Raw genomic sequence first — 288,358 nt, forward strand, 5'->3', positions numbered from 1 at the left:
AGTGGGGGCACAGAGTAGATTCAGAGAGCTCAGTGATGTGGTTTTTATGGTAGTAAACATGAGGGGTAGGATTAGAATGGGTTAGGCTAGTGGAGGTGAGGAGATGGAAGGAACAGATTCAAGAGATGTTAAAGAGTAAACTCAACGGGACCTGCAGGTATATTTCATATGAAGAATGAAAGAGTGGTAAGGATAAAGATGACACCAGATTTGGAATATGCAGTGTTCACAGAGAAGACACCGCCTGGAGGTAGGGCTGGGGCAGAGCCTGAGTTTGATTCTGGATAGAGTTTGTTGGCATTGCTTCAGCTCAGACATACTATCAGAGTACTGAGTAGACACACTTACTGGCTAGCAGCAACGATGAGAGGCCTGGGCTGAAGACAGCATAGAGTGAGTTTCTGCATAGGACTCTATTCTAATCTTTGCATGGGGGAATATTATGTTTGTTTCCTTGCTTACTTGGCAAATAATGGGTTGACTGACTGATTGATTTTGATTGATTTTTTGGCTGTCTGGAATAAAAGCCCCCTCCTAATTGTACCCTGATCCCTTTGTGAGACTGTGTGGAGGGTTCCACCATAGAGATCAAAGGGTTTGACCAAAGTTCCCCTCCATTCAACACTGCCGTGAGGTGGGATGGGCTGTGACTTAGTCTCAGCCAGAGGGTTACTCTTTGCCAGAGCCCACCTATGACCCAAGGCTGTGGGGCCAGGTGGAGGTCACTCACCAGGCTGACAAGAACCCAAATGGCTTTGAGCCCAGTTTGTTTCTACCTCAGAGCCTTTGCTCTTGTAAGGAATCATTCCTTGTGAGGAACTTGCCCAGTGAGGCCAGTTCCTGGTGCCCAGACCTGGATTCTTGCCTTGTATCCAAATGTCCCATTGGATCTGCAAGCCTCTCATATCTTCACATATTGTTCTGTTTTTGTTTTTGCTTAAATGGAGCGGTTAGCTGAAATTAAAAACTCCAACTGATACCTCCTTTCTATTTATGTTTCTTTCTTTCTCTTTCTCCAATTTCCCTAAAACTTTTTGTATGCTGAGTCCTTCTTTCTGAGTGCCTATCTCCCTACTCCCAGCATCCTTTCTACACTCCATTATTCTCTTTACCTTTCCCTCCACGGACCTCCACTCTCCTGCCCTATCTGGTCACCATATCAAACTAGGGATTCAAGGTTGAGAAGTAGAGTGAGTACTGACTTCGTAACATCAAGATTTAAAACTTCTGACAAGTTGGAAAGAGAAGCTGAAATTAATGCAATGAAATTTAATTGAGATAAATGCAAATTCCTGAGCTTAGCTTCTAAAATAAGGTACAGAAGATGAACAAGCATTGGTTCCACAGCCAATTCTATTAAAAAAATAAAAAACCAGTAAGTGGGATTGCCAGATAAAATATGTGGGGCATACTTATACTAAATAATTACTCATTGTTTGTCTGAAATTTAAATGGAACTGAGTGTTGTGTATTTTATGGGTAAATCTGGAAGCCTTACTCTTGAGGTTTTAATCAATTAAACAGACATGGGTCCCTTGGCAAGTAAATCAATATTGTAGTATGACTGGAAGGATGATAACTACATGAAAGGATTCCAGGATTTGGGCGCTTGGGTGTCTCAGTCAGTTGGGTGTCTGCCTTTGGCTCAGGTCATGATCTCAGGGTCCTGGGATCAAAGCCCCCATCTGGGCTCCCTACTCAGCAGGGAGTCTGCTTCTCCCTCTCCCTCTGCTTCTTCCCCTTTTTGTGCTCTCTCTCTCTCTTTCTTTCTCTCAAATAAATAAATATCATGTAAAAAAAATAAAACAGGATCCCAAGATTCACTGAGCTCAGGGGAGCACACACTGAGTGCTCTGGGCTTCTCCAGGCCCTGCTGTTGGAGAGAGGCTGGTAAACTGATGGGCAGGGAGAATGGGAACCACGTGTTCGGTGGAATAACTGAAAGAATGTAGGAGAGGAAGACCAAAGTGGGTCATGTCACCAAAAACTCCAGAGGGACCCAGACTCTTGCCTTTTCTTCTCTGCCTGGTTCTCCAACTTCTCTTCAATTCTGTGAGCAGCCTAATGGCTCATCAAGAAATTTGTCTTCTTTTTAGGCTTGCCAGCGTCAGTTTCTGCCTCTAGCAACTGAAGATCTCAAAGAACATAATTGTTTGTTCACTTTCCAATATCTAAAGGGACCTTTTCAGGAAAGAAGTTGGCCATATTTAGAGAGCAAAACTAGACCCTGAGTGTGAAATCAGGTGAGGCAATATGGAAAAGACGTTTCTAATCATCGGAACAACCCTCAATTGTAAAGGTCTATGCGTTGGTAAAAGCCCATTATCTGCAGAAGTTCAAGAAGAGACAGGATGACTGACAGATAAGGACAAGATTCCTGAATTACCCGGGAAAACAGACCGGATCACAGATGCCTTCTAATGCATGTTTTGTTTTGTTTTAACGTAGAGGGTTTTGCTCAAATAAAACAGCTAACAGAAATTAAAACAAAATATACAAAAGCTGAGCAACTATGGTGATTGCAGATGGGAACCAAATTTTCTCTGCTTATCCTTCCCTTAAACTTACAGATGTTCCAGAATGAGACTTACAGAACCTTAGGACTCTGACACATAGTTTGAAAAATCACTGGGTTAAAATTGCTAAATATTTAGGGAACATTTTCCATCTCTCTGGCACACTGTTAAGGACTTTTTATGTGTTATCTCATTTAAGCCTCTTGAAAATTATGTGAACTGAGTACTATGATTAGCCCCATTTATAAATGAGGGACTGGAAGCACAGAGAGGGTAATTAACTTCCCAAGCTCACACAGCTAGAAGACAGGAGGCCTAAAATTCAAACACAGGTGGTCTGACTACTGATGCCAGACTCTGCACTGCTATGCTATTTTGCTTTTAAGATCTTATCATTGAACAAATTTTTATTTTCAGTGCTTATCATTCCTTTTGAGTTCTGTGTTCCTTTCACTCATTTATCATCAGATTAATTTAAGCCTTTCTAGGCTTCTCTAAAATAGCACCGACTCAGATGAATTTAATTTGTTTTTCATGACCCTCAGTTCACAGTTTTCCCTGTAGCTGGTTTTCCTTAATTAGTATTTTTTTTTTTAACGATTTCACATACCTCTCTAAATTAGGTGCTTTAAGTTATCGGCTCCTAGGGTCAGCTGGCAAAGACTGTGTTGCCTACCAGGGTCAGCCTTCATTCCATCAGTTTGGATGTTCCCCGTGCCTCCTTTATCTTTTCACAGCAAACAAAGTGGGGGGATAGAGGCTTCGTTTGTTTGCCAGGCTTCATTTAACCAAATGAGGATGGAAGTTTCTCTGGTGATCACAGCCCAGAGAGGAAGACAGGCAGTGAAAAAAGCAACAGGGCCCACTAATTGTCCTGGCGTTCGCCACGACCTCTCTTCTCCCTGTCACAGAGCATCAGACAGGTGGGTTTGAGGCAGCAGAAGCAGCCTGACCTCATCAAATGCTGTCCTGACCATTCCTAGGAAAGCCACAAGCTACGGCTCTCAGGGGTCAGCGGCCAGGGAGAGCAACGCTGCTGTCCCCCGCTCTCTACTCAGTGACTCTTTCATGCTGTAAACTGCATCTTCCCATGTGAGAAAGCACATGCCTAAAAGGCACAGGTCAGTAGGACTGCCAGTAGGACCAGGCTGTATGGTGAAGGCCCTGGGCTCAGGAGAAGGGGTGCAGAGGAGCGGCCTCCCCTCCCTCTTGTGTCTGTGCCCCCGCTTGCACAGATGGATGCACTGTCGCCCTGAACCCCTCCCCCTCGATCCCGTTACTCACCACCACTAACAGGCTGTCAGGGGCTCGAGTTTCTCTTTGTGAGGTGCTCTCCAATACTGTTTGCCTAACGTCACCTGTGAACCCCTGAGGCATGGACCGTTACTTCATATTTTATAAAGGACGGTGTAAGTTCAGCACTCCATAAATATAAAATGGTGAATAGCAAATTTCCCCCATACCGAAGCCATTTCATTTTCTCCAGCAAAACGGTTCCTTTTATTTCCATGCAGAAAGCCCAACGAGGGAAATTTCTTCATTGCTCAGACAGCTACAAAATGTGATCACATTTTTTCCCCACAGCTAATGTGCTCTTATGTATAAAATTTAAATTTGAAAGTCTGAGCAGATGGCCTATAAAGTTCTTGTTTTCCCTCTGAATTTAATTTCTTCCTGCTTATAGTGGGATTTTTAAAAATCATTTGAAAAGGAACAATAAAATGTTTCTATAAATTGTAATAATCATTATCTTGATGATTGTGCTCTCCCAAAGGTGTCTCAGAGGAAAAACTGGATGCTTGACATTAGGTCTGGAATCTTACCTGCCGGGTCATGTGCTCAGACACTAATCAGCACCATAAAACTCTGCCAGTTGGGCCCTGCTCATCTTGGAATTTGGTCATTATTCTTACTTGAAAGAGGCACAAGTTCACCTTATCTTAGAAAACAAAAGGTCAGGGATGAAATGACCTAAGTAAATAAGCTCTGTACAAAAATACAAATGAAACATTTAGTCTCTTTTAGAAAATACTGTTTTCAAGTGATTTATGAGTTATATCATTTCATTCAGAGCCATTAATGAGCTCATCATCTTTTTACTAAAGGAGACCCAGAGGACTTAAACTTTGCAATATTTAGTTGGTCATCGTTCAGGCGATTATATATAACAAAGTTGTATTGTTCTTCCAACTACTCTGTCATTCAGGTTCTTCCCTAACTTCTCAATATTGAAAGAAGAGGGATTGACTCAATGTGGTTTCAGGTTCATATAAGGAAAGTATCCTTGATAAAATCTGCATAAAGTGGGGGTCTTTTACCTTTGTTTCTCTGTCATTTGCTACATTCAAAGATACCTATGTAGAGGAAGGTGAAACAAGTTGATAAAATGTAGGGACTGACATCACCTTTCCATCCCAATACTGTTCTGCAAGTTGAATTCATTGACATGAGCCTGCCCTCAAAATTTGCAGGGCTCAGGAGTGAGAATACGAGTGGAAGATGGAAGCTTACTACTCTACGTCCATATATTTAAAAGTTATAAATCAGGCTAACACGTGTGAAATAAAGTACATTCTATCTGTCTGCTTGGAAAAATATACCTTGTCATACAGTTCTATCTCAGTATGAAAAATTGAAGGCCAGCTTCAGATTTAAACTCTTGGATCACCATGAGCTGTATAGAAACATGGCAGCCTGGGGAACATCAGCTCCTACCTCCTATTCACCACCCTCACTTCCAGGCCCCAACCCCACCTGCAATCACCTCCTCAGGTATGTTTCCAGGCTTTAGCTCTACCTTTTTCCTCCTCTCCCAAAACAGCTGTTCCTATGGTTACCCCTCAGGCCGAAGGATACAAACACTAGGATCATCTTCTCTTCGGAGAACAGGGAAGAAGGTCCCCTTGGAAGAGGCCCATGCAGGTTCTGGAAGTGGGCTCAGAGCCATTGGCATAAGAAATTCGAGAGTCACATGTATGAAGAATATGGTCTAGCAGATACTGAGAAGAGAGGCATCCAAGTAGGATCTTTCCTAGCTATCACATCATGTTCACAGTCATCTATTGAGATAACAATAAAACTTTGGGCTCTTTACCCCAATAGCAGGGGGTACTAGGCACTGAGAAGTACCATTGACAAGAGATCCTATTACATGCCATAAGCAAGACAAGCATATATGAGATTTTGTCTCTGTCCTCCAGGAACTGATAGTCTAGTTGGGAAGATCTCAAACATAGAAATAATTGTGCTACAGAGACGAAAATCCTAAGAGCCAAAGAAAAGGTCCAAGCCAAGTCAATGGTTTGTTCTTCCCCAAAGGTAGTTAGGGACAAAGATGTATTAAGTAAACCCGTCTTTTTTAACCACTTAGATAAAATGTTCTACCTTCCTAAATCAGCCTTTACAACACTTCTTGAAAGCAGCTCAGTATTAGCCGATGGAACACTCTGGAAGTGAACAGGTTAAGATTTGGCTTCCATTCCTGAGCAAATCTGATGCAGGCAGGATTAGAAGTAGAAAGATTTAGCTCCCAGTTCAGCACACTGTGTGCCAACCCATCTGCCCACATCAGTGTCTATTTAAAAGTGAAGCCAATCAGACTAGCCCCATCTTCACCTGTTCTACTGATTGCCCATAGCAAGAGAGGAGCAGAAAGCCCACAAGTTGGTCTGGAAAATTGAGTCTCTGTGCAATTTCTAGTCGTGTCTCTGCTTGGAGGCACAAAGCCAACAAAGCCATCAATCTGGCAGTTTTTTAACACTGACCCAGTATATATTTGCTAGGCCATTTGCGCCATCTGCCATGCAAATGTCAGTTAAGCATAGAGCATAGAGTGGTGGGAATACCAGGGTTAAAATGCCATTTAGCAGGAATGCACCAGTTCCAGCAGCAATTGCCCACAGGAGAACAAAGAGCTGGGAGAGCCAAGGGCAATAAAAAGAGAACAGAGGTATAACAGACCGACCGAGGCTCCCAGCCTTCCTTTCTCTCTGCTCCTGAGTCATTTCATCATGACACCTTCAGAAACACCAGCCTTCGTTACTGACGAAGATGCTCTGTGTGATTCCATCAATTTAAAATGTTCTTATAGCAATTATATATTTGTGTATATATGTGTGTGTACACATATATATAACTTATAAAATGTATATATAGACATGTATTATATATGTAAATATTTGCAGTTTATATTCTCTGCATATGTAAAAATTTCTAAGGGCCACAGGAGCACTCATGGTTCCAGGTCCCTAACATAGCTCCCCCACCCTCCTGAATATGGTCCACATGTTAGCAATGCTTACAACCGTCTATTGAGCCCTTACAATAATATGCTGGGTACTATCTTAGCTGCCGATCATATGTTTCTCTAATGTTTATACCAACACTAAAAAGTTCATATTTTTCACAGTTTTATAGATGCAACAAACAAGTCTCAGCAAAGTATTTTTTTAAAGCCCAAGGAACACTTGTAAATGAAAGACCTAGAATTTAAACCTGTTCATCCTTTTCCAACACCCATGTCCCTTGTACCGTAGCCACGCCTGTATGTATACTTGTTCATATGTGATTAAAATTGGAGAATATATACTATTTTATGTTCAACTTTGTTCAGTCAACAGGATGTCATAAATATATTTCATGTTTTCATAAAACCTTCATGTTTATGACTTTTAATAGGTAGAAAGTAATCCATCCAGTGATTCATGCTAATGTATGAAGCTCTGTACTTACACTGGCCGCGCACGCGTGTGTGTGTGTGTCTTGTTCTCTTTCTCTCTTATAAGTAATGCTACAATGAACATGTTGGTACACACAGGTTTTTGCTTCTGTTATATTATTTCCTTAGGATAAGTTTCCAGGAGTGGATTATTGGGTCAAACAATATCACCACTTTCCTGGCACTTGGTACATATTGTCATATTGATTTTCAAAAATGTTCCATCAAAAACATGAGAGTTTCAACTTACGACAACCACCAGCACTGTGTGTGTTTCCTGAAACTTTCTCTTTGCTAATATATTAAATTTCAAATGGCACCTCCAGCTTGCTTTAGTTTTCATATTTAATTCCAAGATGGTGATGCGTATTTCCCCCAAACGCTTGCTTACCACTCTTCGTTGTCTCAGGTCATTATTCTCTTTCCCTACCTACCCCACGATCTCAAGGTGCTTTGTACAAATCTGTAGGTACTTTCTATGTGGAGGAACTAATACCCCTTTGCCATATTTTCTTTATTCTTGAGGAAATGTCTGAAAAGGAAATGCTAACTTGACATATAAAATGCCAGCGACAAATCCTTCTCCAGAATGATGTCTAAAACTGAAATCATCAAGAGGTAGCAGGATGAGCAAGTTATTTGAAAGTATGTAGGTAAATATCAAGAGAGACTGCTGAAAAGGCTTTGAAGAGCTTGCCTGGTGGGGGGTGGGCAGGAAGGAGTAGGAACTGGGCAGGAGGGGATCTTTTTCAGAAGTCTTGCAGAACTATTTGACTTTTTATGTGGCAATTACAACTGATGAAAAAATAAGATAAAAATTTATAAATTCTTCTCAACAAATGAACTGGAGGCTCTCACATAATGCTCCATGCCCCTGCCTGAGAAAAATCTTCCAATTAAGCTTTCTTCTCTCAAAAATTAACTATTTTTGCATCTCTCTCCCATCGCTCACAGCCATAGGAAGCTAAAAAGAAGGGACAAAATCTGGCCAAATTGTGTGCAAGGTTGCTACCAGAGTCATGTCTTTCTGAATTGCAGATTCTCATTATTTCCTTTTTTTTATGTACTTTGCATAGACTTAATTAGAGCTCCTACACTGCAGTGGGGATCTATAACAGGAGGGGTCCTCTCTCCAGAGAAAAATTGATGCTCATTAACAAATGAGAAATGGATCTCCAAATTAATTTTGTCTTGGGAACCTAGGATTCCAATACATGTGAACAGTGCTCTGTCATTCTACTCTCTTACAGGAACAAGTCAAAATTACCTGAGATGAATCATGTCCCCTAAATCCAGGCTGATTACCAGACCTGGACCACCTGAGTTGAATCCTTGCTCTGCCACTGAAGCGTATGACCTTGGGAACTTACTTAACCTTTTCTTCTCTCAGTTTTCTTGTCTTGAAATGGAAAAGAGATGCAAAACATAGGTTGATTTTTGAGAGAAGAAAGCTTAATTGGAAGATTTTCTTAAGCAGGAGCACAGAGCATTATGGGAGCCTCCAGTTCATTTGTTGAGAAGAATTTATAAACTTTATTTTATTTTTTCATCAGTTATAATTGCCACATATCTTAAAATACCTACCTCATAGGTTTTGCAAGAATTTCACAAGTAAACACATTTAAAGGACTTAGAATAATTCCTGTTATAGAACAAGAACTCAACAACTGTTTTTAAATAGCATTTATCTTTGTTATTATTCTCATTTTGCCAGTTTACCCTCGTGGTTAGGAAACTTTGTCCAGGATCATGTAGCATGGCATAACTGTGAATAGAGATTTGCTTTGAATTAAAAATCAGACAGTTTGATAGTAACTTTGACTCTGCTACTCAACAGCTGTACAACTCTATACAGAACATTAATTTCCTCCTTATACATTGGTTCCTGATACCTCACTCATAAGATTGACTGAAAGATCAAAGACAATGTATCTCAAATCCACTCTTCCCATTTTTGCCTTGATATGTTGCTCAAAGGGACAAACAGAACAGGGGCACAGGAAGAATTATAGCAGTTACCTGAGATGACTGTTGCTGAACCATCTTCTCTTGCCCTAATGGCACCAATTGCAGGTGATTGGTGGGAGAACAGTGGGAGCAGAGAGGGCTATTGAATATATGTTCATTACTTAACACACAATTATTGTTGAACCAGGTGCTGTGCTAGGAGATAAATCAGGTCACTGCCCTCAATGAGCTCGGTGCAGAGCAGGAAACAAAGACAAACATAATTAGAATACCATGTTCTAAGTACAAGAATAGAGCTATACAGATGGCTGTTGAAAGGAGAGGTGCCTAGGGTGTAGGGAAGCTCCTTGGAAGGGAGATGCTAATTTATTGCTATGCAACAAATTACTCCAAAACTTAGTGGGTTTAAAACAGCACACATATATAATCACATCACTTCAGTGGGTCAGAAATCTGGGCATAGTTTAGCTGGGTTCTCTGTTTCACGGTTTCTCGCAAGTCTGCAATCACACTGTTGGTCCAGGTATGCAGTCTCATCTGAAAGCTCTACTGGGGGAAATATCCACTTCCAATCTCTGCAGTTGTTGGCAGAATTCATTTCTGTGGGCACTATTGGACCAACTAATGGGCCAAAGGCATTAATGCTTTACCATTGGCTGGAAGCTGTCCTTGGTTCCTCGCCATATAGATCTCTCCAGCATAGCAGTTTGCTTCATCAAAACAGGGTATTATGGACATTGGGGAGGGTATGTGTTTTGGTGAGTGCTGTGAAGTGTGTAAACCTGGTGATTCACAGACCTGTACCCCTGGGGATAAAAATATATGTTTATAAAAAATAAAAAAAATAAAAAAAAAAAACATGCAAGCCAAGAAGACAAAAGAGAGAGCCTACTTACAAGATGACATCACAATTAGCATGGAAGTGACATGACATCATTTTTACCACACTAATAGCCCCAGTACTTTTGCCAATGCTGGGCAAATCACTAAGTTCAGCTCATTCTCAAGGGGGAGGGGATTATGGAAGGGCATGAATACTAGGAGTCATGGGCCAGGGAGGACCTTCTAGAAGTCAGTCTAACCCGATAGAACTCCTGAACCAAGTCTTAAAGCAGATGAAGTTGATATCTTCCTGTGTGGAAAGGTAGTAGAAGGTTGTAGAGGAAACAGAGCAAGCAAACAAGAAAAAAGGGGGTGGAAGTTAAATAAGTCACTTTATTTCTCAGGATGTTATCTTAGAGTAAAAGAACATGGAAAAAAGATGCTCTTCAAATAATGGAAGAAAATTAGACAATTGATATAGATTAAGGGAAGAATAAGGGTGAATTTTGAAAGGAAAAACAGAGACTGTTAGTCTTACCTGTGGAGTAGTTTGAAAGCCTGCTGATGAGGGTTATTTTCTTAAATTTATTTTGAATTAGTAAGTGGATAAGAGGTCAGAGTGACAGAAGTGGGCATATGCCTAAAGCAAGGGTGGCAGTCAGAGTCTGTTCCCCTTGCTTTTTATTTTTAATCTATTTATTCAATAAATAGACCTCTTCTTTAAACTACACTCTGATGGTCATTTAATTAGTTAATGAATCACTTAATGTCAGTTGTGATACTTTCTTGTGTTCTTTTAGTTTTAGCATACCCCATGTACTCATGTCCTTATTGAGTCCCTGATGTACTTGTAAAAAGAAAAATTGCAAAGAATCACTACCATTATATTAAGTATTTCAGCTGAGAATTTGACATTCTTACTGTCCCCATTATTCCCACGAAGATTTAAGTTATGATGAAGACTTGAACTTTGAGGTTTCATTTGGTGACTCTTTTCTGGCTTGGTGTCCATGGCTATAAAATAGGAATAACAGGACCCACTGCTATCTGCTCTGCTTTATGTCAGTTTTCAATAAATTAATGTCGTAAAGACATTTTAAAAATTATATATATATATATATATATATATATATATATATATATATAATATATATATTATACAAGAAAGCAATTCACTCCACAAATGGTTATTGAGGGCATTGCACAAGACACAGTGAAAATGTCTAGAATAGAACCCAGCCCTTATGTGTGAGCAACTCAAGAGTAGTAGGATAGAAAGATATTTCAACATATCTTTAGAATAGTTTCCTAAATGTGGTAATGGAGACTTATACAAAGGCCATTTAGGCTACTGACAAATTTATCACATCGTATTTTAAATATTTGTTCTACATTCATGAAGTCACAAAACAACATTTAACAAATACTACTGAGCATCTGTTTTGGATACGACATACTGCCGTAGTTAAGTGCCTGGACTCTGAACAGAGCCCACCTGAGCTGGAGTCTTGGCTATGATACTTACCAGCAGTGTAAAATTTGTCAGGTTGCTTAACCATGGTATACCTCAATTTCCTCTTTTATAAAATGTGGATAATAGTAGTGTATCTCATAGAGTGTTGTAAGGATTAAACAAGTTAATATAAGCAAGTTCTCAGAACATTATAGTAAGCACCATGCAAATGTTTGCTGTTATAATCATGGGCAAGGGTCTATGCTGGGCCCAACGGATGTGACACTGAACAAGAAGAATAAATTTTGGATCACTGAAAAAAAATAAAATTAAATTTTAAAAAAAATTAAAAAAAAAAAAGAAGAATATAGTTCTTGTTTCCAGTAACTTTGAGCTTGATAGATGAGTCTCATGCTCCATCACATGCCAAATCATTCAGGCCAGGAACCTGGAAGTTATCTGAGGCACACTCTTCTTCTTCAATTCAGCCACTGCACACCCAGCCCTCACATTTGGTCGCCGAGTCAGAGCATGTACATTTTCCAAAGATCTCTTCTTTATTCCCTCCTCCCCAACCCTATACTCCATTCATCCCAGGACTCATCCAATAACTCACCTTCCCTCACCTGCACTGGTGCTTCTTCTGAGCCATTGGCAGTGTGTCAGTCTGAACATCCATCCCCTTGATTCAAAACTCAACAGTGTTTCCTCACTGCTTCCTGGAACAAATTCACTTTCCTTAACGAGATCCTTTGTAGTCTTCTCCTTTCACCCCTCAGTACTTTCCCAGAGACCAGGTTGTGTAGTGGTTAAAGATACACACTTAGTCAAAATCAAAAGCTTCTGCACAGCAAAGGAAACAGTCAAAAAAACAAAGAGGCAACCCATGGAATGGGAGAAGGTATTTGCAAATGACAGTACAGACAAAAGGTTGATATCCAGGATCTATAAAGAACTCCTCAAACTCAACACACACAAAACAGACAATCATATCAAAAAATGGGCAGAAGATATGAACAGACACTTCTCCAATGAAGACATACAAATTTGGGTTATCAGACACATGAAAAAATGTTCATCATCACTAGCCATCAGGGAGATTCAAATTAAAACCACATTGAGATATCACCTTACACCAGTTAGAATGGCCAAAATTAACAAGACAGGAAACAACATATGTTGGAGGGGATGTGGAGAAAGGGGAACCCTCTTACACTGTTGGTGGGAATGCAAGTTGGTGCCGCCTCTTTGGAGAACAGTGTGGAGATTCCTCAAGAAATTAAAAACAGAACTTCCCTATGACCCTGCAATTGCACTCCTGGGTATTTACTTCAAAGATACAGATGTAGTGAAAAGAAGGGCCATCTGTACCCCCATGTTTATAGCAGCAATGGCCACCGTCGCCAGTGGCTGAATTGAAATTATCTTGGAAAGAACCAAGATGCCCTTCAATGAACAAATGGATAAGGAACATGTGGTCCATATACACTATGGAATATTATGCCTCCATTAGAAAGGATGAATACCCAACTTTTGTAGCAACGTGGATGGGACTGGAAGAGATTATGCTGAGTGAAATAAGTCAAGCAGAGAGAGTCAATTATCATATGGTTTCACTTATTTGTGGAGCATAACAAATAGCATGGAGGACATGGGGAGTTAGAGAGGAGAAGGGAGTTGGGGAAGATTGGAAGGGGAGGGGAACCATGAGAGACTATGGACTCTGAAAAACAATCTGAGGGGTTTGAAGTGGTGGGAGGGTGGGAGGTTGGGGTACCAGATGGTGGGTATTATAGAGGGCATGGATTGCATGAAGCACTGGGTGTGGTGAAAAAATAATGAATACTGTTAAGCTGAAAATAAATAAAAATAAATTAAAAAAAAGAAAGATACACACTTAGGAGCCAAACAGTTAGAATCCAATTCCACCACTTGCAAGCTGTATAATCTTAGTCAGGTTACCTAACTTTACTGAGCTGAGTTTCTTTATCCCTTAATGGTGATAACATCTACCTCATGAGGTTTTTGTAAGGATTAAGTGATTTAACATATATAAAGTCCCCTGGCATTGAGTAAGCACTAACTGAATGTGAGCAATGAATTTTTTTTTACAAAATTTAGTTTAATCAGATTGTATTAAGCAGAACTGACATATAAATAACATATTAGTAATGTTTATAGCAGCAATGTCCACAATAGCCAAACTATGGAAAGAACCTAGATGTCCATCAACAGATGAATGGATCAAGAAGATGTGGTATATATACACAATGGAATACTATGCAGCCATCAAAAGAAATGAAATCTTGCCATTTGCAACAACATGGATGGAACTAGAGCGTATCATGCTTAGCGAAATAAGTCAAGCAGAGAAAGACAACTATCATATGATCTCCCTGATATGAGGAAGTGGTGATACAACATGGAGGCTTAAGTGGGTAGAAGAAGAATAAATGAAACAAGATGGGATTGGGAGGGAGACAAACCATAAGTGACTCTTAATCTCACAAAACAAACTGAGGGTTGCCGGGGGGAGGGGGTTTGGGAGAAGGGGGTGGGATTATGGACATTGGGGAGGGTATGTGATTTGGTGAGTGCTGTGAAGTGTGTAAACCTGGTGATTCACAGACCTGTACCCCTGGGGATAAAAATATATGTTTATAAAAAAAAAAAAAAAAGGAATATACTCTAAAAAAAAATAAAAATAAAAATAACATATTAGTAATAGTATAGTAATTGTAATAATATAACATAAAATTTCATATAATATACAATAGTATATTAATGATATATCATATAACATAAACTTTCTAAATGTAGACAATTTCTGAGAAGAAAAGACTCTTAATAAGAGAAACTAGTATCAAATGAACTCACTGCTGAGCATCTGTTATGTCCAAATGCTTATTGAAGGCTTTGTTTTTATTTATTTTTTTATTAACACATAATGTATTATTTACCCCAGGACTACAGGTCTGTGAACCATCAGGCTTACACATTTCACAGCACTCACCATAACTCATACCCTCCCCAATGTCCATAACCCAGCCTGTCTCTACCTGTCTCTACCCGCCACGCCCCAGCAATGATTTTTATCTACCTTGAGTCTTACTGTGAGTCCCCCATCCCATTACAGCTATACCAAACCACTGTTCATTCCCTACACACTCTCTTATCTATCTGTTCCTCCCATTCCTCTAACCACCCCATGTGGGGGACATACACTAAGATGACCCTCAATGTGTCCCTCCTTCTCTTCATGTCTTTGTATAATCCTCTTTCCTTGGATGCAGGTGAGACCTGTGATTTACTTTTAACCGATAGAATATGTCAAAGATGATGGGATGTCCTTTCATGATTTTGTTACATCATATAAGACTCTCTTAGCAGACTAGACTAGAGACTGTTTTTGTTGGCTTACTGAAGTAGGAAGTCATATAGGAGGAGGCCACATAGTTAGGAAATTCTGGCAGCCTTTAAAAACTACAGGTGACTTCTAGGACCTAAGGATATCCTCTGTCTAATAGCCAGCAAAACTGTAGGGTCCTCAGTCAGACAACCATGGGGAACTGAAGGCTGTCCACAACATGAATGAGCTTAAAAATAGATTATTCCCCAGGCAAGCCTCTAGATGAGAATGTAGCCCACCCAACATCTCAATATAGCTTTGTGTGACCTCAAGCAGAGAAACAAACCAACCCATGCCCTGACTCCTGATCCACAGCAACCACGAGATAACAAATGTGGGGTTTTTTTGTTTGTTTTAAGGCACTACAAAGTGGTAATTTGTCACACAGAGATAGAAAACTAATACACCCCCAATCCTGTTCACTTGGAGAATTCCTACTCAAACCTCTAGGTGTTACTTCCTCTGTGAAGCCTACCCTGATGCTCCCATGCACAGATGGTCTTTCCCTCCTCACACTCCCCATTGTACATCTTGCACCCTTCCATAACAGAACAGTTCCCCTGCATTGTTACTATTTATTAAGCCCTAAGTCTTTATTTAAGAATTGAGTTTTCATTTTGTTCATCTCTAGATTTTTCGGTTTCAGAAATATGATGCCAACTAGGAAGGAAGAGAATAGGGGAAAAAGACAAAAAGAAATAAAGAAATGATAGCAAGGTATCCAGATGCTCAATAAACGTTTGTTGATAAGTGAATAAACAGTTTTTGATTATTTTTTTCTCAGGCATATAGAATTCTACAGAGATGCTTTCCTTCCACTCTGATAGGCATCCCCAAAACTGAGACTATCATCATAACAGAAGATTGAATTTCCATTTACTATGATTGTAGGCTAAATAGAAATAGAAAACAGCATTGAGAAAAAGATGATACACCAAGAAAAATAATTTTATTTACTTTTATTGTTAAACCTTGGCAGAAAAAGTTCCAAATATTAGATTAAGAAGTAATGGGGTAATTTTTCCAGTAGGCCAAATACTGGAAATGCATGTTGAAATAGATCAATTGATAGGATACATGGTTACAACTCAATCAGCTTGGAAAATTTGTCACTTAATTTTATTCAACAATAGAATAATTAGCAGATGCTCAATTTCTCAAATTTTTTCTGAAGAAACAATTTAGAAGTATTTAATTTCCTTGAAGGAGAAGTAAAACAGTAAAATTACTACTTCTTCTCTTTGCAGGATCCTTGTTAGTTTGGAGTGCATGCCTTAGTCCATGAAAGAGCTCAAGTTGTTTACTTATTCTCATTATGTAGACTTACTGTGTACTCTGTGTGTTACCTGTGTCCCAGAAGAAACAAAAGCAGAGTAGGTCCTCTGTGAGTTACAAAAATATGTTAAATTTGGCCGCAGCATAATTTAGCCACAGATAAAAGTCTGAATTTTTCCCAGCATCTGCTTTCTCCATATCACAGCCACCGCAGGCAGGCAAATGATGAACAACCAAGCTACTGAGATGGAATGATGGATAGGTATATGGACAGACACCTGCTGCTTACATTCAGTGACAGCAGGTGCCCTACAGAGTTAGGTCAGTTGCTGAGAAAAATAAGTTACCTATTAACTTCTAACAATAATGGCTATTTCAAACTGCATGGATATCCAGTAACTGCAAAGTTAACCCACTGTGCTGCTTGGGGAGATATTCCAAATGTCAACATGTAAGTACCTGGCACATAGTAGGGACATGATATGGGTCAAACATAAATCTAAATTGAGGTTCTAAAAGTGATCCCAACCTTTAGGATCTGAACGCTTGTAATTAAGGGTGGCATTCCCTGTCTTATGTTAATTTTAGTTGGTATTCTTGCCTGATAGGTCAAATGTTGTCAGTTTAAGACCTGATACAGAACTGTTTCTTTCAAATTTAGGCTTGAGCAATGCCAATAAGGAAAAACAAAACACTGGATTAGATGATGGTCTTTGTTTTCAAGAGGATGAAAAAAAAAGTAAGTTGTAGAGAGAAATAACTAATGAGTTTATTGGTTCTATCAGACTAGCTGATTGGCTGTACTGCTCTAAGCCTGGGGCCCTCCGTCCTGGGCCACCTTGAGTCTGCTACTAGGCCTGGGGGTTACATTAGTGTTCTCATACTGTGGTAACAAGTTGCCACAAACAGTGGTTTAAAACAAAACACATTTATTCTCTTACAATTCTGGAGGAATTGGAAGCACTTCAAAATCAGTCTTGCTGGGGCGCCTGGGTGGCTCAGTGGGTTAAGCCGCTGCCTTCGGCTCAGGTCATGATCTCGGGGTCCTGGGATCGAGTCCCGCATCGGGCTCTCTGCTCTGCAGGGAGCCTGCTTCCTCCTCTCTCTCTCTGTCTGCCTCTCTGCCTACTTGTGATCTCTCTCTGTCAAATAAATAAATAAAATATTAAAAAAAAAATCAGTCTTGCTGGACTAAAATCAAGGTGTGTATAGAGCTGATTCCTTCTGGAAGTTCTGAGGAGAGAACTGGTTTCTCTGTTTTTTTTTTTTTTAAACATCTGATGGCTGTGTGTATTCCTTGGCTTTGGGCCCCTTCTTTCATCTTCAAAACACATCACCCAATCTCTGCTGCCCTCATCACACCGACTCCTGCTCTGATAAGGACGCTTGTGATTACATCAGACCCACTCAGATAATCCAGGATAATCTTCCACATTTGAAGAGGCTTAACTTAATCACAGCGGCTAGGTCCTTTTTGTCCTCTCAGGTAACATTCCCAGGTTCCGGGGATTAGCACATGGACGTCTTAGAGGACCACTGTCTGCCTACCTCAAGATTAAGCTGCAAGTCTAACTAATAGACTTCCCAGTTAAATAAGATAAGGCAAATTTAGGATCAAAATCAAATCTTGGACTAACAAATGCCCTTTTAAGTGTAAATAAGGCATGTTGCTTTGATTCTTTCAGCTAGCAGTTTCTCGACCTGTTTTTCTTTCACAGGACGAGGTAGTATGCCTGAATTTCTCATCAATAAAGCTTCCTCACTCCCCCTCTCTGCAGTATTCTGTGGCTGAGAACCACTGTATTTAGCTCTTTAGAGGTCCACAGGGTATGCTGGGATTAGTAACTTCCTAACTTTTGCTGTGAAGATTCTCCCTTGGTCCCCTCTGTGATTCCCAGGTGACCTGAATACTCTGTGTGCATTTATTTCCAATCGTGCTTCACAAACTCAAAGGGAATTTACTTACCTTTATCAGCATAAAAATGTCCCCACATCCTGCTTTCTCCTGACTGGCTTCATTTCCTCTCTCAAGCTCAGCCAACGCAAAATAAAATCAGCTCCTAGGTTTTTACAGCCTGTGAGTTCTGCTCATCAGGTCTATCATTGCCAGTGGGTGGGTGAAAATTGGGAGCAGAGCGAGGGGATAGTGGGCTGGGCTGAGTATGATTCATTCCCCTGGTTTGTTTGGCTGCCGATGTCCTCAAAGACTAGTGTTCTATTATATATCCTATATTAGATGGGGGCAGAGTTGCCACCTGGGAGCAGCTCACCCTTTGCCCCTGTGTTAGAGCCAAGTAAAGTTTGACTTGCCAATCGTATGCCCCATCAGAACTTCCACAGGCAGAGACTTTCTCTACTTAATTAGAATCTGTCTTAGTGCGTGTGCCAGACCCCGGGAGCCCAAAGATGTTCCTACACAGCAGTTTTCTTTCTCTCCGTCTTTTTTTAGTTTGGCACCACCTTGTCAACAGGTGTGATCAACAGTAAGGAAACATGCAGTGCCAGTGCTCCCATTCTGGTCCAGGCTGAGAACCCACTACTAAAAAGATGGCACTCACAGCATCAGGCAGTCTGCCATGAAATCGTCCTTCCTTGGCACCAGTGCCCATGGTGAGTGTCTAGGCAACTTTTGATTGGGCACCACGCCCTCCAAACAGATGGGCATGAATGTAGGCAGGCAAGAGACCATTTATTTATATCAACTGTATTTGCTGAGGGCAGGGTTCCCAGCTGGGAACATCAAAACAGCTCTTTGTCCTGGCCGTCTGCAGCTCTGATGGAGGTGAGGCAGCCTTGCAAATTCAGCTGGATTAATTTTGAAAAATAAGAACAATGTTTCTATGGACACCAGGGGACATTTTTGGCTCTCTTCAATGGTTCAGAGCACAGAGCAGGCTGGGCCCAAGTCATTTTAATAAAATCTCCCATCCCTGTTTGGATTGGATGGGAAAAAGCCAAGAACGCTTTCCAAATCAGGGCAAATTTAGGTGAACAGAGTTAGCCCCACATGGAAGCCTGCTTTGTGAATCCTTTTACACACAGTAGCAGTGGCTTCCAAAGAAAATGAAGCTGAAGTCACCCAGACTCGGATGCTAGGAAAGGCACTCTGGTTGAGCTCACCACTGCACTGTTTTCCCAGGCATTCATTAACCTTCCTGTTGTCACTCCTATAAATGATGAATGGGATCAAGTGTTGAACTGAAAATGGAAGGATAGACATTAGGGCTGACTTTCATAAGAGCCCCCACTTGGCTTTAAGGGTAAAGAGATAAATTAAAAAGAAATATTATCTCCATTTAAACACCTGAGCAATTGCAGAATCTCTGAAGAGTATAACTTTGTTAATATTAGTATTAACCACTAAAATATATTGCTTGCTTACAACACACCTGGCATTGTCTTAAACGCTTTATGTGAAATCTTTCAATTCATTCTCAATAACCCTATAGAGGTAGATACTATTATGAGTATCATGACAGATCAGCAAACTGAAGCTTAGAGAGACTTACCCTAGGTCACACAGCTAATAACTTGGATAACCAGGGCTCAAACCCAGAACTACCTGACGACAGACCCCATGGTTACACCCCACTTCCTCCACAAACACTGAAAGAGGCCAATCTGTTTAGTTATTGGCTTGCTTAATTTAGGGATGTTTCTTACCATAATAGTGGTTTAGGTCAATTCCTTTCAAACTTCAATGTGCCTACAAATTACCTGAGAGATTTTGCTAATGTGCAGATTCTGATTTACTAGATCTGTCTCAGTGGATCTGGCTGATTCAGTAGATTTCTGAGTTTCTAACAAGCCCATCAGGCCAACACCCAGCTACACCAAGTGGCAAGCTTTCAGGTGAGGGCACACTGAGCCTCTGTCTTGGTTACACATCAAAGTGACCTGAAGAGCTTCTAAAAACACCAAATGTCCACATTGCACTCCCAGAGATCCTGATTTAATTGTTTGACAACCATTGGGTGAGCAATTCTCTGACTTACCAGCATTTCATCATTTATTTGAGAGGGGAATGCTGAATTTTTAAAAGGCCCTTGGTTGCATTCCTTAAAGATGGAAAATAAGACAATGGGTGAAGTTGTGATGCTGGAGGACACTTCCCAGTCCAAGTCAGTTCCTGATACTGATTATTTGTAACAATACCGGGAGGCCAGTGATGGGTAGACCTGTTACTCACACCATGGTCTTCAACTTGAACAGCTGGAGGGAGGGCAGCCTGAGATCAGCAGCACCGCTGCAATCATTTAAGAGCAGAGTGTGACAAAATGCACGATGATGGCAGTGACAAGGAATTCCAGTCGGAAACATCATCTTTTTTATGGCATAGGTTTTGCTGATTGTCATTTTTTGGTTGAGAGCTTCTGAATAGGGAAACCTGGGGCCACTCAAATCTCAACTATGTCAAACCTCTAATCAATGACACATAACAAGCAATAGTATGGATCAGGTGTTCAATGACTGCATTTATTAAGGAGAAGCAATTGATTCCACGTGGGTGGATATGTGGCCCTGGCTCTTTCTGGGGCTTCCTGCAAAGTGTGATCAAACCAAAAGGACTACAGATTATTAAATCCAAATCAATGTTTTTGCTGGCAAAAGCAAAGCCTGCAGTGGGGGTGGGGGGCGGGTAGTATCCTCTTTTCAGAAGATCTCAGCTTCATGTATTATTGATGCAAAGATGATCAGATAAAAACTGAAACTTGGCAAGCTGTCAAATAAAAAATGCAGAGTGAATCAAAAATTTATAAAACAGTATTGAGTTATTACAATTCTATTATAGACACCAGTAATCATTTTACTGAAACAAAACTCTTCTATGGCTGTACAGCTGGGATGTTAGGGTACAAGGATTTAGGACTTGACCTCATTTGGGGTGAGGGGAGAATACCACAAAATTAAAAATTAAATATGAAGAGTAAATGATTTAGTCACAGTTCAGTAGTAGATTGAATAAAAACAATAGAGTTTAAATAAAATAATGGCAGTGTTTCCCTTCTTGGGCTACATTTTGCTGACTTCCCTGAAAAATTACTGGCATTAGATTCAGAGCAGGATGAATTGTTTTACAGAATCTGTAAACTTAATTTGTGCATGTGCCAAGCACACACACAAGCAAGACACTGGGGAGGAAAAATGACTTGGTGAGATATTTTGTCACTTATGGATTTTCTTTTATGGGGGAAAAAAATCCCACTACTATAGTTTTCTTAGCTATCTCTTCTTGTACAGGAGCCTTCTCCCTCCCTTCCTGGGACAGAAGCCCTGACAATGCCAGAAATATATTCAAGAATGGAGAGATGGCTGTCACCATTCCTAAATATTCAGAAGATAATTTCCAACCAAAGTTAGAGCTTCTTGACATAAAACATCCCTTTAGCTCCCAAACCAATTTTCTTATCCAAATCAAATAAACAGCTAAATTCTAAAATCACACATACTGATACGTCATCAGCATTAGGAAAATGACACCAAAAATGTTTGACAGAGAGGCTTGCTTTCTGTCCTTGGCTTTTTCTCCATGCCTGGGCAAAGAACAAAGGGGAACTCTTGGAACTGAAAATGACTCAGAAGAGAGGGAAGTGTAGAACAACCAGAAGCATCACCCGTGGGTCTTCCTGCTTTAGGGTTGAAACTTGACATGGTTATTATGATTTGAATATGAAATAACTTTGTCTTTAAGAACAGAATTGATTCCATGTAAATAGACTTCAGTCAAGAGGCAGAAAGTGGGAAAGCCTTTGCTTAATCAGACATAGAGCCAACTTACTCCATGACATGACCCACTTCAGTTCCACTGGGGACGGGAGAGTCCGGTCAACTTTCATTGGACTTTGAAAGGTAAAATCTTCCTGTATGAGTTGCATACTTGCCAATTAGTCTTAATATTACATGCTGAACACATTACCTAAAGTGTCTATAGCAAGAAAACCTGCAGGATTCATCAATCCCTTTGCATGAAAGAGCACAAAAAAACTCGGATTCTCTGCTGTGACCTATGAATTATGTTGAATCATTATTTTTTGACTTGATGTTTCATTCATGTCACCATGGCTGTTTTCAAGAGCGTAGGAAAAAAATGCAAATGCACGGGGAATTTTCATTTCCCCACTGAGAACAAACTTTAAAAGGTTCCCCTGACACTTGCATTTGTTTTGGGTAACGGTTACATGCTCTGTTGTGTTCATCTTCCCAAGATCGGGGGTTAATTATGCCGTGTTCGTCCTCCCCTTCACTAGGCTAGGGAACTCAGCACAAACCAGAGTAGGGCTGGGGAGCCAGTGGGCTGTGACATCTCAAGTGAGAACAAAGTCACTGTTGGAAATAGGCTTGTGTGTGTGGTATGCCCTGCCACAGACACCAGGCAGGAAACCAGAAACCACACCAAGTATTTCACACAGAGGGGATTTAGTACAGTGTGTTGGGCACATAGGTGTAAATAAGGAGCACAGGTACTTATGGATAAGGTATAAATAAAAATCTCCAGGGTAAAACCCTTTCAAACCTCACATGGGAATTTGGTCAGCTTAGCCAAACACCCTGGTTCCAACTGCATTCCAGCTATTTGGAATGTCTGACTTGTTTCTGTTGGGAAGTATAAAATCTCTCTTCATTTCCTCTCATCAATTGCAGCATGGAGTAGCTGAAAAGTGTTCAAGCAATTACTGTGTTTCACCAACTGGGTGCCTCTGGCCATAAAGGGACCTTTTGGATTTGCAATGGCTCCGCTGTCATTTCCCTTCCTTGGCTGATCCTGGTACAAATTGCTGATGGCTCCTAGAGTGTGTCCTCTCACTCACTGGAGGGGAAGTCAGGTTCCTGCAAAAATGCTCTTTGCTTTTAGATGCATGTGGTGCTGGTGGGAGTGGAAGCAGAGCGGTGGTGGTAGGGAGGATGGGGACAGAGGAGAGCGTTCATCCCCAATACAAATCAAACCCCCACTGATGAGTCCTATTGCTTCTGCCTCCTAATTATCTCCCAAAGTTATCCCCTTCCTTATTCCCATGAATGTTCCCCCTATGTTCCTTCAGGCCATTTCATTTCTCAGCTTAAATTTCACAATAACCTCCTAACTGGTTCCCCTGCCTTCCACTCAGCCTTCTTCATATCCATGATTCTCTACAGCAATGATTATCAACCAAAGGTGAAACATTCCACCCCTACCCTCACTCCCAGCAGCAACGGGCATTTGGAAATGTGCAAGAGCAATTGGGATTGTCACATAACTGGGGGAGGGGGAGCATGATGACATTAAAGGAGTAGGAACCAAAGAGACCACAATACCTAGTGTTCTCATTTCCTATTACAGTGGTAGTGAAGAACCACAGACTTCGCAGCTTAAAGCAATAGCCATTTATGATCTCACAGTTATGTGGGCCATAAGTCTGACAGAGGTCTAACTGGGCTGAAATGGAGTGCAGAGCTGCACTCCTCACTGAAAACAAGCTCCTCTTCCAAGCTTAACAAGGTTGTTGGCAGAATTCAGTTCCATGGGACCATAGAAATGAAATTCCAGTTTTCTTGCTGGTTGTCAACAGAGATCACTCCAGCTTCTAGTGCTCTCCCACATTTCTTGGCTCATGACCCCTTCAACTTCAAAGAAAGTAATGGTGGATTGAATCCTTCTCATGCCCTATGTCTCCTGTCACATACTTTCTTCTGCCAAATCTTTCCCTGATTCTTCTTCCTCTTCCACTCTCACTGGCTCATGGGATTAGATTGGGCCCACCCAATCTAGGTAACCCAGGATCACCTCCCTATTTGAAAGTTCGTAACCACAAAACCCCTTTTACCATGTAATGTAACATGTTCACAGGTTCTGAGAATCAGGATATGAGCATCTTTGGGGAGCCAGTAATCTGCAACCTCAGCTGGAATGATCTTCACAACAAAGAATTGTTCCACTTAAAATGCTACCAGCAGCATCTTTGAGAAATATGGAGTGGGTGATCTTTCTAAAATGCAAATCTGATTGGTCTCTATCTTGCTTTGATATCCTTCAGGGAATCCTCATTGCCTCAAGAAAAAATCCTGGGTGAAGCCTTAGCATGCCTACCAGAAATTTCTTTATGATTGAATATCTATTCAGCTCTAGCTCACAAATGACTCCAGCCACAGTGAATGATTTTCTGATTAACCTGTGCTCTCTTACAGGTTAAGAGAGCTAATTCTTTAGGTAGGTTCTCTTTCTTCCATCTGGGCTGCTCTCACCCACCTCTCCTCACCTAACTAATCCCAATTCAACTTTCAGATCTTACTTTACAGATCTTATAGGTCTGTGTTCAGCACCACTTCTACATGTTCTCATGGCACCCAAATGTCCACCCATACAATTTATTATCACAGTGTTGTGCAGCTTCTGGTCTTTTGTCATTCCCTCACAAGCTCTGAGCTCTAAGAAGACAGGCATAACATTGTCTTGTTTGTTGTTGCATCCATAATGCTTAACTCACACCGGCCATATTCATACCTTCACTGCATATTTACTCATTAAATAAATTACTCAGCCATGTTGACCTTGATATAAAAGATACAGTAAATTTGGTTCTAACCCTTCTAAAACAGAGACATAATCGTAGCAATAGTTACATTCCAAACTTTGACCATCAGACAGCATTTCATCTGAACTCCATATCTGCATGAAGTGGGGATTATTCTCATTAAATCAGCAGTACAGAGGAGGGGATTGAAACTCAGAGGGGATAAATAATTCCTCATAAAAGCACGTGGCCAACAAGTGGCTAAACTGGAACCCAAGTGTGGTTTCTGATTCCCATGCTGAAACCAGGGTACCTTTCTGAACCAACAAAGAGTATCTCATTCTTATAAAGTGTTATCTCACAGAGTGCTCAAAACTTCACTATAAGATTAAAAAGAAAAATTTGATCCTTTTTTTAAACATGGAGAAAGAGACTCATTGAAGTTAAGAGACCAAGGTCACACAGTTAATATGTGGCAAATTCAGAAATAGAAGACAGATATTTTAATTCCATCCCTTTTATCCCAACTGTACCACCTATGAACTGGGAAAATGGCAGAACGTGGAGCTTGGCAATTTATTCCCAACTTGTTCATGTCATCATCTCATATCTCCTTGCCCACACACAACCAGCAAGGAATTTATATCAATGAAACTTCTATTTAGACAAAAAGGGAACTCCTCTGTCCATGAATCATTCATATACTATATATGCCATGAAAAGAGAGAGGAAATATATTATGTGAATTTAATCTCCAGAAAGATAATAGGTGGTAAATAATGGTAATTACCTTAAGAATACATATTGGTTATCATAATGATCAGAATACCTATATGGTATTAAATCTAACTTTGAAGTAGAGTTATCTGCCACCACAATGAATCAGTTGAATAAACGTTTGCCGGCCAAGATAGCTCCAGTAGTCTTCGCCTCTTGGTATTCATGTCATTCATGTCCTGGTATTCCCCTCCCATACCGAATCAGGGCTGACCTATACAAATAACAGAATACTGCAGAAGTGACAGTGAGTGACTTCTAAAGCTGGGTCATAATCATAAAATACATTTGCCTCTCCTACCTTGGCCTCCTGGATTACTTTTTCTAGGAGAAGCCATCTGCTGTGTCCAAGGGCACAAGCAGCCCTGAGGAGAGGTCCTTATGAAGAGGAAGTGAAACCTGCCATCAACGGCCAGTTCCAGTGTACCACCTTGTGACTGAGCCACGTGGAAACAGATCCTCCAGCTCCAGTCAGCCTTCAGGTGACTGTTGTTCCAACCATCTGAATGAACAAATCAGTCCCAAGTCAAGACTAACCAGCAAAGCTGCTCCTAAATTCCTGACCCTCAGAAACTGGGTAATGAGATAATAAATGTGTATTGTTGTCTTAAGCCACCAATTTTTGTGATAATTTATTATCCATCAATGAATAACAATATACGTTGCAAGTGACAGAACTTCAATTTCAGCTTCAACAAGAGTGTAACCTTTTAACCTGTTCCCACAGGAAGGTCTGGGAGGATGTGTCTTCAAGGAACCAGGGCTCCGCCAAAACAATTTCTTTTTCTTTTCTTTTATCTCTCACCTTTGCTTCTTTCTGCACAAATATTTCATTCTCTCAGACAGGCTTCTTCCACAAACAGGGAACATGGCCACCAACATGATCAGGCATTACATCTCACTATCTCCCATTCCAAGTTCTAAAAGCTGGAAAGTGCTCCAGTTGGCCTAGCACACATCACATGTCTATCCTAAATCAGAGTGGAGGCCAAGTTGATAGGATCCATCAGAATATGTCCATCTCCAACCAAACCACAAGATTAAGGTGAGAGGGAATTTTTTTTTTTCTTAGAAGCAGAATGGGATAAGCAGAGTTTCCTTGGGAGGATAACAAGAGGCCCACTCCCTACTCATTTTAAGCTGTGTTGGAGCATGAGGGGGCATACATGATCAGCTAATGCTAATCCCCTGGCAATACTTGACATCATTGTTTTCATATGTCATTTTATCACCTGGGTGGGTAAGGACAAGTTTCATTCCCACCAGGAGATCATATCAGCCAAGTTTTTTTTTAAGATTTCATTTATTTATTTGAGAGGGAGAGAGAGAGTGAGAGAGAACATGAGAGGGCAGAGGGTCAGAAGCAGACTCTCCACTGAGCAGGGAGTCCATTGTGGGACTCAATCTTGGGACTCTGGGATCATGATCTGAGCAGAAGGCAATTGCTCAACCAAGTGAGCCACCCAGGAGCCCTCAGCCAAATTTCCAAAGAGAAGTAAATCTTATTTTTCAAAGAGGGAAAGAGAGAAAAAAATAAAAAATTAGCCAAAGAAGCCTAGTATTACAAAATACTTTAAAAATGCTTCCCCTAGAGACTAGAGCCTAAATGATAAGAGAGAAAGTTAATGATTCATAGATAGCATCTAGCAAGGGCATGTTAGGCACATGAGGTTTCTGTATATCAAATAATTTGCCAGAGCCAAGACCACACCTGGGTCTGTCTGTCACCAAAGTCCAAACTCTTAATAACTATGCAAAATACCAGAGAAGGGATCACACAAACCTAAGACTTACCCACAATCATGTTTAGCACCCAAGCTAAAGAGATGCAGAGCAAGCTGGGTTCAGCTCAAGATTCATTCTCCTGAAGATTCTGTTTCTTGCTAGACCTCACCTCAGCACTCCCCTGGGCTCCACGGGGGAGAAATGAACTCCAACCCAGTCCTGCTGCTTTTGTCCATGAAGTAGAGTAAGACCCAAGGAAAAGATTTTCAGAATTTTGTCATAGCAAAATCTCTGCTTTTCTTTGTCCTCAGAAACAAACTTAGCTCAACCAGTTCCATCTTTGGGAGGCTCTCAGAGGCAGTTACATAAATAGAAAACTCATGTGACTCATGCTGGTTTGGAGTGGGCCACTTGGAACAAAAACATTTGAGTGTTCAAGAGGCAGACATGACATCATCAGTGAGAAGTCAGGTAAACCCGCAACTGAAGACTGTGCCTATTGCAATCATCTGTGTCTTGGGGAGATTGACATCTTCATCTCATGGTTTCTTTATTTGAAAAACGGGCATAAATCACCTATCTCGTGGAATGATTGTGAAGGCCAAGTGAAGTGCCATTTGTGGAAACACCCAACATGGTACTTGATAAATATTGGTAGAATTTTTCTTTCACCAATAGGGCTTTGTCTTGTTCTGTGTGCCAGTGTGTGAGACTTTTCTCCTCAAGATTATATATTTCTTATGGCAGAGACACTCTCTTATTGCTGTTTGGTACCCTGTACATCACCTATGAGCAGGTAGTGTTTGATGTGCTAATGCAGTGGGCTCCACAGGGAGCAAATTAAACCAGCAGGAAGCATGCTTTCTGGCATACTGCAATATGCCTTCATCTCAACCAGATAACAATAATATGGAAGAACACTTCAAAGTTTGGACAGAGAGATATCCAAGCTAATAGACTCAGTGATGATAAGAAGCAAGCCTATGGACACATGTAAATATTTTAATCCTACATGTCAAAAATAGTATTAATGGGTATAAAAGTTCAGTTAACAGGATCTACCTCTCCACACTTGATCTGGGCAATGATGTACTCTCTAGAACCCCTTTGACAAAGAGACGCAATGTGACCACCTTGCAAGCCATATGATTGATCCCCTTACCTGTACTTAGATGTATATATAGTTCTTTGCACCAGAGACAGAAAATTATGATGCAACCAGGCACAAGCATGAAGACTTGGACCAATTTGTTTCTTTCCCTTGGGAATTTGTCTTAGTCTGTTCAAGCCCCTATAACAAAATATCATGGACTGAGTGGCTATTAAAAAACAAACATTTATTTCTCACAGTTCCAGAAACTGGAAATTCCAAGATGGTAGTGCTGTTCAATGTCTGGTGAGAGCCCACGTCCTCATTGACAATTATCTTTTCATTGTAACCTCACATGGTGGAAGGGAAAATCTTTCTTTGGGGTGTCTAGTAAGAGTGCTAATCCCATCATGAGGCCTCTACCTTCATGGCCTAATCACCTCCCAAAGGCCCCACCTCCTAATACCATCACTGTGGGTGGGGTGGGGGTTAAGATAACAGACTATGAATTTGGGGGGATGTGAACATTCAGTCTATAGCAGACTGAATAGTGTATTTAGAAATACTGGGAGAATGAAGCCATGCCAAATGGGAGTTAAAACTGAAAGTGTCATTAGGAGGCATATCACAGTAGGGAATAAAGACTGTGGAGATAAGTCAGTCTGGATCCATGTTCCAGTTCTGTCATTTCTGTGTGATCTTGGGCAAGGTACTTTATCTCTGTGCATCTCAGTGTCTTCATCTGTAAAATGAAGATGATAATAGAACCTGCACTGTGGGCTTTGGGTAAAGATTCAAAGAGTAGATGAATATGGAAAGAATATGAAATAATGGCCAACACGAGTTAGCACCACATAAGTGATAGCTAGCATCATCAGGTAGACTCCAAGACCAAGCCAAGTCCAAGCCAGGTGCAAGCAATTACGAGAAAGCAGTAACTGTGAGGAAACATAGGAAGCTGGTGGATACTGAGGGCCTGTGGAGGGAGAAGCCATGAATCCATGAATCACAAAGATGCCCCCAGCCCATGAGAGGGATACACAGAGCATAACCAGTCTTCAAGCTGATCCTGCTCCAGTTTCCATAAAATAAACTCCCTAAAGAATGGGTCAACTGCCTGTTCTCTGAACTAAGAAACATAAAGAACCTAAAATCTGGTACAAGAGAGATCTTGAATAAGCAGAAGCATTGTGTCTTTACTGCTAAGAAGTTCACAAAGGCTCAATGGAAATGACCTATCCCAATTTTTTCAGAAAAAGAGAAAAGAACGAGTCTCTGGAACAACCCCATCAGCATGTCCCTTCCTTTGCCATGAATTTCTGATGAAAGCCCTAAGTTGGCACATAGGAGCTCTCTACATCTAGCAAAGTGATAACCCTTATCAAGAGGCAGAGTCTGAAGCAAAGAATGTCTTGCAGCCCAGATAAGCTCCAAGGCGCTGGGCCAGGGTAATGGACCATAGGAGATGGAGCAGGGGTCTGCCAAGCTCAATAATACAGCATTGTTGCTGCATTGGAAAATGTTTTAATTTACATTTTCAAGTGCAAAATATTTTCCCCTCATGCTTTGGCTAAATTAGGTAGTTAAAGTCTGTGAAGTGGCAGTAATTGGAAACAATGGATTTTATATTTGACATTTATTATTTTAGTGGAATCTGTTTTACATTTACATCAAACATCCAAGGACCCCTGCAGAAGTTTCTTTTGCTATTGCATTACCATTTAGTTCTAATAATGCACTTCGCATCCCCAATTCTTGATTATAATTATATCATTTCAGATGCAGTAAGAGGTGAAGTAAAGATAAACTTTCAATGGAAATTATACCTCCGTGCTTTCCTCTCCTTTTGTTGAACTTTCATAAACTGATAATTTGTTCAACATATTTTTACCCTAATTCTTTATGGTTTCACTTTGTTCTGTAATTACTTCGTATATTTTGGTCTCACTTCACCAAAAGTCTACTCAAAGGGCAAAGATCATGTCCTAAACTCCCACAGGATTTGCTTTGAATCCAAGCACATAAGAATCAAGAAGTGTTTGGTTGACAATTCAGAACATAGTTGTGTTCTAGAAAATGGGGAGTAGATATCAGGGAAGGCAGCTGGAAGGACAAAATTCCAGTTGGATATAAGGAAAACTTATAACCTGCTCAAGATGGATTAGGTTGATTCAGAAAGTGATGAATCTTTTGTTCCCAGTAGTGTTCAAACAGAAACTCAGTGAACACTTGATAATGAAGATTTAAGCCAGGAATTAAAAGTTTGGAGTCAGAAAGAACTGGCTTTGACCCCTAGCTCCATACCTTAAAACTATGTGACCATGGGCAAATGACTTAACCTCCCTAAGCCTCAGTGTCCTTATCTTGCAATGGGGTTAATAGTCTATGAAAAGTGAGGAAACACATCCATGTAAAAAATCAGATGTCCTGGGGGGACTCCAAGTATTCAGTGGTCCTTTCTTTCATAAGGGGGAAGGTCAAAAAAATATCATTTCATTCTTGACTTTAATATTTAGAGGAATATATACTAAGCAAAGTTTTAAAATAAAACTCATAAATAGCCACTAGAAGTAAAAATAGAATATGAAACTTCTACATCACAAGAGAGACTGAAAGTCACACAGAAAAAAAGAAAAAAATCTAAGATGACAGAAACTGTATGGGAAAATGGTGTAATGAAAATAACCTATATTTATTAATGCAAATTAAAGCACTGGTGCCAGGAGCTACAGGAAGGACTTTACATACTTTATCTCTTTTAGTTGTTTCAGTGTCCTAGATGCTGTGTTATTATTTTGTCCATTTTACAGGTGAGAAAACTGAGGCTTGGGAAAAAAGAAATAACTAAATTTACCCAAGAACTAGTAAATTACATCGAGGCAGTCTAACTGCAGAGGGCCTACCCCTAAACATTACACTGCCCTGCAGGAAGAAAAGAAGGGTGCCTATGTTTATATGTCTAAATACATTCACATATTTACATTGCTAGGAAAGAGGGAGTCATAAATAAATGAACATGTGAAGCGGTATATATCTCTAAGTAGTAGGATTAGGAGAAATCTTAATTTTCTTTCTTACAGTTTTTCATATTTTTCAAAATTTTCTCCAAGTATCATATATTTTTTATAATCAGGGAAAGACTGTAAAAATTACAACAGATTGTCCCTCTTCTTATTATATTGAGAAGCCTAAAGTCAGGGTATAAAATTCTTGAGATTTTCATGGGATTTATGCTTCCTGAGGGAAAATGTTTCCAAAGTGTTCTTATTATTTCTTCAGTGGAGCCAGAACTAAAACTAGTAGATAAAACTATTTGTTTTGTTGTGTCTAGTATGTCCTATATGGATTTAAAAACAAAATAGAGAGGGGTTTAAGTAAGAGGAAAATTTAAACAATCCTGCCTCCTGTGTTGTAATTTTATTCACAGTAAAATATTCAAAATACATTTATCAAAAGTTCTATAAGTTTTAAAGCTCTGTTATAATGCAGATCTCATCTGAGGAGTTCTATGAGAATCCCCAAATCCAGGAAAAGTCCCCACCTAAAAGGCAGCATGTGACAGTAAATGTCTACACACCAGTCACATGGTCACACAGCAGCACACCCTGCCCCAAAGTATTTCCATCCCATCAAACCACAGAAATTGCCAAAAAGGATCCTAGTGTTGAATTTAGCTCTTCTCTTTGCTGATGAGGAAACTGAGGTCTGAGAAGTCTGTATCAGTTTGTCTCTAGCATCTCTCCCTGAGACCAAGCTATAGCTATTGCTCACCTGGATTTCTCCCAACCCATCTGACCCACATCTGCTCCAGCCACTTTCCAATCCAGTTATCACCATGCTGATTATCCCCAGTCTCTCACTTGTGGCTTCTAATTCTGAAAATCAAGAACGATGTTCTTGCCATGTTTGACAAGTCCCTCATAAGCTGACCCCTATCCCTCCTTCCTTATCTAAATCATTCTCTTTAGTTCTCCAGTCTCCAACTGTTCTATTTTCCAAACTTTCCATTCTCCCTTCCACCACGGGATCTCTCACACGTTCTTTTCCTCTATCTGCCATTCACCTACATGATTTCCACTCAAGAGCCTTCTCAGGCTGCCATCCAAGTTGCATCCCTCTCACCCAACAATTCTTCATGTCCTTCCTAGACATCATCACATTCCTAGCTTTGCATTTCTGGGCTTGTTTCCCAACTAGGTTATAAAGCCCAGGAGGCAGTGACATGTCAGTTTCATTCACCCTTTCATTACCAGTGCTAGCCCAGTGCCTGCCACATGGTAGGGCTTTACCATGTTCACTGAATGGATGAGTGGTACACAGTGTGACAAAACAGAGTCAGCTCTCTATCCCACACTATTTCTTCTACAACTTGGAGGAGAATAAAGGAACATCTGGCATCTCAGGAATTTGCACACCTTACATAGTCTAAAATTGTTTCTTTTTTCTCCTATCATGGAAACATACAATTTTAGAACTACTTGGGACACTAGATGTTGCTAATCCAAACTTTTCATCTTATGACCAAAGAAGCATGGGCCCAGAGAGGGTATGTGTTGCTTTCGAGGACACAGGTAGTGATTTGTCAGGACTCAAATCCATGGCCCCAAATACTGTGTCCTTTAGAGCCTACTGTCTTTTTCAAACAGGGCTGCCTTTATCCAGCAATGGCAGCTCTAGCCAAACTCTTGTTTTTCTCCCAGATTTAAACTGGTCCCTCTGACTTCTTTCAAAGTCCTCTTTTTCCACCTCCAATCCCAAATTCCCACAAAATCCCTTCATCTTGAGTTGCAAAATTGCTTGCTTGTGTTTGTTGCAACATGTTTCCCTGACATTCTGGACTCTCAAAAAGTCAACCAGTGACCAAAAAAAAAAAAAAAGTATTCAATCCCACTTGTACATTTCAAACTGAGCTGGGTGCTACAGGGAATAAAAGGAAGACATAAATGTCCTTCTGACCCCTAAGAAACAGAAAAGCTATTTGAGGAATAGAGTTTGCACAGCTAACACTGCAAGAGAAAAAGGAAAAGCAGTAATGATAGTAATCTAGTTTGTGGAAATATGGACTCTGAGTGCTATAGAAATTCAGCCGAAGAAAAATGAGGAGGGCTATACATGAAAGCTAGAAGTTGATCTGAAGCTCAAAGGAAGGAAAGCAATTAGACTTGCAGAGAGGAGAGAGAAAAAGTAATTGAAGGCATCATCTTCCAACAAGGAATAATGTCTCAGGAATTATCATCAATACATTTTATAAAATATCAACTCAAATGGAGAACAGGGCCAGATATGAGATTTTGAAGAAAATAAAAGCATGAAGTCTTTTCCAGATCCCGTGGGGACTGGTGACAGACACCTTAGGAAAGCTTGAAGGACAGGATGAGTCTCAAGCCCTCTCTGAGCCTCCCTACTGCCCAAATGTCAACATGAATTGGTAACTCCAAATGCCTCTGGGCCCTCCCCCGGCACAGGTGTAGGTGATATGCATATGCTATCTCATTGGTGATTTGCATATGCTATCTCATTTGCTTGCACCTAATCCTCCCAGCATTCCTGTGACAGTAGGTACTGTTATCATTCTCATCTTCCATGGGAGGATACTGAGATTTTGGCAGAGTAAGTAACCTGCCCAACAAGATGCCATAGCTAGATTGCAGAGACAGTCAACCCCAACTCTCTGACTTCACAGCCCGGGAAAACATTTAAAAAAAAAACTCAGAAGTTTCCAATGCTGTTTTAAAAAAACCTAAATAACAGCACAGGGCATGAACTCAGAAGACTGTCCATACTACTTGTTGTGGATAATCTTGAGGAATGTTATTAAGTTGTACAGGAATAGAAAGATGCAATGGGGTCAGTTCTCACAACCTTAAGGTATTAAATTTTCATAAGCTTAGGCCATTATGTCACGGTGAAGAGGGGAAGGAGCCTACACGACATCTGAGTCGGTGACCCCTGAACTACATGAATTCTTCTCCATTCTTCCCCCACCGCTGAATTTTTCCTCCTGATGTTAATAAAAGCATGTTAGCACATCCGTTCCAAGTAACATGGAGGACCTAAACTGCAGCATCAAAGGAAGAAAGGAAGAAGTGGAGAGGAAGGGAAGGAGAAAGAAAGGGAAAAGGGAGATATTCCGAAAAATTGTTTCCTGTTATTGTCAAATGATGCCAGCCACTGCTTCTTAGCTTTCCTCCATCTCCAGTAATGTGTGTTGACAATAGTGACACCTCCTGGCTCAAACAAACTTGACCTTCTGCAGGATTTCATTTTGTTCACTCACTGCAAATTACTCTTGACTCTTCTTGTTGCCTCCAGGTACAATTTTCTTTTCCTTATCTGGAAAAGCATAAACTGACACAGCCCATCCTCAACCATAGAAACTCAATAACCCAGCGCTGACCTGACCACAGAACTCTGCTATGCAAAGCTCCTGAGTTTCATCCCTGAACACGTCAGCATGATTAGCCCAGAGACCCAACTCACAGTCTTCCTACTTATGGCTACATTAAATATAAATAAAGCAAACTAAATACCAGCCACTGAAAAATAGTTCAATTAAATTCTACAATGAGAGTGCCTCTTGATTTTAATGCATTTAATCCCCTAGGAAACATAGTTGGTGTATGCCCTTTTCTTGTAGAATTTTTTTTTTTTTTTGGTCTCAGACTTGTATAAATCACACAGCCTCAAAATGACTAAAAGCTGTTGATATTATTGTTCACCAAAAACAGTAAAAGATATGTTTAATGAGTGTGGAAGGTTTTGTTTGATCTCACACAACTAGAGCATGATCCTATGGCTACTCTCCTTGAGAATAGTATATTGGAAAATACAGTAAGGTGTTTTGGCCATACTTTGAAAGCAGTCCAGCATTCTGTTTGATAAACTAGACCACTGAACAAGCTCAATTAAAGGAAAAAAGAGCTGGCCAATCACAGCAGAGAGCGGAACCAATCTCAGACACCATGGTATTTTCTTAAATTTTATAAAATAGATGAGGGCTTTTGTTGTTCTCTAGAAGGAAGGCATTCGGTGATTCAGAGCATGAAGACTTTACCTTGAAACTGGTTTCTATTCCATTCATAGTCTACACAATGAAACCCCTTCATCTGGCTAACTAAACTCTGTAAGCTCACAGGTTGGAAAATATCTATGAACTTTCCCTTAGTTACACTTTTATTTTGAAAAGGTTCCTGTGAGATCTGCACATTAATTCTCAGGTGAGCTTGCATTCCAAATTAATAAAAATTCAAACCTTTGCTCCTTTTCACATCTAGTGATTCTTTTGGCAAATAAACCTTGGAGATTAGATTATGTCTTTGCTATGCATGAACAGAAAACACTTGTATTAGAGAGAACAAAAGCCCTTCAAAATGATCAAAAAGGAAAAGGCAGTTGAGTTGTGGAAGTTAGGTTTTTGCTTCTTATTACTGAAAACTGTGGTTGAAATTTCAGCTTCATTCTGACACAGTGAAGATTCCACACATGAGCATTTCAAATCACTTCTGTAAAGGCAAATTGTGGAGAGGGTGGTCAATTTCTAAGCCTCCCTGCTTGCTTTCGAGCGTACTTGAAAGACAATCAACTAGAAGAACGTGTCTCATGATTAACATAGCATTGAAACAAAAGATCTGGAACATGTCAGCACAGAACATACAAATAATGAATATATATTTAGACTTCATTAAGTCATTTACTCATTTAGTCAACAATGAATAAAGTGTGTGCAGTGGGTTAAGCAAAACTTTAGGCGTTGGGAAACAATAATGGTCCCTGCCCTCCAGTGAGAGCTGTCCAGTAGAAGAAGAAAGGCTTGCATGGGACATACTTACACTAAAGAATTATTCACTGTTTATCTGAAATGCAAATTTAGGTATTCTGTATTTTTGTCTGTTAAATCTGGTAACCTTAGGAGATTGTAAATGGGCCATTTCAACAATGTAAAGTGGTAAGGATGGTCTGAATGCGGAAGAAGTGCTTAAGGAGATACAAGAATCTTAAGAAGATACAAGTTCCCAGACTTGGGAACCAGGGTCTGAAAGACGAATAGGAGTTAACCAAGAAAAGAGAAAAAGTAAGGGATTTCAAGAAGGAATGCACTTGTGAAGTTCACATTCAGAGAAAGAGACTGGCATATGCCTACCACTGTTGTACAAAATGATGGGGCATAGGGTGACAAGGCAGGAGAGATTGGCAGATGCCAGACCATCATGGAGACCTATAAAGACATTTGGACATTGTTAGGACAATGGAAAGTTGAAAGGTTTCTAGGCAGCAGCGTTATACAATCAGGTGTATGATTTAGGAAGACTATTCTGATGGATGGTGGAAAATGGATGAACAGCTGGCAAGATGGGAGGCAAAGAAATCAGCTGAAATAATTAGCCTAAGGGACAGTAGTGGCTTAAACTAAAATCCTAGCAGTGGGGATATAAGAAGTGAAGTGAGCAAATGACACAGAACAGATAGATAAGGAGGTGGGTACAGGAATATTTGGTGATCAACTGAACAGGGGTTGTCTGAAAGAAAGGAATCAAATATAATTTTAAAATAACATTAATAGACCATTTGGCATAGATCACTGTGCAAAGTGCTACAAATATATTTATAATGCCCCCCCAAGTCTATAAAATAGACTGTTATTCCTGTTTTGGAAATGAGGGAAATGAGATTTAGAGATAAAAAGGAAGTAATTAGCCTGTAAGCCTAATAAGTGGTGCTAAGGATTATGTCCAGTTTTGGAGGCTGGGCTAATGGCTGAAAGATGATGCCATTGACCAAGATTAAAAATAGAGGAGAAGTGCTCATTTGTGGAAAAGATGCTGACTCCTTTTTAGACTTAGTGGGTATCAGATGCCTATGGATAATGTCTGAGGTCAATGGATAGATGGATCTAGAGCTCAGCAAAAGGACTGGACTAAATATAAGGGTCGGGAAGTGACCAGTGTAGCAATTAATATTGAAATCATGATGGTATAGGTAAAATGGCCTGGAGAAGGTATACAGAGTGAGACCAGAAAAGTACATAAGGAAGAAACCTGGGAAAGCCAACATTTAAGGGTCAGTTGTGGCCACAACAGTAGGTGAAAGACCCAAGAGCATGGTGACAAAGAAAAGAAGAGAGAGTATTCTAAGTTAAAGGAAGTGTTAGCATTGCGATATGAGTTATGTGAGGGAGGAAGCTCAGAGGGTCAACCTGTTGAACCCTATGTGTTCTATATATAGCAGAAGAGAAAATCTTTGGAGCTAGCTGGTAGAAATAAAAAGAATTAAATTAACAAATTTAGGGGGAAAGCATACTAGTACACAATGAAAGAGAGATAAAACAAGGGGAAGAGGATGGCAGAAATGTGAAATGCTATGCATTCTTGCCAACCCAGAAATTCTTTTTAAAATGTTTTTAATTTCTTTTCAGTGTTCCAGAATTCATTGTTTATGGGCCACACCCACTGCTCCCAGCAATACATGCCCTCCACAATACCCACCACCAGGCTCACCCAACTTCCCACCCTCCTTTTCTCCAAAACCCTCAGTTAGTTCCTCAGAGTCCACAGTTTCTCATGGCTTGTCTCCCCCTCCAATTTCCCCCAACTCCCTTCTCCTCTCCATCTCCCAATGCCCTCCGTGTTATTCTTTGTGCTCCACAAATAAGCAAAACCATATGATAATTGACTCTCTCTGCTTGACTTATTTCACTCAGCATAATCTCCTCCAGTCCCATCCACGTTGATACAAAAGTTCATCCTTTCTGATGGAGGCATAATACTCCATAGAATATATGGACCACATCTTCTTTATTCATTCATCCATTGAAGGGCATCTTTGTTCTTTCCACAGTTTGGCACTGTGGCCATTGCTGCTATGAACACTGGGATACAGATGGCTCTTCTTTTCATTACATCTTTATCTTTGGGGTAAATACCCAGTAGTGCAATTGCAGGGTTATAGGGTAGCTCTATTTTTAATTTCTTAAGGAATCTCCACACTGTTTTCCAAAGTGGTTGCACCAACTTGCATTCCCACCAACAGTGGAAGAGGGTTCCCCTTTCTCCACATTCTCTCCAACACTTATTGTTTACTGTCTTATTAATTTTGGCCATTCTAACTGGTGTAAGGTGGTATCTCAATGTGGTTTTGATTTAAATCTCCCTGATGGCTAGTGGTGATGAACATTTTTTCATGTATCTGTTAGCCATTTGTACGTCTTCTTTGGAGAAGTGTCTGTTCATGTCGTCTGCCCATTGTTTGACATGATTATCTGTTTTGTGTGTGTTGAGTTTGAGGAGTTCTTTATAGATCTTGGATATCAGCCCTTTGTGTGTAGTTTCATTTGCAAATAACTTCTCCCATTCCGTGGGTTGTCTCTTTGTTTTGTTGACTGTTTCCTTTGCTGTGCAGAAGCGTTTTATCTTAATGAAGTTCCAAAAGTTCATTTTTGCTTTTGTTTCCTTTGTCTTTGGAGACACATCTTGAAAGAAGTTGCTGAGGTCGATGTCGAAGAGGTTACTGCCTATGTTCTCCTCTAGGATTCTGACGGATTCCTGCCTCATGTTGAGGTCTTTTAACAAATTTTGAGTGAGGGCTAAATGTTAGAGACAAAAGGTGTGGTCATGAGAAGAGGGCAAATTTTGAGTTTACCTTTATGCATGGTGTAAGAGAATGGTCGAGTTTCATTTCTCTACACATAGCTGTCCAATTTCCACAGCACCATTTATTGAAGAGACTTGTCTTCTTTCCACTGGATATTTTTTCCTGCTTTGTCAAAGATTAGTTGACCATATCTGAGTCAATAGTAGAGTCCATATCTGGGCTCTCTACTCTGTTCCATTGGTCTATGTGTCTGTTTTTGTGCCAGTACCATGCTGTCTTGATGATCACAGCTTTGTAGTAAAGCTTTGAAATCAGGCAATGTGATGCCCTCAGTTTTGTTTTTCTTTTTTAACATTTCCTTAGCAATTCGGGGTCTCTTCTGGTTCCACACATATTTTAGGATTGTTTGCTCCAGCTCTTTGAAAAATGCCAGTGGAATTTTGGTCAGAATGGCAATAAAAATATAGATTGCTCTAGGCAGCATAGACATTTTAACAATGTTTATTCTTCCAATCTATTAGCATGGAATGGTCTTCCATCTTTTTGTGTCTTCTTCAATCTCTTTCATGAGTGGTCTGTAGTTCCTCGAGTACAGATCCTTTACCACTTTGGTTAGGTTTATTCCCATGGTCCTTGGTGCTATAGTAAATGGAATCGATTCTCTAATTTCCCTTTCTCTATTTTCATTGTTAGTGTATATAAGAAAGCAACTGATTTTTGTATATTGATTTTGTATCCTGCCACATTACTGAATTGCTGTATGAGTTCTAGTAGTTAATGGTGGAGTCTTTTGGGTTTTCCATAAAAAGTATCATGCCTTCTGTGAAGAGAGAGAGTTTTGACTTGTTCATTGCTAATTTTAATACCTTTTATTTCTCTTTGTTGTCTGATTGTTGTTGCTAGGACTTCTAACACTATGTTGAACAAGAGTGGTGAGAGTGGGCATCCTTGTCATGTTCCTGATTTCAAAGAGATGGCTGTCAGCTTTTCCCCATTGAGGACGATATTTGCTGTCAACCCAGAAGTTCTATAGTCAAGAATGCAATGGGAACATGATCAGGTAGGCTTAAGGTTAATTTAAATAAAGACTAAACTTCACATTTTCATAAAGCTCAATAAAAACCAAACCCACCCATGGGTGACCTACCTTATCATGAGTGAACTGTATCCCATGTTGATAATATTATTATGAAAAACAAACTTAGAGGTGGAGTGAAGTTTGTTCTACAAAAGGGGAAGATCTGGTTTGGTACTAGAGGAAGGGAGTGAGGGCTAAATGTTACAGACAAAAGGTGTGGTCATGAGAAGAGGGCAATATCTCTATAAAGGAGATAAATCCAGCCTACCTATGAAAGAACTTCTAGAAGCAACAATAACCTTTTGTTCTCTTATTGTCTCTGAAAAAATAATGCACCATAATTTTGCATACTATTAAAAGAGAAGAACACCTTTAACTACAGCTGGAAGACAAAAAGGCTCCCTGTAAGAGGAAATGAGAAATAAAGCCACCATAGAGAAAGGGACAATGAAGAATGGATACCTCACTCTTGGCATCTTTGGGGAGAAAATTTAAAACTATCCCCTAAGAATATAAGCCAAAGCACAGACTTCGACCTGAATTTACACTATCAGTGTGGTCAAGAGAAACCTCAAAGCTGAGAATTTATTGTACAGTGGTTTCAAGTTGGTAGACCAAATCACTGGCCAAGGAAACTCAAATCCTTCAGGGAAGAAGTCAATGTCAAGGCAGGTTAACAATGATTCTAAATGCCATGAACTGTAAACGATGCTAAAATGTGGGGTGGGGGGAGGGTGTGCCCTAGATTCAATGAAATAATGTAATCATTTCATACTTCCAGCATATGGGCTGGAAGGACGTGTGGACTTACTCTGGTGACCAAAGAGGTTGACTCTAGATCAGAACTTAGGTGGTTACCCTGGGGGCAGAGCTTAGATTATTCTGTTTTACTCTCATTCAACAGCATGGGGCCTGCCCAGAAGAGCTACTGAAAGGAGAACAGGAGGTTGGTGGCTTGGATCAATGATCAGGGCGACAGAGGCTTCAGGCCATAACCGTTCCAGTCCAGCGGAATTCTCAGGGCAGATGCCAAGATGTTTTATGGGATTACTGCTGGGACCAGATCACCCTTCTTCCAAGAACTCAGTAAATATAAGTACTAAAAGAATTCACCACTCCTCTCTCCAAGAACAATTTAGATGAAGGAGAGGAGAAGAAAACCTATATGAGGTTGAAGCTGGAAAGAAGGTGAATAAACAGGTAGCCTGTGGAAATGATGTTTACAATAAACTCATTTCTGATAGGGAAGACAGAGATTTTAATCTGACCAAAAGCTCTTGAAATGAAGGGTTCTTTACAAACATGCCTCCAGATATGTTCAGTTAGACCACTGAGGAGGTATAACAAATTATTGCATATTAAATGACTTTTATTTTTTTGGTCCAGTGCAAAAGAATGTTTAAATTAATTCAACTTGCTCTTTTCCACTTATGAACATACATTTATATATCTCACTGTTTAATATGCGTTCCGGTTGACACCAAAGTGCTCTGCTTTAAGAATTTTCCGCAACCAGAATTTCAGCTGTCTCTCTCTTCCTCCACCCTCACATCATTATTCTAAATTAGTGAAGTCTTGCTGCCAATGTAATAATGGTGTTTAGAGATATGAGGAATCATTCTCAAAGTTCTGTTCATTATTTCTAAACTAAAAAATAAAATGGAAAATAGATATTATCTCTGCTATAGGGCCTGTCCAGGAAAAGATCCAGCCTCTTCCTCTCCATACAGAAATAAGTCATATGGATATGTTTAGAGTCTGCTATTTGGGGGGAGGGGTGTTGTGGATGCTTAAAAGACATATATTATTCTGATTTCATAAATCCTGGCAAAGAGATGTTTTGATGTCTTCTCTTAATGAACTTGTCTCCCTAACTGAAATGGAACTGGTAGGGCCAAGAGTGGGAGGTCTTGGGAAGAAATAGGCCAGTGAGAAGGTGTTTCTGATTCAACTTGGTGGAAAAAAGCCTTTAAAAATCAGGGGTCCTTTTATTTGGGGAGGAGGGGAGAACCAAAGATGAGAGGTCAAGGGCACAGTCAGGGACAAGAGCGCTATGGTGTGCCTCTTGTTCAACCACCTGATACTCTTAAGACCCAGTGTGGCAATTTATGACTTCTACAATAATGTGGCAAGCCACTGAAAATGTAGACACAGCAGCAGCCAGATCCTTTTCCAGTATACTATAGTATAGTATAGTATACTATACTATACTCTAATACTTATAAAATAAGTATCCAGATACTTATTCATGTCATATCGAATGTCATCTACTTCCTTCCTGAGAAAGAACATCCAGATTATAGGAACGGGTACCTTTAGGCTGAAAGTAAGAGGGAGGGATAAACCCATGGGTACCAAATCTATATTTTCCTTTGAGTCTTTGGCCCTTAAATCAGTAGTCTTCTTTTCCTTTCATTAAACATTTTGTGCTTATGGATGCTGAATTTGAAACAGGCAACTGTACTATTCCAACTAGTCTAGAAGATCATTTGAAAACATGGAACTATTAGATACTGTGGAGGTTCATTTGCCTGGCTGGTGGCCCCAGTGTTTGAATATCGTGAACATGCTTTCCTCTGTTAGTTTCCTCTTGCCACCGTAATAAGTTACCAGGTTCTGGATGGCTTAAAACATCAGAAATTTATTCCCTTGTAGTTCTGGAAGCTGAAGTTCAAAATTCCTATCACTAAGCAAAATTGAGGTGTCATAAAGGCCAGAGTCTATCCAGGTAGAATCATACTTTACTTCTTCCAGCATCTGATGGCTGTTAACAGTCTTTGGCTTGTTGCTTCAACCTTCAAAGCTGATATCTCAAATTCTGACTTCATTCCATCTCCACATCCCCTTCTCCTCTGTGTGTATCAAATCTCCCACTGCCTTCCTCATGTAAGTCTATGTGTGATTACATTTGGGGCCCAATTAGCTAGCCCAGCATAATCTCCATTTTTGTTGTTCACCTCAAAATCGTTAATTAACATCCACACAGACCCTTTATTTTTTATGTTTTTTTCCACATAAGGTAACATTTACAGGATCCAGGTATTAGGATGTGGGACTCTTTTGAGGGCCCATTTTTTCAGCATACCACACTCACTCCTTGCCAATCATTTAATACATGCAAAATCAAATAGATAGAAGGAGATAGAAAATCCAAAATCAAGTGACAAACTATCAGTTTACTCTGCTTCAAACTTTACTGAATTCAGTTATCTGGAAAATTCACCTGAGACGAATTCTTTATTCATATAATAATGCTGGGGGAAATAAGATGCCTTAAAAAGAAAAAAATGCTTCAGTGTTTGATTTCAAAGTATTTTACTTGGTTCCCCATTTTTGCATCATGACTTGGGAAGATTTTAATATGGAAATGTAATGAAAACAGAGGACTGGAATGTCCCTACAACCTCTGTGCTACATCTGCATCACTTTCTGTCAATTTAGACAGCTATATGAGCAATGGAGAAGGATGGAGTTGTCCACCCTTGGAAGCCAATATATCCTTAAAATCCCTACAGAAACTGTGACAAAATGAAAGCCATTTGCTTCTGTATTGGAAGAGGACATGAGTCCCTGGGGTAATAAAACTCAACACAATCCAATCCACAGCCCAAGGGAGGATACAGAATTGAATTCAGAGTTAAACCATTCAGAATTTAAATACATCAAATTCCCAATATCTTCAAATGTCATGTCGATGAGTCATCCAGGCAAGATGGTGTGGTGGCTGAGATTAGGGGTGGGAGTTAATCGGGAGCAAAAACATAACCCTAGAGCCTGCAACTCCAAAAGAGCCCAAAGTGACTCTGAAACTCAAAGACAGAGGAAAAATTCTGCTGGTGAGGTCTTCAAAAGAAAACCTTTGCTTTTTATTTCCACTGTTTTCTCTCTTGTATTAAATATTTTCTAGTCCTATAATAAATTTGACATTCTGAGTGGGTATTAGAGGCATTCCGGGATTTAGACCAGAAATCACCCAACAGAGCAAATACAGATACACACACACACACACACACACACACACATCTGTGAGAAGACAGTGTGAGGACACCCATGTACTGGGCTACGGGTAAAGTAACTCATGAAGCTAAATCATGCTGATGGTTTCTAATCCCAGTTCACCAGGGATTTAAATTGTACAATGAGGAAATGACTTGTTGGATAACTTCCAGAGTTTGTCTTAAAATTTAATTGCAGCGTACCTAGCACTTTTATAAAACATATACATTTTACTTATGTTTCTTAGTCAAAATATTCCTCTAACCTTTTTTTTTTGTTTAAATAAGTGACAAAAGTGTTCTTGTTGTAATTAATGGAGTACAAAAATATTGGGGAAACATGCCTAAAGGCTTAAACTATAATTCTATTACTAATATATTCCCTTGGCTTGCCTTTTGAACTCTGCTGCCTCTTGCCTTGCAGCTGTGTTTAATGAGTGGAGAGATTATTCAAATGAGCCCACAGCAGACCATTATTTCAGAAGCTCTCGCCATCTTGAGCAGGCATCTTTTCTCACAATCAGGCAGGCAGAGCAGACCATTCCTCTTTAGTTTACCCGCCACGTATGTGCTACCGTAATTCCACAGACACCAGATCACATCCTTCTATTGGGAGAGAAGCTACTAATGACCCTGGGTCCAAACCAAAGGATGGCAGAAACAGCTTTCAAGGTGAAAAATGAGAAGGTACCTGCCCTAGCCTCTACTATGCTTCAGCTTTCAATTTGTCTCTTCCTGTCAGTGATAGAAACTGTTAGCGTCTAATAATGAAACCATGCAGCCGTACAAAATAGTCTCTTTATGAAGCAGTGTTTGTGGGCATATAGCCTTTGCCTGACTAACACTGAAATGGAACACATTGCAAATGGGCAAGCCAACGTTTAATGATTTTTAGGATGTTAAAATGGGTTTCTACTCATGTAAGATTGAAAAGTAAGAATAACTCACAGGGGGAGAACCCCCTGAGATGGTTACAAAGTTGCCAAGAAAATTTAATAAGAACTAATTTTGAACTGATAAGCATTCAATCCAATATGGTGGGATTAAGCAATAAGAATTCTTCCTGGGAATTTACAGAGAGATAAGCATCTCATGAATAAGTAAATTCTGAAACAGGAGGCTACAGGGTGTTTATTGATTTTGAAATCATTTGTTTGAGAAACTGCCCTTGAGGAAAAGGCTATTATGGCTGATAATATAATAGTTATATTCAGAGACAACCCACTTCTTTGGCTGATGGCAGAATATAAAGATTACCCACCCAATACAAAATTTATAAGCAAAAGTTTGATCTGCAGAATCCAAGCTAGTCATAATCATTTCCTCTAATTCTTAGATGTTAATTTTCAGATGTAATACAAAAGTCAAAAATAAGTAAAAACAAATAACCAGGATCTTCAATTCACTAAGTACGTTTGCTACAACTGGAATTGAGTAATTTTTTTTGGAAAAAAGGCTGTCTTTGGGTACATCCTAAATTCCATGCCCATTAATACTAATCCCTCACACCGTCCACCTCTGCAACTAAGGATAATTAAATGAAAATCTGGGATAAAATTCTGAGGCATTTCAATTAAAAAAAAAAAAAAAAAGTGGGTTTTTTTTTTTTTCCCTCAGTTGCCATTCTCATTAAAGAAAAAAAATGCTATCACTTTTAACAATGGTGGAAATATAAACAGTCTTTTAGGTGAATTCTGAGTTAGCCAGAAAATTCCATTACAGCACCTTGTGCTTTCTAATTGAGTGGTTGTGTTTATTTCTAAACATTCCTCTTGAAGAAAGTCTCCCGTTGCTCCCTCTCTTAACCACTATCCAGCTTCAAGTGAGGTAACGGGATTTGACTGAGCCACCAATAGTGACTCAGCGTCTATGACAGTACTTGTCTCCTATGATTTACTTAATGAATCAGTATTGGATTCCACACAAGTGGTGAGAAGCTTAATGCTAGTCTCTGAAGAAAACTGAGTTTTTCTTTTCTTTTCAGAAGAAACCCTCCCTCTTTCTCTCTGTCCTCTCAATGTCATCTCTTCCTGTCTCTTTCAGAACCTTATTATATCAGTTGGGCCCTCTTCCATGATTATTCTTGCCTCCTCTATTAGCTATTTCCCCTTAGCCTTCTAATGCTCCAGTGATCTTATTTCTTTAAAGATTAAAACTATCCTCTATCAAATTAACAACTCATCTCCAATCAGATTCTTCGGTAACTACACACTGGTCCCCATGGTGTCACTCCACACACTGCTTCATCCTTTGATCCATTTTCCAACAGCACCGACACATTGAAACATCTCTTAAACTTCACCCATCCCTCAGGTTCTCCTTAACCCCTCAATCCCTCTCTCCACCTTCAGTGGCCCTGCATTCTCCTGACCCTCCTGCTCCTGTCAGTTCCTCTTGATGGGCTCTGAGCCTGAAATGCCTTCCAATCTTCTCAAGAAACACCACATATCCTAGAAGATCAACCTGAAATGCCACATTGTCTAAGGAACCTTTCCTGACTCTAAAAGTAGTCACCCACAGTTTGCACATCCTTTCTAAAAGCTCTTATCACATCAAATGGAACTTTCAATTCATTCAAACACCAAACATTATTGAGCATTGTCTTGGTGCTGGTAGTTTCAGGCACTTGGGATATCTCAGTGAAAAAAACCCAAGGTCCCTGTGTTTAAGCAGTTGCATTCCAATGAGAATAACTGTGACATACAAGAATATTCTATATGCAGAATATTAAAAAGTAATATGTTCCATGTAAAAGAAAAGTACAGTAGGAAAGTAGAATGAGGATTTTCATGGTGGAACAAGACAGCAGTTCTTAAAATCAAATATGGTGTTTCATGTAGGTCTCCCCTGCTAGACTATGATATTTTTGAAGGCAGAAATCATGTCTTATTCATCTTCATGTATCCAGGGCTTAGCCTAGTGCCTGGCACATGGTACATTATCATTAATTCATTTGTTCTTTCAGCAAACATCTACCCAGGAGCTGCTATTCCCCCAGGGGCTGTGTTAGGCATTATGAATAATAATAACAGCAACACTTATTGAGTGCTTATTCTGTGCCAGCTACTTCAGTTTCATACATAAAAGAGACAGACGTTCATTAAAAATCTTACTAGTCCAAGGTCACAATGTTAACAAATGGCCAAGCTATGATTTGAACCCAGCTTGTCTAACTCCAAAGCCTATGAGCTTTACCACCATGCTACCCTATCTAGTTCCTGCCCTCAAATTTAGAACTAGTGGATAGGACAAATATTTACATATAGTTAGGGTGACCAACCGTCCTAGTCTGCCCAGGACTGTCCCACTTCTAGTACTGAAAATCCCATATCCCAGGAAAGTTCTCAGTCTCTGGCAAATTAGAACAGTTGGTCAAAGTCTGCTGAAATTTTGCTTTCTCAATTAGGCCCACTCTGACTTTCTGCTATAAATGTAACTACACTCTGCACTATTCTCAACCTTCCGTATCCTGAACTACTTGTTCCTACCACTCTTACCACCTTATAACATACCAATTTGTTTGTCATGTTCAGTATTCATTGCCTACCTGTCAATTAAACCATAATGCAAGCACAGAGCATTGTACCTAACCTAGCACTCATGAATGATCCACTCACCGTGCTAAGCACCCTTGAAGAAGTATGCCTCTCATTCTGTAGAGTCACCAATGAGAGTCAGAAACACCTTCCGGAAGGAACTGTGGCTAACTCCTAATGAGGAATGTCACTCATTGACAGAGAAGAGTCCAAGAGTATGGGAAAGATATTTCAGACGGAAAGACAATTGTAAAACATAAAGGCTAGGACCAGCATGGTCCTCCAGGTATGTCTGTATGGGAGATAGGGTAGAAAGGAGTAGTTTGGGGTTGCTAGGATACAGGGAGTGAAGCAGGAATCAGCCAGACATAAGGCAGAAGAAGTAAACAGGAAATATATTTTGGTTTTTCTTTGTCTTTAGGATGAAGCCCAAGCTCTCTACATACATGGTCCTTTATTATCCCAACCTCTGAGGCCCCACACTGCTTCCTGAATCCCTCATTCCAGTCAAGTGGAACAATGTGCTGCTCTCTGTTCATGGCCTAGATTGCTGTGCCTTCTGTTTTTGCAGAGAAATGCTACTACTTAAAATTCCCTTCCCCTCCAGTTCTCAGCTATTCTCCCTCAAGATACAATTCAAAACCACTTTTCCTATGAACACTGAATACCCATACCAAAGCCATGTCATTTCTCTGCAGATACTCTGAAACATTCACTTGCATCTCCAAAGCTTGCCTGCTTTCCTCGGTCTGTTAAGGTTAGCTTTTATGGAGAATGTTTACCCTCTGTCCACCCTGCTGACCTCCTCTCTGACCACATCCCTCCTCTAAGGACTTTGGCTTCTTTCTGCTTCTGGCATCTGCTCACTCCCACCTCAAGACCTTGACATACTGTTGTTCTTTCTCTCCAAAATTCGCTCCCTCCAGACCTTCACTTGACTGTTTCCTTCACATTGTTCAGATCTGCCACTCAGAGGAGCATCCCAAAACTCTTCCTCTGTTTCAGCCACTCTCTACCATGTCATCTTTGTATTCATTTCTTTATATGATTAATCAGTACCTACTTTTTAAAAATATTTTTTGCTAGAATGTAAGCTCAATGACAGCAGAGGCTTTGTCTTTCTTATTCCATACTCACTCCCCAATGCTTATAACACATAAGAAGACTTAATAAGCTGCTAAGTTAATAGAGGCCGTGAAATGAATGAAAACTTACTTCATGGCCTCTATTAACTTAGCAGCTACTTTGAGAACATAGAAGTTTCTTTATATATCATTGAATCTCCTAGGGTACATAGTCTTTTCCCTAATAGATAGTAGTTAGTCAAATATTTATTGAACAAAAAGGAGTTCTTTGAATGTATTCTTATCATAATAACCCCAAAAACCAATAGTCTGCTGCCCACTAAAATCATCTAGAGAACTTTAAAAAAGCCACTGCCATTGCTCGACCCTGGTATTCTGATTTAACCGGTCTGGGAAGGAGCCTGGGTATCAATATTTTTTAAAGCTTCACCTATGATTCTAATGGACAGCTAAGGTTGAGAACCACTGCTTTAAGCCCTACAAAAGAATGCAAATCCAAATAAAATATGGAATTTCAAACAAGGTTTCGTACACAGCCATTGATTTAATTCTTGAATTGCTCTCCATGAGGAACTGTGAACAAATACCCTCTTTTGCAAAGACCTGCTGAAAGAGAACACTTTGAGGGGGGAAAAAGAAACTACTTGATGCCATACACTGAAGGAGGTGGCCTTTCAATGCAAACACTATTTAGACCCATCTACTCTTCACAATTGCTTTGGAAAAAATCATTGGCTTTAGCAGGCCCTCTATAAGTCAGAGCAGGAAAATATATACTGTGTCATAAAGGCATTTAGTATCACTCTTGAAACAATTTAGAGCCTAGATGCAAAAGGATGGATTATACCTCCCTATCATGGTGTTAATATGAATGTGTAAGCCTGCTGTATTGAGGATGCAATAGACCTGCAATGATTTAGGCAGAGAGGGTGTTTGCAAAGCAGAAGAAAGCTTGCCTAATTAGAAAACAAGGAATGGGAAAATAAATAAGGGGGTTGAACAAAGTCAGCTCCAGCACTAATTTGCCCGGAGACATCCTAACACTTGCTGCAAAATAAATCGAATTTTTGCTGTATACATTCAATATTTGTTAATAAGCCGCCAGCTAAGATTTTTCTGTATTTCCTGTACATGCAGGAAATGGTGTGTTTACTGTCAGACTGGCACACGCATTGAGCCACATGGAAGCAACTCCCAGTCTATGGAGGATAGCCTGGATCAGGGGAAGACTGTCCCCAGCAGCAAACCTGGGGAAGGTGAGGAGAGGGGGTGTGGGGGAGAGGAAACAGCATGGGTGGATCCATGAGTTTCACATATTATCTCAGGGAGGAAAATAATGATTTTTAGAGGCAATTTGACACGGAATTTCTCTCCTGCTAGTTTGGGTTAGCGTTTCTGAATGTGATAAATAGCAGGGCTATAGGACAGCCCATTTTTTTCTTTATTTTGATACCCTTACAGCAGTAATCATGCCTCTTGTCAAGCGTCTTAAAGATAAAGACAAATGTTCCCTATTGCTGTTCTGTCAATGCAGCTCAACCCAAGTCAAAGAAAGGGACCCTGCCAGATGTATGGGATGTACCATATTTCTTGTCTCCATCACAGACTGAGGCACATCCTGTCCCAATAGGATCCTCAGGTCAAAAAGAAAAAAAGAATAAAAGGAAAGTTACTGCTGACAGCACTGCGGCTTATTTTGCCTCTTCTAGGAACTAGCAAACCACGTGCATTACCTCTATGTTGACACTGAGATTTGCCTTCCTTTTTGGGAACTATTGATTAGACCATGCAACATATCTATAAGGTCAAACAGCAAAACAATCCCTCTGTCAAATGAGATGGGCTTTGGCATCCATGATTGTTTTTTGAGAGGCAGGCAGAGAGAGAGAGAGGAGGAAGCAGGCTCCCCACTGGCAGAGAGCCTGATGCGGAACTCGATCCCAGGACCCTGAGATCATGACCTGAGCCGAAGGCAGCGGCTTAACCCACTGAGCCCCCCAGGTGCCCCCATGATTGTTTTTTTCATCAGAAAGATTCCACACAGTCATCGTATATTGATGGTAGCAATATTTGAAAAACATAAAATTATTTCCAAAGATGTAGTTCAGGAACCCATTTGAAAAAAAAAAAAAATTGTGTATGCCAAAACAGATGGAGTCAGGCTTAATTGTTGAAATAAATTGCCATATGGAATACAACACAGCTGATTATTGTATTAACACTAATGTTAATATGCTTCGTCATTCTGTTGTCATTGTAGCTACAGTTGTCACCAGACTTTAATCAATATGTTTATAAGGGAACTCAAATTGTTGAATTTGGGACTCAAAGGAGATTTCATAGATTATCCAGTCATTTTACAAAGGAGAATACTGAGGCTTACAGAGGATAAATGATCTGCATAAAGGCATACCCCCTACAACTTGAAAATGAAAGGTATTCTGAAACCATAGGGCACATATGGGCAAGGCATTCATAAAAAAAAGTAAGGCCATTATGACTCAAGAGAAAAAAATACCACTATTGCAAATGAGCATGACAGGAAATTTAGTGCAATGAGATAAAGTAGACATGACTACCTAATTTGACAAGATTCTTTTTCAGGCTTAGCATCTCTTAGTTAATATCCAAGACATTATTATGTGTTCTCTTCTTGAACTTTTGCAGTGATTTCTCACTTAGTGCCTTCTTCCTAGGTTACTCTCAATATAAAATTAAAAAGCCGTTGTGGATGATAGAAGGAAAACACAAATAAGCCACAGGATATGGTGGTGGGGGTGGGGAATGGGACACAGGAACAAAGAGATATCTTCCATTTCCAGGTGTGGTGAGTAGAGTTTTTTCCTCTTCGTTTTTCTCATAACTGTTGATCCTTCCCTGGTCCTCTTTTCTCTGTAAAGTGGGAAATGAATGGGAATTGATCTGAAAAGCTATTTCGAAAGTTATTACAGGATTGTCAGTAATCCTCTAAACCTAACCTCCATCCCTACTGCCACCCCTATACCCAACACACAAAACCCTTTGAAAAGACAGTGTTGGAAGTCTGAAGTGAGAAAACAGTAAGCCAGTGGCCACCCCCTACTCCCACCCTAGCTCAAGGTCAGTGACCCAGAAAAAAGTGAGAGGAGGCCTCCAAAGTCTGTGAAAGTAATTGTACAGGTGCATTGAATGGTTGCTTCATTTCATGATGTGTGTTTCATCCTACCACAGCAAACTTTTAAAAGTCGTCCAAATCCTTTCATTTTCTCTGGATACCACCCCTGACAGAGTCCCCTGTTCCAGTACTCGTCACCTTTAATTCCTTTTTTTTGTTATTTTTTTCTATCCCTGCTTATTCATCAGCTCTTGCCTCTTCCCAAAAGGCCATTATTTATGCAACTCTGTGCCTAACACACAATAGGAAATCAGTAACTGTTATTGAATAAGTGTATGATTCTAACACTAACTGAGCTCCTGAGTCCTAAATGGTAGGCAGCGTATGTTTACGTGTTTGTGTCTGTTGAGTATTTGTTATATATGAGTTAGGGTAAAAGTCAAGTTGCTATAATGAAGAGACCTAAAAATATAGTGGCATACTTAAGAAGATAGTTTCTTTTTCTCTCCCCGTAACAGACCAGTGGTTCAGGACAGGTAAGGAGGCATGATCTGCAAAGTCATCCTAGGACCAAAGCTAGTGGGTTACCTCTGCCCTCTTTAACCTGTGGCTTCCATCTCTTGGTCTGAGACTACCCCACATCCCAGTCCGGAGGGAAAAATGAGTGGGTAGGAGGGCAGCGGACGGCAAGCAGCTTTCTTAGCACACGTTTCTTCCATTTGTGTCACATTGCCCATAATTTTGCCACATGACCACACCTTAGCTGCAAGAAAAGGCAGGGAAATTAGTCTCAAACTGGACAGCCGGTAAGCCCATATAAAACTCAAATGTGGGTAGGTGGGGGAAGGGGAAAGGTCTACTAATAAAACAAGAGAAAAGGGTGGATGTTGGGGGACCAGTTGTCTCTACCACAGTGAGTTTTGGAGGAAAAGGAAACAAAGAGAAAATACATTTCACAAAAATATAAACAATTAATAGGGACATGAGCTCTATCGGTTAGGTTTTTCTGCCCCAAACTTAGCACTTGAAACATTTATTTGCTTACATTTCAGTGGGTTAGCAATTTGGATTTGGCTCAGCTGGGATGATTTACTTCTGATCTGTCTGTTGTTGATCAGGCTCAGTCATGTGTCAGTGAGCTGACAAGAGCATCACTGGCATGTCTTGTAGTGGCTGGCTGTTGGCAAAGGCAAAGGAGGCAACTGGCCATATATGACTCATCATCCAGCAGGTAAGCCTTAGTTTCTTGACATCCCAGTGGCCACAGGGTTCCCAAAAGCAGCAAGGAAGGGTCTTGCGCATAGAACTTCCCAGGCTTTACTTGTATCACATGTGCTAATGCTTTGTTGGCAAAACAAGTCACACAGCCAAGTTCAGATTCAAGATACAAAGAAATAGATACCAGCTCTTTTTTTTTTTTTTTTTTTATACTTTTTTTATTTTTTATAAACATATATTTTTATCCCCAGGGGTACAGGTCTGTGAATCACCAGGTTTACACACTTCACAGCACTCACCAAATCACATGCCCTCCCCAATGTCCATAATCCCAACCCCTTCTCCCAAAACCCCTCCCCTCGGCAACCCTCAGTTTGTTTTGTGAGATTAAGAGTCACTTATGGTTTGTCTCCCTCCCAATCCCATCTTGTTTCATTTATTCTTCTTCTACCCACTTAAGCCTCCATGTTGCATCACCACTTCCTCATATCAGGGAGAGCTCTTAATGGGAATTGCAAAGATGTATCAAAGGGACATGCATATAGGAAGAAAAAGAATTTCTGACCATTTTTGTACACATCTACTACAAAAGCTAGACTCAAAGTACACACACACACACAAATATACAGAACATTCTGCAAAGCTTTAAAATTGTTCTTAAATTGTTAGCAAAATTTTGTAGAATGGATAATTAAATATATGCTATCTTAGCATCATGCAAAGTACAAATCTAAGTAAAATGAATCATTTTCACTCTCTAATTTAAGAAGTAAAATAAGCTCTTTAATAGTCTTAGAGAAGCATTATGAAAACAAAAATAACTCAACTTTCTGGATAATGACAGTCATACACCCCCAGAAAGAGTATCTTTTGAGCTCAATGAGTAAAATAGTGCTAAAGAAACTTAGAGAGCATTTTACAAAACCCCTTATTTAACTTTCTAATTCAATGCTGCAAGTCTTTATTGTGTGCCTACTGCATACTAAGCCCTTTGGCGATTGTGTAAAGATGAGGAATATGAGTTGTGACCTTTTTCTTCTTTTTTTCTTGTTAAATCTTTAATAACATGAGTTTGGTGAAAGTATTCTGATTTTATTTTATTTTATTTTATTATTTTATTTTTTTGATAGGAGAATCGAATAAGAAGGGTAACTTACTGAAATTATCCAAGGATTCAGTGGCAGGCACCAGAACAGAATCCAGAGCTGCCTTTGCTGAAGCACTATGGATGATAAAGAAGCCAGCAGGACAAAAGAGGGCTAGATGGTGACCTGCCTAATTTTAGAAATGTATAGATGCAAAAATGGAATCCTAAAGTTCTAGATGGAAGTAGTAAAATTAACCCTATGTGATTAGCATTATAATAAGCCTCTAGAAGCCTCCCAGCTCACTCAGAGTAAAATCCAAAGTCTTTACTATGCTCTAGGAGGTCATGAAAGACCTAGCTACTCCTCTGACCGCATCTACCATTCCCTTCTCCCTCCCTCTCCTCCCACTACCCTGCCTCATTGTTGTTCCTCAATAACACCAAGACATCTCCTCAGAGCTCATCACTTCCTATCCCCTCTGACTGGACTACTTTTCTTTCCCAGGTCTCTGCAAGTCTCCCCTCAAATATTTGCCTTACTAAGGAGGCCGTCCTAACATAATAAACAAAACACCTCTACCTCTCATTCGCCACTTAATGTGTTCTCTTTTTTATTCTTAGTACCTATCGTCACCTGACTTCATGGGTATTTCTTGTCTGTCTCCCCTACTAAATATAAGCTCTTTAGGATATGGTCTGTTTTTGTTGGATGTTTTATCTGTAGTACCTAGGAGAATGTCTGGCACACAGTAAGTGTTCAGCAAACACTTGTTGAATGAATGAATTATCTTTTACTTATATATATTATGTGTTATATGATGTATCTACACCTATGCAAATATAGATAGATTAGATACATAGATACGTAGATGCACATGTGCGTACCACATATGTCAGTGGAGAATAATTGGGACACTGTGGTTCTGGGATACATTAACAGTCTCTTTTCACCAGGGCACCATTGTCACTCTAAAATTATTAACTTTGTTTCTACCTGGTTCTGATCTCCTTTTGTTATTCTGTTGCAGTATTCACTGACTGGTTTCTGATTTGTATTTTGCACAGATTCCTGAATTTCACCTTCTTTTATCCAACCAGGTATAACTAATTAATGACCTTCAATTGCTTATAAGGCATTCTTTCAAGTAGAGAGAACGTCTACCCTGCAACACATAGGTACTGTCTATAATAGTTATTTCTTTCGATCTAAATGGTCCCTTTCCTATTTGCTATGACACAAACCCAGACAATGATGAGAGTGTTCTCCACACCACAAATGCTGTATTATGAAATCTACCCCCGCCACACACACCCAACTCCTGCTATGCACTATCCATGGCAGATATATAATGAAGAGATTTAAATGCACCTTTCAGTCGTTGGATTCCTGCAAGGAAAGGAAGCCTTTCAGATTAATTATTGCTTGGAAACCTCTCCCCACATAAACAAAAGCTATTTGTTGTGTGGTTGTTTTCTGCTCAAACATCCTCTCCCTTAAATATGCGGGAATACAAGCTCCTGGCTTCTTAGTTCACTGAGGGCTTGCCATTTGAACCCTTCTATGACTAGATACATATGGGCCACTGAGCACAGGTAGATCACCATAGAGAGAATGCCAGAGGAGCGGGGAGGACAGGCAGAAAGAACTAGAGTGGAGAGTAAAAAGAAAGGATGGGCAGGTAGGAGAGTTTATAAGATAGCACCTACCTTCCCAGCTCTCAATTCTAGCCCTTCTCTTGACCCCAACAACCACTTCCCCAATTTAGACCCTTACAATCTCTCACTAGACTGTTCCTGTGGCCCTTAAATGTTCTCCCTGACTCTAGTTTGACTCTAGTTTCTCTTTCCACTACCTTCACCTTGACGGAACCACCTGAGACTTTCCTAGCTCACAAGTGGCATGATATCAGCTCCAGTGACCTTCAGTGCTTCTTAATACTGGTAGCGTCAACCGCCTACTCCTAAACTCCTCACTGATCTCATCCCAGGTCCCTTTCTTAACTTCAACTCTCAGTACACACCCTCACTCAGCATCAATACTGCAGCTAAAAAGAGCTGCACATCGGGTACTTTCTGAATTTTTTTCACCCTGCCTCTTTTTACTTCTTCTATCAAGAAACCCTTCCCTTGATAGCCAGCTCACTCCTCCTGCTCTGGATGATATTGACCTAATTCATGAGACCCTCCTTGGTCCTTTCATTAGGAATTAATCATTCCTTCCTCTGTGGTCCATCAGGTTCTAAAATTTCTTCTCTATGGAATATGTATCATACTCTTCCTTGTTATTTGGTGTATGTCTTAATCTCCTCCAGTAAACTGTAGTCTCTTTAAAAAGGTATTCATCTCCATATTCCTTATGGGGCTTATACCCTGTGCTAGGCATGATTTCAAATGCTGCAGGTGTGTTAGCCATTTTTTAATCCTCGTAATAACTATACAAAGTAGATCCTTTTATCCCCATTTCTCAAATAAGTAGAGCTAAGTACAGGCAAGTTAGGTAATTTGCGTACCTTCCTAGTGCTAGTATGTGCGGGAGCTAGTCAGACTGACCCCAGAGTCCGTGTACTTAAGCACTGTACTATGCATATATTTAAATTTATTCAAATAAAGCATTTAAATAGTTCCAAAGACTGATAGAAAATGCTGTAAGAGAAGGCAATAGGAATATCAGTGAGAAATTCAGACTCAGAAAGCCCAGAGAAGTTAAGCTGCTTACCTGAGTTCACACAGTGAGTTATAGGCAGAGACAGAAAGAAATCTGGGTCTCCAGAGGCTGATCTACTGTTCTTTAAACTAGATAATGGCTGCCATGTGGTTCCTATAGAGTGATTGGGCAACAAAAAGAAAAAAAGATGAGAAATATAATTGAGTCTCCTGTAATTGTAAAAAGTAATGAGAAACTCAGGCAAAGATGGATCTCAATATACTACAAGCAAACTCTAATAAACACATCTCTGCAGATGAATTTTCTTAAGCTCTAAAATGCAAAAACCTAAATCCATGGATCCAAGTAAATGCAAAATGCAAATGGAGAGAACCTACAAAACAATTGCAAACTCTTTTTTAGGGACTTACCATATGTTGGGAGCTGTGTTAGCCCTTGATCTAATTTAATCCTCACAACTAACCCATTGTTATTATTATTAGCCTCATTTTATGGAGGAGGGAACCGTCTAAGGTCACAGAGAGGCCAAGAAGTAGCAGGTATTGCACAGAGTACTGGGTGTGGTGCCTAAGCAATAAATTTTGGAACACTGAAAAAAAAATTTTTTTTTTTTTTTAAATGGAGTAGCTGTGGGATACATATTCCAAAGGGGTGCAATTTTTCAGAAAATGGAAGTTTATTCTCTAAAGTCCTAAAACCATTTTGGATTTCAGCGCTTTCATATGTTGTATAAACTTTCTTGCCTTCCAAGAGAAAGAATTATAATATATTTTAATCTTTTAAATTAATTAATTTGTGGTTCCCAAAATCACTGTGTGTCCCTACATCCCAGAAACCTTCAAAGTGGTTGTTAATAGGCAATTATCATACAGTGCCTTATTAAGGTGGGTGTGTCTAGTGTCTCACAATAAAGGGTCTTTAAGTTTCCTAGTTTTCTTAGTCCCTTTGCCCGCTTTTGTAGTTTTCCCCACCCCTTCTCTCATCAAAACACAGCAGCTATTATTTCTGGCAGTTTTTTGCCTTCATATCCTCTCTTTCTGCCATGGGCTGGGAAACTCTGTTAGAATTTGGTAGAACTTCGAAGCTTTAAAATTTAAATGAAGGGCTACGATCCTGGATCATAAGTGAAGTTCCTGAGCAGAAGGGAAGCCATGCATTTTCCCTTTTCTGATCAAACCCCCTTCTCTAGCTGTATCCTAACCATTTAAGTGCTAGACAAATGCTCGGGGCTTGGTGGGAGTTGGATATGACCGTGTAATGTTTCTGTGTAATGAGGCTTATCAAGAAGAATAAAAATGCAACCATTTTAAAGAAAATATAATAAGATATTCTAATAGGATCAGACTGTAAAAATTCAACTGTTGTTTTTATTCTGTATTAAATATTAAAAAGGTGATACGGTAAGAACCTGGACATAGACCTAGAAATTCTGAAATATACCATCTCTTTCTACTGCTTTCTGATAATTGACTTTGGGCAAGTTACTTAATTTTCTCTGAGCTTCCATTTTTTATTTCCTATCTTAAACTGTGGATAATGATAAAACCTACCTCATAAAATATGGAAAGTATCTTATATATAACAGCTTTAAAATCCCATACAATAGAGTTGAGATCCTATTTTTATTACTTGAAATTAAAATATACTTTGCCTTAAAGTTAAATTCATGGTATAGCATTTATCACTCATAATTATATGGCACAAAAGTTAAAGAATTCATGTGGTCATCTTAGAAATTCTAAAGCTAGTAGAATTTTATCTTCAGAGTGTCTGCATGGGTTGAATTTACCAATAATCATTTGAGACAGATGGCTTAAATTCAGAAGTTTCTTGCTAAATATCTGTTGGAGGAATGGATGGATGAAAAGAAATATCAACACTTGGACACAAAGTTAATATTTAAAAAGGATGAATTATGGATGAATGTGTGCATTTGCATATGTGTGTATATATATATTCATTCATTTATTTGTTATCTCCATATCTGCTAAGAAATATATATACGTGTGTATGTGTGTGTGTGTACAGCTGTATCCATACATATCTGCTAAGAAAAATTATTCTACCTAAATTAGAAGCATCTCAATACAAGAAGATCAATTTAGCAATACCTACCCAACTTGAACTTGAAGTATGAAGGATTCTCAGAAACATGGAACTAGAAGGAAGAGGAGAGAAACCAGGTAAAGTAACAATGGAGGTGGGAATAGCACAGACCCTGGTCCAGCAATCAAGACTGGCCCAGGGAAAGGGAGCTGGATCGTCTAAGGCTTAGAATCCAGGGGTACAGCAAACGTGGCACAATTCAGGAAACCATTACTCCTGGGTAGTCAGGTCTTACAGATAGAGTGCGCCGAAATGGCCAGTTCCAAAAGAAGGAGAGCAGAGAGTCTCAGGAAATGAAAAGGACGGTAATCAGTAACGGCAGTCCCGGGAGATTTTCCCATTTCCTACAGAGTTGGGGCCTGCAGTCTATTGTTCCAGGATGGTGTCCAGCCCTCATAGAAAGAGACTCAAAGGACCCAAACTGGCTGGTATTTGGGGCCAGTCAGTGGAAATAGGCAGAGAGATATATTGCTGGCACTCTTGTGGCTAAGGGAGAAGCTTGAGGGAACAAAGGTACCAGACCAGGTAAAAGAGAGAGTAGCAAATAATATATAATCTAACCATGTGATAACAAAATAGTTGTTAGCCTGAGTCTAACTGTTAAGGACAAGATTCAAGGAAGAAATGGAGCCCAGCACCCATGGCTGGGCTGAGTCCTGGATCCCAGATCCAGGGTAGGACTCATTTTCAAGTTTTCCTAAATAGTGAAAATGAGGCTATATGTCTTTCTCACTCAAGATTAGCTTTAGGGGGTCCCTGGGGGCTCAGTCATTGGGCATCAGCCTTTGGTTCCAGTCATGATCCCAGGGTCCTGGGACTGGGCCCTTGCATCAGGCTTCCCACCACTCCCCCTGCTGTGTTCCCTCTCTTGCTGTGTCTCTCTCTGTCAAATAAATAAATAAAATCTTAAAAAAAAAAAAAAAAAAAGGTTAGCTTTAGACTCAGGAAATAGCTAGTGCTGGGTAGGGAGAATCAACAGCCCTAGTTATAAAAAATAGGGAAAACAGAAGCAGGAGAAACAATGCTGATAATGTTTCTGTTGAAACTACATTTTGAAAAGCTGCTTGAGGGCAGAAACAAAGTCTTCTTTATCTCTTCATATCTTTTTTTTTTTAAGATTTTTATTTATTTATTTGACAGATCACAAGTAGGCAGAGAGGCAGGCAGAGAGAGAAGAGGAAGCAGGCTCCCCACTGAGCAGAAAGCCTGATGCAGGGCTCAATCCCAGGACAGTAGGATCATGACCTGAGCCGGAGGCAGAGGCTTTAACCCACTGAGCCACCCATGTGCTCCTATCTCTTCATATCTTATACAACAGTCTTGCATAGTTGGTAGGCACTACAGTTAATCTCCTCAGCAAAAGCTAAAATACATCTATACTCATAGGTACAAATTAAGACCTCCAGTCATTATATAATTGTAACAAGCACCACTTACCTTTTCTCTCCTGTGTGTCTGTAAACAAGTATATCCTGCCATATCCCCCTTTATTCTCAAAAATATTTTTACAGCTTCTGACCTCATGTCTATTTGGGCCCTGATTGCTTTTCAGAGGAAAGTATAAGTCACTTCCATAGTATTTATCTGCTAATCTTAAACCCTCTTATCAAAGGTATTTTGACTAATATAGACTAGAGCTCTGAGCTTCTGCATAATTTTCTCTTCATAATAATGCCAAATTTAATTAGACAAACATTTGCTTAGCCACTACCATGGCAATTCAATGAAAGGATACAAAGGAATAACAAGTATTTGGAGCATATATGATTATGACATGGTCCCCGTCCTCAAGAAGCTTTAAAACTAGTCAGATAAACAGATACAAGTAATGAAGTACGCTAAAGTTGAATGAAAAAAATACAATAATGAAGGAGCAAAGAATATGGAAGTAGAAGCAATTAATTTCAACTTAAAGTGTATATGTTACAAAGTTCAAAATCACCTCCCCTGTGCATTTTCTGGACCCTCAAACAAATTGCTACTCTCTTCTCAGAAGGAAATTTTTTAGACATCCTACCATCTCAGTTTTATGTCCCCCATTCTCCAAGTAGTCTGAAAATTGATGGAGGACTTTGTGTCTCTGGTACAGGTCCTTGGACATAAGCAACATTTAATCTCCATTTTTAAGTTGAACAAAAATACACATGCACACACATAAAATAAATGCGTATTGTTTGAGGAGATAATAATTATTCTTAATACTTTGATTCCAAAATATTGCCCCCAAGCATCCATGATTAACATGTTGAATTAGAGATGGTTCATATACCACTAGCTTCAAAACAACTGCTTCAGCTATTTTTAATAAAGAAAATTATGAAATCATTATTCAATTTTCTGATGTAGCAGCACAAATAATTTAGGGAAAATCTAAACAAAACACTACTTTAAGATATATAATGTAAATATCTCTAAAATTAAATTTCATTTATATCTAAGCATAAAAATACTCAATAAAGTTATGATAAAAAACAAAAACCCACTTTTTGCAGAGGACAATAACTATATCACTAGATTTTTGATTATGGTTAAGGCCAATATTTAAATCCATTAAAAAGAAAAGGAAACAGTGTAAGTCATGTATATTAATTAAAAATAATTAAAGTCTTGAAATCAAGACCAAATCCAGAATACTGAAACCAATAAATGCATAATTTCTGGTGAAGTATTTTCCTCTAAGTCACAGAATACAGATGACTTTTGAGGTAAACCTTCCATTATAAACAGACAAAACTTGTCTGACCCTTCCCATTGTTAACCTCTTTCCCAAGCCACACTTCCCCCTGGGAATAGAAGGGCTAACATTCAGTTCCCACATTCAGAGTTCTTAGATCTCCAGTCTTTGCAAGTTATTTCCCCAAAGAGTTTGATAAACAAGGATCATTGTATAAATTACTTTCTTCTTAATATGACTATGATAGGTAGGAGGAGAGGCTCTAATAAATGTGTGTTGGAAGAAAAAAAGAAAAGAAGGACGATAAGAAGAAAGAAGTGAGTGGGGAAAAGAAGGAATTCTGGCAAGAAGGGAGGAAATGAAAGAAGGAGTGGGGAGAATGAGTTTCATTTTACCCAATGAATTGAAGTTTTCCTAATGGCTTATCGTAAATTGGGAAACATTTATTCAAGAAAAATTTAATTGGGGGGGGGGGCGTCTGGTGGTTCAGTTGGTTAAGTGTCCAGATCTTGATTTCAGCTCAGGTCAGGATCTCGGGGTTTTGAGATCAAGCCCCATTGAGCCCAATGTTGGGCTCTGTTCTCAGTGGAGAGCCTGCTTTGGATTCTCTCTCTCCCTCTGCTTCTTCCCCTCCCCTGGCTCTCTCTCTCAAATAAATAAATGAACCTTTAAAAGAAAGAAAGAGAGAAAAAATTAATAAATTTTGATAAAAGCAGCAAGAATCCATAGCATTTGAGCTACAACCTGCTCATTCACTCTACACCCAGCTCAGTGCAACAGAAGCTCAGCTCTGGGTAACTACAGCCCAGAAGATAGGGGAAGAAGGGAAGGAGGGAGTGTGATGGTTAATTTCATGTATTAACTTGACTGGGCCACAAAGCACCTAGCTATTTGATCAAATATTGTGCTGGGTGTCTTTGTGGGTTTGTTTTTGGATGAGAGTAACATTTAAATCAGTAGATGGAGTGAAGTAGATTGCCCTCTCTAATGTGAGCAGTCCTCATCCAATCAGTTGAAAGCTTGAATAGAACAAAAAGGCTGACCCTCCCCCAAGTAAGGGAAGATAAGATAGTTTATATATTATAGCGAATCTGAGAGTTATACTTGAATGGTTAAGTAACATTTCAATAATGGAAATATAATTTTCATCTTTGTTAAATTGATACTAAAGTCATCATTTATATTATAACATACCTATCTTTTCTTTGTTACTGATTTTAAGAATTAGACTTGATTTAATTCTGCACCATTAAAATCTTCTAGATTCTAGAAAACCAAGTTCTGCTTAAAACTTTGGGACCCCTATCAAAAAGCCAATAATGAGGCCCCACCAAAAGGGAGAACTCAGGTAAGGTGGATCCTTGGAAACAGGGCATTTGTATTCCACTCAGTCCTGGAAAGATCCCCATCCCTCTGCTGCATAGAGTGCATGATCTCCTGAGACCAATTTGGAGACCTTCTGGAGTACAGATGAAAGAGCACTAACCCATGAGATATTAGTCTACTATTTCAGATGAGCATGCAGGAGGGAGGTTCTGTGGACTCCTCCACAAAATTCACACACACATACACACCCAGTGAAAAAACAAGGATTGGATACTGCTACATGGAGGGCACAAAATGACCATATGCTTCAGTTAGGAAATTGAAAGAACTTATTAAAAGTTAATAATATAACCACACAGTTACATTAAAAAGATAAATATACATTCATCCACTTCCTTAATCCTTTCTCCCAGGCCTAGAAAAAGAAATGGGAAGAGGCATGAAAAAGCAGATTCCATATTTTTCCTCACTTCAAGTCTTTTAAAAGGTGTGACTGGGATGGTAAGAAGGAGATGAGATGAAAATCAAGTTTGAAAAGAACTCCTAACAATAGTAGTATGAAGATTTCCATGGGTCAGCTCCCCAACAGAACCATAACAGGTGAAGTTTATTTTTTAAATGATTTAAGGTCTCTGTAAATTGTCCTAGTGGCATATAACAAATGCAAAAACATTCACTCAAGAAAATCTAATCAGTCTGGATAAGAACACCAAGACTCAGTGGTATTTGAGCCATGACCCACTCCATCACCTCACACTCCAGCTCATTTCAAAGGGAGTTGTATCATGAAAACAGCAACCATAAAAGAGCTAGAATGAGTATACTAACACCAGACAAAACTGACTTTAAAACAAAAATATGGTACTAGAGATAAGGGTAATCACTTTATAATAATAAATGGATCTATCCGCCAGTAAGATATAGCACTTATAAACATATATGCACCTAACAAGAATGTCTCCAAAATAAACAAGCAAAAAGTGACTGACTGAAGGGAGAAATAGGCAATTCAATTATACTGATTGTAATCTTCTATATTGCTTTTTCATTAGTGGATACAACAATCAGGCAGAAGATCAACAAATCTATAGAAAAATTCATGACACTATAAATCAACTAGACCTAACAACAATAGAACATTACACCCAACAAAAGGAAAATACACATTCTTCTGAAGCACACACGGACCATTCGCAAGTACAGACCATATGCTAGATCATTAAAGGAAAAAAAACTCATTAAAAATAAAAAGATTGAAAGTATACCAAGACTATTCTCAAACCACAATGGGATGAAGTTAGAACTCAATAACAGAAAAAAATTTGAGAAATTCACAAATATGTAGAAATGAAACAAGACACATCTAAGTTACCAACAGGTCAAAGAAGAAATTGCAAGCAAAATTAGAAAATACTTTGAGATGATGAAAACAAAACAAAAAGAATATAGCAAAATTTACAGGATACAATTAAACCAGTACTTGGAGGAAAATGTGTACTATACCAGTATTTGGAAGGAAATTATAATAAATGCCTATACTTTGAAAAAAGAAAGATGTCAAATCAATAATCTAACCTTCTACCCAAGGACACTGAAAACAAGAAGAGCAAACTAAATCTTAAGCAAGTAGAAGAAAGGAAATAATAAAGACTGGAACAGAAATAAAAGAAATAGAGAATAAAAAAAAAACAATAGTGAAAACTGACAAAACCAAAAGTTGATTATTTGAAAAGATCAGCAAAATTGACAATCATTTAACCAGACTCATCAAGAAAAAGAGAGAAGACTCATATCACTTGACACAGAAATGAAACAAGGAGCATTACTACCAAACTTAGGTAAATTTAAAGGATTAGAAGGGAATACTATGAACAACTGTATTCAATAAATTAGGTGATTTAGATGAAAGAAACAAAATCTTAGAGAGATACAAACTAAAAAACCCTAAAGTTAGATGCCTCAGTATGATCAGTCTTCCATGATATACTACCTGTGTGACCTTGGACAAGTAATTAACCTCTCCAAGCCTCCCTCTCCACCTGGAAGGTGTGAATAAAGCACCTCCCATGAGGTTCTTACCCAGAGTCTCTGAGGTGATATATATCACATTTCCCACACCTTCCCAGACTACAACAAATATTCAATAGCTGCTATTTCTGACCCTCCTTTCTTCCTTCTTCATTCCCTCTTTACCTTCCTGGTTCAATTCAGATTAAATATAAATAGATTAACAAATATTTCCATTCTTTGGTTGTTGTTGTTTTCACAAGTGGAAGTTGGTCAAGTTTTGTTTTGTTTTGTGTTTAGTTACCAAGCCTGAAGGACTACAAAGTAACAGATATGACCAATAGATCGCCATTTTTTCTAAGGTTTTATTTATTTATTTGTCAGAGAGAGAGAGAGCACAAGCAGGAGGAATGGCAGGCAGAGAGAGAAGCAAGCTCTCCGCTGAGCAAGGAGCCTGATGTGGGACTCAATCCCAGGACCCTAAGATCATGACACTTAACTGACTGAGCCACCCAGGCAACCAATATATCACCATTTTTATACCAATTGTGAATAGGGAGTTTGGTCTTCCTGGAACACTGAGAAACCTATCAAGAAGAAATACTATGTGCCTTGATTTCCCCATCTGCAAAATGGAAATATTTATATTTAACCTACCTGCCAAACAATATATTCATAAGAATCGTATGAGTAAGAAAATGTGAAATATTTAGAAAAAAAATGTAAAGATATTATACTAACAATCTTCTTTGACCTATCTATATTCTTCAATGAGACACTGAATTTAAAACAATTAAGTTTACACATCCCTCCCACCCTCCACTCACGCCTCCTCTAACTGAAGCCAAAAAAATTATCATCCATTCTTAAATTGAACGAGGATTTTGTTTACTCTTCAGGAGAGTATCACTGTGTTGGAGCAAGAGTAATAATTCATACACATTCTCCTATTAGCATTTCTAAAATCTTCAAAGTTAGAACTAGGGAATTTACTGCAGCTTTAGGCAATGCTGAAGGTGCCCCACAGCAATAATTGATGCTCTGAAAGCACACAAGGAGAAAAAAATCATCTGAATTCTTTCAAGTTGTTTCTCTTCAAATTTATGAAATATTGATAGAAAAATATAAATAGGTATTAATGCTGTTTTAGTAAAGATTCAGTCTGGTGGAGACATAGCATAATTTATTTCCAGCTTGCAGGATTAACACTGGAGTTGCCACTGATTCTGCATTAATAGCCAGAAATGTGTTTTATTGGTCTCTGTGCTCTAGATTTCTTAGGCAGGAAATGAGCCCTGAGCTTCCAAAGCATATCTATGGAAGACACTACTTAATGACCTCAACTTCTATAGACTTGTCTTGCTCACAAAATCATAGGCCAGAGACCATCCTGTCCTCTTTCCACTATGATCCCCGTGTCTACTTATATCAGTCAGGAATTGTATATGGTTGTGAGTCTTAGAAAACCCAACTATTTGGGCTTATATGGGAAATCTGAGAGGTAATTTCTTGTGTGGATTCATTAGGTGAAGGACATTAGGGCCATGGTCACTAATTCTCTTGGTCTTACTTCATGATCATGTTGTGGCTGCTAGAGCTCCAGACATCACATCTTTATTCCAGGCAAGATAAAGGAAGACAGGATATAGAATAAAGGCAGATGGTACTATGTATTTTATCAAGAAAGCAAAGACCTTCTCTGAAATCTCAAGCAATATTTCCTGCTTAGGTTTCATTGGCCAGAACAGTGTTATATGGCCATCCATAGCTTCAGGTTTGTCTATGTAAGTATTTAGCCTTGCAACTTCTCTAGAAAGAGGCAATGGAAATGAGTTTGAAATGGGTACTAAGAAAGCTAACACATCTATCTTACAAGATCTAAATTAACATTTGATAGCTGAATGAGATCATCAGAACTGATTCTTGCCTCACTGGTGACTGGTGGAAAGTCAGAATTTTGTGACTTCTAGAAGTATTTTTGTCAGATCTAAGTTAGGGTTTCCCAAATGAAACTATAGTTAGGGGATGGTCAGTAATATAGATACTATCTGGACACAAAAATCAGATAAATGGATGAATAAATGAGAAAGAGAGAGAGAGAGATGGATTATGTGTGTGTACATATGTATAATAAAGAACAGATATATTCTTTACTAAACAAAGTAAAACCTTTTTTGTTATCTAGCTCAGGCTCCCTAAACCACCCATTCTCTCCCACCCACCCTAAACCACCACACACACACACACACACACACAAATAACCCAAATATACATCATAATGAAAGCATAAAGGAAACAAAAGTGTGGGAACATTAAAGAGAGTCAGCATACTCCAAACCTTGTGCACTTGTGTATATTTGGGGGAAGGGTACAAAATAGACATGGGGAAGATGATTAGGAATTGTGTCTGTTTACATCTCTGCTTCAGAATGTGGGGGGTAATTTGCATCTAAAGAAGAGATAAGCATTGGAATTGGTGCTGGGTTGAGTAAAGCAGATGGCTCTCCTTAGCATGAATGGGCATCACCCAATCTGTTGAAGGCCCAGATAGAACAAGAAAGCAGAAGGAAGTTAGATAGACTCTCCCTCTCTCTGTCTGACTATATGAGCTGGTCCACAGATCTCTTGCCCTCAACATGCCTTCAAACTTGGCCTGGAATCTACTCCATCAGCTCCCCAGCTCCCAGACTCCAAACTACACCCCTAGCTTTCCTGGGCCTCCAGCTTATGGCAGACTGTGGGCCACCATTACTACATGATCCAATCCTTAAAATAAATAGAGATACCAATACAGATATACATACAGATACGTAGAGATGCAGATGTAGATCTCCTGTTGGTTCCATTTCCTGATTAATACACTGTACATGTATGATGCTTGAGAGGAAAAACAGCCCTGGTATAGTAATAAGGAATTAGGCCAGAATTTGGGTATCAGACCTGGGTGACATGCAAATTATAACTGGTGATCTCCATTCTCCACAGGAGATAATCATCACCACCCCATCATTAAATCTCTCACAAGGGAGTTGGAGAACTCTAGAAGCTCTGCTCGCCCAACAGCCTCCAAGCTGGAAGCTGTCACATGCACTGTGTTGAAAACTCTGCCATGTGTACATAGGTCAAAGAGATGTAACTGGTAGAAGATTATGCGTGTGAGTGTCGGCCAATTTCAGGACAGGGGCAGTGCCTGTCTTTTTTTTTTTTTTTTTTTTTAAGATTTTATTTATTTGACAGAGAGAGAGAGAGATCATAAGTAGGCAGAGAGGCAGGCAGAGAGAGAGAGAGAGGGGAGGAAGCAGACTCCCTGCAGAGCAGAGAGCCCGATGCGGGGCTTGATCCTAGAACCCTGGGATCATGACCTGAGCTGAAGGCAGAGGCTTTAACCCACTGAGCCACTCAGGTGCCCCAGTGCCTGTCTTTTTGACTGAAGCAGATCTAGCTCTGAGCCTGGGCCTGCTGGATCTGGAAGGAGTGGACACTGCCTCTGTGAGACCTCATAAATGTTTGTTTTCGACCCGAGGAAGCTGTATCCCACTTTTGGGAGGCCAGACAAAAATCTGGGACGACACAAGAGTTCTCTTTCTTTCTCTTTCTCTCTTTCACTCTTTCCCTTCTTTCCTTCCTTCCTTTCTTTCTCCTTTCAAATTTAGGTTTGCTTTGAGAATCCATACTAGTTTTCTGTGAACTGGACCTGATCTGAGGCCTAAAATATGGGAAATTCTGATCTAAACAAATAAGAAAATCTTTGACCAATCAAAATAAACAAAGGCATATCTAGCCTTTATAAAGTAATCAAAATATATACTACTTTGGCCAGTAAGGTAAATCTCAGTGGGTTATAATTTTGAAATAACTATTCAACAATCTCCTCAGCTCAGGCTCTTCCTCTTTGTGACATGGAGCTCACTGCTGTAAGAACTCTGGTTGGAAACAAGTCAGCAAGGTCTCAGACTAGAAGGCTAAATAATGTCAGTTGTAGCATAAAAGGCAGCAGTGATTAGGGATACATCATCAAGCATCTAACGGTATGACTGCATCTGAAAGAACATGGGTGTATATGATCTGTTTATCTCTCACAGATAAAAATATTCTCCAAAATTTCACCATTAGAAATTCAGTCATTTTCATATATGTTGCCCCATCTCTGTATTTAACATATAACTATTTCTGAAAGAATTAACATATTAAGTGTCTAAGGAAGCATGACTATGCTAAAAGTGAGCTAGAAACTGGAGGTGGAGTGCAACAAAGACCCATCCCCAAGGGTTTACCCTAGGGTGTTTTTTAATTAGGTTTCAATTTTTGCAAATGAAAAGTAATTAAAATAGAAATCTAGTAAAGGCTTCCATCAAATATTAGAAAAATGAAAAAAAAATCGAGCATTCACAATGATATTTGATTAGCATTTTCATTACCAAGTTTCTTTATCCTCGTCTACAAATGTCAGCATATAAACTGGGCCTCTTTGGTTTTGCTTTCTTTCATAGCTTCATGTTTTAAGCCCAGAAAATCTGGCCATTAGAAATTTATTTTTAAATGGATTAAGTGCTCTCTCAGGAGCGATCTTTAAACTTTTCCATCTATATTTTGATAAAACTTCACATGAAGTCAATAACAAATTAGAACATAAATATTTAAGCAGCTCAAAGATAAAATGAGAGCTTCTCGCTTTCTCTCTTTTTTATGTTGCTGGTAATGTGCCAAGCAGAGGGGAATTAAGGGTCTTGGGGAATATGTCGAAAGTCTTTGCTTGTGCAAACAAGAAAAACCAACCAAAAGGTCACTAATCCGAGAGAGGCTGGTATCACCTTGGAGTTGATCTCATTCACTTCAGGAATCCCTAATATTCTCAAACAGCTTCTCTCCCTCTTCTTCCTAGAAGTCTTTAGTACAGGAGGTAGTACACTAATAATTTTTCTGCGGAGCTTCTGCCTTAATGAAGTTTGTGTGTCTGTGTGTGTGTGTTTTAATGCAGGGAGAAGTGCACTAATAATTTTTCCATGGGGCTTTTGGCCTTAATGAAGTCTTACTATTGAATCTCTATTTTTTTTTTTTAATGTACAGGAAATTCTATTTATTTTCAAAAGACACCTACAGAAGAAAAGGGTTCTTCACTTCAAAAGCAAATCAGATGAAATAAGGAGCAGAAGGAGTATCCCCCTATCAAAAGAAACAAAGAATCAGTGAAATGAGTGTATGCTAATATATGCAAAGACGATTTCAGGAAGTGATGAACTTAAACAGATAAACCCCCCCAATACACTACTCATTTGCTAAAAATCACCCTGAAAAGACTGTTTACTGGGATCACCTGGGCATGGAGATTGTCTATCAAGGAATGAATCTTATCTGTTCTGTGTGTGGAGATAATATCTCCTGCCATGGAGGATTTTTCTCAAGCTTTCACGGTAATTGTAGATATTTGATTGCAAATCAGAATGTTTGTTCTACCTAATGAACAAAAGCACTGGATTAGTCATAGCTGGTATTAAAAGTTGTTTTTGTTTACAGCATGGTTTAGACTTTAATATTCTCTGAACACTCAAAGAACATTCTCAAATGTCATTATTTGTAGCACATGCAAATAGTTCCCACTTTGAGTGAGCTGGAAACTAACAAATTAAGTCTCCGCCTGCCTTTGACTAACAAGAGAGCATCTCTACACTGCTCTGACTAATAGGCAAGAGTGAGGAACAGTCCTGGAGGCAGTGGTTTGTTCTGATTCACTTCCATTTCATTAAGACCAGGGGAAGGCATTTGGTGTCAGATCATGTCAGTAAAGGTGTACTTTCAGAGGTAACCAAGTTGTGTTCATGGAGCCAAAGGATAATATCGCAAGGGATACTGAATGGGGATGTCCAGGCAATCTCTCCAATCCATCTTCATGGGAAAGCAGAATGACTAGAATGCATAAGTTCATTCATTCATTCATTCATTCATTCATTCAACCAATATTGACTGAGTAAGCACCAGGCCCTGAACTTGATGTTGCAGATATAACAATCAGCAAGGAAAATGCTTTCCCAGACTGCCTCCCCCTACCCACGACCTTCCATTGTCCAGCTCTATGAAACTTGAGCAAAAATGAACATAAAGGCCACAGTTTTTATACCCAACTGTTCATGATTAGAAAAGCAGGGAGTCCGTGTCTGTTTCACATAAACGAGAACATTAGCGCTCAGAGAAAAAACTAGGACAACATCTTTGTCACCAAAGGCGAGGAAATAGGATCAGAAAGGTTAAAGCTCTCACATGGCTATTTTAGTGGTGAAGTCCAGACTAGAAATTAGATTTTCCACTCTCCTTGGTGGCTTCTACACCACTGATTGGGCCTCTTTCTCCCATCCCGCTGCCCCTCACGATCCATATTTTTTTTAAGATTTTATTTATTTATCTGGCAGAGAGAGAGAGACAGTGAGAGTGGGAATATGAGCAGGGGGATTGGGAGAGGGAGAAGCAGGCTTCCTGCTGAGCAGGGAGCCTGATGTGGGGCTTGATCCCAGGATCCCAAGACCATGACCTGAGCCAAAGGCAGACTCTTAATGACTAAGTCACCCAGGTGCCCCCCCCCCCCCCAGCATCTATATTTACTTCAGAGAAAGAGAAAGTCTAATTTTTGAATGATGGCTACATAGATTACATCACGATATAGTTAATGATAAAAAAGCAAGACTTTAATACATGCATGCTTTAAATAACGAATTAGGCTTATCACTGATGATATCTTTAATTATGCCAAGGCAAAACTGGAGATGGTCTAATGGGAAATACAGATGACTTGTTAAAATTATTAACAGAGTTAATGTGCTTACATTTGTTTATGTGTACCAGAACCAGCTCAGATATTTGACTGCAATGACAATCTGTGTAAAGATCAATTAAAAGTCATAGAGATGAGATATTGGATTTCCAGCCCTTAATAGGATTTCATCTGCACTTGCTATATTATGTTACACAATTATAATTGAGCTTCCATCAAACCACAGAATCTGTCACCTCACCAATTTGTTTTCCAAGCCCTAATGAAACTTATTTCCTGTGGAGAACGCTTTTAAAAGCATAACCCTGAGGAAGAAAGGTGACATGGGGGTGATAGCCTTCTATTTGCTTATCAAACCCAGGTGCAAAAACGTGGACATAAGTAAAGTGAATCTGACAGCATTAGGAAGGTCCTTAGCAGCCATTTGTTCACATTATAGAGCATGCAAGTGCTCTCAAAAGGAATTGTAAACAACACAGATAACTCACGCTCTCTTTGAGCCCAAACATCAGATTGACTCTCCTCATCTTTATTGTAAGGTAGTCAAGCTAGAGGCAGAGCTGACACAAAATTCTCCTCTGGCTCTTTCTTAATCCCCCCCAACTGAAATCATGCATTGAATTATGAAGCAAACATCTCTGTGAAAGAACATGGTGAGGTAGCTTTCACTTGATAAAATGTGAATTCTCTTTCCAATTTCGTTTAGAGAAGCAAAGACAATATCTAGAGGCCATGGTGTAATAAAGCTGTAAGATGGCAAATGTCTGGGGTGACAGAACAGTGATACTCTTTGGAGAGACTCTGGGCTCCTAGAGTAATAATGTTGTGCTCCTCACCCCGGCTTGTGATGGTGCAGCTGCAAATGAGAGATGGACGGCTTCCTGTCAGCGGAGGGGAGTGTAATTCCTTAGAATTACTTCCTTAGAACAGACTGCACTAAAGCACACTAGACATCACGTGATGTGCCGTCAGAAGGCACCCTCCCCTCCCCTTGCCTGACAGATGTAGAACAGATCTGCTTGAGCATATGTAAGAGTGAGGCATTCACCTCTCAGAAACAATGGCCAGGGAGCTCTTCCTTGAAGCCTGGCTCATATCTCCTGCCTCCTTGAAACTGTAATCCCACCCCCGGAAGTGCCGCAAGTCAGCTCAGGAAGGACTTACTCTGCACCCAGGGGTGCCTGACAGAGGCATCAGACAGCTGGAGCTCAGCTGCCCTTCCCATCTCCTCTTCCTCACCCCGAGGTTTGCAGTAGAGAATCTTTGGGCTGAGAAATACAGTTCACAGTTCTACAAAGCAGCTTTACAGAGCTTGCCTTGTCATGTCAGCATAGTATTGTAATAGATGCCCTCTCAGCTGATCACTTTTTAAAAAATTTTATTTTATTTTTTCAGTGTTCTGAGATTCATTCTTTATGTACCACACCTGCAGACCAGTGGAGCAGAGCAGAGAGCCCAGATATGGATCCTCAACACTATGGTCAAATAATCTCCGACAAAGCAAGAAAAAATTATCCAGTGGGAAAAAAGCAGTCTCTTCAATAAACGGTGCTGGGAAAATTGGACAGCTATGTATAGAAGAATGAAACTCGACCATCCTCTTACTCCATGCACAAAGCTGACCATTTTTTGAGGAGACAATAAATTTAATCAAAACAAGAATGTTTTGATAATAAAGAGATTCGATACTAAATACCTGAAAATACCTCACGTCTTCTCTTCAGCTTACCTCTTCCGACCGAAGATGCTCAATTCTTCAAATGAATTTATTCTCAGTTCTCTAGGAGAGAGTTTCCTGGGGTCATCTAGTCACACTCACATACAACCAGTCAAGTCCTGCCTCCTAGACATCTCCTAACCCCCTAGTCCTCCCCTGTCTACCTCTGACCCCAGCACCTCCTCAGGTCTCTCTCTCTCAGACTCTCTCCTTGTTCCCTTCCATTTGGGCTTTAGACCACAGCAAGTTACTCTTCCAAAACATTACTCTCACCATGCTGTAGCCTGCCGGAAACCCTCAATACCTCTCAATGGCTCTGAGCATGAGGTTCAAACCCTTTGCCTTCTCTAACATAAACTCTTCACAATCTGATTTCTTCTTGACTTCTCTCTTCTCATCTCTCTCCAATCGCCCTCCAGAAATACTAGCTCCAGGCATGGAAAACTTCTTTCAGTGACAAGCTGCACTCTAGCTCACGGCAGGCCTGGGCCCATGCTGTTTTCTGTGTCTGAAACACCCTCTGCTAGGTCTTCCCGAACAACCCCGTCATCTGGCCAGTGCATCCTCCCAGTCTTGGCTTTGCTGGCACTTCCTCAAGGACATCTTCTCTGATGCTTACGATGCCCAGCCATCCACTCCCGCAGCTCCCTGCAGCTCCCCAGGCCTCGTGTTCATCCCACAACTTATTATGTTTCTTATCTTCCTCAGTAAAACATTAGTTCTCTCTGAGGGCGAAGCCCATACCGTCTTGTTTACTACTGAACTCTCAGAGCTTAGCGTGGTGCCTGAAACATAGCACATGCTTCATAAATGTTTTTGAAGGAAGAAGGGAGACAAGGAAGGGAGTTGAGGAGGGGGAAATGTCACATGCCATTTAAAATACACCACCCAGAGCTAAGCTCAGTATTCTGAAGGGGACCTCCTGAGAAAAGTGGGAAAGGGAGGCCAGGCAGTTCTCTCTTTGGGTCTGATGGTGCCTTTCATAGAAGACACAAAGTCCTAAGGAAGCTTTGGTTATTCATTTTACAAATATTTGTTAAGTATTGTGTTATAAAAATATTTCATATCATAAATAAGTTTACAATTGTGATTTAGAGCCCATTTCAGAGCCACGATGTCTAGTTCTTTTTTTTTTTTTTTTTAAAGATTGTATTTATTCATTTGACAGACAGGGATCACAAGTAGGCAGAGAGGCAGACAGACGGGGTGGGGGAAGCAGGTCCCCTGCCGAGCAGAGAGCCCGATGTGGGGCTCAATCCCAGGACTCCGAGATCATGACCTGAGCCAAAGGCAGAGGCCTAATCCACTGAGCCACTCAGGCACCCCCACAATGTCTAGTTCTAATCAGAGTTCCAGTACTTATGATGTAACATTGGGCATGTTACTGAACCTTCCTGGGCCTCACTTTTCTTATCTGTAAAATGGCAATAACAAGGCTTCTCAGTACTTGTGGTGACTAAATTGATGCACATATGTCAAGCACTCGGACTGATGCCTGGCTCATAATATGTAGTCTACAAGAATGTCTTTTGAATGCTAGAGATCACCTTACCCAGGGCTAAGCCAGTAAGAGTCTTCAACAAACAGTAGGTGTTTTCTTTTGAGAAGCATAATCACCAACCTGGAATAGCAAATACAGCACCTGGTACATGGTCTGTTCTCAGTAAAGTTTATCTACCATTATTATTTATATAAATAAAATAATATTATTATTTTATAAAATATAGAAATTAAAGTATAGAAATTATATTTCTATATTCCTTTCTATATGCATATACTTAAAATTGATATTATAAATTTATGTTCATGTTCTATTACATTATATTTTTATATATTTGCTTATCTAATATAAAATATAAGCTGAACCATGATGACTATCTCACTTATGCCTCAGAACAATTATTTATGACAGAATCAGCAGGAATTAATCTTTTTCATTTTATGAATGAAGAAACCTAGACTCAAGCTTGAGTGGCCCAAGGCTTTACCACCAATAATTGGCTCCAGATTTCATACTCTGCTTCTTGCACTTGAAGTCATGACACCAAGACCTGGGACTCATGTGGGTGTGAAAATCTCTCACTGAATGCCCACAACTACCTGGAGAGGTGGCAGGGCGAGCACTCTTTTCACCGGTGCGGGAATTAAAACAGAGCAGCTCATGATCTTGCCCAAGGCTCACCTGTAGGCCAACTGCAGAGCTTGTGCTCTCAGGCCTGAAGGCAATGGCCACCCCCAGCTCGGACCCAGCATCTCTTTCATAGGAAGCACAGGTTTCTCCCCATCTCAGAGGCTTTTGTTCAGGTCCAGAGTGCAATTCGGGAGCCCAATTCCACAAAGCCCCTCAGCGGCCCTGAGCCAGTAATTAGGAATCACGGAGCACACACTTATGTGATGGGCCTGCCCTGTGGAGCCTCCAGTGTCCAAAGGCCAGAGGACAGGGGGCAAGGGCAACTCTGAAGACAAGCTCTGCTTTCTTCATCAGTCTGCCCACGGCTGACTCTGGCCACTTCCTATACATTTATTGAACTACAATTCTTTAAAGTTGGCTTGTCGGCAAGAATTCAAGTGTGATCTATTGAATTCCAGCAGAGCTCAACTCCCCTGATGGGCACAATTTATTCAGGTTTACTTTATCCTTCTCTCTCCTTTAATTTTTAGCCAAAGCGTTGTCAGAAAAGAAGCATCACTGATAAAACTGAGGGTTCTATTCGCCTTAAAATTTTCCCTTCAAGGCCTGGATATAGGTATGCACTCAGTGGCTGCTGAAAATACGATATTATGCCCAATTTGTGGAGCATGAGGGGTAAATCCTGCTCACTGTATTTCTATGGTGAACTTAAAATGCTGGAGTGGTGTGGGGTACATTGTCATGGAAATTGCTCTCTGGCCTCCAATGACTTGCATGGAGTCAGGATGAGGACTGTGAGATTTAATAACAGCATGGTTACAACTGTAGTTTAAACCCATAAACCACAAATGCATGTCCAACCGGAAATAAAAAGGATCTGAGCGTTACATCCTCCTAAGCGGATTCTTCCATAGAGTAATGTTGGAGAACAGTCTAGCCCCGAGTGCTTAACTTTGCAATTCAAAAGAGTTGTGACTTAGCTTCCCTTATATAACATGGGCAGCTTTTCATTATGTTTATTTGATGCAGTGTTATTGAGGCAATATTTCATATGAATAATTCATTTCTACTCCAACTTTATCTAACAAAGTCAAAAGCAGAATCCTAAATTTCAAAACAGATCAAAGAGTTCCTTAAATAAATTGGAAATGCCTTGAGTTGCCTGCCTTCTGAATCTCCCTGTCTTGTCTATGCATTAAGCAAGCACTTACTATGGGCGGTTGGATACTGAAGTTATTAAATGTTCACAGCTATCCCTGCATTTTCTCCAGCAAAGATGAATTTTAGTGCCCCAGTTTTGCACTGTTTCCTCTTGTTCTTATCCAGAAATTGAGTTCTATGAGAGCAAATCACATTCAAGTAATTTTTTACATATTTTTAACTTTGGTTGTGTGTGCCTGACTTTCCGAGGCCGCCTCAGCCCTGATTGCCTTCTGTTCCACTGGGCAGTCTGATGAACACAGCGGGCAGGCTGTGGTGAATAAAATAGAGCAATTACATTTGGATGCTCAAGACCGCCAGCTGCCTGGGGACGACTCACCACAGCCTCCCCATTGTGGTTATCCTCCTTTCAGATCTTACCAAGTCATGCAAGAAAGTCGCCTTTCAAAATGATTGACATCCAAAGAATTGCCCTGGCTTTATCCAGCCACGGGAGCTGCAAACAAGAGTGAAGCAGTCAGAAAGAAAAAAATTAAACATGGACCAAAAAAAAAAAAGTATTCAAAATCATTGAATCATACCTAAGCACACTTAAAAAAACAAAACAAAACAAAACAAAAAAACAAAGGTGTTAGGTCTATAGGAGAAAAATAAAAACAACTGAAAGATCCCTTAAAATCATCAAAAAAGGCTCACTACATAGATGACTATGTTAGAAAGGACGTCAGAGTCAATAATTTAGCCATCTTATTATCTCCAAAAGACCGGAGCAGGTGGGTATTTGGGAAAGAGTGTGGTAGAGGCAAAGGAGTACAACTGACACAGGAGTCGGAAGCATCTTCAAATCCTAGCTCAGCCATGTCTAGCTCATAGGCCTTGGGCAACTTGCTATACATTTTTGGATCTCTGTGATAGAGAAATAGTGCAACGTACTTTTCATGAGATGTTGCTGGAGGACTTTAAAGAAGTTTATGTTTGTAAAGTGGTACATAGTAGGAAGTGTTAACTCTCATTAAGAATTTACTCTTCAGGGGCACCTGGGTGGCTCAGTGGTTAAGCTTCTGCTTTCAGCTCAGGTCATGACCCCAGGGTCTTGGGATCAAGCCTCACATCCGGCTCTCCACTCAGTGGGGAGCCTGCTTCTCCCTCTCTCTCTCTGCCTGCCTCTCTGCCTACTTGTGATCTCTCTCTGTCAAATAAATAAATAAAATCTTTTAAAAACTTTTTAAAAATTTTAAAAAAGAATTTATTCTTCAGGGTCACCTGGATGGCTCAGTCAGTTAAGCATCTGCCTTTGGCTCAGGTCATGATCTCAGGATCCTGAGATCAAATCCCACATCGGGCTCCCTGCTCAGCTACGGCCTGCTTCTCCCTCTGCCTGCTGCTCCCCTCCTGTTTGTTCTCTCTCTGACAAATAAATAAAATAAACCAATCCTGTTTTTAAAAAAAAAGAAAAAATAATTTACTCTTCAAATTTACAAAAGATATTCTCCCCAAGCTGTTAGCTGATGAGTAGTACTATATGTTGAAGATGAAGGGAAATACCTGCTCCTGACATATTCCTGTGGTCAGGTGATCTCTGGAGGAGACCTTGTTTAGGCACCCAGGCCCCACCTCCTATGGGCGGAGCCTGCTTCCATCATGGAAGCTTCAAATGCTTTCTCCTCTCTTCCCATCATCTTTTGGGGCCAAGCATCCCTGAAAGTGGGGGGGCCCTTCTCAGAAAGAGTTTCCACTCTGATAAAAGACAAAGGAACATGAGAAAACCCCTTTTTCATTCTCTAACTCTTCTGCATGTAAGAATATCCTTCAAGCTGCTGCAGCCATCTTAAATCTTGAGGAAACAGCTAAAGCAAGACTGTAGCCTTGCTGGCTAGCTTTACAGAGCTACTGAACTAAGCCAGAAATGACATAGCACCACTTTCCTTGTCATGTGAGATAATGAAGTGCTTTTAGCATTTAAGCTCCTCTTATTATTTATAACTGAACAATATAGCTCTTGTTTTCTTGTCTTTTCCCAGGACACTGAGAGACTCTTTCCATTTTGTGCTTGAGCAGTTGAGAAGGAATATGGAGATGTTATTCAACATGGGTACATCTTATGAACAACACTAATCAAATTTCAGAGAGGGTGAGTAACTCACCCAATGTCACACAGCCAAGAACAGCAGCAAAGAATTGAACCCAGGGGTGCCTGCTTCAAAGGCCAGTCTTCAGAACAATACTGTTGCTACATATGTATTTGTTAGCCAGTCTAATAAGAAATATTTTAAGTAGGTAAATTTCCTTTTTCTTTTCTATCTCTCCTTTCAGTTTACATTCTGAGCTACATAATCTCGCAACCCCCAAACTTTGATGTCCCTAAGCAAAATGCAAACCCATGTTCTGAAACTCCCCTTTTTCTTCCTATCAAAATTTGCCTATTCTGGGTTCCATTCCTGCAGGAAGCCAATACGATTTATAAAGGTTAAAGCTAGGTTAACCGTAGTTCGGTGTGAAAAACAAAAAAACAAAACAAAAAAAAAAAACAAAAAACGAGCTAGGTTAAGCAATCTTGTTTCAATGGGAACCCGGGTTGGTGAATGCCTTCAATGGACATTTTCAGTGCCCTAGTATACCTGAAGGTGAGGTTATCCTTTTATATTGCAGGATCAGATAGCTTCCTCATATACAATAAAAGTTACCCGAAGGGGGTGATGCATTCCTATGCAGCTCAGTTGGTTAAGTATCCAACTCTTGATATTGATATCGGCTCAGGTCATGATCTCAGAGTCATTGGGTGTGGAGCCTGCTTAAGGTTCTCTCTCTCTCTCTCTCCCTCTGTCCCTTCTTCCCCTGCTCTCTCTCTCAAAAACACAAAACGAAACAACAATAGGAACAATAACAAAGTTAACTGGGGTATGGAGCATGATTAGAATTCATTTATTCTTATATAAATATTTACTAAGCACCTCACTTACCATGCCAACAGTATTCCAGGTGCTAGGGATACAGCACTAAACAAAACCAATTTCCTTTTATGAAACTTAAATTATAGTTGGGGAGAGATTGTTAAAAAATAATTATATATTATGTTAAGTGGTGAAAAATGCTATAAAGTAAAATAAAACAGACTAAGAAGGGTAGATTGGTAGGCGTAGACTATCTCATTAAGAGTGATCAGGACACATTACATAAAGGAAAGGATGTGAATATTAATAATAAGACAATATAGAAGTCAAGGGAAAGTAAAATGGGAGTGGAAAGATGGAGGAAACCATAAGAAAATTATTACCCTCTTCTTACAAAGTGGAAAACCAAGAATTGATTGAACAAAAAAGAGGAAATTAACTATGTTATTGAAAGTTACAAAGATGATCAGTAGAAACACTAAAAATCCTGGAGGAGAAAAGATAGGACAAGGAATAGTGTAAGTGAGCTCACTTTTTTTCTAGGAGTCAATAGAAAGCACTTAATTGGGAAAATAGGTTTTATCTCACATGCTAACTTTCACTGATCAGTGGTCCTGCCTGGGGCTCTTGAGCAGAACTCCACACAAGAGCCCCAGCTCTTTGAGAAAGTGTGCTGTGATCGATTAATTAGTGCCGTCTGCCATGGGTGCAGAAAGGATCAATGACAGCGCATAAGCCACTTGGAGCCGCACTGGGTCACTTGGCAATGAGATGGCTAAGGGGAAGGAGAAAGCAACAGCAGCTGTGAGAACAGGTTATATCCGAGTAGAAAGAGAAACTCGATGGTAAGGGTAGCCCCTTGATAGCCCCCATGATATGATGGATTCCTATGTCATACTTCTGGTATGGACTGACAACATTCTGAAAGGCACAAAGGAAATAATCTATGGAGAAGACTGACAAAAAAGAATTAACTTTATAGCTCTAATGGAAGAGTTGGGCATGTTAGGTTTCAAATCCTGCCTTTCCCAAGTCATAGAAAAGAATTTAAGCCACAGAGTTTCTTTTTTTTTCTTTTAAGATTTTATTTATTTATTTGAAAGACAGAGATCACAAGTAGGCAGAGACACAGGCAGAGAGGAGGAAGCAGGCCCCCTGCTGAGCAGAGAGCCCAATGTGGGGCTCTATCCCAGGACCCTGAGATCATGATCTGAGCCAAAGGCAGAGGATTAACCCACTGAGCCACCCAGGCACCCCTAAGCCACAGAGTTTCTAAGACATGTGCCTTCCTCGGCTGGATTGTGACTCATTTAAAGACAGTGAAATGTATTTTGGATATTGGAGAAAACTTACCATTGGTCCAATAAAGCCCTCCCTGCTGTACCAATTGCCTAAACAGAGGAAGCCGAGATACCAGGGTCCCAGCTGTACGATCAGGCCAAATCCTGGGAACACAAACAAAGTTTGAGATCTTGTCTCTAATTAAATCATGTGGAGTCTGGTGACTTTGCTATCCTCCTGCTCAGCAGAAAACCATGTGAAGCTCTGAGCAGGCTCCCCTGGTGGCTAATGTCTCTAGTAAAGAAACAACCCACAGCCTGAGTCTGTGCTCCCCCAGACTAGCACCAAATGAAGAGGATGGGGACACTTGTGGTTGTCAGAAGGGCGCTGTTAGAGAGCCCACTCACCAAACAAAGGCACAATGAAGTTCCTTGTTCCTTTGATGCTCCTGGTAGCTTCTCCACCTTTGTGAGAAGCAGCACCCAGTGAGGTAACTATTGCAAGGAACCCTACACTAGAGTTCTCATCACACCCCAGCTCGGATACCTTTATTAACCCATTTAACCAATATTCTGTTCAACTCTGTACAGAATGATAGATGACCTAGTCGCTCCCACTCCAGTGCCCCAGGTTATGTCAGGATGGATAGCAGGGCCTCTCACTCTACACAGTCAACTTCAGCAAGCATGAATTGCTTCATGTGTGAGCCGACAGGCTGCCCTGGGCTGAGGATTCCACTGCTTATGTGGGATGACTAGAGGAGCTCTATCCCCAAGCAGTTCTCCCACTTGGACCAGAAACCCTAAAATTAGACACTCATCTCTTTAGATTTCTTATTAAATGTCCCTGTAGAAATGGCCTGACACAGCGATCAGCCTTTAACAACTTAGCATGTTATGTTTCCACATGACAGCCTACTGTGTGCCATAGGTTGTGCTAGGTGCCTTAAGTAGAGTTTATCCAGAATCCTGAAAACATTCTATCAGGGTCTAACCATCCAACACACACATGCTTTTTTTTTTTTTTTTTTTTTTTTTTTTTTTTTTTTTTTTGAGATGGAGAGAGACAGAGAGGAGAGGGGCAGAGGAAGAGAGAGAGAGAGAGAATCCCAAGCAGTCTCCACACTGAGCACAGAGCCTGACATAGGGCTCAATCTCATGATCCTGAGATCATGACCTGAGCTGAAATCAAGAGTCAGACCTTAAGAAACTGAGCCACCCAGGTGCCCCAACACACACACTTTTGGAGAAACTATTATGCACAGTGCATTGTACTCAGATGGTTTTGCATGTGGTTGATAAAGATAAATCGTACCTGGCCCTGAAGCCATCTAGTAGGAGTGATAAATTTGTACATAAACAAATAGAATACAGTGTACAGTGAATTTATTGCCAAAAGGTAAAAAATATTATGTTTGGACTTTAGATGTGCTAAAGACCAGGCTAGCACCTAGTCATTCATTCAACATATACTTACTGACCATAAATAGACCCATTCGTATGAAAGACCATGAAAAAAATCAAAGATTTTAATGTGAGAACAAAAAGAATATGCATAAGGATATGTATGTGAGTTATGGTTAAAGAAAAAGGATATGAAGAGAATCATAAGAAATTCTGTTTAGGATGGGATGGATGAAAGTTGGAAATGGAATATAAAATTAGAAAGATCAAGAGGGGTCAGTCAAATCATGGAAGATTTTGTGTATCACCGAAGAAAGTTTAGACTTTATTCTACAGTCAGTAGGGAACTGGAAATTAATACAATCAAGAATCTGCTTTGTAAAGATTAACCTCAAAATATGTGGAAGCATTTAAACTAAAGACAAATACGGAAGAGGCAGTGAGGAAATTATCGAGTACTCTAAGTAAAAAGGAATAGGGACAAAAGCTGGAACATTTGACAGTAGAAACAGAGAGGAGGATAAATGCTGGCATCATTGGTTCTGAAATAGGTAACATGAGTTCCTTAAGCCCAAATCCTGAGTCATATTCCTAACAAGTAGACCACACAGAGTAGGCACAGGATAAATACCAGAGGTGGATAAGTGGATGGATAGGGGAGAGGGAGGAATTAAAGATGGCTGATATTTGGGGCTACATATCTAGCAACTTCTTTGGAACAGGTTCAAGAAAATGAACTGTGACAAATCCATGTGTGACTAAGGGAGATGGGGGATTAGAAACTATCTGGATCATGGGACCCAGGGACAGCATGAGGGGCCTAGGAATTTGGCAGGAAAAGGGCAGATGGCAGGAAAAGAGAACAACAAGGGGCTGATTTTAGGCTGCCTCTGGGATAGGCAGGGCTGATGTGACACTGGATGGTTTTGGAGGGTGGTCATTAAGTGAAAAGGAGGTTGATAAGCATTGCATCAGGACAAGTCCTCAATGAGGCACTGATTACAAAGACAATCAGAGAGAATTCCAACAGAGCTGTACAGGAGTTCTTATTTTACCACTTACTTAACCAGGTCACACTATTACAGATTTCTAGGGCTCAATTTTTTTTCAGTGATTGGTAGAGATAAGCTTACCAAATATGGTTATCCAGAGGATGGAAGAGATGGCAGGTGTCCACCAAAAACTCTCACTTCCCCAAAACCTGTATAGTATGGAGTAGTTACTGAGAGGAAACTCAGACACTGCATTTCCTAGACCTCTTGTGATCTAAGTATTCCATGTTTTGCACAACAGAATGTGAGCAGGAATGACACGGACCTCTTAGGGCCAGGATATTTTAAGGGGCAAGTAAACCTTCTCTAATCGCTTTTCCCTAACCACCTACTGAATGCAGAGGATCTTGGGCTCCTAGAGAATGTGGATCAGCACCATGGACAAGGCCTTTGCAGCAAGCCGTGGTGGGGAGGAAAGCCGCCCGGGGATCAGAGCTCTGACATTGGAGGGCTGTGCGGAAAAGAAATAAGCCTCTCTGGTGTTAAGCCCTGTGAGCCTGTGGTTTATTTGTTACAGTTGGAGGCCTCATGCCCACAAATGCAGCAAATACTACAAGATAAACAACAGAAAAAGGATGTAGCCCTCTATCTACTCATGGTAAGTACTCGATAAATGGTAGCCAGGAAAAAAAAGAAGAGAAAGAAGGAGAAGGAGGAGAGAAAGAAGAGGAGGGGGGAAGAGGAAGAAAGAAGAAAGAAATAGTACTTGTGATGATGAGCAAAGAGAGTGGCTCACCCTGAGAGAGCAGCTTTAGGGAGCTCTGAGATCTGTGGCATCTAACTGCTCTATTTGTTGGTTTATTTAGGGCCTGAAACCCAGGTTTCAACCTAATAGAAATAAAGATACCTTTCAGGATCTAAAGAGAGGATCACTTTCATAGGAATGAGTGAATGAATGAATGGGAGTTCGTGGGCCTCCTGAACCCTGTATTTGTCCAACCCACATATATATATGGGCTCCACCTAATGTCCACTCTCACATACAGATGCTCACCCATCTCCCCACCCTCAGTCCATGTTAATAACTCTTTGCTTGGAATTTGGAGTTGCTGACAACCTCTTTTTTCCTAGCTCTAGGTCCCATCTGCCAGGCCTCTTCTCAATGATAGGCAAAATGATGGCTTCTTGAAAGATGGCCACATCCTAATCACCCAAAACCATGACTATGTTGTCTTACCTGGCAAAAGGGGTTCTGCTGATAGATTAAGTTAAGGATCTTAAAATGTAAAGATTATCCTAGATCATCCAGATGAGGCCAGTGTAATCACAAGGATACCTCTAAGTGAAGGAGGAAAGTAAGAAGTTCAGAGTGACAGAGAAGATATAACAATGGAAGCAAGGTCAGAGAGTCAGAAATAGATTTGAAGATGCTATGAGCTGGTTTGGGAAATGGAGGAAGGAGTCGGTAGCCAAGGAACACAGGTGATCTACAGAAGCTGGGAAAGGCAGGGAAACAGATTCTCCCCTGGAGCCAACAGTCTGCCAACAGCTTGACTTCAGCGCCAGGAAATAGATTTGGGACTTTTGACCTCCAGAAACAAGACAATATCTGTTATTTGAGGCCCCTACATTTGTAATGATATTTCACAGCAGTCATAGGAAACTAATATACCTCTAAGAAACCAGCCCCATGGCCTGACTGCCAGGCTGACTTCTTGTCTTGGATTGCTACACTGGTCACACAGAGATAAGAAGCCACTCTGGGTTTTTAAGCATTGGTCCCCAGAGCAGAAGAGCAAGTCCCAATACTGATGTGCAGAGACTCTTCACAGCACAGCTGTCCAACTCTGTGATCCAGCCATCATCCATCATGGGCCAAACCAACCTTGACGGCACTCTAGAAAACACCAGCTCTATTAACTGGGAAATAACTTTTCAGCAACCTAAAGGATTTCAGTCATCAGATTACTAATCCATTACCGGGAAGACTTGACATTTTTTCTTAAGTTCTTCACTGGGTAGCCAATTAAGCAAAGACATCTTAAGATAATAATGTTTTTATTAAAATACCTACAACCTCTAGATTTGTTTTATGTGTTAAACAATATAATGAATGGGTTTCCAAATTCGTTTCATGTGTTAATGGATGCTAATGAACACATAATGGCACCTAGACCCATATAACACCTCCTAAAGTGGAATAAGGCCCTCCACATCCCCTTCCATTGTTGAGACAGGGGTGGCAAGGTAGGGGATTCTCGAAAGCTGAATTCATCACTCCCAACATTCATATGTTGAAGTCCTAACCTCTAGTACTTCAGAATGTGATGGTATTTAGAGATAGGGTCTTTAAAAAGATAATTAAGTTAAAATTAGGTCATTAGGGTAGGTCTTAATTCAATATGATTGGTGCCCTTTTGAGAGGAGGAGATTAAGACATAGACATGCACAGAGGGAAGACCATCTGAAGACACAGGCAGAAGATGGCCATCCAGAAGCCAAAGAGAGTGACCTCAGAAGAGATCAAACCTGCCAACTCCTTGATACCGGATTTCCAGCCTCTAGAACTGTGAGAAAGTAAATTTCTGTTGTTTAATTCGTCCAACCTATAGTAACTTGTCACAGCTGTCCTAGCAAAGTAATACAGGGGCTATCTTTATCAGCACTCTAGAAATTACACTAAAGACTTCTCTACCAGGCAAATACTCAGAAACTATGGACTATGATCTTGTTTCCAATGTATTCAACCCTTTTATAAAAGCAGCAAATTGGTATCTTAGAGTCTGCTCATTGCACCAACTAATTAGGTGAAAAGGACTAACATTCTTCAAGTCCCTGCCATACACCAGGCACAGGAACAGCCCCTTTACATCTGTTATTTCATTTAACCCTCATGAGAGGCATTGTTGTTCCTTAACAAACAAACAAACAAAACCACAAATGAGGAAACCAAGCCTCAAAGCAGTTAATTAACCTGCCCGGGGCCACATGGGGGCTTTGTGAAATTAACATCTGGATCTACGTGACTCTTGAGTTCCTATGTTTTCCCCAAATTTTGCAGAACGTTTTCCACACAGCTGCATGTTATCTTTGCATTGACAGTGGTGAAGTCTCCCAAGGAGGTTTGAAGATTAATAGAGGCCCTATTCCATCTCCTTTGAGCTCGAGAGCTATTTCCGGGGAGTGGGTACAGGGTAGTAAGAGGATAAGAAAAAAAAAAGCATCCTTTTTTATGTGTACATAGGAAACAAAAATCTGGCTGCCTACAGAGAGGGTATGCGCATCATTTCCCCTCCCTTGGTAACGCTGCTGATGCCGCGGCTGCTCCGGGAGTGTGATAAACAAGTTGTAATATATTAGCGTGAACAGTTGCAGCACGCTCCTATAGCTGGCAGAATTCCTGAGAAATGGTTTTTATGGCACCGATCTCCTTGGAGACCTTAAATAACAGCCTAAAATGTATGGTACAGAGATCACAGGGTTTATTACTTTAGTTTCAGCCTGGTGTTCCGCAATTTATAGTTTTCCTGATAAACTGGGATCCGTTCAGCTGGTACATATTATGTGGGATGGTGGAACTGTCTCTTCTGCATTGAAGGATTAGAAATGGGCAGATGCCTTGATAGGGTAATAACAACAGCAGCCAAAGCTGTGCATACCAGACAGGACCCGGGCTGTGCATCTGGGCTCATTTTAAAGAAGAGTGGGCTCCCACAGTAGGACAGCAACCTTCCTCTATGCCCTAATACCTTCTAATCCCAGAGGAGGCAGGCACTGAGTTAGCAATCTTATGTTTTCACTAGAAACTGGCTAAAGGCAAACAAACTCAGCATCTCTTACCCCGTTTTTGGAGGGGTGGAGGGTTCTCTGCTAAAAGGTATGAATTAAAATTGCACTTCAGAATCTTGCCATAGAGACGGATGGTTTTTTGTGCAGCAGGAATGCACTGGTTCTTATTTTTCGTGGATTAAAATTAAAATAAAATCTGCTGTCTACACATAATTAACTTCATGTTGTTAGGAGTCATATTTTACAGGCCATGAGTGAAGAACACTCGAAAGCTCTGAGTTTGTGTTCCTAATTTTCAGCCAGTTGATCAGTCTGTTGGCTTAAAAAAAAAAAAAAAAAAAAGTTGTTTGTTTTTTTTTTTTAAAGGGAAGGGACATCAATTGAACTTTGTTGTTGTTGTTGTTGTTGTTCCAGTTTTTTTTTTTTTTTTAATCAAGCTATATGCAGTAACAGTCACTTTCTTTCAGCTGAAAATCTGGTATAGATTTTAGCATTTGGACATTGGAGCCCTTTCAGGTCCCATCTGGCTATTAATCTGCAAAGGATGAAAGATTTACACAAAGGGCCTCAACTCTAAAGTGTCATTAAGTTCTATTGGGTCAATAATTCCTGAAAATGAATTTGAACCACAAAACTCAATAATTCTATAGTCATTGTTAGCCTGTTTTTGTGGAGGGGAAAAAAGGTGGGGGCAGGAGGGAAGAAAAGAAATGTCCTTGGATATGAGAGACTGGAAAAAATGGTTAGAAGAGAAGTACCCCTGCCATGAATTCTAGGTTTTCCTTTCAGCTCAGTGTCCAGTTTTCTGCAATTAAGAAATGTTTTCCACTGTGTGAATGCACTTTGCACCTTGGTCTCAGTACCCAGCTTTCTTCCTCATGGGACTGGTCCTGAAATAAGTTAACACCCTTTTATGATGTCACTGGGATTTCTGGAAAAGAGATGGGGGTAAAGGCTTAAATGGACAACCCGTGTTGAGAGTTATAGCATCCCATGTCTCCAAGAGCATCACCTGCTGCTGTGGAACTGCTCAGAGTTGGTTCTGCTGAAAGCCATACCTGGTCAGGTACAAGGTCATAAGCATCCCACAGGAACTTTATCAAGGACAAAGTTAATTGTTTCTGATAAATTGAAAGACAACCTGGGTGCTTACTGCTTTATAACCCATAGCAAGATTCTCAATGGTCTTGTCTCCTGGAAATGATTCTGGAAATGATTCCTCTGAATGCAAAAGTCCCATGTGCAGTGGCCATTCAAATAGAGAGTTGACAAGATAATAGGGGCAGAAGGGTGCAGTGATTGGCCCAAAGCGGTTGTCTTAAGTGCCAGGCAGGAAGCACTTCTCTTGGATCCTCTCATTCCCACAACAATGACACAAGGCAAAAATTGCTATGGTTATTCCCATTTTACCCACGAGGAAGCTGACACTTACACAAAATGATTCATCCCAAGAGCCACAAGCACTAAGTGATGGAAGCAAGGTTTAAAATCAGGAAATCTACCTCCTCTGTGCACATTTTAGGTAGTAAGTTATGCCCTTTGGTGGAGAAAACTGAGCTTATAAAGTTTACCAAACAAACTAAGACCCAACTTTGGGAGGATAATTCATTCATCACTAGGGACTGCCTGTAGCATAATAAAGACACATGCAGACATCAACACCTACCAATGTATTTACACACAGGAAAAGACCCATTCCGGCTCAAGCATTTTGCAGCTGACAGCAAGATGATTTATAATGGCCATTTAACTTTGCTGTGCAATCATCAAAGTGGAGCTACTTCTATAAAACATCCTCCTCTGTGATATTTTTAATAACTTTCCCACCCCTTTTTTGCTCCCATTCCTAGGTATCTCTCAATAGCTAAACCCCTCCTATAGTCACTGGATCCTCTCACCCTGGACACTTCCAATTACTGAGCTGTTAACTGGAAGAAAACAACCTCACAGACCCTCTATAGAGTAAGCCCAGAGAAGTGGCAATCATTGCTGCAAGCAAGAGATGGCCTCATCTTAAAAGAAAACAAATCAAATACACACAAGCCTGATTACTTCTCAGAGGTGAGCCAGTCCTCTGCTGGAGCAATTCTCTTTCTTTTCATTCCTTCCTCCCTCCTTCCCTCCCTCCCTTCCTTGCTTCCATTCTTTCTTTCTCTCTGTCTCAAAAAACTTCCATCCATGCCCATAAATATAGAGCACAGCCAGGAAAACCATTAAAATTATAATCAACTACTTGAAGAACCAGGGGTCTTTTGAGGTCTCACAATGACGTAAAGTATCCACTTCCTAAAGAATAAATAGTTAGGGACCTTCTGGGACCAGAGGAGAGAAGATGTGACCTCAAGATGTTCATTAGCAGCCATGTCTGGCCTTCCAATCCAAAGCCACACTTGCCCATCAGTGGGGAAATGGGGGAGAAGAGTTATACATACATCAAGGCCTTTGTAGTTGATATCTTGCTCAGAGCCAAAGCCCTGGTGAGGAATTAGTTTCTCTGTCCAGGGGTAGGAAGAGTAGTTTGAAAGCCTGGTTATCTCCTCCTCATGTTGGAAGAGAAAGCCAGAGACCCATTAGTAGGAATATAATATATATATAATATATTATATATATATTAATATATTATATATATTAACTGGGAAATATTATATTATATTATATATATAATATATATTATTATATTAAATATATAATAATATATTAAATATATATTAAATATATTTTTATATATTATATATAATATATAATAATATAGTCACTCTGTTTGCAAAGATCTATAGGGAGAAATTACAATGTAAGAGAATATGTTAGCAAGGATCAAAATCAACAAAAACCTAGTCTTCACCATGGCAAGGAGCTCACAGACTGCTTGGAAAGAGAGATATAAACAGAGTATTAAATGAAAATACATGGAGTCCATGATTTCATGGGCACAGACAGGGTGGGGCAGTAAATCAGATCAGGAAGCACCTGGAGGTGAGAATTGAGTCTTAAAAGACAAACATTAGTCTGGAAAAGAGAAAAGGCGACCATGGACAGATGGCTCAATAATTATTCTTTTAATTAGAAATAACATAATTCTGTTATGGGCTGAACTATGTCTCCCCCAAACCATATATTGAAGTTCTAAAACTCAGAACCTCAGAATGTGACTGTATTTGGAGATAGGGCCTTTAAAAAGATTATTAAGGTAACATGTGATCATATGGATGGGCCCTAATGCAATATGAATGATGTCCTTAAAAGAAGAGGAGATTAGAACACAGACACACACAGAGGAAAATATGAGGACACTGGGGGAAGAGAGCATATATAAGTCAAGGAAGAGAGGCCTCAGAAGAAATGAACGCTGCTAACACCTTGATCCTGGACTTCAAGTCTCCAGATCTGTGAGAAAACAGATTTCTCTTGTTTAAGCCAATGTGTACTTTGTTATGGCAGTCTTAGAAAAATAATATAGCCTCTAAGAGAAAGACAAAAAAAAGTGTACCAAAGTATTCCACATAAGAGCAGCAACCTTGCCTCCTTTGTTTACTTTCCTATTCTAGCCCTCAAGAATGGTGTATAGGCAGGTGCCCCATAAATGTCTGTTCCCTGAATATCCCAGGCACACCTGGCCTCAGGACATTCACACTTGTTAATTACTCTACCTCAGTATTCTCACCTCCCATTTGCATTGCTCACTCTTGCTTTTCCTTCCAATCACTCCAATGCCTTCTCCTTATTTGAGCTTTTCTCAACATCTACCACCTGACATAGCGTAGGGTTATTGGTTTACTATCAACTTCCTCCTACCCCTCCACCCACACTGGAATATAAGTTCCATGGAGACAGAAATATTTTTATATGTGTGTAGTTATCTTCAGAAATTAAACAGTACCTGGCACATAGTAAACACCAATAGATACTTGTTGAACAGAAGACTGCATGGTTCATATAGTTGTATACTCCCTCAAAGCCATCCCCATCCCTTTGCTCCAATTCTGTGTTCATTAAACCACCCCGTAGTCCTAATGCAGTGATCTTAATATTACCAAGGAAAGATTTCTATGAAAAGTGCTTTTTTTTCTTTCCTTTTCTTTTTTTTTCTAAACCTTAATAATAGGACCCATAAAACAGACAACAGGTTTTGTGGTGTTTTGTTTTTTTAAGATTTTATGCATTTATTCCAGAATGAGAGAGAGAGAGTGGTGGGGGAGGAGCAGAGGGAGAGGAACAAGCAGACTCCACAATGAGCAAGAGAGCCTGACTCGAGGCTCAATTCCAAGTCCCACAATCATGACCTGAGCCCAAACCAAGAGTAGGATGCTTCACCAACTGAGCCACCCAGGCACCTCAAACAGACAACATTAGTAGATGAGTTCTAATAAATGTGAAAGGGCTTCCCATTGTCCATAAGGTCAAGGCCAAATCCTTAGTTCATCATACTTTTCATGATCAGGTTCCTGCCGTCTACTTCACCCTCATTCCCACTACTCTCTACCTCCTGCTTTAGATTTTGATATATTGAGCAACTCATCATAAACCATCACTCACTCAATACTGAGTGGGACCTCCTCTGTGCCAGGCATAATAGTGTCCTGCAGAGATTTTGTACGTGCTGTCTCTTCCCCTTACCAATCTCCCTCAGGTTTTGCAAAGTACTCTTTCAAGCGCAGATTATCAGAGATGAGATTCAGACAGAGAGGACCAAGGAAGATCAGAGAGGACCACTGGGTAGGCAAATCTCTGGGTTTCATAGGAGCTTTAAGATCATGGAACCTGTCCACAAAGAAGACCAGAGAGAGCTAAGATAGCTACTTTATTTATTGTATGTGGCCCCTTCAGGTTTGTTTTTTGCTTGCATTGTCCTTCATATCAGTCCCCATCAATATATGAAATGGTAGATTTTAAAAAGTAAGCAATTGTGATACTTGAACTCAGCCTATACATTTCGCCCACAACAGTGTATAGATGTGAGTTTTATGAAAACTTGATTAACTTTGAATAACAGCACGATAACATTTTACATTCATGAGATGGGGAAAATGCATAAAATTTGGATCATATCAAGCATTGGTGAGAATGTACAAAAGTGAGTCCTTTTGTATACACTGCTGGAAGAACTGGATTCTTTTCGGAGGGTCCTCAGCTCAGCATTTCTATTTCTTGGCATTTGCCTGAAAGTGACACAGACATAAAAGGAGGCACACTTGAGTGTGCTCACAGTAGTACTGCCATAACCAGACATTGGAAATGATCTAAATGTCATCAGTACAGGAGTGTCTAGATGAATTCCATAGTATGAATGTTCATACTATGGAATACTACATAGCCATTGAAAAGCATGAGATGTATCTACTTGTACCACATGAATAGATTGCCTTGTGAACTCCATGGACTTACGGGTTTTGACTTTTTCTGTTGGTTGTCCAGTGTATTCCTTATAATTCAGAACAGGGCCTGGCACCTAGCAACTACCCAATAAATATTTGTTGAATACATGGAAGTTGAGTCAAAAGCATGTTACAGAATATGCTCAGTATGATACTTTTAGATGTGATCATTTGTATTGGAAAAAAGAAAAACCAAAGAATTGTCTATGGATACATGTATGTATGTGTTAAGGCTTTGAATCTGGAAGGATTCAAACAAACTGGAAATTCACTGGGGGCAAAGCAGCAAGGGTTGGTAGAGACTTCAGCTTTAATGGTAATGTTTTAATTATTACAAGAAGAATATTCACATATTACTTGGCTAATAAAAAATTAATTTGGAAAAATTTTAAATGCATGATTAAAACTATGGTACTTGCTCCTGAGGGGGAAGAAAACAATCAGTCCAGTGTTCTTTAATTTTCCTTTGTCTACAAATGGGATGAGTCCCAGAATTTGAAGATAAAATATAGTCTGTAGATGCAGAAGAATTCAGGGCAGAAGCCAGGCCATTGCAAGGAAGAGTGGTATCTATGAAGATCAGGATAAAGAAATGGGTCCCAGAAATTTTGCTTAAGATGTAAAGGATAGGGGCGCATGGGTGGTTCAGTGGGTTAAGTGCCTTGGCTCAGGTCACAATATCAGGGTCCTGGGATCGAGCCCCACGTCAGGCTCTCTGCTCAGCAGGGAGCCCGCTTCCCCACCACCACCTCTCTGCCTGCCTCTCTGACTACTTATGATCTCTCTCTGTCAAATAAATAAATAAAATCTTAAGAAGAAGAAGAAGAAAAGAAGTAGTAGTAGTAGTAGTAGTAGTAATAGTAGTAGTAGTGGTAGTAATAGTAGTAGTAGTGGTAGTAGTAGTAGTAGTAGTAGTAAAAGCTAAAGAAGAGAGATGGGTCATAAAGGATCCCAAAGTGAAGATGACTAGGACTGTTGAGTTATCAGGAGTTGGACAGTTTGGGAGAAAGACCTTGCTTTGTGGAGAGATAATTAGTGGTTTTGGAAATTCCAGGGTTGAAGTGATTATAATGTATCCAATTGGAAATATCTGGTGAGCAAGGGGATATTTGTGGAAATGGAGCAGGGATGATGCCAATTTGGAGGTTATTTACAAGGAAGGGATAACAAAGGAATGGAATTTAAATGAGCTCTCCACTGGAGAGAGTATGAAGACTGGTGAGCAGTGGGTCAGTAGCTAGTCCACAGCCATGCCAGGTGGGGAAGAACCCAGGTATGGTGCTTGTAACAGTACCCCTGTCAGAGCACTCAAAAGGTCAAGCATTCAGACAATAATGTCAATGACTGGACTTAAACCAATGTGAGTCAGCAGGAAGCAACTGTTAGCAAATTCATTAACAAGAGTTCTATTTCTATCTGTTGTCAATTGCAATCAATTGCCTAGACAAAGATATCCTTAACTGATCAGGTCATTCCTACCTGTAAGAATTACAACTTGTATAAAATGCACTGATCTTTTGTTTCCTGGGACAGGCCTCTCCCTTCATAGAGCACAAAACTAGTAGTTGTTGTACCAGATGTCAGGGCAGATTATCCACAGAGTAATATCAAATCACTACTTCTGTGCTATCATTTCAGGACAAGGATTCCTCAGAAGAAGCATCAGATTGATGTCCAAAACTCTACTGAAAGGCTCAGTCCCTTATGTCAGTTAAAATGTAGGTAACCTCCATAGCAATGACACTTGGGAAAGTATGCTGACTCTGGAGTCAGTCCAACCAGGAGTCAAATCCCATTTTATTCCTTAACTCCTCTCAAAACCTCAGTTTCCGTATCTGTAAAATGGGGCAATAATGTCTATCTTGCCAAACTGTCATAAGAAATAAAAGGAACAAGTTGTTCCCCATGATACATGATGCCCCTAGAATAAATAGCAACCTGATGTTCCCCTGTTTCTCAGGGACCAGAGGAAATAATTCCTGAAAACTAGGGGTGAGAGAGATATACCTAACCTACCACATGGATCTGCCTTACTGTAGCTCTCCAGGCAATTCTAAATGATGACTTTGCTGGTAAATAATCTTTGATGAGGTAGGTCTATGCTCACCTGGATCTTGCAGATCCCCAGAGGAAAAAAAATCAATCTGCCTTACACCAAGAAAGGGATACATAACTAAGCAATGTCCAAAACCCTTTTTGTGGAAACTTAGGCATGAGAACAAGAAGAGAAGGGAACAGTGGAAAAGTTCCTTCCTGGAAGAAAATAGTGCCAAAGCATCACTATTTCACAGCTGATCACTCATTTCACTGGGCTCCTCCTCCTGCTCTCCAGGAGACCATTCTAGCATGTGCTGGAGGCTGAAGGGATTAGGAAGATGAGAGGAGGGGCAAGAACAGTAATTAGTGTGGAGCCAAGAACTCGGGGCCTGCTGTCTTACTGCACCTGCGTGGTGCCAGAGCACCTGGCCTCACAGTGGAACAGCTCAGCCATCAGTATGTTCCAACCACATGGTGCCAGAGGCTTGAGTAACTGTCTAAACTTCTCATGCTGTGTTTGCATGCATGGCTGTCAAATGACCCAGTCATCATAGAGGGTTGAAAATAAATAAAAGATTAGGAAATGAAAAGGATTTCCTCCTCATGTATCTTGCCCAATAACCCCTAGCCAGAAGGTGAGTATATGCATCCTAGTCACCCCTATGCACTATTTCAGGGATATTGTAATCAATTCTCCCAGCCTACCTTACATTTCATTACTATAGATAGATAGAAAGAAAGAAAGAAAGAAAGAAAGAAAGAAAGATAGATACATAGATAGATATAGATTCAAATGTATGTGACATTTAAGTAAATTTTGATGATGATACAGAAGCTAAGAGAACAGGTTCTGGAGTCTAAATACCAGAGGCCATCCCACTTTGCCATTTATTAAATTGTATGAATTTGGATATGTTATATATGTTTTCTGTGCCTCAGTTTTTTCATCTGTAAAACTGTAAGATGTGGATAATATTAGCAACTTCTTTATTATTATGGCATATGTCACAGGTTTATTTTGAAGACTAAATTAATAGATATAAAGTTATTAAGATAGTGAATTTTTCTAATGCTATAGCATAAATTTAAAACTCAGTAAATATTAGTTATCATTATCAATATTGTTAACATTATGAATAGTTTAATGGCACAAGATTGTGAAGGATCATAAGAGACCATACATCTCTGTACTCTGTGTATTATTTTCAATTCCATTTTTCATCAGTCATTGCATGATGTCACAGTTTTATGACTAAACCTCATTTTTAGGATATTCTTGAGGAAATGTGTACATATTATTTATCTCTGGCTTTTAGTAACGCTGATAAAGCATAGTGCAGTGATCACATGTCCCAGATTTTGTTGGATAGCCCAATTTTATTCTTCTTTCATAAAAGGCCTTGATTTGCTAAATAGATAGCTAAATGAGATTTAATTTTTGTATCACTGCAAGGTTTCCAAATACATAATTTTACAAATCACGCTGAAATCCTTTGGTCCTGACTTTTCATTCTGAAAATGGTTGTAATGAGTATATATAATTTTAAAGAATAGGTTCTAATGATTCCCATGTTGGTAACAACATATCTAAAAATTACAGAAAAGAAAATGTGTTGAGGGCTTTTGACCTAGAGATTCGCTTTGTCGCTAAGGAAGCTGATTTGCACCTTGGTCAACAGAGTGCTTTACACAGGATGTAAGCAATTAGAGTACAACCTTTCTGATTCGCACTAATGACCACAAGACCCAATGAACACATGATCTAGTGACTTCTGCTTATTAGTGAGAATGTGAAAAGAGATGAAAAACAAACAGGCTATTTTTTACACTAAAAATATGAGAAATACATCTCCCTGTTATTCGTGCTCTGTTCTTTTCCAATTTTCAAGAATCCAAAGCTTCTTTAAAACAAAGTAAATTCTGTCATCCTTTGCTATTAATTAAAGTGTGGAGGGTTTGTGGAAGGAGATTAGATTGGCTATATCTCAAAAGGAAAATACTAGAAGAAACTATTCTTTAGGTTTTCAGTGAGAAGACCTGCAGTTTCCATTCCTGACTCTGTCATGGAGCAGCTATATGGCTTTAAGCAAGTAATACGCTCATATTTATGGATGGACTGCAAAGACCACTGAGCTTCTTTAGTACCTAGCAATCTATTAACCGTAAGAAGCTCAATTTTGTTAAAAAAAAAAAAAAAAATCTGACACTGGGTGCAGGCATTTCAAAAGGATTTTTCCTGATTCTTCTTTTTTTAATATAATTCTTTATTATGATATTGTAGGCACCATAGGACATCATTAGTTTTCAATGTAGTGTTCCAGGATTCTTCTTTTGAAGTTTTACTTTTTGTCTTCAAGATTTGTGGTGATCGTTTAGCTGCTTTACCATATTTAAATTGCACTCCCTCCCAAAAGCTCCTATCTGGAGAGGGCCAAAGAAACCACAGTCCCAGTCAGCTCACAGAGATTCCCACTGTCCACCCATGGACATGAAGTACCCCCCCCCCACAACCATATTGAGTCCATTTGATTTATGCTAATGCATAAGTGGCTTCAACTTGGAAATTTCTGGCAGGTGCTACAGAGGTGGTCTTGCCTTCAGAAACTAAGAGTCTTATGCAGAATAAATATAGATAGGTTCATACATACTTCTGCCTCAAGGCATATTATGGGAAGGTCTCTTGGAGAGATATAAGGTACTCTGAGAGTTTGAAAATGACAGTAATTCTAGGAGACTCTACAGCATGTCCATGAAGAACCTGGAATTTGGGTTGGTTTTCAAAACCAGGTTGGAGGTAGACAAGTTGAAAGGGCTGGGAGACCACTTCAAGAGGAAAGGTTGTTATTGTAAAGGAACATTTCACAGGAGGGAGGTGTAATGACTTGAACAGTATCCTCCCAAAAGACATGTCCAAGTTCTAACCTCTGTGCCTGTAAATGGGACCTTCAGACATAGGGTCTTTACAGATATGATTAAGGATCTCAAGGTAAGATCATCCTTGGTTTAAGATGGGCCCTAAATCCAATGACAAGTATCCATATAAGAGACAGAGAAGGAAATGTCACACTGAGACAAAGGGGAAAAGGCCATGTAGTGACAGAGGCAAGGATTGGAGTTATGCTGCCACAAACCAAGAAACACCACGAACCCCAGAAGCTGGAAGCAAGGAATGATTCTTCAATATAGCCTTCAGAGGCAGTGCGGCTCTGCCATCAGCTTGATGTCAGACTTGTGGCTTCCAGAACTTTCAGAGAATAAATTTCTATTGTGCTTTTGACACATAGTTTGTAATAATTTATTATGGAAACCGTGGGGGACTAATCCAGGGGATGTTTTTGGGAATGGAATATGAAGGGCCCACAGGGCTCTTTCCTGAGTGATATTTTTTGGAGAGGCGGAGACTAAGGGGAGAAAGAGAATAATAAAGGGATAAAAACTTCAAAGAAAGGTACAAATGATATGGGAAGCTCTTTGAATAGGAATAGAGAAACACAAATACATTTGAGACATAGGAGGAGTGTCAAGACTGGATAATTCGGGTTGTGTGTGAGAGATACTTGCAGGGGAAGAAATTAAGGACAGGAAACTTGCCACAGTTCAAGCAAAAGTAGCACAGGACAAAATGAAAGCAATGAAAACAGAGCTGAGATTTGGCAGACATTGGGCTGAGGATTTTGTGGTAGCTGGATGCCTTAGAGAGCAGGAAAGAGAATTCCAAGCGACCCTTGGGGAAGCTCCAGTTGTAAGGGTTTAAACAAAGGAAGAGTAGTAGCCAGTAAATGAAACCTGGATTTCTTTGGAGAAGAGAGCTAGTTGAGTACCAAGGAAGGCTGGAGATCAGAGCAGGAGACCCTATCTGAGGTTGACAGGATAACAGAGAAAATTTGTTGATTAAGCAATTGGTGATTTTTGAGAGCCTGTCAGCTAATGGAATAGCAAGCAGGAAATACACATTATAACAGAGTAAGAAAGGAAATAGACATAGGACAATGTATTCCCATAAGATTATTTTGGGAAAAGAGAGTAATGTGTAAAATGTATCTTGAAGGAAAGCACTGTGAAGAAAAGGTCCTTTAGACTTTGAATCAGGCTTCAGCATGTTAACATGCTATCTCCAGAGAGCCCCTGCTAACCTGCAAATGATATGGGAAACACTAATTCATACCATAAATACATTTTGCCAGATGAGCTAATTGTCACTCAGAAAGAGCTATCATTCCAGAAGGATGCCTGAGGGACCAGAATACAGCACGAATCTGTATTCACTAGAAAAGAACTCAAGGCAAGACCAGCTTATGTTTTAATGGAGTGTACAGCTGATGGTCCTACAGAGCCAGGGTGCTGGGGAGGCGGAGCATGAAGCAAGGAGCAGACTGGAGGCTGGGGGGTGGGGATAGGCTAGGAAAACCAAAGGCACCAAATGACAATTTTGCCTACTTTGCCATTCTGTCTAGGGACAGCCTTTGTCTTGTGGGTCCTCCAGTCACTCAGTGATTTGTTCTGGTAATTATCTAGCAAGTATCCTCCAAAGAGAACTCAAGGAATGGGTAATAATCTGAAAGTACATATTGCCTCTGATTTCTAGGCCTTTTCATATACTCAAGAGTATTTTTTAAGAGTGTTCAAAAAAAGTGCAAACGGTTGCTGCCAGTCTGGGAAGGTTTTGTGCAAAGAGCCTCACAGAGCAACAAAAACAAAGAAGCTTTAAGTGGAAGAGACCGATGGTCACCCTTCCCTAATCTCTGCAGCGATGCAGGCTATAATCCAATATGTAAACCATAGATAGAACACTCAGCTCCTCATTTCCTCCTGTTTGTTTACCATGTTAAATATCAGGGTCCATACTGCACAGTTTTGCTGATAGCAGAGAATACCCAGAAATAGGACACTTGTAAAGAAACATAAACATGTTAGAAAACTGAGATGTCTAAAGGCCGTCTGAAAGATCCCTCAGCCTCTCTTCTTCCTAGCCCAGGCTCTCTGCCTATCAAAGGGACTCTGCCCTCAAAGACTGGTAAGAGTTTGTTACAGTTTTAAAATGATTTCTTCAAAATTCTCCAGCCATATTTAGTAGTGGAGGACAATACAGAAGACAGACATATAGAAAAATATACTTCCATTGTCCAGACAATTCGACTATTAATAATATGTTTGACTTCATTATTGTAAGGTTTGAATGGAGAGCTTAGTCTGAATGACCACCTATGAACTTGGGGTTTCATGGGATGCAGGAGCTGGGAGCTCCTCCTGGGAGCTCTCACCTCTTGGGAGCCTCTGTGTTGGCTCCCATTAGTCTGTTACTGTTGGCAGTAAAGATCACTAAAGACAGTGAGGTTGAGACCCAAACAAAGAAAGGAGATAAATATTTATACTAACTGCAGAAGTCAGAAACCTCCATTCACATTCAGCAATAAAAATTTACTGACTTACTGCCATAGACCAAATACTGAGCTAGAAAGGCAAGGAATTCATTATGGGTTAGGAAGGAGCCCAAAGATTTAGCCCTTATTATAGTATGAAACATTTTAATGTGGCATTGCATGGTGTTCCTCAAATGTGGAAATAATTTTTCTCTAGTTTCAGAAGTAGGAAGTATGAGGACAATGGCAGAAGCTATGAAACAGCTGGTGGCTACGGCTGACATACTGGCTGGAGATTAAGAAGATTCCAGCATCCCTTGGAAGTATGTGCCTCCATTGGAAATGCAAGAAGTTGACTGACTATGGTCCTGGTTAGATGAGAACTCTGATTGTTGCATTGCACAGATCTGCTGCTGGGTGGCTCTTGTTTTTCCTTTCCAGTATCTTTTCTCCCTTCTTCTCCTAAAAGACCCTTTATTCCTCTAGAAAAGCCATTCCATGTGATTCAGACAAAGCAAACCTTGCCTTGTATCTGATCCCCCTGGTTCCTGTGAGCAGAGTAATCAGATTTTGAGGTCTGGGTTCTCTTTCCACTGGGCTAGAGAAAAAGGCTGACCAAGAAGCAGAAAGAAATGCTGAGCCATGAAGACATTGTTGGAGCACGTGGATCTAGCTTTATCTGAAGCAGGATCTACCCCTAGACTCTTCTTTACTTGAGACTGGGCTGCTTTGAATTGGGTTTTAGCTGCTTGCAACTGCACAAATCCTATCTAATATGAAAGAAAACATGCTCCAGGTATACTCCTAAACCACACTTGATGAAAAATAATTAAGAAGTGGGAGGGAATCAGAGAGGGAGACAAACCATGAAAAAGTCTTAACTATAGGAAACAGAGTAGAGGTTGCTAGAGGGAAGGAAGGTGGGGGGACAGGGTAATTGGGTGATGGGCATTAAGGAGGGCATGTGATGTGATGAGCACTTGATGTTATATGCAAGTGATGAATTACTGAACTCTACATCTGAAACAAATGATATACTATATGTTAAATAATTGAATTTAAATGTAAAAAAAAAGTTGTGGGAGGGAGCTGAAGTCATAATGTCCCATTTCCAAGGCAGCAATGTGGTAAATCTGTGAAAGAAGTTCTGTTTGGTGCACAGCCTAAACTGCTCCATTACCAGCAGCTCTGCCCAATATCAAGCTCTTCTATTTATTTTTATCATTTTAATGACATGTATTACCATTTCTTCCAATTACAAAAGTTATATATTTGGGGGCACCTGGGTGGCTCAGTTGGTTAAGTGACTCTTGATTTCAGCTCAGGTTACAATTGTAGGGCTCTGGAATCAAGACCTGCATTGGGCTCAGTGCTGTATGTGCAGCCTGCTTGGGATTCTCTCCCTTCCTCTCTCTCTCTCTCTCTGCCCCCACCCCTGCTCAAGTGTGTGTGCTCTCTCTCTCTCTCTCAAAAAAGAAAAAAGTATATATTTTATCATTTAAAAAGTATATATTTTATCATAAAAGAATAGAATACCATATATTCCCACCACCCAGAGGGAGAGAGCATTAAACACTTTACCAGGTTTCCAGCTTTTTTAATTCATATATATCTTTTTCAGCTGTTCTCCCCATTTTCAACTTATATACAACATGAACATTTTCCCAATCAATATTTTTATGCAGCATAACTTTAATGAAGCATAATATTCTACCAAAGGGATAGCCATAATTTACTTAACCAGAACTGTACTGCCAAATTTTTAGGTAGTTTCCAGTATTGTACTGGGATACAAATATAACATTCCAAATGTTAATTTCAAGGTTTCTGATAAATGACGAATTTTTTAAAGTTACCCAAAGAACTCTCTTAGCCCCTTTTGCACCAATGGGAAAGAAGATTCATTACTAAGCTACATTCCTAACATAGCAGTTTTGGGGTATGTATTAGTCTCTTATTGCTACGCCAACACATTGCCACAAACGTCACTGTTTATAGCACCTATTCATTGTCTCACTGTTCTCTAGGTCAGAAGACCAATGTGCTTGGCTGGATACTCTGTTTACAGATTCATGTGCTGAAAAATAATTGTGTCAGTTGGCCTGGTCTCTGGAAGCTTTGGGGGAGAAGTCCAGGTTTCTCCCAAGCCCATTAGGTTGTTAGCAGAATTCATTTCCTTCTCAGTTTCCCTATGACTCACTCCATCTTCAAGCCAACAGCTAGGAGTCCAGTCCTTCTTGCACTCAAGATGTCTCTGACTTCTCTTTGTACTACATGTCTCTGACTCCAGCCAAGAAAGTTCTCTGCTTTTAAGGGCTTATGTGATTAGATTGGGTCCACCCAATAATCCGGAATAGTCTCCCTATTGTAAGGTCCATTACCTTAATTACATCTACAAAGTCTCCCTCAGCATGTAACAAAACATATTCACAGGTTCCAGGGATTAGAGCAAGGAGGGTACTTTGGAGGGTAGCCATCCAGCCTACCACATGGTGGAACCACAAAACTGCACTAACTCTGCTATCTAGTCATGTGATCAGCCATCTTTCCTCCCATGGCAACGTATGGGGGAACTAACTCGGTCTTTTCAATCATGGTATGGTAAATTGTTCTCCTCACACTCACTGTACCCACCCCAGCAAGTTCCCAATGGGACAAAAGGACTGTCTTACAAAACTTTCTCCCACCTCTCATGACTAGGCAGCTGTGGCCCCATTCCCTCCGGAGCAGGCTTCCCTTCAGATTACAGGCGGTGCTGTCCCTCTATGTCATGTGTTCAGGCTGTTGCCAGTCAAAAAAGAATGAAAAAATGCGAGTATTTTTGCATCAGATATAGGCCTATGGATTATAACTCTGCCCCAGACAAAAGTACAGGTGTCTACCTACATATAAATGTTATTGTAATCTACTAAGTTGGTTTTCTCCTTCTTGAATCTAACTCATCTATTCTTTATTAGTTTTCTGCAAAGATTTTCTTCTCTGTGGCTAATTTCTAAGGAAATAGTGTGAATTTTCAGTAAAAGCAGTTTCCATGGTTACACAGAAGTCTTACTAAAAATAGTACATGATGTAATCAGCCAAACTTTCGCTACTGAAGTAACTAGACAAAATGGATCTGCATTTCTGTAGGAAGTTTGTTCTGTCGTTCAAGCTGTGTCTATGACACATGAAGAGAACAGTCTGAATTATTTTTACTGCCCGAGATTCCAGCTCCTCAAACACTTTGTGGGCAGCTCCAAGCTGTTCAGGCTCTGGAATTATTTCTAACACTGCGTAAAGGAGAGAGGCAGAGAGACAGAGAGACAAGGGGGAAAGGGTAGGAAGGAGAGAAGGGAGTGGAAAGAGATAAGTAGATAAGATACCTGTTTCCTTTCTCACGTGAGATAACATCCCCCTTTTCTCAAAGGGCCCCTTTAAATGCACTATCATGTTGTGTAATATAAGGACAAAGTGTTACTCTCCTTTGATTAGTCTACACCCTCTAAATTCTACATATAGCTACCTAGTGGATCCTGCTTGCTTTGTCTTGCGGGCCTTCTCTTTTAGTGATTGATTCAAGGTTCGGTACCAGAAGGAACTGTAAGAGAGGAACCCATTCGTTTTATTATTTCTGCTTTCTCTCTTTTACCTTTTGCTGCAAGAGTGCAGACACTCGAGATTAAAACATCTTCCCTCTTTTGTTTGGTGTTCTTTGTCCTCATTATGTTTGAACTGTCACTCTGCACAGCTGGGTCTCTGTTTCCAATATCCTTTTTCCCCACACTTCATATAATTAGAAAAGAGGATCAAGAATGGCAGTCCCACCTGCTTCCAGGGCCATTCCCCAAACCCCACCCCCAAGACTTTGAAGCTGGAAGTCAAAGGGGTGGCTGAATCTTTCCTCTCTTGAAAACCACACTCAGTGTCATCTTCTGCTTGATCACAAGGCCAACTCTGGTTGTGAGACTTTGTTATTTCTGCCACAGAGTGGTCCTCAGGTGCCATTTCTCTTCTTACTACAGTTGTTAAAGAGGACACTCTGAAAGCAAAATTCAATCTCAAAATCAAGTTCTTCTTACTTGGTCTCCATCTAGAAAAGCCCTAGAAATATTTCTGGTTTCCTTTTACAGCCAATGTGACAATGCTTGTTTCTTATCTATCTGGGGATTCAGCAGATCCCTTTCAAAAGAATGCCTTTTTTTTTTTTAGCATCCGTAGCACTGGAGAGAGAAGATTGCAAATGGTTTTTAGAAGGCCATGGCCACTGCATATGTTGGCAATTTCTTAAATGCATTTTTATATCAGGGACATTGTTAATAACTGTAGGGCCAGAGCAATTTAAAAGCCTATAAATTATGCTAGACTGAACTAACTCAACTGTGTTTCTTTAAAAACACTGTCTCCTTAAGTAACTGACTTAAGAAGGGTACTTGGAGCTAGCGTTTTTAAATGGCTTTTTATGGCACACATTCAAGATTCATTGGTTTCTCATTACCTTCTATGGAACACTAACTCCTGAATATAGTCTCAGAGATGGTACCAGACCTAGCCCAGGAACTCTCAAAGTAATATGCATAGGCAGTATGAGTGGTTAGTGTATTATGTGGTTAGTGTATTAAGTTCCTACAGTTTTATTTATTCATTTAGCTACTTGGATGGAACCATCAGTGAAAGGTTCTCATTTGAAGGCCTAATTAAAGAAATCCATTTTAAAGAAAGATGGAGGTGGGAAGAGAAAAGATAAAGGCAGACCGAATCCAGTATGACACAGTGATGACAGTCCAGGTGCTGCAGATGGGGAAACTGGGAGATGAAAAGGGCTCTTTCTGCAGGAGATACTTTTATTGAGGGCAGGTGTTCAATAGGCATCATGCCAGAGACCTTTACTAAGTTCCTGAGTTCCTCAGACTCACTCTAAATCCTTCTCTTCCCTGCTCCCTTCCTTGAGAGTGCTATCCCCAGATGGTACAGACAGGCGGTATCACTGGGCTCCTGCCCTCCCAGGCTTTCAGCTGGATTGGTCAGTGAGGAGACTTGACAGGAGATGCAAGGAGTAGGGGTACAAGAAGAAGGAGGTCAAGATATTTATTTCCCTGGTTCTTTGACTGTCTTGAGGGTCTTCATGGGCTGAAATCAATAATTGATCTTTCCCTTGATCTCTTCAAACTTGGGGGTCTTAGTAGAGTCACTGCTAGTGGCCATGGGTTACTTCACTATTTCTTTCAGTTCCCACATCCTACCCAATATTAAAAAAAAAAAAAAAAATCCTCAAATTGACCTAATTTGCCAATTTGTGTCATCTACTTCTTGTTGGTACTCAGAGTTATGCCAAAATCTTTAGCAAATGAACACTTGTATTAGTCCATAACAGAATTCAATAGACTGCGTGGCTTAAAAACAGCAAACATTTATTCCTCACAGTTCTGGTGGCGGGAAGTCCATGATCAAGGCACAGGCAGTCTGATGAGACTCTGCTTCCTGTTTCATAGAGAGACATCTTTTTGCTGAGTCCTCACAAAGCTAAAGGGGTGAGAGATTTCTCTGGGATCTCTCTTTTTTGCCTAGCTTTATTGACAAATAAAATCATAATATATTTAAAATGTATAACATGATGATTTTGATATATGTATATATTCACATCAATTCCTTACATCTTTATCCTCTTTAAATCTTTTCTTTCCTTTTTTTTTTTTTTTTTTTTTTGGTGAGATCATTTAAGTTCTGCACTCTTAGCAAATATCAATTACCCAATACAGTGTTATCAACTATAGTCACAATGCTATACCTTAGAACCTCAGATCTCATCAGTTTTATAGTGGAAAGTTAGTATGCTTTCACCAGCCTCTCCCTATTTCCCCCACTCCCCAGCCCCAGGCATCTACATTCCTAGTTCTCCATTTCTATCAGTTCAGCTTTTTCTTTTTTTAAGATTCCACATTTAACTGATGCTAGGCAGTGCAATATTTGTCTTTCTCTGTCTGGCTTATTTCACTTAGCATAAGCCCTCCAGGTTCATCCATGTTGTCACAAAAGCTTTTTTAAAGCTGAATAATATACCTGTGTGTGTGTGTGTGTGTGTGTGTGCGCGCGCGCGCGTCACATTTTCTTGATCCATTTATCCACTAACACTTAAGTTGTTTCCATATTTTGACTTTTGTGGAAAATGCTGCAGTAAACACGAGAGCACAGATATCTCTTTGAGATAATAATTTCATTTCCTATAGATATATACCCAGAAGTGACATTGCTGGGTCATATGATAGTATATTTTTAATTTCTTGAGAAACCTCCATTCTGTTTTCCACAGTGGCTGTACCAATTTACATACCTACCAAGAGTGTGCAAGGCTTTCCTTTTCTCCACATCTTCACCAGCACTTGTTATCTCTTATCTTTTTTTATAATAGCTGTGGTATAAATTTTATAAAGGCACTAATTTCATTTATGAGGTTTCTACCCTCATGACCTAATAACCTCCCTTCCTTAATAAGCTCCTATTAAAGGTCCCCCTCCTAATACTATCACATTGGGGGTTTTAACACATGAATTTTGGGGGGTATACAAGCATTCAGTCTCTGGCAACACTTGACCCTTGATCATCTCATTTCTTGAGATTGTCTTCTATGAGAGTTGAATATGAAAGAGGAACAAAAACAAATAAAAAAAAACTTGCTTCAGAATAAGGAGTTATAGGGGAGATATTAAAGCCATCTAAAGAGAAGAACACTAAGTGTAACCAATGGCACCTAGAAATAAGCAGAGACAAGGAGGAGGCATCAGAAATCAGGAGGATTCATTGGAACAAATGTGAAATACAAAGAATTGGTTAAGGCACTGGGAAAGAAGAGTGAGTTTCTCTAGATGTGTAAAAAATATTACATCATGTGCGATTTATTATCAATACTATGGCAAATTACTCACTTCACATTATTGTTTGACATTTTTAGAGACATATTCCCACATGTTATTCCTTAAAAATAAGTTCAGTACTTTGGGACACTGATGCAGTGTTACTCATCCTGATGATGATAAAAATAAATACCATATCTGTGATCCCAGCTGCCAACCACTGAGCTCTTACGCAGCTCAAGATACTGGACTAAGCCCTTAACGCTGCTTCATCCTCCTTAGGAATAGTCCTTAGAAATGGACATTGCTATTGTCCCCATTGTCAGGGAACTGAAACCAAGGAAAGCTGCAGACTACAGCATGGAAGTGAAAAACTGGAATTCCAATCCAGAACTCCTAGGTCCTTGTAACAGTCATCTTCAGCTTCCTCATTCACTACCCTAGTATATGTGGCTAGAGCAAAACACACAACTGTGCTAACAGTATCTTAAATGACCACAAAGTTCAGAGGCTCCTGAAAATCACCCAGCAAGCAATTTGCTCTCCCACTCTCTAGTACTCACATCCAGGTTCAATGCACAAACCAGCCATAAACTAATCACTTCTAAATTTATGTCTCTAGGACTAACCTCTTCCTAAAATTCCAGTCTCAGATATCCAACTACCTCTGAAACATCTCTACTTGGGTCTTGAATAAACAAATCCAACATGTTCAAAATATCTCTAGATTTCACCATTTCCCCAAATCTGTTCCTTCTTAGTATTTCCTATCTCAATGTCAGAATGTAGGAGCCTTTATCCTATTGCTCAAGCCGAAACATAAAGCACATTCTTGATCCCTGTCTTTCCTCTGTAGCCCCCTACAACCCATAGCAAGTCTTGTCTTGAAGCTGATATCTTACCAGCTCTGTGACTCACCACCATAGTCTAAGTCATCATAACCTTTTGTTTAGATTACTGCAGGAGTCATCTGACTGGTCTTCCTGCTTCCATTTTTACCTTCTCAAGGGCACTGAACCAAAAAACACTGGGAAGAATAATCTTTTCAAAATAGAAGTCATATCAGAGTCGTTCTTTGATCAGAACTTTGGTGCTTCTCAGAATCAATTCCACAGCTGCTGCCACCTCAGCACCCTCACCTCTTACCAAGTTCTGCTTCGTTTACTCCATTCTAGACCCACTGACCATATTGCTGGTTCTCAAAAATACCACTCATTCTCACATCATAGCCTTTGCAATTGCCATTCTTTCTGCCTGGGATGCTCATCTCTGAGATCAGTCATTTCATGTAGGTTTTTTTCCTCAGTAGTCAGCTTTCTCTACAACTCTGAAAAATCACACCATATTCCCTTCCCCTCACTACTCTCTATCCCCTCTCCTTACTTTCCTTCTCTTCAGGATACTATCTACTACCTGAAATTTTTTCACGGGTGTATTCATTGATTTATTATTCATTTCCTACACTAGAAATGTAAGCTCTGTGAGAACAGGAACAAGCTCTTAGAGAACAGAACCTAGAACCATGGTTCAACCATAGAGGGATGCATAAGGTTTGTGTAGTTAATGAAAAAGAAAATGGGAAGGAAGGGAGGAAGGAAGGAAGGAAGGCAGGAAAGAAGATGGACTTGAGTCTATTGTGGTAAGCTGAATTATTGCTCTTCAAAGATATCGATTTCCTGTTCCCTGGATTCTGTGAACATGTTATAGATGAAATTACAGTTGCTAATAAAATAACCTTAAAATACGTATCTCATCCTGGATTATGTAAGTGGGTTCAAAGCAACCACAAAGGTCTTTAAAAGTAGAAGGAGGCAGAAAGGGAGGTCAGAGTAATGTAATGTGAGAAGGACTGATGCAGTATTGCTGGCTTTGAAGATAAAGAAAGGGGACCATGAGCCAATGAAGACAGGCAGACTCTAGAAATTGCAACAAGCAAGGAAACAGGTTCTCCCCCAAGCCTCCAGAAGGAAACACAACCCCATCAAAATCTTGATTTTTAGCCAGTAATACCATGTCAGACATCTAACTAACAGAACTGTAAAGATGATAACTTGTGTTTTTCCAAGCCCCTAAACTTGTAATAATTTGTTATAGTGGCAATGGAAAACTAATACACCTATATACTTTATGTTCTATGCTATACTACCTCTCCAGATTTTCCATTATCCTCTTAGTGATTTGGGGCTATTCTTTTGTCAATAGAATTATATAGCTATATTTTCCTCCTTCTAACACAAAAAAGGCACATTCTCCATCTCTTGTCTAGATTTCAGCTATTAAATGTGATAATCATATTTTTAAATAAAAAGGAGGACACTGAAAAGAAAAAAAAATGGTATATTTCCTAGCTATGTGACTTTGGGGAAATTGTTCAACCATTCTGTGCTTCAGTTTCTCTCCTGTAAAATGTTCGTTATAATAATAGTTTGCTGTCTCCAAGACACTTAGAAGTAGATAATAAATGCTTAATAAATATCAGCTAGTATTATTACTAATGTGTCGAATAGGAGAGATGTCAATCCTTTTCTCAAAAACCCAAGAAGCATAGAATCTATACTGTTAAGCCATATTACCATCAAATTCTATACTTTCCAGCACTTTTTAAAAGATTTTATTTATTTATTTGACAAAGACAGATCACAAGTAGGCAGAGAGGCAGGCGGAGAGAGAGGGGGAAGCAGGCTCCCTAATGAGCAGAGAGCCCAATGCGGGGCTCAAACCCAGGACCTTCATGGCCTGAGCTGAAGGCAGAGGTTTAACCCACTGAGCCACCCAGGCACCCCACTTTTCAGCATATTTGAAGTCAATAGCTTTCTCATCCTTTCAATGATTTATCACCAAAGCAAAGATTTAAGTTTGACCCTATTCAGTGTGAGCAAGGATATGGGGAAATGGGCATTCTCATACTCTTTTGGCCTGAGTGTTAGTTGTAAACCAACTGACCTTCTATCTTACTTTTGCTCTTCTGTAAATTTTGTAATATAAGTAAAAAATTATATTTATCATACAAAATTTAAAAGTTTTAAAATTTAATTTTATTTAATTTTTGCTGTGTGTTCCAGAATTCATTGCTTATGCACCACACCCAGTGCTCCATGCAATACGTGCCCTCCTTAATACCCACCACCAGGCTCACCCAAACCCCCAATCCCCTCACCTCCAAAACCCTCAGTTTGTTTCTCAGAATCCACAGTATCTTATGGTTTGCCTCCCCCTCTGATCTTCCCCAACTCAAATTTTGAACAAAACCAAAACAAATTTAGCTCCACTAATGCAAGTTCAGTAATGAGCTATCAGCCTCCTCTGGAGTATACTTATGGCAGAGAAGATATAACCATGGCACAATCAATGTTTTTGTCCCCAACCTGTACCAAAGACTAATAGTTAGAAATTCCAAGGAGAACAACAACAACAACAAAATAAAAACAAACAAACAAACAAAAAAACAGAACAAAACAAAAAAACCCTGAGAGCTTGAGTCTGTGGATATGTATAGAGAAGTAATAATCTCTACTGTATTTTTCCCCATACAAAATAAGATTGTTATAAAACTTAGTAAGGTGGTTATTTCCTTAAGTGGTGAAAAAAAAAAAAAAGCCCCTGGGTTACACTGCAACAATAAAATACAGCAATAAAAAGGAAGTAGACATTTGGTGCAGTTGTTTGTATCAACTTGCCTCTTTTGAGTAAACCAAATTCATTAGTGTGAGTTCTACAGCTGCTTCCCACATTTTGAGTTCAACACTGGATAGTGCTTCTGACAGGTTCTTCTGACTTTTGGAAATTAAAAAATCACCTTCCATGGCTAGTCTAATATCATTAGGGAGAATGGGACTAGGGGTGTTGAATTGGTCAGCAGGAAGATTTTAAATACTTCACTCTCTATTGTTGAATTGAAAGGTAAAAAAAAAATCTTTTCTATTGGTAGATTTATTATTTTATTCACTCACTCATTCCTTCACTTACCCATTCATTCATTCAATAGGTAATTGTGGTCCAAACACTGCTAGATGCTGGTGATGAAGCCACAGACAAGACAGACATAGTGGCTTCCTTACTTTTCATGTAAAAATGGACGGGAAGAATCAAAACTAAAATTATCTGTTTGACAAGAACTAGTAAAAATTCCCAGTCTACATTCTGTGATTCTTCATATTCTTCCAATTTCATTTAAAAACAAAACAAAACAAAACAAGGAGCTCTATACATATCTTCCAAAAAGGACATTATGGATATGTGACAAGGTGTAGTAAAAAGAGACAGAAGGCAGGCGGCATTTTGTCCATTCTTTAAATCATTCACTGTTTCAACAAAATTTTTTGGAGCATCTACTATGTTCCAGACACTTTTCTAGTTGGTAGGGATAGAGCAGTGTACATAACAGATAATATTCCTGTTCTACTAGAGTTTAGTATTCTAAGGAAGAGTGTTAACTACTTGCATTTGGGAAGATTAAATATTAATATTTATGAAAAGAGTAAAAATTTTAGGAAGATGGGCCTCTGAGTACCCCTCCCTCTCCATTTTTACTTGTTGAAATGTTGCCTTTTCATTAAAACTCAGCTCAAATACTAAGCTTGCCACTTCTGCTCTTCTATATCCCCTTCATAACTTGCTGATTCAGAGCTCTTTATACCTCAAGTTGTGCTCATGCTTTGTGGATTACAAGCCCCTTGTCCATCTCCTAATGCAGCACCCTCATATGGCATAGCTTCAATAAATTCTCCTTCAATTAGGCAGATGTAAATGAAAGGATAAATTAATATTAAAATGGTTAAGCATATGTCTTTCTCTCCTAGAGGAAATGTAAATTAGATTAATATTCCTTCAGTCCTTAAATAAAAGTATTTTTATGATAGAAGTTTCAATCTGATTACTATATACTAATAATGTCAATTATATTTGACAAGTCTACCCAAACTCAAGTCAAAATTAAACTTTTTATTTTGTTTTGAAAACTCCTTCTATTGTTTTCTTTATGTCACTTAATGACACCAAAATCCTCTTGCTTTCTCAAATTAAAAACTTCTGTCCCTCTTAATTCACCAAACTCATTTTTTGTTTTTGTATTTTACTCTGCAGTGCTCACCAATTTCTTTTTATTCTCCCTCATGAATATTAATCCATCACTTGAGTCTTTCTCTTCTCTATGGTCTCTGTTGCCAATGACTTAGGAGCAAACCTAATTATTTCTTGCTGGAACTGTTGACGTTGCTTCCAATAATCTCCCTGTCAACATTCTTTACCATCTTCAATTTCACCTTTCACACATTTTAGGTCACTCTCATAAAAATCTTCAGTGACTCCCAAATTACATTGTTAGGAGGTGTTTCATTGAGAGAGTGACCTATGGTTAAATAATTTGGGGCAACATTGGCTTAAATTCATTTAAACAAGTTTGCTGCAGGATTTCTCAGTGACTTTGATGCCCTGCTCTCTATAGCAAGTCTCCAAAAGGAAGCAAGCCTTTCCCAACATATTTGATTTGAGACTTTTTTCATGGGGAAGTAAGTCTGATATGGTAGGTTGGCTCATTCATTATCTACACCAACCCCTTTGTTCTCTATATTCCTTTATTACAGAAGTTGGGAAAATTAAAATATTCTCTAGCCTTCTTGGCTGCTAGGTATGCCTAAGTGTCATTCTAGTCAATGTGACGTAGACAGAAGTCATAGACGGTACTTCCTTTTGCCTCTTTCCCTTTCTTCTCTTCCTGAGAAATGACAGGCATTTTACACCTTTGCTAAGGATGGAAGAGCAGGAAAATGAAAGGAACCTGTTTTCCTAATGATATCATTGCCCGTGAACAACACTGGTCTTCCCATAGGAAAATTAAACTCCTTAATCATTTAAGCTACTGTGTTTTGGATGTTCTGTTACTTATAGCTGAATTAAACTGTAACCAATACAAACATCTCAGAGCACTGTTTTGTAAATAATGAAATACAAAATGAGGTTTAGATTTCTAAGCATGACACACAACCCACTGTTTTCCATACATCTCCTTCACTTTCAACCCTAAAATTTGACACTAAAATTTGTAATAGTCCCAAATCTCTCTTTGACTTTATGCAATACATATATTACATATCTAATACATATAATATGTGTGTCATTTACCAGGTCTGTCCACTATGGCACCAGAATCTTGACTGCCATCATCCGTTGTGTTCTTCTGCTTTAGATACTCTATATCTGATAATGCCTGTAAGTACTATTTATTGAACTAACCATAGCCGTATCTGTTGCTGTTAGTAACTCCACAGATCAGTGCACATATAGGAACTTTAGGGAATACATCTTTCCTTTATTACCTACTCCAAAAACTATGCTGGCTGCAAGTGCAAAGAAATGCCTTCTATTTGTTCCTGAGTTAGAAATTTTGCCGTAGATTCTGTGGCAATAGACCCTTCTGGTCTGAGTAGTGCCTCAGAATGTTTTTCTGCCATTACCTCCATACACACAACCTCTGAGCTGCACTGTCAAACCACTCTCCTGGCTATAGTGGCCTAGCCTTTGTTTCATTATATTACACCCATTAGTTTTCTCCTCAATCTGGCCTGCACTTTTCTTCGTCCACCTGGTATATGATTCTTTATCCTGGAAAGAAAAAAAAAAAAACTGAGTTGAAATTTCATCTCCCTTGCAAAGCCCTTCCCACAACATCCACAGTTTCTCAAGCTTATCTCCTTTCTTAACATGTTGAACATATTGTTATTCGAGCAATGACCACAAGTAATGTGATTTTCTATTCATCCTAAAAATCTGTAAACTCTTTAAGAAAAGACATCTTGTCATGTGTGAAGAGAGAGAGTTTGACTTCTTCTTTGCCAATTTGGATGTTTCTTGTTCTTTTTGTTGTCTAATTGCTGAAGCTAGGACTTCTAGAACTACGTTAAACAATAATGGTGAGAGTGGGTATCCCTTTTGTGTTCCTGACCTTAAGGGGAAAGCTCTCAGTTATTCTCCATTGAGAATGATATTTGCTGTGGGCTTTTCATAGATGGCTTTTATGATATTGAGGTATGTACCCTGTATCCCTATATTTTGAAGACTTTTAATCAAGAAATGATGCTATATTTTGTCAAATGTTTTTCTGCATCAACTGAAAGGATCATATGGTTCTTGACTTTTCTTTTATTAATGTGTTCTATCACACTGACTGAGTTCTGAATGTTTAACCATCTTAGCATCCCAGGTATAAATCCCACCTGGTTGTGGTAAATAATCCTTTTAATGTTCTGTTGGATCCTATTGGCTAGCAGCTTGTTGACTATGTTAGCATCCATGTTCATCAGGGATATTGGTCTTCAATTGTCCTTTTTGATGGCGTCTTTGATTTAGGGATCAGGGTAATGCTGGCCTCATAGAATGAGTTTGGAAGTTTTCCTTCTATTTCTATTTTTTTTTAAATAGCTTCAGTAGAGTAGGCATTATTTCTTTAAATATTTGTTAGAATTCTCCTAGGAAGCCATCTGGTCCTGGACTCTTGTTTTTTGGGAGGTTTTTGATTACTGCCTCAAAGTCCTTGCTGGATATTCAGTCTGTTCAGATTGTCTTTCTTTCTTTCTGTTTCAGTCTTGGTAGTTTATAAGTTTCCAGGAATGCATCCATTTCTTCTAGATTGCTTAATTTGTTGGCATATATTTGCTGGTAATAATTTCTAATGATTGGTCCTATTTCCTTGATGTTAGTCATGATCTCTTCCCTTTCATTCATAATTTTAAGTCGGGTCCTTTCCCTTTTCGTTTAGGTAAGTCTGACCAGAGGTTTATTGATCTTATTAATTCTTTCAAATAAAAAGTTTCTAGTTTTATTGATATGTTTTACAGTTTTTCTGGTTTCTATTTCATTGATTCCTGCTCTAATCTTTATTATTTCTCTTCTCCTACTTAGTTTAGGCCTTATTTCCTGTTCTTTCTCCAGGTCCTTTAGGTGTAAGGTTAGCTTGTGCATTTGTAATGTGGAAAACCCAAAACACTCCACCCCCAACTTACTAGAACTCATATAGCAATTCAGCCAGGTAGCAGGATATAAAATCAATGCACAGAAATAAATTACATTTCTATACACTAACAATGTAACTGAAGAAATAGAAATTAAGGAATTGATTCCATTTATAATAGCACCTAAAATCATAAGATACCTAATAATAAACCTGACCAAAGAGGTAAAGGATCTGTACTCTAGAAACCAGAGAACACTTATGAAAGAATTGAAGGAAAACAAAGAGATGAAAAAATATTCCATGCTCATGGATTGGAAGAATAGACATTGTTAAAATGTCTATGCTGCCCAGTAATCTACACTTTCAATGCAATCCCTATCAAAATACCACTGACATTTTTCACAAAGCTGGAAAAAACTAAAATTTGTATGGAACCAGAAAAGACCCCAAATTGTCAGGGGAATGTTGAAGAAGAAAACCAAAGCTGGGGGCATCAGAATGCCTGACTTCAAGCTATATTCCAAAGCTGTGATCATTGTGACATCATTGTATTAGCACAAAAACAGACACATAGATCAGTGGAACAGGACAGACAGCCCAGAAATGGACCTTCAACTATATAGGCAACTAATTTTCAACAAAGCAGGAAAGAACATCCAGTGGATAAAAGACAGTCTCTTCAATAAGTGGTGCTGGGAAAAGTGGACAGCCACATGCAGAAGAGTGAAACTGGACTGTTCTCTTACACCATACACAAGGCTAAATTTGAAATTGATGAAGGACTGCAGTGTGAGACAGGAATCCATCAAAATCCTAGATGAGAACATAGGCAGTAATCCCTTTGACATCAGCCACGGCAACTTATTTCAAGACATGTCTCCAAAGGCAATGGAAACAAAAGGGAAAATGAACTTTTGGGACTTTATCAAAATAAAAAGCTTCCACACAGCAAAGGAAACAGTCAACAACACTAAGAGGCAACCCATGGAAAGGGAGAAGATATTTGCAAATGACACTACAGATAAAGGGCTGGTATCCAAGAACTTCTCAAACTCAACACCAAAAATCAAATAATCCAGTCAAGAAGTGGGCAGAAGACATGAACAGACACTTCTCCAAAGAAGTGGCTAATAGACACATGGCTAATAGACACATGAAAAATGTTCAACATCACTAGCCATCAAGGAAATACAAATCAAAACTACAATGAGATACCACCTAATACCAATCAGAATGGCAAAAAATTAATAAGGCAGGAAAAAACAGATGTTGGTGAGAATGTGGAGAAAGGGGAAACCTCTTTCACCATCAGTGGGAATGCCAGCTGGTACAGCCACTTTGGAAAACAGTATGGAGTTTCCTTAAGACATTAAAAATAGAGCTACCCTATGACCCAGGAGTTGCACTACTACATATTTATGCCAAAGATACAGATGTATTGAAAAGTAGGGGCACATGCACCCCAATGTCCATAGCAGAAATGTCCACAATAACCAAACTATGGGAGTAGCTAAGATACCCTTCATCAGACAAATGGATAAAGAAGATGTGGTCCATATATACAATGAAATATTACTCAGCCATCAGAAAGGATGAATACCCACCATTTTCAAGGATACAGATGGAACTGGAGGGAATTATGCTAAGTGAAATAATTCAAGCAGAGAAAGACAATTATAATATGGTTTCCCTCATTGTGGAGCTTAAGGAATAGCATGGAGGACCATGGAGGAAAGGAGGAGAAACAGAATGGGAAGAAATCAGAGAGGAAGACAAAACATGAGAGACTTTGGACTCTGGGAAACAAATTAAGGGTTACGGAAGGGAGGGGGTAGGAGGATGGGGTAACCAGGTGATGGGTATTAAGGAGGGGATGTGTTGTGATAAGCACTAGGTGTTATACACAACTAATGAATCATCAAAGACTATATCAAAAACTAATAATGTACTATATGTTGGTTAACTGAACAATAAAAATAATTAATCAATTTAATTTTTAAAAAAGACATCACGTCATCCTTATATTTGAAATTCCAGAATCCTATGGAGTGCTTGATATATGTTAGGTCCTCAATAGATGTTTAGTCAATGAATGAGTAAATTATGCGATCAATTAATTATTAGAGTTGGTAAGTATATGGTGTTCCCAAAGGCCTTATTTGGCCAGGACTGAATTCTTTCTCTTGCCAAAATTATGTTAATCACCAAGAATCCTGACAAAAGAACAAAACCTGATTCTAAAGTGACTACATAAGGGCACCTGGGTGGCTCTGTCAGTTAAGCATCTGTCTTCAGCTCAGGTCCTGTTCCCAGGGTCCTGGGATCAATCCCCATATTAGGCTCCCTGCTCAGCTAAGAGCCTCTTTCCCCCTCTTCCCTGTGCTCATACTCTATCTCTCACTCTCTCTATCTGTCAAATAAGTAAATAAAATCTTTAAAAAAATAAAGTGATTACATAGTCACAGCTTTATCATTACATAGTAGACAACACACATTATTTCATAAAATACATATATATGAATTATCATACAATTGTTATAAAGATATATAAAAATTTCTACCTATTTGAAAGAACATGTAAGTTAGTAGTTGCAATATAATGTCTAAATGTTAAATGTCACTGGCAAGAAGTCCTCCAAAAATCAAAAACAGTAAAATACCTAGGAATAAATTTAACTAAGGAGGTGAAAGTTCTCTGCTTGGAAAAGCACTAGACAATGGTGAAATAATTTGAAGAAGATAAAATAAATGGAAAGGTATCCCATGTTCAAGAATTGAAAAAATTAATATTATTAAAATGTCGATACTACCAAAAGTCAATATAGATTCAATGCAATCCCTATCAAGATTTCACTGGCATTTTTTTTTTTTACAAAAGTAGAAGAAACACTCCCTAAATTTATATGGAACCATAAAATAACCTAAATTAAAAAAAAAAAAAAAGCTGAGAAAGAAGAACAAAGTAGGAAGCATCACATTTCGTTTCAAGCTATACTAAAAAGCTACAGTCATCAAAACAGAATGGTACAGGTATAAAACAGAAACATAGACCAGTCGAAGAGAATCAAGAGCCCAGAGATAGATTCAAGCACATATGGTCAACTAATATCTGACAAGGGAACCAATGATACTCAATAGAGAAAAAGACAGTCTCTTTATGTTATGGTGCTGGAATAATGGGATATTTGCATGTAAAAAATGAAATTGAACCTTATACCACTCGCAAAAATTAACTCAAATGAATTAATCACTTAAATGTAGGAACTAAACCATGAAACTCCTAAAAGAAAACAGGAATAAAGTTCCTTGAAATGGACTTGGTAATGTTTTTTTTCAGAGATCACACCTAAAGCACAAGAAACAAAAAATAATCGAGTAAGGCTACATCAAACTAAAAATCTTCTGCATAGGAAAAAAAATCAACAAAATGAAAAGATAACCTATGGAATAGGGAAAAATACATGCAAACCAAATATCTGATAAGGAGTTTGTTTCCAAAATATACAAAGAACCCACACAACTCAATAGCAAAAAAACAAATAATCCTATTTTTTTTAAGATTTTATTTATTTGTTGGAAAGAGAGAGGGAGAGAGAGCAAGCACAGGCATACAGAATGGCAGGCAGAGGCAGAGGGAGAAGCAGGCTCCCTGTCGAGCAAAAAGCCCGATGCGGGACTTGATCCCAGGACGCTGGGATCATGACTTGAGCCAAAGGCAGCTGCTCAACCACCTGAGCCACCCAGGCATCCCCAAATAATCCTATTTTAAAATGGGCAAAGGACCTGAGTATGTATTTCTCCAAAGAAAATATACAAAAGACCACAGGTACAGAAAGCATAAAAAGATGTTAAAGATCACTAGTCATTAGGGAAATGCAAATTAAAACCACAATAAAATATTACCTCATTCCTGTTAGAATGGCCATCATCAAAAAGACAAGAGATAATAAATGTTGGCATGAAAGTAGAGAAAAGGGAACACTTGTACACTCTTGGTGGGAATGTAAATTGGTACAGCCACTATGGAAAACAGTATGGAGGATCCTCAGAAAATTAAAAGTGGAATTATCATATGATCCAACACCATTTCTGAGAATATATTCAAAAGAAACAAAAACACTAACTTGAAAAGATACCTGCGTATCCACTGACAGATAAATGGACAAAGAAAATGTGACTACACACACACACACACACACACACACACACACAATTACTCAGCCATCAAAAAGAATGAAATCTTGCCATTTGCAATGACATGGGGGGAACTAGACTATATTATGCTAAGTGAAGTCAGTCAAGCAGAGAAAGACAAATACCCTATGATTTCACTCATGTGTGGAATTTAAGAAACAAAACAGATGAATATAGGGGAAGCAAAGGAAAAATAAAATAAGATGAAAATTGAGAGGGAGGCAAACCACAAGAGATGCTGAATTCTAAGAAACAAACTGAGAGTTGCCGGAGGGGGAGTGGGGTGGGGGAATGGGGTAACAGGGTGATGGGCATTAAGGAGGGCACTTGATGTAATGAGCACCAGGTGTCATACACAACTGATGAATCACTAAATTCTGCCTCTGAAACGAATTAAAAAAAATAAAAAGATATCTGCACCCTCTATATTCACAGCAGAATTATTTATAATCACCAAAACATGGAAATAACCAAAGTATCCATCAATGGATGAATGAATAAAGACACACACACAAACACATACACACACACACACAGAGGACTATTATCCAGTCAAAAAATGAGGAAATCCATATCAGATAAAGGACTAGTGTCCAAAATCTATAAAGAACTTAGCAAACTTGACACCCAAAGAACAAATAATCCAATCAAGAAATGGGCAGAGGACATGAACAGACATTTCTGCAAAGAAGACATCCAGATGGCCAACAGACACATGAAAAAGTGCTCCATATCACTCGGCATCAGGGAAATACAAATCAAAACCACAATGAGATATCACCTCACACCAGTCAGAATGGCTAAAATTAACAAGTCAGGAAATGACAGATGCTGGCGAGGATGCGGAGAAAGGGGAACCCTCCTACACTGTTGGTGGGAATGCAAGCTGGTGCAACCACTCTGGAAAAAGCATGGAGGTTCCTCAAAATGTTGAAAATAGAACTGCCCTATGACCCAGCAATTGCACTACTGGGTATTTACCCTAAAGATACAAACGTAGTGATCCAAAGGGGTACGTGCACCCGAATGTTTATAGCAGCAATGTCCACAATAGGCAAACTATGGAAAGAACCTAGATGTCCATCAACAGATGAATGGATCAAGAAGATGTGGTGTATATACACAATGGAATACTATGAAGCCATCGAAAGAAATGAAATCTTGCCATTTGCGACAACGTGGATGGAACTAGAGCATATCATGCTTAGCGAAATAAGTCAAGCAGAGAAAGACAACTATCATATGATCTCCCTGATATGAGGAAGTAGTGATGCAACATGGGGCTTAAGTGGGTAGGAGAAGAACAAATGAAACAAGATGGGATTGGGAGGGAGACAAATCATAAGTGACTCTTAATCTCACAAAACAAACTGAGGGTTGCTGGGGGGAGGGGGGTTGGGAGAAGGGGGGTGGGGTTATGGACATTGGGGAGGATATGTGCTTTGGTGAGTGCTGTGAAGTGTGTAAACCTGGCGATTCACAGACCTGTATCCCTGGGGATAAAAATATATGTTTATAAAAAATAAAAAAATTAAAATTTTTTTTTTTAAATGAGGAAATCCTCCCATTTGCAACAAGATAGATGGATCTTGAAGACATTATGCTAAGTGAAATAAGTTAGAGTCAGACAAATACTGTATGATCTCACTTATACATAAAATCTTAAAAAGAAAAAAAAAAAGAGACCAAATTCATAGAAAAAGAGATCAGAGTGGGGAGAGGGGGAGAAGAACTGAGGAAGGTGCTAAGAAATACAAATTTCCAGTTATAAAATAAATAAATACTAGGGATGTAGTGTACAACATGATGATTACGGCTAACACTGCTTTAAGATAAAGTTGTTAAGAGAGTAAATTCTACAAGTTCTCATCTGAAAGAGAAATTTTTTCTTTTTTTATTTCTTCCTATTGTTACTATATGAGGAGATGGATGTTAGCTTAACCTAATGTGATAATCATTTCACAATATATATAAAAATCAAACTATCATGCTATATGCCTTAAATTGATTTATGTCAATTATTTCTCAATAAAACTGGAAAAAATGCTAGAGGATATGATACTGAGCTGCCCTTTTTTTATCTCTCTGTGATAATAAAGAAGATAAATTATGACATTCAATTGAATAGAAAAAAAAAAGTTAATTGATTTTAGCATGAGAATAAAAGCTGATGTCATTGATCACACAAAAGGAAGTGCTCCAAGAAATAACAATACAAGAAAAATCACATCTTTTAGTGTGCAAATAATCACTTAAGTTCTCACCTGCCATACAAGCAGGAAGTTCAATATTCTCCTGTCAAGGTGTCCCTGACAATTACTTAAGAACTACTGAGAACTTCCAAAGGTAACTGCCCTCTTTCCCTTTCCAGGTGCACAGAGAACTATGAAGGTCACCACCACCACTGCTCCTCACAACACACGGTGTCAGTGTCAATGCTCATCCTTACACAGTACCATAATCTATGGGCTCATGTTCACTCTAGGTGATGTGATGACCATCCTAAAACCATGTCTAGGTTCTTTGGTCCCATCCTCCCCAGTGCTCCAAAACTGTAACTCTAGTGGACATCTTTCTCAGTTCACATAATTCCTACTTCTTAGGGCACAAGTTGGCATAGGGGACTTAAATCGATCCCTTTCCCCCAAGGAGATAAGGCCTAAATCATCCCTAAACCTAAAGCCATCCCCACCTCTGTCAAAGGATGAAACCTCCCTGCCACCCAATATACAATAAGTCTCTTTATACCCTCCTTTCCTGGTCACTCACATTACTTTATTCATGTCACTCTACCAAGAGAAGTTACTAGTGTTTCTATGGTGACTTTCTCCCCTACTCCCCAAATTCATATATAGAAATCCTAACCCCCATTGTGATAGTATTAGGAGGTGGGGCCTTTGGGAGGTAGTATTAGGTCATGAGGAAAGAGCCATCATGGCTGGGATTAGTGATCTTACAAAGGGACCCCAGAGAGCTCTCTTGTCCCTTCTGCTACATGAGCACACAGAGGAAAGACAGGCATCTATGAGGAAGCTGGCTCTAACTAGACAGCAAACCTGCCAGCATCTTGATCTTGGACTTCTTAGCCTCTGGAACTGAGAAATAACTATCTGCTGTTTATAAGCCACTCAGTAAAGTAGTCATATCTACAGTATTATGTTAGAGCAGCCTGAAAGACTAAGACAGTTCCTAAAGCTATTTTTCTGAGAAAAGCCAGAACTCGAGATTACCATGTGATGATAGTCCTTGTATAATCTGGGTGCTAACAGGCAACTTCTGTAGGTAAAGAAACAGGGGGCAGGGGGGCCTCAGGCATGATAGTCCCCAGGCAGGACATCCAGCTACATAAAAAGGAACATTAGGGATTTGAGGCAACTGTGTTTTATTTCCATAGAAGACAAGAAGAAAGAGAAAAAAGTATTATCAAGAGAAAGTATTCAGACTAAGAAGAGCCTTTTCAACAGTGCAGTACAGGGAGGCCTGCACACATGAGACAAGAGAGTTAACTTGGGGCAATGTTCCCGGCTAATTGTCCTTTGAGGGTTGCTGGGGGGAGGGGGTTTGGGAGAAGGGGGTGGGATTATGGACATTGGGGAGGGTATGTGCTTTGGTGAGTGCTGTGAAGTGTGTAAACCTGGTGATTCACAGACCTGTACCACTGGGGATAAAAATACATGTTTATAAAAAATAAAAAATTATATTAAAAAAATAAATAAATAAAATCTTCAAACTCTAAAAAAAAAAAAAAAAAAGACTGCATCTTTGGAGACACAAGGTCAAGCTCGTTGTTTAAAATCACTGACTAATGTTCTTAGCGGCATCTAGTTTTCCCTGCTCAAATCTGATTTAAATTGTCTAGAAACAGAGATTGTTCAGTGAGATCCTGATATATGTCATTACATGCGATTTGCTTGTCAGACACTTTTGTTTGAAAAATAGAATCTTTTCAGATGGTAAAGTACAGAATGGACTTGCCAATATTTTACCCCCTGATAAACATTGGTAATTTTACTATCCACAAATAGAGTCATCAAGACAGATGCCTTTGGGTGATTGAAATCCCTCTATATGAAATGTTATTTACTGGCTGACGAGTCTTGAAACTGATTCTATTTTTTTTAAGTTTCTCACAGGTGAGCCATCACCCACAAACTATAGGTTATGAATGGGATGTGAGGGGTCTTTTTCATTCTTCTGAAAATGCACTTCACAGTTGACAAGATGCATTGTGCCAAAGAGACCCTTTTCCCTAAAATCTTCACAAAATAGTTTCAGAATCAAAAATAAAAATTAAGACACAGAACAATGTTCTCTCCCCGCCCCCACCCCCTCTCCCGCATTTTCGCTCTCCCCCTTGCTCTTTCTTCTCATTCGTTCCTTTCTTCATTTTCTTCACTGATTCTGTTAGGATCTTTCCCCCTTCAAGTTTACTTAATCCTGAAATCCTATAGAAATGGCCTGTGAAAGTAGGGAAGTTAAGATCTGTGTTTTAATACTGGTACCTGTAGAGGTAATTCTAGCAAGGCAAAAGCTCTCAGAACCAACTAGGGAAGCTCCAGATGAGCTACATTCTCCTTGAGGGCTGTGACTATACTTGTAGTATACTTGTCTTTGCTCTCCAGAATCTGTTTCTCCACCTCTGGTACTACTTTCACTTGGCAAGTTTCTTGGGTTGCAAGAAACGTAAGCCAAATCTGCTAACTTAAGCAAAGAGGATTTTATTTGAAAAGTGTATGGAGGAATCCCCAGATGAAGGACTTGGCTTGAAAAGGCCAGAAACCAAGAAAGCTCTGGAAGTGTACATCCAGCATCCTGTAGCTCTTCATGGCCACCATTATTGGGGAACAATCAGCAATTCATTCTTTTTGCAGTATGGCTCAGGATTGAAATTCTAAAGAAAGAATATCCAACTGGTTGTGCTTTAGTCTGTATGCAGTCTTCATAAGGGAAGTTGGTTCATAATCCCTCCATATTTTACCTAATGGGTTCACTGTAGTTCCCCAACATAAAAGAGGGATTTTATCACTAGAAAAGAAGGAAAAAGATGCTGAGGGGAAAAAAGGAGGAAATGGTAAATGACACAAGCTCCAAGTGATCTAAATGCCTCTTAAGAGGCTTTACTGTGTCATATATATATATATATATATATATATATATATATATATATATTTTTTTTTTTTTTTTTGCATTCCCCAGAGCACCTAGGCACAAAGCAAGTACAGAAAAGAGAGTAAGAACTCAATATATATTTTACTGATTGGTCTCATCACCATTCACTAGACTATTACCTCCGTGAGGTCAGGGACCATGTCTTTTGTGTATGACTCTTATGTATCCTCAATGCCTAGCAGAGTATTTTGAATACAGGGCCCTTAATAAATATCTGAAAAATGAACAAACGAATAAATGAATTTTTAAGTTATCCCCAATATCAAGATTCATTCACTTTCCTTCCTCTTTTCAGCTTTTTGCCCCTTTCCCCATTCATTTTTCTCATTGAAAATGAGCTTTAGCTGGAGCTCTCAGAAACATAAATACTGCAAATTTTAGGGACAAGAAAATCCACAAGGACCAAAGAGCTTTGCATGAGCATTGTGTCCGTCTGGATTATTCCAACATATTTCCTATCATCTGAGCAAGAGAATTTGGAATAATACCTTTTCTGGAAAAAAAACCAGCTTGTAAGCAAATAGGAGACGCTTTAGAAAAATTTGCTCTCAGCAATTCACCACAGGCAGATCACATTCTCCATATGTTTATCACAACCTCAAGATTCAGAAAAGCTGCTTTTTATGGGAGATAGTAACTTAGAAAACCTCTTTTATTGGAAAAAAAATTCCAAGCCAGAAATGCCCTATGGATCTAATATCTGAATTTAGCTTTTAATGTAACTCAACTTTGCTTTAAAAAGAAATGCGAGAGAGAGAGAGAGAGAGAGACAGACAGACAGACAGTAGTAATAATTTGTGTTCTTGACAGTTCATTTGACAGTTCAAATCTTAATTATATTTTGTCATTTGGAAAGGTACACATTCCCAAGGAACATTCTCTCCACATAGCTGTTAGCTGACCTTCCAGTCACAATGAGCCTAACTAGCCTTTTGTATAATTAACAGAGTTCAGTGGTGACTGTTGCTGCTATTGGGCATGGCCCCTGTGTTTTGACAATGCAATTTCTATTTATGACTAAATTTGCTAACATACAGGGTGAAATCACAGGGGAAAGGTCAAGGGAAAGCTTCATTAGACGGCCTCAGCCTTCATCTCCAGTCTTTCGGAGGAAAGTATTTGCCAGATAATATAGGGCTTAATTCTCTTTGCAAGTTGATTATGTAGTGGATTTCGTAAATAAAGAGTGGGAGGAAAAGGTGAAGAACTTAATAACTCCAGAGTACTTGTAGAAAGTACTAGACTTTATCAGAAATTCTCAAACTTTAATGTGCATGCATGTCGCCTAGGATTTTCTTAAAAATTCGGATTTTGATTCGACGAGGAGGCCTAAGACTTTGCATTTCTAACAAGCTCCCGCATGGAGTCCTTGTGAAGGGGAAAAGGAGTGAGAACTGAGTGAGTTCTGATCCATCTGAAGCGTTATAATTCAGTCTGCTTAGAACATTCTCCTTTCTTGCTAAAACTTTTGACACATAGTCCTTGCGTGCCCCAATTTTCTTTGAGACTACAGACTGTGAAGATTAGCCAATTCAAAGCATTTCCTCTTCCATCCGTCATCCCTGCATTTTTTGATTTCTGGGTTTCACATCCCACCTTCATTTTGCATGAGCTATGAACCTAATGTTACGTTAGTACTTTATTCTTTTCACGATTTCTTTCCTAACGACATTCTCTTCACCCTCAGATACATGTAAGTTATCCTTTAAAGCATTTGCTCTTCTATTTACAAAAAAAAAAAAAAAAAAGGTGGGGAGGGCATACAAGAGCAATCCACCTGCTCCATTAGAAGAGCCGTAATAGTTAGTTTGATTATTTTTAAATTTCAACCAAACCCACTGAGGGCAAAAGAATCTCTGTTAAACCTCTGCTTCTCCCCTCTTTGACAACTCACTATTATGCAGTGGCACTTTTCCATCTCGGTTCAGAAGTGGAGATGACATCCCATCTATGGTGACCTTCTTCCCACAATGCAAAGAAATCATTTCAAAGAGGCTCATTAGCTACTGCTAGTCTCCTTGCGAATGCTGGACAGGGACCAAAAACTCGGCCAGGGCTCCTGCCATACCAGCACACAGCACATCCTCGGAGATTTTCCCGAGTCCTCCTAGGGCCGAAATAAATTCATGGTTCCTCCTGCCCTCTCTACTAGAGTGGATTGATGGCACGCTGCTTTTTTCTCCTCTAGAGATGACGTCTGTCACCAGACAGGGGGATCAGAATTGTAATCCTTCTTAGATTCTGTTGAATTGGAGTTTACTGCTTTGACCTTTGCAACAACACATTTTTTTTTTTTGAATGACTGCATGTTCCATTTCTTCAGGGGATTTGCAGTGATGAGGGCCAAGGAGCTAGCGGTGGAGGGGGGAGGATGCTGGAGGAAGGATCTAGAGTGATGGTGATGTGGTTTTTGACCTTCTAGACCAGGAATTTGTACTCTTATGACTGAAGATATCCTGTAGCTATACAGATTAACACTGCAGAGGTTAAAAGGCAAGCCTGAATTGCATGTAGCAGAAAATGAGGGAGTTTTTCAAGTCCAACCAAGTGCCATATTGAGGACAATGATATCATCCATAATGGCTATCTCTGGCTCACCATGTCAGCCTGGACTATTTTTCTCCATATTACACCTCCTGCCCACTAAAAATCTCACTGGGCTTATCCACATGCTGGGACATTATTTCATCAGATAAGAAGCCATGGGATGCCAGCAGAGGTAGAGCGAGGGGTAGACAGGCTGCCCATACACGTTTTTGTTACTGTGACTGGGTAACCATAAGTCAAGCTGGAAAACATAAAAGCCACAACATAACACTACTAACTGTATTTTCTTCTTATACTCCATGATTTTTCAGTTCTGACTTTGCAGAGAAAAATACTAGCATCCAAATTCAGCGTCAAGGTGCATTTGCAGGTGCCTCTCTGTGCTTAGCACACTGTTCCAGGCCCCAGAAGACCTGACCAGCACCAGAGTTAGTCAGCCCCAGGGAATTCACAAACCTGCCCCACTGCAATGATCTCTGGCAATTACTGAACAGGGTTTTCTTATCTGTTAGAGAGAAAATGTCTACCTCACAGGGTTGTTGTCAGGATCAAATGATTACATAAATAAGTGGAGAGACATTGATATAGACAGATATAAATATACCTTTGAATAGTAATGTGAACTGTTACTATTATGAATGCTGTATTTAATTCTTACAACACTGAAGACAAGACTTTGTTGCACTAATGTCTTGGTCTGTTCAGACCACTCTAACAAAATACCCAAGAGACTAGGTGGCCTGTAAACAACAGAAATTTATTTCTCACTGTTCTGGAGGTCGGCAAGTCCAAGATCAAGGCACAGGCAGATTTGATGTGAGGTGAGTACCTGCTTCCTGGAGGGCTATCTTTTTGCTGTAGCTTCACTTGGCCAAGGTGGCTACAGCTGTGCAGGGCCAGGAATCCCATTTGTGAAGGCTCCGCCCTCATGACCTAAGCAAACCCCTCCTGCGGCTCCATCTAATAATACCATTACATTGGCCATTAGGATTTCAATACGTTATATTTGGAAGGGACACGAACATTCAGACCAAAACAGCCCTTTTTACAAATGAGAAGGCTGAACCTCCGCAAGAGAGACTGAAGAATTGCATGAACTCTTTCAAGCCATTTGATATCCTGGAGTTAGTAAGTTCAAAGGAAAAAAGGAGGGATCCCAAAAGAAATAAAGGACTTTGCAACAGTGCCAGTAGTTGCTCAACATTCCAGAATCCGGCTTAGCAGGGATCCCTTCCACTGGCCATGTGCAGCTTCTGATACTCAGTAAGGTTTCGTTAATTTGAAGAAAACAGCAAGTCAAAGGAAATTCGCGTGTGTTAGTACCCAGGGTTTCATCTACCCAGTTTTTTGTTTTTTGTTTTTTTATTTTTACTTGTATGAATTCATTTCCTAGATAAACATACAGATTTTCAACGTTATGTGTAGAGGATGCTTCTTGCTACTTTCTGATCATAATCAAAACAAACACATAGATACTAAGAAATAACCTAAAAAGCCATCAAAAGGTTGGAGTGTGTATTCATTATGGTACTTTTTCTCTCCAGCTTTATTGAGATACTACTGTCATATAACACATGTAGATATAAGGTGTATGATATGATTTTATACACAAATATATTGCAAAACGATTACCACAATAAGATTAGTTAACACCTCCATCCCCTTACATCATTACCATTGTGTGTGTGTGTCTCTGTGGTGATAACATGTAAGATTAATTTTTTAATCTCTTTTATTCTGCCCATGTTGATATCAGGCCTTATGTTCTCTGATGATCAAAACCTCATGAAAAAAAAAAATGACTCAGGGAAATACATAAAATGTAGCAATTGCTGTATGTGGCCAGAACTGGATCTGGTCTAAGTGGGCTTTATTTATTTTCATGTGTTTATTTATTTTCCTTACCCTGCTCAGTACCAACTCACAGAATAAGTGCCAGCTTTACTGAGGCTTTCTGTATTTGCCAAAGAAGTCCACAATTTCAAAATAAGTCCTGGAAAGACAACGATATAAATAAGCCTTCAGAAACTTGGGGAAGGTAGGAAGGAGAGACACATTTGTGGCTAAAAAAGTCCTCATTGAAATGTTGGCAGCAAAGTAAGAGGTAAGGTTAGCAATGAGGGAATAAGCACTGGGTGGCCAGTCTGTAGTCATTTCTTTTCTTTATTCAACAGATGATGGTTGAGCTCCTACTCTCTGGGACCCTGTGCGAGGATGGTATTGAGAATAAATAAGAGAAATAAGAAGCTGAAGGAAAATGGGTCTCCTTGAAGCAAGCGGGGGGATCTCTTACCCTATACCTCTCTTATAACATAGGATCTCATCCTTCCAGTTCAAAACCCAGTACTAACCTGACATTTCTCCATTCCTCTCTTAAGGTTTCACTGTCCAAACCAAGCCTCTTCCTCTCCTCTGTGATGCCATTAGGCATGGAATGCTGACTTTGGCATGCACCCGGCTGGAGGCCTGGTTTGGCCTGCTGAGAACTTCGGGCAACTTGCTTATACCCACTGAACTCTGTTTGCTCATCTGAAAAGCAGGGTTTATAATACTCACTTCTTTAGAAGATTATTATGAGTGGTAAAGATGGTTGATGTCAAGAACGTAGAACAGAAATCAGGTATCTACTATGTGGCGTACATAGCACACTTACTCCTATATCCATTGTAGTGAGGCTTTTGAGTTATTAACAGGAACAAATACCATAACCTAGAATATTATTCAGCCATGAAAAAAAGGAGGATACCCTGCCCTTTGGGACACCAATGGATGGACTCTGAGCATATTTTGCTAAATGAGACAGTTCAGAGAAAGACAAGTACAATTTATATGTAGAATCCAAAATATTCAAAGCCGTAGAAAAGAGAGTAAAACGGTCGTTGCCAGGGGATGGAGGTTGATGGTGTTTAAAGGCACAAACATTCAATGAGTAGTAAATAAGCCGTACAGATCTAGTGCCCAGTATCATGAATACAGACAATAATATTATAATTATGTAAATAGTCACAAGTGCCATTACAACAGCAATCATTGCTTGGAAGCGAAAAGCCCCAACACAAAAAGGATAAATCAAATGCCCTTCTGACTCCAAGGTGGCAATGAGTATGTATGGCTGGAGAGACCAAGAAGAGCTGTTATTTCTCTTTTCCTGCGTTAGGCTCGCCATCTGTGAATGAACAGACCAGCTGGAGAAGATGGTCTCCAAAGGCCAAAGGGAGCTCCGGTTTGCTATGATTTTAAGAAACGCCCAGAGGAGAATCTAATTTTTCGGACTCAAGTGAAGGGAAATCCTGGTTAGGATGGAGGGGGAGGAGGGTGATGGTGAGGGTCAAGAAGAAGGGCCCTGGGTGTGGCCTCTCCCCTCGACAGGCCCCTCCCAACACAGCTCACGCTAGCTAGTACCCTCACAGCAGCTTGGCTCATTACTTTGTAGAAATCAGTTGAAAACATGGTCCACATATAAAACTAGCAGATTACAAGCCAAGCCCTAGTCCAGTAACATAGATACTAATGGCTAAGAGTGGAGAGTGAGGCCCACTCCCGAAGATCGGGGTCCTCACAGAGGGCATGGGGGACGCAGGCCTTCCACGGTGGCCTTCCCGGAGTCAGAGGGGCCAGCTCACACCCCATCACCTCTGCCTCTGCCAGCCTTTCAGGCATCTGGGGAGGCTTTCCCTTTTATTGTGATTTGAAATGATTCCGTGACTCAGTTCTATTGTTGTTCTGTGTCCAGTGAGTACTGAAACATTTTTAAGAGCATCTTTTGGGCACCTTTTCCTTTGATTCTTTCCAGCTTAATGACATTATTGGGAAGGCTTCGGGGACTCTTATGCAGATGTACTTCCTGGCGAAGTTGCTGCTTCAGGAGAAGTCATTACTTTTTGTAGGGCCCACAGGCACTGGAGAGGCTGTTCTTACAAACAGCTTCCTGCGACAGTTACCTCATGAAAAATATGTTATATGTCAAATTAACTTCGCAGTGCAGACCTCAGCTAAGCAGACCCAGGACATCTCCCTAACGGAACTTGAAAGGTACCCAGAGTTTTAATTAAAATCAAGAATGTAATTGTGCTTAGTTTTCTCCTCAGAGATTATCCACAAAATAATATGAAGCGCTCGCCTTCGGTTTCTGACAGAATAAATGAAACTTGATTTGTTCCTCCCTGTAATGTTTATTACCGGGGAAACTACATTTTAATTGTTGTTGACAAATATTCTGATTTATGGGGTGCATAAAATGGAATGCAGTCTAGATAGCATGTGTCTACTTAACTTTTTCTTTGCAAAATTTTGCTTCGGGAGACTGTGCTAGCTGTCTGTCATGGGCATTCTTTAGGCCAAAGCATATTAAAGTAAATCACCAGATTGGATCTTGACTAGTAAAAAGAACCATCTGTTAGGGAAAGATGCAAGCAGTGGGCGATAGAGGCAGCACTTGCCAACACAGGGAGGGCAAAAAGATCAACTGGAAGAATGGCAGTGTCCAGGGGATTCTATCCAGAAGCTGGTTAGCTTTCCAGCCTCCAAATCATGCATTTTTAATTCATCACATGGCAAAAAGACAAGTCAGACACTAATTGGCACGATAAAAGAAAATTTGCACCATACCAGAAACTGTTCCGTCGGGGGGGACTTTGTGTCCCAGGCCACATGGACCATTTTGTATTCTGTTTAAAGTTTAGAACGGAAACTAGAGGATGCAGAGGTGGTTCAAGAATCAATGCTAGTTCATGATGAGAAAAACCTTTGGGGGTAACTATGCCTATGACCCTTTTCCAAACAAAGTTAGACTATATAAATCCTGGCACATGTGGAATGTCCCAACATATATATGTTGTACACACACACACACACACACACACACATTTTTTTTTCAGGTGTTAATGACGGAAAGTATTTGCTATCCTCTCCACAATCAGTTGGTTCTGGGAGTGGTCCTTGTTTGTATGTGTGTCCTTAAGGAAGCTGGAAGAAATATTAACTAATTTTAATACTATGTGTTTAATGTACATTAATATATCTGAGAACTATTAAGTTGAAGAATCTTAAGGCTCATAGTATTTCTTCCCACTAGGGATAATTAAGCCTCAATAATACACAAAAGTATTGCTCTGTTCTTCCGGGTCCTTGTCCTAGAAAAAGCAAAATGAATGTTAATGGAGGGTCCTCTTTGCCCTCAATATGGCTGTGGATGAGTATGTGCTTTGCTTTCAAGATTTTTCTTATGGCTGCTTTCTCAAACTTTATATCCCAACACACTTTGCTTTTGCTGCATTTTTAGCTCAAAAAGCTCTTTCAAGCATAATTAAATCATTTAATGTTCCTGAGTGTTATTTCTCTCCTTAAGAAATGCAATTTCATGTCATTTCTTTAATTTGAACTCCTATTAGTGTTTCTGCCTTAGAATATACCTATCTTTATGAAGCTCCTGCAGGTACATTTCCAACACCTGGGATTTTAAGAAGTTAACCCAATAGTGCCCAACTGCAGACGGGCAGGGCCAACCATTGCTCTTACTAGTGTGGTTTCTTTGGTACGTTTTGAGACAAGCATCACTGCAGAGACTCAGCATCACATCTCAGCCAGGTTCTCCACCCCTGTCTCCCGGAGAGAGAGCAGGTGAGAATCAGGCCTTTCCAGAGGTGACATTGGTGGAGTTCAAAGAGGAAAAATGGGTTTTTCTCTTCTTCTTTAGCCTTGAAGTTTTTAAAATGTTATGGAAAGTCTGGAACAGAAAGCTAGAGAACTTCGATCCTAGAGGCGCGAAAGAATGGCTGGGACTCAGAGGGCCATATGCAGAACCTGGAGGAGAATTTGGGAATAACTGCTCAATTTGGCAACTTTACCAAAAATGGAGCAGTATCAAAAATAGTTGCTGTCTTAGTCAGCTCAGGCTGCCATAGCAAAATACCACAGACTGGGCAGCTTCAGCAGCAGAAATTTATTTCCTCCCCGTTCTGGAGGCTAGACATCCAAGATCAAGGTTTTGCAGGTTTGGTTTCCCTGAGATTTCTCTTTTGGCTTGCAGATGGCCACTGCTAACTGTGTCCTCACATGGCCTTTCTTCTCAGTGTGTGTGTGTCCCTAGTCCTCTTCCTCTTCTGATGAGGACACCCGTCAGATTGGATCGGGGCTTACAAATATGACCTCACTTCACTTTAATTATCTCTTTAAACACATTATCTCCAAATGGTGACATTCTAAGGTATGATGGGTTAGGACTTCAACATATGAATTTTAACAGGACACAATTAAGTCCATAGCAACTCGAAAAAAAAAAAATTATGGTGAGAGCAGCCAGTGCATGGGAAATTAATTAAATATACCCAAGATGCAGAGCACCCCACTGGACAACAGGAATAAAGGAGGGCCCATCCTTTGGACTTGAAGTATTTCATTTCTGAGCCCTGAATCTATGGGATTCACAGCCCAAGACATTATCGTCAAAAAAGAAAAATATTCAAGAAAGGATAATCAAAGCTAAGTAACTGTTCACAGGTTGTTCCTGGTTAATCTAGCCTCAAATTCATTCTAAGCCCAGTATTAGAGCACCGGATAAATCTTTTCACAGTGGCTCTAGACTGTGAGCTCCTCTGAGGCAGGGACTCTGAGTCATACCCCCCTTGCATCTCTCAAGCCCAACGAAGGACCTGACACACGGGTGGTGTGGGGGGAGGATGTGTGAGAGTTTCCCAAATGGAGGCAAAGCCCTTGTTAGCAGAGCAAATGAGGAGAGTGTGGAGAGCCTCAAGTCCTGCTGATTTCAGTGTATTAGATAGAACTATCTGATATTTCTCTCAAATTAGAGCTTTTTCTGCCAGAGTAGTATTTGAAATGGAATGTGTGACAACCATGAATAAAATGAAGAATTCACTTTAAAATTCAATGTATTCGCTCCTAGTGTTTACTCAGAAAATATTTGCAGAACATATTAAGGTATTAAAAGTTTCAGAGGGAATTAACAGCCCCTTGGGGATATCAGTGGCCTCATGGGAAGAATCTAAATATTCCTCCAAAACTCAAACCCTCATCAAACTTCAACACACTACTTCTTTTAAATCTACATCCTAGAGCAATATAGAGTAATATATGGTATGCACTTTATTCTCTTGCTTCTATACCTTTTTACAATTGTGCCAGATGGAAATTTCCATGAAGCTTCTAATTTTACCCCATCGGTTTTATTAAATACTAACCATTTAGTCAACTCACCCTCAGACAAATAACTGTTTCTTAGTAATGATCTTTGATTTTCACATGTTAGTATGGCAATAAAGGGACTCTGAGATGTTTTAGGTATACTTTTATATAAAAAAAGTAAAATATAAAATATATAATAATATAAAATATAAAAGTATATTTACTTTTAAAAATAAGTCAAGCAGAGAAAGACAACTATCATATGATCTCCCTGATATGAGGAAGTGGTGATGCAACATGGGGGCTTAAGTGGGTAGAAGAAGAATCAATGAAACAAGATGGGATTGGGAGGGAGACAAACCATAAGTGACTCTTAATCTCACAAAACAAACTGAGGGTTGCTGGGGGAAGGGGGGTTGGGAGAAGGGGGTGGGATTATGGACATTGGGGAGGGTATGTGCTTTGGTGAGTGCTGTGAAGTGTGTAAACCTGGTGATTCACAGACCTGTACCCCTGGGGATAAAAATATATGTTTATAAAAAAAAAATATATATATATATATATAAATAATATACCTTTATATTTTATATTATTATATATTTTATATTAACTTTTCAGTTGGAGACTTCACTGGTAAGCATCATATGGAGCCCATGAGAAAATGAGGCCCATCCTTCCTTCCTTCCTTTCTTTATAACATAAATTCTGTCCATGACTTCATTTCTATAATTCCATGGAGGTCAAGCTTCTTGAGAGTTTGCAAAGTGAATAGACAATATAGATATCAAAATAAAAGTACAGGATTCTTGGCATTTACATCAAGGTCCTAGTGGATCGGAGGCTCATCCTTTAGACTCCAAATATCTCCTTAAAAGAATAGCTGACGTAAAACTTGGCTCTACTCACCAAAGTTTCTTTTATTTCTCCTAAAAAGTCAAAGCAATTTTACACACATTTTCTTTTACATTTACAGTACCCCTCTCAGGAAAAACAATTGCTGTGCCTCTGTTTTGTGAATGGAAACACTCACTCAGGAGATAGTCACAGCTTTCCTACAAGTCACAGTGTGCACGAAGCTGGGCTCACACTCCAGGTCTTCATCAATTTCAGTGGCAGAGCTGACTTTAACTGCTTAGAATGGAATCTTCTTAAAGGCACCAGTAACCTATAGAGCTCCTGGCACTTGGTGGGCACTCAGAGCAACACAACTTGATATGCAATAGATTTCAAGTCAACTAAGCTTCAATTAAAAATTCTCTACAGTGGTTCAAGACCACTTGTAAGAAAGCCCTCCTATGAATATTGTCTTCATGATAAAAAATTATCAGGCAGAGCCACATTTAGCAACAGAAGACAGCTGGGAAGAAGCACTCATAATCCCCACTCTATAAGGAACCGAATAGTGCTACTATTTAAAAGATAAAAACGACTTTTTCTCTCACTATAGACAAGTTATGTGTGGCCCACCGCAAGAGTCTCTATGTTGACACTATCTCTAGATGAAGTTTATTTTAGAACCATGTGAACATTTGTAAGAGGTCTTAAGGGGCATCTCATCCAGGATTCCATCCAGTACTTAAATTTCTTCCATATATCCCCCAACTGATGGTCACTCACTCTTTGCTTAAACACTTCAAATGCTGTAAGAGGCCACTTCTTTGAACATCTCTAACTGATGAGGGACTTCCATAAGTTCCATCATCATACAATGAAGAAATGTCTAACTTCTGTTAGCTGTTATTCCAGTTCTACCTGGTGGGTTCCCAGAGAACTGATCTAATCCTTCTTCTACAAAATACTACTTACTTAGAACTCACTGTCCATTCAAACCCTAAATCTCTTACAAAACACACACATACACACATACACACACACACACACACACACACACACACACATGAATTGCACTGTCCTGAATTTGTACAGGTGGTTTATTAGACTTAACAGCTGATTTATTAAGTTTTTGTCTGATTTGATTCTGACCACTTGTTTTGTTTTCAATCTTTGTTCTGTTACATGTTATATTTACTATCACTTCTACATTCATATCATCTTATCATCTGTATACTTCATACTATTGTTGTTACATCCTCATGAAAGGCATTAACTGAAAAGGTAAATGACCTGGCCTAGAGCAAAGGACTATGGCACACTATTGGAAACCCCCTTCCAAGGTAACAGAAATGAGCATTCTTCTTATTTATTGTTATTCTTCCAGTCATGAAGCCATTTAGATAGATGATAGATCACAGATTATTGATGGATGGATGGATAGATAGATGATAGTAGATATAGCCATCTTGCTAAGATACATATCGCTTCCTCATTCTCTGCTTGAAATCCATCATTCAGTTATTAAAAAATGAACAATTGTTTTTACCCTTTACTGTGAGTCACATACCTTGCTAAGATTTTGGTCCATATCTCCTTAGTCTTCACAAGTACCTATAAGGTAGTTCTGCTCAACTTACAGATGTAGGGAGATAAAGAAATCCAGCCAAGCTCAGTAGTTTGGAGTCAGAATTTAAACTCTGACATCTGCCTGCAGAGCCTGCTTTTGCAGATGCTTCCCTACCTTTCATACCTCAGGGGATCTTCTTCCCTGTTCTCCTCCCTCTCAGCCAGAGACAGATTCAGGTAGGGAGAGATGGATAACCTCAACAGTACATATTTCAATTATACTCGGGACCACTGTTATGTTATTATTACTCATTGTTTTCCCAAAATCCAGTGTCAGATAAACCAAACCACGGGTTTCTCCATATCCAGTAGATCTCTTTGCTGGCCATCTCTCTTGACATATCTGGCTCTGTTGGCCACTCCTGCTCTCTTGAAATACCCTCTTTCCGCAGCCTCAGGGATACCTCATTCTCATTTCCTCCCCTACCTCTGGCCATTTCGTCTCCATCTTCTTCTCTACTTAGGATTAAATGTACTCCTCCCTATTCCTTAAAGTAGGAATCTATGCCCCATAGTCTCATCCATGCCTGTAGATGCATCACCTCATACATGGAGATAAATCCCAAATGTACATATACCATTTCAGACTTTCCTCTGAGCTCTAGACCCACCTACCCTCCCCTCCCTTGGCTCACCACACTCAACAGCCCAAAAGCAGACATGTGCTTCCCTGGCAAGCCTGGTTTTCTTCCAGGGGTTCTCTTAACTTGCTAAGCAGGAGCCATATGCACACCAGAATCAGGGAATCACCTCTCTGCCTATCACCATCCTGTCATTACCTTTACATTCACTCATTCTCTCCATCTCTTCTACCACTTCATCACTTCTAGCCACTTCTACCCCAATCCAGCCCTGATGTGCTATCGCTTCCAAAACAGCCTGCTGGCTAGTCTGCCTACATTCATTCTGATCTCTTGAAAACCCACAACCAACACTGCAACCAGAGTGATCTTGCCAAAACCTAAATCTATTTACATCTTCCTCTACTTTCAACTCCTTGATGGGCCATCATTGTTCCCTGACTCCTAGTCTTGTCTGACCTTGTCTCAGCCCCACTTAGATGCTATGCTCCCTCCTGCCACAGGACATTTGTACATGTTGTTCCTTTTCTCTGAAGTACCCTTTCCCAGGACCATCCTACCCATTTACCTGAAATAATCATATTCCTGCCTTACTTCAGAGCAAACACCAGTTCCCAGGAAAGACCAGGTCAATTTCTCCATCATATGCTCACACATACCTCCTTCCCTTCTTTTATAATAGTTACCATAATTGTTATTTTACATTTATTCTGGTGACTTGTTGGTTGTCTGTCTTCCTCACTAGAATGTGAGGTCCTTAGGGGCAAAGCCCATGTCTCTTTTTATCCCCAGTACTATCAGTGCCTAACAGAGTGCCTAGCACACTTCTGTGAAATAAATGAATGTAAATCTAATAATTTGATTCCCAGGAAACTCTCCTGATTTAATGAAAACTAAAATATCTACTTTGTTATTAAATTATATCATCATGAGAATTCATTGTGGGTAGGCCAGAGCCAAAATTTCACCTAACCACTAGAAACATATTCATTCGTGTGCATGAAATCTACCATATTACTTCACAGCGCATGATGAAATATAAAGTCTGGAGCTGGAATGTTTTCCAATACTGAGCTATTAATAATTTAGCAAAATTAATTCAAAACACTTCACTCAACAGTGAAACAGAGATGAAGAGGAAATGATGCATGTACCAGTCTTCTAGGGTTGAATTTTGTATGGCAAACAAGTAAAAGGGAAAAGCCGCTGACACTTGTTTAGAGTGAAAGTCTCCATTTACAATTTAATACAAATTTTATGTTTTTCTAAAGATATTAAAGAACAAACATTAGAGACATAAATAAAAATCTTTGCTTTACACAGGTGAATGATTTAACATGGTAATAGTCATTTGTCAGGCTCAGAAAAGGAAAAAAAATTGAAGGATTTTTTTTTCTTCAGCATGAAGCAGTAATCAAGTCAAAGAAAAGCTTTCAGTAATTATTATTATTAGGAATAATCATCAGGACTAAAAAGTGAGGCAGACAATCCACAGAGCATAGAATTAGCTCCCGCCCAGAGGGTTCCACAATATCCACTAGAACAGCATGAGGAAGCAGGAGACATTTATTAGGAAAACAGGTGAGCCCCTCGTGGAGAAAAGTTTCCCAGTTGAAATCTTACTTTGAGAATAGGGAAGCCAGCTGAATCCCCTAAACTACACACCAAGAGTGAAGAGGAGAGAGATGGTGAGCAAGCTGCTGTAATCATTATCCAAAGAAGGAAGAGAGGAAGGGGGAAAACAGGTGTCCAGCCATCAAAATATATTTCTTGCCAAGGAGAAGCCTTGGTAAGTAGATCAATGGTCCCCAAACATTAGAGCATCACAATCACAAGAAGCCTTGTTAAAAATGCAATAATTGGGACCCATACCCTGAAGTTCTGATTCAGAAGGGGTAGGGTGGGCCCAAGATTTTATACCTTAACTTGTTCCCAGGCAATACTACTGTTGCTACTCTGAGGACCACCCATTGAAAGACACCATCAGAAAACTATATGCAAAACATCTAATAATGAGTGTTTACACTGCACTGAAGATGTTATATATGTCACCTCATTTAATCTTTTCTAACAACGCTATGAAAGGGGAATAAATATCCCCAACTTTCAGTGAGGAATCTGAGGCTAAGGCATGAGGTGACTGACCAGCCCAGTGAGTGGAAAGGCCCATTCTAAAGCCTAGTGGTCTGTACAGTCTTCGTGGCTTTGGGATTTTAAGAATCTTCCTTCAACCTTCAAATCTTTGGAATTTTGAGAATCTCCCTACCAACCCCAAATAAATCATTACTTACAACCACTATCCCCCCACCAAAATTAGAAATCATGAAATTGAGTTTCAAACTCCATAGTAGTGGAAAACCCACAAACACACTGTACGGTGGTTTGGGGGAAATGTTATTAGTGTGGCCATAATGCACTGTGAGAGGGGGTAATCAACGATGTTGCAAACAACTGGATTATGTACCAGACCTATTGCTAAGTGAGAAGAGAAATGGGATCAGAGAATGGAAGGCATCAAAGAATCATATTAGGGACTGACCAAAGAAGCCTGGTCCTTACGACGAATAAGTAACTTATAGTGAAGGTGACCAGCGAGCCCTCATGGACCCTGGGTGGAAGTTTGGATGGGGAGAGTTTGGGAGAAAGGAGAGTGAAATCAGAGATCGGGACATGAATAACACTTCCCCAAGGAAACACTGACCCAAGCAGGAGCCAGGGGACAGCAGTAGAGAGGTTGCAGAGATGTGGCTCTCCCATGTAAATGAATTCTTCTCATACAACCCCCACTGCCCTCCAAAGTAGCCTCCATCCTAGAGACAAGGCAATCATCAGCAGAAAAGCTTTGGAGTGTAACAGAGTATACCTGGGTGATGTTGGTTATAAGCCTCCTCTATACCTCCATTCCTCATCTGTTTAACGGACCTAATAATTCCTGCCTCCAAGGGTTGTACGAATTAAATGAGATAATGTATGTAAAGCACTTTGTACGTGGGATATCATACCAGATCAGAGTCTGCTGATTCATTTACTGTTATTGTTCTTCTTGCTTTGTTATCATCAGTGTTAATGTTGTCATCCTCAGGGTGCCTGGGTGGCTCAGTGGGTTAAGCCTCTGCCTTCAGCTCAAGTCGTGATCCCAGGGTCCTGGGATGGAACTGGCTCCCTCCTTACCGGGGCATCTGCTTCTCCCTCTGCCACTCCCTCTGCTTTTGATCTCTCTTTCACACTCTCCTTCTCAAAAAAATAAAATCTTTACAAAAAATTTAAAAAAAAATATTGCCATCCTCAAGGGAAGAGTAATTACGTCAAAGGGAAAATTTAATGGCCCAGATAATCTTCGGTGATCAGTTCACGGGTGTTCCTCCTGTTAATCAAGAGCCTGGCAGTCTGGGTCATGTGGTTCTAATGACACAGGTGCTCCAGATAGAATTAACACAAAAGTAAAAGCAAAGTAAAATAAATAAAGCAGCATTTGGTGCCCTACTTTTTCTCCAGTACGGTTTACACGTTCTCCTAATTAAATTTCTGAGTAAACTTCGTTCCACAGTCATGCTGGGTTTACTCAGATGCACTATAGAATGATTCACAGCCTCGACAGAAACGTCTCTGCACCGAGTGCCAAATTCCTTGCCGTAGGTGCAATATGAGAATTCATTTATTATTTTACCTTAGCTTAATTAATTCCACTGCCAGCTACCTGTTGATGACAGAAGTCTGTTGACAATGCCGAACAAAGTTTGAAGCCAAAGAGTTTTAATAACATGTTTACTGCTGGGTGGTCTGCCACTTTTGATTAAACTTCGTGAGGATTTATAACCATCTCTCCCTCAACATGTCTGTAACCTTTAAGAGATGCCTGATACAAAGCAAAGGTCATGGGTTCCAAAAGACCTTGTTCTAATAAATACATCCGAGACAGCAGATCCTGAACATGCAGCTGCTGCTCATCCTTTCTCCAACCTCCCCTCACTTTCTTTTTTACAGCAATCCCCAACAAGGAGAAAAATTAACACGAACAGAATTAATGGTTTAATTTTGCAAGAGAAAAGAGAGGGTTTACGACGTCTCGCTGGGGAAAGGGGCTTCTGTCTTTGCTGATGACCCAAACACGTCTGCCAAGGAGAAATATGGTGTCCAGTCTCCCATTGAACTGCCACAGGAATGGATTGGCTGTGGCTCCTGGCTTGACAGGTGCAATAAATATTAATTAGTGTGCTTGGCTACAGAGGGAGTAATGATATACACTGCTCCTCTGAAGCGTTAAATTGTAGTGTTAGTCTTGATAATGCCTCATCTTCTCCATCACGGCAGGAAAACATTTTGAGTTACACGCGTCCCTATACAGGCAAAGGAATAAAGGTTTATCTGTTGTCTGGAATTTTCCAGGTGCAAAAAGTGGGGCCTAAGACTGATCGTGAGTCAGACACCAGGTATTCCATGCGCGTGTGCATGTGTGTGTGTGTGTGTGTGTGTGTGTTTTAATCAGCATTTCATGTGGCACAAGCCAATTTCTATAATGTTTGTTGTTGTTAAGGGATAAAGCTGAAACATTTTGCTATTGTCAAAATATTTGATTACATTGGGAATGGATTTGAAAACTCCTTGTCTGAAACAACTGCCACAAATATGCATTAAATATTAGAGGAACCGTGTTTATTTGATTATGGAAGAGTTGATAAGTTTATGGGATGTTCCCCAGTGTTTGTGAATAAATACCTATAACCTCCTGGGAACAGGAGATGGCTGTATTTGGGAATTAAAGATAAAATACTCTTAAAATTCAGCTCTGATCAGAAACAAATAAGACAAAACAAAACAAAAAAACGGGCGAGGAAGCCGCAAGATAAGCAAATTAACATTAGCGCTGATTCTAGGCTTGCAACAAAACATGTTTTTTTGAAATGGGTATGTTTAGTTGTTTACACCTGAAGTTACAGCAGCACAACAGCATTTCACCAAGAAAAGAGGTTCTAATTAAATACTGATATTTTCCAAATCCTTAATTATAACGGCTTACAGTTCTGCCTAAGGGCTTCTCTAGGAGCTAATTTGCTGGAATATTACCATTTACACTTTTTCATTTGTTGAAGATGGCGTTCCCTTTGCGAATTGCATTTTTTTAAATTTGTCCTAACTTCATTTGCCATTCTCTTTCTGGGAATGCTTCCTACCCCCCATAGAGGAAAGACTAGCAAGAAACTTGGCAAACAAAGTTTCATTTGAGGTGGAATTCTTCCCCCTCCCGCATGGCTTAAATGTGTTGATATCTGTTTCTGTGTTGCAGCTGCAAAGAAATGGTTTTTGGCAATGGGAATGCACGTGTGTTTCTTATTCTCTCCTGGAGTCCTCCGACCGAGCAGCACATCCTCAAGCAAGCATTTCTGGAGCTACAGGGAGCACAGGGAAGCAGCACTCCATGGGCACTGAAATATTAACTAATGATGAATTGACTTGAATCAGCGGGCACCTGGGAACTGGGACTGGACCATTTCTGCAAAATAGGCCTGCCAGGCAATCTCCCAGGACACAGCTCCAATCAGTGGGACACACCATCCCCCACTGCCTCCACTCCCGCAACATTTACACCTGCTTACCTAGAGAGGAACAGTCCATCTCCCTCCCCCCTCATGCCCCGCCCCCAGGCCCTTGGAAAAGCTTTGATTACCGCCTGAAAGTGAGCTACACAACTCTAGTCCTCTATATTTCCTATCTACTGGGTCCATAAACACAAGGGACCACTGCATGTAGGCAGCTGATGGAGAGTAAGAGCTAATATGTGACTAGTCACCTCTTGTCCCCAGCATGGAGTCAGACCTCTAGAACTTTATCCTTGGCAAGGTGGACCAAGAGGTGAACAGGGAAGCCAATGGGATAAGAGCAAGGCATATTCTCCAGCCTCAAGTAAAAACATGCTTCCCTACAATCCCCAGGACTGCAAGATTCTGTCTAGCTGTTAGGAAACAGTTCACGAAAATGGTCAGGTTTCTGCCATCAGAATACAAATAATTAATGAGCTCCTTGAAGATTAGAAGTGGATGCCATGGTCTGGTTATTGAACACTGCCTTACTGGTATAATGTGTCCTTCCTACTTTGAAAAATTTTGAAGTCCTACACGCTCAACAAAAATCAAGGTATTTCCAAAGGCAAAGAAGGAAATATAGAGTTCGATCCCTACTAGGCCCATAAAAATGAAAAGTCCACTAACTTAATATTGAGAAAAGTATAGCAAAACTTGAACGAGCTTTGATTCTTGGAGCTCTGGAGATTCTTTAAGACTTTTTCATACATAAGATGCCAAATCTGCTCTAGTTCTGGGCTACAACCTAATGACTGGAATCACTAGGGTTCCGCTAGGCATGGTTAAGAGACTCAAACAGAAAAACACCTAGTTAGAGGCAATGACGCTTTAACCTAGAAGAACAGAAAAGTCCCTACTGAAACCTCTAAAAATATATATCTTAAAAATGCATGCTAAATAAGGGGGATTTAAAATATAAATGCTAATGGAATTCGGAACTACACAGATCTGGGTTTAAGTAGGGATTCACCAAGAGTTATACCATCTCAAATCATACCATCTCAATTTCCTCATCTGTACATTGAGTACAGTGGTACTTTTCTCAAAAGGCTATTGGGAGGGGGCACCTGGGTGGCTCAGTTGATTAAGCAGCTGCCTTCGGCTCGGGTCGTGATCCCAGGGTGCTGGGATCAAGCCCTGCGTCGGGCCCTTTGCTCGGCAGAGAGCCTGCTTCTTCTCCCTCTCCCTCTGCCTGCTGCTCCCCCTGCTTGTGCTCTCTCTCTCATCACCCTTCTCTCTGTGTCAAATAAATAAGTAAAAATATTTTTTAAAAAAATGCTATTGGGAGGATTCAATGAGATTATGTTTTGTAATGTTCGGCAAAATGCTTAGAGCTAATAGACGTTACACATAGTAGTTCTATGATAGTAACTATTATAATTATTGCCACTAAATTAGATTTCACAATCTACACCATGATCCATAAGGTCCTGCACCATCAGACAGTTGTAGGATGTGGTAGGCAGAATTACAGCTGGCGAGAAGACTCCACACCCCAATCCCCAAGATTGTGAATCTGATGAGATATCACACCCATGAATATGTTAAAGTGAATATGTTTACGGGGCTAAACAATGGACTCTAAAATAAGGAGAGTATCATGGATTATTCAGGTGGGTCCAATAAAATCCCATGAGCCCTTAAAGCAGAGGTAAACAAAGCAGATTCAAAACCTGAGAAGGACTTAATCAACTCCTGCCAGCTTGAAAATGCGAAGAGCCACATGGATAATGTGAAAAAGAAGTGCCAACCATCAGTGAGGACCCGAGCCTCAGACTCTTGACAGCCATCTTGATTTCTGCCTTGACAAACTCTTAGCAGAGAATTCAGGTTCTGACCCCCAGGAACTGTGAGATAATAAACAGATGTTGTTTTAGGCTGATAAATTTGTGGTGATTTGTTATGGCAATAATAGAAAACTACTATAAATATCTGCTCCTTACCTGGGAAGACATTTTGAACATGCCATGATCTTTCTATCTCAGGGATTTTGCATAGGCTGCTCTCTTTTTCCCCAGATCTTCACCCAGATAACACCTCTTCATCCTTTTGATGTCAGCTCAAATTTCACCTCCTCACAGAAGCAGTCCTTGGATTTCTTATCTAAAGTGCGTACTCCCCCTCAACCACCAGCACCATTTACCCATTCTTTCAAGAGCCTGTTGATCTCTTCCCAAGTCTTTGTCAGAATTTGTAATTATCTTGTCTTTTTTTCTTGTTTATTTTTCCCTACTTAACTGGAAATGGCAGCACCTGCCATGACTCCATAAATAGTTGATTCATGAACATGGATTAATGCTTTCCTCACTAAATCCTTGTGAATTACATCAAGTGAGGAAGAATACTCCATTTTACAGATGAGGAACCTAAAGTAAAGAGGTTAACATTCCCAAGATCACACAGTGCCTAAGTAACTGAGCTCATGGCTGACCGCAGACTTCACGTTCTCAATCTCTGAGTATTCATGCCCCTCTGATGTACATTTGACAAGTAGGAAAATATCAACATCACAGTGAGCCCACAGATGTTATTCCCCCAGTTTCAGATATGTAGAGCACTCTAATAGACACATTCAAAACTCTGCCTCGTGACATAGCAGTTGAGGCCTGGTCTCTGTATTAGCCTCCTAGGGCTGCCAAAACAAAGTGGGTGGCTTAATGCAACAGAAATTTATTTTATGACAGTTCTGGAGGTTAGATGTCTGAAATCAAGGTGTCCTGGGGGCCACATCCCCTCTGAAACCTGTAGGGGAGAATTCTTCCTTGACTCTCTTTAAATTCTGGTGGTTTACTGCAATTCTTGCTGTTCTTGGCTTGCAGAGCCATCACTCTCATCTCAGCCTCCATTGTCATGTGATAATTCTGCCTTTGTGTGTCCATATCCAAATCTCCTCTTTCTATAAGGACACCAGTCATTTGGATCAAAAGCCCACCCTACTCCAGCATGACCTCATGTTTACTTAACTAATTATACCTGCAGTGCCCCTACTTCCCAATAGGGTCACATTCTCAGGCAACAGGGGGTTAGGATTCCAACGTGAATTGGGAGTGGAGACCCAATTCAACCCCTGACAATTTCAGAACTACAATACGTGATTTTGATGTTTATCAGAAGGAGGTACTTTCCCCAGGTCTGTGTTAGTCCTGCTCCTCTTTCTGCTCATGCATGGCTACCCATCACCCAGGGAGACCACGGCAGGCAAGGTCAGAGGCTGCCACGGCTGCCATGGTGGCTGCAGCAGGAGGGAGCAATTAGGGGAAAGGTTTGTTTGTAAAAGCCAACCTCTGTCTCCTCATTACTTCCTCTCTCTGGCTCCCTGCTTCATCTTTGCTCTCTGCCCAGGCTCTTGGGTAGTCATTTATGGGAAAGCCTGTGATGGGTGTAGAGAGTGGTGAAAGTGTGAGCATGGTCTTGGACATTTGATTTGGCAAACGACATTTTTACAAAAGCATTTGCAGAAATCTGGGTTGACTCCTTCCTTTCCTGGCAGTTCTAACTGGAGACAAAAATAGAAACATGCACAGCAACCACCAAAATTAATGGAGCCAGATGATTAAACCCTAAAATACCCGCTCCTGACTCTGCAGCCAGTCACAACTCATGTATGTTTTATTGTACTAGCGAGAGACCACAGCACAGCTTGCAGTGTGACTTTGAGGTCACTGAACATGGGGAATTCTCCAACTGTTTCGCAGCTACCACAGAGTATGTGTGTGGAGCTTGCATATTTGCAGGAGGAAAAAAAACTATGTTTTAAAATTAGCCAGTCAAATTTTTCCAATAATAGAAAAATGTGAGATGAAGCTCATGAAATATGCCTCAGGGCATCTACTACATATTGGGACTGGAACAAAGGACCTCTGGCTTTTAGTAAAATATGTGTTATGTTCCTTGAGCTGTTTGTTCCCACTCATCTCAGGCTTCCCACTAGTCCATGGCTACTAGAAGGAAAGCAGTAAGAATAAAACATTCTAATATCCAAACTATGTTGCTTTTTATGGAGTCCCGGCATTCTGGTTCAAGTGTTTCAAAATAATAATTAGATCTTTTAAGCTGGTAGAGCTAGAGAACTAGCAAAGAGAACAGACTCTTCAGTCCAGGGACGTGTATTAACACCGTACGGTAGTGCCTGCATCTTCGGGGAGGTCTGAGGAGTCCAGGGAAAGGAACAGGCTGGCCACAGGAACAAAGGAGCATTCTGGGGGTGCAGAGGCATGGTCATCTCTCAACTGATCAGTTTTATCAGTGTGAATATGTAAAGAAAAACACTTTACAAATGTATACTGCCAAGTTCACCTTGAATGTAATAACCTTTAGACACAATGTAGTATGAAAGATATGAGTAGGGATTTTCTTTGAGGTAAGATGTGAATTCTCTTAGTTGTCCCTTGTTATAGTCCCCCAAGGTCCTGTTAAGCCACTGATCTGTGGCATTCTTTTACCTGGACAATAGCCAACCTCAACTGAGGCCGAGGATATGTCACTAAATAATTAGCCCCCACTTGCAAAAGAAGGGGATTTCCTAGCCAGTTCCAATGTAAGGTGCAGCATTTTTACAAGAAGCTCTACTTTAACAGGAAACAAATATATTCAAAGATATACATATGAGAAGTTTCTGCTTGATAGATGATGTTTCCTCAGAATTTAGCTTCAGGTATCCCCCAGTAATCTCCCATTACACTCTGTGATGTAGCTGTCACAGGTCAAAACGGAATAATGGTTAATTCCTATAGTGAGGAAAGAACAATTAGAAAATCCATAAACTGTCTCTGGTTAGCTTAGTGGAAGCAAAATGATTGCCATGAGAATAATCCATATTCGTGAATTAATTTTCAATAATTAAAACTCAAATATCACATTTAAATAGAATTTGAGTTTTTGGATTGGCTTTAAAAATTGGATGATCTGGCCACCCTGCGCCTGCCTTTCCCCATTATAATAGTCACAAAGAGTCCCAGCTCACCACAATCCTCACCTACTTGATTTATTTCTGTTACCTGTTGGACCAAGGGTATTTCAACTTCTGACCCTTGATTCTGTCCATTGCAAAGAGCAATTTCTTTCTGTAAGGAAAAGCCTCCATACTGATTAAAAGTTTTCGGGACATTAACCTGAATTTTCTTAGCCTTGGTCAGTGCGTGTGAAATTCAATATTCAAACTATCCTAAAACATCTTCAATTGCTATTCAAGTCAGATGCATTTACTTAAACAAGCAATTAGCCTTGGCATAAAAGGCTGAAAAGAAATGAAGTTCATGAATCTGCTACTTGTTCTTCCCTAGAAGATGCCATTACTCATTGTCCAAGTGTTGATGTGTAGCACATATTGTGCCAATTCTGGTACCAAGGAGATTGGAGATAGGAATGTCTAATGTTTCAGAAAGCTCAACAGGGCAGAAGGTGGGGTTGGCTAAGAAATGGCAAGTTTTCTAAATGTCTACTGCACATACAGTGCTCTACCAGGCAGGCTGTGGGCTTGGGGGAGGGGTAGAGAATGGACCTCTGAGAAAATAGACTCCAAAATCATATAGTGTATACAGTTGACCCATGAAAATGTGGGAGTTAGGAGTGTTGACCCCCTGCACAGTGGAACGTCCACATAAAACTTTTGCCCCGCTCCCCATAAGCTTAATTACTAATAGCCTACATAAACAGTTGGTTAACACATACTTTATATGTTTTACATGTTATATACTGTATTCTTAAAGTAAGGTAAGCTAGAGAAAAAATGTTACTAAAAAACTTTGAAAAATTTTTATGTATTTATTTGAGAGAGAGAGAGAGAGAGAATGGGGGGGGGGAGGGGCAGAGGAAGAGAGAGAAGTAGACTCCCTGCTGAGCAGGGAGCCTGAGGCATGGCTTGATCCCAGGACCCCAGGATCATGACCTGAGCTGAAGGCAGATGCTTAACTGATTAAGCCACCCAGGTGGCCCACCAAGAAAATCTTAACGAAGAGAAAATACAATTATAGTACTATATTGTATTTTCCCCCAAAACTCTATGTATAAGTGGTCCCATATAGTTCAAAGTCATGTTGTTCAGGGTCAACTGTATATTACATATATGAATATGTATAGCCATATATGTAGTATATATGTCTATTGGTTGGGAAATCGATGACTAGTATTTCATGTGTAAGTATAATTTAGATATTTTACAGCTTAAATTTTAAATAAGAAAGACAAATTCAGTTTTATCTGAAGTCTCTTTATAAAAGATTCATAGATTGTAAAATATATGCACAGACATGCTGAAAAAAATTCAGAAGTATTTAGTCATTTTCACCTCTCTGCATGGAAAAAACAACCAGTGTTACTTATAGAGTATTCTCTCTGAAATTTGATTTGAGTTTGCCAAAAAGGAAAAGATGCTTAAATTAAAAGTCCATACATATTTTACCTTTGTCTGTGGTGAAGGAGAAAGGAAGACTGTATAGAATTGCTCACAGGCTCCCATCTCCCTTCTTTTCTCCAAAGCCCTAAAGAATCCAAGACCTAGCCCTCGTCCTCCCCTTGGAAGTCACAATCCATGAACTGGAGCTGAAGTGACCAACTGCGTCTTCTCTTGGTTAGAAGCTTTATCCAAATGCAAGGTCTAAAAGAAAGAAACTTTTAAAAACAAAGACTAATATCCAAGCATTTACAGAGCAAGCCTTTTCTTTCACAACTTAAGCAAGGGCTTGACTGAAACAGATATTCTTGCTAAATCTGAAAGAATGGCCAGGAAGAAAAAAAAAAAAGACATTTGACTCAGTTGTTTTGTAAAATATTGGAGAGGGATAAGTTGCTGTACAATTATATTCCTTAATTTATTAAATAAACTAATTTATTGAGTACCTGCTGTGTGCTAAGTTATGTGCTAGATACTGGGGTTATAAAAATGTGGCCCCGGACACAAAGGATGCAGGTCCAACAGAAGTCAGACCTAATAAATGGTAAAATAACAGTATGTTTAGTATGGAAATATTTCAGAAAAAAAAATAGGTAGTGTGGATCTATTAATTAGCTAGTGCTGCATAACAAAGCACTCCCAAGACTCAGACTCAAAACACCAGCTGTTGAAGGGCACCTGGGTGGTTCAGTGGGTTAAAGCCTCTGCCTTTGGCTCAGGTCATGAACCCAGGGTCCTGGGATGGAGCCCTGGGATGGGCTCTCTGCTCAGCAGGGAGCCTGCTTCCCCCTTCTCACTCTGCCTGCCTCTCTGCCTACTTGTGATCGCTCTCTGTCAAATAAGTAAATAAAATCTTAAAAAAAAAAAAAAACCACCAATTATTGATAATTGCTCACACATCTAAGGGTCAGCTGAATGATTCTGCTGATTTCAATCTGGTTTCGTTACGCATCTGTAGTCAGATATTGGCTGTTTGGTCCAGGATAGACATGGCTGCTGCAGCCTAGGCTGTCTTGGTTCTGTTTCATGTGTCTCACCTTCCAGTAGGATTCTCTGGGCAGGTCCTCAGAAAAAAAATGCAGAGGATCAAAGGGGAAAGAAAGAAAGACCCATACTTTTTTTTTTTTTTTTTTTTTTTTTTTAAAGCCTCTGCTTGAGACAAGTTTGTTAGTGTCCCATTAGCCAAAGCAAGTCACATGAACATGAAGCCATCAAGGACATGATACATGGAGACCTTTTAAATAGGGTCATTGATGCAATCATCCTTCCACAGTGGGAAAAGAAGAAAGGGTACATGGGGCTGTTTTTCCTAGGATGAACAGAATTTTTCAAAGTACAGATAGGGAAACAGATTCCAGGCATAAGAGGAACAGAAGCACCGTGTCTCTCCACCATAAAAGAGAGACGGGAAGAAACAAAGGAACCAGAAGCTAGGAGACCAGTTAGGAGCTACTGCAGTTGTACAAGTAATAAGGTCTTATCATAAGGTGGCAGAAGCAGGGAAGGCAAGAAGGGAAGGGACTCAGAGGCATCCTGAGAGCAAAATCGGCAAGAATGAAAGGATGTAGGGGGGAAAGAGAGGAGAATCAAATGGGAACAGAAGTATGTTGAGAACCTGAGTGCAGGTCATGAAACAGGAGCAAGTTTGGGGGCAAAGAGACAGGACAAGTTCTCTTTATGTTGTGTTGGTGTAGAGGTATCTGCTACGGTAGTGAGATTGAGTAATCTGCCATATAAAGAAGAAAATTTTCCAAGATAAATGAAAACAGCTCAGGGCAGTTGTGGGCAATTGGAAAGAGCCATGAATATGGAGCAAGAACCGCTGGAGTCCCAGCTCTTCCCCTTATTAACTGTATCAAAATACGAGGATAAAACGGGAGAAGAAAATGGCAACACGGGGTTACCAATTGCTCATTTACTGATACGTTCTGAATCCTTGTCTTTGCTTTTGCTCTAGTGCATTTGCTTCCCTCAGCCTGCATCTCCTGTTCATTTTTAAAAACCAGCCATGCCTACAGAATTCTAGGGGAAATAAAAAAGATCTGTGCATCCAGAGGGACATATGTTTCACCTACAGGTTTCAGAAACCATTTGGGATTTTTTTTTAATATCAATGAGCTCTGTACAGATAAGCTACTGCTGTAATTTTTTTCTTTAAGCCTTTAAGTTACTGTAATCTTAAAAATAACCTCAGCTGTTTTGCATTTATATTAAGACTTATTTTTGCATTATTATTTCATCAGGAAAAACTTGACTCCAATAACTTTTAGATATGATTTCAAAAAAGGTTACTGAGTTTGTAAATGTGATTAGATTGGATTTGGATGCTAAAAAGTTTTCCAAGGAAACATATGTACAATTTTATGTTGAAAGTGTACAGAAAAGCAGAGAGCCATTATGCCAAAACTGACACCACAGACCACCTTGATCAGCCTATCTATTACAAAAATTGAGGTTAACTCTGAAGTAAAGAGAGCACAGAATTACCGAGGAGTCTTTGGAATAACCGCATTTAGTCAGGCCAAACACATTCCTGGACAGGACTGAGTTTGAACTGGGTTTGAGGGAACAGAGCATGAGAAAGAGGAAACAATGCAGAAGAACTGTCAAGGCTGGGTGGGCTGCCCTGTGGTATGGTCAGCAAGCTTCTGCAACTGGAATAAAGTGCTGAGTTGAGGGCAGAATCCCAACCCCATTGAAAACTCCTGAACCTGCATATGAAGACCAAACTCATCAGAGCTTGGCCTTTATAACCTTTCTAGACCTGCCTCTTTCTTCTCCAAGCTTCTCCGTCCCTACTCCAGTGAGATGGCTCCACCTCACTATCCTACCAGTCTAGCATACTTCAGAACTAAGGCTGGCATCTACCTATGGTTGGGAGTATGGCTCTCGCTGGTGGCCATGGAGTAGTGTCACCTGTGAAACTTTGTCAGCCTGCTCTTTGTTTTGAATATATCTGTCCTCTCTCTCCAAAAGACAGAGGACAGATATATTAAATTCCTCGGCATCAGAGTGTAAGTTTAATGCAAGTTTGTGAGAAAATGGTGAAGAAAATCAACATTTGTTTTGAGGGTGATTTTAATGAATCTGATAATGATTGACACCTCGCTACAAAAACGTGATACATAGGTCCCAAAGAGAGACACGCATTTCTCCTCCTTGTGGCAGATTAATGACTTTTTGAAAGTTGCCACTTTTCAGAGGCTAGGAGAAGGATCACAGGGAGAGACGGTGTAAGACGATAGGTCAGTGATTCTCTCCCAGTCTTTCAGCATCTCTCAGAAAGGCTTGCTTGGTCTGTAACTCACTGACATTCCCTGTGAGGCCACGGTCTAGAAGAGGGACGTCAAGTTTCTGTTGTTTTCCCTTTTAAAGGGGCTAGCATGAGAATAGCTTTGTGAGCAGGGCAAAACTGCCAAATTTGGTTGCCAAATAATGTATGTAGGTGTGTATGGTCAAGGGTCCCCAGAACCACTCTCAGCTTCAACAATTCAGTGAAAGGACTCATAGAACTCAGAAAAACTCTTATATCCACTGTATGGTTAACTACAGTGAAAAGATACAGATTAAAATCAGCAGAGAAACCAGGCACAAACTCCCAGGTGGACTCTACCAATGGAGTTATACAGACAGCACTTGGTTCTCCCAGAAACAATATGCGACAACACATGTAGAGCATTGCTGAGCACAGAAATTCACTGAGCTTTGAGTCCAGGGTTTTACTGGGAGTCACATAGGCAGGGAGGACCCTTGTGGCTCACCTTCATTACTCAGCCTCCGGGACCACAAGAGGTCAAACTGATATCACATGGTCCACGGCCCTCACCATAAATCACATTGGTGTAGTTCAAGGCCACAGGTAAACAAAGACACTCTTGTCAAGTAGAATATTACTAAGTTTCAGAGGTTATCTCTCAGGAGCTAGTCAAGGGTCAGACCTTTCTTTGGAATGTGCAGGGTTTGAACATCCCAGACCTGCCGAGTCAAACCTTTACAGCACCCAAGGGGAACAGCTTAGGATATACTTTCAAGATCATTCACTGGAAAAAGTCCTGCATGTCTTTCCAGGAAGAGAAGGGAGCTCTGCTCTGGAGATCCCCTGCATTCTTTATTCTTTCAGTGAAGGCCAAAACTGAAGTCTATACACACATATCTTTGAGTTCACAGCTTTATGTCTGTAAAGCACAATACTTTGCACTCCCACATGTAATAGAAGAGCACCATGTATGTGCCAAGAAATAAGAATGAAAACCCAAGTCTTTCAATGCTGTCTATGCTAATTGACCTTCTGCTAAATATTTTGAAAAGTCAAGAGATGATCCTTAGCCTTGAAATAGTCTTTTGTTTTCTGTATTTTCTTTCCTTTTTCCATACATGTGACCATCAGATTTTTTTTTTTTTTTTTTTTTAATGCACACGTCATAGAAATATCCAGAGCTGAACTTTTGGAAGGCCCTGAAGGCAAGTCAAAACATCTTAATACAATTCTTCTTGAGAGAGGCTAATATAATATACATAAGACAATTCATTCCCTGATCTGTGCAGTCTGTGAAATCTGTGGAGTTTTTTTTACTATAGAACTCTGAAGGTCTTTATTCATTCTTCTGCTGCTTCCTTTAAAGTGCTTACAAATTAGATCTGTGCTCTTTGATCCACGTTGATTTCTTTGCTTTTGTGCTTAATACTTCTACGAAAGGGCAATGGCATCTTCTAGATATGCTAAGAATCCTATCTTTTTATGGCCTGAGAGCAGCACAGTCTGCAACATTTAGAGAATTGAACAAAGATTGTAAGTTTACTTTGAACCTGGATCTCTCCCACACTGTACCTAAGCCCATGCCAAATGGGTACAGGTGTACACCGCATGAACAGATGAACAAATGTGATTATAAGAGCTCTTAGGATGCACCTGAGCCCATGATGCATTTCTCCCAAAGTGGACTTGTGCATCTGTTATGAACTTGAAGTGTTTGTTTACTTGCCAAAAAAAGCTACTTAAATTGCTAAGCTTGTACCCTATTAGATCTTACGGTTTTAGAAAGAAAAAAAGAAAGAAAGATAAAGGATGGGATGACATGACAGGAGTGTCACCATGTATGTGCTCAATGCCTTCCAGGGAGTACAGAGATCAGGAGGAATGAGATTTGAGGTGTCCTAACTTTCAAAACATTGCAGTGATCAACCATCCTTTTGTTCTGAGAATGCACTGTGACTTAAGGAGAATGTCAAATTGTAAAGGTTATTTAATGTGGCTTTTTTTAAAAAAAAAAACTGATTTATATATTTATTTGACAGACAGAGATCACAAGTAGGCAGAGAGGCAGGCAGAGAGAGAGGAGGAAGCAGGCTCCTTGCTGAGCAGGGAGCCCAATGTGGGGCTCGATCCCAGGACCCTGGGATCATGACCCGAGCTGAAAGCAGAGACGTTAACCCACTGAGCCACCCAGGTGTCCCTTAATGTGATTTTTGTAATAAGGTTTGTTGAAAGCAAAAAATACATGTAAGTGTGTATTTGGAAAATAAATATGGGAAAGATGTTCCCCACACCAGATCCTGGATCTTATTAAAGATAGTCTCTTTATAGGGTCTGTGTCCTCCTTCTCAGGAACACCCATGCCCCAGATTCTTCCTCCTCCATCCACTTTGCAGTTTCACAAATGTGTTTTTTTTCTATGTGCTCCTCCAATTTTACATTCACTGAAAAAATGATTTTTAGTGCCCATTCAATCAGTCCCTGCCCCCATGGAGTTAAAATTCAAGTAGGACAAAACAGATCACTAACATAATATATATGCAAATGAAATATGTTCAAAGGTGCTGTGTTCTACAGAAAAAAATAAAACAAGGTGAAGGGGATGAGAAAGTGCCAGAGGGTTGAACCAAAGCTTTCCTGTACACTTCCTTTGTGCTTCTCGGCTGTACCAGCTCAGCTTGATTTGTCTCTGGGAGAAAGTAAATCTGTTTTCTTTCTTCCTTTCCTTCTCACTGGCATGTACAATGTGCCAATAATAACTGATATTCGTTGTGCCATTTTTTTTAACCCTCAAAACAATCTATCTGAAGAGAATGAGCCTCAGAGAAGTCAGTAACTCAGTTAAGCTCAAGTAGTTACTTAGTAACAGAATAGGAATTTCAAATCCATAGTCTCTGAAACCAAGTTGGCTAGACTTTTGTACCCACTGTCATTCCTATGGTTTGACAGCAGAAAGAAAAACTAAAGGTCTGAATGTCAGGCCAGGTGGGGGGAGGAAAGTCTCAGGCAAAATGGCCAAAGTATCATTCATCAGGCAATAGGTAAACTGTTTAGGGTCTGCTATGGGCACTCGAGCAACCCTTCCACAAATGCTTACTGAGTGTCTAGTATGTGCCAGGTGCTAGAAGTCATCATCTACTTTGCCTGCAAATAAGATATGTTAATTCAAATCAACGGACATGGCAGGCTGGGAACACATATTTTAAATAAAAACAGGGCTATCATATTAATAATTGTCTCTTGGATCTATCACCTCTAATGGAGTCTAGGAAAGAATATTAATATATGGAAAGGAAGAAGAAATAAAGAACATAAGAAGTGTAAATAAACTAAATTTAGAACTAAGGGCGGCATTAAGTTTTAAATCAGAGTGCTCACCATTACCTTAATAGTGAGTTCAGTAAGGTGAAGGCGGGCCATAGCATTAATCACTGTAAATTCCTACGAAAAAACCTTAAGGAGAGAGCTTGTAGGAAAGAGCTATGGTATAATGGATCAAGCACAGGACTTAAGATTTTCCTATCCTGGCTCTGTCATTTAGCAGTTTTGTGACCTTTACCTATAAAATGAAGTTAATAATCCTTACCCAGTGGGGCTAGAATTGCATAAGGTCACACATGTGAATGTGGCATCAAGTGAGTATTTTTGCCAGAGCTCTTGCAACTGCAGGGGACAGGAGTGTAACTCCAAAGGTTATTTTTTGGCTTGCATGAATTTAAAAAACACACAGTGTTAGTGCTTTAGATATGCTTAGAGGCAAGAACTCAACTGATGCCACCGAGAGCTCAGCTCTCTTCATCTCTTGGCCATGCCCTCACTTGTGCTTAACTTTATTCTCAGGCTGGCTCTTCCCTTGAAGGACAAAATGGCAGCTGGCAGCTCCAGACCCAAATCTTCAGTTGCAGAACTCTTTTGCCATCATTCAACCCCAGCTTTAATAGGACCGGCCTTGGCCAGGATTGGGCCATGGAGCTACTACTACCTCTAAACCATCATTATAGACAAAGCAATTCCATACTTTGATTTACCTGCTTTGGGTCATATGCCTTGCTTGGGAGCCAGAGATAAAGTCTATAAACACTAAGGGAGAGAAAAGTAACATCCCAGGGGAAAACCCAAAATGCTATCATGCAAAGAAAAAATGAAAGATCCCAAAAGCAAACTAAACCCACCAGTGCGGAAGATCAGTTAATATTGTTGCATCTGGATCTGCTGGACTTGGGTATCATGTCTCTGAGTAGACCAGAAATAGAATATAGAACCCAGCTCCTCTGTTAATCATGTTTTCTAAATAATGTTTCTTTTGCAGGAAAATATAATAATAATATTGTTTTCTCTGAGCACAGAGAGCCCACTCAAATAGCCCTGTGCTTCAGAAAAAAAAAAAAAATCACTAAGCAAGAAAAATGCATTTCTTGCTTGGCTCATGAGCTTGGAAGAGGATAATGGAATATTAATATTTAGTGCCTGCTCCTAGAAATGACCCTGTACGCATAAATATGCCTTAGCATCTCCATTTATACCTACATCAAGGAAAAAAATTAAATTATGATGTACTGCTGTGAAGAAATGAAATGAAACACCAGACATATATTAAACTTAAAGAATAGAAATGAGCCCACAACACAAGAAATTTTGGAATCTCACATACTCTGCTTTCCTTAATATGGATCTCAGTGCGTCCCTGTCTGTTTCTATCGACTAGTTATGAACTCGGTGATATATAAAATTAATAGCTTTTTACCTTTCCCTTTGCCTAAAGAACTTGATCATGCAAGTCTCTCCCATCTTAGATACAGCAACTTACTTTCTCTTCCTATCACTCAATTCCTCCCTTGTTTCACAGACAAGATTCTAGAAAAGGCAAATTACACAAGCCCTTTCTACCTTCTTGCCCTTCTCCCATTCAAGCTCATGAAAACTTAGTTTCTGTCTTTCTCAGTAATGAGCATTTTCCAGGGTCCAGCGGATCCTCCCTGTCTTTACCTTACGTAATGTGTCTGTAGCATTCTCTGCTTCTGGAAACTCTCCTTCCTTGATTTCCAAATCATCGGTCTCCCCTGGTTTCCCCCTTCTCTGGGTGTCTCCTTCCCTCCAGCTGCTCTTTACATATGGCTTCCCTGAGCTGGCTCTTACTCTACCCATGCTCCCCTAATCCCATGTCTTCACTTGCCCCATATATGCTGACAACCCCCAAATCTTCATCTCAAGCACAAATCTCTATATCCAAGTGCCATTGGAAATCTTCACCAAATTGTCCCACATTCGCGTGGACTATTAAAAAAAAAAAAAAAGACAGAGAAAAGGGCCCTGGGAAACAGCCATATATAAAAAAATGCCATGTAAGAGAGGAACACCTGAGACATCTCAGACAGGTAGAATGAAAACCAAGAGTTAGCCTGACAGCCAAAGCAAGAGAGGTTTCCTCAAAAGGGAAAGAGGGCACAAAACAATGACATGCAAGATGGAGTAACATGAAGACTGTCCCTTCAAGTTAACAGCTAGGGGCTTCCGGGTGGCTCAGTGGGTTAAGCCTCTGCCTTCGGCTCAGGTATTGATCTCAGGGTCCTGGGATCGAGTACAGCATCAGGCTCCCTACTGAGTAGGGAGTCTGCTTCCACTTCTCTCTCTCTCTCTCTCTCTCTGCCTGTCAAATAAATAAATAAAATCTTTGAAATAAATAAATTTATCAAATTAACCGCTAGAAGCTTCTCGGTGACCTTGACCGGAGGAGACGTTTCAGTGGTTAGGGCAGCATCTAGACTGTGGCGGGTTAAGGAGTAAACAAGGAAAAAGTGGATACAGAGAACATCAGACATTCTTTGAAAAACTGGCCTGAGGAAGCAGAAATAGGTAAATGGAGATGAGGAGTAAGAGAGCATTTGTTTCTGAGGTTGGTGGAATGCGTGGTAGTGTTTAAATTGGGAGAAAGATGAGTAAAAGCAGGATGGACTTCGCAATTCACAATCCAGGAATGAGAGAGAAGGCTAAGCTTTCCACCACCCTTGTTCTATCGAAAACACAGCTCTGTGTGGGCTTTGCCCCCTACGCTCCTAGTGCCTTCAGACATTCTTTATTGTGCACAGGTTAAAATGTAATCTTCAGCTTTGCATTTAAATAACCTCAAGGTCTGATTTCATCTCTCCCACATTACATACCACAAGTCCTATTCAGAATGATGCTGGGAGCCTTTCCTTATGCCTTTCTCTTCTCTCTTAAGACCTAGCTCAAGTTCAGTTTCCTCTGAGTTTTCCCCCCCAACTACCTCAGTCCTCAGCAGTTACCCCTATTATGGCACTTCTGCAAGGTTTATATGGTTCTTCACTTTTCCTGACTTGTGTCATTATTCACCCACTCCTGCACAGGTTCCCGCTCCCTAATCAATCAGTTGTCAGCCCATGAAGGGCTTTGCCCCTCTGACATCCCGCCGAATCCCTCACTTAGATTGTGAGGCTCTTGTCTTAGGGACAATTGTGATAGAGTGGTCTTGTAAGCATTTGAAAAGGCTGAAACTGACTCTACAAAGGTCACCAGTGGCCTTGTGAGAATAAATTGACAGGTAGAGTAGAGAGCAGCAGAAGCCCAATTAGACATAAGACACCTAAGACAGTGAAGGGAAATGCACAATCCTAAAAGGGCCTGAGTCTTTTGATAAACAGTTATTGAACAATTATTGTGAACAGAGTACTGTTCTGGATATGAAGATAGAGCAGGGAACAAGGCAAAACATTTCTCGGCCCTTGGGGAGCTTACAGTCCAGAAGAGCAGACAGACATTAAACATGTAATTTCCAATGTGACAAGTGGAAGAGAAAGGAAAGAGCCCTAGGAGTCAGCATTGTATCCTGTATATTCCTGGTGATCTGAACACAGCCTGATGGGCAGTGGATACTCCGTGACTGAAAGGAGGGAGGGAAGAAAGAAAGTGAGAAAGGATAAAAGACAGATGGACAGAAAGGAAGGACACAGGACATTAATTATGAATCGCAATACCCCGTATGTTATTGACAGTTGGGGTAAAAAAACAACAAAGTTAAAAAAAGGTTCTACCCATTTGTTCACAAAACAGTCATTAGGTGCCTGCTGCCTGTGAGTTACTACAATGGGGTTATTTTCCATTCATTACAGGTGTGACATCTAGCAATACGATTTAGATTGTGGTGAAAACAAAAGGAGACCTTTGGACAAAATAACTTGTAGAATCTCTTGCTTGCTTCTCTAAAATCCTGGACATTGGTCATCAACTCTATTTAACAGGGTCCTACACACATTAGTGTGTTGCATTGAACCGCTGACTGCTAACGTTGAGGTAAGTTTTTTCAAAGAATCTTAAGTGGAGCAGATAAATTGTAGCCACTCACTTCAGATTTTCTGTGTGTCAGACACAGGGGTATACCTCTCTCATTTCTCAAAAAGACCAGAATTAGGTCTACTTCCTAAATATCCCCATCCTGAGAGAAGAGAGGATGATATGTGAGAGACACCTCCGACTGACCTGCTGCTGGTAAACAGTCAGCCACCATATCAGCATGTGACACTGCATCGTGTCACATTATTTGTCATTTTAATGCAGTCATATAACCACAAGATTACAAAGTTAAATTTATGTAAATCATGTTTTGGAAATTACTGGAGCAGACTGTGGGGGCTATTTGTACTCAATCTGCTAATGAAAGGACCCATCTCACCACCAGAAAATGAAGGAAATATTTTGCTGCACTTCCTTTGGTCTATTTTGAAGATGTAAAGGTTTCTGTTAAGAATGTTTCCCCCAAAGGCTTTAATTTGGGAGAGATGGGGAAGCAGGAGAAGTCTGTGTTTATCCGTTGTTAAAGAGGCCACCTTGGGAGCTGAGGAAATGGCCCCTTTGGTTTATGGTCTATTTGGCAAGTCTGGTGGTATTTCTGCTCCCAGCTGATTAATCCATCAGACCCCCAATGTTTTCAAGGAACCAGCAACTACTCAGGCAATCGTTAAGAGAATGATGTCGCTGCATTATGAATCTAACATTCATTTTCATAGGTGGCAGCATGACTAATGATGATGCCTCCCATTTCTATAACAATTTACAGTTTCCAGACCACTTCCACATTGATCATCTCATTTGATTCTCACGACAACCCTGTGAGGTCTGGAGGGCAGGAATTATTGTTCTTATATTTCAAATGAGGAAGAGAACTCAAGGCTCAGAGAACTCAAGGCTCACCTCCCAGTCTAGTAAACAGAGAAGTCATAACTGTAACGTAGACTTTCCTTCAGATATTGATTTCAATGTTCTTGCCACAGACAATTTCCCAAAATTGTTTCTGAAGAACCATGGTCTTGAGAGCTATGCTGTGAAAACAAAATTATTTCTGAGCATATATATGTACATATATATACATGCATATGTGTAATATATATACTAATGTATATAATGGACACACGTTATAGTCCTTGTATCAGCCCATGTTCAGTGAGGGAGACAGAAACCACTCTAAAGGGGGCGCCTGGGTGGCTCAGTGGGTTAAAGTCTCTGCCTTTGGCTCAGGTCATGATCCCAGGGTCCTGGGATCGAGCCCCACATCGGGCCCTCCTCCTCTCTCTCTCTCTGCCTGCCTCTCAGCCTACTTATGATCTCTGTCTGTCAAATAAATAAACAAAATCTTAAAAAAAAAAAAAAAAAGAAAGGAAGGAAGGAAGAAAGAAACCACTCTAAATGTCTCAAGCAGAAAAGGAATTGAATATAAGAAGTTAGGTGATAACAGAATTTTCGGAAGGGTGGAAGGAACAGAAGTCAGGGTCTGCCCCCCAGGCTGCTCAGCACAAGAACCCACAGACAGTGTTGCCACAGAGGAAACGTCTGGAAGCTGCGACTGTCACATGACCAAGCCAAAACTGCCTATAAATAATTACATCCCTGTAACCTTGCTTACCAGCATCAACAGCAGGAAAATAACCTACTTCTCACTTTCACCTTCCAAATGTCATAGGAATGCACGTGACAGGCGGAACTGAATCCTCATCCAGAACTTCGGTTGCGAGGGAGGCTGGAAAATGTCGTTTTTCAAACGGGGTTGAGAGCGCCAATCACAGACTATCTCACCCCTTTTAAAAATGTATGGTGTTCATTAACATTTTAAGGCTATACAAAAAAAAAAAAAAAAAAAAAAAAAATCCTGCAGTAAAGGAAACTATTAAACTTTAACCTTGCTAAACTCAGCTTTTCCCCAAATTATTTGACCATGGAGCTCCTTACCCAGCAGCCCTTCCTTAAGCAGAACACATTCAGGGGAGACGGCGTGGCGGCTAGACGGGGGTGAGCATGACGGTGCAAGCAAGCGCGCAGCCAGGAGGCAGGAACCCAGCCAGCCCGTGGCCGCAGCAGCCGCTATGGTGGACCCTGCGGCAGCCAGGGGGGCGGATTCCAATCCGCACGGCAAACAAACGTGTCAGGCAGCATCCCTCTCCTTGCCGTGATTACAATGTGGTTGAAGAAAAACGCCTGTAGGCCTAAGCCCTAGAAACTTAAGATGCCAGAATTGATGCTGAGTAGGAAATTAGCTAACACTACAAAGTGCTGCAGAGAGAAATCATTGTCCATCGTGGAGCTAACCAGGCTTTTTTTTTTTTTTTTTTTTTTTTTTAAAGATTTACCCATCTATTTGAGAGAGCAAGAGAGAGAGAGCGCGTGTGAATTCGTGTGAGTGGGGGTAGGGTTGGAGGGGTGGGGAAGACTTATCTGCTGAGCACAGACGCCAAGGGCAGGACCCTAGGGCCAGATACCATAACCTAAGCCAAAACTAAGAGCAGGGATCGGCTGGGAGGCTCAGTGGGTTGAGTCTGCCTTGGGTTGTGATCATGATCCTAGGGTCCTGGGATGAAACCCCACAGAGGACTCCCTGGTCACCTGGGAGTCTGCTTCTTCCTCTCCCTCAGTCCATTACCATGACTCATGCTCTCTCTCTCTCCCTCAAATGAATAAATAGAGTATTAAAAAACAAAAACCAGCAACAACCAAGAGTAAATGCCAACTGGCTGAGCCACCTAGGCACCCCAGGCAATGCATATTTTTGAAAGCACCCCAGTATTGTTGGGTGAGCCAAGCACTCTGTGTTGACAGGCCCCACCACTCTTTATTGTCTCCCATCTGCCCAAATCACAACATTCTGTTTCTCTCTGGCACCTGTGGGCATTTGAGTTTGATGCACTCAGGTGGACACGCGCAGATGAGAAGACTGTGGACCAGGTGGGGTCTGTACTGAGCTGTGAAGGCTGAGGGGGACAGCACCCTCCACAGTACTTCTCCTGGATTTCTGCGAGGATATTCATTACCTATGTGAGTGAATATGGTATAGTTAACGAGTAAGCCTGAATCAAACGCCTAGTCCTGGGAGCTCTGAAATGTGCCTCCTCATAGTGGAGAAATTTCAGATGAGAAAGGAGTTTATGAAGCAGGTCTCAACTGTGACTAAGGGGAGAGAATGCATGCTCCCTTAAAGCAAAGAGGGCTTAGAAGGGGAACCCAGGATGTCCCATGTCGTTCATGATGGAGAAAGAGAACACAGGACCTATAATGGCTACTGTAAATTTCACTATTCTAGTGGGGCTTCCACTCTTAATAAAGCAACCTTTCTTGTGTCCAGATTCAATTTTTAAGCAGCTTAAGTAAAAATCTTAAAACACAATTCATCATACACTCAGATTTGGAAATCTTATCCTATAACAATTTGGGGGTCTTTTTCTCCCCTCACACCTCCCCCACCCCCTGTTTTCTTCTTCTGAGCAAACCTAATATTTGCAGTCCATTTTTCTTATGCTTTCTAAAGAAATGCATGTTTAGGAAGCTTTTAAAAGCCCTAAGGAACATTAATTAGGGAACATAAAAATGAAGGTTTATTTGAAAGACAGTAGTATTACTCAGGGCCATAAGAACCATCTTCAAGAAATTGAAGAGAAAATGTGAACGAAAAAACCCTTCAATTGCAATCTTTTTGTACCATATTGTTAGCATTATTTTCAAGATCACTGAGGAATAAGAAACTACACAGTATAAACGTTGTAATCTAGATGGTTTTATACCATAATCACTAGTGAAGTGACAACTATTTGAAAACCAACGATACCATCCATTGTCTTTGAAATGGACAGCTAGTGTGTATTCTGAAAAGAAACCAAAAAACCAACATATTCATTCATCAACACCTTCCTGGAAATTAATTAGTACTGCTTTCCCTCTAACAGCAAACACATGCATGTCAATAGTAAAGGGTATCTCCCAGGGACTCCGAAAGTGAAGGGAAGACCCCAAAAGTGAAGGGAAGACCTGGGCCCAGGATGTGGAGCTCTGGCTTCCAGAGTCTATGTGGAACGCATCAAAACCAACACTCCTAAGATGTCAGCTCTTTGTTCATGCAATAAAGATTTACTAAGTACTTACTGTGTCCCAGTACTTGAGGTAGGCTCTGGGATACAACAGTGTGTAAAAGAGATGTATGCCTGCCGTCTTGCAAGTTTACAATCCAGTGGGTAAGTTGAATGATCAAATGAAGGGAACAATCCAATTAGAACAATAGGGGGAACAGAATTTTACCAAGAAAGGGTCATAGGGACAGTCTCCTTAAGGAACTAACATGTACACTAAGATCTAAAGGACTGAACTTCCTGAGGAGAAGCCACAGTGAAGACCAAGGCACTGCAGTGGAAAAGAGTGGCATGTTTTAAGTCCTAAAATGAGGCCACTGTGAGCAAAGCAGGTAAGAAACGGAGATGATGAAGCCAGGGAGAGGACTGGTGATAAAGGGCCCTGGTTCCATTTTTGGAAGGAAGGGGAAGCCACTAAAAGGCTTTGTGTTAGTCAGCTCAGGCTGCCTTAATAACGTACCATACACTAGGCAGCTTATGCAATAGACGTTTATTTTTCACAGTTCTGGGACTGGAAAGTCCAAGATCAAGGTGCAGGCCAGTTTGATTCCCGGTGAGAGCCTTCTTCCAGACTTGGAGATGACGACCTTCTCACAGTGTGCTCACATGTCCTTTCCTCATTGTGTGTGCATGGAGAGAAAGCAAACCGCTCTCCCGTCTCTTCTTATCAGACCACTAATCCTATCAGATCAGAGACCCACCCTTATGACCCAATTGAATCTAAATTATTTCCAAAAAGGCCCTATCACCAAATAGAGTCACACTGAGGGGTTAGTTAGGGCTTCAAAATACAAATTTGGAGGAGACACAAACATTTAGTCCATAAAAGTTTAAAGCAGAGAAATAACATCATCTGATCATTTAACTTCATTTTTTTAAAGGTCACTTTGACTACTATATGGAGTGGGGCATAGACAGAAGAAACAGGGACAAGGAGTCCTGAACAGAGACAATAATGGTTGTTATGTAGAAACAAAGAAGTAAAAGAATTGATTAACCAGACCCCAAAACAATAAACAAACAAACAAACAAAACTTGCTTAATATTTCTTTTTTTTTTTTAAGATTTTATTTATTTATTTGACAGAGAGAGAGAGAAATCACAAGTAGGCAGTGAGGCAGGCAGAGAAAGAGGAGGAAGCAGGCTCCCCACTGAGCAGAGAGCCCGATGTGGGGCTCGATACCAGGACCCTGAGATCATGACCTGAGCTGAAGGCAGAGGCTTAACCCACTGAGCCACCCAGGCACCCCATTTGCTTAATATTTCTGAAAAATAATAAGATGTGGGGTATTAAGAAGGAAAATTAGAGCAGAAGGCTACATAGATTATCTGCTTTTAAGTGGCTTTTCAAACAATACCAGTAAGTGATTTAAGGAGAGAGACAATCTACATGGGTCCCCAAATGGTAATGCTGCAAAACTGTTTTGATCATTAGCCCGCTTTCTTATATTATCATTATGATATATGGACACAGTGAAATCTAGAAAGGTTGCGAGGTTCAGTTATGATTGGCAATTAAACATACAAACGTTTATTGAAATATGTACTAGGTTCCTATTGCTGTGTAACAAATTTCCACAAAATTAGCAGCTTAAAACAACACAGCTTTATTACCTCATCATTTATGGTAGATCAGAAGCCCTGTCATAACTGAGCTGGGTCCTTTGCTTAGAATCTCATAAGGTTGAAACTGAGGTGTCACCTGGACTAGGTACTTTTCTAATTCAAATTCACATGGTTGTTGTCCGGATTCAGTTCCCTGTGGTTGTATGGAGGCCCCTGCTATTTTGTTGGTTGTCAGCCAGGGGCCACCTGCATCTCCTAGATGCCACCTGTAGCCCTCCTTTTAAAGGCTCACCAAAGGGGCACCTGGGTGGCTCAGTGGGTTAAAATCTCTGCCTTCGGCTCGCGTCATGATCCCGGGGTCCTGAGATCGAGCCCCGCATTGAGCTCTCTGCTCCATGGGGAGCCTGCTCCCCCACACTGTACCTCTGGCTGCCTCTCTGCCTACTTGTGATCTCTGCCCGTCAAATAAATAAATCTCTTTTTAAAAAATAAATAAATAAAGTCTCACCAAATTAGGTCAGGCCCACCTGATAATCTCCCTTTTGCTTAGTTCGACTAATTAGGGACCTTGATTGCATCTGCAAAACCCTTTTTGCCAAATCACATAATCACAGGAGTGATATCTCATCATAGTCACAGGTTGTTATGGGATAGACATCCTTCCTACCTCATATGACTTCATCTCAGTGCAGAGTCTTTGATGACAGCGCTCCTTATTTCTCTCAGTATCCTGGCAACATCAACTCCATAGGCCCTAGGTATTCCAACAGTCACACTGTCTATCTCCTTTGTCAGAAAGAACAGATGTCCTGTACACTCTAGCCCGAGCCATGCTGCAAGTCCTGCATCTCTGACATGGCCTCCAAACTCATACATCTGTGTGTCATTCCTAAGAGCTAACCCTGAAATTTCCACAGCCTGCTGTACATTTCCATATTCTACAAATGTTTGTTGAGCACCTACTATGTATCAGCTGGAAATACAGACGTGAACAATACATAAATATCCTGCTCTGATGGAGCTTACAATCTAGTGGGGAGAGGTAGGAAATAACCAGATAAATAACAACCAAAAGAAGGACGAGCAGTCTAGATAATAGTAAGTGCTAGAAGGAAAATAAAACAAGGTGAAAAGGTTGATGGTAACAGGAGAGAGACAGTCTCTTGGGGGTGGGGGGGGGCAGAGAATGACATTTGAACTAAAACCTGAATGCTGAGAGGCAGCCAACTTGGGGACAGTTGGTGGAGACAAGAAGGACAGGCACAGGAAAACATTCCTGGCAGAGGTGAGAAGCTGCAGTGAACTTGGCAGTGGTGTAAAGGAAAAGTCATGACTGTAGCACAGTGAATGAAGCAGAGACAGAACTGGGCAGAGGACAGATCAGGATGGATCTTATAGGCCATAGGAAGATTATGAATTTTAGGTCCTAAATTATATCAAAATTATATCAAGCATCATCTGCCCTCAAATTATTCCTGTTAAATTTCCCAACTCTGCCAAAACAGATGTTGCCTCCATTCTGCCTGTCACTTGGCTCAAAATTTAAGATTTAACTTGACTTTTTATGCCCCTTTGCCCTTTCTAATCAATCAGTAATAGATGATAGTGGGTATTTGGTCAAAAAATAAAGTTATTTCTCTCATGAAACTAATTTTATGTTTACCTATAATGGGTTTCTTTCTTAATGAATTAATACATATTTTAATGTCTTGTTTTTTTATTAAATGTCAATTTTGTATGGTAAATGTCAGCAGATACAACCCATATAAACAAAAGCTCTGGGATCCTCAACAATTTTTAAGAGTATTAAGGAGAACCTGAAACTATACTGTTCAAGCACCTCTGCTCTAGATCACTCATAAATGTGCCCATTAATCATAGAACAATGATATATGACTTAAAGATCTTTAAGTTCTATCTTTCCATGTTATACGTGGATCAACTTAGGGAGGCTACGTGACTTGCTCAAGACCGCAGGGACTCAAAGGTGCCAGTAAGACTGAGAACTGACCTCCTGATTCCCAATCCTATGTTGACCCTATACTGCTATTTACTAGAGGCAAATTCATTTTTCAGATGTGTGTCGATATTATACCCAGCCCTTGAGAGCAAATCTCCCTTGCAGTTCTTTCATATGCTTCAGGCCACCTTGCACACACCCCTAATAACCACATGACAAATGCTCAAAATTCTTGTTGGATGAATGGATACAGGAAGGAAAGCAGGGAAAAAGGGAGGAAGAAAAGAGAGAGGGAGGAAGGGAGACTTTCACAGATCCACAGGCCTTGAAAGCCCTGGAGTCTTCCAACACCCACACCTCCACCAGTCCTATACACATTCATCTCCTACCCATTATGTCCAGACTCTTGGGGCCACAGAAATATGATCTAAGAAAAACTTCCCAAATCTTCCTGAATTGTTTACAGTGTGAGCTATCCAAAGGAAGCCCACAGAAGTAGCCGGCTTCTCACCCTCCTGATGTGCACAGCCCTCCATAGACCATGGCAGGAATGTCGCTGATGCTTTGTTTTGTCCCACTTTGTTGCCCACACACCCTGTGACTTCACAGAGTCCTGAGTCCTGCAAAGGTTCATTTTTAAAAGGGAGACGAAGCAGTGTGTCAGTGCAGACAAGAGCACCTTCAGTCAGGGGGTGCTGGAGCAGAGCTATAGGGGCAGCCGGGGTCAGGAGAACAGATGGTAACTGCTAGAACAGCTTGCTTTGAAAAAGCAAAAGGAACAAGAAAGGCTATCGATCTTCTAAGAAAAGGAAAGAAAAGCTGAAAAATAATTGGGGGGAAAATCATTTCTTAACAAAAGGTAACTATCCCTTCTTTCTTTTAAGGAACACAGTCTCACACAGAACAATGTGGTCAGAGGAAGTTACCCAGACCTCAACTCTAGAAATTAGAATGTGAAGGTTGGAGTCTGTGGGTGGAGTGGTATTAGCTTGGACCAGACTGTTGACCCCTTCATGACCACTAATGAGGGCTTAGGGCACATCCATAGTGTGTAGGAGGTGAGCCAATGGTTATTTGTTTTCCTCAGTCAAGTCTATGCCAACTAAATTTAGCTGGAGATTAATTAATCCTGCTCAGCGTGCTGGAAAACTCTATCCAGAGCTTGCAGATCTAGTTCATTCCTCCATTGTCTTCATTTAGTTCGCATAGGATTCCAGAAACTATCTCCCATCCATATAGGTGCTCATCATCCAAGTTATCACTGCTGCTCACTGCACCAGTCAGGACCAGTCATCACCAAGCTCTGATTCAAGGGAATTTAAATCTAGAGGGCTAGTTATAAAGGCTAGTTATAAAGTTATAAAGGCTGGAAGAGCTGAAGAGCCAAAGAGAGAAGGATGGCACAACCCAGACATTAGCAAGAGCAGGGAGCCACTGTTACATCCATGACTCAGCAAGAGAGGGCATTGCTACAGTGTGAGAACCTGGGAAGCCAAAGAGAAAGAGGGACCATGGGGAAGATTGCCCTGAAGGATCCAGGCCCAGAGACAATGGGACTATCCAGTGGGTCTGTGCAGGGGGGCTGTCCTGGAGGAGCTGACACCAAAAGGACCAGCATTGCTGTGGATGCCCCCACAAAGCAGGGAGAGACAAGAGGAACTATCCTGGGCTTCGCGCTTCCTCCAGATCTGCAATCTCCCTCTACCACCTCATATTGGTTTACCCCACCCAAAAGCAAGTTGGCCAGAGAGTTTGAGAAATATACTTTGTTTTGCATGGGAAGGATGAAGAACAGATTTCAGAACAAATAGGCAAATGAGCAACACATTCACCATCCCCATGGAAATTCCCTCCCAACTGGTCTCCTGGCACTTATCCTTGCCTTTCTCCCGTCCTTTCTCTACACTGAGATTTCTATAAATTGATTTTCATCCCTTCTACCCTTCAGCAGCTTTCTGTGGCTTGCAGAAACCCCCCACCGTGGTCTACAGGGCCCTGTGTGGGGATCCCTCTGCCAATCTGCCCAGCCACATTTCAAGCCATTTCCCCCTTCAATCACCAAGCTCCAACCCCCAAGTGCTGTCTCTTAGTCCCTGCAGGGCCTCCACACCTGTCCTTCCATCTGTCTGGAAATATCTATCCCCGCTGCTTTGGCTAAATCCTCCTCATCCTATAGGTCTCAGCTTAAATGTCATTTCTTCAGAGAGGCTTCTCCAGGCTTTCCCCATCTCAATGAGATGCAACATTTGTGGTCTTAATCAATCCCCATGATTTTCCTTCATGGCACTTCACGTAATTTATAAGTATATATTTACTTATGTGTCTGGTGTTTTAATATATGCTCTCCACCTGTCTAGAAACGCAACACCAGTAGGTATCTTCCTGAGCACGGTCCCTGGGACAGCTGCGACATCTAGCACCGTGCCTGGCACAGATGGGCGCACGCTAAAGAAGGGCATAGCCTGAAATCAGAGGGACGCTATGATGGGAACACGTTATTTAATTCAGACATTTTTTCCAAGATTCATCCCGTCTCCCTTCCAACCAATCCTTCATTTAGAAACCCGGGAACGAACCACCTCAGAATAAATTCTTCCCAATGGTAAATAGATTCACAAACCCACTGTTGCTACACTGAGCTTCAAGGATACATTTTTTTGACTTCTGTGTTTAGAAGGACAAAAAGTTCATTGTGTCCTTTGGAGAATAACTCTTGCTGAGAAAACAGGAGAATTCTGAGGCCTCCAGTTACCTTTTCATGACAACATGTGAAAAAGCTTCTCCCTTTTTATTTTCAGTCGACACTAGCTTGTCCTTATTTTTTTGGTGTGGCTGTGACTCTGTCATGCTTTGTAATGCTCATTTAATAACGTAAGGATATCACAGTATGTTTATATTACTCACAAAAGACCATACCATTCTTTCTGGATGTGTAGCATATTTTTTAAAAAAGCTCTTTTAAGTAGATTTTGTTTTTCATGCAAGAAAGGCTACCAGTAGAATACAAGTCAAGGACACTTCCATGGTTGTAACCATGGCCCCTCCTTGTGGCAAAACACATGCAATGACTCCACATGCCATCTCTATTTTTTCCTCTCCGTCTAACCTTTACCAGCAAACCCATAGAGGAGCATGAGATCCAGGCAATCTTTGTCTGGCGTTTTAGCCGTGGCTTTGTCCACATTCCTCAAAGTTTCCCGACCACCCTACCCCAAACATTTCCTTCATGGACCAGCTCTCAAGTCTTTTCAGTTCCGTCTCATTATTTTTCATACTGCCAAGCTCAATGTGTTATTAATAACAACAAAAAAATTAAGTATGGTGTGTGCACTAATCTAAAATTTTGAGTTGGCAATTAGTTGGAGCGAAATGCAATTAGATGTTTTCCTTCAAGTCCTAATTTACATGCTGGAAAACATGAGCAAGCTTCGCAAGTAATTGCAAAAATAAGCCCTGCTTTCCTGTGTTTGTGTGTAAATATAAAGCTTCCCAGCACACCTGCCTTTGCCTAAATAGAATAGAGTCCCAGGGGTCTTCTTGCTTTATGATCACTGAGATATACAGCAGAAAAGAAACTGATCAGCCTGTAGGTGAAAATGTGTTTTCTCTCCAATTCAGAAGTTCGTCATTAATTGGCATTGACTTTACCCATGGAGAGCTGGGGTGTATAAACTAAGTCTGACAGATCTTCATGTAACCCCATGAGGTGAATTAAGGCTCTTCAGAGCTCTAGCACCCATTTTTGTGCACTTAGAGTAATAGTTCATGCAGTTCAATCCATTAAACATTCCAGGAATATCTACCATATGCAAGACTGTTAGGACCCTGGAGCGTACAAATTGAATGAGATACTGTTGACATCTTCAAGAGGTTACCGTCTAGCAGAGGTGATAAGGCACAGACACAAATACCGTCATAAGATAGGCTCCACGGGAGGTTGGGTATGGTGTACTGAAGTAGTAATGCCCCTGGTGGGTGCACCTCAGAGCTTAAGAAATAATGAGACAAAAATGAAGGTGTCTCAGATGTCATGTCAGTGCCCCAAGAGAGAACCTCGTTTCAGCTCCGGTCCTAATCAAGAAACTACTCTTATGATACAAGGGTGTGGAGTGGAGACCTCCCACCTCTGCAGAAAAGCAAAGTACAGGAAGGGGAAAGTAGGGTGATTTTCCAGAACATAAAAGCAAATGAAAAATCAAGGACTACAGGTTTTCTGCAAATAACATTAAAAGCTCTGACAGAAGAAATATTTTAGGGTAGGGACCAAAACAACAAGGGAAACACAGAAATAACCCGAGAGCCAGTAGAACTTGGATGATACATAAGGAAAAAATATATATATATCCAGCACGGAACAGAAACTTTTATGTTGCCCACGCTACTGAGCAGTTTATCAATCCCTTAGTGAGGAGAAAGTTGGCCAACATCAGCACGCCTCTATATATAATGTATAATTCCTTATTTATAAATAATTTTGCCTGCTAACACCACATAGCTCTCATTGCATAGCATCGTTCACTTATTATTTACTTATTTATACCCCCCATATTGTTTCAAAAAATAATTTGATGCACATTTATATTACCTTCATAAAGTCCTAAGATAAAGATCCCCTTTTAGATATTATCATAAAAACAGAAATTTAAACTGGGTAGACCCCACCCAACTGCAGTGATCAAGATTTTAATGCTCAGGCTTGTGAATTTCATAAGCCCGCTGCACTGAATTATGCAAAGTGGCACAACATTGTCGTGCCTCAGTGTACTATCGATGACAAAAACACAAAGTGTTGCTAAATGTTGTACCTAAAATAAAAATAAAGAAAAGAAGCAATTCCGACCGGAGGAATCAGGGAGGGCCTCACTGGAGAAGACCACTTCAAAGATGGACATGAAGGGGAAAAGAGAAGAATTCCTGACGTGTGGAATGGCATGTTCAAAGGATGGAGGTAGGAAGTTACCTGGCTGTATGCACGGTTTCTAGACAAGAAGAAAACAGAGAAATGCTTCATCATTTATATCCTCTCCCCTCCTTTTTTTAAGTCTTTGTTCTTTTTACATATAGGGACTCTCAAGAGATGAAGGATAACACAGTGCCTATACCCCTATGACAGGTAATGAGATGCTGATGGAGAGAGCCTCACACAGGATGGAGAAGGTCCCACAGCACAGAGTTACAGGTTATGAAAGTACTTCAAGGAGAACATTCTTCTTAAAAATATCCTCAACCCCCTCTATACCCATTTCACCTTACATTTCTCTAATGGGAGCACAATCCCTCATTTTGCAATGGGTTATAGTGCTTTAAAAGCAAATACTCTTAGAAGAGGCTACAGAAAAGCCATCATTCCCTTGCAAGTGTAGATGACTGTCATTGCCTGTCCCACGCATGTGGCCACTTCAGCTAGAGAGAGAGAGGAAGGAGACAACATAATGCAACTGCAGGCTTGAAAGGTCCAGTTTCAAGGTAGGAAACAAGCAGAGAGAAGGGGTTCAGAAGAAGATCAATAGTAAAAAGGATGAGTGTGGCCAACTCTGTAGTTATATGGGAAACTGTTCTAGGTGCAGAAATGTCCCCCACATACCTACCTGACTGAGGAGGGCAGGGAAATTTTAGTCACTGCATTTTGGTGTAAGCTCTAATAATCACAAGCTTTCTGATAAAACCTGGCACAAAGGTGTCCACCAGGCACCTTCAAAATCACTTCTTCGTTCCTTGGTTTCCATAAGACCTTTTTATTCTACAGGGAAGACCAATGCTGTGGACTGCTAAAGAATTATTTAAAGGAGGACACTATTTTTTAAACAAGGGCTTATTTTAATTTTCTTTTTTTAATATTCAGTGGGAATGTGTGCTAAGGCTTGGCGGAGAGAGCACTGCTGCAGAAACGAAGAAAAGGAAGGGCTTGCTGCACAGGAGGGGCTTCGAAGCAAGAGTCGCACGATCAAAGTGGGGCTTCCTTTTCGTTGGAGAGGGAATATAGGTTGATAAAACCAAGAGCTGCTTTTACAAAGGGAGCATCACTAAACGGACAGGGGAGCGTGGGAGCTGTCAACTACAGTGCCACACTCTGCAGGAGACATAAGGAGGGATCACAGGTGATTAGAAGTGTTTTGAGCTAACTGACTCTCCCAGGTAAGGTTAAGCTTAGCAAGAAGACCCCTGCCAGACTATCACTCCAGCTTTGATCTGCACACAGTAAGCAGCTGGCATTCTGACCCTTTATCAAAAGCATGCGTGAGTGGATGAAAAGATAAAGAGGAAGACGGTAGGTAGGAAGTATCCAGGTGTCCACGGTTAATTGCATTAAGCCTCACTTTTCCATCTGTGCATTGCATGGGGTCCTTTTTTATTTTGTATACGGGCATCGCCAGCACAGAGCAAAGGCCGGGGAGGTCTCCACTTCCTTCATCAGTCATCTGGAGATTTACTTATTCCCAGACATCAACTGTATTGTTACACTGTCACCACATTCTCTTCTCTTCCCTGCCAGGAATGCCTTTTAATAATGACCAACTGTTCTAACAGGATGCTTCCTGGTTTGTTTTAAGTTCATTCAAATCAACATGCAGGTAAGAAATTGCAAGAGGTACGATCAGAGTAATGGTTCAAAAAAAGATAGATATTTCCAAGAAAAAATAAGGGAGTTAAGATCCACAGGAGTTAGTTATTAATTGGATTTGTCTGAGGACTAGGGGACTGTGAATTGGGTGACTAAAAAGAGGATGGTGCCACCAGCTGAGGTGGGAAGTAGAACCTACAGAGTTCATGGTGCCTAGGGGACACCATCTTAATAAAGAAAGGTCAAGCTCCGCTATGGCAACAAAATGGCAACAAATAACCCCTAAATTTCAGTGACTTAACAGACTTTTTATTCCTGGCTCATGTTATAGCCCGGTGCAGTTTAGGCAGCTCTCCTGGAAACCTCTCCTTCAAGGAGTAACTCGGGAATCCAGACGCCCCCCATATTATGCAGTGCCATCTTGAAGAACTTTGTTTCCAGCCATGAAGACAGAAGAGAGAGATATATGGAATTGGTGCATATCGTTTTCAATCACATCAGACCATGGCCTAGGGCTTATTCGTTTGATCTCATACTACATGTGGAAGAAGCTAGCAGCTATAGTCTAACTGTGTGCCCAGGAAGAGGAACCGGGTTGGATAAGCAACTAGCCTGTCTCTGCCACAGACATCCTGGTGACAATAGAGTTGGTAGCAATATACCAGTCTAGGGTACAGGGTAAGAGGCATGAGACTGAGCTTGAAATGGAGATTTGGACATAGTCAAGTACTTAAAACTAGAAAAAGCTATGAGATCAACCAACGAGAGTATATATCATAAGAAAGAAAATCTGAAGAATACCAAGTTTTAAAGAGCCAGAGAAGGAAGAGGCACAGAGAAAATGGCCAATATGGAAAGTCGCCAGAGACAAGGTGAGGAACACAGAGAGCAGTGTAAATTGTTTTCATCTAGCAGTTAAGAGACGTATTCAGCCTTTGTTGAACAGAACCTGGGTAATAGCGAAATGACCCTGTTTACAGAGCCAAAAACTTTAGATCATTCTCACTGAGAAATTTTTACTCCTTATTGGTTATAGAGGATTGGCTAGAATCTCCAATTTACAAATGGGGAAACCGAGGCTGAGAGAAGTCAGTTGTCCCTGTTACACATGTAGATCACATATGAAATTCAGGTTCAGGCAAATAGAAGGATAGGTTCAGAGAGATCAGGATCCCAACTAAAGAAGATGCTGCCAAGCTTCCTTCATTTATTCAGTAAATGTATAATGAGTGCTTCAGAGACATTGTCCCTTCTCCCAGGAAGTTTTTCTAAAAAATGGGAAAACAAGCGCAATGGTCTTTGCCCTCCAACACCCAGGCTGGGGAGCTAATTTTTCCAAGAAATGGGAAGCCAAGCACAGAGGCCTTCACCTTCCAACACCCAGGCTGGGGAGCTAATTAGGAGCTATGTTCCTCTCAAGACATACCTCCTCGGCCTGGCTCTTCAGTGGGAAAAGTTTCAAGTCTGAATTTGATGGGCCTTCAATATACTTTAAAAAAGGTGCTTTTCCATTTTTGAGAAGGTGATTCCCCCATCTTTGTTAGCTGAGTAGTTCAGTAATTAGGTTCTTTATCACGTTGTCAAAATGGAGCAAGAAGAGCTAAACAAAGCCAGACATCAGTGACCTGTATTCCATCAGTATGAACAAAATGGATAAGGTGACCCAATTTTCAAATCCCTTCCAAGGTAAAGAGCTAAATCTTTTCACACTTCACAAAAGAAGTGTTCTTCTTTTACATCTATCTATTTATCAACTTACATGGGATAATATTCTTATTATATTAAACCACAGAATTGAATGTATTCTATGAGATCATGATCATGTAATGCAAATTATCAGGGGAAAACTACAGTATTACAATGAACTTAACTGGTTTACTATTTTACTTTTTAATTTCAACTTAAGTGCACTCTTTATTCACCTATAATTATCAGTAAAATTAAATTCTCCTTTCCAATTAGACTAAAATCAAAATGTTTAGCTGTTGAGCCTCTCTGAGCTCTCTATAAATCTCCTTCAACAGGTAAAATAAAAGCCTTATCTGGCACCCTATCAGTCTCCAACAGTGTTATTACACATTGTACACATAAAAAGATGGTGACTTTTTTTTTTTAATTTTCAAAGACCAACTATAAAAAAGATGTCTTGCTAATGATATTTTTTCCTAGTAATACTAATGAAACTCTGAAGCCGAGTCTTTCCAAGGCTATATTCCCAAGGCCTAATCTAGTGTCTGGGCCTAGTACCTATTCAATACTTAGTTGCTGAATGATTTGAATGGATTAAAGCATATTATTTGCTAAGGATAAACTAAGACATATAAGCGTCCTGCTATCAAGATGCTTGTTTGTGTGGTGAGGGTTGGAAAACGTAAACAAAGAAATAAAATAATTTATTCTGGCATAGTTACTAGTATACTCTTGATAATTCTTTTTTAAAGGTTTTTTTTTTTTTTAAGATTTTATTTATTTATTTGACAGAGAGAGATCACAAGAAGGCAGAGAGGCAGGCAGAGAGGGAGAGGAGGAAGCAGGCTCCCCGCTGAGCAGAGAGCCCGACGTGGGACTCGATCCCAGGACCCTGAGATCATGACCCGAGCCGAAGGCAGTGGCTTAACCCACTGAGCCACCCAGGCGCCCTTGATAATTCTTTTTTAAAAAAAAAATCCTTATTTATACCATTAAAGGTCATTCTCTTTAGCCAGATGAACAACTTCTAGAAGGATAAGCATGGTATGATAGAAGTGAGCATCCCACCAGCCAAGTCTGTCTACTCAAGCTTGGCGATCCAACTTGACCAGCCTTGCATTCTGTCCCTTTAAGAAACAGATGATCCAAACCATTCAGCTCCAGCAAAACAATTGCAAAGATAGCCTGGGAACACTGGGTGTTGCCTGTCTTTCACAGAGGGCTGAAGACTCCACTAGGACAAAGCCCAATTTCAAGGATTATGCAGGATAAAAACCAAAGACTAATGTTATCTAGGTCTACAGATGCAAAATTATAATGGTTCACTTAAGAATGTTGTTCTGGGTCAGCTGTATGTGTGCCCATCTCAAATGTCTTGCACGCATAGTTTTAACTTGTCCACATCTGATTGAAGGTAAACACAGTAGCCCTAGGTGACACTGAAAATCAAGACAAGTCTGTCTGGGATGCCTGGTCTCCTCTTTCTGTACCCTGCTATATTATGCTCACATACTCATTATATCAGAACGGGTTTGTACAGGAAAATGGAAACCACCCTAAGTATTTCAAGTAGATTGTATTTAAATTCAGAGAACTGGGTGTTTTTCAAATCACTAGAAGGGCTTGAAGAATGGTAGGCAATGAGATCAACTAGAACACCAAAGAAAATGATTTGGGGATAATGGGGAGGTTCAGGTTTAGAAATTTAATTCTCAAATACAGCCTGAATAAAGCAGGCCTTATTTTCTTCAAGAACAAAAATTGCCTATCAGAAAGTCTATTCTACAGCTCTTAACCCTTTGAAGGAACTGTGACTTCAAAAGTGAATTCCTAAAATTTAAGCCTTACTTGGTACATAAGCAAAGTCTGCTCCATGGAAATAAATATTTACTCTAAAAACATCATTTGGAATTTGAAACTAAAAGACATAAGGGTAATATCCAGCACTGAGAGGGCTGTTTTAAGTAGAAGCAGTCTTCCAAAGATCAAATATAATATTATAATTAATCCCAGCCTTTGTCACTTGTTACAATATAGTGTAGGTTTAGGTACGTTGGGGCTGTACTCTCTCCTCTTACCTTTTCTAAGCCCTTGGAGTCTGTAGGTGGTTTATAGGCCACAGGTAGCAATATTACTCATCACAGGTAGCCCTAGATCTATGGTCTACTTTCTCACACTCAAGAATTTGACAAACTCATTCAAAGCAATGTATGCAGAATCATTCTATACTTTGAAATTAAACTTGGAAGGAGAAATTTCTTAACTATAATAAAGTACAATTTAGAGCTTTGGTGTTTCTAGCACCAAAACCTATTCTATTTCTCTATTTTTGTTTGTCATAAGTACTGATGGTTTCCAGTTCTCTTTGAAGCTCTGCCCATGCTGGCATTCCTTGTTATTACAGATGCCTATGGCAGTCCTTTGCTTTCCAGAACTGCACAAAGGATCTGCTCCCTCTTCACATGGTGCTTGGCCCTGACTGGCTGAGACCGTGATCATCTCCACAGCTATAGAAGCAAAGCATCCTTGGGGGCTCCGATACTCTGTGCCTTTTTTCCGAAGTAAAAAACAACAACAACAAAAATTTACTCCCTTGACTATGTATTGCCCTCAAAAGGACTGGTTACTTACTAAGCAGAAGATTGGTTTTATACCTATCACTTGGTTTTTCTGTTTTCCCTGCTTTGTCAATATTTGTATACAAAAATGGTATAGTCCTTTGCTGTTTAACCATATTCTGGATCAGTGTCCAAAGAACAGGAGCATAATGGACCATCCCTCTGACACAATGGTACTCTGAATTTTTGATCCAGGTCCTACTTTCCCAGGGGAAAGACCCCATGACCTTCCTATCATTAGCCTCTCCTCAAAAGAACAATGAGAATGAAGAATTAGAGCAGAACTGAGTGACATTTAACATGATAATAATACAGGGATTTTCCAAAGTGACCAATCAAAGCAAAACCTTTTCTAAAAATCTAATTATGTATTTATGTAACAGCAGCCACTGGATGCTGTGACTTATCCCAGACCACGCTAGTGAGACACAGATAACAAAGCATCTTATCTACAAGTTTAGAAATTCTACCCACATGTAAATATGTAAGACTAGAGTTTTATGACAATGGTAAATAAACAGCATGTAACTAATAGAGTTATTATTATTTAAAGCAACAGAAACAAATACTGGGTAACTGCAACAACATTATCCAGAGAGAGGAAGAGAGGAAATTCATTGAAAAGGAAATGACAGAGAAACCAATGTGTTTGGAAAGAACAGGAACCAGGGAATATCAGTGACAGGCAGCAGGAAAGAAGGGACAGTGTGCCCAATGGGCTATCGAGCGGTATCTTCTGATGCAGCCACTTCTCTTTTGGCCTACTACAAAAATGAGTGAAATTTCAGGAAGACATCTAACCAGCCTCGCTTAAGCCATGTGCTTACACCTTGGCCAGTGGAGGGCTGGCACTATGATGGACAGTGCCACCAAAGAGAAGGGGAATTGAGGCTATGCTGGCAAAAATACACATGCCACAGGTACATGAATATACATGGCTGCCAGGCTTCATATTAGAATGCAAACCCAACTCTGCCAAAACATCAAGTAACATGATCACCTTGAACAACTGGATTCATAGCTTGTTTATAAGTGACTTTTACTAACCCTTTGTTGTGGATTGAACTGTATCCCCTCAAGGGTCCTATGTGCCTATCATTTGAGATAGAGCCTTTAGGAAGGGAATTAAGATTAAATGAAGTGGGAAGGGCAGTGCTGGAATTCAATACTGAAGGAAAGGAAGAAGCACCAGGAATGGGCACACACATGTGAGGAAAGGCCACATGAAGACACAGAGAGAAAACAGCCACCAGCACACCAAGGGTAGGGGCCTCTGGAAAAACCAAACCTGCTGGCACCTTGATCTTGGAATTCCAGCTCCGGAACAGTAAGAAATACATGTCTATTGTTTATTAAATCTGTGGTATTTTGTTATGGTAGCCCTAGCAGATTAATATAACTTGGAATACTTCTTTTAATAAAGTCTAGAGATTTGTGTATCATTAAAAATAATAATAATAACTAATGTCATGGCCCCCACAGCCCTCCGGGTGGTTTCAGACCATGCCTTAGAGACCTGCTCCAAGAATGCACATTCAGCCAAGTTAACTTTCTCCTGTCAACTGCTCCAACCTTTCCTTTCAACCACAACACATTTTATAAACGAAATAAAACAAACTGTCAACAGTTATCACCAGACTCATTTTCCTTAAAGATTCTCTCGGTCTGAATGAACCTTTTTCAGCCCAAGTGTAAAATATGCCCTAATTTAATTCCATTTGGCAAACAAATACTATATGCTATTGTTTGAGACACACTAAACTAGCCTCTGTTAATACAGAGAAAAATGAGATCCAGTTCCTGACCTCAAGGAACTCAGAATGTAATGGAGGAGACAATGTGAAAAAATAACTAAAGTTCACTGTAATAATATTTTTATAAGGTGTTACAGTACCATGTTTTTCAAACTAGAGTATTATTATTCCACAGGGTTACAAAAAATGATGTCAGAAAATACCCATATTCATAGTATGCCTATGGTTTGTTAACCCACAATTTTCAATTATAGTTGAAAGCTTGGGGAATAAAATTGTTATTTAACTGGTGATAGACAAATATTATTTTTATAATTGAATCTACAATGCAAAATTCAAGTTGGGATAGCAGACCCTGGGATCTACCATCAATCACTTGACCTTTCTGTTGAAGTTTTGTGGGTAGACATTTATGAAAAACACTGAGAGGGACCAAAAGCCTTTATTCCTTCTTCTCCCAGCTTCTCTGTATAAACTGATAATGTAAATTTTTATGCTTTTTAATCTTTGTGGAATTAATGAGTATAATACTATGTTGGCTTTTAATGATATTACCCTCAAGTGACTTTTTTTTCCTGTAATTCAATGTACCTTGAAAGAAGAAAAAAATTCCCCTTGCCCTACTACATTAAGGTCCCCAAAAGAATATTAAGAATACATATACAGATGAAAATTCAAATCCTATTGAAAATATACAGAAACTTCTTTGCAGAGTTTTTAACAGAGAAAAAAAGTCTTCTCACTATAAGAGATATCTATTGTATTTATAAGGATACATATCTAATAAGCATCTTACCTACCAAGATAAAATAAATTTGGCTAGCATCTAAATGCATTTAGATACCTTCCCAAGCCAAGTACATTATCTGAAAGGAAATGACTAACAGAATTTGCTATCTGAAGTCATACTTTTATAATACTTATAAATGTAGTAAAATTACATATTAAATGAAACTAAAGTTTCATCTGAAACAAAAACCTACTAAAAAATAAAACAAAGAGAAATTCTCTTTTTTGAGTTGTTTCTCCCTTGTGCATAATCCCTTGTTGATCTCATGATAGTCTACATTTCCAAGTCTCAAAGTCCATAAATAGACAGGTATTTATTAAATACTAATTGGGTATAGAGGCCAGTTCCAAGAACAGTGGGGAAATAAGAAAAGTAATATAAGACCTGATCCCAGCTCTATAAGAGCTTCAATTGGAAAAGCAAAACCCACCCTCTGCTTCTTACGGTCTCTAATGGCAAAATTCTTTTCTAAGTTCAACAACAGATCACGTCTTTGACTCTAGATGGAAAGCAGGTTAATGGAGTTCCAGAGAACGAATCAAGATAAACCTAGTAAACCAACAAGGTTACAGCTGACATGATCTCAACCCCCAACTTCCTTCCGCACAAAGAGAGTTTCATTAACTAATTTAAGGGAAAAGATGTATCATACAGCTTACAATTTATATTTTTATAAACTGCACATTATTTACTAAATTAACCAGCAAATTGTTCCGGGAGTTCTCCTTTGTTTGTGGATCTAAGAGCAATGCGAGTAACTTCTGTACTTAACACTATTCTTATTTGTGACTCTTATTTTCTTCTATGTTACTTTCTCACCTTGCTTTACTGGCATCCTCAAACATAGTTGTCTTCCTGCAGTTGAGTTCTAGAAATACCAAAGGAAGTGAACAATCTGAAAACACAAAGGAGAAACATAAGCTGAAAATGTGGGTGTCTTCTCAAAAATGAACTTAATAGTCTTGAGTACCATTAAGCTACATGACATAGGCAATGGTAAATTTTTTGCTGTGGTATACACCAATAACCATAAATTGATCTTTTTTTTTTCTTTTCAGGAAAATATTGGCACAAAACTTCTTAAATAATGATCCAACCATTATTGATGCATTTAATGGGAAAAAATAAGTGGTTGTGCAATTTTTTTTTTTTAGTACATGCATGTTGTGCTGTTGGTTCTGTATGGACATAAGTGATATTGTAGATTTTAAGATTAAACCAAGACACAATCCTGGGACTAGGCAAGATGAAGAAGCACACAAAGAGAAGAGAAATAAGAAATGAGTCATGATTTTCAGACCAGATGTTTACATCTGAGCTGGCATGTTCTCAGAACATAATATGCCATGAAAGATTCTCCTGTGAGGCCAGACATAGTTGGATGGGGAATATTATAACCTCAAGCAAACAATAAACTGTGATGTGGTAAATTTCCTTCCTCATCTATATTTTAGGTCATTTTTATACAATGTGAGAATAAAGTTAGTGGATCCTATCTGGGGGTACCCTTACTAGTGGATCCCTAAAACACAACTTGTCACAAGGGTAGAATGAACATCAAAAATCTATTATACAGACTATAAACTTTCAGAATTCACTGTCTTTCTCTAAAAACATCCACCTCCTCCCTATTGCTTGGAATACTTACAACAGCAGTATCAAATGTCTAGATTTGAACTTTGACTTACTTACCTAAGATTACTAATAATCTTGGGAAGTTTACTTAATGTTAAAGGGTTTTTTTTTTTTTTTGCGAAGATTAAACATGATGTAGTAGTAATGTACTTAACATACAGTAACTGTTCAATAAATGTTACAGAATGAGACAAGGAGTGAGAGGTAGGTGACAATAGATAGATAGATAGATAGATAGGAGAGAAAGTGCTTTTATTCAATGTTTACTTTCAAAATACTGGTCTATAGGGGTGCCTGGGTGGCTCAGTGGGTTAAAGCCTCTGCCTTCGGCTCAGGTCATGATCCTAGGGTTCTGGGATCAAGCCCCGCATCGGGCTCTCTGCTCGGCAGGGAGCCTGCTTCCTCCTCTCTCTCTCTGCCTGCCTCTCCGCATACTTCTGATTTCTGTCAAATAAATGAATAAAATCTTTTAAAAAAAATACTGATTTATATTAAATGGAGTCACAAAGGTGTTGCTACATGTGTGAAGCCATAGCTTAAATTAAGACATTTTAATTTAAAGCCTTAGAAGTGCTGGATAATTTCATAATTTTGCCTGAAAATCCTGTTGAGTAGCAATGCTGTCTGGTTATCTTCTCTTTGTTCTCAGATTAGGGCACCCTCATTCTACAGTAGTTGAAACTTAACAATTTGAAATCAGCATCTTTCTTTGTTCTGAGCATTTCTTTTTCAAATCAAATTCACTTCTTGGTAGGTTAGGTTCTAGCAGTGATATTAGACAGAGTCTCAATGTATTAAAACTGTGAGGAATAAAGAATTTGTGTACGATTTAGAGTAAAATAATCTAGATAAATACTTTTGCTTCCAGTTATTACAAAATAACTAGTACCAGATTTGCTTCCTGCTAAAGACAATTCTACACCTGGACAAAGTATATAAAGTGACTGTTTTAAGACACTGAAAAGCCAACAGCACAGGGTTATTTTCTTTGAGAGGAGGGAAGCACACAAAGAGGCCCACTGGAGATTGGCAGTCTCACTGAGCTGAAGAATCAAGAAGTAGAGTTCCAGGTGGCTAAAATGACTAAAATTAGTAGGGCTAAGGAATGGAAAGAGGAAGTCACACAGATAAAGTGAAGCTTACAAGAAAGGGGAGGGTTCATTGTAGGCTCTTGGCCCAGAAATTATGTTTTACCAGCTACCTGAACATCCTTTAGTGCAGTCAAATTGACACATAAAATTACCCATAACAGTCCTCTCTGTGACTCCTCTACTCAGAGATAAACTTACTCCAGATCAGGAAGTCATCCAGAGACTACGAAGGCAAACAGTTTAGAAAGCACTTTTACCAACATTTCACCTTATACACTCAGCAATCTTGTAACCTCCATTTAAGGGATGAGGAAACTGAGGCTGAGAGAGATTGACAGGGCTTTTGGCTCGGTCCTAACTCTACTGGTTCTGATTCTGGTTTCTCTTCATGACACCACAGCTTTGGGTTGAGGAAAACAATGAGATTAGTGACCTGAGCTGGTATAAGAGGAGGAGTCTTGGGGAAGACCATGACAACACAGCCATGAGCAGTTACTGGAATTCCTGACATGAACTGTGTTGGGGAAGACGGTAGATGTGGTATTTCAGATATAGGATGGGAACCCACATCTAGATCCATTAGGTCTCTTTTTTTTTTAAAGTTTGGTGACTAACATAACACAATAAAAAAAATTTAATTTAAAAAGAAAAAGTGGAAAATATAAATTAACCAAAAATAAAGTTCACTTAAACATTTCTTCTCACTAACATCAGAAGTGATACGGGTTCATTTTATTAATTTGCATAAATTGAGGAAAACCTTACAAAATTCTATGAAACTCCAAGATCATCCTATACCAGAGCAAGGTATGCCAAAGTTCATCATATTTGGCTGAGTTGTAAAGATTTCAAGAGCATGTTCCCTGGGATTTGCTTGGCTATGCACTACCATGCTTTTCTAATATACTTGTGTAATTATTATACGAATTATTGATTTTGCAGGATTCATATTCTCTACAATTTCTCATTGATTAGTCCAGGGTTGATTTTATTGAAGGCTAAACAAGGACCTCCAGGAATCGAAGAAGCACAAAAATGAACGCAATTCTGGATTTTATTGTATCTACGGAGCCTGTTGTGGTAACTTTACTGGCATTTGTGAGTGGAAATTCCTGAGTATCAGCACAAAGCTGGGAAGCTTCTGGCAATTTTAAGAAAGATTTTTAAGTTCAATAATAAAAGTTTATTGGAAGCACCTCTGATTTTCTTGTCCTGCCCTTTTTTATGGGGTTGGTTGTTTTGCTAAATTAGGTTTGAGGTTCACTTGCTTTGTTATAGCACCACGTTAATGAGGCCAAAATGTCAGGCTCCATCTCTGTAGTGACAAACTGTGCCCCTAACCTCCAGAAGTTTCCCTGGTAGATGAAAGCAGGGAGGCTATTTCCACAGAACTGGAAAAGCAACATTAGGGCCTGAGCACTGAGATGGGCATCGCATTCATTTACACGAAACAGCATACTGTTCCCCTCTGTTAAAAGAACAAAAACCAAAAGGAAATTATTAGTGTCAGAGTAAATGAAATTGCAAAAAAAAAAAAAAAAGAAAGAAAGAAAGAAAAATTAGAAGGTCCAAAAATGATTAACAGAGAACCATACCCATAATTTAAAAGATGGAAATTTTCAGCCATTTGGCTAGAGATGCCCCAGTGATTACTCGGCATAAATGTGCTAAACAGTCCAGGTTGCACACAGAGTAATTAAAATCTGATTAATTCTTATCGGGTTAGCAAAGGGTGCTGCTTTTTACCCCCAAAACAAATTGGCAGTGCACCTGAACATTAAATTTAATTTGTCATTTTGCACATTTCACTGGCTCTATTATAATATACTTAAAAGCACATTTGCTGCTCTGTCCTTCTTTGACATCAGTTTTTTCTACACTATGTACATTAGGTAAATACCAAAATGTAGATAGGACAAAGTACTTTTAAAATCCTCTCATTTAAGAACGTTACAATGAGCTCATTGTAATTCAAGATATCAACATTGCTTCTTGGCAGTCACTACCAGCAAAAAATAATAAAATGTGAATGAACAAATTACTGTTTAAACAGCAGTACTTTTGATAATTAGTAGATATATTGAGGGATAAATATGGGGGGAATCTGAAAAGGGAAAAGGGGGATTTAAATTTAAATAGGATTTTTTAATGTTTCCCCCATTGTGCAAAAGTCCATCTTTAATTCATATTACAGTGAGTAATTTGTAATGCTGTGTCAAAATAGATATGCAAAAAGGATATGCATTTAAATTTTAAATCTGATCCCTAAGTTTGAATTTAATATAGCGCCCTAACAGAGTCCTGTATGTGGAAGAGGAATTTTGAATCTATTTTGAATGTCACAAGGATCAGCAATCATGCATGGTATTATCATTGTTCATTATCTACCATGACTTGTGAAAAGAACATGAAATAGCATTAATCATTATTTTCTACTAATAATAATATACTTTCAATGCAATTTCACCATTTTCTAACTATCTGGTAGAAGGAACTTCTCCTTCATTGCACCTACAAACCACCCCTTCTCTTTATTCTTGATTTGCTGCTGGAGACTTTGGTGACTGAAGTCTGTGATAAAATGCATCCCCCCCAGAAGGAAAGATTTAGACCTGCTGACATTAAAGAAAAATTGAACTCCTGATCCGAAACCCAAATACCTAGAATCATAAAACCATTGAACCTCAAGGGACCTCAGGAGTTATCTATTCCAGTCCTCATTTGTCAGATAGGGCAATAAAGGCCCATTTGGTAGACTGACTTATCCAAGGTCACCCAGCTCATTAAGGGCAGATAGGAAAATGGAAGCCAGAGCTCCTGACTTCAGGCTGAGTTTCTTCCCAATGCACAAACTGAGCCGAATAATATCACCTTTAGAAGCAAGGCTTTGGGATCAAACAGAGTAGGTTTGAATCCTGATTCTGCCAATTATTATTTTAACTTCTACATCTGGAAAAATGTATAAGCTAATGGTACAGACTATGTCACGTCATTGTGAGGATTAAAATGATATAATGCACATAAAGCACTTAACCCTAGGCCTAGCAAAAAAGTAAATATTTACAATGGGTATTGTCCAGATAAGTGATTTAATGTCTCCCACTCTCCCACCCCATATAAATAATATATATGTGCCATATATGTGAGAGATATATATATATATACATATATGCCTGACAGTGAAATAGGACCTTGCCAACTTACCTCTTGAACCCTGACAATAACAAAAGAAGACCCCATGTGAGATGTGAGGAAAGCTGCCATAGCATGACAACACTTTTCAGTTCCCCTGCATTGATAAAGCAGTTTATAAACCACAATGGAATGCATCATCATGTTTCAACACTAAACAATCTTATGGGATAGGCAGAGAAGACATTCTTAAATCCATTTAATAGTGAAACAAATGGAGGCTCAGAGGGATAATAATAAGTGACTTGCCTAAAGGTTATACAGTCAGGAAGGATGAAGCTTAGCTCAGCACCAGTGCTATGCATCTGATATCTCTTTGGATGCTTCATCAAAAGGGAAAAACAAGATATTCACAGAAGCCAATATCACTTAATGGAAGTTCGATCTCCTCCCATGGGTCTTCTACTGTCTAAAATGATCCCCGTGATCTTATTCCCCTCCCTATCCAACTCCCAAAACAAACCTGTCCCCTTTAGCACAACTGGAAAATGAACAAACATGGCAATGGGATACAAGAAGGGAGCTTGTGATCTTTACCCAATCCAATGTTGTGTGTGTGTGTGTGTGTGTGTGCATATGCACACATGTATGAGTAGTCAGTGGGGAAGGAGAGGAGACAGGGAGGGAGACAGTTTGACTCGGAAGGTTAATTGTTCAACTGGAAAAATTCAGCTTGTCAGTACCAGGATGAGTCCTAAGTACTAAAAAGTAGCTTTAGCCTAAAAGTAAGAGATGGAATAAGGAGGTCACTAGGGCAGCTGCCATCTAGAAGGGGTCCTAAACCTCATTAGGGATACAGATGAGTGTATCCACCAGAACTCTCCCTAGTGAGAACCCTATATGTGCTGTGTAATTTGAGAAGGATTTGGGAGGTGGGACTGTGTTGCTCTAGCATTGCTGTATTAATCTGGACTTGCTCAGTGTTACTGTATTAATCTGGACTTTCTAAGTTTAAATAAGATGGCCATATAATTTATCCCCTCCATTGGGATACTTCTGAGAGTGAAATAGGGCACTTTTCATAATTATGCTGAGATAATAGGTACAAACTAGAGCTGTCTCAAACAAACGAGGGCATATGCTCACCCTTGTTTCAGATGTTGGAAATTAAATCAAACTAGTTTAATCAAAAGGGTATTTAGTGGTGCCAATGTTTGATAAGTCCAGTAGTAAGTCTAGCTTCAAGGATGCCAAGACTCAGTGATTTCTTCAAGACTCAGCCTCTCTCTCACTCCATCTCCTATCTCACAGTAGCCCCTAGCACCTCCAGGCTTACATCATACATTCTACCAACAACAGCTTTTCCTTCCCAATACTCTACCAAAGTCTCAGGACAGGGTTTCATTGGTCCCCTTGGATCACAAGCCCACACTGATCCAGTCCCTGTGGCCATGAGGAAATGGAATAGGCTAATTGGTCAAATCCAGACCATAAAGCCACCTTTGGAACTGGGGGTAAGGGAAAAAGAGCCATCCACCTAAACCACATGGATCAAGCTCGGGCAGGAGATAATTCACCCCCCCCCCCAAAAAAGCAAGGCATTTTGCAAGAAGAGGGATTCTACTGGGCAGAACTTTTGTTGGCTAATAATAATACACAACTTTTTTTGTAGGATTCTATGCACTAGGACTCGTGTTAATAGTGCTATATGGATTATCTAATTCTATAAATGAAATACCATTATTATAGATAAGGTAACTCTGATACACAGAAATTAAGTGTCCTCCCCAAAATCATAAACCATAACATAAAGAAGCCAAGATTGAAAACTAGGCAGTTAGATTCTAGAGTCCATGCTCTTAGCTCTTGCCCATGGTGCCATCCTCTGCAGACTATGGCAAGTACATTGGATCAGTTCTTGGAACAAAAAATCTTCAGAGCTACCACCAATGGCCCTCTACTCCCAAAATTTTCACAATTCTAAATAAATGTTGAACAATTATTTGATATTACTAGTGTGAAGCTATGCTAAAAATACTCCTACCCGGAGCATTTCCATGACACTTGTATGTTTTATTTCAACTCTGAATAGATTAGAAGAAAGAACTTAATACTGACACAAAAAAAGACACATAGATCAATGGAACAGAATAGGGAACCCAGAAATGTACCCTCAACTCTATGGTCAACAAATCATCAACCAAGCAGGAAAAAATGTCCAATGGAAAAGAGTCTCTTCAAAAAATGGTGTTGGGAAAATCGGACAGCCACATGGAGAAGAGTGAAACTGGACTACTTTCTTACACCACACACAAAAATAAACTCAAAATGGATTAAAGACCTCAGTGTGCTATAGGCATTTGTCAAAATCCTTGAGGAGAACACAGGCAGCAACTTCTTGCAAGACACATCTCCAAAGGCCAGGGAAACAAAAGCTAAAATAAACTATTGGGACTTCATCAAGATAAAAAGCTTTTTTACAGCAGAGAAAGCAGTCAACAAAACTAAAAGGCAACCTCTAGAATGGGAGAAGTTATTTGCAGATGTCTTATCAGGTAAAGGGCTAATATCCAAACTGTATAAAGAACATATCAAACTCATCATCAAAAAAACAAAGAATCCAGTCAAGAAATGGGCAGAAGACATGAACAGACATTTCTCCAAAGAAGACCTACAAATGGCCATCAGATATGAAAAAATGCTCCAAATCACTTGGCATCACTGAAGTAGAAATCAAAACCACAATGAGATACCACCACCTCACACCTGTCACAATGGCTAAAATGAACAATGCAGGAAACAACAGACGTTGGCAAGGACGTAGAGACAGGGGGACCCTCTTACACAATTGATAGGAATAAAAGCTGGTGCAAACACTCTGGAATACAGTACAGAGGTTCTTCAAAAGTTAAAAATAGAGCTACCCTATGACCCAGCAATTGCACTGCTAGGTATTTATCTAAAGGATACAAACACAGTGATTCAAAGGGACACCTGCTTCCCAATGTTTATAGCAGCAATGTCCACAATAGCCAAAATATGGAAAGAGCCCAGATGTTCATCAAGAGATGAATGGATAAAGAAGATATGATACACACACACACACACACACACACGAATATTAATCAGTCATCAAAAAGAATGAAATCTTGCCACTTGCAATGATGTGGTTGGAACCAAAAGGTATTACACTAAGTGAATTAAGTCAGTCAGAGAAAGATAAATATTATATGATTTCACTCATATGTAGAATTTAAGAAATAAAATGGATGAAATAGGGGAAAGGAAGGAAAAATAAAATAAGATGAAATCAGAGACAGAGACAAACCATAACCAACTCTTAACTATAGGAAAAAATCTGAGGGTTGTTGGATAGGGTAACTGGGTGATAGATATTAGGAAGGGCACTTGATGCAATGACCACTGGGTGTTACATGCAGCTGATGAATCACTAAATTCTACCTCTGAAACTAATAATATACTATATGTTAATCAAATTGAATTTAAATAAAAGTTAAAATTTTTTAAAAAGAAGAAGGAAGAACCTAAGGGTGCCTGGGTGGCTCAGTCAGTTAAGTGTCCAACTCTTGATTTCAGATCAGGTCATGATCTTATGTCCTGGTATCCAGCTCTGCACTCAGTGGATAGTCTGTTCAAGATTCTCTGTCTCCTCTCCCACCCCCATCTTCTCCCCTATCTTGTGCATTATCACTTTCTCTCTTTCTCTCTCTCTCAAATAAATAATCTTTTTAAAAAAGAAGGAGAAGGAGAACAAGAACAAGAAGAAAGAACCTAGAACCAGTCAAGAGAAGGATCCTTTCTATTGATTTATGGTCCCAAAGTCCTGATACAAATTACCTCAGTACCTGAAAGAAAGTCCCAGATCCCTGCAGTCAGTCAGCTTCTTGGAATAATGGAAACTGGAAGCAGCTTTATCTGTCTGGTTCCATCAGCATCTCTAGATTACCAGCAGTGAAGTCACTCAACACAACTGAGAAGGTACCCACCAATAGTTGGTCCAAATAATTCAGAAAGCCTTCTATTGACAAACAACAACAAAAATTTACCTCAAAGAATGGGGGGCGGGAGGAGGAGGGGGTCCTCACAGACTGCTTTTTTACAGCAAAGTATTTCTAATTATAGTTTTGCAAAAGACATTTTAAAGATTCCAGAAATAATTTTGTTCTGTTGATGCGGAGCATTCTTTGGCAACTTTTAAGGCAAGTGTATTTAAACATATTTGGTCATGTTTGCTTACACATTCCTAAATTAGACCTGAATAACTAGCTGATAGATATATAGTACAAAACAGCTTGTTTGTAATAGGAAAATTGTTCAATCTATCTTCCTTTATAACTGAGCCTCCAAAGCCTTGATTTATTGGTATGGTAGTTCAGGAAATTTGTCCCACATAGAGTTATAGGGAATCACTTTCATTTGTATGCTAACTGCTTTTGATTTTTTTTTTTTTTTTAGCATTGTCAGTGGCCTTGATGATTGATTTTCAGTCTAACTAAACCAGTTCTTATTATACATATTCCCCAGTGGGAATGAGATTAGCTTAGCAGACAGTACATTCCATGGCACAAAGAAACTTCTGGTTCATTCCATTGACATTTGAAAGTTTCCAAGAAATATGCCACATGAGGAAAGCTTTTGGACTTTTGGAGGAAATATTATAATAACAACCAAAAAGAAAAAGATGATAATTCTTTATTGAAATGGTAGGTAAACTCACAGTAAAGACACACACATTAGCTACACAATTACTTAAGAATTTAGGTTCTGGGGTCAAAAATCTGGTATTTGAATCCTGGTACCACCACTCCCCAGTTATGTGACCCTAGGCAAGTACATAACCTCCCTAACTATCTGTTTCCACACCTAAAGTTGGAGCCACTAACAATATGAACAACATCGAGTTGTTTGAGGAGTAAATAAGATGATGCATGTGTAACATATTGAGCATGGTTCTTGGCTCACAGGAAATCCTCAATAAATACTAGTTGCTATTAATTGTTAGAGCTGCAAAGGAAATAAAGAGGATATCTCCCTGGCCACCACATACCTAAGAATATAAAGGGAATGGAATGCGGACTCACCCAAACAAGATTGACAATTTCCATCTATCCCTCTGTGATTTCTCTGCACACTGTCCAGAATTTATTCTGTTGACTGTGTTCAACCCACATTTGTCACAGTGTCCCAGTCAAGGAAGGAGGTGGAATCATTATTCCAAGCTCCTTTCAATTGATTCAGTGTTCAATTTCTGTGCATTTCAGAGATTACCTTCCTGACCCACATCATACCAGACCCTGACCATGTAAACAAGGCCTCTGTCCTATGCATTGCCTCTCTGGATCTTTTGTCATCAACAAAACCACCAATCCTCCCCCAAAAGACTAGTAACTAGTTGGCAACTTGACAAAATCTGATGGTGGGCTTCACATTTTATTTGAGGCAAGAGCCAGAGCCTATTTCCTGTCTGAATAGAAATTCAGATTTATAGTACATAGTAGACATTCCTATGGTTTCTTCCCACTTATCCATGCTCTTTTCCTTGAAGACAACCACTGGATTTCTTTTTGGGAAGTCTCTTTAGCCCTTTGCAAACAGGAGGCTGTCAATCAAGCTTCCTACCTCTCTGGACATATGACCTGTACTAGACTCCTAAAGGTATTAAAACAAATTACCACAAACTTGGCACCTTTAAGAAAGAAAAACTTATTTTTTATACTTAAAACAGACCTAGTTCAAATTCAAGCTGTTAGTAGGTTTGGTTTTTTCTGGGGACTCTGAGAGAGATATGTCCCATGCCTCTCTCCCAACTTATGGTGGTTTCTGGCAATCTTTAGCATTCCTAGGCTTGTAGACCTGTCACCCCAATATCTGCCTCCATGGCACATCACCACCTTCTCTGTGTGTCCGTGTCTCCTCCTTTTCTGCCTCATATAAGAACACTCTCATTAGATGCAGAGCTCACTTCAATCCAGTATGGCCTCATCTCTATCTTACCTTAATTACATCTGCAAAGACTCTTATTCCAAATAAGGTCACACATTCTGAGGTTCTGGATGCACATGAACTTTGAAGGGATACTACTGAACCTATTCCATGACCTTGGCCAACCCAAGTCTCTTTCCCTGGAAAATCAAAAGATTTGAAACAACTTGCAAGACATTCATTCCACTAACAGAATCCTGAAGACACTGCCCACTACTAGTTCCTATTACCTACCTCCGTAATCCCCTATGTTGCATGGCCAAGCTATTCCAAGTCTCCCTCATTCTGTGCATTACCAAACATCCTACCAATTGACTGCCATGTAACTTAGCCAGGCAGAATCAGGTTCCTCTACTAGAAACAAAAGGAGTCTAAATCCAAGACTGCAACATCTAAACCACCTAAGTCCTGCAGTGTAGAAATTAGAACAATGGGATGTCAAGGCCTATTTTTTACACTTTCCACCTATTCCTTTGGTCACAACTCTTCCACCCACATAATTTAGATTTTATTTCTGGGAACTTTGCATTCTCTTCATAGTAATTTTTCTAGAAGTCTTAAAAGTTTATGCAAGTGTGTAGGTGATTGTGCCTGGCATCCTTCCAAATCCTAAAAATGCTGACAGACTGACTAAGCTAAGAAGTTATCTTGTAATCCTAGAGCAGACTAATTAAATCCTACACATTGACATTTTTGGCTTAAAAAAAATGATAACTGCACTAATTAGCCCATTAGAAAATATTCATATTTCATTGTGCCAAGTGAGAGGGGATTCCTTATGATTGTTCCTGCAGGATTACAAGAGGCTGCTGTGGACATTGATTTAATTGCAGGAAGTGTCATTACTTTCTAAGTCCCATCACCCACTTAAGCACTGCAGAAGTTCCGACCCGAACCCGAGGAGGAATCAGAGCCAGATGGGCTTTCCAGAATCATGGCTCATTACCAGTGTGCTCCAAAGTTTTTAGGAATATAATGAGTCTTTCATAGTCAAATGAATGTGGCCTCTGAACTCTTACTGGATTCCACCCTGTCTCAGGACACAAGGAAGCCAAAATGCAAACAAACTAGTACAAAGAGTGAACAATTAAAACCTTGCAAACTTTGAAAGACACCACCAAAGTTGTATCGTGTGTTTATAAAGAACATTTGGAGCTTCTGGAAAAGCATTCATTTAAATAAAATCCCTAAGGATTTACTAAATGTCAGGCAGTGAAATTAAAATATCAGTATAAGGCAGAGAGGTCAAAATAGAATTAATAATGGAGGCAAATTATCCAATTCAACAGCAATTTAACCCATCTTTGGGAATGCCTACTATGTGCTAGGCACCATGGTAGGCACAGCAGGGGCTTACAAACTCGAATAAAAAGAGGCTCTGGCCCTCAAAGAGTTTATAATCCACTAAGAAGGGTAAGAGAAGAATACAATTCCAGAAGCACAAGGGGAAAAAAGTAAATTCTGTAAGAAAACAACAAATAAAAATGCTAAACAAAAAAGCAATGCATCAGTTGCAAAGATTAGGCAAGTTTTTCATAGGAGTAAGTAAAAACAGGTCTGGTCTCTGACTGACACATATGTAGGAAAGATTAAACAAATGGAGAGTTAACCCAAGCAAAATCATACAGCTAAGAAATCCCATGTTGTATTCAGAAGACAGGAATTAGTTTATTTTCCCTAATATATAGGGCTCCATCAAGAGGGAGACATGGCTGGAAGAGAATGGCACTACCCCAAGGAGGGCCTTAGAGGATAAGTACAAGGTCTTTTTGATTTGTGGAGGGCAAGGGGGAGCCTCCGACAGTTTCTGCAAGAGAGCAATCTGTTCAGAACTGGTTTAGAAAGATTAATCTGCAGGCAACATAAATGATAAATGAAAGAGAGATTAATCAGTTGAGAATATGACTCAGTTTTAAGCAGAAGGGTTGGAAAGAAAACAGGAAGGAGGGCGGGAGGACCCCCTTCTGAGAGATAAGACCATGTCCACACCCAGAGTAGAAGCTCTCAACCCTGGATGCATGGGAGACTCTCAGGAGCCCTTTATTAAAATACTGAATGCTAGGTTTACCCCCAAACCAATTAAATCAGAACCTCTGCGGGGGTCCCAGACATTGGAATGCTTGAAAAGCTCACCAGGTGATTCCAATATGCAGACAGTCCTAACACTCACTTCAAAGTGTAGTCCAGGAACTAGCAGGCCCAGCATCACTAGGGAATGTGTTGGCACTGCAGATCCTCTGACGGCTCCACTCAGAACACACACAGAAGATGCCCAAGTGATGGGCCCATGCACATGTAAGTTAGAGAGGCAGAGGCAAGCGCTTCTGGAGCAGGCCCTGAGACACTGCCGCTCTAACCAGCACCCAGGTAAAGCCAAACCAGTTCACTCTTGAGAACATAAGAGCCATGCCAACTCTTTACGTGGCCAAGCCTCTCACTGGGGCTTCTGCTGTATTCCTGTGGTCCATTTTCCTCCCCTTCACTCCACTTCCTAGTGTCAGACTTCATCCCCACCTCTGCACACCTGTCACCACCAGCTTCACAGATCTCAAGAACAACACCAGGAAAACAGTGTGGCTACTCCTCAAAAAGCTAAACAGAACTACCATATGAGCAATTCCGCTCCGACATATATGCCCCAAAGAATTAAAAGCTGAGACTCCGACACTTGTATGCTGATGTTCTTGCAGCATTATTCACAACAGGCAGGGAAAAAAAAGGAGTAGAAACAACATAAATGTCCACTGACAGATATACATGAGTGGGACTCCTGCCTTTTTGCTGGACCACAGCTGACGGAGGACCTCCTGTCCACACTTCCAGTCAGGAGCTTTGTTTTCCCCACTCACACTATTCACACTGTTTTCAGAAGTGTGATTCCAATGCTAGGAATCATCCTTTTTTTTCCCCCGTATCAATATTTGTTCAGAAAAGGAAAACACCATCGAAGCAGTTGAAGTTCTCCACTGTCCAGCTGGAGAAAAACACACTGTTTCCCTAACTTCAGTTGTACTAGCTATGTGTTTCCAGATCCTCCTGCTGCAATAAGACAGGCTAACAGAGAACACCACTGAAGTTTCCTTTTCATTTTTCTCAATAATTTACTAAAACAAAGCACCTGTTAGTGTCTGATCTAATAATGGAAAATGACAGGCACTTGGGTGGCTCAGTCAGTGAAGCATCCAAGTCTTGATTTCAGCTCAGGTCATGATCTCAGGGTGGTGAGATAAAGCCCCACATCCAGCTCTGTGCTGGGCATGGAGCCTGCTTAAGATTCATATTCTCTCTCTCTCTCTCTCTCCCTCCTCTACCCCTCCCCACCCCACCCCACTCTAAAAAAATAAAAGTAAATAAAAATAAAAATGTAAAACTATTCTCAATCAATGTAAATATCATTACATAGTGCACATAGATATTTAAAGCCTAAAAAAAAAAAAAGTGGAATATTATTTAGCCTTAAAAAGCAAAGAAATTCTGACATCTGCTACAACATGGATGAACCTTGAAAACATGCTGTACGAAAGAACCCAGACACAAAAAGGCAAATATTGAATGATTCCATACCTGAAATAGGCAAACTCACAAAGACAAAGTAGGTTAGAGGTTGTCAAAGGCAAAGGTTGTCAAAGGTTGTCAAAGGTGGAGAGAATGTAGACTTATTCCATAATGGTTATACTTTCTGTTTGGGTGACGAAAAGGTTTTGGAAATAGTGGTGATGGTGGCATAATGCTTTAAATGTGATTAATGATACGGAATTATACATTTAAAATGGTTTAAAATGGCAAACCTTAGGTTATATATTTTTTCCACAAATAAAAAGAAGACAAACTCCATCCCTACCATTTACCTGGGGATTCTGAGCCTCCTGCTCCTGGTTCCTGGCCCAACCCCTTACTTCTGGACTGCTCCCATCCTCCCAGACGGGAAACTCTCTGGTCTCCAACCTAAACTCACCATGACACCAAAGAGACAAGAGTATGTATTGTACCTTGATACCTCAAATCAAAGCATGCGGCATTTAGCCCCATTCTCCAGGTATGTGGGTTGTCACATTCCCTTCAGTTCATGGTAGGACCACCACTTTCTCTGCCAGGCCTGCTGTACTGTCCCTTCTACCTCTAAACAATCCAAAATTGGTCCAAGCTCTTCACTCCACCTTCCCAGAGAGTAATCAGAACACTCAGCATCCCAGTTTTTATGATATTGCCCAAAAGCCCCACATTCAATGAACTCACTCCTAAGGGCAGGAAACAAAAATTCTATCTCAAACAACATTAGAGCACTCTTAATACCCAGAACCCATGAGACCTAAAATGACCAATATGAATGGAGTGAAAATATGAGTTCTCCCAAGCATATTTTCCCCTTGAAACTGAGAGGATCCAGCTTGGTATTTGGTACAACGACAAATTGTTCTGGGCAGATTTTCCAGAGTAATCCAAGATCCTGGAGTCCCTCTACACAAATTGTCTACTGTGGTGACTTAATTTCATGTTTTTAGTTTTAAGGAGAAGGGATTTGGATAAATGTTCTAATGCAGTAATTAGCAGTTACATTAATAGCATTGATTTCCCATTATGTTGTCCCATTATTCTAATTATATCTCTATTTAAACAATTTTGGACTATAATATTCTACTTAGATGAGCCCGATACCCTGGATAACCTCCCCTCTCCATTGTGCACCCAAATTGATAATGAGTCCTATGCTATTTAACCTCACATCACACTTAAAAAAAAAAAAAATCATTCCAAAGAGCCCTGGGTAAATATTCTCTCTTGAGCAATTTCCTCCAGGACCCAGAACCAACATTACAATAGTCAGAGCACATGGTCATTTGGCAGGGCTTTCTATACAAAGCTACTTGACAGCCCACTAATATGCCTGAAATCCTACCCTTGAAGAGTCCTTTCAGGGGATCTTTGGAGTTTTTTTCATCTTTACTACTTGTTAAAAAGAATAAGCCATACCAAGCAACAACTTGGAGAAAATACCATTTATCAAGAGCATATGAGATGCACCAGATTCTCCCACTAGAGCTAACAGTCACATACTATTTACTCTAAGTTTGTGGCCACTATTCTAAGGGCTTTACATATATTAACTTCACCCAAACTCTGAGTGGTAGATAATGTCATGATTCACGTCTTGCAGATGAGGAAACTGAAGCTCATCCAAGATCATCTAGCAAATAAGGAACACAGCCAGGATTCAAACACAAACAGGCTGGCTTCAAGATCTATGCTCCTAACATGCTCTTTGATACATTTACTATTCAGTCATCTCATGAGGCAGGTATTTTATACCTGTTTGGACAGATAAAGGAGCTAATGATCACAGAGGTTAAATAATTTACCCAAAGGCTCACAGTTTGTAAGTGTCCCAGTTATGATGTAAACTGGGGAGTTTCTGACTCCAGAGACTTGTTCTTTGCCTTTTGCTGCCAAGAATATATCAAAACATGCAACTATGATAGCTGTTTAAGAGCCAGACCTAAACAACTGAGAAATGAGAAACAGGGAAATAGGTCACATGATCTAGGTCAAAGGGGCAGAAAGATACAGCAGAGCCTACTAGCTAATAGACAAACCTATATGCTCCCCTTCCTAGGCACACACTGCAGTTCTCAGCATCCTTTGTTGTCAATGTGACCAAATGACTGAGTTTTGACCAGTGGCATATGGGCAGAAAATCTTGTAGCACCATCCCACCTCTTTTCTCACACCCAAGCTGAATGGAGAGGCTCCAAGAACCTAGAGAGGGGGAGGAGCCTAACAACGAAGAAGCCTGGGTTCCTGACTGGCCACATGGAAGGCTGCTCAAATCCAAGGAACAGACCCAAAGGATTGTGGCAGCTAGAAGTAAACTTGTATTGTTTTAAGCCATGGAGATTTCAGATTGATCTCTTCTAGTGACTAGTGTCAAATTAACTAATAAAATATAGAAGTTGAATGCTGTCATCAAAATCTTATAAAGTATGTTTTTGATTTACAGTTGGGTTTTGGATAGAAGAGAGAGGGGAAAAAAAAAGTAATAACAACTCCTGTTGCAAAGCTAGAGATCATTTGGTATAACATTTGGAAAAATTGTCCCTGCAGTAACTTGGTAACTCGCCTATGGCTTCCACTCCAAATAAAATAAGCTGCCATTGGAGGTTTTGAGAGCAGAGTAACAGAATCTGATCTTAGTATGTGGATCACTCTGCAGTGTTGAACACAGACTAGAGGTCAAGAATAGGAGCAGGACAACCAGGAGCTACTTCCACTGACCACAAGGAGTGAATTCTTGAGATGAAGGCTCTCCTCCTATAGTCCAAGGATGCTGGGTTCTCCTGAAAAATGTTTCTGAGCCCCCAGTCCAGACAAAGTTACTACCATTGGTTCTGAGAACACTATTGTTTTCAACCAATGACTAATTTTAAAAAAAGAATTGAATATGAATAAAAAAACATGTATCACAGTACTCGAATTCTGTCTTTGTTAAAATTTTTCTCATATTGCCTTAACATTATGTTTACATTAAGAAGAAATTCTGCTGATGCCCCATCTACTTTAGAGGACTTAAAATACCTAATTTTCTTCCTGTAGAATTGTGACTTCTCTAAATCTTGGATGCATAAAAATGCAAACATTCCTTAGAGGTCTGCCAACTACAACAGGGACTGAGAGATTTACAGCTGACCTCCTTGAGTTCCCTTCTACCACTAAAACTCCCCAGGGTATTAGCACGATGCCCATCAAGCCAGGTAATAGGAAAAACTACCTTTAATAGTTTAACTAATCTCTCTGTCCCAGCCCTAATGTAAGCCCAGAAAACATGTTCCTGCATGGGCACACTACATTTATTTTTCAGTTACAAATGACTGAATCAAGTTTATTGTCTCTCTGCCTATGGCTGTTACCACATACTAGTAAAATCCTAAAAGATTCACAGGCCAAATTCTGATTTAACCAGTGTTTAGAACCATAGTTTCCCCACCACCACCACCACCACCCCCCCACCATGGACTGGATTCTGTTTAATTGCCTAAGCCAGGAGGGTAGGCTAATTTGTCCACAACTTGTTTCTGATCCATGTCATTACTGATGTTTACATCTTAGAAGTTCAGGCTCTTGGAATAGAAGTTGTTTGAAAACTTTTTAAAAACTAGAGTGAATGGCCCAGGAGCCCCAGTTTTCCTCAAATGGATGGAGGAAGGACTCTCTTCCAAGTCAGCATTCAGATGCCGCTCACACTTGTCACTGCTGACATGATCCCTCGAAGGTACTGAGAAGGAGAAGGCAAAACGGGACACCCACTGTTTTCCTGTTTGCTGAGCATCATTCAAAGGTAGAGTCAGTTGTTACTGAAATAACTTAAACTGTGGAGAAAATACCAAAATAAGCCTATTACGCTGGGACCCAACCATTACAGTCAGAGAAATAATACAATAAATCCTTTGAAATGAAGAAATATAGCAAGAGGTACTTGAAAACTGAGAGGTGTTTTGTCACCAAATTGCAGCATTAATAGTGCTTTGATGCTCCTTGCTAAACTGTATATTTCTACACCCAAAATGAATATTGGGAAAATCATACTTATTTTACACAACTTGTTAGCGAAAAGGAAGAAAATAAGATGATGTTTTAAAACCACAAATCTCCTTTATAACTAACTGTGAATCTGAGGATATTGGAAGAGGGAAACAAATTGAAAAGTAAAGAGTGATTCTAGACTGTGTTACAATCTTGGGTGTAAATGAACTATTATCTCATCAATAGAGGATAAGTCCTATTTGGAATATGATGCTGAAGGCTGGCAATATTCCCTTCCTGATAATGAGAGGAAACTAGGAATCACAGAAGAAGTTATTTCTTTTCTTATTATCAGTAGGACCCAGCTGTCATTTCTATATACCTATAGCATTTCCTTTTTTTTTAACCAATTTTTCTTCGCTACAGATATACCCATTTATCCCAACTAATGAAATACCACTTGAATTTACTCTATTTAACAAATACAACACATTCAAAGAATCAGAAGGAAATTGGATACTCACGGGCACATTGCTCCCTAGGTAAGGCCTAACTGATCACCTGCACCATTTTCAGACTCTCTTAAATTCTTGCCTGGTGATCTAGATGTCTGTTTACCCAATCTCATTTTAATTTGTTAAAAGAAGTTGGAAGTCATGACTCAGCTATAACGTGGCAGCATTTCAGTATTAAACAAAAATGCAAATCTAGCAGCACACCCCTAATGCGATGTAGCAAGCTCATTTTTCTTCATATTATTTCTAATTCAGTCTTGTTGGTTTAGGGGAGCATTTATGTGGTACGTGATCATGTTTAAACTTTATTTTATTACTCCTAAGCTACTCCCACATTATTAGTGAACTTAAGAACTAATTCTGAAATCTGTTGGCTTAGAGACATATGTAAACACTTGGGAAAATATATTTTTTCCACACAACCACTGAAAAGGGAGAAATGTCTATGCCTCTGTTGTTCTAAAAGTCCCTGTTCTGTCTGTGCAGACAAGTGACAGCTAGGTTTCAGAGTTCCCAGTGTCTTCAGACATATGCAATGCATCTTTCTCATCTGTCTTGAGTTTTCATTCTAAATAATGCACAATTCTGTCATTAACCAGCAGGTGGAAGACCTCCCGGGGGTACATAGTTGTCTTAATTTGGACCTTGGGTAGAGGTAGTATTTGGGAGGTGATCTCAGGAAACACCATAAGCAAATGAGGACAGCAAGAGAGGAAAGGAAGGAAGGAATTTGGGTAAAAGGTGGGTTAATGAGGGATTATCTGTGGGCAACTGGGACTCTGTCACGTAGGAGAGTCTCTAAGAGATTGTGTAGAAAACACCTCAGAATTGCTGAAGGGCAAAGAAACAGGCTATTAATCTGTCTAAACCTCAGTTGTTGAGAATTGAGGGTTTGTTCCTCATTAACTCCTTAGTGCTTCTGGCCTGCTCTGTGTTCTAATGGAACACACTACAGTAGCCAGAGAACACCCTAGGGCAGAGAGATGCAGGAAGCCACCAGTCGGTAAAAGAGCATCTATGCTGGTGACATCCAAGAGAGGCAAGGGAATATGGACAGGCACTGCCAGCAATGGTTACCACGCTCTGAAGCAGGATGATGGCAGACTTGCTTTGAATCCTTGCTTCCCTTTATTCATGGGGTGACTTAGATCCATGACTTAAGATCTCCGAAGCTCACTTTTCTACAAAATGAGGTCTCTGATGCTGATGTCTCAGGGTTATACTAAGGATTCGGTGTAATGATGTGATACTTTATGTAAACTCCCAGCACAGGACTCAGTATCCAGTAGGTGCTCAATAAACTCTTATGATGATGCTTTATTATGATGAACAATAAATACCCTCCCAACTGCTGCACCTCCTTGCAGAATAGAAAAAATCCCAGCCACAGAGCAGGGTGTAAAACAGAGCAATGGGTTCTCAGTGGAAACTCCTCATCTAAACTCACTTGTTACACTTGAAAGAAAAAAAAAATCATGCAGTGAAGTCAGTGGGCTTCAGATATCCATATTATCTGAAGGATATGCTGACTCTGATTTCTATTAACCTTAACACTGAGACCTACTCTTACCCCTATCCCTCCAGCAAAGTCACAATCCTCTTAGGCTCATGGTCCCACCAGACTGAATCCCACCAGTCACCTTTGTCCCAACCCCTCCACTATTGTTCTTATGAGAGGAAAGAGACATAACAGTAGCTGTGATCAGATACTCTTAACAGTTCATTAACCAAAAGAAATAGAGCCCTTAAGTTCTAGCAAATGTCTGTTGATTTTTTGTAATGCTAGCTTTTCATATGGTAGTCCGACTTACTTTGTTTCCCACTTCTATTAAGAGCTAACAAAACAATGCCTCCCAAAACCTGGGTTTTAACCATTTGCAACGTCAGTAAAGCCCTCATCCCCATAGACCAGCGGGAGATGTGGCCCTTTCTTGTCTTTGAATACTTGGCTAAATATCCCTAAATTCTTCCTCCCAATTCGGTACCCACAAATAAATGTCCCAGGGAAGAATCAGAAACGAGAGAAATATCCCTGTGAGCCCTACTCGTGACATTTCAGAGAAACCACAGGTTGCAGGAAGGAGAGAAAGAGGGCACAGAAGGGAGAATCATATTATCTATGAGTTTATTGTATGACACACTTATTTGCATTGGAGTCAGTCATTATTACATCTGGTACCTGAATTGTGCACTTACTTATGCATGTTATTTTACGGGGGAAGACCGGGTGAAAGAATTATTTGTATGGCCCTCGATTTTCCGAAAGGAAATGGGATGGTTAATGAAAATCTTCCCACTTGGTGAACTTTCATACCTCATTCTGATGTGGCCGCATGGCGGAAGGGTGGGCTGCATTATAAACAGTTGGTGCTCTGCTCTGATGTTGCAGCATCTAATGAATTGTTGCCTCCATAAACTTTGTATGTGTTGAGCTGTAGAAGTGAACCAATTAAAAAGTTTTGCCAATTTGAATCCTCCACATAAAGTGTCTTCTGCAAGGAGATGAATGTCTTTGATGCCTTTGACTGCTTGGGGAGCTTAAACTTTATTCAAATTGGCTTTGTGATATCTTTAAACATGCATTCCTGTGATGTTTTGCTCTTACATTCGTACTAAATGAGTATTTAGACACCATTAAATGAGAACACTTGCTGAACTTTTTCGCTCCCCCTTTTGTAAAATAAAATTTCAGGACATACTTTTTAATTTGTTTGGGGCCTCCTTTTTATTAAATTTGTTTGTATCTCTAACTATTCCATTCTGACCTCTCTGGCATCATCGTGGAGATACGCTTTGAGAAAAAGCTGATAGTTATGTTTCGTGGAAGCCAAAGTTCTCCTTGCAAATTAAAATTACATTCCACTTTGCTGAACACTAAGAAAATCAGCTTTGGAAAATTACCTCAGCCCTAAAGATGGGGCTGCCACTTACCAGTCAGACCCTGTTCCTTTAATGCGCATCTGTGAGCAAACATGCTTGGCTCTGACTCACACCGGACTAAACAAAATCTCATTAATAGACTTGGCCTAAAGAAGCACTTGAAAAGACAGCTAATCATGTTCTACATGATGGGAAATGGTGAATTTTTGGACGAGTACTTCCATCAGAGGACTGTATCCTCTTCCAAAAAGAGAGTTTAGAATGTGTCAGAACCGGTCTCCAACTGGTCCCAGCACTCGAATGAGATTAGGAACAAGCCATTTTTAAGAAGAGGACCAGAAGAAGAAAGAAAGAGGGGAAGAGGCAGTAGCAAGGGTCCGGGCACTGTGGCAGGCACTGGAGTTATGGATGAGAAGGGGAACCAATCCCACCTTTCAGCGGCTTGCCAATGAGAGGGGAGAAAGATGAGCAAAATGAAACAAAACAAAAAGCAATTACAAAACAGCAAAAATGTTGCTTGAGTTGGGACCGAAGCAAGCAAAGAAGCTCTGAAGTCAGCTAGGGGAAGGCAATGTCTTCCGAGGATTAACATTTGAGATGAGGCTTCAAGAATGACTGACAACTGTGGCAAGGACAGGGCAGTCTGAAGAACACTGCAGTTTCAGTATTAGCAGAGTGGAGGTTCAAGAGACTAGGGGGTTGGGCGGGAGAGGTAAGGCTATGTAAGTAATATGAGGCTTTGCAAAGAAACTTGGATTTCATTCTGCAGTTAGTCTAGAGCCAGCTGAGATTACTGTGTAGGCAAATAGCATGATTATACCTAATTACTAGAAAAATCTCAAAAAAAAAAAAATCTTTCTGTTCATAGGATAGAGGAAAGATTTAAGAATTTCAAGAATATGAAAGAGGACCTCTGGGAAGGACAGGGTCCCTACCACAAATACAGTGATGCACTTTCTGGGCTGTGTCTTTTAACATTTCCCCATAAGGGTCTATGGCAAGAGGCTCTAACTAGATCACTGAAAGCAAACATTATGAGGGGACCAACTGATTCAAGCTAAGGCTCTCTGATGGTCCAACTTAAATCTGAGAATAACTTGTAGATTAAGACTTTAACCAATAGACTTTAACTACAACCAATAAGTTGTAGATTTAGACGTTAACTTTAGATTAGACTTAAATCAATTCTCATAAACATTATTTCTTAACTTAAGTTGTTGATAAATTTTGGACAGCTGTGAATCAAAGGTTATATCCCCTGACACCTTCCTAGCACACACAGTTCCCCTGTAGCTGATTAAGGACCTACACATGCTCTAACTCCAGTGCCATGACAGTTGTAACCTTCCCAGTCATTTCAAATTGTAATTTAATGTGCCTCAATATATTTAAAATGGTGAACTCTGGATTTCCTTCCCTACCAAATCCTGATGATCCAGGATTGTCTTGCCTTTATCTAATCTCAACTTCTCAACAACCCAATCAGTCCCAATTTGCTTTCCTTCAGCACTTCTGGCAGGAAAAATAAAGAAAAAAATACAAGGAGACAACGCTCAGACTAGTAAATGTCCCTATTTATCCGTGCTGAAAGAAAGTCAGGTGAGGAAAAATTTAGAACCTCCATGGCACTTAGACATGGATGTTACACTGGTTAGGTCTTCATTTCTCAGGTTATATTGTTGGTCTGTCTAGTAACATAATGGCTAAGACATTGGGTAGTTTACGTGCAGTAGCTAGATAATAGAAACAGAAGGTCAGAGAGGTTAATTAGCACCTTGTAAGCAGCAAAGTCAGAATTATTGTCCAGGCATTCCTGAAGCTAAAGCCTGAGACATTCCCCTATGCCATTACACCATCTCAGAAGTAATGCTCCTTCCTAATTCAGTTTTGGCTTTCACTCAGGAATATAAAATGAATTTCATCAAAATCAAAAAAATGGATTCAAACTTCTCATGTGTATCCCCACACCCAAATCCCCAAAACTTGGGAACACGCTAAGCTTTTTGGTATTCACATTTTTCATGTTTTCCCCAAAAATCTTTTTCCATTTTTCTAGATAGTAAGTCAATTTCTATACCACTTTCTTATTTAAAGAGTTGGGCTTTATGTGTGTTATGACAGTTAAATATTCCATCTTCTTATAACTAAGTATAAAAACCAATAAATGGAGGTATGAATTTTCACAATTTCACATGAGAATGCATCTGCCTCCGGTTTCATCAATTTATATGTAGTTATTTCCTATCACAAATAGGTTCTGAGCTGTCAGGATGATCCTTTTCTTCACACATTCCCCAAACAAAAATTTTGCACAGAGGTATCCATAACCCCCAAGAAGCATGAAAAATACAGGTTTCCTGACAAGGAAGAAAACATGATAATTGATGACTGAGATAGGCTGCCCTTCTCTGGAGGTTTTTAATTACCACCTTTCATTTACATAACACTTGAAACTTTTCGAAGAGCTTTCAGGTATATTATCACATTGTTTTCTCAGCACAACCCTGCAAGGAGAGAGCAAATATTACAATCATCACTTTCAAGAATAAGCCAACAAGCATGAGAGAGGTGAAGTGATTTGATGAGTCATACAGCTTGCTGTGGATGGAGCTGGTGCTAGAACTCAGGACTTCTAACTCCTAATATTATTTTTTTCTACCACGCTTCCATTATTCCACTGGCTCAGAAGATCTGCTGTGGCTTCTCCTAAAGGCCTAAGAAGTATGCAGCTGATATTAAAATTAGTATTATAAGCATTTCTATTATAAGAATTTGGCATTTTTCCATTAGACATGTTAAAAAAAAACTACAGTTTTTGCTAGAAAAGATACAAGGGGTAGGATTGTGGTATCCATTCCAGCAAAGCCTCCTGGCTTTGGAGTCAACTAAATCACTTGGTAGCTAAACATCCATCAACCTCATTTTCCTTATCCATAAAATACACATGATAATGGAACCTTTCTCACAGAATTATTGTGAGGATTGGGAGAAGTGATGCACATAAAGCGTTTAGCATCATGTCTGGCACATAGTAAGTGCTCAACAAATGGTTGCTGCTATTTTTAGAGTTGTTGGTATCGTCACCATCGTCATCATTGTTATTATTATAGATCGTGGTGAGTGTAATTCTGAACTCTGTGCGTAAGAATCTCCAAATACTGCCAAGATGTCATTTGGGGGTTATACTGGCCTGTACTTTTCTGGCCCTGACTCAAATAATGAGGTTTGCAATTTCATTGACTGGGCGTGCTAATTAGAAGCTTTTTAAAGATTTCTCTTGTCCATTGAGGCCACTAAATAATCTCCACATGGGTCAAGCTCTATAATCACCCTGTTGCCTCATTGATTATACAAGTCAGCAGTTGGAGCCATGATGGAAGATCTATGGTGAACAGAAGGAAGGGGCTAAAGACCCGAAATCAAGCTTGTCTGTGGGCTGGTTCATTCTTTTATCACACTCAAAACTCAACTTTCATCTACAGGATAATTAAATAATAGGACATTTTCTTAACCAGCATTCTGCCCATTTTTAAATACATCTTTTATTAGATGGTAGAGCTTATAAAATATTCATCAACACAAGTACTGCAGTTTTTTTGCTTTTTTTTTTTTCTGCTGACCTAACCTCAGAGCTGCTCAAGTGGAAATTAGATTTTTTTTTTTGTTAAGTTGCTGAAACTGTCTGCATTTGCTAGATTTCCTAAGGAGCAGGAAAAAAGTAATTCCGTGGGTTTAATAAGGGCAACATACATTCTTATTCCAAAAAGACACACAAAAAGGGGGCAGAAATGCTATTCAGTGAGGATAATTGATATTGTAGCACAGTGTTCTGCCTAAGCTCATTGTATTTTGAATGGGTGCACAGGTTCTTTGAATCCCTACCGAGAATAGCTTGTGTGTCTTTCACATCTTACCCTGAATTAAGGAAGACTTTTAGGAACCTTGTGAAATGTAAGATGCTTGTGATGTTAATCAGCAAAAACAGACATCTGATTGCACTTTCAAAAAGAACAAGAGAGAGATTTTGTGGTTTTACAGATCTGGCTCCTAACTTAGAAGTAGGAAAACCTAATAACTGTGCTTTATCTGCACTGTTTTCAATTCTTGCACATATTCCCTCTTCTTTTCTTTCTTCTTCCCTTGCAACCTTTTGCTCCTTTATTTCTCTCTTAATTAAAAAAACCCAAGGTTCCAGAAGGTTATTCGTTTCTTATTGAAAGCTCTGCTTGTTCTTTTATGATGACTGTAACGCCAGGACCTCAAAGTACCCTCCCTGTAAGCCCACGTCTCCCCTCAGTATCCTAGTTTTGAGGTAAGCTTTGCTGCAGATCCTTGGAGACCCTTTTGATGAGACTGTTCATCACGACACTAAAAACAGACTAACACACTCAACTTCACCAAGGAAGTCTCGGACTCCTCCACAGTGAAAAAGCAGCACACTCACTTCCGTGGCATGCCTCAAACCCACCCAGCGTCTCAACCACGATACAAGCCCAAGTTTGGGCTCCCTATTTTAATTGGAGTTTTAATTTCTCTCAAGAAAGAAGAAGGAAATCAGGATAGCATTTATGTCACTGAAGGGAAAGGAGATTTTAGCTACACAGAAGAGCTTGACATTCCCCTTTATTACTGCACCAAGTTTTCTTGCAAAGAGATGTGTTTCCTGCCTACCCAGACACTAATTTTATAACTGAAATTTATAGTATTGATTTGAAGAAAACTGAACCATGTGAAATTAAAATGTAATACACTTGTATCATAATGCTTAAGTTTTCTGCTTGTAGTTTACATCCTCAGGGCCACATACCAATAATCTCCTTGAAACTTTTCTATCTCCGAAGCAACCTTAGCAATGGGGTAGTATCAGAGTGGTCTTTCCACTGACATACTTTCCATTGATTGGAAGTTTACCCCCAGTCTGAGATAAAATGAAGTGGTGGCAACTGCCATGCCCTTTCATTGGTAAAGCTTCCCTTCACTTGTTCAGTCTCCTGTTTTCATGTCACTTTTTCTCCCTCTCCCCTCCAGAACCATTAAAAATGGAGAATCCATGCCCATGATTTCCACTCAGTGAACTGCAAGCATTTTGAACAGCTTCAGACTTAACTTCACTAAGTCAAAAACCCAGATACCTTCCAAGTACTAGCTCAGTTTTATCACCTAAAACAATGGGTCTGCAGTGACTACCCTCTCTGGTTTTCTGAATGGAATTGAGGAGATAACCTCCCCCGCTCCATTCTGTAAGACCTCTGAACTTGACACATTAAGATTAAATTTGTTTCAGACTTTGTTCAGTTGATCTGGGACCATTAATCTCCATGCCCAAGAGGAAATCTTCCATCTTATGCACTGTGTACAATGATAATCATATTTCTTTCTTTTCTAAAATGCTGCTATCAAATCAATGGGGGTCTTATAATCTGTGCCATCTTAAAATCACTTAAAATCACCTTCCTCTGGTTAACTTCAGAGCTACCTGGATCAACACTTAAAGGTCTGATTGTCTCCCAGGACTTTTAAGATCTCCATGCTCCTATGATGGAGACACTCAACCACTCTGTAAATTCAGTCTAACTTTTGGACTCTGGGACCAATCCAGTTACTCTTACTCCCCAAAAGCTCCCAGCAAATAGAAGCCATCCTTATCACATCCAATTATGGTAACTGAACTCTTATTTGTCTTATTTCATTTGGCAACATGGTCCCAGCATCACCAGCTTATTCTGTGGTTCCAGTAAGTCAGTAAATGTATCTCATCTCTACTGAGTATCCACCAGGTGTTAGGTGTTTCCAGGCTCAGGAATTAAAAAAGAGAATTTCATTGAATTTTTTTACATTTATTTTTAAATGGTTCTCTTATTTTTATTTTGAATTGGTATGGCAGAGGGTATTGTAATCTCTTCAGCACTGACGTCCTCTTAATAACATAAGTCTTACCCCTGTCTTTTTTTTTTTTAAAGATTTTATTTATTTATTTGACAGAGAGAAATCACAAGTAGGCAGAGAGGCAGGCAGAGAGAGAGAGAGGAGGAAGCAGGCTCCCTGCTGAGCAGAGAGCCCGATGCGGGACTCGATCCCAGGACCCCGAGATCATGACCTGAGCCGAAGGCAGCGGCTTAACCACTGAGCCACCCAGGCGCCCCCTTACCCCTGTCTTTTGCCCATTATCAGATCTTCATGGCATCCCAAGCTACTAGTCTCTTGGGGCACTTGATATTACCTACATCTTGGTCACAGCAGCCCTCACTGAACTTGGTTTGGGCTTTCTCCTATTTTCTGCTGATGCCCATTTTCCCATCCTCTGCTTCACTCTTGAAGGTCTGTTGGATTTTCAGGACCCACACTGCCATCTTCCCCTGGGCAGCCTTGGTTATGAGAGTTATTCATTGTTTCCTGATGAGGCTGAGGGAGGGAGGTCAGTGTAAAAGTTAAAAGTACAGATATAATGTCACAGGGACTTTGAGTAGTCTGTTTCATTCCTCTGAAAATGAGGATAATAGTAGTAACTACCTCTACTATTCTATGAAGATTAAATAAGAAAATTCACATAAGTATCTGAACACAGCTTCTATCATATGAAGCATCCTATAACCAGCAGGAATTATTAACTAGTATTATTAAGTGACTTGCCCAAAGACAGAGATCAAGTTGATGACAAAATTCTAAGCCACTAACCTGCCCTGCTTTATTTCCAGAGATGACCTAATGGTGAGGATCTGTTGTCTAAAGGAGGAAGTTCTCTATTCTGAAGCTCCCTGATCACAAAGGGCACAAAAGGGGATTTGGAAGGGCCAACTCTGCATCTCCCTTCCCTTTCTCAGAAGAAAAGTTGTCATGGGAGAAAGTAATTAAACTTACTTTGTATTGGCCACACTGACAGAAATCTGGTACTTTAGAGAAAAACATAAAGTGACTCAAGGAAGTAAAATTGATTTTAATCATCTATGCTATGTGACAATGAACCAGACTAAAATAACATAAATGCATAAAATAACGTTCCCCTATCACTGGAAGTGTTCAAGCTAGGATCCATGTTGTAGAGCCTTATCTTAAGCTTCTTTCCAACCCTGAAATTCTCTCAGAGTTCATTCATTCATTCAATATTAACTGTCAAAGAGTATAGCATGACTCTGAGGTTTGTTTTGGTTTGGAGATATCAAAAGCATTTCCTTAATCACAGCAGAAGAGAAACCATGGGGAGAGTTTCTATCTCAAGCACCAGAAATTAAACTATAATTGTATAGTTTTAGAGAACAAAGGCAAGCTCTTCTCTGGATGGCCGAAGAATTAAAATCTAGTAAGCTTAAGGCACCTGGGTGGCTCAGTCAGTTAAGCGTCTGCCTCCAACCCAGGTCATGATCCCAGGGTCCTGTGATCCAGCCCCGCATTGTGTTTCCTACTCACTGGGGATCTACTTCTCCTTCTCCTCCCTGTTCATGCTCTCTCTTGCTATCTCTGTCTCATTCTCTCTCTCAAATAAATAAAACCTTTAAAAAACAAAATAAAATCTAGTAAGCTCACCATTGATTCATTTACTTCTGAGGTGATTAACAATACGTTTGATTTATGAACCACAACTATTTGCTGCATTAACCTTGTTTTATGAATTTCTATCATTATTAAAGTCAGACATGCTTTGCAGAACTTGGTGTCTGCACAAGTCTTTAGCTGGATAAAGACAAATTTTTTAGTAAAACAGCTTACCAGTGGAATTCATATGTTTTTACATTGTGTAGCAGAAAATATAAAAAAGAAAATTATCACTTATGATAAAGAACAAAAATAGCTCAACTTAATCCTACCTGCGTATTTCTCCTAGTTAACTGGTAGACCAACAAGGCTTTCGTTTAGTGCACTAGGTCATAAATAGAGCTTCTACAACAAAACAAGAAAGGATTCTCAGCACATTTCCCAAAAATAAAGTACTTTCATGGCTAAAATATTTGAACTACATTTTCCTTAAATGGAAAGAGGATTTCATTATTAAAGGGATAATCAGGTTCTTAATTTCACAGCTTCTTCCTCCCAGGGAAGAGTTTGTGGCAGAGGTGATTACTATCTTCAAAGATCCCTCATCCTTTCTTTCATAAGCACTAGAATCCCTGACTTTTATCCGGATCCTTGGTCACTAAGGATGAGAATAATTTTCTAGCCTTCCTTGAGAATAATTTTCTAGCCTTCCTTCCAGCTAGGTGTGACCAAGTGACTAATTCTGTCCAATGGAATGTCAAGGGAAATGATGTCTTCAACATCCAGCTTGTGGTGGGTCATGCCTACCTGTTCTTCTCCTCTTGCCACTGGCTAGAATCCTAGAAGTTCATGCCACCATCTATACAAGTCATGAGTGAGCAGAACAGAGCAACAAGCCAAAGTTCCTACAATGACCTACGAGGCCTTATGTGATCCAGTCTTGCATAACATTTCTGGCCTCAGCTCCCAAGGCTCTCCCATTGATCACCCTCCTTGATAGCCATGCTGCCTTCTTTGCTGGTCCCAACAAGCCAGACTCTCTCTTGCCTTTGTATTTGCTAAACACTCTCCCCAAGTATCCTCGTGGCTTGCTCCTTCACTCTCTCCAGGTCTTTACTCAAATACCACCTTTCCAGTGAGATACTCTTAGACCACCTTGTCTAAAATTCCAACAGCATTCACACCCCCAATTCTTCTCCCCTCCCCCCACTCCCTGCCCCTTGCTTTATTTTCCCTATAGCTTTATATAGCATGCTATACATGTTGCTTTTCATGTTCAGGTACTTGTTGATCCCACTAGAATATCAACTCTCTGAGGACAGGGATTTCTTCTGTTGTGTTCATTACTGGTTCCTCAGTATCTGGAACAGTGGCTGGAATATAACAGGTGCCTAATGAATCCGCACTGAATAAATGAAAGGGATAGAAGGGGTCCAGATCCCTGACACTGTGGAGCAGCCATATGACCTTAAGCTCAGATAGAAGTAAACTGCTGTTTTAAGTTCACTGTTACCTTCTCCTTTGATATAACAGCCAAACAATACTCAGTTAATACAGAGTTATTATACCAGTTATTAATACCAGTTATTACTGGTAATCCCCTCCTTCCGCAGAGATGATTTGATGCCCCACTATGGCATCATGCTTAACTTCCTAGTGGTACTCTTCCCGAAGGGTAAACTGGTGAGCTAAGACAGCCGAGGTCCCTGCCCTCAAGGACTTCACATTTTCATAAAGAGGAAGACATTCATACCAACAAATATCAAGTTGCAAGTGAGACAAAGCAGTGGTGGCCATGAGACCCAATAAGGGGTAAATCTGACCTCATAGAGCCATGACAAAAGATACAGGGGAGGGCTGATAGAGGGGGAGAAAGCCTTTCCTTGCGAAGGTGGAGTGGGAACAATCTTGCAGGCAGGAGAATGCCAAATCCCTGTGGTGGGAGGAAATATAGCAAATATTGCAGGCTGGGAGAGCCTGCTGGCTGGAGCTGTGGCGGTGTGTTGTCTGAAGGACCCTCAGAGGTAGGAGCTGAGGAATTTTTACTTTTTCTTACAAACAACACAAGCCCAGGATGTGTTTCAGGCAGGAGGGCAATTTGAGTGATACCTGCCTACTAGCTTTCGCAAACAGCCCTGGGACCTCAGTGCCTCTCTCCAGCAGAGCTCCCCCAGTCTCCTCTGAGATGAGGAAAGACTAGAAACCTCCAGAACAGGAGCCTTGCTCCAGTCCCAACTCTTTTATTCAGCGCCTCACAAATGAGTTGCAAGAACTTGCCCTGGAGACAACGGGATGCAAATGCAGACGACATGGAATTATAATAACATAAACACTATGAACAATGCAAACCAGTTGGGCCCCCCGTGGAGAAATAATCCCCGTGCTCCTTTCCGAATTGTCTTTATGGAAATTTCATAAAATTTGCCATTATTAAAAATGAGTAGCAATTATTTCTTTCTTTGGTTCATCGGTTGTGGGAGGAAAATTAATTGTGCTCTCCTTCTTTTCTGGAGTTCATCACATAGAAAGGAGGAAACAAGGATTGACAGGCCTGGGGCCTCTGTTGATGGAAAGAAGGCAGGAGAACTTGGGGGACATTATCACAGATGTGGCATCAGAGGTGGGAGCGGTTAAGAGAGTGGTAGCGGCAGATGCGGCCACGCTAACGAGTGCGCTCAGGAAGCCGAAGTCATTACGGTATGTTGACATAACATTTGCCAGCTTCACAGGGGCCATCATCGTAAATTAGATTTAATATTGATCAGGCCGTTCACAATCAGGGCCAGGAGAAAATTGGACTCGGAGTTCTTAGTCAAAATTGGCTCTTAAGACTCTGCTTTCTAATTAACATAGAAGAACAGAAATCCAGGGCCTGTCTGGCTGACCCAGTGTGACAATAACTGTTCTCCTGTTCCCTGAGCGCACTGTGGAGTGACAGCATTCCCACTCTTTCTGTTTGCCCTCCCAGGTCGGTGCAGCTCCTCAGAGGGGTGAAGGGGGGATGGTGGGGGGGTGGGGGGTGGGAAGGAGACCCAGGTTTCAGAGTATAGACGGCTGTGTTTCTCTTCTCGGTCTTCCTTGGAAAGCTGAGAAACTTTTTAAAGAAATTCAGTTTGCCCTTGCTCTGGTTTTTAAAATAAGCAATGTTTTAAAGTTCTTTTAGGGTTAGGAATTTGGAGAAGTTGTTCGTAATACCTCCCACCAACTCTGGCCTAGAGTCACCCTTTGAGGCAGCGTGATGGGCAAGCCTGGGTTCAAATTCTAACCTTGGCAGTTGGTGCGCTCTGACCTTGGACAAATGATTTGCATCTCTGAACTTCAATTGTTTCTTCTGTAAAATAAAAATAATAATAATAATAATACCTCCCTCAAAGGGCTGCTGTGAGGACTAAACAGAAAAATACATTTATTATACATTCATCAAATAGTAGCTCTATTTTGCAGTATTATTATTATATGGTTATATATATATATGATTCATCCTGTTAGACAATATTAATACTACTAATAACAATAAGCGTATGACATCTAATTTTTTACTTTAAAAACAACTGGTCAGGAGATACTGGGTAACTCAGTCAACTGTTAAGCATCTGGCTTCTGCATAGGTCATGATCCCAGGGTCCTGGAATCAAGCCCCGTTATCAGTCTCCCTGCTCAGTGGGGGGTCTGCTTCTCCCTCTTTCTCTGTGTGTTAACTCATGCTTGCTCGCTCTCTCGCTCTCTCTCTCTCTCAAGCGCGTTCTCTCTAATAAATAAACAAATAAATAAATATTTTTAAAAAACAAAATAACTTGTGGAGCATAAGGAATAATATGGAGGACATTAGGAGAAGGAAAGGAAAAGTGAACTGGGGGAAATCGGAGGGAGAGATGAACCATGAGAGACCATGGACTCTGAGAAAAAGAGTTTTGGAGGGGCGGGGGTGGAGGGTTGGGTGACCCTGGTGCTGGATATTAAGGAGGGCACGCACTGCATGGAGCACTGGGTGTGGTGCATAAACAATGAATCTTGGAACAAATAATAAATAAATAAAAATAAATAAAATAAACATAAATAAATGAATAAATAATAAATATTAAAAATAAAATAAAAATAAAAACAAAAAACAATTGGCCAGGACGACTCCAAGGCAAGTATCAGAAAGCAGCCTACAGGCCTGCATTTCCCTCTCTGGACTCCAGCTCCAGTTCAGTGTCCTTGAGCTCCGAGGTTCTCTTTTTTCTGCACCCCTCCCTAACACTTCTCAAGGCTTAACATCACCCTTCATCGACTTCCAGAGCAGGAACTTACTGGAATCAGAAATTCACCTCATTTATCTCTGGATCTCTGACATCTTATGCAGAATTGAGCTAGAGCACAGAAAAGGCAAGGAAGGGTCCTGGGACATAAAACCCAAGGTGGCTATCACTCTTGGGCACCAACTCCACACTTTAACCAACCCAGAGGGAACAATACCCCCTTAACTTTTGTGCCACTATGAGCCTCACTGGTGTCCCCTGGCCCCTGGCTTTGCTAGTTGCTTCATTAAGATGACATGAAAGAACGAATAAAGAAAAGGATCCCCCAACCGTTCTCTTGTCCAAACTCCCCAGCCCTGGGCCCCTAGCTGCTGCTGCTCCTTTGCCTGCCTGGATACACATGGGAAAAGAAGATTTTGAGACAAGAAAGATTTTAGGAACCTACCTTGCCAACAATAAATGCAAAAATACCCATTTCTTAAAACCTAAACAGCAGTTCAGTTTTATCTCCCTTGCCCAGAGTTCCTACTCTAAGCTTCTTGGAGTTGCTCATCCTCAGAATTAACTGTAAAATTCAAGTCCAGCCAGAAACATCTGCTGCCATTAAGTATAAGGCTAACCAGGAAACTGAATGAAAGAAACAGGTCCAAGGGCTCAGCTCCCCGTTTACTAATTTCACAAAGCCTGCTTTCACCTGCTCCCTCAAAAGATTTTCAGGAAGAGGCAGGCAGGTCTACATTCCTGTGGGATTTTAATTTCTATCCCCCAGTACCATTACTTACACAACAGTCACCTTTCTGGAGGCAAAAAATAATTATTTCCTCTTCACTGTAACCCCTCATTCAATTCTAGCCTCTGCCTTCAACTTGAAGAGACTTTCCTCCTTGGAGCCATAAGGCACCCCAACCATCCTTTAAATTTCCCATTTTAGTGAGTCCATCTACTCTTGGGTACCACGCTACAACTATGAAATCTGTTTTTTGAGTAAGACCATGCATTAAAATTTTTTGGAATTTTATCATTAAGTATAATGCACATGATAAAATATGCACATATGAAAAGGTAGGTAGGGGATGATAAACCACCAAAATCTCAACTGTTTATTGTGCATTTACTATGTGCCAAATCGTATTCCATTTTATCCTGCTCCTAATTAACTCCATTCTCTCTCTTATAAAACGTGCTAGGTGAACTGCTTTTATGGTTATTTTCTTTAAATTTGAAGGTATCCATTATGCTGCTACTTGGGTTACGGGTGCTCTGAGAATCCAAGGACCTGACTCAACTACACACTGGGATGGACAGCTGTCATTTTTTTCTTACTCAACATTCATCCCCGTTTCTGGAAACACTATCCAAATTTTCTGTTGAAAACCACCTCTCCCCTTCTTGCAAACCATGTGCATGATCAGGACTGATCATTCAGTGGTTTCAGAGAATGAGTATGGATTTCTGGTCTGGCTCATTATGGGGCCATGTTTTCTTAGCCCCTGTGGGCATGTGGTTGAAGCCTAAATGATGAAATACAGACCCAGACCACCAGCTGGAATTACAGAAGAGATTCCTTTTATGCCCAGGATGTCTACAAGCTGGGAATTACTGAACAGCCACTTGTGTGCCCTTCTGGAGTCATTTATGCAAGAAGTTGGACTTTAGAGCTATATAAACCAATTTGTTTTCACTCAAGCCGATATGTGATATCTGAGACCCTCATCCACAATAGTCACTAACGCAATGATTTAAATCAATTGGACAGTAGTGACTTCCATAATAATGCAACAACTTGGCCCAGACTGGTTAGTGCCATCACCCTCAAGATCAGATCTGTCAGGCACGCACTCAAGTGATCAGTCCAAATTGACTCCCACACAGGCTACTGAACATCTCCTCATTCATTATCCTTAAGTAGGTCAGTATGGGATAGATCCTGTCCCCTTTCAGAGAGAGAAATGTCAGCTCAGAGAATATCAGGTTTTTGATGATTCCCTCCTGATAGAACTGACCTGCAAATTAAAAAACAAAAAAAAAAAACAAAAAAACAATTTTTTGCCCTCTAGTTAAAAACTTGAGTGGCGAGAGCAGGGCCCCAAATCTGGGGAAGTTTGATTTTGCACTCCAGAATGGTGGAGATTAGGTGAGCCCGCACCTTCACACCCAGGAGCCGCAGAGGCTAATGAAAGTTGAAATGAGCCAGGAGCTGGCGTGCTGGGCAAGGGGAAGCGGAAGGACTGGGGAGAGTGGCAGCGGTGGGGAGCCTCTCACAGGCAGCCATCTCTAATTGTATGAGCAATAAAGCTGACACTGCGGGGGGACGGGAGGCTTGGCACAAGTCGAATGTTGCCTAAATGAGACTGCTCTGAGTTTTTAAACTTCTCACTTGATCAATAAGACAGAGTCCAAAGACAGAGGCGATGCTGAAACGGCATTTACATCAATCCTCTGCCCATACGGCAGATTCCGTGAGAAAGTTCTGGAAGCACGGTGATAGCAAAGGGCACAATCACACTCCCTAAAGGACCTGCAGGCAGACATAGCTCAGCCTCCTCTGGTGTGTTTAGCAGATTTCTGGCTCTATTTAGGTCTTCTTCTAACTGGGCGTCTTTTCTTTCTCTCTGCTTCTTCAAACTGAGACATCTCCTGCGGAACGGTGTTAGGGAGAGGCAATGCTGGATCAAGCAACACATTTTAAATGATGTGAAACAAAGCTTTAATCACCACAGTTATTTACAAAATAATGTCTTCCTTGCATTTGGTTTAATAGCACTTTGTCCACAGCTTTCATCAAAACAACTACCCATCTGACTTATTGGAAGATTATATTAAATGTCAGGAGAGCTCCCCAGACTCATAAAGTGCTTCCTCGCCAATCAGGATTTTAATTCTGGATGGGGAAATAATAAATACAATAATTATTGAACACTGTGACATTAACTGATAAAGATTCTTGCTTCCCTTGAATTATCAATTTCACATTGGCATAAAAAATAGATTAGTGACAATTTAATCCCACATCTGGTGACCTTTAAGTAATGTTGTAACACTTCACAGCTTTGTCATTAGAATGTCATCAGCTTTCTCTCTCAAAGAAATGATACCTAAGTGCTTCATGTTAGAACCGTCTCCAAAGTTTACTAATGTTTAATATCTGGTAACAAGACCCAGATGCACCAGGCAACTTCGTCAGTAGCAACTTTTAAAATAATCTTATTAGAATTTACCATATGACACAGATTAGGTAGAGTCAAAAACTCACAGAACCATAATATTTATTGTGTCAGCTGGGAGACAGGCTAACTGTGGTACCGCTTGGTGGACTATTAGTATCAGCATTGGGGGTGTCAGCTGGCAATATCCATCAAGACTTTAAGTACCCATCCCTTTCTCCTCAAAATTCCACTTCTAGAATCGCAGTCTGTAAAAATATGCATACGTGGGCACAAAAGACGGACCATTACAGCATTGTTTATAGAATCAACCATATTCAAAAGTATTGAAAAACTAAATTTCCATTAAAAGAGGAATGCCTGGGCACCTCTGGTGGCTCAGTAGGTTAAGCCTCTGCCTTCGACTCAGGTCATGATCTCAGAGTCCTGAGATCAAGCCCGGAATCAGGCTCTCTGTTCAGCGGGGAGCATGCTTCCCACTCTCTCTCTGCCTGCCTCTCTGCCTACTTGTGCTCTCTCTCTCTGTCAAATAAATAAATAAAATTTAAAAATAAATAAATAAATAAATAAAAATAAAAGAGGAATGTCTAAATAAATTGGTACACCTGCATAATGATGTATGGTATAGCCACTAAAAAAGAATGAGCTGCCAAACCCACTGATGTTGTAAATTCTTCATGCTCTACTGTTGACGCTCCACATCTGACCTAACAGGAAATCTTCTTGGACTCATTCAAGACACCACCACCTCTTACCTGAATGATTTCAACCACCTCCTACCAGGTCTCCTACTTCCACATTTTCCCCAGAAAGTCTACTGTGGACATAGCAGCCAAAGTGATCCTTTCTAATGGAATTCAGATCAAGTCTCTGCTTGATATCCAAACCTTATAGGAATATCCCATTTTATTTAACATAAAAGAGAAAGTTCTTGCAGTGGCCTATAGGCCCAAAACGATCAACTCCTTCCACCCCAACCATTACTCTCTGTCTTCACAGCCTCTACCTGCCCCCATCCAGTCTTCACTCACTCTGCTTTAGCCTGACTTTCTCTCTATTCCTCAGTCACTCAGAGTCCTCAGAACCTTTCCACGGGCTGTTCCATCTATGTAGAACACTCTCCCCTAGATACACATGTGTTTACTCTCTCACCTCCTTCAAATTTTAGTTCAAATGCCACTTTCTTAATAAAGCCTATGTTGACCACTATATATAAAGTTGCAAAGTGTAATCTCCCTGGCACTTCCAATCCTATTTTTCTTTGCTATCCTTTTTTCCTTCATAACACTTCTTATGTTCTAATCTACTGCCTAATTTACTTATCTGCTCTATCAGTTCCTTATTGTCCATATCTTCCCTCCCCCACTAGAACGTAAATACCATATTGGGCAGGGATCTTTGTTTTGCTCACTGATGTATTCCCAAGGACCTAGCATTTAGGAGATGCTCCATAAATATTTGCTGAACAAATGCATGAATGACATAATAAATAATTTACCGAGCACTATCTCCTTATAAGTACTAAACTAAATGCTTTACATCTATTATCTCATTTAATACTTCTTCCACTGCCAAGTAAAGCAAGGAGACCAGGAGAGGGAGGTGAGGTATGGTAATTCCCGTTCTATAGTTGAAGAAAACTGAAAACCAGAAGGTTAATAACTCACCAATGTCACATTCTAATGAGCAGCATAATGAGTGGGGAATGGGGAGAAGACTGAATGCAAATCTGTTCACCTACCAAGATCTTAATCCACTCCACCTCTTGCCCCAGTCTCTTCTGGATTTCTTTTTCTTTTTTTTTTTTTTTTTTTAAAGATTTTATTTATTTATTTGACAGAGAGAGATCACAAGTAGACGGAGAGGCAGGCAGAAAGAGAGAGAGAAGGAAGCAGGCTCCCTGCCGAGCAGAGAGCCCGATTCGGGACTCGATCCCAGGAGCCTGAGATCATGACCTGAGCCGAAGGCAGCGGCTTAACCCACTGAGCCACCCAGGCGCCCTCTTCTAGATTTCTTCAACACCAACTACTTAGATGAATGTCCCCAAACTGAGCAGTGTTTTAACTTATATACATAAAAATTAAGTGTGGCCCTGCGTAAAATGATGGATAAGGTCATAAGTCTTTACATTTCCTTTAAGCTCTGTGACTTTATTATTAAGTTCCAAATCACATTTTGCTTCTGGGAATGGTGTTTTGGTTTGTTTATTTTCACTGTGAGGAACTGTATGTCTCCCTCTTGCCCAACTTATTAGCTTTAGTCATAAACAGCAATCAGTGAAACATGAGGTTTTTTATGAGATAGTTAAATCCAGTGTGGGACTCTTTGGTATTTTAGAAATTTTTTAATGTCAGCATATTTGCTTTTAAATCCGTGAATACAACTTTGTTCTAGAGGTTCCTGTTTTATGAGTGAGATTAATTTTAGTTAGGTCATTGGTAAAAGAAGAGACCATCTTAAATTTAGTATAATATGTGAAGAAATAATTTCTTTTCCATAAACTAAACAGGTTCTGATTTTTTTAAAGATTTTCATTTACTTATTTGACAAAGCGACAGAGACCACAAGTAGGCAGTGAAAGGTCCCCCACTAATGGGTCCGTGATTAAAGGAACAAGACTGATACAAAGCGAAGGTCAAGCAAAGCTTTATTCCACACCAAGCATCAAGAATCAAACCGACCAGCCAGGGCCACGCCTCTTACAGAGAGGGTGACCTCTCTCTGCCTTACATACTAGCATTTAAGGGCAAAGGCCATGTGGTTGGGCCTGGCGATGCACAGGTGGCCAATGAGTTTGTAACATACAGAGAAAGCTGCACAGTTATGCTAGGTCACACACAGGTGGCCAATTGAATTACAATTTACCCTAGTAGATAGTTGAACTAGCCTATCACCTTGGTCAGAATTGGTGCCCAAAAGGCGGGACCCACACTCATTGGTAGCTAGGCGGACAGTATGTGCCCCCACTGATTGGATACTTCCACCTGGCCTGACCCACCCTTGTATTTGGGTTTTGTTACCTGGGACTGGTTACCTGGGCTTGCTTTTAAATAAGACCCCTGGGGGGGTGGGCAGGGTCAGTTTAAGTTTTACTGCATAAACAACAAAATGATTGTTTAATCCAAGATAGAATTGCTCTGGCTAAATAGGCCCTTACAGGCAGAGAGGCAGGCAGAGAGAGAGAGTGGGAAGTAGGCTTCCTTCTGAGCAGAGAGCCTGATGCAGGGCTCCATTCCAGGACCCTGAGATCATGACCTGAGCTGAAGGCAGAGGCTTAACCCACTGAGCCACCCAGGCGCCCCAATAGGTTCTGATTAAAAAACAAACAAACAAACAAACAAACTGATAAATTATCTAAGACCTAAGGTGGTAAAATTAAATTGAAATATTTTAAAGAGAAAAAACCCTCACTGGTTTTTTTATAATTTTTGTAGGCTCAGTGATAGTAATGTTACCCTCACAGTTCTCAATACTGATTTGGAGTAACAAAGCAGATTCTTGTGGGTGTCTCGCCCTTATCTTTCTAAGCCCTATCACTTCCTGCGTGTCAGCCTGATTTCTAATGGCTAGCATCTGCATCCTTTGCCGGAGAAGTTTCTTTGGCCTCCTAAGCCTCTTCTGTCCAAGCACACAGGCTTGACTTGCCTGACAATACACTATTTGTCAGCTGCCTTCCTTTTCTTAACTTAATTCTCCACTCAACAACCAGTGTTTCCTGAGATCACCTCCCAAGTAATCTACTTGCATTTGAATCCTTATATCAGGATCTGTTTCTGGGGCAACCAAAAACCATGACAACTGCCTTCATTTGGGGTTTAGCTATAAGTCTAGTGAATTATCATTGTTATTATTTATTCCTTCTACAGTGAATATTTATTGAGCACCTACTATGTTTCAGGCATTGTTCTTACCCTTGGGTATTCAGCAGTGATGAAATAAACAAAAACTTCGGTCTTTGTGGAGTTTACATTCTTGTGGGGGGAAAATAATACCCAAAATAAAAACGTACTATAAGGCAGATGATGATGAGTGGGACGGAGGAACACGAAGAGAAAGACTGTGACAGCAAAGGCCAGCAGCTGAGGCGTGCAGTGAGAATAGGAGGGTGGTAAAGGGCCAAACAAGAGGGTAAAATGTAAACAAACACCTGAGCGGAGTGGGGAGTAGTCGGGGAGGAAAAGGGTTAGCCTAGGAAGGAGGAAACAGGTGCAGAGGGTACGGGACCTAGAATGTTCCAGAACCATGGTGTTTCTGGAACAGAGTCAGGAAGGGAGATGACAGAAGATGAGTCATCTCTGTTACTGTGATTGTTTACCACTATCATTGTCAGTACTGCTGCTTACTAGGTTTCCTTTGTTGCCACATTTTATCACGAGAATTACAGAACAGTTGGAAGATTTTACAGCAAAAACCCGTATATTCACTACCTTAATTCTACCATCCTGCTATCCTTGATTTGTGATACATCTATCCTTCTATCCACCCATCCAGCCATCTTTTTAATACATGTCAAAGGAAGTTGCAGACATTTAACAACTGCTCGTTATATAGGTATCGTTCGTAAATCTGACAACACCCTAGCAAGGTGAATGCTATATCCCCACTTTATAGATGAGGAAACTGAGCCTCAGAAAAATTGGATAGCTCAGCTAAGACAATGCCACAAGCATGGGGCCGAGTGGAGATTCCAATCTAGGTTTGTTCAATGTTGATGCTCATATTCTTTCCACTGTTAACCCATGCCGCTCTTGGCCAACAGATTAATGTTGAAGAACAGATAAAAAGTTGGCAAGTAGCTCTCCTCTTCTCTGAAGGGAGTTGTTTCCCCTCCTATTTCCTCTTCATCTGAATGGCAGAGGTCCAGTGACACGCTGGTAAATATCCTCTGGTTTACCAAACAGCTCTGCGGCTGGCGGTGAAGAGAAGGGGAAAACTTGGTCTGCACCATCTGCCAGTTCCTGCGGTATAAATACTCCTACCATGGCCGATTGCAAGCTACCAACCTGACATCAGATTGCAAGATCCTGTGAGCTCATACAAGATGGCTCCAGCACATCACTGCAGACTAAAAAGTCTTATTCTGCAGATGACAAACATCACTGGCCCTTAGGACCAGCACCAGATTCAGGATCAACGCCTGGGGCCTGTCCCCTATGAGTACTCAGTGAATACAGGTGATGGTGGTAAGGTTAAAGATCTACACCTTTCCTCCCACGCCTGCACACAGCATCAAACCTCTGCACACATGCACACGTGCACACACACACACACACACACATTTTTATCCCAGGGTAGATGGTGATACATTTAAATAATGAATATATAACATACTGTATAAAGCAAACTTCCCCACAGAGTAAATTCACCCCTGTCTCCATGTCATTTCTAGCATTGATCCTTTTTTCTTGCTTTTCTTTCTGTCACATCCCTCCTATACCTCCCTGCACTGTTGACAATGCTTTTCTTTGGCAAGAGCAATCATGGTGCACCCTGATGCCACAGAATACCTTTTTACATGGGTTGAGGTTATAAATTATATAACAGACACTCTACCCTTAAAAGCTTGCTTTTTCTCCACCTTCCTAAGCTTTCCCTTCGGTTAAAACCCAAAGATCTCTTCCCTTCAGAGCATTTCCCCCACTACCCCAACAAGGTTTTATGTGTTCGTTTTCATCATGCCATCATGCCACCTGAAAGTTGACCGCTCTCTGCCCAAATTTTCCTCTGCACATTTCCCCAGGGGCCCCACACCCCTAAGATAACATTGCATAACCTCAGAACTGGGTGAGGGCATTTGCGTCAACTTTGGTAGGTCTTTCCAGGTTACCTTTGGCGAGATACGCTTTCCGGCATGGAATCCTTGTCCTTGTCTTTGTCCTTTCCCCCTTCCCCACCACACTCCCCCCACCCCTACCGCACACACACATTCATATTCCTGCCCAACGCAGGCCACATCCCCAGCAGGTTGTAGGGCAAATAACAATCATCTCTAAGAGAACTGGCACAAACAAGGTCCGACACTTAAAACTTCAAAGCATTTTTTATAGTCTGGCAAATCCCATTACCATGCAACAAAGAACAGCTAATTGTTAAGAATTAATAATAAGAAAGAAGTATAGATAATGGTTTAGCTGACACTGTCATATTTTAGTACAATATGTTCTGAAATATTTGCTCCTTTGGGTTGTGAATGTGCTATTTTTGTCACTAATAGGCCTATCGAAGCCTAGTAGAAATGAGTTTCCTCAAAGAAAGTTGTGCATTCTGAGATTTCTCTGATAAGGGGAAGGGGTCAATGTGCCTGTAGTTTCTGTGCTTCATTAAAATTCCGTTTCCGTGCTGCATAATGTGAGTAATATTAATTTTCTAAACATTTGCGTACAGCAGCTGCTAACTAATTTCCATAACAGTGTTCCTATTCTACAGACATTTTAAAAAGGGGAAAGGAGATGACTACTGACTTTCTGCCAAAAGGAAAGGCTCATCCTAATCCACTTCTGAATCTTTCCAGACCAAAAGAAAGATGACATTAAGAATACTAACTTCCCATTCATGAGGGTCTCTGGAACTGAACATCCCCACTTTAGACCCAGGTCTGGCACACTTGGAATGAACTCTGAGCTCATTCGCTGGGTTCATCTTGCCTCTAAACACCTTTGAGATGGCCCAGTTCATGTGACCTAGACTGGCTAACAACCTGGCATGTCTGCAGTCCCAGTCATCCTGGATACCAGCTGCTTCCCCTTCCCTCTGGTCCATGCTACAGAAGTCCCAGTGAGAGAGGCTGCAGCTAAAGCTGTCCACACTCTTTCTGGGAGGGCAGCACAGCTGGGCACTGTGGACCCCTTGTGCTTTAGAGGTTTGCTTTCAGAGTATCCTATCCCCCTACACTCCCCTCCAGAAAACCTTGGTCAGCCCGGGCTTGCGGTCAGGATATAATTAAAATGGTTTAGTTATATACATTCTCAAGCTGGAACTTCCCCTCTTCTGCCCTCTGTCAAGAGTTAGAGCTAGGGCCAAAAACTTGATCACTATTGGTCTCCCTTTAACTCTCCTGTAGTCACATCCTTCAGATGATATTACCCAACTTTGTGCTTATTCATCTCTGCAATCCGTCACCCTTACCTTCATACCCTAGCCTCAGTTTGTCCCCCCAACCTTCCACTTCTCCTTCCCAAGTGCCCAGCAATCCTACCACACTGACCTACTTGGCCACTCCCACTATAAATCATGTTGAGTCACTTCTCCAAGTCTTTACCCACTTCAATACTGGGAAAATTTTACTTTTTAACCCTTTCTAATCTCATAGACTAAATTAAACCCTCCTCAGCTTTTGCGCAGCCCATCAACTTAGCACTTGTCTTGTTGGCTGGTTGGTTGATTGCTCAATAGGTTGGTTATGTATAGATAGATTGTTTTGTCTACTTGTACCTCTTAGAATGCAAGAGCCTGGGTTCACTCATCTTTATATATGCTGCACTCGTGACATTTTAGGTATTCAATAAATCTTTGCATGGAAGTTCCCCTCAAAATGCACCTGCACAATGATATGTAAACATAGGTGACCATCAATTTTGTCAAGTGATATACACTCAAAGTTAGAGTCACTATGGGTAAAACTAAGTAAACTGCTAAAAGGAACAGAAGTTCTGTTTCCATACAAGGATAGGTCTGACCCCAGAAGTGGCATCTAATTTCATGCTTGGCACTCTCCCCTACACTGTCCTCTCCTCTGCCTTTCTTCTCCCCACAAGTAAGTTGGCCCCACTACTCTCATTCTTTCCCTTATCATAAAATCATTCCTTTCCCCTTTCATATTTCAAAGCTCACACAGCCAGTCTCCAGAGTCACTGCCTTCTCAAAACCTGTCAAAATCATCCAAGATACAAAATTGAAACAATAAACCAAAGTAAATGTGACCCAAGAGTGAAAATTCCACATGTGACAATAGTCACAAATACAAAATTACTGTTCTCAGGTCTGCTATCATTAAAGATTCCTTTATTAAATATTTTTTTGTCTTAATTCTAAATGTGTTACTAGTCTTAATACACACTAAAATTGGCAAAGACACTCTGCGGACAATGCCCCTTGGAAGCCAACTAAGTAACTGGGGACACGTTAATATTAATATCAGCACTTCAAATTCATCAATAGAGTCATGACAAAACTACATCCCAAGTAATAAAAGTAAGAGATGTACTTCATAATTCATTTGGTGAACTCTCCATCAGTGTTGACTATTAACTGAGAGGTGATGGATTATTTTGTTTTTTAATTGACTGCCTTTTTGGAATACATAGAATGTAAACACTGACCTTAAAAGGACTTATAGTGTGAGTGAAAAAGAGTTGAGAGCTGAAGAATGGGGTTCCCAAACAGCTAGATCCAAAGGATCAGGCATTCACTTGGCCAAGAATGTACCTGAAGGAGAAATGGGTCAACTTCACGTAAACTATGAAGGAAATGAGCCCAGCCACTGTGGAAAGAATGTCCTCAACCCTAAGGGCTTCCCCCAGCATCTGGCATAGAGTAGACAACATGCATTTTCTGAATCAACAAATGAATTGGGGGTAAAAAAAAAAAAATTAAAAATTTTTAGTATATAAAATGTAATTAGTTACTGGATATTTTTCAAAATTTTGCAAGAAAAGTTTACTAAGCACTCATAAATACCTAGACAGAAACAATAAATATTAAGATGACAACTAAGTACATTCTTTAAATTCTGTTCAACAAAAGACTTAAAAACTTACTGCATCCCCAGGGCTGTACACAGACTCTGAAGGATACTAAAGTAAACGGGAGGCGGTCCCTGCCTTCTGGATAACTGTCTGATGACAATCCCTCAAGCAGCCATGGCACCAGTATCTCTTGGGTGACCAGAGGAACAGCCCCTGCCCAACATTATCTCCCTAATACCCCTCACAGGGCCTTAAATTACACTATTAAAGATTGATTCCTTTGGGTCTTGAAGGTTAATTGAGTCTCTTAGCAAAAAGTGAAACCCCCCTGGATAGGTACCTTTTTAACCATTACCACCTGAGATTGAACCCAAGCATTAGGCACAGAGGATGGAGGAGCAATGCGGAAGGGTTTTCAGAATGGAAGAAATGAAGAAAGGAGGCACTTAAGAGCATCACTGATACACTTTATTTGTAATTTTTCTCATTTTTTTTCCATGCCCTAGTCAATGGAGACTGGTACAGAAAATTCATACCAGACTGTAACAATGTCAGCAAATGCCTTTTCCAGTTCCTTATAGCTGGGTTTCTGGGCTCAACACCTGCATTTCCTTTTTTTTTTTTTTTTAAGATTTTATTTATTTATTTGACAGACAGATCACAAGTAGGCAGAGAGGCAGGCAGAGAGAGAGGAGGAAGCAGGCTCCCCACTGAGCAGAGAGCCCGATCCAGGGCTCGATGCGGGGCTCAATCCCAGGACCCTGAGATCATGACCTGAGCTGAAGGCAGAGGCTTTAACCCACTGAGTCACCCAGGCGCCCCCAACACCTGCATTTTCTATCCTAAGCCAGTTCTAATAATAATAGGTAATACTGCTTGGGAACTTAGCTTGGACCAGCCAGTATTCTAACAACTTTAGAACCATTATCTCAGTTAGACCCTATAACTATTTTATAGTTATTATACAGATGAAAACCAAGAGTCAGAGAACCAATTAACTAACTGGTTCCAATCATCTAGTTCCAAATCACAGAGCCAGGATTTTAATTTATTTAAATTCAAGTCCAGAGCCAAAATTCTTAAGCTCAATACTGTAAGGCCCACAATTCAGGCTGAAATATTACAAGAGCCCTATAAGACTGACCTAAGAAGCAATGATCCCATACTAAACTGGGCTCAAGGTCCAGTTCAAACTGGTCTAGTGGAAACTTGGACCTTAATATCTTCATTTGAAAAATAGAGTTAATAAAATGTAAGATCATGTGAAATCGAGTTAATAAAATGTGTAAGATCATGTGAAAATCAGATGAAGTTTATGAAGGAAGTATCTGGCACAGAGTAAGGATGCCATAAATAGTAGCCATAAGCTATAAACTTCCCTTGGGTGCAGCTTTGTTCTGCTGATGCTACTGTTGGCCTGTAGGGGTCACTCAAGCCTCCACTCCCTGCCCTTCACACTGTTTAGTTGACAGTGTTTCTCAGCCTGTACATTTAAATCTCCTAGGGATACATACATACATACAAGTACGTGTATGTAATTTACATATACTAAATGCATGTGTGTGTGTATATGTATGTGGGTACTCTGTGTGTGTGTCTGTGTGTGTGTACATACATACACACATGTCCAGGGGTAGAGCCTGGACATCTATTGTTTACAACTTGCCAAGTGCCTCTAATGTGCAGCCAGGCTGAAAGCCATTGCAAATGAAAAACTTCTAGAAAAGGTCAAGGACAAGTATCCTTTGGGGTTGAAACAGCAAGGAAATGGATGTTTCTTAGTAAGAAATGAAGCAGTCAAAAGCTCTAGTGTCCAAATGACATGGGATCCAACTTTGGGATTTGAATAGGAGTCCTCTCCTCTTCCATGGGAGCTCTCTCTCTTTTTTTTTCCTTTTTTTTTTATAAACATATATTTTTATCCCCAGGGGTACAGGTCTGTGAATCGCCAGGTTTACACATTTCACAGCACTCACCAAAGCACATACCCTTCCCAATGTCCCCACCCCACCTCCCTTCTCCCAACCCCCCTCCCCCCAGCAACCTTCAGCTTGTTTTGTGAGATTAAGAGTCACTTATGGTTTGTCTCCCTCCCAATCCCATCTTGTTTCATTTATTCTTCTCCTACCTCCTTAACCCCCCATGTTGCATCTCCACTTCCTCATATCAGGGAGATCATATGATAGTTGTATTTTGCTAAGCATGATACCCTCTAGTTCCATCCACGTCATCACAAATAGCAAGATTTCATTTCTTTTGATGGCTGCATAATATTCCATTGTGTATATATGCCACATCTTCTTTATCCATTCATCTGTTGATGGACATCTAGGTTCTTTCCATAGTTTGGCTATTGTAGACATTGCTGCTATAAACATTCGGGTGCATGTGCCCCTTCGGATCATTATGTTTGTATCTTTAGGGTAAATACCAGTAGTGCAATTGCTGGGTCATAGGGTAGTTCTATTTTCAACATTTTAAGGAACCTCCATTTTGTTTTCCAGAGTGGTTGCACCAGCTTGCATTCCCACCAACAGTGTAGGAGGGTTCTCCTTTCACGGGAGCCCTCTCTTGACTTATTTTTCTTTTTTATGTAGGCTCCACACTCAGCATGGAGCCCTACATGGGGCTTGAACTCAGGACCTTGAGATCAAGAGCTGAGCTAAAATCAAGAGTCAGCTACTTAACTGACTGAACCACCCAGGCGCATCTCACTCCCCTCCCCTTGGCTTATTATTAAAAAATCCTAGCCATACTCGGGTGCTGAACTCTGAGCTTGACTCTGCCTTCAGTCACCACCTTCCCACAATCTAGTTTCCCTGACATGAGGCCTTGATTACCACTGGGACATGTCCCTGTCCCTCGTGCTTTCTCTAGCCATAGTTAGAAGCTGAGGTAATCCCTGGATGCCATGCCTTCATCCCCATAGCTGACTTTCTAGCATCAGCCCCAGCATGCAGAACAGATGTCCCACTTCCATCCATCCCACAAGCATGACAAGGACTGGCAGCTCAGTCTTGCTTCAAGTCCCATTTACATTCTCGGCTGAGACAAGATTCTTAGAACAAGCTTTTGCTCTCCAAAAGCAAAAATAAATTCATATTGGGCTTTGTTGAGAACTATTAGAGCTCGATCATATACTCACAATTCAAAATCCTGTCTTTGTCCTCCCTGAGTTCAGCCGGCAAGGCCATTAGCCTCCCCAGATGGTCCTGCTGCCCTCATAATGCAGGAGTCAAATATTCCCTCCCCTGTTCCCTCTCTGGGTTCTTCAGTTCCTCATTCATTATTTTCCTAAACTATGAAAGACCCACAGAGAAAAAGCATCCACCCCTGCCTGGAATTCATAATCCAAAGGTTAACAAATTGTCCAGATGCAAATAGGGGGTTTACATTTTTTTTCATAAGACAGTCCCATTTACAAACTTGTCACTCAAAAGAGGCTGAGCATATATATTCACCAAACTTGGCAGCATTTCACTCAGTGACTGAAAACAAACATGATAAATTTCTCCACCAGAGATAATTTTGGTGATGTGTATAGGCCACTGAAAATGAGAATGTTATGACTCTAGTGCTGTGATAATATATGGTAGTAATTATATTAACAAGGGAAATTACATCCATTTTCAGCAATTTCAGCTCACACCACCCACATGAATAGTGGGCAACAGCAAAAAAAAAAAAAAAAAAAAAATGCTGAAATGGTGCTAGTAAGATCGGGGAAGTGAGATTTTCTGAATTTAGAACCTATTTTAATCACTTTTTTAAAATGTACTAAGCTCCTACTATGTGCCAGGCACCAGGTAAGCCCAGTGGGCAATGCCTCTGACATGGCTCAGAACTTAAGGTGTTTACCACATAATAAAGGAAATAAGACATGCACATAAATCACTTTAATACCAGGGGGAAAGTGAGAGGTGATAAAAAGAGTATTATAGATAGAGTTTTGTGAGGACTGTAAGAGGTAGCTATCACTTCTCGATGAAACTATGATGAAGCTCTGGCCAGCCCAGAAAGGAATCAGACACCCAGGAGGTGATGGGGAAGCAGCACCCCACAGTTTTCCAGCATTGAGATAAACGACAGCCAATTAACACTGAAAATCCTGCCCAGTGACCCGGCTCCAGGGAACATCCACCAGAATGCTCCACAGCTGAGTAACCATGAAAGCAAAACCCATATTCCATGGTTCCAGAAATCCTTCTGGAGAATCTTTTTGCCAGAATTTATAAATGTATGGATTGATGAACTATAATAGAGATTAAATGCATGAGTAAAACTCCATAATTCATTTTGAAATTTTATTGGAACCACATTCAAGATAGGCACTTTGTTCTACCAATTTAATCAGCTTTTGTTTCGTTCCTCCCATGTGCAAGAAGATATCGGGGATTCCAAGAGAATGAAGACGCAGACAAAACCCTGAAGGAAATTGGAATTGCATAGAGGAAAGGGAAACATACAACATAATTGTGAAGATGATCTGTGGCTTTATCAACATGATTTGCTGGAAGGAGTATGTGGTTTCAAATCATACAGACTGGATCTGAATTTCTACTCTGCAGCCAGCCTACCAGCTCTGTGACCTAAAAAGAATTATTGACTCTCCAGGTTCACATTATTTTATTTGTATAGTATTTCAATCACAGGACTGTGATAGGGATTAAATGATATAATATCATGAGAATATTTTGCCTAATGCTTACAAATATCTAATGAATCTGTTAAATAATGTAAGTCAGAAAACTGGGAAGTGTCAAGATAATTACAAAGAAAAACATCAAATTATCCTTAAAGAAATAGTTTGTCTCTGAGTTGGAGGGACTAGGAGGTCTTCATGAAGAAGGTGTCATTTGAACAGGACCTTAGGAATGATTTCTCACTCTATGGCACTTTGGATGGTGGCAATGGGGTGAGCAAAGCTGTACTGAGATATGACAGTGGATTTTTAGAAGAATGAAAATGTTGTATGTGAATATACTTGGCCCACTGATTCAATGTAGGCAAATCAGGAGTTTAACACATAAAGCCCCCAAATCTCCCCAAAACCAGACCACATCACTGAAAATCCAATGGTTCACATAATAAAAAAGGGAGGTTGAAAAAGCTAGCATAATTTATAACATAATTTCTTCTACATTTCAAACAAAAAAACACTTCCTATAAACAGTAAAGGAAGAATGCTATGACACACTGAGAAACAGAACTCAGAAGCATAATAAAGTAATAAAAGGCCACAATCAAGTGGAGTTTACTCTGGAATTGCAGGGACTGCTAGGATTAAATATTAGGAAATCTATTTTTAAAATTCTGTTTACTTAAGAGGATTAAAGAAGAAGCATATTATCATCTCTATGGGTGCTAAAAAGTCATTTGATAAAATGTAATACTATTCCTAATTTTAAAAGAAAAGTATGAAAGAACATGAATAGATGCTGCATGCTTCATTAATATGGTAAATATATAAATATATACTTCAGCCCAAAAGTTAATATCACAGTTAATGGAGAAATATTAGAAAATTCCCATTAAAGTCTGAACAAGTTCACTTGTGCCACTTATATTTCATATTATACTGGAGCATCTGGCTAGTCAATGAAAGTTGGTTCGAAACCTCAAGAATTGCCTGGATGAAATTGGAAACTGGCTTCAAGGGTAAGGAGAGACCAAAGAAAGAAGCAGACCACTCTAGACTGGTAGGTGGCAGTAAATAAGTAAGTAAGCAAGGGAACTTACAAATAAGGCTTGTCTTTGGGAGCCACAAGACGGGAAAATCTCTGCACCTGTCCATCAAATCTTAAAGTTTCTACAGAGGCCTTACATGGGTTCATTCACATATACCATCTAGATGGTCTCAACACATTACTATCTCAAAGCCATGTCTTTGGGACAGCTACTAGTGCCTGTAGGGTAGGAGATAAGGAGACTCTAACTGTTTGGGTCCAGCTCAAAGGTCAATATCCTTTCAGCAACAAAATTAGGTAACTGAAAGAAGAGAGAATAATTATTTTAAAAAAGTAAAATTATCATGATTTGTAAGTAAGATGATTACCTAGAAACCCAAGAATATCAACTGAGAATAATTGAGAGAATAGTATTTGTAATTAAGAGAATGCAATGAAGTCATGCTCCAAAAAAGTAATATATGGAAACCAATAGCCTCCATGTATACATATATCAATTATAAGAAATAATGGGAGGAAATTCCCTTATTTATAAAAGTACCACAAAAATGTAAAATACTGGGGTACCTGGGTGGCTCAGTGGGTTAAAGCCTCTGCCTTCGGCTCAGGTCATGATCTCAGGGTCCTGGGATCGAGCCCCACATCGGGCTGTCTGCTCAGCAGGGAGCCTGCTTCTCCCCCCCGCCCCCCCCCCCGCCTGCCTCTCTGCCTACTTGTGATCGCTGTCTGTCAAATAAATAAATAAATAATCTCAGAGAGCCTGCTTTCCTCTCTCTCTCTCTGTCTGCCTCTCTGCCTACTTGTGATCTCTGTCTGTCAAATGAATAAATAAAATCTTTTTTAAAAAAATGTATAATACCTGTGGATAAACTTAACAAGAAATGTGCAGGAGCTATACAAAACAGTTTTAAAGGACTTAAAAAATAAGTTCCACAAAAAAGATCTAAGCTAATAGAAGGACATTCCACATTCTCAACAGTCTTAATCATCATAAAGGTGTTAATTCTCATCAAGTTAATTTAAAACTTCACACAAACCCAAAAATCTAACAGGGAAATTTTTTTTGGAACTAAAATAACTGGTTCTAAAGTCAATAAAAGAAAAAAAGAAAGAACAGAAAACTCTGGGGGTAAAAATAATTTAAGAGAAAAAAGGATACTTACTTGACAATTTCCACAAAAATAGTTTCCAAATAGATCAAAGATTTAAAGGTGAAAAATAGGGGCACCTGTGTAGCTCAGTCAGGTAAGCATATTACCTTGATTTTGACTCAGGTCATGATCTCAGAGTCATGGTGCAGAGCGGCATGGAGCCTGCTTGAGATTCTCTTTCTTCTTCTCCCTCTGCCCCTCCTCCCTACTTGTGCTCGCTCTCTCCTTCTCTCCAATAAATAAATAAATAAAGACATAAATTAAAATGAAAAATAAAGCCTTAAAATAAATAGAAGAGAGATGGGGAGGTACTTTATTTCTTATTTTTTATTGTCTTCAAGCAGGAAGGCCTTTTTAAAGTATGAATTTTAAAATCCCAGGCTGGAAAAAACTTTTACAACTCATTACAGAATAAGATAATTTTCCTAATATGTAAAAAGCATCAACAAATCAATAAGAAAAAGAAGAACTCAAAAGAAAAATGAGCAAAAGATATGAGATAACTAGACAGAAAATAACCAGTAATGTAAATATATGAAAAGCTGTTTATCTTACCCATAATAAAAGAAATGTGAATTCAAACTACAAATAGATATATTTTTTATCTAACAGATTGGCCAAGATCAGTAATGTTTGGATAGGGTATAAGGATACTAGGGAACAGCCATTTTCTTACATTTATGATGACATTGTAAATTGTCACAATCACTGAGAGGAATTTGGCAATCTCTATCAAAAATTAAAATGCCTATACCCTTTGATACAACAACTGGCTCTCTAAGGAATTGATCCTGCAGACAGTATAAAGGGCCATACATTCAGAGATATGTACTACAGTATGAAATCTTTAGCATGAGCAAAAGGGGTCCCTTTGACTGCTTGAGAAGTCTTTATTTATCATATCCATACAATGGATGAAAGCCCCTTTGTCACACAGGATCTGGCACTCAGCACAGCAAGTACCAATTGTAACCCCAAGCATCTATTCATATACTTAACACAGTTCAGGTCCCAGAGAAAAGCTTCTCCATGTTTTTTGCCCTATATCCTCAAAATAAAAGGCAAGTCTATCCAAATACAGTGGATATGTGTAGGCGGTCCTACTGCCAGCCTCAGAAATGACCACTGCTTTGGAGAAGAGGATAGATAAAGATACAGAAGAATTTATGCAAGATCAAAGACAAATTAAGTTGTCAAAAATTCCCCTCAAATAGCAGGAACGCAGAAATTCTTGCATTCTTTTTTTTACAACAAAGCTGAGCATACATTTTCTTACTTTGTGTGTTTTGCTTTTTTTATTTTAATGTACAAATGATGACAGTACCCAGAGTTTCTGAGTAATGGTTGAGGAACACTGTCCAATATAAACAATCAATATTATTCTAATTGTGGCATGATATGGATTCCTTACAGTTAATAAATATGTGTCAAATGACTGAATAAACCAATCATAAGGGGGAAATTAGCTGATGAGCTTTCACTAGTTATCCTTTTGTATATATTGTATTTTGAACCATACGCATGTTCTTCTAATTGACAGGGGGATCCATTAACAGATAAATTTTAACATTTCAAGTAGTTCTGATATTATCATCTCAGAATGAAACACATATTCTATCATATGCACAGTGTAGCTCACTCTAGGTAAGTAGAGAAAATGTCATTATCTCCAATTCATATATTAAAAACCTGCCCAAAATCAAACAACTGATGCTAAAATATGTTCCCTTTTCATAGCCCACATAGCTATACACCAACAAGACAGAAGAAAGAGAAATTAAGGAGTCAATTCTGTTTACAATTGCACCCCAAATCATAAGATACCTAGGAATAAATCTAATCAAACAGGCAAAAAAATCTGTACTCAGACAACCATAGAACACTCATGAAAGAAATTGATGAAGACACAAAGAAATGAAAAAATGTTCCATGCTCATGGATTGGAAGAACCAATACTGTGAAAATGTCTATGCTACCTTGAGGATCACTAAGTGGAGGGAGAAAGGGGGAAGGAGGTGGAATTTCCTAGTCAAGGGGAGAAGGGAGCTCTTTCTCTTTGTTGGGTCTAACTTGAGAAGTTAAAAGACAAATTTGGAAGGAGTTGTAAGTTTCTCTTCTTTTTCTTTAAAGACATTTGAAGTGTCCTCAGTAAATAAAGGAGAGTGGGCAGACCTGACTAGACCCCACATAGGAAGAGAAGCAAGGGACACCATTTGACCTTGTTAATGACAACGTTTCAAGTTCTTTCCAATTGTCTCCCATACTTCTAAATCTAAAGGTCTAAGGTCAGGGAGCCATGGGTTCTGTTCAATAACAACCTCTAAAAAACCTTGAAGTTGGTCCTCTGTTACAGAGGTCCCATTCAGCTTAAGGCTCTGTTTCTTTATAGTAGTCCCATTAGCCTTTAAAAATTGCTTTAAAACCTTAATATATTGTCTCTGTTTGAAAGAGAGGCTTTGCCTGATATCTGTGGAGTTCTTAGAGGACTTTTAATTCTATAAAAATACCCAAGCCTAAAACTTCCCCGAACTTCACCATGAGCCGATGCCAACTTACTGTGTTCAAACTTTACTTTTTTGGCGGGATCCATATGGTGTCTGTTGCAAGGTGATCACGTCGGGGTCACCACTTGCCAGGAATGGCCAGCAATCCCTGTACGGATGGATGAAAATTACTCCAAACTTTCCTGTGAGGGAAGAAGGCAAGAGGGCAAAGCTCAGAGGCAAAGACCCTTTTGCTCTTTTTGCTTCCGCTTTTATTGGTCCTTCAGGATAATCACAAATCTTTATCACTGTTTCTCAAGCAGTGATGTGTGACAGGGGTCTTACTGAAACTAAGAGGATCTGTTTAGAGGAAAGATATAATATGCTAATCTGCATGTTCTGCTAAACATAGCCTAAGGGACAATGCATACATCTCTTAGATCACAGGGTGGCTGTTCAGGCTAAGAAAGCTTCTGGAAGGCGACTCCCTGCAGCGTTCCAACAGCAGAGTGGTCACCCAGGCCTCAGCATTCCAAAGGCCTAAGTCCTTCTCCAAAACCCTCCTTCACCCCCAGCAGGCTCTGTGTTACATTTTAGCAAGCCAGGTATTATGGCTTATTTCATGTTCTACATTAACCCCAACACTAACTACCTAAAGCAATCTATACTTTTAATGCAATCCCTATCAAAACAACATCAAACACCATTATTTGTTCCATTTTTTCAAAGAAATGAAACGAATAATCCTAAAATTTGTATGGACCCAGAAAAGACCCCAAGGAGCCAGAAGAATGTTAAAAAAGAAAACCAAAGCTGGTGGCATCACAATTCCAGACTTCAAGCTCTATTACAAAGCTGTAATCATCAAGACAGTATGGTTGGTACTGGCACAAAAACTGGCATAGATCAATGGAAACAGAATAGAGAGCCCAGAAATGGACCCTCAACTCTATAGCCAACTATTCTTCGACAAAGTAGGAAAGAATGTCCAATGGAAAGAAATTGTGTTGGGAAAATTGGACAGCCACATGCAAAAGAATGAAACTGGACCATTTCCTTACACCACACACAAAAATAGACTCAAAATGTATGAAAGACCTCAATGTGAGATAGGAATCCATCAAAATCCTTGAGAACATAGGCAATAACTTCTTTGACCTCAGCTGCAGCAACTTCTTGCAAGACACATCTCTAAAGGCCAAGGAAACCAAAGCTAAAATAAACTATTGGGACTTTATCAAGATAAAAAGTTATTTTTATAGCAGAGAAAGCAGTCAACAAAACTAAAAGGCAACCTCTAGAATGGGAGAAGTTATTTGCAGATGTCTTATCAGGTAAAGGGCTAGTATCCAAACTGTATAAAGAACTTATCAAATTCAATATAAAAAAAAAAAAAGAATCTAGTCAACAAATGGGCAGAAGACATGAACCGACATTTCTCCAAAGAAGACCTACAAATGGCTAGGAGACATGAAAAAGTTCTCCATATCACTTGGTGTTGAGGAAGTAGAAATCAAAACCACAATTCGATATGCTCTCACACCTGTCAGAATGGCTAAAATGAACAACTTGGAAAACAACAGATGTTGGCAAGGATGTGGAGAAAGGGGGACCCTCTTACACTGCTGGTAGGAATGCATGCTGGTGCAAACACTCTAGAAAACAGTATGGAAGTTCCTCAAAAATTTGAAAATAGAGCTACCCTATGACCCACCAATTTTACTACTGGGTATTTATCTGAAGGATACAAACACAGTGATTTGAAAGGACACATGCTTCCCAATGTTTATAGCAGCAATGTCCACAATAACCAAAATATGGAAAAAGCCCAGATGTCTATCAACAGATGAATAGATAAAGAAGATATGGTATATATATGCAATGGAATATTATGCAACCATCAAAAAATTGAAATCTTGCCATTTGCAATGGCACGGATGGAGCTAGAGGGTATTATCCTAAACAAAATAAGTCAATCAGAGAAAGACAATTATCATATGATCTCACTGATAAGAGGAATTTGAGAAATAAGACAGAGGATCATAGGGGAAGGGAGGGAAAAATGAAACAAGATGAAACGGAGAGGGAAACCAACCATAAGAGACTCTTGATGTCAGGAAACAAACTGAGGGTTGCTGAAGTGGAAGGGGATGGGAGGGAGAGGGTGGTTGGATGATGGACTTTGGGGAGGGTATGTGCTATGGTGAATGCTATGAATTGTATAAGACTGATGAATCACAGACTCGTACCCCTGAAACAAATAATACATTATATGTTAATAAAAATAATAATAATTTAAGAAAACAAAAAAAGAAGAAATGGTCTTGAGGCACCTGGGTGGCTCAGTCAGGTAAGCACCTGCCTTCAGCTCTAGTCATGATCTCAGGGTCCTGGGATCGACCCCTGCATTGGACTCCCTGCTCAGCGGGGAGTGTGCTTCTCCCTTTCCTGCTCCCTGTGTTTCTGCCCCTGACTCATGCTCTCAGGCTCGCTCGCTCTCTCTCTCTCTCTTTCTCTGTCTCTCTCATTCTTTCTCAAATAAATAAAATCTTCAAAAGAAAAGAAAGAAATGTATCTTGTCTCCTCCATCATTAATTTTTATAGTGTCCTGTGTTTAGTAATAAACTTTGTTATATAATTATAGTGAAATATAATGGGATTTGCCTGAAAATTCTCCTCTTTGGTAACAAAACTTCTGGAAAAAACATTTGCTTTAGTTTCATTTTTAAAACTCTTTACTCTCTTACGGCTTTTTTTTTTTTTTTCAGAGAAGTTGTGTTTATTACCCCATTTTGACTTTTTTCAAAGTTACATGAGTTTCTGTTATACCACACAGTGATTCAACAAGTCTGTATGTTAATCCTATGTTCACCGAAAGTATGAATACCATCTACCACATGACACTATCACAATACCATGGACTACATTCCCCGCACTGTACCTTTCATCCCTGTCACTTATTCATTCCCTATCTGGAAGCCTGTACCTCCCACTCCCTATGACTTTTCATTTTAAACATTTCACTTTTTTTAAGATTACATTATCACATTTTCCTTAATTCCATAATCTTTTCAAACTCTCTCATCCTTCATACACTGTGCTTTTGTATGCTTTTATTTTCAAGTCCTTTTCATGTTTTCTCCCCTTTGTTTTATTTCCCTGGAAGCTCTTATTGTCATCTTAGACTTTATTTTTAGACTTCTATGCTGAAGCCTGACCCAACAGTGAGGAAATAAAAAGAAAAAGGACTGCAGCCGTGCTGAGTGGAAGTGGCAGACAGGTGGGAAGGGGGGGGGGGGGAAGGAAAAAGACTGGACAAAGTCCTGATTGTCTTTTGGTTTCCAAGATACAGTATCTTTGAAAATGAAAAATAGAACATTTATACCTATATAGGCACCTATATAAAAATGTGACATGCAGAATATAGAAATGCCAAGAAAACAGGTTCCTTTAATTAGAATCTTGATTCAATGTCCAGTAGATTGAGTCAAATTTACTTTGAAGCCATGAGTGAGAGTATCTCCCTGTAGGAGGCCAAACTTGACAAATTAACTCTGTCTTTATCTTGTAACCAACTCACCAGTAAGTGAAATTCGGAATTCTGCTTGAAGTTTGTTAATGTTGATTTAGATGAAGCAAGCCCACACTCCTTAAAGATCTCCAAAGCAAGGTATCTATTTGATAAATCAGTAAGAATGGCCGCAGTATGACTCTCAGGCAGAAAGATCAACAAACAATCAATATTAAAAATTTTGACAAATAGCTGTTCCTATCTCTGTTTAATAGGCATTTTCATGTTTCAGATCGAGCTATTTACTTACCCTTTTTCCTTGGAGCTCATCCTGGTTTGATTTATCTTTCACTTGTCTATCTCCACTCTATCTGCAATTCTACCCCAACTATCTCATAACCCCTAGAGCATCTATAGATCAAAAATAAACAATTAAATAAGAGATGAATTTCTACTGAATGAGAACATGTATATTTTATAAAGTCTTACTGGCTTTGCAGCAAACCAAACTGAAAACTTTCATCTCCCAAAAACAGAAAGCAGAAAAACGATCAAGTTGTGTGTATGGGTGGGTGGGGGAGGGGTTCTGTGCATGTGTGTGTGTGTGTGTGTGTGTGTGTGTGTGTGTGTATGCCTCGAAGAAGTAAAAAGGAGGAGAATCAGTGAAACAGATAATTTTCTACCTGGCACTAAATGCTTGGTTACTTGTAAATATATAATTAAATTTTTCGTTTAAAAAATGAAAATCTGGAGAAAGAACAAGAAAGAAACCCTAAGCCCAGCAGGAGAAGAGAAATCATAAAGATCAGAGCAGAAATCAATGAAATAGAAACCAAAAAAACAATAGAACAAATCAACGAAACTAGGAGCTGGTTCTTTGAAAGAATTAATAAAATTGATAAACCCCTGGCCCGACTTATCAAAAAGAAAAGAGAAAGGACCCAAATAAATAAAATCATGAATGAAAGAGGAGAGATCACAACTAACACCAAGGAAATACAAACTATTATAAGAACATACTATGAGCAACTCTACGGCAATAAATTTGACAATCTGGAAGAAATGGATGCATTCCTAGAAACATATAAACTACCACAACTGAACCATGAAGAAATAGAAAGCCTGAACAGACCCATAACCAGTAAGGAGATTGAAACAGTCATTAAAAATCTCCAAACAAACAAAAGCCCAGGGCCAGACGGCTTCCCGGGGGAATTCTACCAAACATTTAAAGAAGAACTAATTCCTATTCTCCTGAAACTGTTCCAAAAAATAGAAATGGAAGGAAAACTTCCAAACTCATTTTATGAGGCCAGCATCACCTTGATCCCAAAACCAGACAAGGATCCCACCAAAAAAGAGAGCTATAGACCGATATCCTTGATGAACACAGATGCGAAAATACTCAACAAAATACTAGCCAATAGGATTCAACAGTACATTAAAAAGATTATTCACCACGACCAAGTGGGATTTATTCCAGGGCTGCAAGGTTGGTTCAACATCCGCAAATCAGTCAATGTGATACAACACATCAATAAAAGTAAGAACAAGAACCATATGATACTCTCAATAGATGCTGAAAAAGCATTTGACAAAGTACAACATCCCTTCCTGATCAAAACTCTTCAAAGTGTAGGGATAGAGGGCACATACCTCAATATCATCAAAGCCATCTATGAAAAACCCACCGCAAATATCATTCTCAATGGAGAAAAACTGAAAGCTTTTCCGCTAAGGTCAGGAACACGGCAGGGATGTCCATTATCACCACTGCTATTCAACATCGTACTAGAGGTCCTAGCCTCAGCAATCAGACAACAAAAGGAAATTAAAGGCATCCAAATCGGCAAAGAAGAAGTCAAATTATCACTCTTCGCAGATGATATGATACTATATGTGGAAAACCCAAAAGACTCCACTCCAAAACTGCTAGAACTTATACAGGAATTCAGTAAAGTGTCAGGATATAAAATCAATGCACAGAAATCAGTTGCATTTCTCTACACCAACAGCAAGACAGAAGAAAGAGATATTAAGGAGTCAATCCCATTTACAATTGCATCCAAAACCATAAGATACCTAGGAATAAACCTAACCAAAGAGACACAGAATCTATACTCAGAAAACTATAAAGTACTCATGAAAGAAATTGAGGAAGACACAAAGAAATGGAAAAATGTTCCATGCTCCTGGATTGGAAGAATAAATATTGTGAAAATGTCTATGCTACCTAAAGCAATCTACACATTTAATGCAATTCCTATCAAAGTACCATCCATCTTTTTCAAAGAAATGGAACAAATAATTCTAAAATTTATATGGAACCAGAAAAGACCTCGAATAGCCAAAGGGATATTGAAAAAGAAAGCCAACGTTGGTGGCATCACAATTCCGGACTTCAAGCTCTATTACAAAGCTGTCATCATCAAGACAGCATGGTACTGGCACAAAAACAGACACATAGATCAATGGAACAGAATAGAGAGCCCAGAAATAGACCCTCAACTCTATGGTCAACTAATCTTCGACAAAGCAGGAAAGAATGTCCAATGGAAAAAAGACAGCCTTTTCAATAAATGGTGCTGGGAAAATTGGACAGCCACATGCAGAAAAATGAAATTGGACCATTTCCTTACACCACACACAAAAATAGACTCAAAATGGATGAAGGACCTCAATGTACGAAAGGAATCCATCAAAATCCTTGAGGAGAACACGGGCAGCAACCTCTTCGACCTCTGCCGCAGCAACATCTTCCTAGGAACAACGCAAAAGGCAAGGGAAGCAAGGGAAAAAATGAACTACTGGGATTTCATCAAGATCAAAAGCTTTTGCACAGCAAAGGAAACAGTTAACAAAATCAAAAGACAACTGACAGAATGGGAGAAGATATTTGCAAACGACATATCAGATAAAGGACTAGTGTCCAGAATCTATAAAGAACTTAGCAAACTCAACACCCAAAGAACAAATAATCCAATCAAGAAATGGGCAGAAGACATGAACAGACATTTCTGCAAAGAAGACATCCAGATGGCGAACAGACACATGAAAAAGTGCTCCATATCACTCGGCATCAGGGAAATACAAATCAAAACCACAATGAGATATCACCTCACACCAGTCAGAATGGCTAAAATCAACAAGTCAGGAAATGACAGATGCTGGCGAGGATGCGGAGAAAGGGGAACCCTCCTACACTGTTGGTGGGAATGCAAGCTGGTGCAGCCACTCTGGAAAACAGCATGGAGGTTCCTCAAAATGTTGAAAATAGAACTGCCCTATGACCCAGCAATTGCACTATTGGGTATTTACCCTAAAGATACAAATGTAGTGATCCAAAGGGACACATGCACCCGAATGTTTATAGCAGCAATGTCCACAATAGCCAAACTATGGAAAGAACCTAGATGTCCATCAACAGATGAATGGATCAAGAAGATGTGGTATATATACACAATGGAATACTATGCAGCCATCAAAAGAAATGAAATCTTGCCATTTGCAACAACATGGATGGAACTAGAGCGTATCATGCTTAGCGAAATAAGTCAAGCAGAGAAAGACAACTATCATATGATCTCCCTGATATGAGGAAGTGGTGATGCAACATGGAGGCTTAAGTGGGTAGAAGAATAAATGAAACAAGATGGGATTGGGAGGGAGACAAACCATAAGTGACTCTTAATCTCACAAAACAAACTGAGGGTTGCCGGGGGGAGGGGGTTGGGGAGAAGGGGTTGGGATTATGGACATTGGGGAGGGTATGTGATTTGGTGAGTGCTGTGAAGTGTGTAAACCTGGTGATTCACAGACCTGGGGATAAAAATATATGTATATAAAAAATATATGTTTATAAAAAATAAAAAATTAAAAAAAAAAAAATGAAAATCTGAATGTAACATACAGCAAATGTGAGAGACTTCCTCTTGGCCTGAAACTCTTTGCTTTCATTTACTCCTTTTCCTTTCCTTGTCGGCCAGCTTTAGCCTTCATTTTGCTTTTCCTATCTGGTATTTCCTAGATGCCTGTTCAGTTTAATTTACCCAAATGTCATACCCAATAAGTTGTTGAATTTCCACTCCATTCCTGCTGAATTATTGTATTACTTTTAAATAACTTGCATCTGCTCTTGATTCTCCCATCTGCTTCTCTTCCTCTTCACTTTCTCATCAGGAGGCCTGGCTCTAGGTTAGGGGATATTGGCCAGGCACTCCTGATTTTCCAATTTTGAACTACTGACACAAAGTTAGTCATCCTTTCTGAATCACTCTAAAAAAAGCTGTCCCTAGACAAAATTATAAAGTAGGTCAGATATATGAGTGCCACCATACACACTTTGAGTACCTGTCATTCATGTTTGTCAGTCTCTTGTAGAGGCACCCCATACTCTGGACATTTTGATTTTTTCCTTTTAACTCCCATCCTTCAAAAAGTACATACCCAGTGTCCCTTTCGCCACTGCGTCATTTCTAGAAGAAATCCGGTAGGAAAATTCCACCAACATGTTACTCCTGAGCAATAAAAATATAATATTTCATCCTCCAGAATGAATTTCAAGATTTATGTCTCTGTGTTCTGTTGTTAATAAAGGTATGTGGGTCGGGACCAGAAAAGTAACCAGCTGTAACTGATGTGAGGCACTTATCAGTAGAGTCGGCTGCTCTCTTAAACTCTAGAATTTGATGGAATTTTTTAAAAAGAAAGAAAACTACCATCTCTCAGGTTTTTACTATGTACCAGACACAAGCTAAATTCCATGTTCATCTTAATCAATGAAAAGCTAGGATACCTGCCCAAGTGAAAAAATCATATGGCTATAAGAAGTAGAGATGGGATATATGGCTGCTCTGCCCACTACACCATGCCAGTGCTTGGGCTTAGGGTCCACAGACTGTTAGCTCTCCTCTGTATGGAGTTCCAACCATGCAACATATATTAAGTGAACACCTTTTATGTGTCAAGACAAAGCTAGAAATGAGAAACAGCTTGGTGTGGGTGGTGAACTATTGGGAGAGCATGAAGTCTGGATCACAGATATGACCCAAGAATGATCACCTGGGACACTCTTTTGAAGGCTTTGTGGTTTATGCTATGGAACTCAGCCTTGACATCAAAGAAATTGGGGAGCTCTTAAAGGTTCTAAGGAAAGAAATGAGTGGACAGTTGAATTCTAGAGTCATCCTTCTAGAATAGGATACATTCAGATTTTGTGAGGGATGAACCTGAAGAGGGGTGACTAGCTGGGAAGCTACATTTCTGTTACCTAAAGCAAGGGATGATAGTGGGTTCGAGGATGGCAATGGAGAGAGGAAAACTATAGTCCAAAGGTAAAATTGTAGGACATGGTGATCATCTGATATAAGGAATAGAGGAGAGAAAATAATCAAAGATGTCCATTTTTTCTTTATATTTGTTCCATAATCCCACATTCTTTTCCTAACTCAAAGGAAACTGTTCTAATAAACTGGGGTGCCTTAGAGCAGATTCCCAAGCTGAATTTATAAATGTTTGAGTCTCGCAAAATTATACCTAACTTGACGAGTAATGCATTTGGTAAGTATTGTTTATGACCACAAAATATTGCACCCATACAATTAAAGTATAGTTTAGCCTTAAGAAAGAGCTAAGAGTCTCTTATTTGGAAAACTATCTTTTCCCACCTCAAGAGGTATTCATGACAGAGATAGTCATCATAATTCTTAGTTATGTTTACAGCAATTTGATTTTAGAAATCATTCTAAAGACAGATATTTCCATAGTAAATATTCCCAGCTGCTGCCTTTGGAAGGAGTAATTTGATCAGAGGTACTGTGTTGAATTGCATTACAATTGGTTTCTTCAAATAATGTATATTACTGACATAAAGAAAAAAAAAAGAATTATAAACTAATGTCTGGTTGATCTGCTTGGCACAAAACTGATGGCAGGATGGGGCTAACAAGTTGTTTGTGCAGAAATAACAGGGACTGATGAGCTCTCAAGTTTTGATGTTTATTAAAGAGTTTATTGGAATCTCATAGAGCAGTAAAAAAATGATCTAATAAAACAAATAAGATTAAGCAGTTCCAGTAAACAACATTATAATAAAATTCCAGAAGCATAGATGCAAACCATTATTATTTTTTTAATTCTTGCAAAAAAGTCATATTAATATTTCCAAATCTTATAAAGAATGCTAGAAAAGAACCCCATTTGAGAATGGACCTAACTGCTCAAATCATGATCATGTCATTTATGAATTCATTTAATGGACTATTTAGCCACGTTAGCAAACTTTTTAAAGGAAAATAACTTGTCCCAGTCTGAGATAAGGGGAAAACTATTGAAAATCGATCAACAAATAAATGGTGTAAGCTGGCACAGTTTTGTTGGAAAATGAAAACCAAATAAACAAGCTGGAGTCAAACAGAAGAGGTAGAGGTTGGGTTAGGGGGAGAAAAGAAAAACAAAAACAACTTTCTGAAGGCAGAAAAGCTTGCTGAACCAACTTATTAGACCTTGGGAGATGTTACCAGCAGCCTCTTTTCTTGCCAATGTTTCTAAGGGGAGCCAAAGGCTGCAGAGCAATTATAGGCAGACAGGGCCATGAATAACCTCCAGGGATTCTCTGATCTAACACGACCCAGAAGCAGAAAAATGATTGCTTTGGCCAAAACAAGGTCCTAGGTAACAGAGCAACCAGGCTGAAAGAGTTATGGACAGAAACAAAGTACATCTCAGCAGCAAATGTATGTATCCATGTCCCCATAGGACAACACCAATATCAGCAGGATCTTCTATGCACAGATAAAATGAGAGGTCAAATACCCCCTCAATACTCTGGTGTTAGATGAAGCCTCCTCCCATCCCAGAACCCAGAAGGTGACAATATATTGACTAATATTGAGTTTCTACAAGCTGACAGAGTGGTGATTTTAGGGGCACTAAAATAAGTCAAAATAGAGGAAAATACGTGGTCTATTTCTTAGCCATCTAAATAGCAGACCAGGGTTCATACCTGCTACATAGGGGAATCTTTGTGCAAAGAGATCTACACTAAGGATTTAAGGCCAAATTATTTTGAGTTGTTCAGCCAGATGTGCAGCACGAAACGCACTAGAGGCAGCTATTGATTGTAAAACTATTGCGAGGCTCTGATGAGAGTGAGTTTGAATGCTTGAGCACTCGTGGGAAGGTATGGACAGATTGGTAGAAGTAAAGAAGAAAAGGTGACTGCAGCCTGGTAAGAGATCAAGGCAATTTCCCAGTTAAGTACTGGAGAGGCAGCACCACTGACAATGATTTTTTAAATCTCATCTATGTCCCTACATTTCTGAATCTCTTTCTAGATGGGGAAGGTTGTTACAAATTAGGTGGTTTCCCCACACTCACCGTCTAAATATATTGAAAACCTAACTCCCAATGGGATAGTATTCAAAGGTGGAGCTTTAGAGGGGTAATGAGTTTTAGATGAAATCCTGAGATGAAGCCCCAGAATGGGATTAGTGCCCTCATAAGAGGAGAAAGCGATTAACATGTGCTCTTTCACTCTCTGCCATGTGAGGATACAGCAAAAAAGCAGCCGCTGATCAACCATGGAGAGGATCTTTACCAGGAACCCAATCTTGCTGGAACCTTGGTCTTAGACTTCTAACCTCCAAAACTCTGAGAAATTAATGTCTATTGTTTAAGCCACCCATTCCATGATATTCAGGGATAGCAGCCCAAACTGAGACAAAGGGCAATTCCAGGGATGACACAAGTCTTGCAGTTAAATTGGTGCAGATAAATATTTAGACTGAGGTTCCTAACTGCTTTCCTGAACTTGAGCTTAGAATTTCTCTCTCTGGGCTTCCTGGAAATGAGAAGTATGAGTAAATTATGTAATTCACATGGTTTCTTTTTTTAAGTCATATTTTTAAAAATTATGGCAGTTGTTCTAGATGCCAATAAAAAGTTAAAGAAATATCTATATCCTCATATCCCATGGATACTCCTCAACCTAAGATACAGTTTTCCCTATGACAGTTTTGCAGAAAATACAGGTGGGATTTCCATGATTTTTTTTCTTGTTTCAACCCTTAATAAAACCTTTGATCTTCATATTGTCACTCATCTTCACGATGTCTATGTACCCATTTTTTCCTGTTAGATTAAGTTTTCTGCTAGATAGGGTCTGTGTCTTATCACAGAAACCAAGTTCCTAGCACAGTGGCACATGTGAAGACTTCATTAATGTATGTTTAACTGAAAGTAAGTAATGCTGTGGAATTCCACTGCATTAGAGGGGATACAACCTAAACTAATAAGCTCCAGAGATGAAACTTTGGGGATCTGTCTCAGTCAGTTTAGTCTGCTATAACAAAATACCAAAGACTGGATGGCCTAAACAACAGATACTTATTCCTCAGAGTTCTAGGGGATGAAAAGTCCAAGATCAATGCACCAGCAAACTCAGTTCTTGAAGAGGGCCCTTTTCCTGGCTTGTAGATGATCATCTTCTCCCTTTATGGAGAGAGGAAGCCCTGGCATCTCTTCCTCTTCTTATAAGGGCACTGATCCCATCACAGAGGCTACATCCTCCTGACCTTATCTAAACCTAATTGCCTTCCAAAGGCCCACCTCCTAATACTATTCACTGGGGGGTCAGGCCCTCAACATATGAATGTTGGAGCAGATACAAACATAGAGTCCATAATGGGATCTAACTTGAACTGTGGACAAAACCTAAACCATCTAGAGTTTTCAAAGCACCTAGTTTCCTTCACACACATTAAATAGAAGCTTGTTATATCTGTGATTTCTTTTCTAGATATGTAGGAATATTTCATTATTTTGTACCAGGGCTATGAGAGTCTCCTTACATTTCTAGATTTTTTAAATTGTGGCTCTTTGGTTCATTTACAAAATAAGATTTGTGGAGTCAGGGCAAAAGCATCTTAGTATCTTAGAAATGAAGCCCAATCTCTAAAGCAACGTTTGAATGTGTAAAGGAATCTGTCTTCAAACTTCTGGCAGTTACACAGCTTGGACACTGGCAACCTAGATGGATATCAGCTGCAAACAAGTGCTATAAACATCTGGGAGTGTATCCGGGAAATATCTGTGAGTTACCAAAGAGTTTCAAGCCCAAAGTGTTTGGGGTGCCTAGGTGGCTCAGTCAGTTAAGACTCTGACTCTTGATTTCAGCTCAGGTCATGATCTCAGGGTTGTGGAATTGGGCCCTGCCTCAGGCTTCTCACTGCGTTTCGAGTCTACTTGAGATTCTCTCTCTTCCCTCTGCTTCTGCCCCTCTTCCCCCAAAAATAAATAAATAAAATCTTCTTAAAAAAAAAAAAGTCAAAGTGCTCAATAGATGATGAATAAATAAATAATAGTGAACTAATTTTGATTTTATTCATGCAGAGCTTTCTAAAAATGGCAGCTGTAAGAACACTCTATGATAATTTAAGTTCTTTGCTCAGGTAAAAATTGATTTTTTTTTAAATGTTGATACCGCCTAGCCAATAAATTTATATGTGTAATTTGAACTGCAAAAAGGTGTTCAGGTTTCCCCAATACAATTAAATATTGAAACTAATGAAGCAGTGACAATATTTCCTTTATACAAACAATTTTTCAATTATACAGGACAGTGGCATCTAATGACTGCCACCAACACAAAATCACTGGGCAGCCAGCTTCTATTTTATGCAGCAAGGTTAGCAATTATTCTGTAACACTTAATTTCCTGTTACTAATGCTTTCCCAAAAGCACTTAAGCATGATGGCCTTATGAATATAGTTATTAGTGGAACTGCGTTTGGTGTTTGGATTCTTTTGGAAATCTGATAAAGATAATATTCCTCCAAAGGTTACTGTCCAGATTACAAGTCATTTTATCAGCAGGCCTGAGTTCTAGCCAGCTGTCATTAAGAGTGTCTCGTTAGCCAGTGAAGGACTTTGTAGCTGGGTCAGGGCTGTTGAAGTCTGGGGCAAGGTTGCTAAGGTAACGAATCTGTCCAAAGACTTCTCTCAGCATCAACCTTTCATCTTGTTAAATTTATATAAGCAAAGCACTGTGAGGAGAATGCTAATAGACCAAATGACAGAAACAGTTGCGCGAAGATATTTTTAAGCTTGATAGGTGTGTGTTTAAGCTCCTTTATAAAGATACAACAATATGCGTGGGTTTAGAGATGTTCATGGAAATGAGCTAAATCACCCTGGGTCTGTATATTGTTTACATTAGCATGTGAAATATGAGGCTCTACGAAGCAGAATTTAACTCAACAATGCACACCAAGAGCCTGCTTGGTACCTGGATTTATTTCCAGTGTAATGTTTGAGTCTGAAAAGAATTAAATTCTAAGGAAAGTGAAGCTTAACACATCTTCCAGAGTCCAGACCTAGTGAGGTAGAGAAACTTCAATTCCTGCAACAGGAGTGATGGCTAGGTAGAGGGAGGCTGTCATATTAAAAATATATAGGATATCAAAAACTAATGGGGTCATGTCAAAAGGATATAAGAGCCAACTTAAAGGGCTCCCTCTGGCCTAAGATGGGACTATTTGAACATCAAAAAGAATAACAATAGTAATGGATCAAAACATAGCAAATATATAAAATTCCAAGAGTTCATAATGATACTGGGGAAAAAATCAAACCCCATTGTGTGTATTTAGGGGTTGCTAAGGCCACCAACTCATTACCAAAGATTGATAATAATAGGAAAAAAATGAAACATTTGTCTCCCCTTTCCTGCATGAATTGTATTTCTACATAACCAAATAGCTGATGAGAATGCTTTTTTAAAATAATTCTAAGGGTGCCTGGGTGGCTCAGCTGGTTAAGTGTCTGACTCTTGATTTCAGCTCAGGTCATGATCTCAAAGTCCTGAGGTTGAGCCCAGAATCGGACTCCTGGTGTGAATCTTGTTTAAGATTCTTTCTCTCCCTCTCCCTCTGCCCTTCTCCCCATCCTGCTTATGCATGCTCTCTCTATAAAAATAAATACAAATAAATAAATAAATCCAGAAAAAAATAATAGGTTTAAAAATCGCAACTTTGCAACTCTTAATGAAATGATGGGACTTGACAACATTTATCTATGAATGCCAAAACTATTAGGTGAAATGTTGGTAGGGAACTTGACAATGGAAGGATTTGGTGACAACTCCTGAACTTACCAATCAATCCCAACATCATTGGAGATGAGACAATCAGACATGAGGTACCTCATAAAGTCATGTAATAGGAAGTACACACATCACCTCTGAAATAGTCTTCCCTAAGAATATTGAACCTGAATCTAATCAACCCTCTAGTTCTAACTGCAAGGAATAGAGAAAGAAGTTTTAGGGAAAAACACACACACACACACAGACACAATCCAAAATTAGGAACATTTTAAAGAAAAATTACCCAGTTTCTTCAACCAATCAACAAGGTGAAAAGAAAGTGGGGAGGAGAGCCACTTTAGAATAAAAGAGCCTTAAAAGGGGCATCGAGGTGGTGCATTCGGTTAAGGAATCTACTCTTGGTTTCAGCTCAGGTCATGAGATCAAGCCCCGCATGGGACACTGCACTTAGCACAGAGTCCACTTGAGTTTCTCTGCCTTTCCCCTCATACTCTATCTCTCACACTCTTTAACAAGTAAATAAGTAAATAAGTAAGTGAATAAATAAATAGCTTTAAGAGACACAACAGTCAAATACAATAGATAGATCTTCCCTTTTAAATTCTGAGTTGAACCAATCAAACATAAATCCACATCTCTGAGAAAATTAGAAGATATTAGATATAACTGAGAATTAGATATAAAATTATTGTTATTTCTGTTAGGTATGATAATATATGCTGGTTGCATTTGGAAAGATTCTTGCATTTGGAAAGATCATAGCAAAGATGCTTATAAGTGAAATAAAGTACTGTCCAAAATTTGCCTTAAAATGCCAGAGAGGAAAAGTGGGTAAGTTGGATAAAACAGGTTGGCAAAATGTTTATAATGATGAAAATAAAACACCTGTGGAAAACTGGGTGCCTGAATTACAGTATTGGAACTGACTGGCTAATATTTTTTAAAACTCCAACATTGGGAGAACTAGTAGCACAGTATGTTGCTTATGCACAATATTCTTACTTCTGGCAAGACTCTATGCTGGATGGTCAGCCAAACCACAAAGTTTAAAAGTTTATATTTATCCTATCCTTTATTCTGAAAGACATGTCAGTTCCTAAGAATAGTCCAGAATCTGAAACTTTTCCTTATCTAAAATATGAACAAAGGAAGAATTTGATATATTAAAAACACTATCCTCAGATAAATTTAAATGGTTTGGTAACTCAGAAAAGTGTATCTTCTAATTACTGGCAGTTACCTCTGAAGATCCTAAGCTAGTTTGAGCTGCTAGTTTGGACTGCTACCAAGCAACAAAGACATCTTCCTCACCAGAGCAGATATTCAGCTTTCTGTCAACAAACTTGAAGAATGAAAGAAAACTTGAGGAATGAAATACTAAAATCACATGGCCACTCTGCCTATTAAGACAAACTAAAATTACAAAGTAAATATTTATGAGATATTATTTAAGAGCAAAAGGGCTTGTCAAGAATTAAGGATTTATAATGTGAAAGTGATAATATACAAAGAGTCCCTACAAATTAATAAAAAGATGATGAGTCCAAAAGAAAAATAAGCCAACGATACAAAATCAATTGGGTGAAATATAAATAACCAATAAATGTTTCAAAAATCATTTTAAACATTTGAAAATCAACCTCAATAATTATCAATGGATGCAAATAATGACAAGGATATACCATTCTTGCCTATCAAATTGGCAAATGTTTTTCAATGATGAACAATATTGAAATTTTTTTAGGAAGCAGAAAAGTGGTTCAACACTTCTGGAAGTCAATTTGGTAATATGTATCAACATCATTGTCTTTGAATCAACAATTCTACTTCCTGGAACTAATCCAAAGGAAATAAGTATGAAGTAAGTATGAATACAGACAAAAAATTTAGGTAGGAGAAAGTCCATTCTATTGATGTTTATAGTGGGAAAATTTGAAAATTTTATTCAATATTAAGAATTGGTTATCCAATAAGAATTGGTTAAATAAATTATGATACATACTTGAATAGAGAACCATGTTGTCATTAAAGCTACCCAGGCAAATACAAAATGATTCAGAAATTTGTTTATATTATACTATTAAGCATAAAAATGGTTATTAAAATAGGATGCATTATATGTGCATGTGTAAATGAATGCAAAATATCTACCAATAAGATGCACTCAAAAATGGAAACTGATACCTTCTCTGATTAATGGAATTGAAATTGTTTCTATTACCTTCTTTTTTATTAATCAATATTCTATAAAGTTGTTACAGTGAACATGTAAGGATAAGAGTTGTTTTTTAAGAGTGAAAAGAAAAGAACTTTCTAAGCACTAACTTCTACTACTCCAACTGTGCTCAATAGTTCTTTCATTCAATCTGGGTTTATGTACACTATTTCCTCACTGATGGAACATAACAGGGAAACCACAGCCCTGCCATTTCTACCGGCTGGCCCCACCAAGAGCCCTAGGGAGGACACTTCCTAGTACTGGCCACTAAGTGTGGAAAGTCTTTATCACTCAAGTTGCTATACTTAGCATTTCATTTTACCTAACAACTATTCCAGCAGTACCAAGACCTCTATCTTTACTCCCTTGCTAAGACTAAAACTCAAGCAACATGGAGCCCCTGCGTCCTTCTCTTCCCTGCCAATGGTTCCCTATTAGAAATATCCTGCCACTGAATGATTCATTCATGTAGCCTGACTTTCATCCCAACAAATGCTTAATCTACTGGGTCACATTTTTTCCATAACCTTAGGCTCCTATTTCCAGGACAAATCTGTATTACTTCTTAGCTGGATCCTTTTGGGGCTATTAAAGGCATAATGTCGTCTTCTCCCCTTTGGCAAATTTGTTTTAAATATTGGAGTTTAATAAACAGTTTTTAGGGACGCCTGGGTGGCTCAGTTGGTTGAGCAGCTGCCTTCGGCTCAGGTCATGATCCCAGCATCCTGGGATCGAGTCCCACATCGGGCTCCTTGCTCAGCAGGGAGCCTGCTTCTCCCTCTGCCTCTGCCTGCCACTCTGTCTGCCTGTGCTCGCTCTCTCCCCCTCTCTCTCTAATAAATAAATTTTTTAAAAAAATAAAAAATAAACAGTTTTTAAACTGTTTTCTCACTGAGGTTATCCTATATCTAAAGAAAGACATAATTCTATCCTTCTAATTAAAAAATTGATATTAAGGTCATGGAATCAGCCAAATTGAACATTATACAAAGTGGATTAAGGAAGTTTAATCATTGCCTTCTCGGATCTTCAATTTCCAGCAAATCATTTACATTTGTATAGTATAAATGTACAATCTCATACATTCATTCAATAAGCATTTGTTGAGTGGCTACTAATGGCCAGGAGCACATCTTCTATCCAAGTCTTGGGCATACAAAAATGAATAGGTACGGATACAATCTGAGGAGACTATGGAATAGTCAGGGGCACAGACAGATAAGTGAGCAATAAATCCAGTGGATGAGTACATTAATGGAAAATGTGTACAGAGTATCCTGTGTCCCCTACAGGGACAACCAAAGAATCACCTAATATTCATGAAAGGAGGCTTTTTCAGATAAGGTGTTACTCTGAGCATTAGTAGGTAACAGACAGTAAAATGCTTCCTGAATCTGAAAGACTATATTAAATGGAGTTAAATATGTTTCTTTGCTATAGACTTCATCAAAGCTTTAAATACCTAATTTTCATTGTGGATTTCCGAGAATGAATTTCTAAGGCATTCCCAAGCTTATTTGACCATAGATCCCTTTCTTCACAGATCATCTTTATCAAGAGCTTTAAAGTTTACAAGGGGGTTTTCCACAATATACTGTTTCATGTGTCCAAGACTGTAAGCTTCTTATAAGAAGAAATCAGAGACATCTGAGAGATCAGGAATGGAAGCATATCTTCTTCATCTTTGATGGACATCTCTGAAGTCCAACACAGAATTTAACATATAAAACAATCAATGGTCAATAAATTTAGATCTTAGTTCATCTTTCAGGTTGAGACATCACAACCTAAGGGGAGTGGTCTAAACATGAATTATCCTCATTTTACAGGAAAGAAAATATAGCCCAAGGACATTAGGTGACTCTACCAAGATCACACACTTAGCTGGTGATACAACCAGGATTGTAAGTCAGATCCATTCTCAAGTGCCCCTTTGCTTATAATTACACGACTATACCATTTAGATTTTCTAGATAGTCTTAATTTCAGATATTCTGTTCCACTTTTAAACCAGGCCAGGTAACACCCTGGGTTTTGTTTGGAAAACATCTTCCATAAATAAAAAGTTTTATGGACATAAAAAGGATAAACATATACTTAATAATTATGGAAATATAAAGCACAGTGATGATACTAGTGAAATCCACATGATCTTAAGTATGTGTGATTAAATAAGATGACCTTGAGCTACACTTTAGTTATTTGAGGGGAAAGAATGCTTGTAATAATGGGAAGGTTAATTTTCAACATGTTCTAGATGGGAACAGCCACAGCCTGACAAAGATGCTGGGAGGTCACTACCACATAGCCAATGCCCAGAGAGAGAAGATGCCCTCAAAAGCTGGATGTAGGCTCCTTAGAGATACTACAGGCACAAAGCACTGACCAGTCATTCCACAGCTAAGAAGACTGGTGGTATCTCAGATCTACAAATCAGGAAAGCATATAAACAGAAATGAGATCAAAACAGAGAACAAATTCACAGAAGCAAGTAGTCTCCTACACAACACAGACTTTGTAGTGTAATAGAAGGTCCTCCATATCAAACCAGCACTAGGAATACTTGCTTAGCCACCCAAATTCAGTGTCACTGCTGGCCCTTGAGTGAGGAAGATAAAGGTAGCCATCAGAAGGAGCTCTGTTTCTGGAGTCAGAATCTCTTTGAGTTAGAAACCTGCTTCTGCTCTGACACCTTGCCAAGTAAAGCTATCTCTATAAATCTTCATTTGTAAAATGGGAATAATGATTTTACCTTCCTCACAGGATTACTGTTGTTTACATGAGATAAAAGGATGAAGTGCTTACCAGAGAATCAAGAACATACTGGGAGTTTAATACAATTTTTATTCTAAAAAGTTATTATTTTTATTTATTAATAATTTTATCATCATAACACATGACCCACATTAGGCTATATGCAATTTTTCCCATTACTGAATGCAGATTAGTCATCCTCAAATGAGCCCTTTTGTCTTCTCCTTAAAGTTCTCAGTTTCAAGAAACTTCCTAGGAATCAATAGAGAAATTTTTTTTTTTGTAGCCCTAAAACCTATACTTCATAGAAAACAACTTTTAATTTTAATTATTAAATAATGCATAAATAGAGATGTTTCAAGAAAATCAAGACATTAAATTACAGTAGAAATCAAAATAAAGTAAACCAAATGAGTCACTGAACTTGAATTCCTACTTGAATTGAAAGCTTAGTTTCATGATCACCAGATCTCTGTAGAGAGCCTCTGTGTAAATATATGTAAATATATTTCTTTTTTTTTTCAGCATAACAGTATTCATTATTTTTTTACCACACCCAGTGCTCCATTCAATAGAGAAATTAAACTAAGTGGATCCTATGTAAATGGCATAATCATCACTCCAGGACCCAGAATGGGTAAAACTATGGAAGTAGCTTTGTTAGAGAATGCTGCCTCCACAAGGCTTAGTTCTATGTAAGAATCCCAAATTATAAATAGGTTTGGTCCAAACAACCAAGACTTCAAATTGATCTGGGACAGCATAGTTATAACAATGCAAACAGTCTCTATCTGCTATTCCTCTCAGTCAAGGTCATCTTGCTCTTTGAGCACAATCATAATAACTCATAAGGATGTGGGCCTTTTCTAGGGCTAGGATCACAACCAGGTGTCTTGGTCCACAAAACCTTGTCTTACCTTAAACACACCGTTTCTTTATTTTAGTTTCCTTATCTGAACAGAAATCTGTGACAAAATTTTAAAAAAAAGAAAAATGAAGGTAACAGGTTGATGAGCACTGCCTTGATCAGTCAGCATCTAATGCTAGGTCTCTTCAATCTACGCCATGTATTGACTAATAAGCACCCCTCCTGTCACATGCAATGGCTTGCATGCATCACAGAGTTATTTGCAAGTTAATATACATTAAAATCACATATGCCCACACACATTACTTCTGTGTGTCAGGGGACCTCAAGAGATAATACATCCATCTTCATTTGTGACAGTGTATGCACCCATAGTTCATAAATGGTGATAAATGAATTGTCATACTGTCCCAATGGCATAATACACTTATCCCCTATTCTTGCCATATTAATACATGTTCATTTCAGCACCAGTCAGATCTTGAAAATGAGTGATCCAACATCTGCCTCCTATTGGTAACCACAGAAGAATGCTAATTTCACCTCTCAACACCCGGTATAATTTGTTTTCTATGTAAATGAAGAGCCGAAGAGAGGAACCAAAAAAGTAGTAATAATAATTTCAACTCATTATGCTTCTCTCATATGCTGAGATGAATTGAGATGGAACCTGCTTACTTGGGTTGTACTTCAGTAAGTCCAGGAAGTGATCGTCCTCAGCATCTAACCCGCCCTGAAACATAGATGGACACAGCCGGGGCGGGGTGGGGGAGGAGGAGAATGGTTCAGGTTGATGAATGTGCCTGTGAACTGTTTTTAAACCAGTCTAATTGATATGTTTATCACTTTAGCATCTGCCTTGTATTAAGTGATTATTCATTATTACTGCCATCCTTACCTAACTTTGTACAACCACCTTTCCAATTTTTCAGAGGCCAATGGTAGTTTGTAACTGAACCCTGCCCACCATGTTTTAGAAAATATGAAATACCTTTCAGCTTCATCACAGCCTGCAGTTCCTGCCCCCAGTGGTGGCTAGCAGACAGAGATAGAACCCACAGCCACTAACCACCAAGGCTGGAAAGGCAGTTTGAAGTCACGGATACCATCTCCTCCCTTACAGCTTTCTACCTCCTCTTCCTGCTCTCCCACTCTTTCCCTCTGTGCCTCAAGGCTTTTCAGTTTGTTTGGCTGGTAAAATAATGTTTAAGACTAAAGAAGGGAAACAAATGGCTAAATGAGGCATTCTATTAAGAGTGAATCTCGTGAACTGATTTTCACTAAGAAAGATGACTGCACTAATGAGTTGTTTCCAAATTTTTCTGGTCATGCACTCTATCGGTAAAAAAAATTTAGGCGCGTCTGGCTGGCTCAACTGGTAGAGCAGGTGACTCTTGATCTCAGAGTTGTGAGTTCGAGCCCAGGTTAGGTGTAGAGATTACTTTAAAAAAAAATTAAAGCACACACCATATTTATAAATAACTTCTGTACATATAGGACTCATGATACACTGTGTATGTTTAAACTGATACCAAAAGGAGATAAAAATAGGAATAGATATGCTATGCTATTCTTTGTTTTTCTTATGCACTCAGCTTGAAGACCATAGACTCTAATGAGCCATTTCCTTTTCCGAGCATTTCCCAGATCCTGAATGGCTCATTTTGCTACTGCGGGTGGTGTCTTATGAACAGACCCTTGGATGCACTCCTCTCCGTCAGAATTCTGCAGACACAGCATAGATTTTGTTTAATCCCTTGTTTGCCTGAGGATTGCATTCCAAAGCAATGTTCTGTTTTTTGTAAGTTTGGGAGGAAACTTACTTGGAAAGCGGGAGTCAAACCTTCTGAAACTATGCCTTAAAAATGAACGTTTTCTCAATTGCCTCTCTATTTGAGACTAACAGGTGGCCCTGGTACAAGGCCAGGGCCAACTTGAGGCTTCAGTCAAAAGCAAACAAAGAACAGGTGAAGCTTCTCAAAGGGGTGGTCTCTGGAGCCCGTTGTCTGCATAACTCTCGGAGAAAAAAAATGCTGGAGGAAACACTGAACTGACAAAGTCAGTGATTTATAATCTCTCATTCCCATAAAATGACTCTCGTTATTCTTGGGGGTTTAGACTCTGCAGCAAGCTGTAATGGGCCAGTGGGCTAAAAATGAAGTGCAGATTTATTTCTATAATCAACACTAGCCAAACCCTTCCCTGGGAAATAACTAGCTTGGCTTTTAAAATGCTAGGATACCTTTAGAATGCTTGAGATTTATCTTTGGGATTGAGTGCTTGTGTTGCTCTGGGAAATTCTAACCATTTGAGTTGTAGATGCCCCGGTCAGTGTGCTGGGGAATGCTGGAAAGACAACAGAGAAGTGAGATCTGCTTCCCTTTCACACTCTGTTCTGAGAAAATTCCCATGCCTAAGAGATGGTGATAGGTAAACAGCAATTACAAACACATCAAATTCTGAACCAAGAGACTCCCTGATACAGCTGCTGTCCAGGAGACCAAATAAGCTCAGCCTCAATGTAAATTTAAATTCTGAAATTGAATTTTACTTATGGTAGCCTCAACACTCATGACTCTTGCTTCCTTCACTAGTCAAAGAATTGTTGAATTTAGAAAATATTCAGATGTAATTATATAGACACAAGTCTCAAGAGTTAAGTTAAAGGATACATACAAAAAAGTAAAACAACTAACTAAATAAATAAAAACCACAGGATCCTTAGTGTAATTCTAGCTGGAAGCATATTATATGATACTGCCCTTACTCGGGCACACAGGTGATCAAGCAGCCACTGCTGTTCTCACTAATGCCTCTTGGCAGATGTCTTAACTCATAACAAATTCATTTATTGCCTACATGCATGCAAATATCCTTTTCCTGACTTCCTTCTGCTTCATTTTTAATGCATCTTCCCAACTCTTGACTTTGTAGAACAGCAAAGGGTCCTTCAGGCAGTCTTTGGAATTGAAAACTACAAATCTCCATTTGTGGAATGACCATTATGTTCAGGGCACAATCCAAAAACTGGAGAACTTCAGAAGGGGAAAGATTCTGGGGGAACATTTACACACCCTTTATTAACAAAAACATTGAAATCTAATGGAAATAAGTGAGTAACCCAAGGTCACCCAAGTAGTCAGTGGCAGTGTTAGGAGTAAAATCCAGTTCTTCTAGTTCTGCCATGATGCTTCCTTAAAATACTTAAAATACAGAAGAAGAAAGCTACTTCTTTGCTTTGAATGGGTCAAAGGTCTGAACAGGTTGGAAACTGTTCCCAGCATCTAGAGTTTGAGACCGTAACGAAATAGACTCCCCATATTTGCTGGAAAATGGCCTTTCTCTCACTGGTCAATTCATTTTTTCAATGATTTATGATGATTCTCAAAGAGAATGCTTTTCCTATGAGGAAAAACTAATATGCTGAACTTAAAATATTTGCACTAATTAAAACAAAGTGGGATTGTTCAGAGACATTAATCAGAGGACCTAAGGGAATAGAAATACATTGGACAATAACATAAAAATCCAGTCAAAATATTAAGAAGATATACTTTGTTGCTTACGCGATTACAAACTAGAGGAAGGATATTATCCCTTAAATCTAGACTAGGGGGCCAGAGATGACTGGCAAATCCTAACCATAACCCCTCAATGGCTCTGAATGCCCTTTGGAGAAACTCCAAAGTCGTTATTAATATGATAGAGAAGATTCTTCCTTATCTGATCATACCCTCCTCATTTCTTCCCTCCACTGTTTTCTTCAATCCATCCACACTAACTTTCTTTCAGTCCCTCGGACCTGCCGCTAGAATGCCCACTTGCTGTTTCTCCTACCCAGAAGTCTTCCTCCCCTGACTCGTTATCATTGAATAAATCCTACTCAGATTTATTCCCAGTCTCAGCAGATGCTCCCTCCCTGTGGAGGGAGGTGGCATTGCTCACCTCAATTCTTCACTCTACACAGTGTCTACACACATTGTCCTGTGACTTTGCAGTTTCTCTCACTAATGAATAAAAGAATATTTTCCCACTGCTTAAATTTAGGTTCAGTGTGTGCCCTTCTCTGGCCAATAGATTGAGGCAGAAGTAACACGGGCAGGTTCTGCTCATAGGCCTTAAGAGGTCTTGCGTATTTCCACTTGCTTTCATCGCTTGTGCCATAGCCATGAGAAGAATACACCCGGACCAGTCAACTGATCCCAGGGTGAGGATGACAGACATGTAGACCAGAGCTACCCAGAGGAGCTTCATCAACCAAGCCCAGAGAAGACCCTCTATTCCCCCAGGTGACCCACAGATAGATGAGCAAGTCCAGAAAAGATCTGCTGAGGTGCTCAGCCTTGGTGAGCCAACCTGCTGATAAACTGAGAAATTACAGATGATCACTAGAGGATCACTATCCTAAGCCACTGATTTGGGGGCTGGCTTGTTATACAGCAATAGTATTTTCCCCACCATAACAGTTATCAAGCCTTATTACAATCCTTGGATTAATTTCCTCTCTCTTGAGGACTGTGTATTCCAGCACAATTGAAATTATGCTTATCTTGTTATATTATTGCAAGTTTTAGTACAGCCTATTAGCACACAGTAGATACCCATTAAATAAATGGTTGTTGAATGAATTCCTTATCATTGCAAAATGCTTTCTCCTGCCATTCTTCAGTCTCTCTCTAGCCCTGACAGCAAACTGCCCATCTATACTTTTCAAAGCCCTCCTACAGCAGGTACAGCATTTTAGCTTGACAACCACTCGGCAAAGCAAATTATGCTCATTTGATCACATGCGAGACAGAATGATTGTGAATACAGGGTCCTATTTTGCTCATCTATTATTGTTTATCTCATTGTGGTTTTACAGTCAGTCCTAAACAGATGGATGAACACTCACAAATAAAGCATATTCTTACATTTGGCATCACATTCTCTGTTCCTCCAAATCTCTCCAACCTGTATAAATTAGATTCACAGTTAGACTTTGAATACATGAAAACCTGTTAAGAATTAAGATCCCATTCTTCTGTAAGTGCTTATTGGAAACCTGAATATAGTAGTGAAAACTGAACTTAAATAGTCATCAAAGAGACCATCTAGTGCACCTGTTTCCACATGGTGCTTTGGAAAAGAGGGAAATGCAGAGAATTTAACAATCCTTTGAATCCCTTGTGCTTTCATATCACATCCCAGCTCTTCACTTGCACTGAAGGTTCGTAATTGTAAGAGTTTGGCATTGTCAAGGGCTCAGCTACCATGAACTAAAAAAAAGAAAAAAAATTGGTTCATTTAGTCCATTTTTCTCTACTTTTTTTTATTATTGTGGTAACAATATAAATGTACTTCATGCCATTGAACAGTATACCCATTTAGCCCATCTTCGCCATTGTTTATTCCCAAAGTCCTTAACCTCTATGTCCTTTAGAGAAAATGATTGTGTTGGAGAGGAAAACTACTGGTCTCCACCACTGGAGAGCTATACTTTCCTCTCATCCATAGTCTCTCCTTCATGGTTTTCCTCCCATAGGAGGGGGGAGGGACAAACATGTACGCTTTGTGCTAGAACATTCCAATCAGCCATGAAGACTAAAACCCCCTTGACACAACCACCAGCACGAGAAAAAGAGCTAAAGAGAAAAATCATTAGCACATCACTCCATGAGCCAGCTCTCTTATGAAAAGAGCAAATTATCCTTAGCATTTGTTGAGACAGACTCTCATTTTCTGGAAATTATTGTTGCCTAGAATCATACCAAGAAATTTCCAAAAATACATAATATCTTCTTGGAACATATATATGAGACTAAAAGGGAAAGGGAAATTCTATCTCCTAGGGAAATACCAGCCCCTCTAGAATTCTCCGAGCTTGTTCTTTTTGTAAATAACCAATGAGATTACTAAGAAGCTCACTAGGAAACCAACTTTTCCCACATGCTTGGTGCTCACCAGGTAGGCAGTGGTTCAGTGTTTGGTGGGCCCCCAAATCACCTGCAGAGCATGGAAGAGAAATTCTGAGATTGTTCAAATCCTAGCATTTACATTTTAAACAAGACCCTAGTCCATCAAATGTTGCTGGTCTGTGGACAGTGCTTAAGAAATGCCTCCATCCCTTTCTTGGAACCAAAACAGTGTCAATGCAAAAGGACTCTTCTTCTCCAGGATCCCATGAATCCTGTGTGGAACCTGGAAATAATAATGACATCTATATGAGAGTGTGAGTGTGAGGATTAGACTAGTTAATGTGTGTAAAGACTGAAAACTTGGGGGCGCCTGGGTGGCTCAGTGGGTTAAAGCCTCTGCCTTAGGCTCAGGTCATGATCTCAGGGTCCTGGGATCAAGCCCCACATCGAGCTCTCTGCTCAACAGGGAGCCGGCTTCCTCCTCTCTCTCTTTGCCTGCCTCTCTGTCTACTTGTGATCTATCTGTCAAATAAATAAATAAAATCTTAAAAAAAAAAAAAAGACTGAAAACTTTGCCTAGCCTATTGAACATTCTTCACAAAGGTGAACTATTATCATGCAGACTTTCACACCTGTTGATTCCTGAAGTACAAACAAGCCACGAACTTCTTCCAACCCTACAAGCAAGAAGGTAAAGAAAAAAAAAGGGATTTAAATTAAGACCTGTTTTTCCTTCCCTCATTTGCCTTGTGAACTCCTGCTCTTCGAAGATCCTTTTCAAATAACGCCCCTTCAGAGGAGTCTCCTCACTGTTCACCGATAGGCCCTCCCCTCTCTGAGGTCACCCGAGCACTCATACTTTCCTCCATCACAGTGTTTTTATATAGCACTGCAACACTTTGCTGACTTGTCGTTCTCCCTCACTGGATTGTGAATGGCTTCAGAAAAGGGTCCACCATTCCTCTAAGTAAGTATTTCTGGGCTTTGATCTGCAGCTCCCAACTGCTCAGTACAGTGCCTGGAACATACAGGTGCTCAGTACATGTTTGAGGGAAAGTGAAGGGACAGACAAGGATACCTAAACCAGAAATCATGGATGTGATGGTGGGTCTGACATAGCAAAATAAGCATACAAGCTGAAAAGGCCAAGTAGTGGAACCAAAGTCAGAACTTAAAGAAGGGAATTGACCCAGATAGGCTCTTGGCATGTAGGTAGTGGAGCACAGTGGGTAAGGGGGCCAGGCTCAAGAAACAGACTACCTGACCTTTGATCCAGGCTTCCTGCCTTACCAGCCATGTGACCTTGGACAAGTCAGTCACACAGAAGCCTCAGTTTCCTCATTTGTAAAATAGAAATGATACAAATACCCTCACAGGATTCATATGAAGAGTAAGGAAATTAAATCATAAGAACTATGTGCCTGGTGGCACCTAGGTGGCTCGGTTGATTAAGCATCTGTTTTGGGCTCTGGTCATGATCCCAGGGTCCTCGGATTGAGCCCCACATTGGGCTCTCTGCACAGTGGGGAGCCTGCTTCTCCCTCTCCCTCTGCTGTTTCCCCTGCTTGGGCTCTCCTGCTCTGCCAAATAAATGAATAAAATCTTAAAAAAAAAAAAAAAAAAAAAAAAAAAAGGAACTATGTGCCCAGCACATCAATCAAGTCCAGAAAATGTTAACTGTTACTGTTGGGACTAATGGCCAAAAACACAGGTACCAGGATCAGCCAGACCTGAGTTTGAATCCATGTTCTAGGGGCACCTGGCTGGGTCAGTCAGAGGAGCTTATGACTCATGATCTCAGGGTCACAAGGATAAATCCCATTTTAGGTGTACAGCTGACATAAAACAATAATAATAGTAAATTAATTAATCCATGTTCTAGCAACTACCAGCTGTGTGGCCTTGGGCAATTTAATTAAATTTCATAAACTTCAGTTTCCTCTTCTATAATGTGGCAACAATACCTGTGTCAGGAAAATAATATATTTTAAAGTGGCTGGCACCATGATGTCTGGCACCTATTCAGTTCTCCACAAAGGATCATTATCAGAAAGGCAGCAGTTCCCACACAAAGTTCAAACTGGGGAAGGGACAGAGAATGGAATCCAGACAGAACTGGGAGCAGTGTCATGGGGACAGGCCAAAGAAATGGTGTCATGGGTCTACTGAAAGGGACCTGGTTGCCTTCTACCCTGCTTAATGCATGTGGGCAAGGACCGAGGGGACTGCCTCATCCCAAAGTGATGCAAGATTCTTTGGGAGCCTGGCATCCTCCTCCAGGCCACAGGTTGGGCATCCTTGGAATCCCATAGCTTACTGTGTCTCTTCGACTCTGTTCTTAAAAGTATCTATGTGGCTATCAACACCACAGTTCATGTTCCCTGACCCTTTACCACCTGGCATGTATAAGGAATCCAGTCATGTCCACTGAGCTAGCACTGGCAGCTAAATGGCACTGATACAAGGCTGGTTGCTCTAGAAGAGTCTTGATTCCAATGGGTGAGGTCTAGAACCCTCACTAGAATTCTTACGTCTGTAGCTGCTTGAATTACTTTTTTTACTTTAAAATTTTTGGAATGATCTTGCCCCAACTACAAAGTAAACCAGCTTAAAGTCCACAACCTTAGACTGCAATGAAAATTTCTGAGGTCCTGAAACCTAAGAGAAAGGTCAAACTGCCTTCTGTCCCCTTCCCACTCCAACCCCGGCTCCCCCAACGAAAGTTTCTACAAAATCTCACTGGTAGTATGTTGGCCATTAAAAATGGCTCCTTTTTAAATATAGTTTCTAATGCATTCTCCTCCAGAAGAGGGGAAAAAAGCAAATGGTGTTTCATAATCATATATACATAGAGCACAAGAAAACTTAGTTCCTCTTGGTGAAGTCGATCTCTGTGTTTGCAAAAACTCAATTTGCAGCCTGGGAAAGTGATATTTATTTGAAGGAGCTTATTGCCGAAAGTGAATCATAAATCTGCTGGCTGTTGAGACTTCAAGGCAGGAAGAACAAAGGCAATTATTAGTCTGAATGTTCCACTGACGATATGAAATCTTTGTCTTTCAAAGCATTTGTTTAAGTAAGAAAAAGTTTGCCCAGCCCGGAGAACGTTCTATTGTGGGATATGAAACTTCTGAAACCTCTGAAGCTTATTTATATATTTGCTAGGCTTCTCTCTGCCAACTTTCTCCTCTCCCAGAGCGTCCGCTAATGCTAAGAAAAGCCTCCAAAAAGCACACATTATAAGCAGAGAAAAATCTTAATGAATGTAATATATTTGGCAAATCTGTTTTATCTACCAAGGAGATTTCCCTCCTCTCTTCATCATGCATCTCTTTCCTTTGTTGTTTTTTTTTTTCTTTCTTTTAATGTTCTTCTTGATTCATCTTAGGGAGTTTATTTCTTCTCTTCTCTCCTCTCAAAAATAAAAAAATAAAAATAGAAACCCAAGCAATCTTTTGACTTTCACTCTCTTGCTGTCATTTTCTATTTCTTCCTACCTAGTCAATTTCTTTTTTCTTTTGGGAAACCAGGGGGAGTGAAGAGAACTTAGGAGCCCTGTGTTAATCTCCCTTCTTGTCTCAACCAGAGGGCAAGCCTCCACCGCAACTACGCACATGTGGGCAGCACACTTTGTAGATGGTCCTTGACCAATGTGCTTGCCAAGCTCGCCTCCACCTGCTGCCCAGTATACTCCTTCCCTCAGCTGGTGTGTGCTCACGAATTGCTAGGTCATCCCAATATAGACCTGAACAGCCCCACATCCGCTGTCAGCAGTAGACAAACAGAATTTATCATCCAAAGCATTCTAAATCCAAAAGATTTCAGAATTACCTGGACAATTTCTGCCTGACACTAGTGAGGTAAAGTGTGACTTAAATGTATTTGCATATCTTTGTGCAGAATTGGATTCTCCCTCCTGTTGAAGCTGTGCTCCCCGAAGCATGCCTGTGACCCACGATTCTCTTCACACCTTGCTAATCAGGGCATGGTGTCTGGGCCAACAGCATGGGCATCATCTAGGAATCTGTTAGCGTCTTGGGCCCTATCCCACCAACCTACTGAATCAGAAAGTTCATTTTAACAAGATCTCCAGGTGGCTCGCCAGCACGTCGGGGTTTAAAAAGCTCTGTTAACACCAAGTGCTTACGAGGCCCCTGGGGTTGGGTTGGAGAAGGGGGCGGGGAACACAGCACCTGCTAAGCGTGTGGCTTCTGCTGTGCCATTCCCTCCCCCCGGGGAGGGGAGTTGTAAGTCTGGGGTGTCACCAGGCCCCCCACCCAATTCCCCACCCCTAACTGTCTTCACCTCTCCAGTTGTGGGTGACGGGGGACTCCCTGGGCCGTGGTCTCTATAACTGCAGGAAACACTTGCACAAGGGCTGACCCTACTCTCCACTCCCTGCTGGCTCTGCCCTGTACCTGTGTGAGTTGTTGTCACGGAGACTGATGACTTGACATTTACAGTTCCTTTCCCAGAGAGGAGCACAAGACATTTCATGAAAGCTGCATGTAATCCTCCTCAATGCCCTGCAGAAGGGGAGGGGGAATGCATTTTAAAATAATCTCATTTGATTCGTCCCATCTATACGGTATTCTCTCTCCTTTTTGAGTGGATGGAAAACAGATCAGTAAAGATGCACTGCCCCTCACATGCACCTGAATGTTTATAGCAGCAATGTCTACAATAGCCAGACTATGGAAAGAACCTAGATGTCCATCAACAGATGAATGGTTAAAGAAGGTGTGGTATATATACACAATGGTATATGGTGGTATATATATGGTATATATACACAATATATACACAATATATGCACTATGCAGCCATCAAAAGAAATGAAATCGTGCCATTTGCCATGACATGGATGGAACTAGAGGGTATCATGCTTAGTGAAATAAGTCACGCGGAGAAAGACAACTATCATATGATCTCCCTGATATGAGGAAGTGGTGATGCAACATGGGGGGTTAAGTGGGTAGGAGAAGAATAAATGAAACAAGATGGGATTGGGAGGGAGACAAACCGTAAGTGACTCTTAATCTCACAAAACAAACTGAGGATTGCTGGGGGGAGGGAGGTTGGGAGAAGGAGGGTGGGGTTATGGACATTAGGGAGGGTATGTGCTTTGGTGAGTGCTGTGAAGTGTGTAAACCTGGCAATTCACAGACATGTACCCCTGGGGATAAAAATACATTATATGTTTATAAAAAATTTTTTAAAAAAAAGATGCACTGCCTCTGGGGGAAGTATGTGTGAACCTGTGCGTGTGTGTGTGTGTGTGCATGCAATATTTTTGCATTTAGAAGAGGCATCTAAGTTTAAGCAACTTCTGGAATAACTTGAGATTTTTATCATAGAATTCTTCCAAGTCCGTCACCATAGGCACTTGTCTGGGCATTCCATTGTCCACAGTAAACCCAGGCTCTGTGTCTGAAGCCAGTAACCCCCAAGCACCCGAATTCCTACGGGTGCACGGGCAGGAGACCAGACATAATGAAAGGGTCCCTTAAGCTTTGTGCCAGCTTCACACTGAGTATAGAAACTCATTCCATATCTTTAGCCTTTCACAGATACTCTCCAAGCCAAGGCAGGGTGACCATGTCTCCAAACACATACCTATGCACTTTAGTTCCTCATATTTTTTTCTGTATTTTTCATGCTCCTAAGTAGCCTCCTCTACTAGGCCATGAGTTCAGAATCATGATTCTTCCTTTCCCTTCTTCAGGCAGTTAAGAATACAGCAGGACAGCCACTGGCTGTTGCAACCAGTGAGTTTTTCCCAGACATCAAGGGTTTCCACTCAGCTTCTTGTGCATTTATTCCTCTCAATAATCCAACATGGTCCTGAATAACCCCTCAGGCACATCTGCTTGACCCTTGGCACCTGAGCCCAGTGTGGAGCATAGCATTTGGAAGCTTCCAGAGCGATCACATCTTCTGTCAGGTCCTTATTGGGCATCCCGCCTCCCCCACTGCAACACTTGGGAGAGATGTCAGAGTGTACTCTGCACTTCCTGACATGTAGCATCAGGCTTACGGTTTTTAAAACATCTGCAAGAACGAAAAAAAAGAAATGCCCTATCTTTCTACCTTAACATGGCCACGGTTTCTCATTGGTCTGCTTGAAGTGCGCAAATAAGAAAGATGGAAACAGGGGCGCCCAGGTGGCTCCGTCAATTAAACACCGCCTTCAGCTCAGGTCATGATCCTGGGGTTCTGGAATCGAGCCCCACACTGGGCTCCCTGATCAGTGGGAAGCCTGCTTCTCCCTCTCCCTCTGCTTGCAGTTCCCCTTGCTTGTGTGCTCTCTCTCTTCCTCTCTGACAAATAAATAAATAAAATATTTAAAAAGGAAGAAAAAGAAAGGAAGATGGAAACAGTCGGCTAAAGAGTAGCTGGGTCCCCATGTGTGGTCTGTTGAATGTAGCATCTGGTCCTCTGAAAATCTCTGGAGGGCCTCTGTAGGAACACAGAGGCCCCCTGCCCCAAAATCAGCACTGAGCTACAGAACATTTGCAAACTCCGGAACCCCTGCTTCTCTCAGGAAGATCCCACCTATCACCTGTAGACTGAATTACAAGACTTCTCTCCTAACCAGGGAACCGAATATGGTGTCTCAGAAATGAAACTTTGTATCTAAGTTTCCCTTTCGTGTAAACGGGCTTAATTCAGCTGAAACCAAAGGCCTGTGTTCCCAAAAAGGAGGAATGCCATTGTTAAACCGAGGTCCAGTAGGGAGGCGTCATTTGGACTCTGGCCTAGTATGTGACTTTTCTGTGAGTCTCAGGGGGTTGGAAAAAAAAAAAAAAACCAATTTGAGTATTTTAAGATCCTTAGAAAGATCTGGTTGGTAACAGGGAGTGATTTGCTACCCACAGATTAACTCAAATGGAAAATAAGTTCAGTCTAAATGACCCTTGTGCATATTTCTGGACTAGGCCCAAAATGGAATGTTCTTCTCTCACAGTGCATTTTCTAACACCACCCTTTACTAAAGAACAAAATCTAAGAACATGCCCCATTTTAGTCCTTAGTCCTAATTCTGCCCATATTTAGCTATCAGATTGGATAGCATGCAGTCTGAGATTACTGCCATTTCAATTCTGTGCACCAAATACTTGCCGTCCGTACTGAGGACTTGGGAGCACTGTGGAGGATACCAAAGCATGAAACTCAAGTTCCCTACACAAGGGTATACCCCACATAAACCCGGGCTGGCCTCCTCACACCTTGAAGTCAACCCTAGCCTGGAGTCTTATTCAAAGAAACATAGTCAGAAACAATCAAGAAGTGATTTTTTTTATCTGTACAAAATCTATTAAAATTGTCCAGAGATCCCACTGTTAACACACAGCAAGCCTAATGGAAACCAGCTCTTCCTGCCAGTTTCTACCTACAGAACAATCTCATTTTTGTGTATGCATGCATTTGCCTTGCACCTGCCCCCAAACACCGTCTTTTCCCTCTCTCAGCTCCCAAAACTTCTCAAACTCAGCTCCCACCAAACGTCTTCTCTGTCTCCCCCTCCCACTGTCTGTGTCTACAATTTTTTTTTTCTTTTGTCGGTAGTCCTCTGATATTTCCAGTGTCAACCTGGTGGACTTCTCCCAACTCCTCTGGTCTCCCCATCGTGCAGTAGCCCTTAATGTTTGGCCCAGAAGCCCACCTGGCGACACACTGTTCGGCTGGGGGAGGCAGCAGGGGGTGCTGGCTGCTTCCCCTCAGCAAGCTGAGGATGGAAGGGATGCGATGAATATGTAAATGATAGTTTTTCCTTATTAAGAGGGAACTAGTTAATAAATCCTAATGAAATACTTATCTGGGGGGCAAGCCACTGCCCAGTATGAACTTCACTGGTAAAGTGGACATGGCCCCTGGCCTCAAGGAGCTTATTATATAGGAGAAGGCAATTCCCAAGAAGTGAGTAATCACTCCTATGAGGAGTGCTGTAGCCTCTGCTGAATCCCTGTTCTCTGCTCTATGCCTTAATCTCCCTCATTCCCCCACTGAAGCAAGAGAGCAAAACCTGCGATGTGCAGCAAAAGTTTTGCTGAAGTTTTCTAGGTCACTGTCAGAGAGTTCCATTCCTGCATGAGGCAGCACATAACTTAAAAACTACCTAGTAGTTACCTCATCCTAAAAGTCCTTTGAGCCACCATGACACAGGGGATTTCACCTGGGTCTCCCTACTCTAACTAGTACCCAGACATTGATCATCTTGCCATTTCCTATGTGCACATGTGCACACACACAGTCATTCTACATTCCTCTTGCTCCATTCTGCACAGAAATTCAGCTCTTCTCCCCATATACCAGACTCAGCTCCAGGCCCAGCCCTAGACAACCAAAATCTTCAGGTAGTCAGACAGTCAAAAGAGCTAGCTACATGTTCAAAAGCAGAAAGAACCACAAATATATATAGCCTTTCCTCCAGTAAGATCTACCCTCTTACCAACACTGAATGATATGAAAGTCTTCCTTTCTGTGTGATAAGATTAGACCAAATTCTCTCTATGATCCACTAGAATATAAGTTCCAAAAGAGCAGGGACTGTGTCTCTTTCTCTGCTATGTCCGGGATCTAGCACAATTCTATCTCAACAAATCAGTGTTGCTTAAATAATTTATTAAAGTCTCTTTCAGTGCTGACATTCTGTGATCCTTTCACATTTGCAATTCTTTATTTTTATTTTCCATTTCATACTTTTCTCATATATGGAGAAAGAATAGAAGAAAAGTCTTAGTCCAAAGAGTTAAAGCATTAGGTTTGTTTTTATTACTGTATCAGGATTATTTTAGCAATGAATAACTGAAGAAACACCTAAAAATGGCTTAAATGATTTTTAAAAAGGTATTATTCTGCTGAAAGCAAAGTTCAAAGATGATATCATCCCGGGATTAACCAAGTCAGCTGGTTGGCAACATTATCAATATTCAGGTTCTTTTCGTCTTTCTACTGTGCCATCCTTGGCAAGGTCCTTAAGAACATTTTCTTGTAGCCGCAAAAGGGTTGTAGCTGCATCAAAGACCATAGTCACCCATGACAAAGCCCTTCTCTGGGTCCTTCATTAGGAACAGAAATAACCTTCCCAAACACAAGTCTGTGGATTTTACCTTCATTTCACTGGCCAAAATCACATTCCATGCTCAGTCCTAAGCCAGTCAATGGCAAGGGAGATGAAAGAACCATGGGTGCCTGAGGGATATAGCCCTTGAACTTGGGACACCAGAGTCCCAGAAGATCCCAAAGTCCCTGAAGAAAATGGCCATTTTCCCTGAATAAAATTTGTGGTGGTAGCAAAGATAGGAAGGCATGTCTCTGAGTAGTTAACCAACAGCATATGATATAATTACTATGATAAAAAAAAAAAAGCCATTCCAAATATGATGAGAATTATTTTGGAGGAGAAGAGACTAATTCCAAATGAAAGAAAATTTTTCAGATCACCTCACTGATGAACCCAAAATTGTCAATATTGGTGCATTAATCTCTTTTTCTACAAACCCTTAATCATATTTTATATCCAAAGTAATTGGGAGCATTAAAGGAAAAAACTGTTAATGTCTCCCTTACTTTCATTATTTAAGATTCCTGTTTTAATTTTAAACTTTCTGAGGGATATATATTCCCATCCCCTATGCCATGACACTGAAACAAACAAAAGCCATATGCAACAGATTATACCAAACTTCCAGAAGCTGTTATTTATTTCAAATACTATATAGCCCACCCTTTTGGAAATACTCATTATCTTGGGGAAGTTTCTCTCCTGGATAACAACATAGAACACATTAGAATTAGTTACAAATTCTAGTGACCCCAGCAAAGACACTGAGTGACTGACACTGAGACTATAAGAACAACATGTCAGGTCATGCAGTAGAGATCCAGAGAGGAAGACAACATATCCTTTTGCATCTCCGCTATCCTTGATAAGTCAAAGACTCTTCTGGATGCAAGTGACAAAAATCTGACCTAAGCCTTCTTAAAAATAGGACTTTTACTGAGTTATCAAGACATTCTCTGTGATTCTCCTTAGAAAAGAAACTTCTCCCTAATTCAGATTTTCATATCATCTCCTTTTAGGACTTTTTTTTTCTTTTGTTTTGTTTTTTAGAAAGAGCATAAAGTTTAAAAGCTTCCTACTAGCCAAATAGCACAGCATGATAAATATTATAGCACCCAAATTACCATCAGCAGAGTCCCAGTAGCTCACATCTGCTTGTGGAGTTCCCTTTACAATCAATCCAGTGTATTGAAAAGGTCTTTGTGATGTAGAAGGGAACAAAAGTCACCTGCGTTTTTCAGTTTACTCTAATTTGTACACAAGATATAATTTGATACACCACAGGTCGCTTTCTCAAAGAGATTCAAAACAGCAAAAGCAAAAATAATCACTACTATTCTGAGACTGAGATAAGTGATAAAGAATCTAGCTGTGATCAGCTGGGAATTACATTAGTGAAGGAAAATGCCTTAAAGTTTATCCACTGTAACCCCTCATTTCATAGGTGATGAGGCCAGTGGACTTGTAGTTAACATGGCCAATTGGATACATAAGTTGATTTTCACTCCCTCTCCATACCCAATTAGACTATTAGTAAAGGAACACAAAAGGTGTAAACCCTCTAGGCAGAGAGAACAGGAGTGGTGATACATAGTAGATAAGAAACTACAGTGGGATAGATGAGTGGTGGTTACCAGCTTAGCAGACAGAGAAATCTGGAAATTAAGTGCCTTTAGAGGGAAATCCAATGGTGAGAAAACCTGCTTGTGCTTCTAATCCCCAGAAAGGATGGGACTTGGTGACATTAGTATCTCTGAAGGGGTGAGGGATAGGAATGATGATCCAGAATATTGGTTAAAAGCCAGGATAAGGAGCTGGTAAATTTCCAAAGTCCCTTTTCCAACTCTACCCAGCCAGGAGACTGCTCATCCTTCACTTTGGCAGAAAGTGGGAGGTTTCCATTCTAGAAACATTGAGCCATGCTAGGGCAATGGAAGGAGTGATGAGGCACAGCAGGGAATTACACTGAATTAATAACAACGACAATGATGATAGTAAAAATGGGTAATTCAATGAACATTCATTATGTTTCAAATACTTTAGGCACTGTGTTTATAATTAATCACTTAACCCTAACAACTATCCCCAAAAGTAGATAATGTTAGTGCCCTCATTTTACAAATAAGGAAACAGGTACAACAAGTCACAAGTGACAGAGCAGAACTTCGAAAACAGCCAGCCTAACGATAGCTTCTCATTATTAACCACCATACAAGGGACGATCATACCATTATGGTTTCCAGAAAGCCATGATTCAGATATACAGCTCCAATAGTAAATTTGAATGTTCATCATTTCAGAAGTTGAAGAACCACAGAGAAAAGACCTACAAGTCCTGCCTGATCAACCCACCAAGAACACAGAGTTTTTCCTCAACATTTTAGAATCTTACAATTTAATATGAACAGACAGCATACATTTGACATCATACATTTGAGAAAATTCTGCAATGTGATAAAGAGGAATCAAAATAAATTAAGGAAAGGCAATTCAGAGAGAACAGAAATGACATGCAGAAGAAAAAATTTCAAAAACTAGAATATCTTCAAAGAAATAAGGAAAACAATCACATCCCAGAAACAAATGAAGGATGCTATTTAAAATACACACACACACACACACACACACACACACACTTAACAAGGAAAAAACTTTTAATTTTTAAAAAATGACATCAGAAATTTTAAAATTTAAATAGAAAAATCAGAAGTCAATGATGAAGAAATTAGAAAACAGATACATAGATAAATAGAGGGAAAATGAGAAATCTGTACTATCAATCTAGTATTCTAATATATTATTAGTAAGAGTTCCACGAAGAACCTCACACACACAAACACACACACACACACACACACACAGAGGGAGAGAAAAGAAAGAAAAAAAAAACTAACAACAAAATAATACAAGAAAAATTTCCAAAACTGAAAAAAAAAAAAAAACCCACTTTGAAAAGGACCTATTGAGGGCACCTGGGTGGCTCAGTGGGTTAAAAGCCTCTGCCTTCAGCTCAGGTCATGATCTCAGTGTCCTGGGATCGAGTCCCACATTGGGCTCTCTGCTCCTCAGGGAGCCTGCTTCTCCTCTCTCTCTCTCTCTCTCTGCCTGCCTCTCTGCCTACTTGCAATCTCTGTCAAATAAATAAACAAAATCTTTAAAAAAAAAAAAAAAAGGACCTATTGAGTATATCCAGCACAATGGACAACAAGAAACAATTCCAAGGTGTGTCATTTTAAATTTCAGACTATCAGGGATGAAGAAAAGATCAAAAGAAACTTCAGAGAGGAAAAAAATAACACGTCCAAAGAATTAAGAATCAAAATGACATTAGATTTCTCAAGAGGAATTCTAGAAGTCAGTAGACTGGGAAGAAATAGCTTCATGATTCATGATTCTTAGGGAAAAGGATTTCCAAACTAGCTCTTGCTATTTCTCCAACCTCTCCTGCTGTGTCCTGTCCAACCCAATCAAACTTTCAACCAGCTTCAAATCTAGAAGAAATCAAGGAAATCCCCAGGGGTGCATGGATTGGCCTGCACTGGGTTTCGTGGGGGTGGCCATGCCAGTCAACACTGTTACTCAGCACTGAGGCTGTCACCATTCTAATGAATGCTCTCTGGGCAGCTTTCCTATGGCAATTTACATCATCTGTTGCAGACCCAGACAGACTCTTCCACCCTTATGACAGATTTCCAAAATCTGATCTTTTGGAGCTAGTAAATTAATTCTTCTATTTTCTCCTGCTACCCTAGCCAATTACCACAAACACAATGATACATAACAACACAACTTTATTATCTGACAGTTCTGAAAATCAGAAGTCTAAGTAGACTAGACTGTCTAATCTCAGCTGTGGGTCTGAAGTCAAAGGCTGAAGTCAAAGTGTAGGCCAACTTGAATACTTCACCTGGAGACACTGGAAGAGACTCTGCTTCTGGATGCATTCACTTGGTTGGTAAAACTCAGTCCTTTGTGGATTTAGGACTGAGGTCCCCACTTCCTTGCAGACTATCAACCAGAAACCTATCTCAGCCCCTACAGGTCTCTCTTGCTCTTTGCACAAAGCTGCCTACACTCAGGGCCAACAACAATGCATAAGTCCTTCATGCCCTTGAACTCTCACTGAGTTCTCCTTCTGCTGCATCTCTTTTTCCTCCAGCCAAAGAAAGATCTCTGCTTTTAAGGGATCATGTGTTTAGACTGGGGCCATCCAGATAATCCAGAATGATACTCCTGTTTTAAGATATATAACCCTAATACATCTGCAAAATCCTTTTCACCACATTACAAAATGTGTTCACAGTTTTCAAGATTAGGATGTGGACATCTTGGGGGAACCATTCTGCCTACCATAGATTCTAAAGACAATAAAACCAGTTTACTATGGCAATAGATGAATCTATTTGGTGCCTGATCCCTCACTTTGGAATAGGAACATTTGTACTTTCCCATGTATGTGATAAGACAAGAAATTACTACTACCACAAAATTTGAGTGCCTACTATGTGAAAACACTGGTAGACTTTGGGAATTCATGTGATTAAAACACAAAGTCCACTCTTGAGATTCTCACAATCCAGCAGAGGAGAAAGAAAAGTAATATCAGATCTGTACACAGAGACCTGGCATGCCAGAAAGGATTGGCAAGACATATTCATTTATGAGAAGAACATGCAGCCAAGGATACTTTAGCTAGCAAGACTGTCATGCAGAATGAATGGAGAGATAACAAGCTTCCAAGCCCAGCAGAAACTGAAGAATATGTGACCATCAAACTGGCCATACAAAAAATAAATAAGGGAGTTCTATGAAAGGAGAAAGATCCTAAGAGTGATATAGAACATAAATTTACAGAGACAATCTACAGAAACAAGGACTTGACAGGCAACAAGATGACAATAAAATCATATCTTTAAACAATCACTCTCAACATGAACAGCCAAAATGCTCCCATGAAATGGCATAGGGTTGCAGATTGGATAAAGACATGACCTATCTATATGCTGTCTACAAGAGATTCATTTTGAACCTAAAGATATATCTAGCCCGAAAAGTGAGGGGATGGAGAACAAATTTTTATGACAATGGACCTCAAAAGAAAACTGGGGTAGCAATTCTCATATCAGACAAATTAGATTTTAAGTTCAAGACTGTAGTAAGAGATACAGAAAGACACTATTTCATTCTTTTTTTTTTCCAAAGATTTTATTTATTTATTTGACAGACAGAAATCACAAGTAGGCAAAGAGTCAGGCAGAGAGAGAGAGAGAGAGAGAGGAGGAAACAGGCTCCCCACAGAGCCGAGAGCCCGATGCAGGACTCAATCTCAGGACCCTGGGATCATGACCTGAGCTGAAGGCAGAGGCTTTAATCCACTGAGCCACCCAGGCGCCCCAACACTATTTCATTCTTAAAGGATCTATCCAACAAGAGGATCTAACAATTATAAATATCTATACCCCCAACATGAGAGCAGCCACTACATAAGTCAACTGTTAACCAAAATAAAGACATATATCTATAATAATATTCTAATAGTAGGAAATGTCAACACTCCACTCTCAGTAATAGATCATATAAGCAGAAAATCAACAATGACACACTCGACCCAATAGACTTCATCAATATATACAGAACATTCTACCCTAAAACAAGAGAATACTCCTTCTCAAATGCAGAAGGAGAAAATGAGAAAAAATCTCCAGAACAGATTACCTATTAGGTCACAAAAATCAGTTCTCAATGATACAAAAAGACTGAGACTATTTCCTGCATATTCTCAGAACACAATGCTTTGAAACTGGAACTCAATCACAAGAAAAAATTTGGAAGAAATTCAAACACTTGGAAGCTAAAGACCATCCTGCTTAAGAATGTTTGGGTCAACTAGGAAATCAAAGAAGAACTTAAACAATTCTTGGAAACCAATGAGAAGGAAAACACATTGGTCAAAAACCTATGGGATACTGCAAAGACTGTCCTAAGGGGGAAATACATAGCCATCCAAGCCTCACCCCCCAAAATAGAGAAATCCCAAATATATGGGTCAACTTTACACCTTAATGAACTGCAGAAAGAACAACAAATAAAGCCTAAGCCATGCAGGAGAAGAGAAACAATTAAGATTAGAGCAGAGATCAATGAATTAGAAACCTGAAATACAGTAGAGCAGATCAATGAAACTTGAAGCTGGTTCTCTGAAAGAATTAATAAGATTGATAAGCCACTGGCCAGACTTATCCAAAAGAAAAGAGAAAGGACCCAAATAAATAAAATGATGAATAAAAGGGAAGAGATCATGACAAACACCAAAGAAATAGAAACAATTATTAGAAATTATTATCAACAACTATAAGCCAATAAATTAAGCAACCTGGAAGAAATGGATGCCTTCCTGGAAACCTATAAACTACCAAGACTGAAACAGGAAGAAATTAACAATCTCAATAGACAAATAACCAGTAACAAAATGAAAGTAGTGACCAAAAATGGTCTAAAAACAAGAGTCCAGGGCCTGAAATCAGGAGAATTCTACCAAACATTCTAAGAAATAATACTTATTCTCCTGAAGCCATCTCAAAAAATAGAAACAGAAGGAAAACTTTCAAACCCATTCTATGAGGCCAGCATTACCTTGATCCCAAAACCAGGAAAACACTCTATCAAAAAAAAGAATTACAGAGCAATAAATCCCTGATAAATATGGATGTCAAAATTCTCAACAAGATCCTAATAGGATCCAACAGTATGTTAAAATGATTATCCATCATGATTAGGTGGGATTTATTCCTGGGATGCAAGGGTGGTTCAACATTCACAAATCAATCAATGTGATAAAACACATTAATAAAAAAAGAGACAAGAACCATATGATCCTATAAATTGATGCAGAAAATGCATTTGACAAAATGCAGCAACCTTTCCTGATTAAAACTCCTCAGAGTGTAGGTATAGAAGGAACATTCCTCATTTTCATAAAAACCATCTATGAAAAGCCCACAGTGAATATCATTCTTAATGGGGAAAAGCTGAGAGCCTTTCCCTTATGATCAGGAACATGACAGGGATGCCCACTCTCACCACAATTGTTCAACCTGGTACTAGAAGTCCTAGCAACAGCAACCAGACAGCAAAAAGAATAAAAGGTATTAACATTTGCAAAGAAGAAGTCAAACTCTCTCTTTGCAGATGACATGATACTCTATGTGGAAAACACAAAAAACTCTATTCCCAAATTACTAGAACTCATAGAGCAATTCATAATGTGGCAGGATAAAAAAATCAATGCACAGAAATCAGTTGCTTTCCTATACACTAACAAGGTAACTGTAGAAAGAGAAATTAGGGGATTGATTTCACTTACAATAGCCCCCCAAAAAACCATAAGATACCTTGGAATAAACCTAACCAAAGAGGTAAGGATCTATACACTAGAAACTACAGAACACTTATGAAAGAAAGTGAAGACAACACAAAAAAGATGGAAAAATATTCCATGTTCATGGATCAGAAGAATAAACATTGTTAAAATGTCTATGCCACGCAGAGCAATCTATACTTTCAATACCATCCTGATCAAAATACCAATGGCATTTTTCAAAGTGCTGGAACAAACAATCCTAAAATTTGTATGGAACCAGAAAAGACCCTGAATCTCCAAGGAAATGTTGAAAAAGAAAAACAAAGCTGGGGGCATCATGCTACCTGATTTCAAGCTATATTACAAAGATATGATCACCATGACAGCATGGTACTGGCACAAAAACAGAAATACAGAACAATGGAACAGAATAAAGAGCCCAGATATGAACCCTCAACTCTATGGTCAACTAATCTTCAACAAAGCACGAAAAAATATCCAATGGGAAAAGTCTCTTCGATAAATGGTGCGGAAAATTGGACAGCTATATACAAAAGAATGAAATTCAACCATTTTCTTACACCCACACACAAAGATAAACTCTAAATGGATGAAAGACCTCAATGTGAGACAGGAATCGATCAAAATCCTAGAGGAAGACATAGGCAGTAACCTCTCCAACAACAACCACAATTTCTTTCAAGTCACATCTCCAAAGGCAAGGGAAACAAGGGCTAAAATGAACTTTTGGGACTTTATCAAGTTAAAAAGTTTCTGCAGAACAAAGGAAACGGTCAACAATACAAAGAGGCAACCCAAAGAATGGGAGAAGATATTTGCAAATGACACTACAGATAAAGGGCTGGCATCCAAGATCTATAAGGAACTTCTCAATCTCAACACGCAAAAGACAAATAAGCAAAAAAATGGGCAGAAGACATGAATAGACACTTCTCCAAAGAAGACATAGAAATGGCTAACAAACACATAAAAAAAATGTTCAACACCATTAGCCATCAGGGAAATTCAAATCAAAACCACATTGAAACACCACCTTATACCAGTTAGAATGGCAAAAATTGATAAGGCAAAAAACAATAGATGCTGGAGAGGCTGTGGAGAAAGGGGAACCCTCTTACACTGTTGGTGGCAAATTGGTACAGCTTCTTTGGAAAACAGTGTGTAGGTTCCTCAAAAATTTAAAAATAGAGCTACCCTATAACTCAGCAATTGCACTACTGGGTATTTAACACAGATAACAATGTAGTGAAAAGAAGGGCCATATGCACCCCAATGTTAATAGTAAACAATGTCCACAATAGCAAAACTGTGGAAGGAGCTAAGATGCCCTTCAACAGACAAATGGATAAAGAAGATGTGGTCTGTATATACAATGGAATATTATTCAGCCATCAGAAGGGATGAATACCTACCATTTGCATCAACATGGATGGAACCGGAGGGGACTATCCTAAGTGCATTAAGTCAAGTAGAAAAAGACAATTATCATATGGTTTCACTTACATGTGGTACATAAGGAAAAACATGGAGAACATTAGGAGTAGGAAGGGGAAAATGAAGGTGAGGGGGTGGAAATCAGAGGGAGAGATGATCATGAGAGACTATGGACTCTGGGAAACAAACTGAAGGTTTCAGAGGGGAGCGGGTAGGAGGATGGGTTGGTCCAGTGATGGGTGCCAAGGAGGGCATGTATTTCATGGAGAACTGGCTGTTATAGGTGAATAATGAATCATGGAACACTACATCAAAAACTAATGATGTACTATATGGTCACTAACATAATATAATAAATTTTTTAAAAAGAAAAAAATAAAATAAAATAAAGTACTAAATTTTAAAAAAAGAAAAAGAAAAATAATCCTAAAAATATGTGGAAAATACAGTGCAAGATAAACTAAGGGATTTTTAAAAGCACAGCAGTGGGGCACCAACCCAGCCTTCTGGGATGGGGGAAGGTTTTTTGAAGGAAGTAACACTGAACTGAATTTTCAAAGATCAGTAGGAGGGATGCCTGAGTGGCCCAGGAAGTTAAGCATCTGCCTTTGGCTCAGGTCATGATCCTAGGGCCCTAGGATCAAGCCTGCTTCTCCCTCTGCCTGCTGCTCCCCCTGCTTGTGGGCTCTCTCTGTCTCTCCCTCTCTGACAAATAAATAACTAAAATTTTTTTTTAAGATTTTATTTATTTATTTGACAGAGAGAAATCACAAGTAGATGGAGAGGCAGGCAGAGAGAGAGAGAGAAGCAGGCTCCCCGCCGAGCAGAGAGCCCGATGCGGGACTCGATCCCAGGACCCTGAGATCATGACCTGAGCCGAAGGCAGCGGCTTAACCCACTGAGCCACCCAGGCGCCCCAAATAACTAAAATTTTTAAAATATACACACACAAACAGAAAAAGATCAGTAGGATTTAGCCAGGAAGGCAGTTAAGAATTGGGAAGATGGAAAAAGCAGAAAAATGTAAACATTCATACACATTCACATGCAAATATTTTAGAATACAAAATGAACATCTGGAAAGCAAGAATTGTTCTCTTATGAGTGTTGTAGGATCTTCTGGACAGAGTTCCTAAAGAATGGTATAACTATTAAAGAAAACTATATCTCCTCTAATAAGTTGTTAATGCATAATATTCATATAGCATTCTAATATTTTCTAAACAAATGCATATATGTCATTTTAGATTTCATCATCCCCATGAGGTGAGAAAAGCAAATTTGCTATTCTCATTTCATGGAGATGAAATGTAGATTTCAGAGGAATTAGGGACTTTATCAGAGGTGACCCACTCATCTCCTAATGGGACTCTGATCAGAAACCAGACCATCCAGACCCAGTTAGAAAATCCAGTATTTATTTCACTGTAATGGGCCACATCTATCTTACAAGTTCTATTGAATTTATTCAGCTCTTTGTTTCATTTTTTAAATGCATGTGATAAAATTATGGATTTATGAAGTACCCGAAAAGCCACCAATTGATTCTCACTTTTTGCCTTTGAGCTTACTGCACAAAAAGGGAGCAAAATTATACCCTTACTTAGATGTTAGTACTTTGTTGATTTTCATGTTTCCCAAAATGAATAATTTTTGTTGTTCTACTCCAGTCATTAAAAGAAACAGAAGATCTGATCCGCAGAAAGATTGTGATGGTGGCAGGGAAACATCCTAGAGGACATGCAGGCTATTGATATTCTCTCCTCAAGCCCGAAACTCTCTGGAGATCCATGAGAAACACAGAATCACAACAGACTGGAAAACAAATTGATAGAATCAGAGACGGTTGCAGACACGTAAATAGCTTTTCACGCTGTTGCCATTTCAGTTTGGGTTATGCTTTAGTTTTGCAAATTGATAGGGGAAAAAAATCTAGTTTTATTTCAGTGCATTTAACTTTTCAGTTAAAGACCAAAGAGTAGGTTTCTACACTCAAAATGGTTCCTTTTGGTTGCTTTATTAAAAAATCACAAAGCTCCTTCCCCCCAAAAGAGACTCATTCATTATATTGCGATGTTAGGAGCAAACTCAAAGGAGAATATGTGACTTTCTTTGTACAGAAGTTTTAATATTTTCATAAAGATCCTCTCTTCAGCTCCTCAAGCATTTGCCTTTCATTTTGTTTTATTGAATTAGGCTGCAAAGCACTGGAGCATGAAGCTCTTTGTCATCTCTAACCAGGCTTCCATTGATTCCATGTATCCATATGCCTCGTCTTGGTATATTAATCTATACATCTATTGCACTGAAAAAGAGAACACTCTAATTTATTATGTAAAAGGATAAGCCACCTCCATAGCCCATCTGCATGCAGGTACGCTTAAAAAGTAGATTTGTTTCCTCAGACTTAGAGCTGGCTTTTTTAGTGGCATTAAACCAAGGGAAAAATGAAATTATATTGTGATTTTTACGGTGGATTATATGACAACCATGACAAAAGCGGGCCAATATCTTGGCTTTTATATCTTTAAATATAAGCAAATTTGAATACAAAGAACGCTCGATCAGTATAAGCAAAACTCTGCACATTCACCCCCTCAAAAATGCAAATCACACTATTAATTCACCACCTGCTTCTCATTTGGGTCGGATTGCCCACAGCCCAAGCAGAGGATTTGCTGGGGTGGTGAAGGGCTTTATGTGAGTGGCTAAAAAATTTATTTTTCTCCTAAATATTATTCTTCCAAGTATTGCTGAGAGAAATATATAAAATAGGCAATAACATAATCAAGAATTTCAGAGCCAGAAGCCCTCAGTTATTGTTTATAACACATTGTCAGCTCAACCTTTCTGCAATCTTCTTGCATTTGAAACAACATTAGTTACAGAAAGGTTTTCAGTATATTTTTAAGCTTCTCTTTTACTTTACTCTGATTCAGAGTCATCTCCTCTCCTAAGGATAGGTACCTGGTTTGTCCATCCCACAAATATTTACTGAGTGCCTCCTCTGTACTATTTTGGCACTATTCTATGTGCTGGGGGTATAGCAAAAAACAAGTCAGATAAGACCCCTACTGTCATGGAAGAGGGACAGCAAACACATGAATACACCAGAAAATCTCAAAGCAGGAAGGGCTATGAAGAAAATTCCATATGACAATGTGAAGACACTGGCTGATAGAGCAACATTAGAAGGGGGTAGTCACTGTCACTAAAGCATGGGACTCTTGATCACAGAGTCCTAGCTAGGTTCCAGTCACATAGCAGGCATAGAGCCTACCTAAAATCAATAAACTATCTTAAAAACAAAAACAAAAAACCACCCAGAAGGGGGTAGTCAACAAAGACCTGAGCTGAGACCTGAATGAACAGAATCAATTGAATGCAGTTGGGGATCGAGTACTCTAGGCAAGACAACAGCAAGTGCAGAGACCTCAGCTAGAAATGAGACCTGAGGCTGGTTTACTCCAGCGGGACAGGAAAGCAATCAATCCATCATTCACTGAACTTCCATTCAGTAGGGCCCAGGAATAATAGAGGTAAAAACCTCCATTTCTATCCTCAAAGAGCTCAGTCTAGTGGCAAAGATAGGCAAACAATTTGAATAGAATGCAGTAAGTAATACGATAGCAATATGCACATGGTTTTATCAGACAGGAAAGGAGAGATTGGGTAGGGTTGTGGCACCAGTCATAAGTTAGGTGCCAGCCAATGTGGCTTTTCATCCAGGATCAACCGTCAATTAGCATGAACCTTTATTCATATATTCATGTACTCAGTCAGCCAACAAATGTTGAATAAGCATCATTTTCTAGGACTATGTTTGTGTATAGGGGATCTACATTAGTTAGGGTGCTTTTGGTTAAGAGGAACAGAGTCAACTGAAAAAGCTCAAAATGACAAACAAAAGGGACTTTTTGATTTGCAGAACTGAAAAGTACAGTTCAAGTATGGCTTCAAATATGGGCTATTCCAAGTGTTCATATAATGAATCTAAGTGTGTATATCTATCTCTTTCCTCTTTTTTCTCTCCCTCCCTCCCTCACCCCCACCCCCAACTCTCTCTCACTCTTTGACCCAAGATCCCAGCTCTTTTTGTTTATTGTCTTCAGTCTGTGGAAGGAAGTTTCATGTGGCTTATATCCTCCCAACTTCAAGCCCAGAAGAAAAGAAAAAAAATTTCTCCCTCCTCAGCAGTTCCAACAAATGTCCTAAAATTGATGAAACAGCTTTAGTCACATTTTTGTTCCTAGAACAATCACTTGGACCAGAGGAACTATTGTTCCAACTGACAGGCCCGGGTCACATCCTATCTTGTGAGGTCAGGGATCCAGTCCATCTACCTGAGCCAAGTGGACTGAGCTGGAGAGAGGGATGATTTGCCAAGATATAGATTACAATTCCAGAAAACAGGGTGAACAAAAGCTGGGCAGGCAAAACCCATAAATGTCTACTACAGGATACAAGGCTAAATAGACATTGTCCTAGATCAAAGAACTCACAACCTTGAGGAAGAAATTAACCATTTCCCCTTAAATCATAATATAATATGATATCCACCCTACTGCTTGTTAATATTTAAGCCTCAGTGGTGTCTCTAACTCTTGCCAATGTCAGGCATGTGAACTGTCTTTCTTTCATGTCTCTCTCCCTGCAAAACACATTCCTCAGATTCTTCTCAACCTGTGCATTGGGATTCCCGGTGCCTTCCCCCTTTCCCTAGGTTTCCCTCGGTTTTTCTATAGGTCCTTTTAATCTAACATTGAAGAATATACTGGTTAAAATCAATAATTTTATTTTCTTGAATTTTCAAAAAGACAAGTTAAAACAGCAACCATGTCATCCTGTCCCACAGCCAAATACTGAATAATACATTTTGATGTTTCCTCTTTACCTACAGCATGAATAAGTAAGGGATTTCTTCCCCTACCATACCTAGCTACTGTTTCTCAACCTAAGAAGTACAAAACTCTGGGCCTCCAATTACAGATAACCTTGCTTACATTTTGCACATAATTAAAATGTTTCTGTCTTTTGCAATTACATTCCATCTCTCAGCTTGATTTCTTTAATTGGTCCCACATCTTAAACGGGCTCTGTTCAACATTTGGTATTTGATAGATCCCATGGGTCTTTGTTGCTGACAATGATGCTGCCATTTCTATGCCTGGTTTATAGGCAGATACATATGTGTCCCTAATTGCTTTTATTTTTAATGGAAATTTGATCAGGAAAGTTCTCAGATTTTCTAAAACATTCATCATAAAATAACTCCCTGTCCCAGAATTATACTCAAAACTGTAAGTCATTTTAAGATAGCCTGGCTGGAGTAAGAGTTTTGTCCATCCCCATATTTGTTGAATATAAAAATCAATAATGCCACCACTCTGCACATTTATCTAATGTAATAATCAATACTAATACCTTTCCTGATATTTACTTAATATAATAATCAATAACAATACTGTTTGTTTATTTCATGTCATTGATCAAGGAAGAAGACCAAATCTATGTGTTTTATCCATCCTGTGTACATTCAGACTGGACCATCCACTGCTAACACCCTCCTTCTTACTTCCCACTCTTGAGACTTGAGCAGAGAGGGCACCCTTCCTTTCCTTGCTATGGAAGGGGACTATCTTTTTGTGTGCGTGAGGCAGCCAGAAATTGAGCCTCTCTCTACATTGTTCTAGGTACTATGAAGGAAACAAAGAAATATATGATTTGTTAAGGTAATAACTAGCTGCTGCAACAGATAAGTCCCAAAACCCAAGTGGATAGGATAACTTAGTAAGTTACATGGTAAATTGGTTTCTTACCATCTAACAGTATAATGTGGTTCTTTCTCATTGGTGGAATACTTTTATATAATACTTTAGAGACTTAGGCTTCTTCCATATTGCAGGTCCATCCTCTCCTAGAATCTCATAACCCTCTGCATTCAGCCAGCAAGTGGAGAAAGAGCATGGAAGACCATGTGTAGAATGTTTTAGTAAGTCAGACTAGATGTAGCATTCATCCCTTCTGCCTATATTCCTTTGGCTAGTACTCAGTCCACATCTAACTACAAGGCAAGGCAAGCTAAGAATATGGTCTAGCTATATGTCCAAGAGGAAGGGAATGGATATAGTAAGTGGTTAGCCAGTCTCTGCCACCATCCCATCAACGCGTTCTTAATGGTTCGAAGACAAAAGGAAACAAATGAAGTATTATACACAGGATGAAAAGGGAGAATCATTACAGGCTGGATTAGTCAATGAAGACTTTCTAAGCACTTTAAAAATAGGTAGAATTTGGAGATAAACAGCCAGAGCCATTCCAAGATATAAAATATCACATTATATGCAAAAGAAGAGGTCAAGGGAGGAAAGCATTGAGCAGAAGAATGTGAAGGGCCCATTCAGACAATTTTACAGAGTTTCCGGCAGGAAGTGGAAAACAACATACCTGGCTGAGGAGACTAGGATAAAGCTACCTTGACTAGGACCACAATTCTGCCACCTTGAACACATATTTTTTTTTAATTTTACTTATTTATTTGACACAGAGAGAGATCACAAGTAGGCAGAGAGAGAGAGAGAGAAGCAGGCTCCGCTGAGCAGAGAGCCCGATGCGGGGCTCGATCCCAGGATCCTGGGATCATGACCTGAGCCGAAGGCAGAGGCCTTAACCCACTGAGCCACCCAAGCGCCCCATTGAACACATATTTGTATTGTGTTAGGATTCCTGTGGTCCAGCCAAAGGGCCCAGTGTACTTCATCACCTTTTTCTAAGTAATCTCTAAATCTCAGCTGACATTTCCTGTTTGAGTGGAAAATGTTGGCAATACCTAGAGGGTGTCGCGCACTAATTTCGAGTTTCTTAAAGAACTAAGAAAACCAAATACCAAATTCTAAGGCACTATGATTAACATACATAACCATCTCACTTGCTGATTAAACTAAAAGTCTTTGTAAGACTCAAAATTAAGAAGACATTGAGAATCAGATGCTCCAGTTGAGGATACATAGGAGTAGATAATTAAATATCTTGAACATGGGCATGAAGTTACAGTAAAATTAAAGTAGAATTAAAAGCCAGTAGTTCTCTCTTTGGTTTAATGCCTAAGTACCCACAGAATTAGGGGGACCACCACTATAATCAAATCCTCCTTAAAAAATAGGAAGTTCCTAAAGGTTAATTCATGCATGGTCCCAATAGAAGTCTTTATGGGTGTGTGTTCCTGAACCCTTTAGGGAGAACTCTCTGATTGCCATGGGAACATACCTCTCCCCTCATCTGCTCTGTTATTTGCTCCAATACTCAGTGTACTCCAACACTCATCTTATTAAATTGAAAGCCACATCTTCAACTCCAACATATTTTGTACTCCATGGTATAGTACACAAATCAGAACTGTCATGTCCTCTTGTAGAAATTTTAGGACAGTGGTTATTTACTTTAGGAGATTTTGAATAATTTTAAAAATACAAAGGAAGCTATAGCTTATGCCCTGCTCCCCAGAAAAATTCACATAAACATAGAAGGGATTTTAGTTATATGTGAGAGAGGTATTCTTAAGAATCTCATGTAATTTAAAATCCCTATTTTTCAGCAACAATTTCCCAGAGGAGCACCATGGTAAAGACCATCTCTTCCTATACCAACTCAAACTTTCCCATCTTATATATGAAGAAAATGATGCCTAGAGATGTTAGGCCCTGTTCTAATAATATATCCCTTTTATTGAAAGAAGGGAGGAAGGAAGGAAGGAAGGAAGGAAGGAAGGAAGGAAGGAAGGAAGGAAGGGTCTCTTATTGATGCTCCTGGTACTAGCTCTTGAGAGTACTAAGTATTATACATCACTAGTACTCAATCTCCTACCCACACACTTTGATCAGATTAGCAGTGGAGTTTATTTCACACAACCTTAGGAAGAATTCCTTACTTTCAAAAACTTGGGCAGATTCAGCACCAAATGCAGTGCCTTCCCTTTCCTAAACTGAAGCCAGACTACTTGGTTTCTTCTAATGCAAATTCATAAACCATCAATATGGAGGTCCCATATTTCTTTATTTTAATCTTACTGACTTCAGGTCATACATCAAGACAAAGTCCTCCTGGACTTAGCATTTGGCACTCTCCAAACACCGCTACAGGAATAACGGCATTCTCCTCTTCATTTATTAGAGCTCTGAACTCCCTAAAGTTTGCAGTTAGACATACCTCTGGTCAGGGAAAGACTATAATCAGAGCTCTTTCAGTTCAAGTGGATAAAAATGTTCTTTAGTTTTCAATTTAAATGTCTTCCTCTGGGTTATACATGATGCTATATAGCTCAGGGTCATATCAAACTAAATTAAGAGATAAATATTTTGACTGATTTGCTTATTTTCTGCAATCTTAAGCAATCTGATGCCTCACACTTGATTAGGTCAACTGTGTTGTAATACACAATAAACCTAAAC

The 288,358-nt window shown here is 39.8% G+C and overlaps 1 long non-coding RNA gene across 1 annotated transcript; it reads right to left on the bottom strand.

Annotated features, from left to right (window-relative positions):
• Positions 1-50,395: 50,395 nt before the first annotated feature.
• LOC131839299 (uncharacterized) lies at positions 50,396-235,874 on the bottom strand. The gene is made up of 6 exons (XR_009356915.1): positions 235,751-235,874; positions 180,846-180,921; positions 58,702-58,744; positions 56,638-56,739; positions 52,221-52,379; positions 50,396-51,414 (listed from the first exon to the last, which is right to left on the bottom strand). It is a non-coding gene; the product is annotated as an uncharacterized LOC131839299 (long non-coding RNA).
• Between the last annotated feature and the right edge of the window lie 52,484 nt (positions 235,875-288,358).

This window comes from Mustela lutreola, chromosome 8 (assembly GCF_030435805.1).
Source record: "Mustela lutreola isolate mMusLut2 chromosome 8, mMusLut2.pri, whole genome shotgun sequence".
Lineage (NCBI taxonomy): Eukaryota > Metazoa > Chordata > Mammalia > Carnivora > Mustelidae > Mustela > Mustela lutreola.